Consider the following 288,358-nt stretch of genomic DNA (forward strand, 5'->3'; position numbering starts at 1 on the left):
CGGCTGATGCTGCGCGATAACACAAGTGATCACGGCTTCATTTGTTTTAATAGGTTTAATTGCTTGTGTGATTGCCATGTGCTCTGTCGGCTGTGAGACTTTGTGGTAGTTTTTTTTTCTTTTCTTTTCCTTTTCCCTGAGGTGACGGAACTTGTTCGTCGTCATTGGAAAGCTGTGAACGCGCGTAAAGACTTTTGAGATAAATGTCATATGAAAAAGTCGTATGTTGATTTTATCCTTTGCGCTTGTACCTGTGTGGACAAAGTAGCCTATTTGAATTACCTCTGAGTCGCAAAGTGGTTGTTTTATTAATTTGCTGAGAAGGAGAAAAAAAAAGGTGAATTAAAACCTGTCACTATTGCGCAAAGTTTATTTGTCATGGTAATTTCGAGAGCGGATGTTTTGGTTCATAAACTGGAGAAATGTTGCTGCAAGTTCAAAAAAGTGAATCAATAGAGGAAAAACATGACTTTCATATTAAGGCCTCTATTATACGAGTAATAACAATTAGATTTTTATTTAAATTTCAGTTTAAAAGGAGTGAAATCCCCAAATTAGGAGAAGCCGTTTTTTTTTTCGATTGGATTATATCATTGTTCAACTTTAATATCGTCACTCATATAAAATTACGTTCGTTTAATCCCTTATAAACGGTATATATTTTTATAGGTTGTTGTTTCACATTTTAGAGCAGAAATGTTAAGAAAGCCTCAACCCCGAGACCGTGATTCTACTTAAAAAAGACCCACCAATGAGTTTATTTTATTGGCCACAATCAGCACCATTTATAGTTTATTGATTTACTGAGACAATTAATTCTTTACAGAGAAAAAAACAAGAGAAATGCTACTTTTTTCCGAATGTATTTAGAGGATTTTTCCCCAAATCTAATTGCTTATACCTCACTATTAAATTTATCTTTTGCAGGCTTCGCCTACATGTGTGTTTTATTGGCAATTTATTCCGTTGTAATTATTTACAGGCACAGTAGGCCTCCTCCAACTCTTTTAAATGAAATGAAATTAGTCCAAAACTGTAATTGTAAAAATGCCTCCAGAGCTGCAACTGTGTGTGTTTATAAAATGAAGGAGTGCAGATTTTTTTGGCTTTGCAATGATAAAACAATTTCCCTTTTGAGAAGCAAAATCTGAATAATTTCATCCTAAATCAAACTTATTTCCTACATCGGATATCATTTGGCCTCTTACACTTTAGTAATGATGGAACCTTTTGTTCGTCACCTAAACAGAGCACCAAGTGTTTATCCCTTCATGTCCTGAGCTCAGTCGTCAACACTCTCCTCTCCCTCTCCCTCTCCCTCTCCTCAGGACCACTAACAGGGAGGTGAATGGACCTTCACCGCCCCTTCAAGATGGACAGCCCCTCCTACCTGCCAGCCCCTCTGGCCTCCCCTGCCCTCATGGTCCTCGCCACCACTGCCGAGGCGGGCCGAGACGCCTCCGTGCCCTGCCAGGCGCCCAGGCCCTTCGGTGTCCCTGCCTCTGTGGAGAAGGACCTCCACCTCCCCTTCCCCTCAGCCTCCTACACATTCACCTCCATGTATCAGCGCCAGGCCCCCATGTCAGGCACCTTTCCCTCCCGAGACTTCCCGGCCTCGCTGCTTCACCTGCATCACCAGTTCACCCCACCGAACCTGGACTGCTCCACCCTCGGTATGCTCAACCACAGTGGGGTGGGCGCCTTCCGACCTTTCGCCTCCCCGCCAGAGGAGAGGGAGTCAGGGGTTTACCATTCGGCTTTTACCCCCGCCAAGAGGCTGAAAAGCTGCTTCCCGGAGGTGGAGGGGAAGGAGTTTGACTTCGGCTCCTCGGGAGGCTCCCTTAAAGCCGTGGAGGACTCGGGGAGGAAGCTGTTCTCCATGTCTGGCCTGCTGTCTGATGGGGAGGCTTCATCGAGCCCGGAGGAGCGTAAAGAGCACAGTGAGTGCTCACAGAAACCACACTTTTCTGCACATGCATGTTTTGGTATTCTATGTTCCCTGCTCACATCTTAAAGCTCACACAAAGTCACTCATCTCACATCTTTAAAGCATGCTGTGAAATATGCAGAGTTTAATTGAGCACATCAAGACCTCGCTCACACTGACATGACAAGGCAGATGAGATTTACATATCCTCCACAGCTGCGACGACTAAAGGTGACAAATTGAAAGAAGCCTATGAGTAGAGACGTATCTGAAAATATTTTCCCCCTTTTGCACTCTAGTTTTTCTCTTCTAGTTGGGCAAAGTGTTTACAGCGACCGGCTGTGACTGACTTTGACACAAAGAAATTGAACAGTGTCACTTATTCAGCTTAGTGATCATTAGCCACATATGACCATTAGGCCTATTGGAAGTGAGACTTTTCTTGGCGGCTGAGGAACACAAATACATGGGAGCGTATGGAGGGTTGACATAGGAGGAGTAAGAGTTGGAACGAATGACACCCTGTCAGAGATAACGAGGTGGCAGAGATAGAGAGGAAAGGATGGAGGAGGATAGAGAAAAAGAGAGAGAGAGAGAGAGAGACGTGGCGATGCGTCTCAGCCTGAGCTTCCCAACGACAACCCTCAGCTCAATATGGCCGCCCACACCAGCCGTCTGATTTGTTGACAAATGAGTGGGAGAGGTGTCAGTCAGCTTGCCGTGGAGGGAGAGACGCTCCTCATTACTCCCGGGGATAATTGCCCAACGACGCGGGGGCACAACACTCGCCTCAGAGGGAGAGGAGAGGGGAGGGAGAGAGAGAGAGAGAGAGAGAGAGAGAGAGAGCCAGAGTCAGGGAGGCAATGCTAGGCATGATGGGAAATCAAACCCCCTCAGTGGCGGCCGCCAAGGGGAGCGCCTGACAGATGAAAGGGACCAGACAAAGACAGAGAGAGAGGGAGAGGAGAGAGAGAGCACCCAAAGGCTCGGCAGATCAGAGGGGGACACCATCGAAAATAATGACAATGAGAAGGGGAGGGGGGAGGGGGTGGGGGGGGAGCAGAGATGGAGAGAGGCGAAGGCAGGAGGGGGGAGACGCTGATACACGCTCTCATGCATATCACCTAAAGAAAACTTTCATCCCACACATAAAGGGCGGGAGCAGGGACGAGTTGTCTTAAGAAAAGTTTGGATTGTGTTGCCGTTGTGTGCCTTTGCGTGCGTATGTGTGTGTCTTTGTTGAAACTTCCCGATTTTGTCGCTGGTTGGTGGCTGAGTGACAGGGCCAGGGAGGCGGAGTGGCAGGAAGGAATCTCAATATGGAATTTTAATAAGGACGGGAAAGGAAGAGATGCCAGCCAGCATGCTGGTGTGAGAGGTGTGTCTGTCTGACAATGTTTGCTCTGTGCACTCGTGCGTGCGTGCTCCCCTCACCTCCTGATTTTGGGAATCTCATTTGGGAAATGTTGACAAGGACAAAAGACGAGATGGAACAGAACATGGGGAACATCTCCCTCTCTCTCTCTCTCTCATACACATACACCCTTACCCAAAAGAAAAATGGGGGGGAAAAAATGGATTCGAACACATTGGAAGCTGCTTTTCCAGCTTTATCCAATTAGATTGGAGCTCAGGCAAACTAAGAGCTTTAATGCAATTGAGCTCCAGCACTTTTCTAAGTCTGACATACACTTGTTCCTCTTGACTGGGTAACAGACAGTCACTTCAGGACCAAAAGTCTTAAGCTTGAAATCTTCTTGGGGTATGAGAGCGTCTGCTGCTCGTCTACTGCTCACACAGTGCAGTGGCGATGCCAATGCAAATTCTCAGTGAACCACAAACTAGACCATAAAATCCTGCTTTCATACTTTTTAAGTTGTCTTCATTAGTGACTGTCTGTGTGGTTTCCACTGAATGCCATGGTCTGCCCCCTCACAAGACATCCATGTCAGGTATTAGGAAATTCTTGACACTGCTCTGGACACTGCAGTGTAGCTGCCCCCTGCATTTAGAGTGAATATATGGTGCTTGTGCAAGCTGTCCATTGAATGTTTAAAGTTTTAGTGAAAACGCTTTGAGACAATGTTCAATTTCTTCAGTTTTGTAATTGATAGCTTGTCTTGGAGACTTACCACACAGGGATGTGTAGGAATGTAAGCTTGCCCACAGTAGCACACACTGTCAGATTAAGTGTAGAGTGCATTATTGTGGGACACATTGTACACCAGGAACAGTTTTACCTTATTCTTCACCGATGATTAAAGCAGATATCAGCTTCACGGCCGTTTCGGCTAATGCTGCGTTCAAGGCAGGCTTTTGAAACCGTAAGTTACAGCTTCAAGTCACAACTACGACTTGGTAGCGTTCCAGGTAACCCGTAGCTCGTGTTTTTACCATCCTGTTGTCTGTGAAAGTTCCCTATAACGGCCACTCGTAACTTCCGACCCGTGAACTCGTACCAGATCGAACTGGTATGACTTCACAGGAAGGAAAAACACAAAGTACGAGTTTCTTTGAACGCACCATGAGTTAGCAGCCCCCGCCCTTGTCAGGCATCAATTGGTCCTCGTGCTACGTCACCACATTCACGCGCATCCCTTGGCTGCACACACAGCCCTTCATGCCGTTCTCTCTCCTCATTGGATAACACTTGTATCCCACAAGGAAAATTTTCTCCTCGGGTTACAGCAGAGCAGAGTGACGGAGAGACTCGTGTTTAGGCTGAAATACTTCATGTAAGTGATTGCTGACGGAAAATAGGACTATTTAGGACTTATATTAACAAAAACATTCCACTGATATCTGCTTTAAGTGCTGCAGATCCTCTCTTAACTTCTTGTCAGCCTCCACAACGAGCAGGTAGGGCATCTCTTCCCAGCCGCCCCGCGTGGACGTCACCTTCTGTCCATTTAGCGTCTTTCTTTTTGTCGATTTTCCCCCCAGACTTTGCTTCTGTTTTATCAGGGAAGGTCTGAGACGCACGGTGTGCTCTGACAGCTGTTCAAACAGCCACACTCGCTTTCAAAGGGCAGATGTCTTCACTGGAGCGAGTCATGCTTATTTTCCTCGGGGAGATGCTTTCCGCCGCAGGCCTGAGCTGGAACTAAAATGGCCCTTTACCAGAAACACAAGTTGGGAAACCGGAGGAGCGGAGTGGCAAAACACACCATGGCCAGACGCCGACGGAGTGGTGTGTGTGTGTGTGTGTGTGTGTGTGTGTGTGTGAGTGAGAGCTGTGATAACTGGAGGCAGATGTTTGAGAGCCCCTGTGTTGTGATACTCGTAACACATCGAACTCCTGGATGTGGCTGTCACAAAATTGAATTTTGTCTACTGCACGGTGGATGAGTAGAAACATAGAGACTCACAAACAAAAAACATCAGTGATTTCACTTTTTCTTTCTTCTTCCTGATTTAAATAAGACACCTGTCCTCTTCCCTTAACGGACATTTCAAAGCACTTCTCATATGCAGATGGCAGACCGCCTCTAAAGCCACTTATCTCTTGCTTCGTCATGAATGGGTGGTTACAACAATGGCATTTGTTGTGATGCAAAGCATGTCAAAACTTAATGGGGAAGGAAATGATTTTATGTATTTGATGCAAAACAAAACTTTTCATTAACCTCAATTTGAGCCATTATGAACACATTCACACATGTACAGCTCCCCTTTATGGACTTGTCTTTTTTATATTTAAATTCAGGCTACTTTGTCAGATTTTAAAGCATTACTTTTCTTTTCTTGTACAATTACTGAGTATTGCCTCTTTGCACTAGTCTCTCTACTTTGATAAAGTGAACGTTGAATCTCAAGGTGTTAAACTTGGACAAAAATCTGTGCATCAGGCCTTTGAATCAGCCACAGAGCATCGAGGACTCCTCTCCCCGGGATAAGAAGGCGCTGAGACACTCACCAAAATCTTCACCTGAGTGAAGAGAAATCCTGCAGGAAGTTAATAGAGGGCAAACATTTAAGCGTAACACACACTTAGGGTTCTCTGCCAGATGCGCTCAGTGTGTAAGTGTCCTCCACGGTCGGTTATTCATGGGTTGTTAGCGGACTAGTGCGGCGCCCGGACAGAATCAATATTACATAGATTCATCTTAGATTTGGCACATGGATTATCTCTGTGGTGAAGTTTGATGGGTTTCAGCTTGTTCCAGACACAGGCTACATGCTTTGTGTGTGTGTGTGTGTGTGTGTGTGTGTGTGTGTGTGTGTGTGTGTGTGTGTGTGTGTGTGTGTGTGTGTGTGTGTGTGTGTGTGTGTGTGTGTGTGTGTGTGTGTGTGTTTGAAGATGGGGGTATTCCTGTTAGTGTGTGTTTAGATTAATGTGACTTTGATTTTTAGTATATTACTGCTGTCAGGTGAAAACCTCATACCTCCAACCAACTATTTTTCCGAAATGGAAGAAAGCGTCTTATCTTTATCCAACTATTTGAATGTTTTCTAATTGTTTCATGAGGTAGTATTGCTGATTGACTCCATAGAGAAGCTTGTGATGGTTCATTTGTTAAATCATGAAAATCATCCAAATTATTCTGATTGTACTGCTATTATAGCTTTCACCCATCACAGTCACAATGCATATTTGTTTATATTTTACGTACTTGTGCATATTAGTGTATTGTGTCCACATCTTTCTCTCTCACGCGCATTCTGGCTGTGTGTGTGCGCTGTGTTTTCTGTGAGGCAGTCGTTGACGGGCTGCTCGTATTGAGTGGTGCTTCCTGTTGAAAGACACAGTGTTTACATCCCACTGGCAGACCACAGGAGATCAATAGCAACCACTCGATGCTCATGCATACACATATAGTATCTGCTGCCCACTATTATTCCCAGGGTGTACACTCCTTATCAGGTGGACTTGCATGTGTACTCCATGCATCAGCAGTCACACTCACCATATGCTTATGCCTAGTCCTTTGTGATGCCTTTTTGTTTTGTTTTGTTTTGTTTGTTCTGTTGTTGCAGACTTTGCTAAGAAAATGGAAGTTAAGAGAGTTAGTTGTTCTAAAACTGATTGAAAAGAAAGACAAAAAAAGTAAAAAATCAACATGTATATAAATCTGTTTCCTACAAATCCTGGACTCCAGTTTGAACTCATCCTGCAGCCACAGTGTTAATTGTTCAGTGGCTTTTCAAAGCTGTATCATCCCAAATAAAGTGACATCGGCGACCCGCGCTCTGACTGACCACACTGGCTGTCTGGCTTTCAAACCCTCAGAGAGGAAGCATTACAATATTAATGGTGGATGTGTTTGATGTGAGAGCACGTCGCGGTTGACTGTTCCCCCTCCTGTTGTGATGGTAGTTTGTTCTCCTAATGTTCTCCCAAGTAAAAGAGGCTTTCATCCTGGCAGGAGGGGAAACTTCTTCTCGGCTTTTTTGCCTCCTTCCCTTCATCTTATAAGGAGTGGAGAAAGGGAATGTGGAGGTTATTCCCCATGTATTTTGATTTATGTCATGTCTGTGTGGTCTTATATGTGTTTGTGAATGAAATCAGGAGTGCAGTGTGTGTATCTGCGTGTGTTGCAGCTCCCGAGCAGGCATCGTCAGAACTTTTCAGGCTGTGGACCACACGGCTTGTCGGAGACAGACAGGATTTCTATAAGTCTGGCACTAGGCTTTTACAGTAGCAGGGGGAAATCTGTGTGCGTGTATGTGTGTGTGCGTGGGGGTCTTTTTTGCAGTGACCATCAACACCTGTTGGACGGTCAACAGAATGTTCTGCCGAAACATGAGTCATGACACATCTTGTATCTGCTCTGAGTCCCACTGTGATCGGCCCACGCGAACAGCGCTGCCTCGGTGTAGAGAGAGGGAGGCTCAAGTTGACAGAAAGACGCTGAGAAAGAAAGAAACACACATAAGAGGAGAACGAGGGAGAGAGAGTGAGGGAGGGAGAGGGTCATAATGAGTTGCAGGGCCCAGGGGTCGTTAAAACAACAGCCTTGTTTTAACAGAGGCCATCTTTCCTTCTTCCCCTCTCTCTCTTTTTTCCCTCGCTCTACTTCTCTGTCTGTGCACCTGATCGACCTGCATCTCGGCTGCCTCTGATCTCACATCAAAGACCCTGTTAGTGTGTGTGTGTGTGTGTGTGTGTGTGTGTGTGTGTGTGTGTGTGTGTGTGTGTGTGTGTGTGTGTGTGTGTGTGTGTGTGTGTGTGTGTGTGTGTGTGTGTGTGTGTGTGTGTGTGTGTGTGTGTGTGTGTGTGTGGCAAAGGCTTGGGGTAAAGGCAGAGGGGGTATTTCTGTAGATTGAATCGCATATGCGTAAGAAGTGGCACACTCACACATACACACACGCTGACACACATGCGCAGGCACGCACACACAAACTCACATCCTCCGTCCTGTCCCCGGAGCCTAACAAATCAGTCAGGCAGATAGAGAGCGCACAAAGGCCAAATGCTGGGGTTAAACACATGCTGCTGAGGCGCTGAGGAGACAGACAGCAAGACCACACCAACCCTGCACGCCTGGATGGCAGCCAAAATCTTATGTATACATATATATATTATTTTCATATTTGTAATATAAATTCATATAGTCTGTGTGCGCGTTTGCGTTTGTGTTTGCCTAGTGTCACACACAGACCTCATTACAGCATGTCACTTGCGCTTGTTACAAGTCTCCCATCTGTGGAGAAGCTTGACAAAAGCCAATACGTCAAAGACGTGCCAGGCGTGATAGCTTCCACTCACGAATACATGACGGCCCGACATCACTCCGCAGCTTTATAAGCAGGATTTTCAGCCGTCGTAGATAATGTGCAAATTTTTGGAAAAAGTTTGAATTACAAGTAAGACATCTTTAAGGAGCTGTCACAGTGTCCGTATAAGTGAACAGTTTACTCTATAGTGTGCAGTACATTTTTTGAGTAAGTGGTGAACATGCCATGGACGGTTCTTTTTTCATTTGACTGTGGGAATATTTTCAGGTCCATAAATGTCACTCTCAGACACTCGGAAGGGTGGAGGCTAAATATAGTGCACTACAAAGCAGGCAGGGACACGGCCTTAGAGAGAAAGTTAATATTTGTTGGGTTATATAACCATGTCCATGTGACAGTTCAAACACAGATTACTTACACATGCATCCTAAAGACCCTCTCTAATTGATTAAGTCACATTCAGCGCTGCTTAGCTGTTCGCCAAACTCCCATCAGCGCCCCGCGCACCCCTGCCTTAAAGGTCAAAGTTTGCCGGGATTGACCTCTCACCCCGCTGTGCAAGGGTGTAAACACTCCCCCAATTCTCCTCAGAGAATAGCATTGGGTCTGGGCCATAAATCACAGGCCTGATAATTGGTAGGAAAACAGCAGTCCAGCAGTATATAACCTTTTACGTGTCGTCTCAACTCTTTATTATGGTGCTAATGAGTGGCCGTGGATCAGGGTTAGAGCCGCAAGCAAAGTGGGGTGGAGGGGTTGGGATGGGGGGTTCACTTCAGTAAAATACAGGCTACTGGCTACACACACACTCACAGTGGTATAGGCACACACATACATACATACATAAACGCAGGAAGTCACTGTGCACACACACCAGAGGGCAGGCAGACTCTTAACTACACAGGAAGACACTTGCACTGAAGGATATGCGCGTATGCAAACATTCCCTTACACACATGCATATGCAAACACACACACACACAGTGGCTGGCAGGCTCAGCAGTGTCCATTACTGACTACCATTAGTATGGAGATTGTGCTAATTGTCCCCATAGACCACACAGGCAGAGCTCGGCAGGCAGAGCTGTGAGTCTGTGAGGCTGAGTAAGAGCAGGGACTCTGCTTTACACATCCTATTGTCTCGGTCGTGACCCTATTAGTGCAATTACAAATCAATCAATGAATGATCATGGCATACATGCTGTGAATTTGTTTCAATGTAAATCATACCATTATGGCACATCAAGCAACTATGCTACTGTAGCCGAGTTTCATGCAAGAAAAACTGATAACTCGTATAAGACTGTAGAATACGCTCCATAATAACCCAGCACAGAGCACGGTGAGTAGTTGTCAAGTGGGAGCAAGTTTCGAGCACAGTTTTACCTGTTTGAGGATTACACCATCGGCTTTGTTATGGGAACAGGTGCAATCACCGTGGCACTTTTCTTCAGTCTTTAACAGAAAAAAAGTCTTAATATTATAAAAACAGTTTTTCTATTGTGAAAGATCAAAGAGTCACTGTGTGCAGGTTCAGTGCTGTTGTGGAGGATTCAAGTGATAAGATAAGGACTGATTCTAACGCATTTTTATCACACTAATCAACAATACACATTAATTATATGCATATTTATATAAATTTGAGTTTTCAAAGAAACTTTAATGAGTCTAAAAAAAAAAACAATGACTCTCTGTCTCTCTCTCTATTCTGTAACCCTCACTACAGTATAATGTCTCTGCACAGTTATGGCTCTTACATGTAATTAGTTTTAGCCTGAATTCCCGTTTGCACTACAGGTGCATGTACTGTATGTGAGTGAGCATCTGGACTCATGTGCTCTGGGTGGGCTGGTTCAGGGTCCTGCAGACTGGAGAGGGTCCGTTCTCATTAGCAGCGGCTCAAAGCCCCTGATCAGTCAAGTAGAGGAGATTGAACTGTGAGCGGCTCCTGTGTGACCCTGCTGAGTGAGAACACAGGGGAGAAGATCTATACCCGCTGGCGCTGCCACAGGCCTCTTTGTTCTCCTGTGTCTCCTGTGTTTGCTGACAGGGGGGGATCGGAGGGGCGTATCGATGTGGGCTCACACTGCGCTGCGCTCACCGGGGCTACACAGCAGTGTGTGTAAATGATATATACACAAGCATAAGCACACACACACACGTTTCTCCACTCTCTTTCTCACAGACAAACCATTACAATGTGTGCATATTCACACTCTTAATTTCACTTCACACTCACACACACACACCACACTCATTCACAATAAAACCATCAGTAAAGGCAAATTTACAGTCTGCTGTAGAAGGTCATCAGTCCACTTTGAGTGTTGCATTAAAGCTCAATATGTCTTTTTCTCAACAAGGCACCAGAGAAGGAGACTGCCTGGTGCTGGGAAACCAGACACAGCATACAGGGATTTATTTTGCCCTCAAAAGAAAACAACAACAACGACTATAAAGGCATTATTTACTGCTGACATTTCTTTAGAGTTTAATGCTTAAACCACAATAGAGTTCAAACAGTTAGGGAACACACTTGCAAATCAGATTTGTAAAGCAGAATTACGGCAAAAGAATTTCACCGTGTCAAACTGAATCCAATACACAGCTGTGCAACACATGTCTATGTTGTGATGTTCACAATTTTTAAATAATATTGAGACTCCTTTGTGCTGTGTATCTGAGGTTTTAGTGATCTAATAAAACTTTAAAAATCTGCTGAATATCATAGGAACAATTTATATTTCCACAAGCAGTTTTCTACATATTAAGAAGTGGGTATAAAGAAATAATCCTCAAGATCCCTTTATGTGTGGGTTACTGAAGATAAGCTGCTCAATCATCTCTACCTTTTACACCATTTGAAGATAAAACCATCGTCATCTGCTGTAATTGTTTGCTCATCCAGGCAGACACAATAACATCCTTTAGGAAGTGTGACTAACCCAAACACAGGTGTATCACACAGCGCCAGGTGCTTGTGTTTCTCTCATACCAGCAGCAGTCAACACGGTGTTTCTGACAGTATCAGATCTTATCTCGAGGCGGAGTGGGAGAAGTGATGCGGCTTATCTCTAATAATGCCCGCTGATGAGGCTGAAAGGAGGGGCGGTGTCCGAAAATTTCAGCAAGTTCCGACTGGTGGTTTGCTCATGCTGTGATCAAGGCCTAATGCGGGGCTTTTTTTTTTTTTTTTTTTTTTTTGGGTCACAAACATGGCATAAATCCTGGGAGCGCGAATTTGTTTGAAGTGTAAAACCGGCTCTCCATCCCTGTGGACGTCTGCTCCCTAATGGCTGAGGTTTCCGCCACTCACCTGCGCTGCACTACAAAGTGTATGTGGGACAGGTGTGTAAAGGGAAAGCAGGTGGCACAGCGTGTGTGAGTGAGTGTTATATCAGCTGCCTGAAATTACCACCTGAAAGGGGAATTCTACTTTAAAATATCTTACCTATTCAAAAACAGCAGCTGATGTAAAGTAGCATTTTTCTGTGTGGTGGTTGAGTTATTCTGTCAGAATCAAAACAGCAAGAGCCTCTTTCTTAATTCATTTTGCAAATAGATTTCACATATTTTCAGGTGATACTGTACTAGTCTGTTGGGCACTGGACAGCATCATGCATCAGTATTGTCTGACTTTGTTGCTGATGGATGTGATTGTGATTGATTTGAATTAAATTTATGAACCCCTCTCATCCTCCTGTTGCACCAGATACCTGAAAATCTTTCTTTCTTTCTTTCTTTCTTTCTTTCTTTCTTTCTTTCTTTCTTTCTTTCTTTCTTTCTTTCTTTCTTTCTTTCTTTCTTTCTTTCTTGTAAATTCATGTAAACATGTGATTGTGTGTTGTGTGTTCTCTATTTTTTCTTTTTGTCAAAAGAATCCAGAACATAGTGACCCCACAGTGGTGTGCACATAAAAAAAACATCAGAAGTGGAGTGTTACCTTTTCTGCTACATGGTACAACTATGCCAATAATTATACCTTGAAACCCTAACCACCATCTGGGAACCTCATCAAGATTTTCAGAACATGCCTTATACACCTGATAGCAGCAGTAAGAACGGAGTAAATCCACGGTTTTTCCTTGACGAAAAACAATTGTCCGCTTTAGTGGATGTGTATGTTCACTTCATTCACTCTTGCCAGAAAATGTTGCGTCATGTTGCATTAGACAGAACAAAGGTAGGCTACATGTCTGTACAACACAGAATGTGTCAGAGCGATCCTGAGTATTTTGTGAAGGAAATTCAGCCAAATGGTCGAGAGTGTGGAGGAGAACTTTCTTTTATGGGCTCTACAGTTGTTGTTGAGTCCTGGCATAATTAAGCTCTTCAGTGAGTCCCACACACAGTGACACAGTGTTTGTCCAGGACTATTTAGAAAAGTTGATGCAAGCAACAGAGCGATTCTCTCATTTTCTCCTTGTTAACCACTAATTGAGAGAAGGAGTGAGGAGGGGGTGGGTGGTGGGAGAGTGGGGGTGGGGGCACCAGGTGAAAATGAGAGAAGTGATGAGGAAACAATGGAATAATAAGAGAGAGAGATGGAGAGAGTATTAATGTGCATTAATTAGTGGTCCACGTAATAGTGATCTATATTTTTAGAGCCAATCTAATTAGCCCATAATGGGGAATTGTTATCTATCTATCTATCTATCTATCTATCTATCTATCTATCTATCTATCTATCTATCTATCTATCTATCTATCTATCTATCTATCTATCTATCTATCTATCTATCTATCTATCTATCTATCTATCTATCTATCTATCTATCATTTTCTTGACTCTTTCTCTCTCTTTCACACAAACAAACACACATGCACACACACATACACACACACTGTGGCTGAGATGATCATGACAGGGATGATATATTTGAATTACGTAACGGGCTAATGCATGTTTGCTTCAAAATATACATACTCAGTATAAAAGAGAATAAAGTACTGTATACTGCAGCAATCACACCAGCACATAAAATATAAATACCTCACAGCAGGTTCACACATATTCCTGAGTTACTAACTGAAGTTTTTTTGTGCCAATTTATTTCATTGCTGCTAAAAATGCCAATAAGCACGGTGTTGCTGTTTTCTGAACAGTATAAACTTGTGCAGAAAAACAAGACAACAACAGAAGCTCCCTTGTGTCTTAAGGATGTTTATAAGTCTGCAAGTCGTAGAGTAAACCCTAGCAAAACTGTCACATACCTAGAATTGCAGAAAAAGCAGGGTGGTTGTGCGCACATCCAATGCCTATTTTAGGCCAGGTGCCGGACAGTCAGGATAATTGCAAAGAAAAAAGGGAATATCCGCACACTGATTGTAAGCTCCCATTTATTGGATAGCCTACTTGCTTAACGTAAGCAAGTAGGCTATCCAATAAATGGGAGCTTAAGTCAGTGTGCGGATATTCCCTTTTTTCTTTACATACCTAGAATTGAACACAAAAAAGTAAAAATCCCTGCCAAAAATAAATGATAAAGTTTTCATATTCCTCCTCTCTTTCTCTGTGAAACTTACTTAAGTTGAACTTAAAGTGAATATGAGAATTGCTGCCCTGACGTTTGTTGAGACAGGTTGAAGTCGTGACAGTGATACACTTTTGAGTTGGATCTATGTATATTTCATCCGTCTGGCTTGTGAGTGCAGAGTGAGTGACAGGCCACCGGTGAACAGCACTATATCGGTGTCCGCTGTCAGCGGCTCCTTGATCTAATGCGACTGCTCTGACTTTGACAGACAGCAGTCAGCAAACGAGTGTCAGAGGCTTGATTTGGCATTTTACTGCTCCAAGTAGAAGCTCGATGACGTCTCATGCCTTGGATTGAGGAGCATAAATGCTGTGTTTCATTGCTGCCTTTCCTGTTTGTTTGTTTTTTTCTTTCGTTTTTTTTTTTGGTGGAGCAGTTTTTTAGTCTTTTATTAGAGACTCTGACAGCAGATGGGCCACATGACAAGAAGTTAAGGAGAACACATGCAACAAACCAAGGACATTGCAGTTAAAAGCTGGTTTAGTAGATCCTGTCATGGGGCCCAAGATTGGCTTGAGAACAAACCTGTGCAAAATCTCCCCAAAACCAATTTCTTTAAAATAGACTCAGTCCCGAAATAAACCAAGGGCAGTCAGACCAGTCAGTCTGCAAAGAGCAGAGTTTGACATAACTAAAGGATCCAGACTGAGAGAAAATCATATCTGTTTTGTCGTCGCTGTCAACTATCAGGATGCACAGTGAGATAAGAGCTGGGTCAGGACAGGACTCTCCCCATCCCAATTATAGGAGCTGTTTTTCCATGCGGTGGCTTGTAAGTAGCCTCATATAGGCACAAATACCCAAGGACAGTCCTAACTTTCCTCCTGACTTCCATTCCTTCTCTCTAATCTGTAAGTCACTATCAAAGATCATTGAACCATGCATCTCAATGAGGATCAGATTGATTGGTAGGAGCGGAGCGGAGGCAGGGTTCGATCTTTGCCCTCAGGTCCTGAGAAGGGAAATATGGTCACAGGGACACCGTCGCACAGCTACCCAGTCCACTCTCCATCAACGCGGTGATTGGACACATACATGCTGAGCCACGCCCGCACCTGATGGAACAATCGTAGAGGCTAATGGAGAAGATGAGAGAGAGAAAGAGCGAGTGGAAGAGAAATTGTGTGAGGGGGGGGTTGTGCACTGATTGACTTGTGGTCAGAGAGGTTATGTCCATTGATCTGTAGGGCAGAAGAAAAGGGCTTTGGCCTGAGGTGCTTCAGAATGAGTCTATTTGGAGTTTAGGATTCCTGTCCATTCCCACCAGGAGCTTTTTCATCATCTGACTCCCCAGGACTCACAGCTGCCATCTCCTGTTGTCAACGTAATGCACAGAGCACTGCAGAGGCCAAAGGCCAATCAATGTTCTACAAGAGGTTGATACAGATCTTATTAGTCAATGAATGATCATTAGCGGTCTAACGAGGCATTGATTTGTGCAAGGGCCAAAGGTTGCGGTGGTTGTGGTGAGTGTCTTTAATACATTAAACACAATTGATTGCAGAGTAGGGAAGGATATTTTTGAAGGATGCTGGAATTAGATTGGACAGTGAGAGATTTGAGGTCAAGCCAGGAGAGGAAGTATACCTTCATCTGCCGCTGAATGTGGTTAGGATTGAACATGGAACCTAGCAGCACATTTGTCTTTTATATATTACCGGTGTAGCAATTCTGCAATTAATAAAAAGCAGATATCTAAAAGTACCAAGTCAAAGGCAACTGGACTTGCTGTTTCAAAGGCTGGAGCAGCCGCCTTTGAAAGCCGAGGAAATGACTCTGCTCATAGCAGATGTGTTACTACAGGGCCTATTATGTTGCTCATTAAATACCCAACCTCTCAATAGGCCATTATTTCCCCAATAAAAAACAAACGGCGGCCTGCATACTTTCCCCTCTCCCCCCTCTGCTTCAGAGGTTAGCTCTACCTCACAGACGGCGAAAAACCCTGACTAATATCCTGCATGTGATGCTTTTAAATAGGAAGCAGGCCGCGGGACAGGGTGGGGTACAGGTGTGGCAGGAGCCAATGGCTTTTATAGCCCTCCATCTCCTCTGAAAGTGTGCCAAGGACCTGCCTACACAACCAACCACTGCAGTGTTAGCCGCCAAGCGTTAACTTTACTCCCCCACCCCCCACCCCCCCACCATCTCTACATGCCTACTGGTTATATAGAGTCTGTGCTTGTTATGGCTTTATAGAGGGATTTCTGATGTGCTTAGAGAATTGTTTGATGATTGGGATAATGATGCCAGTTGGAGTGAGTCGTCTCAGCACTTTATCGCCAACCAACACGAAAAAAGAAAAAGAAAAGCAGGCCCATGCAGCCGATGCAAACCAAGCTCCACATCTTCCCCCGGATGCCTGCTTGTGCTTCCCCTGCCATTCAAAGCCGTCCAAACCTCCTCATGTCAATCAGAATTATACCACGTCCACAGGTTTGTCACTGGGGGGACGTTCGTCACCATGTCTCCCCTGCAGAACAGCCTTTTCATGCCCCAGCATAATGTCAGCGGGTGACATCCAGGCCTGATGTGATGTGGCATTCACTAAAGGTCACGTTAGGCATCTCCGCTCCGTCTGCATCAGCAGAACTGGCAGCCGTCATATGGGCGCTGGCATCGGCCATTACCCAGGCCCTCGAGGGGACTCGATGCTTTGACGATTTGTCAGCAGGATTCTGATCTCTCTGTTTCCGTGGCGAGTACTGAACCTGGGACAGTCACAGTCTACGTCTTGATGCCGAACAACAGAAACTGGATTTGACCATCAATCAAACAAGAGGAGAATGATGATGGCAATATTTATTTTTTGTTTCAAAAGATGAACTTTACAATGTCATGATGCTCTTGATAGTGGGGATGCTGCAGACAACATATCTCAGTGTTGTGATGGGTTACTCGCTCCAGGGGTGTGTTCTCTTCAGATCCATGGGGAGATTAGATAGTGATTACATTCAGGCATGTTTGGCAGATGCTTATCTGTCCAATTCTTTCCTGACAACAGCTGCACAAAGATGGTTTTATTGTCCATGCCAGTCCAAATATAACTCATTTCCCAGTTGTATATATGTATAGCAGTAAACCAATTGTTAAAACAGTCCTGTCATTTTTTAAGTGGCTGCAAAAAAGGGGTAAAAGTGAAACTGTGTTATTCTGATCCACACATTTTGTTTCATAGGAACACGACTTAAATATAGCCATATATAAACATCCTCCCAAGTGGGAAGAGCACAAATGGCAGCTGGCAAAAGACTAGACAGTCAGGAAAGGAGGTCCTGAAATGGCAAGACACAAAGAGGGAAAAAAAAGAAACAATCAGACAACAGAGACCCAGTGAATCCATTAGGAGATGGGCCAGTCAGACCCAGTACAGCCCGGCCAGAGAGAGAGAGAGAGAGAAAGAGAGAGGGGGCCAATCCATCCGAGCCAGTTGTTGTAGTGAGTGAACAGTTAACAAGCCCCACAGGCAGGTTTTACAGCCCCCTGTTGTGTGTCTGAGACCCCCCAGGGTGAAAAGGGGCTGAGGCTGACTGATACTGACAGGGTTTATGTGGGCGGGGGCGGAGGGCAGCAGGGGGATGGAGACGTGTAAAAAGGTGGTCATGAACCGACAACTGTCACTTACGAGAACGCACAAGCTCGGAGACAGGCCTGGGCAAAAAGCACGTACCCCTCCCCACACACACACACACTCAGGCACACATACGACACGCTCGCCCATACATCCAAACATGCACACAACCACATCCATTAAATCTGGTGTTTGTGCGGGGCAGAGGTGAACAGTGGCGGTGAGGCTGTAGTAGAGCTGGGGGGGGGGCAGGTGGGGGGCTTATCCAAAAAGTGGACCAATAAAACACCTGAAAATCAAATCCCATTGCTCTTATCGCGGCGCCATTCAGAGACGCTATCTGTGCAGGTAATGTAGTTATAAATTCAATTTCAGCCCAGAGATTTCATTGTTTACTGATGCCTGCATGTTCCGGGCGGCAGAGCGCAGAAAGCTCAGGAACGCTCGATGCGTGTCGAGAAAAGTCATTTAGGCTTCCGCAAGGGGATGCAAAAAAGGCGAGAGACAGGGGAGGGGGGGTGGTCGGTGAAACCAGTAGAGCTGTCACTCTCCCAAGGACACCTGACTCCACTTTCTATTTTCCACCCCATGTTTTATTTAGAGGCCATTTTGTCCTATTTGGTTTCTCATTATGGGGCTCATAGCTCGACTGATGTCAGGGGACAGCACTTACCAACAGACAAGCTTGTCATGTCTCTGGTCATTTGGAGTGGAGCTGGGCAAAGTGTTAGTCCGGTGTTTGGATAATAGGGTCCTAAAGGAAGTTGAGTCCACTGTGCTTCGCAGCGTGGAGTCAGAAACTGTCACAAATACTAACCTGTTTCTAATGTTGTGTATTAAAAAGTGTTAAATTGTGATTGCCAGCCCTGTCATCTGTTTTTCCTTGACTGCGTGGTGATGGGAAATTAGGTGCATCTTGCCTACTAGCACTCTCCTTGTGATTGATGGCTTTCAGGAGTAAATCACCTCATCTACTAGGTAAAATCTTGATATAGTAGAGCTCCCCGGTCTCCCAGCTGGCTGCTTATGGCAGTAATCCATCAGTGGGGCCCAATGGGCCGAGTGGCCCTCCTGGGTAATGTTCCTATTGACAGCCTATGATGTCAACACACTGACAGCAGGGGGCCATAGCAGCGTGTCTGTATGTTTGTGTGTGTGTGTGTGTGTGTGTGTGTAACCTTATTTTACGCTAACTCCCACTGTCTGTCAATAATATATGTCTATTGAACACACACACACACACAGAAACACATAAATACACACCTGCAAAGCAGCGACAGCATCTAAACAAATACCAGAGGTGGAAAGTCATTTCTAAAAAATGTTTTCACTATTTCCATTTGATGCTACTTTAAATTTCCAATACATTTCAGAGGTAAATGCTTTTAACTCCTGATCTGACAGCTTTACTGTTCTTACTTGTTACTTCACTCATTAACATTTTATTTGTAAGCTGTTGAGTGGGATAATAGCATGAACTGGATTGTTAAATCTGGAGCCACCCACCTACATAAGATTATTTAAAACAACTCCATTGACCCAAAGTGAAACTCACACATCAGTAACAATGCTCCTGATATTTAGGCTACACTTTGCTTTGCTTATGGATGCAAGATTTCGCTGCTAAGTAATAGTTGGAGAATTTAATGATGAATTTATTTTTTTTAATATATCTATATTATTTGTTTTTTTCCTGGTAAATTATACATTTGCCAAGGTATAATATTTATTGTAAAAGACAGCCAGTACATTTTTGTGGTAAGTATGATTCACACACAAATCAAATCAAATCAAATCAAATCAAATCAAAAAATCAAACTTTATTTATGAAGCACTCTTTATACATTGAAAACGTAGCACAAAGTGCTTTATATGTTTAAAAACGGCCCCCCCAGACCCCCACCCCAGCACATACACACACGCACAGACACATGCACACACACAATGACAAGATCTTAGAAATTTGTGGCTGAATACAGAGAATTTTTTTAAAAGAAAAAGCAAAATCAAGTTTTTGTTTTTGCCTATTTCCAGCTCACTGACTCCTTGTGTTTTCTGTGTGACAGTTAACTTGTCATCTGACCAGAACGGAAATCATGAAAATCTGAATGTTAATCATGATATAGGTCCGTATACAGTATATAGCTTCATTCAACCTTCTCATTCCTCCTCTCCCTGTCCAGTTAAGGTGAAGGGTCTCTACGACTCGCAGGCCCCGATGTGTCCAGTCTGCCAGAACATTCTTCGACCAGGAGAGCTGCAGGAACACATGGAGCAGGAGTTGACCAAGCTCGCCCAGATACAAATCAGGTATCTCACTCACTCTGTCAACAGATTTCACAGCCATCACTCTTTTTCCACTCTCTTCATTTTACATTGTGCCATTATGATCTTTATTCATCTGTTTTCCTCCTCCAACTTCTCACTTCTCCCATTTATCAGCCTGTCATTTTCTTCCTGTTTGTGTCCCAGACTTTCTATTCTCTTCAGCTTCCAGAGGATAATTAATGTCGACAGTCTTCTCTGTCACCTGCGTGCAGTGTTTACAAGCTGCCTCATTGTTCCCTACATATTTCATATTACAGCCTGCGGCCTCATGGCAACGTCTCATACAGCGGGGGGATAATGTCCCACTAATGGCTGCTTTGAGGCCTACACACACGCACACTCACAGTCTGAAATATACACAGAGAGACCAGCGGTACACACACACACACACACACACACACACACACACACACACACACACACACACACACACACACACACACACACACACACATGTACACACACGCACTCACATTACCTGCTGCTTAGACCAGAAGAATGATTCCTCCAATAAAGACATTACACTCCAAATCTGCTTAACGACCGCTCCGTGGACAGTAATGGTTTCAAATTGAACTTGGCCCACGGGGACACAGTGTGTGTGTGTGTGTGTGTGTCTCTGTGTGTGTAACAGTAACATTAAGTGAGAAAGACTGAAATGAGGTTATACACAGTCTCAGATACAAATACAGACAAGATAAAAGCAGAGGTTATTTACAGGATGACATTTAAAAGATAATATTGTGTTTGTATGCTGTATGAGGCAATAGTGTATAGTTGATTCATGTATGTATGTATGTGTGTGTCTGTCTGTCTATTTCCAATTCTGCTTAAATACAAGTTTCTGTTTCTATCCACCTCTTTTCTCTACAGTGCCACTTCAGTGCATCACGACCACCTCATAAGAACTCCAAAGGTAAACACAACTGTGAAATCCTCATATGTTTGAGTGAAAAAAAAACAATGTCCACTCACTGCCATCTCACCTCTCCCCCTCTCTTCTCTCTTGTTTTCCTGTACAGTCTCTCTCCCTTTCCCTGCACATAAAGCGTGAGGGAGGTTCTCCCACCTCACCCCCGCGACCAGCTGAGGACGCCCACTCTGACAGATACCAGGTACAAATCAGCATCAGATTTATCAGGAGGAGATTTCAAGATAGACTTCAAATGTGTGCACATAGTTTTCAACGTGTCTATACGTCCACTGGAGTTTAGACTTGAATATGAGAAATAAAGAATGTTAAAAAAAAACCTATTCTCTATTTCTCTACACACTCAGTTTAGATATTAATAATTCCGCAAAAATTACACAAAAAAATCTTTCTTCTCAAGAGTAAAGAATTTTTTTTTCATGTGCTATACAAGCACTTAATGCAAATGACTGCATCTGATTTTAAGTATATGCTCTAAAGGTATTCTGTTTTTATTTCAATGTACTGCTGCTTTTATTTCTTTGTCCACTTGCAAGTTTTGTCTGTGTGGCATTGGGGTAGGACTCATATGATTCATCTCTTTGTTTGTTGTGTAGTTTTATGTGGGGGAAGCTGAAGACAGATTTGCACTAAGCTGGACAATAAAGTTGAACTAAACTGAACAACAGACCTTTTGTCCAGACAGATATGCTGAAGATGTAGAATATACAGAATTGACAGAGTAATTACAATATTAAGAAAGGAAAAGACAATATTGTGTGATAAAACAGCAAACAGAAAGTCAAATGTAAAATAAGAACAAAAGACAGCAAAGACATTTTTAGTTTAGCGGGCCCTTATTCTCAAACACCTATGGTCCATAGTGAAGATTTCTATGTATGTCTATATCATCACTTGAAACTCTCTCAACATCTGCCGAGCTGTTTCGTCATTTGTTTCAGTAAAAATCTTATTGAAAAAATTGTTGTTTAAAGTAATGTGATGAAAATGCTATGTTGCTCCTTTGTTTGTTGCAGACGTTCCTCCGTGTGCGGGCCAACAGACACACAAGACTAAATGGTACGTCGATGCATGCAGAGTGGACTTGTTGTGTTTCATTGCTGCTGACTCGGTTTGAGTTCAGTACAGCAGAGTCAGAGCAGCAGTTTTAAATGACTTTAAATTGTAAAAAGTTAAGGAGGCACGGTAAAAAACATCAACAAAAACCATTCTAGTTTCTTTTGTTCACACTGATGCACCCAGTTGTGTGTTCGTCCAACCCCTCCTCCTCCTCCCCCCACACCCCTCCTCCTCCTCCTTCTCCCTCACCAGTCGTTCAGATATCACCCTTTTTCCCACACCATCTCCACTGGCCTAGCGCCCACACGAGCAGAGGAGCTATTAACCTCTCAACTTTGACCTCTTGATATGTTAACAGTCGATGACCTCTGCTGGTGCAGGTGCTACGTCAAATCTGCCCCATTACGCCCCCACAGCGCAGGAGCCCACCTAGACTGCACACAAGCTGGTAAGACACACCGAGAAGCACTTTATTCATCCCCACACTCATTTTTCTAGCAGCTATATGCTAGACTTAAACTTTAGCTTCAATACTTTTACTTTTTTTCCTAAAATACAAACACGAGGCAATGCCATTGTCTCATTTGAGTCGTTTTTTTAGGCAAAACTTCAAAACATTTGTTCATCCCCGTTTCACAAAGTGAAGATTTACTCATTTTAAAAGTGAAAATGATTCATAAATAGTAATATTAGTAATAGTAATGATTTATTCTCCACTGTCACTCTTCCATCTTATGCGCAATGTTTTTTTAATATTACTATTTCAGTGTGTCATTCTTATATAGTGTCAGACATCATTATACATCAATACTGAATTCATCCTTACAGTTATATAAGTGTTGTCTGCATCATTGATCAGTTATGAACCATTAATAACTTTTGGATAATACAAAAATGACTATTTTTAATCTTCTCCCATTACAGCGAGTTAGACTTGTTCATCTGACGTCTTTAAAAGTGCTATGACAGGATCTTGGCACTGGTGTTGTAGAAACATGGATCTGCAGAACATCCTTAAAACTGCAGCTGACACCACAGACGTCTTACTACTGTTATTATTGCTGCAGAGATGCTCCGGCTCTTAGCTGACTCTTGAAACTGCCAGTGCTGTCGAGGTCTGTTAGCCTTTATTGGGCCTTATAACAGGACAGCATAATGAGCTTCTAAATACACGTCAGGAAGGAAAAAGAAGAAGAAGGGAGAAGGAGGGGGGGGGGTGCTCCTATGTTGATTAATCAACCTCTCTCTCTTTCTCTCCTCTCTCTGTTTGATGAGGTCTTTCTCATCTATGACCGTCTCTTTAACCCTCATTATGTTCGCTGGGATGGCAGCACTCGGGTCACGGCCACCAGCTCTCTGGGTGTCCCCCCAGCCCCCCCCCATGCCACTCGGGGGGCCACTGTCACCCAGCAGGAATTAGAGGGCCCTAAAACTTAATGTCCCCTTATGCAATCTGCAGTCAGTCAGGTCAGAGTGGGAGAAGAGGTGCAGTTGGTGTTCTGCCATGTTAACTTTTATATCGGAGAGGAGAATGGGGGGAGGGGCAGGGTGGGACGACAGGACAGGGAGGGGAGGAAATGTTGAAAAAGCCTGCAGCTCTTGTGTATATGATGATGTCTTCATGTGTATCTCCTGGCTCTTTGGTGTAAGTCTACTTCAGGCTCTTTGTGTTAGTCCACACATCAGCTGAAAAGAACTCACATAGACTTGTACACATTTCATTTCATTTATTAGTTTATTTCATAGGGACAGTGCACCACTAATCAACAGAGTTAAAAGAAAAACTGTAAGTGGGCCAGAGTTAGCCAACAAGACTAGTTTTTGTCCGTTGTCCCTGGCCAGATGTTAAAGGCAACCTAAAAGCCTTATCAGCCACATCAGTGGTTGTTTCTCAGACTGACCCCATCAAGCTTCATCAGCACCCGCCCTTTCCTAATGTTTCTGATTTAAAAATGGATGTTATTTAAAACCACACAACATCAGGCTGGTCTCTGTTACAGCTATTATTTTCCTCCAGCAAACAGTGATCTTGGGGATTTCAGTGTTTGGCTGATTAAAGTTAGAACTGAAACAATGTGAAAGCTACAAGATTTTCATATTTTCTTGATAAAAAGTTTGAAAGAATATTTGTAGCCTTCAGAACGGTTTGCGAAATTTAGGCTTCTGTTATGCATACTTACAGACTGTACACAAATTACCAGTGGTGAACTTTTCATGTTTCAAACAGGAGCTCCATGATCAGAAATGTTTCTTTAATGTATCAGTGTTTTTTTTATATAGAATCAGTAAATCGGTGCATCAATAGTGTACTTTCATTTTAAATGTTTATATCCTCAATCAAACCATTATACAGAGACAAAATTATAGTGAACTCTATATGGCAAACTGCATCTTGAACCTTCCTGAATGGTGATGCAATTTAAAGCTGATGTAACTATTAATGTTTATTATTATTATCATTATTATTCATTATTCATTTTATTTTATTTGCAAATAGGCTATAATAAAATATAATTTTAGGAAGAAAAAAAATATTTTTCAGGAAACCAAAACCTTCAGCCAAAAGAAAAACCCCCAACTATCCCCTCCCTCCCCCGGTCATTCTCCAAATAACTTTCATAAATGCTCTCACTTTTGTCTCCATGAGAGATTAATTTAAAAAATAATTAAATTGAATTAAATTAAAACAAGGCCTCTCAACCTGATTTTAAAAAGATTGTGGCCTCTCAATAACTGTATCACTGTCTTTTCTTCTGTTTGTTCTTAGTCAGGATTGGAAAACTGAAGAGGAGGAAACCAGAGGATGGGCAGGTGTGTGTGTGTTTCTGTTCTTTTCCCTTTTTTTATGAGCAGACAAAAGATGAAACATATTTGTTTCCTTGACATTTCTATTGTAACCAGAGATGAATACATAAAAGTGGTGGGGCAGGTTGAGAGAATATCGCTGGTCTGGATCCTCGGACACTGTTGACTGCCTTTGTTCACGTAGCATCAGGATCACTGTCAGCTCGGTGTGTGTATCCATGTGAAAACACTGCAGGCGTTGGTTCACAGCTATGAAAACACAGAAGCAGATATGCAGCTCAAGGCTATAGGAGGCATACGGACATATTCATCCAGTCAGTGAACTTGTGTTCTTCATGTGCATCTGTGTGTGTGTGTGTGTGTTTTTAGGAGGGTTCAGCAGACGTGGTGCCATTGGAGGACGAGTGGAATGAGAGGAGAAGGATACAGATGACGTCGATAGTCGGAGGGTTTAAAGGTGAGCATAAATCTTAGCGCGTGCATGTGTGTGCCGTGCGTGCCATCAAGGTACCCATGTGTGTGATCTCGTTCAGTGGAGCGTGGATAATGTGAGTGAGTGGCAGTTGAAAAACCACTGAACTTTTCAGTCCAGATTACAGCGGAGCAGGATGCCTCGAAGGTTAGCTTAAAAGTAACAGTTTCCTGCACCGGAGAAGAAGAAAGCTCTGACCTGCAAACTTGTTACACTCTGACTGACAGAAACAAGCGCAGGGGCAGAGAGATGGGCAACAACATAACATTTCACAGCTCTAAAAATCTGACGTGAATGTGACCTTACAAATAAGAACATATTTCTTCAGTGAGAAAAAAAGAAAAGTTACCATTTAAAATTGTCTTAACAGGTGCAATGCTGGTGAGCACAACTTCGAAGGATTGTCGAGACAGCGATGCAGACCTGGACGTGGACGGCGACGACACTCTGGAGTACGGGAGAGCACAGTATCCTTTACAGAGAATGCAACAACGCCGTAACAACACAGCATCTCACTGTGGACTCACGTTTATAGTGAATTAAGAAATCTGCTATAAAGTGAATTTAAAAAATAAAATGTATAAACATTTCTCAGTTAGTCATTGTAAGAGATATAGTCTTGAAATGTCAAACATAAAAAGTTGATGAAAGTTGATTCAGAAGATGACATTTGGAGAATCTTTTTTTTTTTTGGAAAACAATATTTTTCAGTATTTCAACAATCAGATGCAATATGTCTTATCAGTCGTTGGCTCCCACCATCTTGTTCTTCCTGAGTTTTATTCTCAGATACACAGAGACAGATGTGATCCCCTGCTCGGGAGGAAGCTCGAAGGAGACGACAGCAAAGTAGGTGTCCCACCTGAAATAATGATCTGCTATTTCCCTTACAGACCTTTTAATTTTCTCAGATTTGTGGCTCTTGAATTTAATTCTTAAAGTTTTGTTTTCTCTTCCAGCAGCAGCAGCAGCAGTACATTGCCAGATTCCAGAGTAAACCTAGACTTTTCCAAATGGTTAAATGATGGTGAGTTAATTAAACTCTGAATGTATAAAGATATTAAATGAGGGAAAAAAAGAGAAGGGACCAACTCTTGAGAATTCATAAGAACGTCCTTCCTTTTAACTGAATTTGATCACAATTTATTGCATTACATATTGTTGTTTGCTCACTCAGGGAGTCCATCCACCAGCAGTGGAGAGAAAGTGGATGGCAGCATAACAGCTCTGCCCAAAACCTGCAAAAACACTGAGATAGAGACGTGAGTAAAGTTTCACTCACTTCATGTTTGTGTCACACTTCTCACTGCTGCGACACCATCGCTGCTCATCATTTTTAAAAGTCACTGCAATAGCGAATGACAGTTTTATGAGAAGTTACAGCAGCTAAAAGAATGAGGAGGTTGGTTTTATCACTGGAAATGTCTTAGTTGAACTATTGATGATGAAGGAAGAGAATAAAGAAGAATAAAGAATAAAGAGTTTTAAACTGCTGTGGTTTAGGCCCCAGAACTGACACTTAGTTAAAAAACAAACAAATCAAAAACCTGTACCGATCAGTCAGTCCTGTCACTGTTTTTACCAGCCCCCCCCCCGTTGCTTCTGGGTCACAGGGAGGAGTCTGGTGTGTTTCGTAGTGAATCGCGTGTGCTGGGACATACACCAACTGAGGAAGAGTAGCCATCCCTTTCTGTGAAGTGTATTTTGGCGGGCTGGTTCCTTCTCTCTCTCTCTGAGTGTGTGTCGTAAACGTTCAGACTATACCTGCCCCTGCTCCCACCAGCGTGATACACAATACTATATCAATGTGATGATATCATCAATCAAGGTCATAGCAGGCGACACGCGTGTACACACATTTCATCACACTTAATGCACTGTAGCCCGTCTGCCTCCGTACAGTATGTTTGCACATAAAGTCTATCCGGTAATTGTGAGCGCGTTTGTGTGTGTGTGTGTGTGTGTCTCTCTCTGCGAGGGCCCTGACACCTCGCCCTCCTCCCCCTCTGCCTCACCTCACCAGCCCCCCTCCCTACACTTATGATAAATGAGACAGCGAATGCAGGCAATGTGATTGCTGCTAAATTTCATGCTCAGTGTCCATGTTGGCCAGCGAATAATTTAATCTGTCTTCGATTTATAAATGACTCTCCAGTGTCTGCCTAACTCACGCGCCCTCCCCTCTCTCCCCTCCTGTTACCGTCCATCCATCCATGTGTGTGTGTGTGTGTGTGTGTGTGTATGTACGCACAGGCTCTCAGAGGACTCCACACTGACAACTCTGGATGCACTTAAAGCTCGGATACGGGATTTGGAGAAACAGTTGTCCAAAGGAGACAGATTTAAATGCCTCATCTGCATGGTGAGTATGAAGGCAAATTAAAGCAATAGAGCGGACACACGAAATGGAGATAACAGCGCCATAATGCAGGAATTCGATAATGCAGAAACTGATGATATTCCTGCAGGGACCTGTGTTTTGAGCCGAGCAATAGGTCAATATTATTGGTCATGTTAATATTATGTAAAATTATAGGAACATTTGTCTGACATCGCACTTTAATAAAGCAGATGCAGACTCTCAATATGATTAGTTGGCATAAAATTTTAATTGCAATCTGTCAGATCTGTTTATGTTAATATAGATTGATTTATATATATCAAACAAATCTTAATCTTGAAACATGATTCTGATACTGCCCTGGCTGTAAATATACTCATTATAATTATAAAGACACCGGAACAATTAGTCAATTAAGCAGTTAACTGTAAACACACAGAAAGCTCATCTTCATTCACCACTTCATCATTTAAATTATTTATTGAGCAAAACATTTTTACAATTCCCTGTTTTCCTTTGTTCAGTATGATTATTTTGGATTAAAGAAGACATTTCCCAAGCACTTATGATCAATACTTTCACTTGCCTGTATAATTTTATAGTGTAAATGATTGACTAGATTGAAACAAAAAAGTTCATCTAAAATGAATTAGTTGCAGCCTTAATATATGTACCACTTTATCAACAAAAAAGTGTTAGTAGAAAGTTGCTGTTTTACATTTTTTAAACCCAGTGTGAAGGTGGAACGTACGCATCTGAACCGACTAATGAGCCATACTTTTATTTTGAAGGAGGCAAGTCAAAGAGGTTTTTGAGAAGAACAATCATAACAGTGCAACAGAGCTCAGCTGGATCTCTCCCATCGTCAAAGGGTCTTCAGTAAAAGTTGATTTAAAAGGAGCGTCTGATCCTCTGTACTGTAGTTTCACATGGACATCTAGGGGCTGCTTTTCGTACTACAGGAGAGAAATCCTCACATGTAATCTCTCTCTCTCTCTAGGACACTTACACCACTCCGCTCACATCCATCCAGTGCTGGCATGTGCACTGTGAGGAGTGTTGGCTCCGGACACTGGTAAAACTGTTTCTTTGTTCCTATAAACATGAAAATAAAGCAAAAAAAAAAAAATGCCCAGAACATGTTTGATGACAGCGTGTTTGTTCATTCTTTCCTCCAGGGAGCAAAGAAGTTGTGTCCTCAGTGCAACACCATCACCTCACCTGGAGACCTGAGGCGGGTTTACCTGTGACAGGGGAGGGGCTTGTTCTCTTTTAGCCAATCAGGGATGGACTTGTGGGCAGCTGGCCTGTCATAGACTCCCACCCTCCTCCTCCTCCTCCTCCTCCTCCTCCTCCTCCTCCTCCTCCTCCTCCTCCTCTTCCTCCTCACACCTTCCTGGTCCTTTCCCTACATCAGTGTGCTCCTAACTTCTAAGTTGAAGAACAGCAAACAGTGACCTTTAACCTTTAATTTCACAGCCCTGCACCATATTCATGTTCCTACTGCAACTGGCAACCAGATCTGAAGAAACATTGGACACCAACAGAGAGCTCAGGCACTGAAAAACACAGAGGGGAAAATGCTTTGGGACAATATTTATCAATTTTGTAATCCTTTTGTCTGTTTTATGAAAAAAAAAAAGGTGAATCACATGCAAAGCACATGTACATACTTCTGTGTACGTTTGGATTGGTGTGTGTATATGATGTTGACTAGCAGAACAACCTGTATTTACTGTACAGAGTCTTTGATTAGATCATTTATTATTTGTTTAACTCCTGCAGGTTCTTTAACAGTAATCTCATAACAGGCAGGCTCATTTTGTCTTTGTCATTGATGTGTTTCTTTGTACAGGTTCATTAAATCTAATTTTATCAATGTTACTACAATAAAACGTGCGTCTTAAAACATTCCTGTTTCACAGACTTTTAAAGCTGTTGGAGAGTCACCTGTTGAATGTGGAAAGCAAAAGCATCTCGTGCCAGTTAGTCCTGTGAGAGTCTTGTTATTATGACTGTATGCGGTGTATTCGTCCTTTAAGAAGTGGGTCGATGCAGGATTAGCCAGGCAGAGCCCATTGCAGCTCATGTGCAGTGGACAGACACTAAACCCTGCTATTCTGAGCTTTCACTCGACCACTCAGTCACTTGTGTTAAGGGTCAATCACACCTCACACAGCACAAACACCACAAAAATGTAGCACAAGGGCAAAATTGTTAACGTCAGTGCCATCATGATATAATTCAGTTTCCATTAGCAGTCTGTTACCAACAGTTTTAATGTGCCTTTGAGCAAGACTTTTAACCCTTCAACAAATGGGCAGTTTACAACTGAGACTGAAACCAGGCATTCCTGAAACTATCCTGGGTGAATAATAATAAATAATAAACACTAATAAATACTAGAACAAGTATTAGTTACTGGTTATTTACCTCCTCAACCAAAGCCAAAGCAAAGCCAATATGGAGCTTCGGCAACAAGTCCCTGGAGTCTTAGTGGAAGCAACAATGCCATGTATATTTGTACAAGTCTTACACTGTTGTTCAGTTTACTTGATTGTGAACAGTGATACAATCATTTGATTATGAAATCCTCCTCCTTTGATTTACATATGGTGTGACCTGTGTGAACGGTGTGTAGGGGAGGAAATATTCATCAATATTTAACAATATCTCCCCAATGCGTGTCTTGTCTTTCCGGTGTTAAGATGAGGTTTTCAAAATAAAGTAAAGTAAATACTCGTTTAATCTGACTCCATTTAAAAATAACTTTACTCTTTAAAAGTTAATCAATCATTTAACATATAAACATTTTAAGAATCAATTCTATTGTTAAGAAATCTGGAATCAATCTTAGTTCAGTGATGGTATAGATTATTAAAACCACTCAGTGACCTTCTTAACATAGAAGAATAGCCCTGATGCCTGGGTTGAAGTATTCAGAGGTATAATAACATGATACTCAATCTTATCTGTCCAACTCAGAGGTTAAGGGTGTGAATAGCGCCCAGTGAAACTTACCATTTAACTAAGATCTTTTAGACTAACTTAGTTCAGGGATGGCAGATATAGACTTAAACTATTCAGTGACCTTCTTAACATAGAAGAACAGCCCAGACACCTAGGTTGAGATATTCAGAGGTCATAAAATATAACTCAATGGTTAAAGGACATGATACTCAATCTTTTCTATTCAACTCAGAGGTTAAGGGTATGAATGTTACCAAATGAAACTTACCATATAACTAAAGACCAAATAAATATCCAATAACAGATTCTTAATTATTTAGAACAAAGTCTCAATAAGGCAATATTAGAAATGAAGGGTTAACATTCCAGTTTATTGTGATGTACAAAATGAACAAACTATAGCAAATAGTAACAATACTTAAGAAACAGATAATGCAACACACTCGATGTGTGGGAGCTCTGGTAAGCAGATCAACTCAAAGTGAGGTTCTTGCTCTTTCCCTTAAATATCCAACCAGAACAGAAACACCTCTAATTCACATAACAATTGGGACTTTGCATGGAGATACCATTCGCATCTGGAGACCTTTGATCATCAGGGGGTCTTTTCATATGACAATTAATCACCTACACCTTTGTACTTCTCGCACTGAGACACTTGAGTGATTAGAGACAGTCATCAAATGGTGAAACTCTAACAAAGATAATTGATTAAATCACTAATAACCAAAAGGTGTAAATACACAAAGAGGTTACATCCAGGCTGAGGTAAAACTTCCATGGTTTCAGAGACAACATTTCAGGGTGGGGGTCTGACTGTCTTACAGTTGTAGATAAAACAAGCCAGCGTGCACACATGTGATTGGTCGCTGAGCTGATGGGGTTGGTGGTAATTCAGACTGACAGTGAGCTGCTTCAGTGAATCAGTGTGACACGCACTCGCACACACACAAATACACTAATACACACACATTGTATACAGTCCATTAAGGAGCCTTGCTGAGGAATCATCTGTTACTGAGCACCTCCACGACACAGAAGAAACAGACTCTGTGAGAAAAGGTAAGATGCAATCTTTACTTGTTAAAGCCTGATTATGCAATACTATTATTTTAATCTTTCACTACATTTATTTGTGCAAAAACATACAATATAGCTTTTAACAACAGTGATATTAACACTGGCATTATTACTCAGTGCTTTCTTTTGGTTGAGGCAGAGTTCTGGTGTAAAAGTCAATTAAAACTACAGTAAAAGTACATTAAACTTGTATCGCACCTTTCAGTTAATGGGAGTTATATTGCCCATTCATAATATAAATGTTCCAGGCAAAATACATGAGTCATATGACACTTTTCCATGATTATTTTGAAGGAAATATGACTTGTGAAAATTAAAAGTTAACCTACATTAGTCTGATCAGCAAAATAGTATTAAAATACCGAAAGTAAAATGATTAATTATGCTAAATGACCCGTTTCACTCAATAATATGTAAATCAGATTATTATGTTGATGTATCTTTATTAACATTGATGCTTGGAAATGTAAACAACATTTAACACTGTATTCTAACTCAAATTTGGGGGAGCTTCCTTTTTATAGCTTTATACTTTTGTGTGTTGCAATCTATAACAGTGCAGAAAAGTAAATAGACCACTATTTCATCCTGAAATATAGTGAGGTATGGGAGTGTTAATACTGAGATTAAGAACAAGTAGCCTACCCCAGAAACTGTATTGAAGTGTGGTACTTTGGTAAGGACACTCATACTCCTCTGTTTGTGCACAGATCCTGTGTTACTGAGTAGTTGTTTTAATGTGGACTGTAAATGAATTGATTCAACATCGTCCTCTCCTAGCGCAGCAGGTAACTGGGCCACCTGTCCAGACTCTTTGTGCTGCCTGGCCCAGATCCAATTAATCCTACTGACTGACCTGCCATGACTTCATTAAGAGGCATTCTTAACATTAACCTCAGGGCCTCTGGCTGTCTAACAAGTCAGCAATTAGGACATGGATGTGTTTTAATATTTTAATTAAGGAAATAGGACCTTGCAAATTTCTAAGTGTTAATTTATTAGGAGTGGAGATTAAGGCCATAATAATATGGGGGCAAAGGTCTGTTTTTAACCCTCTGCAGTGTGGGCTGGTTGGGATGTTTTCCCCATGACAGTGTAGTGGTTTAGAGAGGAAGCCTGGATCAAAGGATTAGTCTTACAGCACCTTAGATCAGGTAACAGGAGACTTGGTGAGCTGTACCAGTACTGCAGTGAGAAAATATGGGAAGAAAGAAAAGTGGTTTAGTAATGAGAAATACTTGTTAGAAACCATATTTCACGCAAGAATGATGGTTATGAATACCCGCCTTGCCCTCTATTTTAATCCAGGAAATGCTGCCATACCTTTAATGTTGGTTATCTTCCAGCACAAAAGATTTGTTTTTAAGCAGCTCCTGGCACAAACCTGAACTCACGCTGTCCCTGTCTTTTCCCGTCTGTCTGTCTGTCTCAGAACAATGCCAAGGCCAGTGGTGCTGAGTGGCCCCTCCGGAGCAGGGAAGAGCACTCTGATGAAGAGGCTGATGAAGGAACACGAAGGCGTCTTCGGATTCTGCGTTTCACGTACGTTTGTGTACCAGCCGGTGATTGGCTCCCTCTCCTGACATCCCATCTGAGGAGGAAGTAGGACAGGAGTCTCAAAGTCTAATGCTGCGTTGGCCTGTAGACTGATACCCATGACTTACTGCCTTATTTCTGGATGGGTTTTAATGTTCAAATCCTCTCTTCGCAGACACAACAAGAAACCCTCGACCAGGAGAGGAAGATGGCAAAGGTACAGTAGCTCTGGCTCAAGAAGTGGTTGACATCTTCTGCACCTTCCTGCTGTAGTAGGAACCCCTCAGATTCACCAAGCAGCAGCCCTAGGCTTGGATTTGAATCCTTAGTGCTGTGATAAAAGTCAATTCTATAAACTAGGGTATCTGAAGATACACCTCTTTCCTTTTGTTTCTATACCACCGGCCCTCCCCACCTGCAACGCCCACAACACTTCTTACTCCCAAGTGAACTGCACAAATGGTTTTGTCCCCGCTGTATAGCTCCCTTGATATAAAGGGATAAATCTCTCTTTGTGCCTGTTTTGCTTTCTCCATAGGGCTGAACAAGCTCCCCATGCTTCTGGGGGCTACTTTACTGCCTGTAGCAGCGGTCTTTTCCTCTGAAGACTTAGAAACCTCATTTTCGTGTCACGAATCAGAAACCACAGATGAAGGTGACCTCGGTGTGATTACTAATCACAGTCCTTTGTATTTCACGGCAAGAGGGAAGGGGGTTACTTTCATCATCCTGGCACGCTCTCATTGGATTCGTAGGAACTAGTCATGTGACAAAACAAACAAGAAGTCGAAACCAAAAAAAAAAAAAAAATGAAATGATCTCAGGAATCAGGATCAGACAGTCAACACTTTGGAGTAAAAAGCTTTTGAAAATAGCCCCCTGTGATGCCTCAGTAGTAATTCCCCATCTCCAGTCCAGCGAGGTTAAACCGTCCCCGTTCCCACTGATGATCTGCAACCAACCATTAGCATCACAGGACAGTGATTCAGCAAGTTTATTTTTACATGTGTGTGTAAATATGACCCTTTCAAACGTTGCTGTTGAATGTGTTAAAATGTTATGCAAATACTCAGGCATACTTTTTTTCATATACTGACAATGAGACACTAAATATAGTTTTGATCTAAAACATGAGCAACACAACAGTGGACTTTTCTCATTTAGGGCCAAAATGAAGTTTTGATCATATTTTCCTGAGTGCTATTTGAATCTGATTCTGTCTTGCTTTCAGGCGATAGCACAGTCACCTTCTACGCTGTCCAGCTTTTACCTTCAGTCGCCCTCAGAGTGGTTGTGCTAATGATTGTGTGCTATCACAGTGGCTGTTTGTGGTAGTAGTAGTGATGTGTGGGTTTCTAAAACTCTACTGCTTCAGATCTCCAGAGGTTTTGATGTAATCAACCTTATGGCTTCTGAAACTGGTATGGGTAATTTAATGTGTAAACTGCTTCTACTAACAGCTTTAGAAAAATATTTGACAATGACAATAAATATATCCAATCTTTGCATGCTTTAAGTTTAGATGTCGCATACGTTTGAAATTTAACTTAGAGGACAATTTAATGGACCTAAACACATATTCAAACATTGGTGGTGCCTGTGACCGCTGCGATGTTCACTATTCACTCTGATAAAACTGGGATCAACCTTCACTAAACTACAATTTCTTCCCACTGTGCAAATTTTTTTATGTCAGCGCTAGAGTTACAATTTAAAATGTTGCATCTTACAGACTACCACTACACAACAAGAGAGGCCATGCAGGAGGGAATCGACAATGGCGAATTCATTGAGAATGCAGAGTTTTCCGGCAACCTGTATGGAACAAGGTAAATAACCTGTTTGCATCTCAGCATGTCATCATATGTAATAAGTGATTATGAATGATGAATTAGATGTATGTTCCTTGTATAACTCTGTACACATTATACTCTATCCTACTCCAAATTGTTTCCTGTTTCAGAATCTTTTCCATCCTACAATGAGACACTGACAGATAATATAGTTATTGAGTTAATACCCATCCTGATAATTGAATATCACTGTCAACACATTGTCATACTTGATTCAAAAGAAATTAATTCTGCTGCTTTGTGAAAGAGATGACACTCGGATTGAGCCAGAGGGATCAAGAGGCTATATAATAGCCTGGTGACAGATGGAGCTTTAACAGCCATTAGGTCAAAAGAGCAGCGCTGCAGCCCAGCACCTTGTGTGTCACGTATAATCTCTTGCTCTTATTCTGAAGATAACACACTCACTGCAGTCTGAGCAGCCTGGATCAATGCAGCGATCCTCTTACCTCAGTTACTGCATGTGAGGAGCACAAAACTACACGGTTACACATTTAATACATGTTTGACCATTGTCAAACCCACCTCTGCTCATTTTTGTGGTCCGAGTTGTTTAAAGAGGTTTATCGTGTTTGGTGGAATTTCCTACTGTAACGCTGCGCTGTTTCTGCAGTAAAGCTGCTGTAGAAGATGTTCTGGCCCAGAACCTAATCTGCATCCTTGATGTGGACATCCAGGGGGTAAAGAGGATTAAAGAGACTGACCTGAACCCCATCTACATCTCCATCCAGCCTCCTTCCATGGAGATCCTGGTAAATGTCCAATTTTTCACTGTGTATAAATGTAACATCTTACAATATTTCCTTTTCTATTTATTGAAAGCTTGTGCAAAGCGAAAATTACTTGTGTTACACTTTTAACTGTCAGCAATCATGTGTGTTTTCATGTAATATAGCTGCTGTTTTCTTATTTCATGGAGCAACTCACTTGCTTAAGATAATGAAAAAAGTTGTAATGTTTTTTTTTTTCAGGAAAAACGCCTGAGGGACAGGCAGACAGAATCAGAGGAGAGTTTACAGAAACGCCTGGAGGCAGCACGCAATGATATGGAGCTCAGTAAGTTTCTAAGCTTTTCTGTTCGAACATGATGCTGAAATTAAGACAATCATTGCATCTAATTCATGTTTTGTTCTCTAGGTAAGGAGCCAGGAGTGTTTGATATTGTTATCATCAATGATGACTTAGAGAAGGCCTACGAGGAGCTGAAAGATATCCTCAGTGAGGTGAGAAAAAGAACAAACTGTACTGGCTCTGTTATACCAGTCGGGCACTTTCATATTCACCAATCAAATTCATCAGTTTATCAGCAAAAATGTTAAAAGCAATCCTCATTTCTCTTTCTACAGGAAATCCAAAAAGTTCAGGAGGCCAAATCATAAGAAGGAAACAGTAAACACAGCTGGATTTAACACCCATCTGAAGAAAATGTTTTTCTTTTACTCCTTATGTAATATCCTACCAGATGGACAGGAGGGACTCAGGGTGGAGAGGTACCGAGAACAGGGGGGTTGTGTTAGATTTAGCGCAATTAATGGTCAATATCTAGGTAAGAAAAACCATCCTTATCCAAGCTACACGAAAAAGAAAAACAGTAGAAACAACTGCCAAAACAAGTGAAATGTGGCGCACACATCAGCATCAGCAGGGTCCCTGCTGCACACACCACCAACACCAACAGCTAGACATTGTTTGGAAAACAACAGCACCATAACTTGTTCTGTTGAATTCTAATAGTGGCAATAAATGTACTCATAATTAAAATCTAAATTGTGGTGATTCATACTGATGACTAATTCTATGTAATTACAAATGTACTCACATGCTGAATATTATTCAAAGATTACATGAGGATTATGTCACTGTGTATATTGTGTGTGTATGTGTGGCACGATGAGCACATTCAAAACATGTGCATGTATGTTTGTGTGTGTGAATAAAGAATTTGAGGACAATCACTGACCACTTTTGTGCCATTTAATTCATTTTTCATTCACTAACTCATTCAGGTGAGTTTTTGACTCAGTGTATTATTAAGATGAAACTTAGAAGCATCCAGTAAAATCTAATCCATTTCCCCATTTATACATTGCAATCTTATGGTATAACATGTAAAGAATTAAATAAAACACTGTATAGAACTCAGAAATACATTTGCCTTGTGCTTGGAACAGAATAGCAGAGAAAATATTTTTTATCCTGTCAGACCAAACATGTGCAGCTGTCTGATACTGAGGAGAAAAACATGTCACAAAGCAAACAGTGTGCGCTCGTGCATAGACTTAACCTTATCCCTGATCTGTTTCCATGGAAACCAAAGCAAACAAAAAATTCACCGCACTCACATGTACAAACTAACAGACAAGTACAACTTGGAAACTCATTAAGACGCATGACATTCTTATAATCAGCGGATAGTAAAATGATTTTGAATCTGACCACACAGCTCAAATTAAATGTGTAAGGCTGCATATTGTTTAGGAGAAGCTGCTGGTGAAAGAAAATCAGAAAATCCTACCTATCCTTTTTTTTTTGTCTTACTGGAAGAAAGGACCCTGCAGCTTAGTGTGGACCAGGTCTCGTTTTTCTTCCGCCTGCTTGAGGTAAGCTTTCAGCTTGTCTGTGGAGAAACACACCTTCGAGTGCCTGGCTTTGTTTGGTGTACGATAAGCACGCAGCCATGGATTCTGGAGACACTCGGCTGCAGTGGGTCTCCCCCTACAAGATTAAATGTCATCATGTTATCTTATCTAAATATATGCATTTGTGTTCTTCATCCACTGACGCAACTTTTCACATTAGTAATATTTGTTTATTTAGCATCAGAAGAATGAGAATTTAAAAGCATGAATATTATACAGATTTTGCTAAATTGTGCAGACGACATTTGAACACAAATACTTACCAGGATTTGTTGTTCAGGCAGCTCTTCATTAGGTTTAAGGCTCCCTCTGACAGACCAGGGTAACAGCAGCCAAACTGGATCTTCCCCTTTTTGATGTTTCTGTCTTGCTCCCAGCTGTGCTCTGCATGGAATGGGCTGTCGGCACTCAACCTAGTAAAAATAAATAAAAAAACAATACATACAGTATGTATTACTAAATAAGTTCATCATTTTGTCTCACTGAACTATAGAAGATTTTGCCTGCAGCCCTGTCCACATTTCATAATGCAAGGAGGATTTAAACTTCTCATAACTTAAGCAAATAAGGCCATAGCCTACCTGACTGAAAAATATTATTTACAGAATAAACATTTAGAAAATTTGATCTGTAAAACTGGCATTTTGTCAACTTATTATATTTACTATAGCAAAGAATTTATTGTTATTGTTTGTGTTTTGCAAGAATGGGAGCCACCTGCATTGGGTAAAACCCAACAAACATAATCACATCATATTCCATAAAATGTAAAACTTGGTGTATGAAGCTGGTCCACCTGCTTATTTCTACTCACATGATGAATGACAGAACTCCAATAGCCCAAACATCAGTCTCAGGCCCGACACCGTGACCCTCCAGGATCTCCGGAGCTTTAGGAAGGACAATATAAACTGAGAAAATAGACAGACACAAGACATTGTTCATAGGGAGTTGTGCTGTTACTGGCTATACCACATTCACACATGATACATTTTCTATATTAAGAAAATTGATTCAAATCAGGAAAAAAATGAATTAAAAAAAGATACTAAAATGGACTTGTGTTTGTTAGATTATGGGAGCTAGGATCAGCTCAGGTAGATGAAGTTAGGTCTTAGTTATTTCCATCCATCAATTCGTCCTCCCTTAAAGAACATGTACCTTTTCTGCGGCAGTCTGTTGAAGGCCATGACAGTCAGAGATTTAGTACATTAGAAGAGTCAAGTACAATGCAAGCTTTAATACCTCACACAATTTAATTTCCTTTTGGAAATTAAACCAGGAATTAAAGAGTACCTTTGCTCTCCGACAGGCCCTGGATGTGCTCGATGTTGAGGGGCTGTCCGGGAGTGTAGGACTGAGCTGAGCCAAAGTCCACAATCTTCAGGTGGTTACCATCGTCCACAAGCATGTTGTCAGACTTCAGGTCCAGGTGGATGACTCGGCGGCTGTGAAGGTAATCCACGGCACTCAGAATCTGAACCAGCAACTCTGCAACATGAGTCTCTGAGTACAGATCTCTGAAAGGACACGGACACAGACAGGAGGACTGATTGTTATGTTCAGTTACAGTGTGTGATGGATGCACACAGATGGCTACAGATGCATGAATATAATCTTTTAGACAGTGGTCTGAAAAAAGACAGAATCCAAGAGGCATTGCTGATGACAAATGTCTAACACGTTAGTTTTTGTCCTATTTGGGGTCTCTTATTCTGGAATCATGTATTATTCCTCCAATAGGCCCATTATAAAATCATATTTAGACAGATTTTCTTGGCAATATGGCTCATTCTTGATGATATAGCTTGCTCTTGTGTAAAATGTGAGACAGGCCAACCCACCAGTTGGTTAACCAACATATTTTACTGTTTGTGAGCCTTGTTTTACCTGGCAGCAAGACTGTAGAGCAGCTCCTTGCCGGGACAAAGCTCCTCCACCAGCACCAGGTAGTGGGAGGTGAGGTAGGCAGTGTGCAGCTGCACCAGGTGAGGATGATGAAGCCTCTTCAACAGCTGGTACTCCCTCAGCACCTGCTGTCTCTTCTCTGTTTGGTAAGGAGTGATCTTGGCTGCAAATACCTGGCTGGTTTCAGCATCTCTACACAGGGTAATTACACTGAAACGACCCCTGAAGGGGAAGAGGGCAAAAGATGGAGAGGTTCAGAGAAAGGATAAGAGGCAGAGTGGTGATACAATGGGAGATACAAGACAAGACTGCTCTAAACCTAATGCAGCCCTGTGTGATCTCAAAGCAGAACCATCGTGAATACCAGTGGTACCAGTGGCCTTAACAAGAATTAAAGTCTACTGGACCACAGATACATCAATGTAGATATCAGCTTTAAATAAAATCAAGACATTTTTACATCTAAGCTACAAAATGGAAGGAAAATAAAAAGAAGGACATGCTGTTAATAATGAGTGAAACTGTAATACAAATATATACTGTAGAATTTACGCTACACATAAGTCATGATGAAGAAATGGGACATTAAAACGATCCCTTGCATATAATGTAAAACCCACCTGTTGATCTCAGAGAGGAAGCTGTAGTTCCTCTGTGCTGTTTGTTGTTCTGATCCAGTGACCTTTGACCCCAATGTCTCAGTAAGGGTTAAAGAAACATGAGTCTCTGTAAGTAAATAGAGATGAAAAATGTTATTACCCTCCATGTTCTGGCTGATGAATATATGCAGTCTCATTGTTGTGCATATTGTCTTGTAACTGCAGTTGTAAGAGGCCGATGAAATGCGACAGTAAATATGTAAAAAAAAACACATAGTATTTCTTACCTTCGGGGTGAGAAGCCATGACGACAGGTGCTGAAGCATCACTGAAAGGTCCTGCTCCTGTCTTGGTGATGCAGCCCACCCTGAACACATAAGAAGCTCCTCTTGGTAAGTCCTTCACCACATAGCAGCTGTCGGTCACCTCCTCTGACAGGACAGTCCAGTCTCCACCTGCAGGAACACACCACACATAATATTTACCTCATATATTAATGCCCTCACTCTAGATTAAAACAACACTGATATTAATGATGTTGAGCTCAAGTTTTGACTTGCAAGAACTTGAGGATTAACTTTAAAACAATTACTCAAAGTGGAAACAGTCACAGTATGGGCTTTAACTGGCTATCAGCTCCATGAAACTCCAATGATCTAAAATAGTCACTGAAAAACAAAATGCATGGATTTAAGAAAATGCAAATCTGCAAATTGATGTAATAATGAAACATTTTTACCAAACATACCATATATAACAAACTTGAACTATTTTTCAATCATAAACAACTACAGTATTTGGATTCCTTTTAACACAAACACAGTCCAGTCTCCGTAAACTCACCATCTGTACAATACTGCACACAGTAGGTGACAGGGTCACTGGACTGGACCGGTTTCCACACCAGCAGGACTCGACCTCCGTCTAACTGCAGCACTTCAGGCTTGTTTGGACGGACTGTTGGATGTAAATACAATGGACCTTCAGACATATAGCAAAGCGATGACAGCATAGTTGTTTCAGACAGGAAAAATAATCCACAGAAGATTAGTCACTACCTTTTGTCTTTTTGAATGCAGGTATTTTGAAAGAAGGCAGGATTTTGGAGCTCCTCTTTTTTTGACTCTCAAGACCAGTGCTACGATGCCTTTCAGGTGGGATGGGAGCTGATCCTTTTACTATTGGCCCTGTTGTAGTGCACAAGCAAAACAGAAAATGTACAGTATAATGTTTATGTACAAATGTATAGCTCTGTTGATGTACAGTATAGATGTACAATGTAAGACGTTTGAAACTAAAGAAGTTTCAGGTAAATAAAAAATAATGACATAATTATTCCATTATCGCATTGTCTACCTGTCATGTTTGTAGTTTGTTCATATGGATGCTGCTTAACTCAATCTGCAGTTTAGTTATGAAATAAAATGTGCATCATTTGCAGGATCTTACCTCCTTTGCTCACATCCTCCTTAGATCTGGAAAACAGTTTGGTCAGGCTGGACGCCGAAGCTCTCATTTTCTTTCTCAGAGACATGGTGGGTGTATCAGGCTTCATGATCTCCCCTAATGTGGGTCCTAACTCTGCGTCATCCAGCTGAGAGTATGAATGGCCAGTCCAAGACTGTCTGCGGAAGATGTTCAGCAGTCCCAGCTTTGGTGACTTTCCTGTGGGAGGTCGAGCTTCCAGGGCTGGGGCAGAAGCGTGTCTCTGGAGGCCCGAGCCTTCCTTCTTGTCCCTGGCCCTGGGCGGCCTCTCTGGAGCCTGGAGGGAACACAGGCTGGGACTTGGACTCGGTGTCTGCAGCGGCCCCCGCTGACTTCTGCTGTTAATCGATAAATTGGGGTTTGAGTGGGTGCGGTTTCGCGGGGGCGCCTGTGGAAAGGAGCCTCTGGGTTTGACTTCTTGGAATGAGCAGGGAGACGATGAAATCAAAGGCTCCCCTTGATCATCGTATCCCTCGCTCTCTCCTGATCGGTATCTTCCTCTGAGATGACCATGACTCAGCTCCTCGCAGGAGCCCAGTCGGCTTGAGGACTCTGAACCACCATGCTCCAAAATAGACGACTCAGCCAGGGACCCCTGGGAGCCAGCGAAGGTATCTCTCTCTGTCTGCTCCTGAACCAGCCTGGTGGCTGTTCTGTCTCCAGCAAGGAAGTCTCTGGGAACAGTTGTTCCACCCAGCGTGCCAGTCCCATGTACGGGAGCAACGGAGCCACGTCTTCTTGTAGGTCGGCGTGGGCTCGGGACGGCCAGCAACTTTCTCCCTGCCACTTCATCATCAGTGAAATCTTCCTTCAGGCTTTGGGAGCCTTCTTCATCACCTGGCATTGTGCGCTTGGGTGAGCTGGGAGACCGGCGCGAATACTCGTCCAGGGACCTGCTCCTCCTGTGAGGGGGGAGGTTGCCGTGGGCGAGGCCAACTCCACTGTCAAAGGAGCAGGATTTTTGCATCGTGGCCTGGACAGATCCCCGTCTCTGTCCACGGTTAGTTTCCGTCTCGTCCTCCACATATTCAATAAGAGGTTCGTTGAGGCGTCCTGAAAGGCTTCTCCTCAGTGGTTTTCGGCCTCTCTCTTGTTTTTTGGCCTGGAATTTGTCCCGTAATGACATGTGTCTGGCTGACATGGGCGAAAGCTGATGAGAGGTGCTGTAGAAAGTGCTTCGGATGACGCTGCCCCGAGGAATACGACCTCCGTCGCTTCCTGAACCCTCATCCCAGTCAGACAGGTGGAGAGACTGACTGCTGTCCTTGCTGAACCTACGCTCCCTCTGAGGTGTCTGTTGGCAGGACATGTCCGACGATGCAACCGACTGCCTGCTGGTACTCCGCTCTAACACACTCCTCCTTCCCACCATCTCCCCATCCTCATCCTCCCCTAATGTCAATTCGTCCTCCTCCTCTTCATCTAGGTGATGTTTGGCAAAAGGCTCAGGGATCTGTGATCTCTCCGTTAAAGGATCATAATCCTCCTCCGTTTCCACTTCCTCCTCCTCAGTTGGGCTGTAGTGCCGGAAAAAGTCCAAAGAGTCAGCTTCATCGTACTCAGATGAGGAGCCGCTGCTCAGAGAGCTGCTGCTGTGCTCCTGAAGCTCACGAGTCACCGTCACAGCGGTCTCTCTGAGAGGAGCATCCAGCAGCTCAGGGACAGGCCTCAACGTGAGAACTGATCCAATGCAGGTCAAAGACCGCTGAAGATACAGGGGAAAGGTCATGCTTAAGATACACTGAGAAAATGTCCTATCCTATCCTATTTCATACCATTCTACTGAGCTTCAAGCTCATCAACATTACAAGAAACCAGTTAGTTTAAAAACATGATACAAGAGAGATGACTCACCTGCCATTTCATTTTTGAGATAAAGACTTTCAAACTTCTTGTGTTGATTTCATCAGTATCTTCTCCTGCATGTTCGTCCTAAACACAGTTACAAAGACTTAAGTCTTTCAAACTTTCATTTCCATTTGTCATATGTTTTTTTTTTCCACACAATAAAACTTGATTAAAAAACACCTATTGTGTTCAGTTTCCTCTCACCTGGAACCACTCATGGCTTAGGCACTCAAAAGCAGACGGTCGCTTCCTAGGAAAAGGGAAATTGAAGAGTGCTCAGACGTGCGCTAAGGTGCACCTGAAACCACACCTAACAGTGTTGTCAGGGTCTGATGGCAATGTGTGCTATGTGGGAACTAACAACTGAAGTTTGATATCAACACTGAATCAGATGTCTTTCCAGTGAAAGGAGTGCTAGCAGGGTCACAAAGAATCAGGCGCTTTTCAATTGATTGTGTTTTTAGACAGTTTTTGGGTTAAGTCACACAAGATCTGACTTGAGTCTTCACTCTTCAGAGCTCAGCATGAGTTAAATGCACCTTGAACTGGAGTGCTGATCATTATTATAATTGATCTGTTTTGCATTTTTGTGATATGTTTGATTTGATGTATCAGAATAAGCATTGACATCAGTGATGCCTCTTGATGCTGATTCGTCACAAGAAATTGGATTTCTTTGTCATTTGCACAACATTTAGTAGTGAATATGTTTGATCAATATTACATTTTTATATGTGGCTGGATTAATAAGTGGCAAACTCAGCAATAATGAAAAAGCTCTCCTACTCTGGATCTGGCTGAAGGACCAGGTGGAGGAAGTTCTGGGCCTCAGGACTCCTGTACATGACATCAGGGGCGTCCCAGTTCAGGGTCCCCTCCCCCACTCTCAGAAGAGTTGCCCGGTCCGTCTCACCCACAAAAGGGCATCGACACACCAGACTGTCAAGATAAAGATAAAACCTTGAGTAAATGGCTACAAGAAAAACATGGTTCATCTGCCCAGTTTGTGAATAAACTGTGTATGATTTTGAGAATATTACCAAAAATGCTGTGATACATACCATAGATAGGTTAGAACACCCACAGCCCTGGCAGAGAGAGGAAGATATATTAATGTAATATTGCCTCTCATTTACAATAATTTACAGCTTTACAACTAACTGCATTGCTTAATGAATTTTTTTTTTTAGCATTTATTTAAATCTGCACGTAAAAGCAGAGCGGCAGTGCTACAGTACAACAACATCAGCACATAATAAAAATACATTTAAAAAAAACCCAGATGACTCACCAAATATCAGTGGCCACAGTGACTGGCTCTTGGTGAACAATCTCAGGTGCAACAAACTCTGGTGTACCAAACAAACTGTACTGGTGCCTGGATGCGTCTATTTCCTGGCAGAAGCCAAAGTCACAGATCTTGATCTCATCTCTGGGCGGATACACCATTAGGATATTATCAGGCTGAAGGAAGTGTAAACAAAAATGGAGAATTAAGAATCAGCATCAAAAATTATACCATAATCAATAATGAGAGAATAATGAGGTCTGGAAAATCTCACTTTAATGTCCAGATGTAAAATGTTCATGCTGTGAATGTGACCAACACCTTCAAGGATTTGTTGGATGTATGACTGAATCTAAAAAAAGAAGTAGATAATTAGTCAAGAGCCATAGATAATATTTGCAAAAAAAATCTCCAGTTTGTACCTCTCTCTCTGAGACTGATCCTCTGAGTAATAAATGATCCAGAAGTCCATGAGAACAGCAGCTAGAAATGGTGTTAAAGAACTCTTACTTTAACGCAAATCTAACTTAACTAGCTGAAAAACACTGCAAGGAATGAGCGATCATACGGTAATGTTTAAGAGGGAGGATACATTTCTGTGATCAGCACAAGAGTGCGTCTGGTGCAAAAGAAGTCCAGCAGACAGGCCACCCTGGGATGAGCCAGACGGGAGAGCAAGTCTCTCTCCTGGAAGGCTCTCGTCCGAGTGCTGCTCCGCAGAGGCAGGAACTTGGCAGCAAAGACTTCACTCGTCCTTCTGTGGACTACACGTTTCACTACCCCATACGTTCCCCTAAAACAGGGAAAGACGATCGCAGCTGTGTCAAACCTGAGCAGAGATCATGGACAGCTTGAACTATTTCAGTATAACATAGATTATCACCTTCCAATTTCCTCATGAACATCGTAGACAGAGAATAACTTCCTTCTCTTCCCCAGCTCCACTTCTCTCTCCTGACACTCCAGTGGTCCTATCAGAGAATAAAGATCAACCACACTTACAACAATATAAATCTATATAAAATCAATAATAATGTAATCTAATCTATTCATACCAAAAGGAAAAACGGTCATGTCTAACAGTGCATACTGTGGTCTCACCTTCCTCCACTGTAAGCTGAGCCTGGCATGAGGCATGACCAGAGTCGTTGTAGGCGAAGCAGGTGTATATGCCGCTGTCCTCACCCTCGCAGCACACGATGGTCACTGAGCAGCGGGCACCATGCTGCACTATTTCTACATTATCATTGGCTGCAAGCTCCTCTTCATCCTCCAATCGCAAAGAAGAGTGACATATTTTCAATTAGGCTGTCTCTTGTGTGAACTTTGGTCTCACATTTTGCACTGCAACCTCATAAATCAACATAACATAATGACCTCATGCAACAATGGCAGAAACAACAACATCTGGTATGAAATGAATATGATTCTTCCCATTCTATGAATTGCATCGCTGCAAACCCTTGCAATCAAACCCATTTGTAAATGACTGATCTACACTGCCCTTACCTTGTACCACTGTATCTTCGGAGTAGGCCTTCCTGTGATGATGGCTGTGAATGTAGCTGGTTGTCCAGGCTCTACACTCAGGTCCTCAGAGGATACCTGGATGGAAGGTGGAGCTGAACAGGAAATTAGATCATTGAGTGGGCAGACTAAATTTGATCGCAGTCATATTCTTATACACTCTTATGACAAGAATACCATCTGCAATTTCCTGCATTGGTTCTGAGATATAAATCTCCTCCTCCTCTTCCTCCAGGTAATACACTGGCTGCTGGACCGTGGGATCCATGGATGTGGCAGCTGGAGCAGGAACAGCTTCCTCAGTGCCATGTTCTGCTCTGGAGACAAAGAAAGGATATAAACAGATACACATGTAAGGTAACAGATATGGCGATCATTCATAACATCAATAATTAACAAAACTACTTCCATTTTACTCATTTTTTTTCATCTATTACTCATTTCAGGGAGGTAAAAAAAAAGGTCAATATATATAAGTGATACTTAACTTACTGTTCATCATACCCAGGGGGTAAAATCATCTTGGCAATAGAGGTGGGGCTGAAATCAGTCTGTAACCATTTCTTCACAAAGGCAGTGGACCAGCCCTCCGAGTCGGCATCTATCAACACCAAATAAGCCAATCAGCAGGATTGTAGTGATCACAGACATAAAAATAAATATATGTTCGGATCTGACTGTATTTTAAAAAATGATCACTTTGCCTTGGCAGTAATACAAGTATATTGAAACACTGGACAAAGAAAAGTGAAAAAAAGTACATTACCTTATGTACCACCAGCAGTAATACTGCATTTCTTACCTCAGAACTTGGGGGTTTTAACCCCACTAACCCACCACATCAACCACTCCTGTATGGGCGCAAAGGGAGAACCCTCCCAGCACATGACCATCTTGTGTTCGTAGGGAGTGAAGAGTTAGCTGGGCATGCGTTGGCAAGAGGAGAGAGGGGAATGTCGAGTGGTTATTTGTTATCATGACAATGATGACTTACATGGAACGGTCCATGTGAGGGAACTCCTTTACTACTAGTAGAGGAAAGATGGAGAAACATGTAGGTTATTGACAATGGAAGGGACAACACTGTGAACCAATGTCCAAAAGCCAGAGAAAATACGCGAGTGAAACTTTATAGTTCATATAAAGTATATCACATGTCAAACTTACAGCAGGTTTTCATTCACATTATCTAATGAATCAGTTGAATTTAGCTATTCTATCATTTACTCTAATGTACTAGTTTTATTTCTGACCCTGTGTGATAGTAGCAGTAACTGTAAATTAATAGATACTCACACAACTTGAAAATCAGTTCATCATATAAGCCAGTTATATTTGTACTTGCTATATTTAAATAACTGCCGTTCGTTATGGCACCTTTGTGGCTGAGCTGACTTTTGGATGACAACATGAGTCTAATGGAGAAAAATGATCGAGTCTGTTTCAATCCATGCCCTGTGTGGAGAGTGGAAACATGATGAAAAACACAAAATCATTCCATACAATAAATGTATCATTGTGTTTTCACGAATGAGAGGAATGCTGGGAAAATGTCTATGTTGAATGATACCAACTAGATCGCACTGGGTTATGGCGATTAAAAGCTTGTTTTGACATAAAAGTAGTTATGGTTAAGGATTAGTTTTTTCAGAGGCACAGGTGTAAGTGTGTTAGAGTCAACACTATTTTAATAGAACAAATGGAGGCTAGAATCGACCATGTGTAGGTATTATGTCAGAGATGGTTATGGGTTAAGTGGGGTTAGTGCAGCTGCGGTCACTGTAGTTGTGTGAGAGGGAAATGATCTGCTGACTCATTCTGTGATCGTGTCCTTTCACCTACTGCATGCATGATGCACTCAACTCAAATGGAGAAATGGAGAAATTAGAGATGTTGATGTACTTTTATCTCAGACATTACACCACATAATGCAGTTACTAGTTGTAAATTCACATTTGCAGTGCCATGCAGATAGACACTACTTTGTGTTTTTAATTTTAGGCATTCACCTACAGTCTGCACTCTGTGCAATAAACCCAGCAGATCTAGTTTCAAGTGGTATGGTAGTTGGAGATACTTATGATGTCAGAGTGTGTGAAATGGGAAATAAAGGAAAATGTGAGTCAAATCTCAAAATGGTGTAAACTTGACTGAATGGATGAATGGTAGTGGTTGAAAGTGGAAATTGATGCAGATTTTTTTGTAGTTTGTTGGAAAGTGAAGAAATGTCACATGACGTGATGCACAAAGGGTGACGGGGTCTGAAGTGAAACTGGACAATGGCATGTGCTTCATCCCTTCTCAAACACAGCTGAACTTTTTAAAGTGTGGATCAGCTGCATGAAAACCCCGCCACTGCTTTCAATTATGTGTGGAGGATATTTACCTTCAGCACCTGTGCCAGTCCTACCTTTGGGAGGCAAGTCCTGTGGCTGGTTGATCTCGATGTCAGCCGGTGGTATGTAAGCAGGGCACAGACCTGCCTTACACTTGACACAGCCAAACTCATTCCAAAGCTAGGGAAAAAATGATTTGACATACCATATCTTAAAATAAGTTCAGAAACATTTTTACACACTAGAAGTTTTATGGGTTATTTTATAGTATATGAGTTTTATACCTCACACTCATACTGTCCAATATCAGCCTCTGTTGCACAGTTGACTGTCAGACACAGGATTCCACTTCGAGCATCATTCGAGATCGAGTATTTTTGCTTGTCAGTTAACTCTCTGCCATCTTTCAACCACCTGTTCAACCCAAAGATTAATGTGTTTGATATATTTACATCACATCTGCTGTCGTGAGAATCGTCTTTTTTAATGTCATACCTGATTCGTGGTAAAGGAGTAGTGAGCGTGGAACAAGAGAACTGGATGTCCTCTCCTTCTATCAGACAAGCACTCTCCAGTCGACTCACAAATCTGGGTGGAGCTAAAGAAAAGAACAAACACAATATATTTTCACCTGTGTCCCTTCAAAGCAGCAATAGCAGAAGCAGAGGTATTATGGTGCAGGTAAATAAGCTTGCAGTAGTGAAGGTATTCACAGTTATTCACGGTAATATTAACAGTAGTAAATACAGCAGTAGCAATTATAGTTGTAATGATAATAATAATAGTAATAAGCTAGAATATTACATTGGCAAAAGTAGTATCAGAAGTTGCATAATAGCAGTAGAATTATTATAGCAGCAGTAATTAACTGCAGTACTCAGATGAATTTGTGACAGTATTATAACAGTAGAAGCAGTAATAGTATCGCTGTAAGAGCAGTAGTTTGGTATTAGGTATTGACAGTATTTGTGCTTGTAGTAGTAGATATACCAATATGATTAAATAAATAGTGTGGTCCCTTATCTGTCCTATGTCCTATGTCCAGTCCATGTATTACATCATTCACCTACAAACACACACATCGATCTGCAGTAACAGACTACTCAAGTGGCCCGGGTGCGTCCACAGACTCACCCTGCACCACAACTTTAGCCAGAGTACCAGCAGTGCCCATGGAGCTACTAGCATAGCACGTATACTGTCCAGAGTCCTCCGCAGTCAGACTGTCCAGAATGAGACTGCAGGTCCCAGACCTGTCCTCTGTGATGATGTGACGGGGGTCGTCCTCCAGAGGGAGGCCATCTGAGAGACAGGCATCAGATACGATAACTTAACTGTGAAACCATGACTTATTGCTTTGTTGCTACAATGTATATGCTGAGCTTAACATACTATGGCACATTAAAAGTATTAGAAAACTAATCAAAACTGTAGGTTGTTCAAATGTTTTCCGACCTTTGAGCCAGCTGACCACTGGTTTGGGTGATCCTGTGACTTTGCATGTCAGTTTAATTGTCTGCCCTATCTTTGTTGTGCTGTCAGACAACTGTGACTCAAACACTGGTGGGCCTGTTGACAAACAAACACACACACACACACACACACACACACACACACACACACACACACACACACACACACACATACAGAAATTACACACAAAGCATTTGCTGCCATGTTATGCCATAACAGAACATACCCAAATAGATAGGAAAATATTTATTTATTATGATTATGATATGATGACAGAGTCAAACTTATCCTCCTTGTTCACTTTTACTCACCGTTAGTGGGCAGACTGGAGCGCTGTTGGAGTTCCTTCAGGTCCTTGAGCCAGGGGAGTTTAGCCAGAGTGGAACGGCCCTGTAGCGTGTACCTCCGCACTGAGCCCCTGTGCTCATGCCACAACCCCCAAGACTTCTCATCTCCACCCACAGTCTCCTTTATTTCCACATCATTCAGCTGAGCAGATCATAAAAGCAAGGATGAGAAAGACATGGAAGAAGATAGTGAGGTCAAAATTTGGAAAAAGAAATCAGAGTAATTGTAATGTCATGTGACCAGGTGTGATCTCAAACAGAGTCTATTTTGTTTGTAGCTTTAGTAGGAAAGATGATGATACCTTCATTTTGTTCTTGAATGTGTAAGTATCACTGTTCATGCGGGTGTCTCTTTTCAGTTTACACAGTACAATACAGTCCTTGAAGAGAAAGACTTGTCTCTGGTGCCCTCTAGAGGTTGTCTTAATTTCTGGAGTTTCCTCCCACACTGTGAAGACTCCCTGGAGGGAGGAAGACAAGTTAAGACCATACGATGACCATATGTGATACATGTAAGGAAATTAGCCTAACTTGGAATTATCATGAAAACATGTCAGTCATCTCTGATTACCTGTCGCACAGGCTCGCCAAGGGCAGTTAGAGGAGCCGGGTAGTTCTCAATGAGGGAGACTTGGTGCAGGTTGTCAGACCTCCAGGGTAGACAGGACACAGTGGAGAAGGCATCTTCTAACAGACAGCAGCTCTGACCACTTTTGGCTTTGTTCTTGATAAACTCCTGCCAATAGATTTTTTTCATTTGCATCCCAAGCAATCAGCTGACACATTTTCAAGAAGAAACTGCAACTTGTGCAACGGCAGAATAAGCGTAGATGCTCAAATATGATTAACTGATTTAAATATCAAACACACAAATATTCCCATTTCTGTTCAATTTCCCGTTTGATTGTGAGTGGCATAACAAAGAAACAAACAAAAACATAAATAATTGTTTAATCTTTCTAATTTGTACTCAGATTTGTTAATGAAACTGTATGCTGACCTTAAGCAAAGCCTGGTAAGTCTGAATCCTCTCCACTGGTCGTTGGAGGAAGGTGAGGACATCCATGGCTGGTGTGTCAGGCTTACCAGTTTCTGCTAACTCCTGAAATGTTGTGAGCAACATTATTTAAAAAATAAAGAACATTAAATAAGCACAACAATGCAGCTACAGTTCAAATCTAAAACAATTTTGTCAGTACTTTGAAATACTGCTGGGTGGCCTTGTCAGTGAGACAGGCTTCTGCTTGCGCTTGTCCCACCATGTAGTGAAGATACTTCTCAAAGTCCTGGGTTTGCTTGACCAGATGCATGGCCACATCATCGTCTGTGACACAACCTCTCAGACCAGGAAGGATGCACCTGGAGTAAGAGAGGTGAGAGGCGGCATCGGTAAAAAAACAAAAAAAAACAAGACACAATGCTTAAGGCCACTGGGAAACATCAAAATCAATAGAAAACAAAGGGTGAATTGAGGTACAACATGTTTCTTGTGTGTGTGTATTACCTCTCATGCAGACAGACAATCTCCTTGATATTCCTGAAAATGATCTCTCTCTGGTTGAGGACGTTAATGGGGACATGGCGACTAGACTCCAGATAATTTAGCTGGTGAGAGGTGAACATCTTCATCTCCTTCACAAACTCCTCCTCTCCGTCTATCAGGCCTTGGATCAGTTGGCTAAAGAAAGAGGACATAGCTTAGCTGTATTTGTTTATGCGCTCTACCGCCAAACATATTCTCAATTTCAGATTTCACAAGATTGATTGCCCCTAAACAAGTGTCAGGTGGCAATCCTCCCAGCAGTTTTTAATGTCAACATACAACTGCAGAAAAACAGACCTTAGAGCCCTCCTGTACTCCTCTCCTGTAGAACCTATTCCATCAAGATCCTCTTGAGGTGCTCTCATTTGTGGGAAGGTTTCCTGTTAAAAACAACATTTATGTATGTATTATTAATTGATAAGTCTTATCCTTTTTCATCACTTAATGATTTTAATGTCCGTTTTGACAGCATAGAATTTCAAACTCAAATGGTTAATGTAACATGTTTACCCAGCACTAGAGCTGACTTCCAGATCTACACATCCTACCTTTCTCTTCTTTTCCAAGTAAGCTGGACACACCCATCCCTGCCGAGCAGGGTTGGTTTTTGTGGGTTTGGTCCGCACCAGCCATTTGTCAGGATGAACAGAGTCCAAGACCTCTACAAACTGGCCTTCCTTTAGGATGAAACTCTCCTTATTTCCACTGTTAGGACTGCAGTCAGCTCGAGCCACATACATTTCAAATGTCTGAGGGGGAGAAAAAACAAATGTATCGCATCATTTATGGCTTAAGCAATTAAATGTGAAACATTACCAAGTCAGATTGTGATTTAATGAAATTACGATTCTTATACTAATAGATATAGGGCAGACAGAATAAGTCCATAAATACAGAGTGCACATCCATGACAAATTAAAATACACAAAAAGTGCTGTACCTCTCGTCTGTCTTCTTCCCCTTCTGACTCTGATCCAGATACCGTGCTAGTCAAGGGTGTGTGGGCGCGATGGTGCTTTGGAGATGGTGTCCTCATTCTGCCTTCATTAGCCCCTATAGATTATAGAGGAAGACAGCACTGGTATACCTGACAAACTGAAGACATGGTAATGGAAAGGTGAAAACCAAAAATGAATAAAATCAACAATGCTTACCTTTGACCTTTAATAGTTTCTTAGGAGGTTGTGGAGCAGCTGTCTCTTCTTTATTGTCCTTCACAGTTACTGGCTTTGGTACTACCCTGTGACAAAATAAAAATGTTTTTTTGTTTGTTTTTTATGAGTACCAAACACACAATGAACACTGAATTTCAGATCAGAAATTGATTGAAGATTGCAAATCTTTTCTGACCTTGGAACAGCAGGGACAGTTTCAACAGACTCTATTATATCGGGAGCTGTGTCATAATCAGAGGGACTTGACACTGTTGAAAGCAGAAAAAACATATCAACTAGTGTAGTGTAGTAAAACTTAACAAAAACATATTTTTTGTAGTTAAACTGAGGATATGAGTCACTCACTGGAGCTGGCAGCAATGAGTGATGATCTTCTATCTTGTACACACTGTACACCTGTAGCCTCTTCTGTCAGGTTGTAGGCGTCCCACAGAGAGACGCTCACGCTTTCCACATAGTTTGCAGCATCTGTGGCCGAAGTGGGTATTTGTGCTTGAGTCTGAGGCAGATCCTGGGTCTGTGTTTCAGCCTGGACCTCAGGCCTTGCCGGGGCAAGCTGCAGAGGAGTTATGGCCGCAAGCGGTGGGTGCACAAGCCGCTGAGCAGTCGGAGCAGCTACTGTTACATTTCCATTGTAGGAGGTCACACCAAACTTATTCACCACTTCACAGGTATAGACTCCACTATCATTGGCCGTAACGTTTTTGATCACCAGCGTGCACGCACCATTCTCTGCAGTCTTCATGCGGCAGCGTTCATCAATAGTGATTTGTTGGCCGTTTTTCAGCCAGCGCACCGTACTGGGTTTCCCTTCAACAACACACACTAGAGTGATCGTACCATGAAGATCTGCACTCTGGTTCTTGAACACCTCTTTGAAGACAGGTCGCATGTCTCTGCGGGTTTTGTAGCCTTTAAAAGCAGCCTGGATCTTGACTGCAGCCTCTTGCATTTGTGGTTCATCCTCAATGTTGATGTCAATCTCTGGTGTAGGACCAGAGGGCTGAGCTGACCCCTCCAGAGAAGGGCCAGTGGGGTGGACCGTCTCTGGTAATTCCATCAAAGCCTCTGAGAAAGTTTCATCTTCAGAAATATAGAGAAGAGGAACATCCTCTGCTGTCTTCGTTGTCTGGTTTTCTTCCTTGCTTATCATTGGCTTGACTGCCAATTGAATTACTTGGTCAACTTCAGGTTCTTTTCTCATGGGTTTTACTGGTTGTTTGATTGGCTGTTTGGTGTTAGCATCTTTCTCTGTGGCTTTCACAGGCTTCCTTATTATCTCAGCTGTCTCACTGTCTGTTGTTAGTGACTGTTTCCTCTCGCATACGGGTTTCTCTTTTTTCTCTTTTTCAAAAGACCCAATTGACTGTTTTGCTGGCTGATCACCCATTGTTTTCACCACACCTCCTGTAAACTCTTGTCCTTCTTGATCTGTCTCTGTGTCCCTTGATAATTGCTTTTCCAAACTCCCCCTCGCTTTGCCTTTCATCCTTGCAGGTGGTTTTGGAGGGACAAATTCGACCTCTTTTTCAGAAAGCTTCTCTGGTTGTTCTATTGATGGCACTTGCTTCAATGAATTTTTCTCTTTCTCTGTTTCTATGGACACTTGTTTCACATAGCCTCTCTGTTTATGGTCATCCTCTGTGCCATTTACTGTTGTATTTAATTCTTTGGGACTTTCATCCTCAGTTTGTCTTAGAATATAACTGATTGGTTGTTTTTCCTCCATTGTCTTCCCTTTAGATCTAACAGGGGGTTTTAAAGGCTCTTCTTCTGTCACATCTACTACACCTTCCTTTACTGTAGACTTCACATGCTCCTTCGTTCTTTCTTTTCCATGTGACTTTTCTGGTGCTTCAACAGGCCATTTTTCATCCTTGCTGCTCTTCCGCAGAAGTGTCCCTGGAGGTTTTACCTTCTTCTCAACTTCACTTGTTTTCTCTGCGGGTTCTCCCTCCTGTTTTAAACTCCGTTGTTCTGCCACAGAATCACCCAGAATCCTCTCTGACTGACTAACTTTAAGGTCGGCTTTGACAAATTCCTCCAAATTCCTTCCTGGTTGTCGTTTCTCTAGGAAGACTTCACTTTCTGTTTCCAACGATCTACCTGGCTCTTTGCCTGTGCTCTCAGTCCTGTTATCTGCCTCCAGTAATTTCACTGAGCTATCAGCTGTCTTGTATCCCACACTGTCTTTGTCTTTATTCCTCTCCACTTGTGATATATTCTGTAGGATATCAGAGTCTTTCTCCATAGGCTTTACAGACTGGATTGCCTTTTGGTCGTCTTTATTCTCCTTCTGCATTGAGTGTTTCAGATGCAACAGTGGCTCCATATCTTTTTCTGAATTTGTAATAGATGGTTTTCTATGGAACCTCTTTTTGGGCTCTGGAGGAACCGGCTTGGCCTCTGGGAGGATGGGCTTCTCATTCTCTGGACTAGGAGTTGTTTTGGAAACAGTGCCATTTACCTGAGATGATATTGTTGGAGTCTCTGTGTTTGGTAGAGCATGTTGAAGTGCTGGCAAGAGAATGAGAAAAAATGTTGACAACTTATTTGTGTGTGATGGAAGTTAAACAAAAACACAATAATAAACTAATTCTGTTCCTGTAAGTCCAGTATCAAGATCATCCCACCTTTCACTGCCACAGTTGCCGTGGTCTCTGCACTTCCTGCTTGGCATGTGTAGCTGCCACTGTCTTCAGAACTTAGCTCCTTGATGTGGAGCTGGTGGAGGCAGGCATCTTGTTTCATCTCATACTTCTTGTTTGCTCTCAATGGCAGCTTGTTCTTCTTCCATTGCACTGACACTCCAGGCTTAGACAACTCACATGAGATGGAGGCTGTAGCACCCTCCTCAATCTCCACATTTTGTAGCTCTTTCTTAAAGAATGGTGGGAGCTCTATGTAGGTGAAAAGAGAACAAAACATAATTTGAGACACTAATTTAGCTTAGATACTGTATTTGTCTGATTGGTACTGTTTGCCAAAGTGTAAAATACAGTGATACAACCATTATACAAATATTTGAAAAAGTATATCCCTCTATCAGTTAGAATTTAAGAGATAATACAATACATTTCCTCATGTTTACACCCACAACACCCACACACCTCTCACGGTTACAGTTGCAGTGGTCTCTGCACTTCCTGCTTGACATGTGTAGCTGCCACTGTCCTCAAGTTTGAGCTCCTCAATGTGGAGCTGGAGAAGGCAGCCATCCTGTTTCATCCCATACTTGCTGCTGGCTCTCAAAGGCAGCTTGTTCTTCTTCCATTGCACCGACAGCCCAGGTTTAGAAACTTCACAGGACAGGGAGATTGAACCTCCCTCCTTTGTCTCGATATTTTGTAGGTCCTTCTTGAAGAATGGGGGGAGTTCTGTAAAACAGTGTAATAAAGAGAGAAACTGTCTTTACCAAAAGAATGAGCAGACGTGTCCACCTGCATGCCCTTTCATTGTGGATGTGTAGGAATTGCTTTGTAGTGCTCAACTGACAATAACATTACTTTTCCGTGCCCTGAGTGTGTGTTGATATAGTAAACACTGCCTTGCCCATTGCCACATTCATCCACCCTTCACTATTAGAGTTTCCCCCACATATACACCCACAACACCCACACACAGACACACCTTTCACTGTAACAGTTGCCGTGGTCTCTGCACTTCCTGCTTGACATATGTAACTGCCACTGTCCTCAGGTTTGAGCTCCTTGATGTTGAGCTGGAGGAAGCAGCCATCTTGTTTCATTTCAAACTTCCTGTTTGCTCTCAGTAGCAGCTTGTTCTTCCTCCAGTGCACCAACACTCCAGGCTTAGACAGCTCACAGGTCAAGGTGGCTGCGCCTCCCTCCTCAGCTTCAACATTTTGCAATTTCTTATGGAACAACGGAGCAGACTCTAGGTAGGTAGTAGAGAGCAGATAAAAAATATTATTCACATAACATTTACATACTGTAACATTATTTAAAACATTCTAGAGAGTTCACACAGTAACACTACTGTAGCTGGAAACTCAGCAAAACAATAGCCTCCTACCATGAATAGACTGAGAAACAAGATATTAAAAACTTGAAATGAATACCCCACAACACCAACAAAGCTCACACCTTTCACTGTCACAGTTGCAGTTGTCTCTGCACTTCCAGTTCGACATGTGTAGCTTCCACTGTCCTCACAAGTGAGCTCCTTAATGTGGAGTTGCAGGAGGCAGCCATCTTGCTTGATTTCATACTTCTTGCTGGCTCTCAGTGGCAACCTGTTCTTCATCCACTGAACTGGAACCCCGGGTTTAGACACTTCACAGAACAGTGAGGCTGAAGCTCCTTCTTCACCCTCTACACTTTGTAATTCTTTGCTGAACAATAGAGGGAGCTCTGCAAAAGTACGTATGGATTGGAATAGGCAAAATATCTAATCATATACATTAAGTGGAATTGGACAGTAGAAAGCCAAAGATGACTAACTTACACATGAACACACAGTTTTCTTAGGGGGTGAAAAGCATGCATGTTTACAATTCACCTACCTTTTACTGTGACATCTGCAGTCGTCTCTGCACTTCCTGCTTGACATGTGTAGCTGCCGCTGTCCTCAGGTTTGAGCTCCTTGATGTGTAACTGGAGGACGCAGCCATCTTGTTTCATCTCACATTTCCTGTTTGCTCTAAGTGGCAGCCTGTTCTTCTTCCATTGCATCGACACTCCAGGTTTAGACAGCTCACAGGACAAGGAGACTGCACCTCCCTCCTCAACCTCCACACGTGTTAATTCTTTCTTAAAGAATGGAGCAAGCTCTGGGAAAAATAGCCAAGAAAAAAACATTATAATATATCTATAATGTAAAGTGAACAATGCTCGAAACCTCACCTGAACATAATTTGTGACTACATTAATGGGAAAATGTTGTGCAATAAATTATATGTAGCTACCCTAAAATGTTCTGGTACAAAATATTCAAATCCAAATTCACCCACCTTTCACTTTCACACTTGAAGTGGTCTCTGCACTTCCTGCTTGACATGTGTAGCTGCCACTGTCCTCAGGTTTGAGCTCCTTGATGTGGAGCTGGAGGAAGCAGCCGTCCTGCCTCATCTCATACTTCTTGCTGGCTCTCAGCTGTAGCCTGTTCTTCTTCCATTGCACTGACAGCCCAGGTTTAGACACTTCACAGGACAGGGAGACCGAACCTCCTTCCTCAGCCTCCATATTGTGCAATTCTTGTTTGAAAAATGGCAGGAGCTCTGGGAAATATCAAGTGTTTAGGGAGTAACTTACTTGGGTGTTTAAGCATAGCAGAAACAACATTTGAGACATTCCAGGTGCAGGATAAATAAGTGCAGAAAATATTACTGATAAACACATTCCATGATTTACAGTTTGCTGATACTGTAAAATTTTTCAAAATTCAAACCTGTCACAGCCACAGTTGCAGTGGTCTCTGCACTTCCTGCTTGACATGTGTAGCTGCCACTGTCCTCAGGTTTGAGTTCCTTAATGTGCAGATGGACGAGGCAGCCATCCTGTTCCATCCCATACTTGCTGCTGGCTCTCAAAGGCAGCTTGTTCTTCTTCCATTGCACCGACAGCCCAGGTTTGGACAGTTCACAGGACAGGGAGACGGCACCCCCCTCCTCTGCCTTTACATTCTGCAGTTCCTCTTTGAAAAATGGTGGAAGTTCTGGGAAAGTTAAGAGTTTGAGGAGCCAAAGAAGAAGGAGGGATCATGTTAGTATTGAATAGCCCACTTGTATGATATATTGCTACTGTTTGCTCCATCTAATATCAACTCATGCATCAAACATACAATTATCTTCAGTAAGTTTAGATTATAATAAGAAACTTCTCTATGATCTAGAAGTTATTGACACCATCTCATTTTCCATGTAGATGTCCAAATTCACTCACCTTTCACAGCCACAGTTGCTGTGGTCTCCGCACTTCCTGCTTGACATGTGTAGCTGCCACTGTCCTCAGGTTTGAGCTCCTTGATGTGGAGCTGGAGAAGGCAGCCATCCTGTTTCATCCCATACTTGCTGCTGGCTCTCAAAGGCAGCTTGTTCTTCTTCCATTGCACTGACAGCCCAGGTTTGGACACTTCACAGGACAGGGAGACTGTACCCCCCTCCTCTGCCTTTACATTCTGCAGTTCCTCTTTGAAAAATGGTGGGAGCTCTGGGAAAGTTAAGAGTTTGCGGATGCAAAGAAGTAGTAGAGAGCATGTTAGTATTTAATACCCGCTTATATGGTAGATGACTATTGTTTGTACCATATCAACTCACACATCAAACATTCAAATTATCTTTATTAAGTTTAGATTATAATAAGAAACTTTTCAATGATCTAGATGTTACCGACACCATCCCATTTTCAAATTCTCTCACCTTTCACTGTCACAGTTGCAGTCGTCTCTACACTTCCAGCCTGACATGTGTAGTGGCCACTGTCCTCAGGTTGTAGCTCTGTGATGTGGAGCTGGAGGATGCAGCCATCCTGCTTCATCTCATACTTCCTGCTATCTCTCAGTAGCACTCTGTTCCTCTTCCATTGCACTGACGCTCCAGGTTTAGACAGCTCACAGGACAGGGAGAGTGCACCTCCCTCCTCAGCCTCCATGCGTCTTAACTCTTTCTTGAAGAATGGAGGGAGCTCTGAGGAAAAAGCGTTTGGCAGAAGAAAAATTATACATTTTTGGATTTAAGTTGTCATAAAAAAAGTAACTTGTTAACTTTCTATTTAGGTATAACAGTATGTGCAGTATTTCAGGCAAGTAAAACAATCATGGGGAAGCAACAAAGAGTTATCGTACTTGACAAGAAAATGTACTACTAAAATTGCATTTATACATTTGGAAGAGTACAGAAAGTCCATACACTGCTATGCACATGTCCAACTTCACGCACCTTTCACTGTCACAGTTGAAGTGGTCTCTGCACTTCCTGCTTGACACATGTAGCTGCCACTGTCCTCAAGTTCAAGCTCTTTGATGCGAAGCTGGAGGAAGCAGCCATCCTGCTTCATCTCATACTTCCTGCTGGCTCTTAGCGGCAGTCTGTTCTTCTTCCATTGAATCGGTACTCCCAGTTTAGACAGCTCACAGTAGAGAGAGACCGAACCTCCCTCCTCCACTTCCACACTCTGCAAGTCTTCCTGGAAGAATGGAGGGAGCTCTGGAAAAATAGGAGAAAAAGAGCAAAGTTGGAGACATTTGGTGTTATTATGAATATTTCGGAATATGATTTGACAAATTCAAAGAAAGTAGGCACAGCAATAAGCATACAGTACCAAGGGACATAGCTAGCAAGTTAAATTTAAAGCAGAAGTAAGCGATATTTTTTGTGTTAATATAAGTCTTAAATAGTTATATCTTCCGACAGCAATCACTTACATAGAGTGTTTGGACCGAAACACGGGTCTCTCAGTCACTCTGCTCTGCTCTGAGCCGAGGAGAAAACTTTTCTCGTATCCTACAAGTTTTATCCAATGAGGAGAGAGAACGGCATGAAGGGCTGTGTGTGCAGCCAAGGGATGCGCCTGAATGTGGTGACGTAGGGACGAGGACCAATAGATCCATGACGAGGGCGGGGGCTGCTAACTCCATCGGCTGACAAGACGTTATGGTGCGTTCAAGGCAACTCGTAACTCGTGTTTTTCCGACCTGTGAAGTCGTACCAGTTTGATCTGGTGCGAGTTCACAGGTCGGAAGTTAAGAGTGGCCGTTATAGTGCACTTTCACAGGTAAAACAGGTCGGAAAACACGAGTGGGTTGCCTGGAACGCTACAAAGTCGTAAGTCGTGACTTGAAGCTGTAATTTACGGTTTCAAAAGCCTGCCTGGAACACAGCATTAGCCAAAACGACCGGATCGCTTACTGCTGCTTTAACATCAATCAACCTCCAAAGAGCAACAATAAATTTTTACCTGTTACGGTAAGTTTGGCACTGCTTTGGAGATCTCCTGTATCACAGCAGTATGTGCCAGTATCCAGGGGCTCCACGTCATAGATGAGCAGTAGGTTGACTTTCCCTTCCTTACGCAACTCATATTTATCACCATTGCACAGAGGAATATGGTTGCGTCTCCAGGTAACCGATGAGGTAAAGTCGGAGATTGTGCAGGACAAAGTGGCTGTTTCTCCCTCCAAGATCACAACGTCTTTAGGCTTCTCCTCAAATAAAACTGGAATTTGAAGTCACATGCCACTTTATGATGACAATAATATAAAAATGATAGGAGATATACTGTGTTTGTAATAAATAGAGCATCAAGGTTGTACTTGAGAAGAGTTGGGTTTCTTCATTCATTATGTGACAACTGAGACAACATGGTGGAAACTGTTATATATTTCTACCCTTCTGTTTTTGCTCACCTTTGGGCTTTGGGACCACTAACAGAGATGCAGAGGTCCTCTCATCCCCAATCACAAATGCCACGATCCCTGTCTCGTCAGGTGTTGTCATGGTGAGGACCAGTCGGTGCTGGCGACCACGGCATGTCATCTGGTTCATCTCGTTCCTTTGGAGAGGGCTGGAACCGAGCCACCAGACACCTTCACTCACGTCCGAGTGGCTCAGCTCACACACAAACTCTGCATCCTCTCCTGCTGTCACCGTTATCTCTTGCAGTTCTTTAACAATCCGCACGCGCTCTGTGGAAGAGGAAAGAGCTAGATACAGCTCGTTTTTTAGAGATGGAATATGATATATTTACATGAACCTAGCTGAGAATGGCCTGTCGGTTATTTTCATGCCACATTTCTCTTAAAGTAAATGAATTATCCACATCTATCAATGAATGAGGGATGGAATTCCACTGCAGTTTCCACGTACCCCTTACAGTCAGCTTGGCAGTGGTCTTCTTGCCTCTGGTGATGCAGTTGTACTCTCCAGCATCCTCAAGAAGCAACTTCTTGATCTCCAGAGAATGAATGGGGCCTGTCTTCTTTAAAATGTACCGTCCTCCCTCCTCTATCACATCGTTGTCCTTCTTCCAAGTGACAGGGACATTAGCGCTGGAAACTTCACAAGACAGCAGCACAGATTTCCCCTCCATTACAGCTTGGTTCTCCAATTCCTTCTCAAAGAACACCGACGCTGCCGCTGAGAAACAACAGACAGGAGATGTCATGTTACAAAAAGTGGAATTTTACCTACAGTACAGAAATAATCTGCTTGTAAAGGAAACAAGGTGTGATCTAACTAATCAGTGGACTTGATCAGGGGTAAAATATGAACGTTACTGATGAACACAGATATACACAGGAAATAAACAGATTCCCATGAAGAAACTCGCAGTAATAAAACAGGTGCTGACATTGGTTTGGTTTGGTTTGAGCGATCATAAAATTGGAGCATGTCAAATACCTCTCACGTTCACTTCAGCTGTTGTCCTCTGCTCTCCGAAGACACAGCTGTACTCTCCAACATCCTCTGGCTGGATGTTTTTGATGTGCATCTCTGCTACGTTCCCACGCAGCATCATCTGATACCTCCCTCCATGATAGATCTGGTCGTCCGACTTCCACCACTGCACAGGCACCCCGGCTCTGGACAGTTCACAGCGAAGGATTACAACACCTCCTTCTCGGGCCTCCTGGTTCTTCAGACCCATTTTAAAGGTGAGGGGAATAGCTGTGGGTTTTGGAATGAAAAAACAAAGTTCATGTTGTGTTTTGAGAGCAGATTTTTTTTTTTTAAAAGGTACATTTTCCACAGTCAAAACAGCCAGTTAATAATAATAGCTAATGTTGCTGTTGCAAACATGTACTTACAGTCTAATCTCTTCTTACCTGTAATGGTGACATTAGCTGTGGTCTTGGCATCACCATAGACACAGCTGTAGACTCCACTGTCCTCCAGCTGTGTGTTTTTGATGGTCAGCTCCATGACGCTGTTTCTGTTTTTAATCTGATACTTGAAATTATTCTTCAGGAGCTCTTCTCCTTTCCTCCACTCCACAGCAAGGCCAGGCTTAGATAACTCACAGCTCAATGTCACACTGTTCTCCTCCTCCACCTGCAGGTTCCTTAACTTTGTCTTGAATGTGATCGGAGGAGCTGCATGGGGACAGGGCATTATCAGTTAAGTTACAGCAGTTCAATTATAATCAATTATTTATTTATCAGGTTTCAACCATATATTACCCTTGACGGTGAGCTCTGCAGTTGACTGGCAGTCTTTGGTCTTACAGGTGTATTTCCCAGCGTCACCTTCCTCCACATTGTTGACGATGAGTTTTGTGAGACATCCCTCCTGTTTCATCTCATATTTGTATCCAGGTTTTAGGATGACTCTGCCTCTCCTCCAGTCCACTGGAGCTCCGGGTTTAGAGATCTCACAGCAGAAAACTCCACTATCACCTTCTTTTACTTCCAAATTCTCAACCTCTTGCTTAAATGTTACAGGGAGCGCTGAGACGAAACAATAAGCACAGCAACACTAAGCAGAAATACCAAGCATATCTTGTGTGGTTGTATAAGACACCAGATGAACTGTGTCTTTCCCTGTTACCTTTCATTTGTGTCAAGTGTGGTGAAGCATACCTCTTACTTTGATGTCCGCTGAAGTCACAGCAGCACCAGCAAAACAACAGTACTCCCCAGCATCTGTGAGAATAAGGCCTCTAATCAGCATCTCAGCTGCCCTTCCCTCTTGCTTCATCTGATATTTTTCTCCCTCCTTCAGAAGTTGAGCATCTCTCCTCCACTCCACTGGGACTCCTGGCTTAGAGAGCTCACAGCGCAGCGTCACACAGCCCTCCTCCGCCGCCTCCTGGTTCTTAAGTTTCTGCTTGAAAGTCACTGGGATCGCTGAGGAGAGATAAATCAGACAGATATTTAAAGTGCAGTACAAAACCTTTTTTTGTTACATAATGATACTGCACAACGTCTCTAACCAGTGATGATGATGGTGGCAGTAGTCTGTATGTCTTCACACACACAGCTGTATGTGCCACTGTCCTCAGGCTGGCTTTTCCTGATGAGGAGCTCCTGTGTGCAGCCGCTCTGCTTCATCTGGTATTTCTCTCTGCTGGTCAGCACATTGTCTCCTTTCTTCCACTGCACTGCAGTGTCAGGTTTGGAGAGCTCACAGGTGAGGGTCACCCCATTGCCCTCCTGGACTTGAATATTTTTCAGTTCTTGAAGGAATTTGATGGGCCGTTCTGGAGAAGACAGTCAGACAAAAATAAAAAATTAGATCTACCATGTAAAATTAAACTTTAGCTTTAACGTTTAACTTTTTTCGATAGACTGTGAGGCTATGAACCCCTTGAGTATTTGTAAAAACCATAAAAGCAATGACGTGCACCCTGCTGTGTTTGATGTAGTGCTCACCGTTCACCATGATCCTGGCGGTCGTCCTCTCTTCTCCACATATACAGGTATAATCTCCAGTGTCGTCCAGACCGAGGTCTGCAACCTTCATCTCCACTTGGAGCTCCTTCTTCCTCATCTGATACTTGTCTCCGGGCCTCAGCAGCTCACCTCTTCGCCTCCACTCCACCGCAGGGGCAGGTTTGGTGAGCTCACACCGCAGAACTACACTGTTACCCTCCGTCACCTCCTGGTTAACTAGTGGCAGCTTGAAACTTGGGGGTAAAGCTGTCAACAACCGAGAATGAGAAGATGTTTAAGCACACAGGTGAAAATCTCTTGAAAGGATTAACACAATAGGATTCAGATCAGTGGATACTTAATGATTAACCTATGAACTACACAAATAAGAGTTGTTGTTTTTTACATGTTACAGCTCATTCAATACCATTTCGAGAATAATAGGAATGGACAGACACCAAATACAAAAAAAATATTCTGCTTTTAGGGAAAACATGTGAACAACAGTAAACATAACAATGGACAGAATCAATATTTCGGTGACATGTTGCAGCAGTGATGTAAGCAACATGGCAGGTCAAGTCATGCTAAAGTCAATCTATTACTTTAAGGTTGAACAGTGGACACTGATAACAGATTATAACATAATCCATTATAGACTATTATCATTTTTATAATAATGGACTAAATCATAATCAATGATCAGCGATTAGTTATTATTCTTTATATGGAAAAACTAATGCTACATGTAAGAGTTTAGTTACAGATCTACTTGGATGGATCAAATGACAAACATCCCATGTGATATGACAGAGTACTGCTTAGCCATAGTCAGGCTGGATGACTAGATGAGCAAAAATAGACTCTCCATTGAGGTTTAATGGAGGTCACACAACGCTACTACCCCTTGGGTCTATTTTGTTTTTGTTGTACTATATCGAAGCTGACCTCTTTGACGTCTGCGCGCAGGTGATTCTGTTGAATACATTGGGAAAATGTACAAAAGGAAAAATAAATGCTTTTCAAAATCAACAGCAATCAAAACTCTGAGGGAGAATTTCTAAATAGAAACTTGTCTCACCTTGGACGGTGAGCTCGGCAGATGATTGGCTGTCTTTGGTCTTGCAGGTGTATTTTCCAGCATCGCTCTCCTCTATGTTGTTTATGACCAGTTTAGTGAGACGTCCCTCCTGCTTCATCTCATATTTCTCTCCAGGTTTCAGGATGGCTCTGCCTTTCCTCCACTCCACCGGAGCTCCAGGTTTGGAGAGCTCACAGCTGAAAACTCCACTCTCCCCTTCCATCACCACCAGGTGCTGGATCTCTCGTTTGAATGTCACAGGGAGCGCTGTTGCAGGCACAAGAGAAATTCATTTATTCACCTTGCTGTCTCTGCTAACTCCAAGAATGATGTCCATATACTGTAACTCAAATGATGGGTCCTCTTCAAGAGTCTTTGGGCTTTCCTTCTGACTCCTTGGATTTTGTTTTAGCAATATGAAAAGCAGATACTCATACTCATTCAGCTGCTCCTTGTGGTAAAAATAAGCAATTGTGATTTTTGACTTTACATTAAAGCAGGTTTATGTATATTTGTGATATAAAGTAATTAAGAAATACCCAAAAATTTGAACAAAAAATTTGGAACACTATTTAAAAATGACAATTAAAAAGCTATTCTGTAATTACATAGTTTATTTTATACTGTTACTATCTAATATACATTTTTGGGAAGAAAATTCCCTTTTGTGGCAATAACTAATGTGTGTTTGTTTTCCCTCGTGTTTCATGCTGTAAACTTACGTTTCACTTTGATTTCAGCTGTGGTTTTCTCATCTCCTGTGATGCAGCTGTACTTTCCTGCATCATCTGGTTGGACACTGAGGATGGTCAACATAGCCGTCTTTCCTTCTACTTTCATCTGATACTTCCCTTGAGATAGCTCCTCAGAGAGCTCCTGGCCTTCTCTCTGCCACTGCAATGGGACCCCTTTCTTTGACAACTCACAGCGTAACGTCACACTCTTCCCCTCTTCGGCCTCCTGGCTCTTCAGGCTCACTTTAAATGTGGCAGGAACCGCTGTTCAATGAAATACAGATGCTGTTTATACATGGGAAGCAGAACACCAGCAATAATACTGATGAAGCACAAGTAAACAGTTATATATACAGTATTACCATTACCACACACTTACCAATAACTTTAACAGTGGCTTTTGTCTTCTGTTCTCTGCACACACAGGTGTATACACCACTGTCTTCTGGCAGAGCATCTCTGATGGTCAACTCCAGAGCAAAGTCCCTCTGCTTAATCTGGTACTTGTCTCCATCCTCCAGCAGATCTCCGGCGAGCCTCCACTCCACAGGGACTCCAGGTTTTGAGAGCTCACAACACAAAGTGACATTATTTCCTTCCTCGACTTGGAGGTTCTTCAACTTTTGCTTGAAGGTGATGGGAAGAGCTAAAAGCCGACATTAGAATAATGAAGGAAAAGAACAGAATCATCTCAGCCCTCGAAATCAGGTAACTATGCTATTCTGCTTTGAGTGGTCTTTCAAAACAGACCTTAAGTAGAGTAGTAGACCATGATAAAACATTGTCAATAATAGACTTACCATTTACAGTCAGGGTTGCAGTGGTCTCTATGTTTCCACAGATACATGTGTAGATATTGCTGTCCTCAGGTGTCACATTGGAGATCCTCAATTCAATCAGCATGACTCTCTGCCGCATATGATATTTCTCTCCATTCCTGATGAGTTCATTGCCCCTCTTCCTCCACTCCACAGTGTGACCAGATTTAGACAGCTCACAGCGTAAAGTCGCCGTGTTGCCTTCCTCAATCTGCACGTTCCTCAGCTTCTGCTTGAAGGTGACTGGGAGAGCTGGGAAGCCATAGATGGCAAGGCAGAATTATAAAATGTATTTGTTAAGGTTAAAATTGACTTAAAACTTATTAACTTGTCAGTTTTTTGAAAAATCACATCCTACCAGTGATTTTGACAGTGGCAGATGTCATCTGATCAGCGCACACACAGCTGTAGACTCCACTATCCTGAGGCACAGGCTTCCATATCATGAGCTCTAATGTGGTTTCCCATTTCCTTATCTGATACTTGACCCCATTCTTCAGCAGCTCATCATCTTTCCTCCACTCCACTGGTATTCCAGGTTTGGACAGCTCACAGCGCAATATGACATTGTTGCCCTCCTCTGCTTGCATGTTCTTCAGTTGTTGTACAAAGGAAATAGGAATAGCTGGAAAAAGGAAGAGGTGACACATATTAAATATTATATCTGGGAGCTATTTTAGCACTTCTGGGTACCAAGCTGTGAAAGCAGAACGTTAAGATACTGACATACAGTAAGAGGTAAGTCTAGCTCCTCTGTAGTGATACTGCATGCTTCATGACTGGAATCAGCCATTTAAATATATTATTTTATTAAAATTAACATGAAATTGATTTTCAAATAATTGTCAACCAACATTTTTAGTAGGATTAATTAAATGTGATGACAGATGAATCATAATGGTCTTACCTTGTACTTTGATAGTTGCTGTTGTGCGGTGATCTCGGCACTGACAGGTGTATTCTCCTGAGTCCTCTGGCTTCACGCCTTTGATGGTCAGAGAATTGATTGTCTTCCTCTGCTTCATCACGTACTTGTCTCCTGCTCTGATGCTCTCGAAACCTTTCCTCCAGTGGTACTGGACCCCCGGCAAAGAGTATTCACAGGTCAGAGTCACAGTCTCTCCCTCTTTGGCCTCCATAGTTTTCAGAGGCTGAGTGAACTCCGCTGGTATGGCTAAAAAAAAAAAAAAAAAAAAGAGGACACCATTTCTCTTGAGTTTTTCAGATACTTTTGTCATTCACAGCCATTGTAGTCTTATAACAATACACTTTTACATTTTTAATTCAAACCTTTGACAGTTACAACCGCTCTAGTTGTAACAGATCCAGCGCTGCACTCGTACACCCCAGCATCACCGTTGCAGACCTCTCGGATTGTCATTCGAGCCTCGCAGCCAGAGCGACTCGCAAAATATCTGGATGAGTTCCACATCAGGCAGCCATCTTTGTACCAGAGGATGTGACATGGCTTCGAGGTCACACAGGACAAAACCAAACCACCTCCTTCAATAGCCTCACAGTCCTCCAGTGCTTTAATGATGGTAGGGCGCCTTTCTGCAAACGCAAAGAGATGAAACCAAATCAAAGCAAAATAAAACATGACAGAAAACTTACACTAAACCTGTGATCAAAGACTCACCTCTAACCAGCAGTGAGGCATATGATCTTTTGTCCCCTGCAGAAAATGAAATAGTGCCGGTGTCTTTGCGGGCAAGCTGCTTAAACGTGAGGGTGTGGTAGCCTCCATGAATCATCTGGATCTCATTGAGCTCATTAGTGTACAGCAGAGTCTCATCCAGGTACCACCTCACCCCGATGTAGTCACTGGGACAGATTCGACATCTGAATGTTACCGTGTCGCCCTCGAGACACTCAACATCCTCTAGCTCATCCAGGATCAACACCTTCTGGCCTACATGAAACATGGAAGAAACGGAAAAGTCGAAAAACACTTCACACTGATCAGGCACTTGAAGACTCAATTAAAGCTGAGTAAAGGGATAGTACTTTATGCAGTATGCCAAGATTTCTACCACTGAACTGGCAATTGATATAAAGATCTGTCTCATATCATCCATCACTTGGCCCCAGCTGACATTACATAAACACATCTTATCCACAGTGATGCAGTGTCCAGTGCGGTCTCACCCTGCACAGTCAGCTGTGCTCGGCTCTGCATGGTACCGACATCACACGTGTAACTATCTGTGTCTGACTTCTCCAGACAGGTGATGGTGAGGGACAGCACCACGCCCTTCTGCCTGATGACGTACTTCCTCCCAGACCTCAGCTCCATCATTCCCCTCAACCATTTCACACGTTTGGCTGGCCGCCTGGTTTCACACTCCAGGGTCACTTTACCCTTTTCCTCTGCTCGCGTGTCCCTCAGCTCCCTTGCAAATGTGTGCTGGAGTTCTGGTGAAGTTGAGAAAATTGAGTCAACCTTCACAGTTAGTGCAGTAGTCAACGACCTACATTGCAAAATGGGACACTGGAGAGCAGCACTGGTTTACACAACAGTGCGGTAAGGACCATTATGTTGCATTGTTAACGGATAGCAGGTATTTTGAGTATTCTCACCTACCTCTGATCTCCAACTTGGCACGTGAGGCAACTCCTTCAGCCTCACAACTGTACTCCCCAGAGTCTTTGATGGTGGTGTTCTTGATCACCAGCCGTGCTAAGTTCTTCTCCACACTCATCTCATACCTAGGGCCTGGTCTGATTACACGGCCATTCTTCAGCCAACGGATGGTGACGTCTGGTTTGGTGATTTCACAGCTCAGCTCAGCGTCTTCACCTGGCACCGCCTTGACATTCAGCAGGTCCCTAAAGATGTGAACTGGTTTTTCTAAAGGAGGGGAAATGCAGTCGCACACAATCAGGCGTTGTTTTGTATGAATACATCTCAAACACGTACAACTGCTGATCATTTTTACCTTGAACGAAAAGTATGGTCGTACAGCTGAGGTCCTTAATGGTGAAGACCACATCTCCAGCGTCGGTTAGTACGGCATCTTTGATAGTCATTTTGTACTTGCGGCCATTGGTGATCAACTGCATCCGGCTGTTAGTGACCACAACCTGGCCATTGATTGTCCAGGCGGGTTCACCATCAAGATCGTGGGAGAGGAGACACTCAAAAGTGCAGCTTTCACCCTCCAGGACAGAGGTTGTTTTTATACGCTGAAGAATCGTAATGTGTAAATCTGTAGAAAGATATTACAAAAAAGGATATCTTAGCAGTGACATTTGTATTGCGTATAGCTCTTCCCAAATGACTTACAGCATTTTTCCTCTTACTTACCATGTACAGTAACTTTAGCCTTGGTCTGGCTGGTACCCAGGTCACAGGTGTATTGTCCAGCATCATCCTTACTAAGTGAATGGACAATCAGCGCCATGGACTTCCCAAACTGTAGTATTTCATGTTTATCATCAGCTGTCAGGACTGAACCGTCCTTTCTCCAAACAGGGGTCACCATCTCTTTGGAAATTTCACACTGCAGGCAGACCTCCCCTTGCTCTTCGCCCACAGCATCCTCCAGAGACCTCAGAAATACTGCTGGACGCTCTGAAATACAAAGAGCAGCATAATTCATGACAATTGTGTTCAGATGTTTCTCAGAAATAAAGACAAAAATCATTCCCTTTAAATATTTCTGACCTTTGACCTTTAAGGTTGTGGTCTCAGAGAGAAGGCCTGCTTTAAATGTAACCCTGCTCTCCTGTGGCCGCAGCTTCTTGATTGTGAGGCTGTGCATTGTACCCATGTGCTGGATCCTGTTGATGGCATTGGAATAGAGGCGAACGTTGTTGAAAAGCCACTCCACGTTGGCGACCACATAGTTGAGCTCACATGAGAAAGTGGCGACGCCATCCTCCTCGATTTCCACTGGCTCAAGGTGTTTGACCAACTTAAGTGTTCGTGCTACAAAGACAAAAGTTATTATATAGAGAAATTCATTGAGCTAACATATAAAAGCAGTGTGATAAAAATCTGAGAACACTGAACAGGACCATATTGTACTTTATAACCCAGTTTCCCCAAACCGTAACCTACCTTCTACTTGCACATGTGCTGTGCTCTGTGAACCTCCAGCCATGCAGCGGTACTGCCCTGAATCTATCCCTGTCAAACCATGGATGGTCAGCTCTGCTCGGTTCCCCTCTCTCTTCATGCTATACTTGTTTGAAGTCTTCAGAGCGGTCCGACCTTTAAACCACCGCACCAGCCTGGGAGAAGGGGCAAACTGACAGCTCAGAGTCACCGAGCTGCTCTCCTTCGTCTCCACATCATCCATGTGGCGAACAACCTGAAGAGGTCGCTCTACAGGGGAGAAAAAAAAATGTGGAGAGTGCTTAAAGAGACATTCCCAAAAATGTCCACATTCATTTACTTCATCCTGTTCAGGATTACACAGAGGATGCAGAACATCTTAGCAATCATTTGACATTAAGCAGGAAAAAGGTTTCCAGTCCCTTTTAGGTCAAACACAGGTACTTACAGTGCAGAATGTGTTTTCAGAGATGCTATTTTCAGATGACTATTCAGTCTGACTACAAAATGACTTATTTTTGTGTGTTCAAACATGATATTTTACTGATCTATTTCTTCAGTTCTGTCCAGGCTACTTAATGCAATTTAATTTTTCTCTCCAGTTTCCAGGGTGATCTCTCCTGTGGCAGAGCTAGTAATTCCTAGCTCATAATAAATAAAAACATGCATATATATTCATATTTTTTTTACAGATAATTGCTAAACCACTGCAAAGATATGTGATGGGTGTGGTTTTGGTAGGCTAGACAAATAATACTCTACATGTATTTCCTTTCATTTAAACAATCTTTTTTTTTCAGGGAAAGAGTAAAAGCAGTATGACACTCACCTTTCACAGTAAGTTGAGCAGTGGAGCGACTCTTTCCAGCCACAAAGAGGACGGGGCCAGACATAGAGCTTTCTGTGGAGGTGAGACAGAGACTGTGGAGGGTCCCCTCCCTGTCGATGTTCACCGCTGCACATGGCTCCAGCACGTCACCGTTCAGGGTCCACTTTGGAGGCCTCCCTGATTTTAGGCTGGTCTCCACCTGGAACAGCGCTGGCTCTGGCTCCATCACCTCCACTGAGCTCATCCCCCGCACTATGCTGATAGCCTGCTCTGCATGTTCAGCCACAGCGCACATTACCACTACTGACGCATCTCCAGAATTTTAGCATTAATCAACACAGCGCATAAACCATTTTGCATGGTAAAGTATTGTAAAAGTGTAGCTTCATGAATGCTATAAAATTTGTGAGTACTATGATTACTGTATCTCACCTTCTACCAAAAGCTGACATGAAGTTTCATCATCTCCTGCGTCACAGGTGTAAGTATCTTCATCTGAGGAGCAGACGTTATCGATGGTCAGCTGCCTGTAGATGTCTTGGCTGATTAGTTGGTACTTCGTACTGGGCAGGATCTCCTGCCTGTTCTTGTACCATGTGACTTGAGCATTAGGTCGTGACACCTGGCACTCCAGTAGACCTCGGTGGCGATACATGGCTATCTTGACCCTCAGAGGACGCACTATTTGGACAGGGAGCTCTGAAGGAGGGAAGAGGTAACGACAAGCATTATTTTCTCCATAAATTCTTGATTTATTGTGATATTGATATTGTGATATCAGGTGGTTCACCTTGTACTCTGAGAGTTGCATAGGATGAGACACGCTCTGCGGTGAATCTGATTTCTCCAGTATGCTCTGGCCTGACTGACCTGAAGAGCAAGATGTGAGTTTGACCTGTAATCAGAGCAAAGTGAAATGTTTTATTATCTTTTTAGGTTGTGTTTACCCATGTTTTTTTTTCTTCCCAGGAACCCTCTTTTACAACCACTGTATCACTCAAATACACAGCAAGTTGACCAGAGTATAAAGCAAGCATTGTGGAGGATTTATATCAATTAGGCATTACAGTAGTTTCTGCAAAGCTCATGTGGTTTGTCACTTGCCCTGCTGTCTGATCTTGATGTTCTCCCCAGGTCGGATCCTGCAGTCGTCTCTGTACCACCGACCCTCCACATCCACCTGGTTGACCTCACACAGGAAGTTCACAGATTGCCGCTCCATTGTGTCTACATCCTCTAGCTCCTTCACTATGTGGATGTCCCTAGCTGGCAGAAGATATTAAGATGCTCTTAACTTTGATATAATCACGTTTTTTGTTTATTTACTCTAATAATGCTGGGGAAAAAATGGTTTAAGTATTGAGAGTCAGGTCTACAGCAGCACTGGTTGATATGAAAGTTTTCAGGAGCAGCAGTGTTTTGAGGTAAATGTGTATATCATCACACAAATATTATCACAGTAACAGTAATCAATGTTTATCAGAGATGTCTTACATGTTCATCATCATAGTTTTATATATTAGCATGGTAACCTTTCTCAATTAGCCCTTGGCTCAAAGTATAGCTGTTGTGTCATTAATTATGCAGGTCCATAGACTAAAGTATTGGACAAATTGAAATATCGATCTGATGGTGATGTCAGCTGACAAGACAGATGGATCAAAGCTATTATAATTCATTTGAATACATTGTTTGGTAACCATGGATGTCTGTGCAAACATTTGTGACAATTAATCCACCAGTTGTGGAGATAAGGAGGGCAACCAATACAATGACACAGTCAAGAGCCCTGCCACCAGCACAGTTTACACACACAATAACACATACAATAACAGCCTTGTTTATGTGTTCGTTTATAATTGTATACATTAATCAGTCTTTTTGGAATAGTAAATATGTATTATAGATGTATTATAGATGTCTTGCGCTGTTACTTGAGTTGGTAAGATTAGATTTAAGATTAGTTAAGGTTATCCTAGCCCATGAAAATTTCGGCCTTTGTCAGATCTTGACATAGGTAGGTATGGTCTTACACATGTGGACACAAATCGAGTGTCGTGACTATGGAAGTAATTTCTTCTGTCTGGTTATCTTACCTTTAACACTGAGTTGGCCTGAGGTCTGAATGCCATTAGCCTGAAAACAGAACAGGCCAGCATCTCCTAGAGCCACCCTGTTCAGTGTCAGGGAGTGTTTCTTCCCATTCATGCTGATAAGACACTTGGGCTTTGACTTGAGTTGCATCCCATTCCTAGTCCACGCACCCTCGATGTAGGCCAGGTTGAGTATCACCTCAAAGGTGCAGCTCTCGCACTCAGACACCTCCACATCCTCCAAACCCTTCACTACCTGCAGCCGGTTCTCTGGAAAACAAACACACACATGCACATTCAGATCTCGTTCTCATTCAGACTGATAGAACAATGCTGAAAAGTACAGGTGTGAATAAGAAGAACACTTACTTGCAGCAGCTATTATTCCTCCAGGTTTGTTGTCCCCCATGTCTGCTGTTCTCCTCTCGAGTGTGAATTGGAAATCTTTGCTTTTTACCACACAAATCACAGAAGGGCTAAAACTATAATAAAATTTGAAAAAATACATATCAGGTAATGTCTCTAGCTAAGAAGATAACTTCTAATCCTCTTATGAATATTTTGCCCTGCCATGAAGCTTCCGCCAACTCATTCACATTGACACTGGCATTCAGTATTTTTGGGGTTTTTTTTAGGTAAACTGCAGACAGAATCTAGTAAATGACTTGTTGCAGTGTATACCCTGCACTTTCTATAACCAAATGTTGCAAATGACAAAGAAATTCCTCTCTCCCTACTAATGAAAACATAAACCACTGCGTCCAAAAGGGGAACACAGGCCTATCAAAATGGATACACATGACAACGCTCTCGTATGGCTGATCCCTGTGATGGCGTGCCAATCCTCCTCAGTAAGGAAGAGCAAAGTAATCTCTGTCACCTCACTTGGCTGAGCTCAGCACCACCAATATAGACTCAGCTGTGATGCCGTCTCTAACGTTCTATATGCACTGAACTCAGAGAAAAGAGAACCTTTACAGATAAATATGAGATCAGTGAAAGCTGCCAATTACTAAACTGATTGATATGATATTTGAGATGCTTAAACTGTCATTACCTACCAGCTAAAATTATATTTTCGTGATGCATCACACGGTGACACTAAATATGCCAACAATTATCTCAATATATCTAAATTACCACTAGAGGCCTGTATTTGCCCATAATAATTTGCATAACGTTTCATAAGACATTTCCTAATGCAATTGTGTAATACAAGTCTCAAATTAGTTTAAAAAAAAAAAGTTCTATTAACATCATCAATACTAACCTCTACCCTGGTTCTGTGAAAGTATGCAAACTACTCAAAGAAGAAATGAAAAGATAAACAACCAAAATAGAACTAGAACGTACCAGATCACTTGATGTACCCACTCTAGAAAGAAAACATCCTTCCATATTCTCCTGTTGCACCAATGCCCTTCACCTAAAAACAGCTGGATGAAACATCCGCCATAGCGACAGATCTGTCCCGGTCTTGTTTTGTTTATCACAAAGCCCTTAAGATTTGCAACAAATGCTCAGCCAAAGGAGAACTTGCCCAGATTTGCAAACTGCGTCCCAGTAACCAAAGCAGACAGCCTATAGCGCTTTCTAGTCTCCCTTTTTTTTTTTTTTTTTTCTTCGCTGTGATGGAGCACAGTGCTGAACAGCTGACATATCTCTCCCCACATACTAACCTCCAAAATAGCCTTCTGTCAGTATGAGGGCAAAGATAGCTTTGGCTTGAATGGTGTGAGGCAACTCAATGTCCATCATCAATCGAACTACAAAAACAATCAAATGTATACAATAGGCTTAGTGTGTTTGATGGTTTTCTTATATGCACAAATGAGAGAGACACAAGCACAAATTATTTGAAGGCATTTGAGTCAGCGGAGGTTCAAGTTACCTTCACATAGCATGACAGTGTAGGTCAGTGAACTGTATTATTTGTACTGTCTACAGATGAATGTGCCATTTTATACACAGTCAAACTCATTACCCACCAGGTTACTTGCACTTTGATCTCAGGCCTCTTCATTCTACACAATTTACGGCCGATGAAGTTTAATCACATGCTCTTTACAATACTGACCCATATCTGTCAGAGTCCTAGACTTCAGGTCAGATAGATCAAAGTCTGTCTACTCTTCAGGGAGTTTCCACCAATGCCACGGTTGAAAGGTCACAAAAGCTTAAGCGATATTAAGCTCATATTTCAGCAGGTCATCACTAGTGAGTGAAAACATTAAAGCCCTTACAAATGGACCTGGCCATTTGTAAAATAGAGAAATCCCTCTATAACAGGAGTTTGAATGCTATCGGACTAAAAAGCACAAAACCCAGCAGCCATGCAGTGCAAATGTCCATTTCACCTAAGAGCTGGTTAATGCCAATCAATCTTCCTCTAGCTCCTCCTTCTACATCATATGTTGGACTATGGTCGTCGTCAGTTTGTGGGGTTCCCTCATCCAGCCATCCAGACAGAACAAAGCCAGCACTGCCCATTATTGTGTTCATGTCAGTTTGACAGACAGCTCCATGTGCCACTGAGCACCCCTAAGTCCAGTGAAACTCTATCAACAGAATAATCTCTGTGCCGTCCAGCTGGGGCACACAAAACAACTTGTCGTCACCAAGTGGGGAATGGTGGCCTACAGAAGCAAACCAGTCTCACTTTTCAAGTGTCCAGTAGCCCATGCATTACAAAGCTTTTAACGGTTTCCTTTGACACATGAGTATGATACAATAAACAACCACCAGTTTTGGTATTTCATTTTTAGTTATGCAGCATTCACAACTGAACGTTTTATATTTTAGTGGGTTAAAATGTTGGATAGGCCTACTTTATGGCTTTTTGATACTGATGTCAAAATGATATGTTATATTCTTTAAAGAAGGGAAAAGAATAGTCCCTTAACCATGTCCTTCAATACTGAAGACAGCAAGCAGATCATTTCATCTTCAAACGTGGGCCTTCACATGTGCAGCATCTTATTGATGGTGCACATAGGCTAAAAATAGAGTAATGTTAAAAGAACCAAGGCAATGCGAGGATGTGTTGAGTGAATTTAGAACTTGACAAAACAGCTGAACACTCCACCTAAGCCTCTGAAGCCATGAATGGAAACACTCCCCCTCCTGTGTGTCACATTTCCTCTGGTCCAGAGTCTCCTCACCTGACAGGAGCCATAATGAAGAAATACAGGAATGCCCAAAACATATTGTATATCACGGTGCAAACAAGGGCCTACAGTTGTCATCTAATAATGTGTCCAGACTAGGTGACGCACAAAAATATTTCACCCTGGTGTTGCATATAAGACTGTGATCATAGCGTCATTTCCATGAGCAACATCCCAAGTGAAGTATTCATAACTGTATCTGAAGTTGTAAGTGCCATAGCCAGGCAGCTATAGCCACACTAAAAATGTTGGGTGCCCTTGACTGAAGCAAACAATTAACAGATAATCTCTGCATGTCTAATGTCTAAAAATATTTCTACAGTCTGTTAACTACAGCCATAGGAGTATGTCCTACAGTGCTGTGTCACTGAATTTATTTTAGATCACATTCAAGAAGATAGTTTGGTTGGTGACATACAAGTGGCTTTGATGGGCAGTAAGTATGACAAAGATTAAAGCATCACATAAAATGTTGTATGCAGTGCTGGGATTCAGTTAGGGACTACACAAATTGAAAGGCTATCTATGTACTTATTAGAGGAACTCCTTAATCTGATCACAAGACAGGCGTTCGCACCTTTCTGTATAAACTGTACAAATTCCCACTTGTAGAATGTGAGCTGTGGTGATCTGTCTCCTTTAGCTAAGTTTTAGTAACAATAAAACAATTTCATTACGTTTGCATCATATTATCTACCATTGCAACTACAACAGGCATTTCTTAAATAAGTGTTTTCAAATAAGTAAAACTTGTTTTCCTGGTCTAGGAAAATTTGCTTTTTATTCAAAATTCTATTCATTTTGTAGCAAGACAGTGAGACAATGCTGTCCTCATCAGGATTAATTCACATACAAGCTTCAATAAATACAACATTAAGCTGCGACTAAAAGAGTGTGACAAACTTATTTTTTCCCTTTCTTTGCATCTTTGCCTTTCGCTGGAGCCTCTTCTTCTTCCTTTCCTGTGGCAGCCTTAATCCTCTTTTTTCCCAATGGGGTCTTCGCATACCAGCTCTGGTGGCACAAAAGGAAGAATAAAGAGACATGTTAAGATTAAAACAGATGAAATAATCACAGTGGTTAAAATGTGACAATGAATATATTAAATATGACATAGCCACTGTACTTTAAGGGCCTCTTCCTCTTCCTGAAACACTGGGTCAAACTTGGCTAATGGGGCAACGAACTCAGCAGCAGTCAGAGGTCTTTTTGCCTGCTGAAGGATGCGACGCTTGGTGATAACACTCTGGATGACCTGGATCATGTGACCTGGGGTGTAGCCATCAGAAATCTTGGCAAGAGAGCTCAGGTCCAGGGCCTTGGTTATCTCACCTCCCTGTTTTTGAATCAGTTGCTTCCACAAGACTGAAGACAAATACAGTCAGGAAAGCAATTATTCATAGCATTTAGTAGAGAGTACCACCATCATAGGTTTCAAAACAAAAATGTCTCTTATATTGTGTCTTTACTTACTGTATCTTGAGCCATAGTCGGGTCTTGGGATAAGGATGATTTTGCTGTACATTTTGCAGAGTGACTTAATATCAGCACTCAGAGGGTCTTTAGTTGTTCCTATAATCAGAACACGATCTTCCCCTTTGATCAATTTCAGGCACTTGGGCAAATCCTTCTTCAACCGCTTAGGGTCTAACTATTAACACACATAACAGTTAAGATCACCATGTGACTGAATAACTCAAACATTAGTACAGCATAATGATGCAACCAAGTCTTCAGGATGCTCAGGAATACCTCTTTTTCTTCTTTGGGAACTTTCTTATAGAACATTTTCTCTGCGTCTCCAATCCATATAACTGAAGGCTGCAGCAGTCTCGCAACCTGTGTGAAGATAATATGAGAAACAGAATTTTTATTTTCTGGAAGACTCAACATGTGTGACACAGCAAAATGTTATGCTAAGATTACCATATAATAAAGTTACCTAACATTGCTATTACATTACAGCAAGCAGCCTTACATACCACCAACATCTCTAAGTGTATTAGGCATTACGCAAATACAATGTGTAAAGTTTATGCTGACGTTTTTTAGATAGAGAGTATGATCTAAAAGAAAGATATCATTCCTGATAGCAGTTATTCAACAAACTTGAGAATTAGTGCTACTATTACACACTTCATTGTGTCTCACCTTAAAGACAATGTGCAGCATCATGGCAAGGCCACTCTTGCCTGGATACTTTCCTATTGTGTTCAGAGGTGACAGATCGAACAGGTTGGCACCTGTCTCTTGGCAGATTGCATGGACCAACATCTTCTTACCTACGCCTCCCGGCCCAGTTAGTAGGATGGCCTTTATCAGCGGGGCCTTCTCATGTACTACCTGAGAGCCTATAAACAACACATATCTCATATCCTCTCTGCAAACAAATTTGAGCTTTATTCATTTATTTATTTTAAAAAGTGACTTCAACTTTGACTGTAACTTTCATACCTAATGGTAGAATCGCATACAAAGTCAAGACTTGTCGCACATCTGACAGTGCCGGCATGGGCTCGATGTCATTTTGCCTCAGTGTTGTCCCAAGGTAGCTATAGTCACCTAGGAACAGGGGTATTTACAGCAGCAGTTTATTGTGATCACGGTGTTCTAGCTATCACAAACCAGAAGAGGGCAGCACACGACTACATACAACATATCAGGACTATACAAAGTTCTGCACTGTAACAACACATCAACTACAATCACATTAAAAACTCACATCAATTATGATCGCATGACAGACGAAAGACAAAAAAGCTGTGAAAGTTGACGGACACAAATAATATACAAAATCTTACCCAGGTAATCCTGCAGCCCAACATTAGTTGCCTTTTTCAACAATCCTTGCTCCACCAGCTCCTGACAGAGAGACTCAAGAGTCCTGCAGATGTGAATAAATGATGTAATTGTTTCTCCATTTGTCCGTTGTAATTCTGTGGTGAGAATCATTTACTTTTAATTAAATTCATTCAAGAACAGGTTTTATGAGACCTCACCGATCAGCTGTCAGATCTTTCTCCTTTTTCTTCTTCTTCCCACTTTTAGATCCTTTCTTTTTCTGTGGCATGAACAAATACTATCAGGAAACAGCTCATGGAAATCAATGTACATTCTGACCACTGCCAATTTAGTACCTTTGCATTTCCTTTGGTTTTGCCACCCTTGTCTTTATCCACAGCTAACTTCCAATCAGCCAGCTCTTGTCTCATCTGCTCATCTACCTGATACAAGCATAAAAAAAATGCTACTACTTTAAACACCAGTGTCTGGGGTACTGAATTGGCCAAACCCTTAACAGTGTAACGCCAACTTGTAAACACCACCCTGCAGTTTAATTAGCACATAAAAATTAGAGTGCTTGCTTTGTGTTTTTTATATTTTGTAGTCAGCATCACCTTCAGTCGAATTTCTGCTTCAATGACTTTCCGCTTTTCTTCTTTGATCAGCTCCACCTCATGCCTCTGGCTGAAATTATTTGACTCATCGCGGGTTTTCCAAACATCTGAGGATGAAAAACAGTTATTTCAACTCGTATCAGGAATTAGTTATGAAGTTGAAGTTACTATAGACTGAATGGTGGCAACTGGCCAGCTATTTAAACAACAAACTCTCAAAGTGGTGTTAACAACATGACATCTTCACTTTTCTTTAAGCATACCTATGTAGGTTTTGTTTTCCACTTCCAAGTCTGGCAGAAATGCTGATGGTAGCATCTTCAAACCTGCCTCCTCTTCCTGTAGGGCCAAAGTCAAGCCCAAAAGTTACATTGGTTCACTCTGTGCAAAAGGAGTGAAACAAGCTACAAGAATTTGATTGAAATCTACTTTAAAAAGCTTACTTCTTCATCTTTCCCCTTGTCCTTCTTTCCCTTTTCCTCCTTTCCTCCTTTTGGTTTGTTGTCAGATTCCAACTCTTCCTTTTCAGCAATTTCGTCCATTAACTAAAAAAGATAAATGTATAACAAACTGCTTAATTCTTCTGCAAAAAACTGAAAAAGTATTCAATGAACCATACATTTGACTAAGGGTGTATTTCACCTGCTGAGGGGTTTTTTCTTCAAAAATAAGAGCTGAGCCACCATCCTCTTCTTCAGGGTAGTCTGGAAATGATCCTGTAGCATCACTGTTTACAACACATGCACAGGAAAATGTGTGAACTACGTAACACATGTCAATGTGTAAATATTGCATTATCATAGCAAAAACAACATGACCTTCTCTGCGTCACCTTACCGGCATTCAATGAACCACTGTCGGATTTGGTCTTTCATTGTCTTGCTCATGTCATGACCCTCCACATCTTGAAGTTGTTTTGTGATGGCTTCTATTGACTTTTGGTAGTCTTCCTCATGCTCCTCCTGTTTAATTCGTGTGGAAGATTGAGATGCCTGGGCAGTGATTTCTGCAGGGCGTGGCTCCAGGTATTTCGGATCCATGACCTGAGATGGGAGTGAAGAAACATTGTGTAAACCAAAAATCTTTGACTGGCTCAAGAAAAGAAAAATTAAGGAACAGGAAAGTTTCTTTAAGCAAAAAAAGTTAAAGTTAAACAATACTAGTTTGACTGTCTTAACTTAAACTCAAGTAAAACAATGGATGAAGGATACAGATTTGGTATGTAGCTTTACATACCATACTTCAGAGGTACTGATGGCACAGTTAAAGACAATAAAAAAAACTGATGATACGCACCATTCCCAGAAAAATCATTTCTTCCAACCGAGCAATCTTTACCCTCTTCCTCTCAATGTAGCCTCTCCACACCTACAAATCATATTCAACCAGTCTTTCAGCATGAAAACTGACACATGGTGTGGAGGTGGAGAAAATGGTATACAGTATACTTCAGTGTTGATAAAAGATTACCTTTTGAATGCAGACTGCAGCTGACTCGGTGTTAACTGCTCCAGAGTCCTTGCTCCTATACATCCTGTTCATATTTCTGCTCTCTTCATTCAACTTTGCTCTCAGACGTCCTTGGCGTGCCCTCTCCACCACTTGGATTATCTTAATTGCCTCCTCTTGACTCATGTCCTTGACCATTAGAGGCTGTAGGGACAATAGAAATCAGTGGATAAAATGACACTCATAATTTAATAAAATACAACAAAGAATTAATCAAAACTATAATTTTGGTTTTCCTAATGCAATTTGTTTTTGCATGTACCAAAACATATCAGATGGACACACATACCGGTAACTGTTTCAACTCACCTCTGGGCTTTCAGTAACCTCCACCATTTTGAGGATTTCTGTGAGCATTGTCCTTTGTTTTTGAAGTTCCATGTTGCGGTCAGTGATGTAATAGCGAGGGATAGGAATCTCAAGGTCTGCCTAAAGTGACAACATTGAAAATTGCTGTTGAGATACAGTATGAAGGGTATCACTGATAATAATTCAGTATAACTATATTCACATCTCAGAAATCAAACTGGTCCTCTTAAAAATGAAACTCACAGGTCTGAGCTTTAAGTCGTGAAGGACATCATCCATGTAGTGGTACTCTGAAAATTCTTTTTCCACCATTTCATTCTTCAGCTCTAATACTCTGCCTATCACACCATCGAGAGTCGCACGAATAAGTCGTCTCTTCTGGGGTTGGACCACCTGGTCATAGACCTTCTGCAGTTTTCTGAGGATTTGAATGTAGCGCACATAAAGCACAGCCAGGCGCTGGAAGAACACCACCCTGTCCTTTTCTGGCTTCGGGGGTTCAGCAGGCAGCTCCTCAGTTAGCAGACGGCTCAACTCTAACTGGGCTTCTGCCCACAGCTCGTTGTATGCCCTGGAGAAGTAGAAGCAGTCTTTATTTGTTTCTTTTGTGTTGTGTCTTTGAATGCAATTTTTCTGTCATTAAACAGTCATCAGGTGTCCATATATATATACTGAAAGAAACTTTTGGTTTTTGCAAATACTCCATCCATCCATTGTGGTCATTATAATAGGTAATAGAGGACCTCAGTTGTTCTTCTTCTGAGCAAATGTGTTTTCAAAAATTCCAAATCAGGCCTCAGTATTTTTTGTTTGTGAAATCAAATGGATATTTTTCTAGGGTATAGTCCCTCCTAGTGTTATAAAATCTCCTTGTTTCCAAAGAGCTAAGCTGCAATGGAGAGGTAGTATCAAAAAAGCGCATTTTACATTTCAAAAACTATGACCGTACTACCTATTCACTTTATCTGATAACTGAAACAGCTAAAGCCTCATAAAAAACTGAAATTAAATAAATTAACAGGGCTGAAGATGTGCTCCAACCTCTCACTTACATTACTGGTCAGTGTGCACAGTAGGAGTGTTACAGCAAAATGAACCTATGAACCTATGCATTTTTGTGTGTTTTTGTATTTATTATTTATAAATATTTATAGATAATAACAATATAAAAACTGTCAGGAACAAGAGTAACAGAGCAGTGAATTCAAAGGGCAACAAAGCCAACACGTAACAACTTGAAAAAGAGGAGCCACAGTCAATGAGGTCTGATTAAGTGGCAATATCACCCACGTCATTCTTGTAGCCATAGTTAGTTCCCACTGCCACCCTGCTGCAATAAACCAGGTATGGAAAACTTTACAATACATTACGTTATTTACTTATGTAGCTTTGCTCATTACAGTGATGCTTTCAAAGGTAAGTATTATTTCTAAAGTATTATCTTTAACTTTTACGTCCACAGTGTAAAAATACAATTTTACAACTTTAACACTGCCGGAGTTATTTGCATGAAACCAGCTAACTAACTAGCTGGTGGCATGATGAGCTAACGTTACACGAGGGCATTCGCTGACTGTTCATAACCAGCGGGTGTGTTTACTTGGAGTTACCTTTGCGACATGTCTCTGCGTCCGGAGAAAGGAACAGCTTTCAGCCCTCTGTTATTAAACAAACAAACAAGTGACAGAGAGGAAATGTTGTTTAAAAAGCCACAGCGCGTCTAACGTGAGGTTAGCTTTAGCGAGTTGGGGAGGGGGGGAAACCATAGGAACAAACTCAGCCGTCTCCATAGTAACAGTGACTCCGGAAGTTGCCTGACATCCATGCTTGTTACTAAATAGATTTTTTTTAAAGTGGAAATCACTCACAATGCTGTTTTTACAATTGTACTTTAATGAAATACTATCTATTATCAATACTGATACTAATACTAGTATACTTTAATTATTCCATGTTGTAAACTGTGTTCCTAACATGTATTGAATGTCTGCCCGTCCTCTTATAAATACAGTCTATGGTCCTGGGTGAGGGATCCGTGCTCTATTGCTCACCCTGAGGTTTCTCCAATATTTCCCTGTTAAAAGGGTTTTCTTGTGAGTTTTTCCTCAGTCGATGAGAGGGTCCAAGGGCGGAGGATGTTGTTAAATGATGCTGTGTAAAAAGACAAACTATTTGTAAAAAAAAAAAAAAAAAAAAAAAAAAAAGGGGGGGGGGGGGCTATACAAATGAAAATGCCCTGCCTTGCCTAATACTAATAAGGTTAAGTTGCGTTAAGTCAAACTTTATTCACCCCCAAGGGGAAATTGATTGTCACAGCAGCATTATATTAAAGAGAAACAATAACAGATAAATATAGGCTATATCATGAACTAGGCTATAGCTATAAAATGCACAAAATATATAAGAAAAACCTAAATACTAACGTTAATACTATAAATACTAATATTACCCTACTGGTTCCTGTCTTTTTTAAAGCAAAAACATATACATGGGAGTGTATGTTTGTGTGCACTTTTGTTTATTCGTCTACTACGTCTCTGACCCACATCACCGAGCAACAAGTGACACCACCAGGTGACGCTCTTCCTGTTAGCAAAGAAGCGGCTCTTGTGATGTGCAATAATGTAATGGGATGCATGTAAAGTGCAATTGCTATGTATTACTGCAAAAACTTGCCTACATGACTCCATCTCTGCACATAGCCTATACACAGGGAGCTGTATTTCCCACTGTTAAATGACAAGTGAAAATATGATTGCAGACTTCATGCGTTTAGTAATTATACAGTATAGGCTACTTTTTTGTCTTTAAAGGAGTGACTTAGACTATTGAGCAACAGTCTACTAACTTTTCGTACTCCCTTTTCAAATGCATCTTTAAATGTACGCTACCATGAAGTGTCGTATTTCTTAAAAGCTCTATCACAATTATAGGGTTTCTGTTCAAGGGTGGAAAACATCCGGATGGCTGCTCCTGGAGGCGCATTCTCTGCAGCGCTTAGGCGGTCACAAGACTTGGACATCGGTGAACAAAAATATCGACACGCTGACAGGTCAGCTAGAAGCTTACAGGCCCACAGTTTCTTCTCTTCTCCGCGTCCAACATCCAACAAGTTGCTCCATTTGGAAAACTACTTTCTTGCGCACAGCCGCGCCAAGGTCTTTGTCCTATTATTTTGTTTTTTGTTTTTTCAATGGAAATTTTAGTGGCGCTCTTTCTTAAACACGAAACCATTACTCTGTCTGGAAAGGGGGTAGTTGATATCTGAAGTTTAATAGCCCATTTAATACTTCAACTGGTGATGTTAGTGTGCGTAAAGGAGGGGCGCATGCCAAAGTGAGCGAATGCCACTGGAAGAAATTTGCACCAAAGATGTCAACATTGCTTTACCACCCACTCGAAATCGATTGTATTACCTTCAAGAAGGTGGCTGCTGGTATAAATAGGGACGCATTATTTCAAGAAAGACGGTGGTGAGCACAATCTGCTGGCTGTTCTCCCTCGCTCCTGTCGGGAACTACAGACAACGCCTGGAAGAATTTGCTCAAGACAACTGTGTCCACTCCGGGACATAAGCATCTTTAACGCCCAAACTAGTAAGTCTGAAGTTAGATTAACTGTATTTGTATTGCCCAGGTTTTAAACTAGGACACACTGCTGCGAAGACTATTTATTGGTGATGAAGTCCACTTTTAGAAGCCCTGTATGTTGCCTCTGACATGTTTTTTTCTTTTTCTTTAATTTTTGGAGAGTCAAGGATCTTAAATGGCAATGTTAAAAATCTGTATCAAGCACAGTTTATATCGTTATCTTTTGTTTGTTTAAGTAAAATAAATAGGATGCTTGTTTTAGCTACTTTATTGAAACACTGTCTGCAACTCCTGTGTGACAAAACTTATTTGCTTATGTTTTCAGACAGTGAAGTCATGCAGGTGGAGAGGAAATGGCACATATTGTTGACTATCTTTTTTCTGCTCATCACCTCGGGCCAGTGCATGGACAGCAAGGAGGTCAAGCAGAAAGAGAGAAGGACCCTTTTGGATCTAATCTTACAGGTTATCAGAGACAGCCAGCAACGAGAGAAACCTGTCTCCAGGCGCTGTAGCAGTGGACTCTTCACTTCAGCCCAAGACATGAAGTTCTCCTCCCGTGAAAAGCCTTTCTATGTTCCAAGACTGGATAACAGTAGACTCATAGGTAAGCTGATAAGATTTATTTTTAGGTCCTGATGATGAAAGCATAATCCCCATTTTACTGTGGGAGACAGCTGTCAATGGTCTGGTCTGTGCTGTACATCTTATTTAGGAGCCTTATTATTTAGTGTGGCTGAATGCAACTCGGTGTATTCCTGATAATGAAAAAAATATGAAACAGAAAATTAGGTTTGCCTGTTCATATATGGTATTTGGCAAGACTTCACTGAAAAGAATGTCCACCCAGTTATAAGTGGATATAGCCTACTATATTATTGCAGGTATGCCTCATCTGTGTAGGACAAAGAGGTAATGTCATAGTTGGCGTATGTATTTCTAAGAGACACCGTTTCACCGTGTGCCTTGAACATGTCGCTCCCTCACTCAAGCTGTGATTGACTGATGAAGAGAGACGTGGATAGGTGCTATGAATTCATGTAGGAGGAGCATCGACACACCAAACTTGTGAATGATTCATTCAGTATGATTCACTGTGGAATCTTCAAGATGAATGAGGCCCCACCCCCACCCACCACCCACCCCACTACACACACACACATACATACAATACATGATGGCAACCCAGAAAACATCTCCAACCACAACTAAGACGGAGCAAAGCTGTGCTGTGTCATATCCATGTAACGTGCAGTCCAACATCACAGTCCTTGTTTCTCAAACTCTGCTTTTGACCACAATTGTAGAATGAGACTAATATCAGTCCCACTAAAATTAAATCTTTCATGAATCATTTATCTGAACTAAATGGTACTGAAGTCTCTGACAAGTGATGATGTGCTTTTTGTTGCTTTGCTGTTATTGGCCTAAATAAAACATTATGTCCAGATTTAAGCCATTTGAGTAAATCTTTGATACATATCTCTTCAATTAGCTGAGATCCAAGACAGAAGTTTTGCACAAGTCAAACTGTATTAAAGAAAAGGTACCCAGAAAACCCTTTTATGTATAGTTGCTGTTTTTATTATAGCAACAGATAAAGTTAGGGTGCAGTCCAGGATAGAAACGTGCAGTAGGAGTTTATTATGCTCCAAGTCAAGATAATGTGTTGGGTACTGCAATTTCTGATCCTCTCTACCATCACTATCAATTAGATCATGTTTTCAAGTTGTTACACAGGCGTCGTGCAGCTCAAAGTCTTGTCCGCAGCTTATGCAATTGGAAAAGTACCTTTCTCAGACCACTGACTGGATGGAATTTATCTTTTTGAGGATATTAAAAGCAGCATATTAGCAACTGGTGCGTGTGACACTACCAAAGATCCGTGGTCACGCAAGGATAGATGCTTTAGATGCAATGAGGAGGAAGTTGAAGAAACATCTGTGAACCCAGTGATGCCTTCGTTGATGCGTTCTTATAGTTGTCCTTGTCCCTGTGTTTTTCCTCAGAAGCCATAGCTATGTCATCAAAATGACAGCTATGACAAGACAGCAACAAAATGGGCTGTATCTGTTACATTTTCTCATTTTATTCATATTCCATAAAGAATGAGCTTCAGAACGGCTGCGTTAGACTTTTGTATTTTATTGTTGTTGACACACATTTCAGTCTGGCAACGATGTACAATACACAGAGCTAGTGTAGTGAAACAACATTATCTGACTTTGTGTAATCCTGACTGCAACTTGTCACGCTTCACACTTCACTTTTTGGTTTGATGGCACCATTGACTCTTACATTTCATGAGAAGAGGTTAAAAATGTTATTCCAACTTTATGGGCAATAGTGTATAGGGTGGTTTGTTTTGGCCTTGCTGTGTATCTGGACTTTGAAAGTATTTAAAATAAATTCCTGTGATTGCTTTCAAATTGGCAAAATTGTTATCAATCATATTATTGCTTCATCTCATTGCACTTAAATACAGTCACAGCATTACATGTTCCTGGGGCTGGGGGCTAATGTAATGTTAGCTGAGTAACTACTTGCATGGACTTATTCTGAAGAGCATTACACCCCCATACAATAATCTCTTTAGCCTGTTAGCATGGGCAGTGTGTTACCAGACAGCTGTATGTTTTGGCTGTGTGGACACTGAGTACATAGGGGTTACCTGACGCCCATCCTGACCCAGGTCTTCATGGAATAATGGGAAGGTGTAGATACAATACTACATATGCTGAAGCTATGATGAAAAACATTCAAATGATTACCGCAGAAAGTGCAGTGAAGTACTAACTTCTTCTCATCACCTGGTGCCAGTGTATGAGATGAGTGCATGTCAGTAATTATGATGTCCATAATGATAACCAAGAGTCTTAATTTCATGAAATAATCATCCAGCTTCTTTTTAATCTGAACTATTTATTTTTTACCATAACAATGATTGCAGTTCAGGCTGATTTCTACATTGATGGTCATATTCATCACGATTACTTGGTAGCTTTTGGAGAGTGGTCAACTGTTGCAAAATATTGACTGACAAGCTAACAGTGATTCTCTCTTCCAGAAATTGTTCCTCGAGATGTAAACATGAAAGACAAATTTATTCAGCATTTCACAGGTAAGAAAATTGTCATCAAAGACAGTATCACACGTGCAAAGTTCCAGCCTTGATTTTATTTTGTTCTGTCCTTTCCAGATATTGCAAAATTGTTTTATCTGGCAAACATATTTTAGAGCATATTTGGCACTTTTCCCATGTAACTTTTGGCTGGAAGTTTTCAGTTTTGCCCCTTTGAGAAAACAATTTTCATTCCCGTAAGACATCATACAGTATGCTTTAAAGGCATAGAAAGCTTTGTAAATACTGGCATTGCTGTGGGTCAGAAGAGGGTTGCTTAGCTGTAGGGCTGTAGTACAGAGAAACAGCACATGGTTTGAGGCCAACAGATTTAAGTTGAAGGCAGTGCAAGGTTAAGCTGATTATTTGTCTCAGGACCTATGAGTAGACTTCATTATTGGTGTGAAAATCTAGAAGCTTAAATGTTGGCGCAGAAATACTAAGGTGATTATAATTGAAGACTCACTTCTTGTGTTCACTAAGGCCAGTTGAACCCTGACTCCCTAATCATGGCTGCTGTTGTGCACTGTTCACTTTCACTTTGTGATTTGTGTTAAAAGTTGATTACTTACAGTACATCTGTGTTTGTAGTGTGGCTATACTAGCAGATTGGATGATGAGGAAATTACCAATCCCTTGAAATCTATTCCATTTTGACTGATGAGACCTTTTCTATTAAGCAGGACCAGTGAAGTTCTCGTCGGAGTGCAGAACACACTTTCATAGACTTTATCACAACACAAGGGATTGCTCAAGACCAGCATGTATGTATGCCTTTTTTTTCTCATGTTGCTTTTTTATAATGTGCTCAATGTCTGATCTGTCAACATTCATTATCATAAGACTTAGACTTTAAATGCTCTCAAATCAAATTTAACTCTAAATTAGGCAATATTAGAATCAGTTTGTGGGTTGGTTGTTTGCCATTGTCAATCACATTTAGTTAAACCACAGCTAACCTCTATGAGTGCTTTTATTGATTTGGAATGGTAAATCATTGTGAAGTAAGGAAATGTGTAGGTTTTGATTAATGTGGCACGATCTGAGGTGCGTAGACAGGATTTTGATAATTGCCTTTCCTAAGTAGATAAAAGCAACAGTGGTTTCCAACTTCTTTGGCATATCACCATTTATTTCCGACCCTTTGGCCTTGTAAGAGGTTGCATATTTCTGTGATTTGCAAGCACTTAAACCAAAGAGGGATGTTCCCCTCATGGATTGTTTTAGAATCATGAAGATGTAAAACTAGCCAGTATTTCATAATAAAAAAAGCAAATATTAGAAAAATATGTGTAGCAGAATATGTTTATTTCCTTTTTTCAGTGTTGTTTATCAGCACTCCTTCACATTTATCGTGCAACCCACGTTGAAGGTCCCAAACCCCAGGTTGAGAACTGCTTATACAGAAACACCCAGTGCTGTAACCTCAGGTTGCAAACTGAAGGATCAATCCTTCCTTCTGGGATGTTTACATTTGGGAATTAAGAAAATGACGTCAAGCAGACATTGGAGAGTGATTGCAGACAATGTTAACTTGTTACAGATGGATATCTGTTTAGCTAGTCTTGCCTTTACTGTGGACAGAGAGAATAAGAGACAGAGGCCCCTCTTTTATATGCTGCATCCTGTATCTCTGATACAGTTAAGTAAGCACCACAGCACCAAGACAGACTTAAAGTATTTTTATTATTGTCTGGTTGTGATATTCAGTAGACAGTTTGGTTTAAGCCAGCAGTGGACCAGTACAAATGACAACTCAGTCACAATCATGATTCACATGCCTGTTTGATAGAATGACGTAAAGAATTATTGGATGCAGTATACAGTATATGGCTCATTTCTCATGCTAATTTAGCTGCAAATCATATTAGACAAATGACTGCATATTTCACATGAAGAGCATGATATTGGAACATTAACACTCAGTTTGCATTATGCAACACCTCTCTTCTTATATCTTTACATTTTTTCTTATCTGACTTTGACAGTGTCACTGAACAGGCACTGTCATGTGCTCATTACTATGTGATGGTTTGTTATTTTTGGTTCCAAGAGCAAGTACAGGCACAGATAGCTGGTATTAGGCGGATTTAAGGAAAGGAATGGTGTGGGACAATGGAGAAGTTGGCAAGTGAAGGCAAGAAACTGGTCGGAGTGTGAATTACTGTATCTGGCTGCCGGAGTTGTGCAGTTTGAGTGTGCAGCTGAGGCAGCATGGAAGGCAAAGGCTGGCTGTTGGCTGATTGTAGGCAGAAGGGAAGACCAAATCTCTTTTTAGAATCAACAATGCCAAAAGAGGTTGACCTGCATTGACAACTATGCTACTTGGAAAAAGGGTTAGGCCATGAATGGAGACACTGGTGAGTGAGTGGCAATCAAGGTCTTGATTGGGCTGCTCCATGTGTCCATTAGTTTAGTATAGTAGTTTAGTTCCTTTAGTGTGGTAACTGTAAGAAACACTGGTGTTGATGAGGAGAACTGAGGTCTGGCATAATGACACAGTCTTTGGCAGAAGACAACCTAGGGACAGGGATGAAATGCATTCTTTTAGAAAAAGGAACAACCATAATCAAGATGCATGTGTTACTTTTGGAAGGTGGCCAGGCAGTGGCAAATCCACAGATGTGGGACTAGGGGCAGCTGGAAATGCGGAGGTTGTAAAAAAAACAAAAAAACAGTGAGAGGTTGTTGGAAAGCCTTCCTACAGGCAGGCACAGTAGGCTTGGGTCTCTTGAGACATGGCTGCCCACCATAAGCATTATTTAATGAAGGTCAAAGTGTGATGGTAACCAGGGTGACTGAGAAGTTTGTAGGAACGTCTCTACTATAACACTTGACACCAGCAGTGAGCTGACACACACTATCTGGGTTTGGTATGAACACTGCACCTCCCAGGTGAGGAACCCAAGTTACAGTGGCCACCACACAGGGAGCTGAGAGAATGGTTTTAGGGTCATGTGCTTGGTTTCTAAGCCAGGGATGGAATGGTGAGAAAGGGCATCTGGTTACATGAACCTGGACTGGGTCAAAGTGAAATTAAACCTCAATCAGATGGACAAAGTAGAAGATGGTAACTGGAGAAAGGACTGGTGATGGCCCCCAAAAGCCTGGCAGACAGCCTTCCTAGGAACCAAGAAAGCTTACTGAGGTCACACAAAATCCACACTTTTAAGAAGTTTGTTTTCCAGGGGACAACAGAGCCCTAACATGACATGCTGAAAGTGTCCATCAATGTTCCATTAGACGGTGAGGGTGTTGTCCAGAAATTTGAAGATGAAGTGGTTAAGCATGTGTTGGAGTCATCATTGATTATAGCTTGGGACACAGCTAGGCCACTGATAAGGCTGAAGGGCATGACGAAATATTGAAAATGGCCAAGTGGTTCTTGAAAGCCGTTTTCTATTTGTCTCCTTCTCGAATGAGAATGAGGTGGTAGACATTTGGTAGACTCAGGTTTGAGAAGACTGTGGCACTAGTGAGATTCTCAGAACCAATCAAAATGTTTTGGACTGCCATGTCCTCTCAGCCAAAGAAATCTATACAGGGCAGGGAGTGTGAGGTTTTTTCTCCACAGAAAACAAACCCGTTCCCAAAGAGAAGAAGAGAAGCAGATTAGACCAGCTAGAGAGTCGTGAATATATTTTTCCATGGCTTCTCTGTCAGGCCAGGAGAGAGGCGCCAGGGAGCAGATCTAAGACACAGTCATTTGGGTCCATGTTGACGCAGGCCTAAGGCTGTATGCTGAATACTCCATACGTCATGATGTTCAGAGGTAACCATTGAGGATTGGTCCCCACTGAGGGGGAAGTGACAGAAGACAATGAGAATGCAAGAAACACTCTAACAACCTTTCAAATTCATCGGTCTATGTGGGGATTGTTTGTTTTAAGCAAAAGCATGGGTGAAACTAACTGAGCATGGAGAAAGAAGATGACAAATAACTGAATAGACTCATGATGATTTTCTGCCAGATTGAGATTTAGAGGGACTGGACCATAAGGGACGCTTGCCAAAGGCTTACCATCTAGGGCGTTAACTTGTCTCGTCTTTAGGGACTGAAAGGGGCTCAAGAAAGGATTGAGCTTGGGCAACACAACAGAAATCAGTTAAGTTGTCATCTACCTCTAAATGCACCAGAATTTGAAGGGGAGATCAAGTTGTGGTGGCACAGCATAGAGGTTATAAACTGCATGCAGGCCAAAGCTGTGTAAATGATCATCAAGACCGTTCCAGTCAGTGATGAGCCTTTTGGCAGAAGGGGACAGCAGTGATGATACAGTATGAGCAGCTTGGCCATAAAATATGCCACCACCTTTGATACAGCACTGGCACTTTATAGAGCAGAGGCTAGCTTTACCCATATGCATTAGTTCATCTTAGATTAGTTGGGGAGAACAAGTGAGTGGAGGAGTAATGGGGGGACTTTAGTCAGGACTGGCCCAAGGGATCAATCTGGAATGAAAACAGGAGATGAAGGCTTGTGGGCAGCAATACTTCTCAATGGCATTCAGAAAGGTGATAATACAACAAGCTGGAAGTGGGTATTGTCACTTGGTGCATTTGGCCACTGTCTTGTAATGCATGCATTGGTAGGTAAAGAATAATGTCCACTACTTATATATAGCTGTATTATGTGGTCCAGACTACACCACCAGGTGTGCTTAAAAAATAAATCTGTCAGTGGCCCAATTGTTCTGTGATGTTTTTTATTTTATTTTAAGGGCTATGAAGCCAATGCTGTATTATATGAATTTAATTAAAGGAGAAAGCAGCAAGCGAAGGCAGGAGACTGGCTGGAGGGTGAGGCCGGGAATGGCTGAGTCCGGCTGGATGTTTGCAGCTTGAGATTGAGCAGCTGAGATGGCGTGGGAGGCAGAGGCTGGCTGCAGGCTGGCACGGGAATGCTAAACACAGGAAAACACTTGTTAGAATTTAGCAACAAGTATTAGAAGATCACTCGATAGTGAATGGCCAAGAGCATATCTACCATGTTGTAGACTAAGCAACTTGCCAATGAGTAGAAAGGAAAACCGGGTTTCTTAAACTGTGAGGTGATGAGATGATTCGCAGCAGGTGTAGAGTCAAGCCAGGAGCCAAGCAAATGAAGCCACGCCCATGGCCATACACATACACATACACATACACATACACATACACATACACATACACATACACATACACATACACACACACACACACACACACCCAGACACACACACAGGCAAATGAGAGGGGAGGACAAACGGGGAAAACAGGGAAACACACATGGGAAGAAGCTGGACTAGTAGCAGAGTCATGCCGCAGTATTTAGTGCTTAGTGTTTTACACAAAGAACAACATGTAGCCTACATTAGTTTTGTTTTTAAAAATCACCTAACCTGTATTGATATCTAACTTAAAAAATATATATTTTTCTACTACATTTACTGCCAGTCTTTAGGAATCAAACTTCTTTGAGATGCAAATTTTGGGACTTATACTACAAGGGTGTCATGATGTTAACATGTTAATGGCCTTTTTCCCACTTTTTTCAGATTACAAAAGATGTGCAAGATTGCTAACACGATTAGCAATGAGTCCACTCTGCATGCAATCATAGATATTGTATGTAAGTAAACAACTTTTAATCTCTTTTTGGGAGGGGCTTCAGTGTGCAGTACACAAATCTAAATTCTTGTCAGCCTCACCTAATGTGTCAATGTCAATGTGTCAATAAATTTGTATGCATACATTTATTATATTTTTTTCTCAGCATGAGGTGGAAGAATTTCTTTGTTGCTCTTGGTCAGATTTATTTCTAAATTGTGTTTGATGTGCAACTGGAGAAAACTGATGCTTGTATAATCAGAAACATATCTGTAGTACATCTGTCTGAAATTTGTATGCTTTAAGAATATAGTATTACTTAGTGTTGGACACGCTGAAACACTTGGTGCTGGTTGGCTGAAGTTGACTCACATATCAGTTTCATCACATGTTAGAGATGTAGAGAGTGACAGAGAGAAGAGAAACAAACTGATTTCACACATCCATATCTCTGGAAATCATGATGATAGAAATGCACAGTACAACATACAATTCATTTTATAGAGCAAATGTATGACACAGCCAGATGGTATGGTCAGTAATTGTAGACCTAGTGTCTCTTTCACACTCTGCTGCAAGAACGTCACAAGTACTACGTATTACGTCTACTTTATGTCGTTCCATTGTCCCTTTGTTATTAGTGTGATCACCCTCCTTTTATCATTCATCGAAGAAAATGGCCTGCAAGAAATAACGTGTCTGATAATGATGAACTGTTATCTTGCAGCATTTACACATGGTAACTATTTAGGGTTGCAGCTAACCATTATTCTTATTATGGGTTAATCTGTTGAGTATTTTTTAAGATCAGTCAGGTTTTAGAAAGTAATAAAATATTTTGCTTCACAGTCTCCCAGAGCCCATGATTTCTTCAGCAGTCTTTTGTAGTCTGACCAACAGTTCAAAATTTAGAGTTAAGTTCTAAATAATATGAAACAGACAAAGACATTGAAGAAGTTTGTTTTCCTTTTAATAACATTTCTGTGATTAATTGGTGATGACTGTAGTTCATTGGTTTGACTAATTAATTAGATTACACTGGTATTGGGCAATAGTTTCTTTAGTTTCTCATACAGTAACTATATACAGTAATTACAAATTTGTGAAAACTCCTTTGTGGTTGTGGTACCAATGGAGTCAGAAGGTGATTATTTCTGAACTGGAAATTCGTTTTTCAGTACAATTACAATTATGTCTTATATGTTACGTTCTTTATATTATTATCTTTTATTGAAAAGTGGCCCTTTACATTTGTCCGCTATCTCTTTTGCCCACTGTCATGAAATTATTGCCTCCTCCTGACCATCACCCCCAAAGCCTTTTATAAACATTATATTTGTAGGTGGGTTTAAAGGAGCTATTTGTTTTGCTACACGGTCAATGTTAACAGTTAACAGTTATTATTTACAGTGAGAATATTCACAGGCATTATTAACAGTTGTTTACTTACCAGCGGAGAATCTAGTCAAGCTTCATTTCCCTTTACTCACCAACAGCTGTCTCTTGCTGTGGAAAGCAACTGTCATTCTTGGCTTTTGTTTTGCTTCTATTTCTTTCTTTCTTCTGTGTGGAAGAAGTAGTGCTGCTCAGAGCGCATATCATAATTTCTTGTTTTGTAAATGCCACGATGGCTGAAGCTCTTGGCTAGTGATCATACAACCTCTTCCCAGCAAGAAACCACATTTGGTGGCAGAGAAACCTTACATATAGCTTCTTTAAAACTTGCATTTCATAAGAGGAAATGCATAATCTGGGAGCAAAGTAAGAAAAGTAGAACAAAATGGAAAGGAGCAGATCATGGTGTATTGTTTCTGTTTTCTTAACAGACCAATTGTTATTGCCAGAAACACTTTTATGTGCTCCTTACGCTAACAGCAAAGCTAAGTATAGCCTAGCTGTTAGACAAAGGAAAAACTTCGTCAGTGGAGTCATTTTGGGCACAGTCACAGTCATTGTCATCCCTTTGTTAAGGTGATCTTCAATGACAGCAGGTCTGATGTGTTCACTGCCGTCTAGTCCTTAATCCAACAAGAGTAAAAGCATATATCTCAGTCAAAGCAATTAGGTCTAGCTGGTAAGTGATTGCTGCGAAAGAGCTCAGTGGCTATTTTGTGGCATAGGACTTATGGTGATTAGCAAAATTGAGGAGGCTGACACATTCTCAGGTATTCAGTTTCTCAAGTGAATCAGATAATAAGATCCTGTCTGCACCGTTCTGAGAATTATGATAAATGTATGTCACAAACGAGGGAATTTTGAAGGCATATTAAGTGATTCATTATATAATCACCCTGAGCATTTCTGAATGAGCTTAGACACGACATCGTGGAATGCCAGTAATGGCAGGAAAGTAATGACCGTCTTTAGAAGCTGACAACATGACTTTCAAAGAAAGTATGAGATGTCAAGATGTGACTTTGCCAATATTGGACAGAGGGCTTTTTAAAAAATACAGACACTGCTCTTGTTTAACCCTAATCATCTATCATTTTTCTTTTTTTAATTTCTTTTCAGGTTTCAAAATAATGAAAGAGGGATCAATGTGTTGCCAAGGAAGTGCCTTCAAATCCACAGCAGTCATATGAACATTGTTGTGTTTAAAGTGTTTCTATTTTTGTTGTTCTTGTTGTCATTACTGAAAATGCTGATGGACCTTGCTGGTTGTATTTGAATGGATTTGCTTTTTATTTTAATGTACCTGTATGTACCATGTATTTGTAAGGAAACATTAATTTAATATGAAATACACCTATTTATTGAAAGGGTATGTATATAATAATTACACAATCATTAAAATCTGATTATTTTGGTTATAAAATGTATATTTTAAAGAGAGGGAGTTTTTCTCATTTTTTTCCTCCCCATATATTATGTCCTCTTCACTATTACGCTGATATTATATGAAAGATTTTTCACGCTGTCTTCATTACATTTTTTTGGCACTTGAGTGATTGTTGACAATGAGAACATTATGGAATGACAACAGTGGTGATAATGCACTGCAGTATTGAACAATAAAGAATATTGAAGCACAGCATATTTTGATATTATTGGAAACATGGGGAAACGGGGGAAATATAAAGAGGAATCAGAGTTGGATATGGAGCCCTTTAGACACAGGCGGTAAAATGGGTGTGACTGCCAATGCATACTGTGTAGTAGACTACTTATTGAAAAGATGCCAAGTGTGTGTGGTCTTTTCATACTTAGAAGCCCAGTCACAGTATTGGGTGAGAAAAATGCACACAGCCTTCTGCTCAGAGTCATTAAAATTTATATTTAAAAAAAACTATAGAAAACTGGGTTTCATTATGACTTTGCTGCAGAGGGAATACATTTTTCTTCTCTCTCTGGCTTGAGCATATGTGTTTAAGTTTTCAGCGCCCTACTGATGTAGTCTCCTCTGTCCCTGCTCCTCTGAGCAGGTGTTACCATTACTGATTTCCTTCCTCTAACTGCAGCTCATTGCAAAATTTCTGGCAGAGCTTTGTGTTTGTCTCTGGCAATCACACACTCAGTCATAGCTGTCAGATATCTTAGACTCTTGGACTTGTTAGACTGTTGAGCAATTTAAGCTGAGCAGAGCTGAATATAGGCTACATTGGATAAGACCTGTAAACACTCAGTGAACTCCTGAAGTAATCACATGTGCAAAGCATTTTAAATGTTTGTAGTTTTCTATGTAAATTGTGTAAAATACTTTAATGCAAGTGGATAATCCCAGTTTTATTTCCCTCTTGAAAGCAACTTTCTGCCTCTGAGAAGGCTTAGTAAATTGTTTTGGCAAGAGTGTCTTGAGCAGCTGACAAATGTAGTTGAGGAAGCACAAACTTTAAAACAAATTTCTTCCCGATCATTAAAGTCCAACGGATGAAATGTGCCTGGCATTACAGATCTTGAGCCTCAGCCCACGTGTTACAAGTTTGAGTAAACTGGCTGAAATCTAATACACAGCGAGCATTATGTCCAGCTTGTCTTGTATTTGTGCCAGACAAGAAAAGTGTTTATTTTCTCTCAAAAGATCTAGCATGTTCACCGTCAGGCTTTGTAAATGGAAAATAGCTAACACTATGTATAAGAATTTGAAGACATCCAAACAAGCAGAGCAGTCATTTCCTCAGTGACTGCCTAACTGCAGAGCTGTCCATTTAATTAAAATAATTGATAATTGTCGATAGTTGAAAGGATTTTAAATTAATTACCCTTACAGTAACAAAGTCCTGACAAAATAAACAGGGTCTGATATTCTTCCACTTGACATGTAATGTTGTCTTATACTGAAATATGAGCCTGGGGAATACTTACACTGATTGTCTGCTGTTTTTATTTGTGTAGTGAAATAAATATTGAGACATGCACGCATAGGGATGCTGATAGACTAGGTTCTGAAGAAAACATACGCTAAGCCAAAGATTACAACAGCTCAGTTCTCACGCCAGCATGTCTCTACAGACTCAGCAGGAACATTTTGTTACATTGGATCATGCATTATTCAAGAAACTTTGGCTTGTTGTGGGATCATTAAAAAATCATCCGCAGAGGCCGCCAGTTCATAAGGTTGTGAACTGAAATTGCATCGAACAAAGATGTTTTGTTGATGTACAGATCTCATCAATGCGATTGTGATCTCGATCCGTGCATTGTTCTCAACCTGATATGAGATCGCCTCATTCTGAAGGGCCATAAAATGTGTGATTTCCTCACTTCCACAAATCAAAGCTTCATCTGGAACACAAGGGTCCAGCTTAGACATTTATGCTCCATCAAATTCCTGGATGTTGTCAAACCTGCAAAACTAAACAATGACCAAAAAACTGACTGGAAGACACAGCTGAAGAGCCTCCTTTCTGGCATACTATATAATGATTACCTGCAACAATTAATGGAAAGGGATGATGTTTTTTTCTGCTGGAGCTATAAAAGGATTAGGCAGCTAAAAATACAGCTTGCACCTCATGGGGATGGACCGGGGATCCCTTTCCCTTCGGGTGGGCAGGGCAGGGACACTAGATCCTAATCTGAGGAGGATATCACTTATCTGGAGACAAACAGCACAGATTAGGAGAGGAGACAGAAGATGCACTGGGGACAGCGTGTGGGAGGGCTCTAACTCAATTACACACAATACCAAATCCCTCCTCTGATACCTCTGAGAAATGCTGAGGCAATAAATAGTAAATAGAGACCAAAGCTGGGCCATTTCCTTCCTGTCAGACTGCACCCTGCTGCACTAAAGCTCAGTAGCAGTTAGAACAGCACCTTAGAAACAGAGTAAGTGACGGAATGATAAAATCACTTTTTCATACTTTATTCTGTAAAATGAGGCCTGTGATTACAACTGACCGTCACACCAGTCTCACAGCAGACTGCGGACATAAACGAATCCCAGTACTGAGGTGATGGCAGCTCACCAAATCAATGGCCTATCCTGATTCTTGTCTTTAATTGGCTTTAAAATCATATACACATTTATTATTTGGTTAGCATCATGGCATTTATTATACTATTTCATATGATAACTATTTATGGTGGATTATGACTAGCATATAACCTAAAACCTAAACATGGTTCCTTATGACGTATATCAGACTCCCCCGAAGAATTTTGTGGCAAAAGTAAACACTTTAATCCGATTTCTTGAACCCCAAGGCCCCTTTCAGGCAATCTACCTTATTTATACTGTTTGCAGTAGTCTTGATGGCTGTAAAATTGTTATAGAGGGATCATTGATCCCCCTCTCATGATTAATTCATGTTTCTTCCAATGTCTTTTTTAGAGTGCATAAATCCCTACATGAGTCAACAGTAATATACATTGAGATAATACAGCCTCCATTAGGAATCTGACAGTTGAAAGATGAATGAAATGTCATCATCAAGATGAGTTCTCCTCTCCACCATTGCCAGCGTACCAAAATGAAAATCAAATGGATATGAGTGGCTTTGACAGGTCTTATAAAGAAAGCTGCTTCTATTGTTTCATTTTGAGTGGTTGCCAGGATGGTTTGGTTACATGTTGACCCATACGCCACATTTCCAAATCATTATATAGACTCTGGTATATGTTACGCAAGGCATTTTGATGGGAGGTGAGAGTTGCTGCAGCTCCGTTTGTGCGCCAGCTACAGTTTCTTTGATCCCGTGTGCTGGAGGTGTTGGCACAGGTCTGCCTGCCACCCCCTCAGCATGCTCCACACTGTGTGAGCTCTGATGCCTGCCATGGCTAATAATGAAAACACTGATTGACTGCAAGGCATCTCTGAAATTAATCGCTTTTTTCACCCTGACATGTCACATAGTTAAGTTAATTTACAATCAATTTTGGATTTGTTTTGTGTCTAAGAATTACACAAATGTTAATTTATCAAATGAGGTAAAAAAATAAATGCCTCCAATATTCATTGCAGCATAAAGAAAGTTATTTTCATCAAAGCAATGTGTTCATCTTTAGCAACAGGATTCTTCTTCTTTCTTTTTTTGTAATATATATATATTGATCTCATTCGGTAATTTATGCTATAAATTAACATAAACAGTTACCAATTTTTATTTTATTTTAATATTTATTTAACAGGGACAATACATACAACATTGCCATAGAAAATGGAAAATGCGATGCATATAAGACGTCTATAGCTTCAGCTAATTTGCAGTCTTTAACTGGTACCTCATTTACATTACAACAGCTTTTAAAAACAGGTTTTCTAAAGATATATAAAAAGCTGCAAGCAGCAATATGACAGCATCTTCATGGTGCAAGTAATCTGTAAAATATAATTTTCCTACAATTTGCATTTATTTATTTATTTATGATTTATTTTAAGGTTCAGATAATTACATTTTAGTTCAGTTTACTGTACTGTTGTAGTGTACATACAGTACAACAGCACCACAGACTCAGACTGTGGGTCCAAATTTTCATAACAGCAAATCCAGATCTGAATTTTTAAAAAAAAACACTGAACATAGTTCAGTAACATAATCATAACACAGCATGGGGTTCCTAATAAACTAGCAATAAACCTCTCAGTCTTTTCTCAACAATTGTGTAATCATAGTTAAGTTACATAATACATTTTTGTACATTTATTTTAATCAATAATCAACCAATGAATTCTATTTATGATTGATTCAGTACTTGTCATCATGTTCTCTATTTAGTAGGTAATAGCAGCTAAAGAAAAGTGCCACAGTGACAGAGATGCAACACTGACACAAAAGAATCATCACTTCGTTGACAAACAGTTGAGGTATGATGTTATTTTATTATCTGAGAGGGGCATCAGAAGTGAATACTCATCATGGCAATTATCAACAATATGAAGTTGCATTCACAGACACACATCTGGAGCCTTCATCAGGTTTGTCTCTTTGACACACACACGCACACACCAGTCAGTATTTATTTAATCATATTTTTATACAACACATCTGAGTTTTAACTGCAGCAATACAAACAAATACAATACAGCCTAGATTAATTTATTTCAGGTGTGCACACTTTGGCTAATAAAAGGCAGTATGCTGATTGACCATTTCAAACCAAACAGTATAACAATATAATTGACGTAAAGAAATGTTAAGACGTGGTGTGGAAATATTTAAGACAATACATTTATCTTACACTTTTCTATTTAAAATATCACACAATGATTTATAATAAGCAATTAACATGGGGATGTGTGATCTGAATGAACTGGTAGAGAGTAAAAGGCCACTATGGTCAATACTATATCTTGAACCAAGGCAACAGTTTCCATCCAAACCCTGTCATGTTCACAAATTATTGCTCAAACAAAGTTATTGCATTCTATCAAATATCTTTTTGTAGGCAACAGCATGATTTCTTATGGCAAACAGACAGCATTATGCCATATCCTAATTAACATTTCCAGTTGTATATACTATATTGTTATACATCTACTTACATTGAATCATGTAAGTAAAAGGCAGTCAAGTAGAACACTGTGCCTCACTTGAAAGAGAAAACAATTGTTATGTCGAAATGTAAAGATAAATACAAATACATTAAATGAGAGAAAAACTCTACAAAAATATGTATTTTTGCATCACTTGAATGTAGAAATATATGGTTGTAATATTGATGCAAAATGTTTATTGACAGTGCACAATCAATATGGACACACAAGGAACATTAAATAATGTGATCAGTCAGAGAATAGGATCTGTGTCATTCCAGTTGACTACAGCATCTGTCCACCTAAAACAAAAACAAAAACGCATGTTTAATCCATTGTACTGTACGATTGATATTTTTAAAGCTTATCTTTGGACTATGCAGGGAATTTGAACATCCCTTGATAAAAAGATAAAATAAAAAAAAGTAATAAATGTCAGAAAGCTTTATGATTCATCTCAAGATCTGCAGATATCACTGGGCATGTGGGAGTATGTCCATGTGTTACCTTGTTCGGATACAGTGCTCCAGAGGAGGAATGAGATCAGTGTCAACATCCTGGCCGCTCATGTTCAATTTGCCAAAAGCTATAAATGAAAAGCAACATTTTCAGTTGAGGTATACTTACAATTAGTGCAACAGCAAAGTGCTACTAAAGGCTACAGCAGGGATTGGCTTGCACTACATCATAATTACTAAGGTTCATACATATCTTAAACACTATATTTCAAGAACAATGAGGATAACTTTTATGGCCATATATTCTCTGAAACACCTGTGTGTACATACATACTGTACTGTACATACATCAAATTTAACCACAGGACATAAAATAAATGACAAGTTGTGTAATTTGATAGAAAATAAACATTTATTTAAATAAGATGTTACAGAATGTGTCAAAAGCTGTAATACTTTAACATAAATGATCAAGAGGCAACAATGTTTGAAAACAAATGAGTAGATAAGTGTCCTGTAACAGTAAAGAAGGCAGCAGTGTCAGACAGAAACAGTATTAAATTACCAGATTTTGTATAAAATATATATTTTTTTAAAAACAACAACTATGCATCCTAGAAGCCCCTCCCTGTTGGAATCCCACAAGATCTTTTTTCAAATCTACAAGCCTCTCATTAATACACTTGTCAATCTTCACTGAGATGCTGTCTTCTGAACGTCAGAACAGTTTGCTTCTGCTTTCACTGCATAGCAATTCACAGGTTTTCAAGGGCGCAAATATGACTTTTCCTCTTAACCCTTTGCTATTGCAAATCATCTCGCTTATCTATGATGGTCTTACTCTTGAGGTCTGCAGCTTCGTGTTCTTCCCTCCTTATGTTCCTTTCTCCAGCGAAGTAACCACTGCCTGGTTCCTATACAGCTAAAAGACCGACCATGACCTCCACAGGCCTGTATTCACAAATCATATAGAGTACCTCTAAGTCACACAGAAAGTGTCTGACTGCATTTTATTTCTCTTCAATCAAATGTTAGGCTGGAAGCCAGAGTATGTTGTACCTGTAACCGTTGTACTTTAGCTGTGGTTCTGGCTGTGGGTTTAGATGGGGTGTGAAAAGATATGCACACTGTCCCCCGCCAAGTGACCAGATGCCTCAGGACACTCTCCCTTAAGATCCACAAATTGTGTCAATACGGGTCCAGATGTGGTCAACAGTGAGCCACCAGGCAAGGAAAATCCCCTCATCATCCTGATCTGTCTTTGTGACAAGACAAGCAGAATCTTCACATCACACTATGCTGTGTTTGTGACCCAGTTTTCCCCATTCAGCAGGGTATCATCGACACTGTCTGTTTTTTCCCCCCAATTCCCTGAATTTAGCCCCAAGAGCAGCCAAATCACAAAACTCTCTAAAACTCTCTGAGGATATCATCACACATTGCCTCATGTGTTTAACTTCAACAAGTATGTGCAGCATTCTTTTCATCTGACATACACACGGGTTCTTAAATTCAGCCATGCATCTTGGATCAAGACACTGGATGTTTCTCACTTATGTGGGATACACTGTAGATGCACTGGAGCCTTTTTCAGGAACTTCTCAAGGGTGATCAAAAGCATCTTGCAATCCATTTCCATCACTAGTCACTGCTGCCTCTCTGGAATGTTTTAGGAAGACCTGAGTTGGTTCAGGATAGCTCTTGTTGCAAATTCAGTATCAATCTAACAACTGTCCTTGACCAGACAGCTGTTCTGAAAAAAAGGGACATGGTGGAGCATGGTGGTGATGTTGCCTTTTGCAGGTGCTTTGCCTTCAGCAACTGTATCATGAGCCCTGCAAAATACATACATGAAGTTAAACACACCAAAAAGTTTGTATGTTGATCCTATTATGTTAATCATAACATGTAAATAAATGCATTAGGTCTTATGTAAGATACATGTTGTCTTTATCCTTCACATGCATAGTGGGTCATGTATTCCTTTTAGAAGAGAAAATTCATTTTTTTCCCTCTAAATGATGACAAAAATACTAAAAATGTATAAAATAAAACATTACCAATTACATAAGAAATTTACTCTTACCTTTTATCAGTTTGTGTGTGTCCCCAGAGAAGGTCAGCATGAGTTGCTCTGCCTAATACATGGTGATGAAGGGGTTGATTTCTCTTGCAGTGCTGTTGAATATTCCTACTTTCACTCTGAAGAGAGGATCAATACGGCAGATTTTCACCTCCTCAAATGACTTCACTTTTGGATTGAGTAGTTCACCTCCCCTTCCATCTCGAAGTAGTGCTTGACATGCGGCCAGGGCAGCACTCCTTTTCTTTGATGCCTTGATATTTTCAATCCACCGGTATCTTAAAAACTAAATCATGTGTGTGCTACATCCAGTTGCTGTCACAGTCCTTGTGGGCAATCGTGAAACAGCCAGACTCTTTCCATCCACGGATTTACATCCATCTCTGAATGAGTATATGCAACCTGCACACACTGATGTTGATCAGTGGCTTCCCCACATCATTCTGGAGTTTCTTCTGAGAGATTTGGAAGAGATTTGTGACTCTGATTCAGGAAATAAAGTCCTTCATTTTCTCAGCAATATCTTGAGTTGATAACCTGATGTACCAGATGCTTTGTTACACAGAACCATCTGGGAAAGCTTTGTTGAAAACTGTTGGACAACGGCAGATGCTTTAAAAAAAATGTACTTGGCAGGTGATTGGATGAATCATATGTCTATCATTCAACGAAGTAGAAAAAGGCCAAAAAGGAAATGCAATGACAAGCCGCAGTATATGAACCTTTGAAAGCTAGGTAGCACGTCAATAGATGATTCTTGCCATTTCTGTAAGAAAAATATGTCCATAGAAGGAAGAAAAAAAACAACTGCTTCTCCCTAGCTGTCCAGAGTTCCTCCCTTATAGGACACTGATTGGTCCAAACCTTGCTTGAGAGGAATCCAGCTGCCTAACAAGATTAATGAGCTGATGAATGGCCCACAGACTCTGAGCTGATGTATTCAATCTTCACCTCAGGCTCATCCCATATCCTGACATGCATGTAATTGTTTAGCCTGTAAATAGTGATTCAAACTTTCATCTGATAACATGACAGACAGATTCATGGTGTCAGACAAATGTTTGGCACCCCTCAAAAAACATTTGCAAAACAAAATCAGGAAAAGTTCCCCCAATGGTCACTCACATTGGCACAGTTTCTATTGACAACAATAAATCCTTTCAACCCTCCTATAACGGCACTAAACACTGAACCAACACTGCCCCTAAAATCGTCTGAGTGGGGCCTTTCTTGTTACTGTAAGACAGCTGGATACCATTGGATAGCTGATCAGTCAGCTAGCTATCAGCAACCATCTTGCATATAGAGTAAGGTCACATGCAACTGTCGGCAACTTCCATACAATCACAATAAGGTGAGCGCATACAGTACAAAATGAGCATGAAGAGATTGACACTCTGCCGGCTTGCCATTATGACATCAACCCTTCAGAAGGTGGGTCCACCCCATGCTTTTTTCACAGCATTAGATAGCCAAAGCCACTGGCCCCATTGAGAAAGAGCACTTTTTGCAGGTTCCAAAATCCAGGTGCACCATCCTTTTCTTTTGTTGAGGCCAGCTTAAAAAAATAGCAGTGCTTTTTTTGTTTGTTTTTTACATGTAAAATTATAGGTCACAGGCAAAGACGACTTGCTCTGGCTCTGACGGAGACTGTTCCCAATACAAAGTGCTGGACAGAGAAATGGATTACTTGGGTATAGACCTTTAAAAAAGGATTTTTTTTTTAAATCACAGGGAGTGCCAAAAGTTTGGCCTGGATGATGATGATGATCTCAAACATGAGGCACTCAGGGCACATAAGTAGTGCTGACAGTGCTTGTAGCCTACAGAAAGAAAAAGATGCCTCTTATGGCAAAATAAATGCATGCAGAAACCAGCAAAGATACACCATAACCAAGCCATGTTAGGAAAGTGGTGCTGCCTAAATTCAAGTGGAGTATCATTAAGATGTTAAATGCACATTTTACAGTAGTGTCTACAGGTGTTTAAAATAGAATCATGCAAAAAAAAACAACAACACGGATTTATGCAAAAAATAGACCAGCACGGCAGATAAATAAGTTCATACATTCAGGCACTCATACCTCTTTCCATCTGTGTGTTTGTGTGTGTATTCAACTTTGCCACTGACAGGGAATGTTTGAATAGTAGAAGAGGATCATCTACCTGTGGTGGAAGAGGATCATCTGCCTCAACATGATAACAAGGACACCCTGCCCCCCAGCGCTAGCACCAGCAGCACCACCACCAAGGGCTCAGAGGGAATTGGAACATGTACAATATCTGATGACCCTGCAGAGTGGCTTAGAAAGATATCAGATGCAGAGCATTGTTTTCTTGTCAGAAAAGGGCTCATGCAGATCACTGACATGAGCTTTCCTAAAAATATGGATGAGAATCCATGAAGATCAAGAGATCACTAGTACAGAACTATGAAAAATGGGGAAAAGCTCTTGGGTCATGGCTGCTCTGCTCTATAAAAGCAGATGCCGTGAAAATGCACTGAGCAAAAAGTTGAGCAGCTGGAAGAATTTAGGGTGTCATCTTAAAGAGCATGAGTTCTCAAAACCACATGCAGACAACATGAGATTCTGGCATGACTTTCAAAAAAAGACTAGAAAGCAGGAGAGCAATTAATCGAGTCCAACAAGACTTGATGCTGCATTAGGTGGAGCACTGGAAGGGTGTTGTCAGAAGAATCATCACCGTCATGAGGCGTCTAGCTGAAAGGAACCAAACTCTAAGGGGCTGTACGATTAATCTGTTTGCCTCCCTTTGTCTGTTTTTGAAAACAGACTTTATAAATGAAAAACTCAATCCAGTCATGATAGAACATGTGCAAAGAATCCAGAAGTGAGACACCAAAGTACAGCAGTAAGACCTTAATTGAAGAGTACTGGTTGTTGTATTGTTCTTGATGCACAACATTACAACAAGGCTTTTTAAGGCTTCTGGAAAAGCCTGAAAAGTACAACCTTAAATATTAAAGACTGTTGTGGCCAATCCCACAGCAAAGGGAGCAACATGACCGAATAATACTATGTTGTCTATGTCTATCTTTGGCAGAGACAACCTTTTGACTTTCTATGACAACATGTGAAGGACCTCACGACCAGTGGAGTCAAAATGAGTGACACGGTGGGAGATGAATGAAGTAAAAAGGAATTTACTGTGGAAAAGAATGACTCTGAGGCAATGTCTTCATACCAGATCAATTAGGCAAGCAAAGTATTACAAAGCCCCACTGTCTATGTCTAAATACCAAGAACAGAACTTGGAGGAGTCAAAAACTACCTTACAGGCTTCAGAGACAATGGGCTTAATTTCTGCCAGACAGAAACGAAGAAATTGAAATTAAGCGTCCTAAGCATCTACAGCAGACTACCTCTGTGCTAAGAAATTCTGGTGCACCATGTTCTCAAAGATGGACTACATTTATAACCTTGGTGGGGTTGGGGGGGTTCCCCATACAGGAACTGACAGAGGCAATTAAGTATGGAGGGGTTGGGAAGCAGTCTTGAAAGATAAAGATTTATTCACAAATTGTGGTTGATACTGTTTGAGGGGGTCAGGGCTGATATAATGTGTCTGTCTCTCCAAAGAAAGCTAAACTTCATATAGAGGAAGAAACTCACTCATCGCATGGAGAATTTCAGTGTTGCTCTGCAGCTCCTCTTTTCCAGTCACTTTTCATTTATCAAGAGAAGCTTTTCAAATGTGAAGCTTACAAAGACTTGCCTGAGGTCCACCATGAGTCAGGAGAAAGTGGGTTGTTAGGGCTAGCTCACATCTGTACAGGACAGGAGGTCAGAACGTTTTTGGTGGCAGTGTTTGCTGCAACCAAAACATGAAGGCCATGCCTCTAAAAGGCTGACATGTTTGTGTGCATGATCCTATCCATTATAATTTAAGTCCTACCTCCAGAGGTACTTGGGAACTACAGGTGGCTAATTCTCATTATTCAAGTGAGGTCACAAGCCAGACTTTTCAGGCCATACTACCAGCTGCCAGATTTGCACGTGGTGAACTCAAGTCCTCATCTTTATTATTTATTATCTAATATTGTGCATATTTTTGGGTTTGCTCTTTGTCTAAAAAGCTATGTTATGTGATATTAGTCACCAGTAGTGCTGTTCATAATTTACCACCTCTAGATATGACACTAGACCACAAGGATCTCAAACCTAAAGAAATGCTGGGGGTAAACCAAGTAATAGCAACATTTGCCATGTAAATTCATAATATCGGTAACAGCAAGTTAACCAATGCCCTTATGCAGGCCTAGAGACTGATACTTTCAAATTACACAATTATTGCAGGTGTTTCAGACCATAGAAACCCTGAATTACAGAAATTATACCCAAATCAGAATGCTCATTTTTTAAGTGGTCGACCGCTGGGGATTAAATGAAACAACATAATAAACACAGTACACTAAGAATGTGGGACAAGTGACAAGTTACATACAGACAGTGAGGCGGATCTCCTCCTGTTGATTGGCCAGTCCATCATAATAGTAGAGGTCAAACTCCAGACCTTTGTCTGGATTGGTCAACAGCTCCCTCTGCAGGCAAAACAGCACACTGAAGTGGCTTTCACTGCAGACCACCCAGATTGGGTAATGGGGAGTCTTCAAGTAAACTCCGACCTTAGAATAAAATAGAGCACAAGTCACAATACTCATATTGTTTCATGAAGCCATTTCTCCCATTAAAGTTTGTACAAGATTCTGGTAGACACCACAAACTATTTGGTTTGTCTGAGTTATTGCAGGATTTTAAACTTGGGTGTTTCTTCCAATTCCAATTTGATAGCATCTTGAGGATGCAATAATTAGAGACATACGGGTAAAATCTGTAATTAATCAGTGCTTTTTCACAGCATATTTTTACTTAAATATTTTTTCGCACATCCAATAATCAATACATGTTCAAATGTCCATAATGTAACTGAAGACCTTCTGATTATAATCTACTTCCATGCATATTTGTTCCTATGTTTCAGCTTGAGATGCAGAGTCATCATCAGTGATCCTTTTCCTATGAATGTGAACCACTTTGATGTGGGTAAACGAGTTGTTAACTATCACATAAATCCTGAATAGTCTTAAGAACATTCTTCTCTGTGATTATGTGCACATCTGTGCTGGATGTGTTCACAATTGAAGCAAAGAATGCCCCATGAAGACTTGGTTTAATGTTAATCTGACTAGTATCTGGTGTGTTAGTAACACAGGGACCAGAGAGAAAGCCAGCAATTTTGCTCACCTTACATATGTTGTAATGTTCAAACAAGGACAGCAGGCCAATGTCACAGTCACCCTTGATCCCCTTCAAGAGAGTGATGTTGCCATTGCCTGAGTCTAACTCCATGTCATTGTCAAAGACATTAGACACTGCTCTGCCACAGAGCAAAAGGTTGACCAGCTCCTAGTGAAACATAAAAACATGATGTTAGTACTAGAATATACTTGTAACAAATATTAAAGCATAGTTTACAGCATAGCAACAATACAGGAATATTTTTATGTGTTTCACTTAGATTCTTCTGTTGTTGTGTCATCAACAAACTCTACACACATCTGTTACTTGTTTTCACAGCACATCTGTAAATGTAGGTTTAATTTTTCAGTGACACTTGTTTGCAGTTGTTATAGAGATAACATAGGTTTGAGACAACCATGAAAGCTTTGATAGCAGCAGACCTGGGAGAAATATCAGTTAAGTCATGCCATTTACACTCAAAATCACTGACTATTCCAAACCTGTGTCACCCAGAACAATTTCAGTAACTTTATTATTAAACAAGTCGCAAACAATCACAATACCCAGTCCTCCTAACCCATTTGATTTGCATCAGACCTGAGTGCAGTAGCCATGGGCTCCAATAAGTGTTGTGGTGGGCACATCCATATCCTCTCTTAGTCTTCAGAGAAAAAGAGGAAGCACATGTAAAAGTGGTTCTTTTACAATCGTCACACTTTTTCTACTCCACAATTTGTTAAGTAACAGTATTTAAAAGCCTCCACATACTTTTCAATAGATCGAGACAGAATGGCAGATATTGTGAGCAGAATGCATCCCAACCCACCGGTCTCGAACTGCGGAAAACAAGACAGATTGGAACAGATAGCTGGCGATCTTTTGTACATCTGACAGGCAAAATGAAACTGAGGAAGATGACTGTGAGTCTCTGACCTGCTCAATATGCTGCTCCAGAAGTAACTGCAGGTCCTTGATGTTATCCACAGTGAAGCATGTTAGCTACAACACAATCAAGTTCATAAAAGTTACACTGCATTGAAAATGATAGCTCTTCTCTTGAATAAGGCATTACCAATGCAGTCAAAAGTAACATGTTATTGTGTAAATGAATCATTTACACAGTTACAGCAAGCCATTACATATAACAATAACAGAGATAAATAGAGACATGCTATTTTTTGCAAATGTTCAAATCAGGTACTACAATAATATTGTAGACATGGTGATATTTCAGAATCTACAGTTGCTGCTGTATACACCTGAAATACAAGTCTTAATTCTATTTTGTATACCCAACTCTCACTACTTTACATACTTTTCAGTGCGTCTGTATGCAGTGACATGTCTTTACCTTTTCAAGCACTCCTTCTGATTTGTAGCGTCCTGTTGGAGTGAAATGATTTCTTCCTGAACTTCTGTTTGGGAAAAAAAAAGAGCAAAGAAAAACACAAAGTTCCAGGTTGAGTAAAGCATTTTCCAGGTATTTCTGAAATGAATGGGTCTGACAGGTGAAGATAAAGCTAAGGGTGGTGGCTGAACTCTTGGCTCCTAAATACCGAAATGCAATCTGAGCTTAGTTTAACTAAGCAATTATGTTTGACCTGTAATGAGATTCTGTGAATTGGTAAAGATCCTGTGTAGCGGATTAAAGAGTATGTTCTTACATTGCAATTGTGCCTTGTTTTTCCTCGCCAGCCCTCCACAGGATTTCAGCCACAGCTAAAATAAGACACTCTCTCCTGGTATTGCTGGAAGGTCTTAACCTCCTGAGAACAAAGTGGCATTTGAGTGCAAAGAAGGCTGTCTGGGGTGATAACACAGTTAATACCACAGTGCAGGGGTCAATACATAGCAGTGGCTACAAAGCACTCCTTGATGTGAATTAATGGCTGTGAAAAGCATTGCGGTAACTACAGTAGGTCAAAGCTCTGAATTGAAGGATAACATACTGAAGGCCTGCATTACTGTTTTCCATGTTTTCAAACAGTAGTTTCTTAAGAACAAAGGCTTGGACTGATGCCAGAACTCCACAAGGACCACCCTAGAAAATAAAGAAATGTACAAATACAAAAATATAAGGCATGACAATGCAATTCAGTTAGATGTATGAAAATCGGCATGTCTGAATTCTTGAACAGGACAGTGGAGACAACCTTTTTCTGCACAATTCCATATCTCAGGTCATGCGTTTCTGAGAATGTGAACCCCTGATTCCTCCACTCAATGCTGAACCAATTTAGGCTGGAACCAAGAAGAACCACTTTTAGTTCCTGGAGAAAAACACAGAAAATTAAAGGCAACTGCAGAAACTGTCCTCTGCATTTCTTGAAGAAACAAAAAAGCTGCAGTAAATCACCAACCGTGGCGGTGTGTTGGTCCATCGGGCGGCCTGGATAGCTGCGCTCTGCAATGTTTCTCCGAAAAGATACTTTGGAGAGATCCTTCAGATCCTCATCATCATCAATATCATCTGGAAACACATTCACAGACCGTTAACTTTGACGAATCCAAGGCTGTAAGTTGATTGCCAAGAGAGGCAAAATTTAGACTCCCTCTGCATTACTACATATAAAGCACTTACCTAAAACCATCTCAGACTCATCCAAGTCAGCTACATTCTGTCTCGTCTTTGCTCTAAGAAAAAGGAAAAAATATTAACCTGAACGACACCCTGAAATCAGATGGAAAAAATGTGTAACAGTAAGGAACTATGAGGTCCATGATAATGTGAATTGCGACATCTTAAAGCTCTTTACTTTTGCATCTTCAGTGAGTATTGTTGTACTTTCTCAAAGCTGTTTTCACTCTTCAATCTTTCTGGTGCACTTTTCAACTCCTGTCTCCCTCCTACGCAGTCGATCTCAGTTAGGCTACTTTCTATGCTTTTTGTATTTAAGCCAGTTGTTGCAAGTCCATCTCCGGACTGCCTGTGTTCTTCTTCTTCTTTTCTGAGAAGAAGTGACGGAATCACTTCTACCCTGCGACTCTGCCTTTTTTTGTTTGATTCCTATAAGGACCAAAAAAAATAAAATAAAAACCAGTCCATGACAAGAGTATGAGATCAATATGTTTTTAGAACTGTATCAGAAGTTCAGTACCTGAGGTGTACGAGCTATTGGTCCAGCCATCATTCCACGTCTAATTCGATTAGTTCTGCTCCTTTGAGTGCTCTCTGTGATGGGAGTCTTTTTTTCTGGCTCTCTTCTCAAGGAGCTCTCATTGTCCTGGACAGGAGTCAGCAGTGGATAGCCTTTGTGGTCTTCCGACTGAGAGGCCCAGCAAACTGTTTGTTTACTGCTGAGACTGTCTGTTTCAGGCAACAATAAGGTATATGTAGGCTGAGAAGTAGAGATTTCCTCTATTTCAGACCTGTGAGAAACAAAGATCCTGCATAAGTTCAAAGCATTTTCCAAAGAGTCAAAACAGCATAGAATAAAGTATTCAAAACAATGGTTGTGAAATACCTCAGTTTCATGTGTTTGCTGATAACAAAGCCTGCCGTGCTCCCCCTTGTCTCAGTGACATTCAGTGTTGCTGGTAGTATTGTTGGTGTTACTGCAGGAGAAGTGAGTGGACTGGTGGCTGGAGCAGACTGCACACTTTCACGTTCACTGCTGGTGATCTTGTCAGTCTTATGGCTCACAATATGATGCTTAACAATGATCTCCAGTAATGTTTTTAGGGGTGAGCTATGAACCTAGAATGAAAGAGATTTAGGCTGCATTAGTTTTCAAGTTATCCACTATTACGGCCTCTGAAAACTTAGAAAACAGGGCTCAGTAGGGACCGTGACATGTAAAGGACATCAGAGACAAAGTACTGGATTCCAAATCAAATTTTTATTGTAATCCATAACATCTGTTAAACTCCAGCTGTTAGGACTGACCTTATTCTGTCTATAAAGATCCTCTATGTTGAGAGTCTGCCTCAGGTGAGACCTGTTGTTGATGCTGGCCTCTGTGCGTGGGTTCTCCTCGTCCATACAGGCAATGGTCCTCTTAAACCCCTGCATATCGATATCAACAGAGGCAATGTTACACCGTACTCTAATAATTTGAAGTGGAGTTTTAGCCAGTGAGTAGCCACGGAGGTTCTTTGATGTTGTTGTTTTATTTGTTTGTTTTTTCTATGGCCATTTTTTACGCTCATGGTTTAACTAACGTTATGATACACAAACGTGACCCACGTCTTGGCGTTATACTATAACTAGGTTTATTAATTATAACGTTACACTGGTTCATAGTTGAAACCGGTCCATCTGGTTGCACCGAAAAAGGCGAAACGTATTTTTTTTTTTTACCAACGCCAGACCCTCTTGAACTCTTTAGCATAGTTGAACGAGGGCTAACGCTAGCCACGTTAGCGGTTAGCCGGTCAGCCTGTTCAGAGTCAGACAACCTGAACCTACCTTTCGACTCAGGTATTCCCGCACAAGGGACGAAGAAACTTCCTCAATTGAAACAACCATGATGTGAACACAGACTCATTGATTTAACCAGATACAATCAACAAGAGGATGTTCTGACTGTGGCGCTGACGAACCGAGAAGCGAGCCGCCGTGGGCTGCACAGATCTGCACCGAGTCTGATGGGACCGTGTGGACGTTGTGGAGGCGGTCCCCGTGTGTAGAGATCAGTGTAACTGCGCGGGTCGCTCGGCTCGGTTGTTCGCCAATGTGCGTTTCCATGGCGACGCGTGTCGCTCTCGCTCTCAGTGGATGGTGGTTGTTTACGATGAAAACGCATCTATCTAAAGACACGGTTAATGCTGCTGCCTGCCTGACCAACTGGAAAGAGGATAAAATACAACCATTCAACACAACAGTAAATTATCTTTTCTGAATCTCTTTGTTATTTCACTTGTGAATTTCGTCCCTTTTTGCACATTTGCAGGAAAATTTGTGGTTGGACTTGTAACAACTAGGCCTAGGCCTAAACTTGTGAACAGCATGACAGTAAACCATATGGACTTTTGGATGAAAATTTGGCTAAATTCAAATGTCTGGACTCTGGACCTTAATGCAGAAGTGAACTGTCCAAATCCACACTTCATCACTTTTTTTATTTAACCTTTATTTAACCAGGCGAAATCAATTAAGAACATGTTCTTATTTACAATGATGGCCTGACAAGAGGCATAAGCTTCTTGATGATCACATCGACAAAGGGTCTCAGAGAGACTTTCATAGAGTACACTTGGCATTCAGACTTCACTTGGCTTGGCAATAACAGGGATGTAATACTGTAAAAACAAAACCAAATAAAATGTGGACAGGAATCAGCCAGTGCTGCAGAGTGCATACTGGACCTCCACCCAGCAGCCGCCTCTGAGGCTCAAAGTTCAAGTCTGGAGCAACCAGTTGCTAGTCCCTTGCAGAAATAATATTTAATTTGTTTTGCCTCGTAGCAAACCTGATTAAATAACTCAATCAGGAAAATGTATCACATGAAAACAAAATGAACAGCAAAGCTAGAATAACCAGATTTAACATGAGATTCCTCTCGCTAAATGTCGCCAAAAAATAATTAAGACAGCCATAGCCTAAATGGAAATGAAGGTACAAATAACTTGAAGAAAATGAAATCACCAAAATCAACTGGTATGCAGGTCTCTGCTTTGCCTGGATTTTGATCCAGTTTTGGTGATGAGAAATCACAACCATGGCTTTGCCACAGATACAATTTCTGCTGATAATTGAATGGTTTCAAGCAAGTAACATGCAGTTATTCCAGTCCTCCTAAAGTAACAATTAAAGACATCACAAAAATGCTGTCAATTTTATTATTTTTATTAAAACATTTTCATTTATAATATGTGACAAATATTCAGGCTAGCCTATGTTTTCTTCATTATCAAACCATAAAACGGTTACCTACTGTCCAGCACAACTGCATTATGACAACTGTATCAAGAGTATTACATTCAACTCAAAAAGAAAAAAAGGGGGGTTGGTGCATGAAAAATCAATATATTAAAATTGTTTATATGCTGCAATTAAAAAAAAAAAAAAAAACACTTTATCTGGACCTGAAGAGTTTCATTGAAAATCAGGATTTACATAAGTTCAAATTGTTTTGTTCCTCCAATATGCTGCTACCTTTACAACGTCATACCATTGTAAACAAAGAGATGACTTAATTGTGTTAACCCTCGATATAATACCAGGCAAGTATCACAATACCAGTGACTAATATAGGGAAGGGTACAGAAATCTACATGCTGATTAATACTGATGAAGTAGATACACAGTAGTAGAATACCCAAGCAAGCATGTAAGACATATTTCCATATGTCGTTCTTTAAAATTAGGGCATTGTATTTCAGTACCTCAAGCATCAGGTTTCTCATCTATGGACCATAAAATGTGATATTTACAATACAGTACTATGATACTTTAAAATGGCTGGTAGCACAAATATCATTGAAGGGCCTCCCAGTGAAGATAGTTTAGAAATTTTTGCAACCCTTGGCATGGGAACAAGAATCATGTCTGTCTTTGGCACAGTTATCATCCTACTCTAAAAGGGAGTGCAGCTTTACAATTGAGCAATACGTAAACAACATCTTGCTTTTTTTCCTTCTTTTGTGTGTGTGTGTGTGTGTGTGTTTGTGTGTGTGTCCCTCCCTAAGGAATGCCAAGCATACTGCGATTTTCTTCCCCCTGCTGTTTGACCGGACCATACCATGAGGGACAAAATTTTACAAAAGGAGTGAGAGACAACAGGGAAAGTTTCCTGAACGTGGATGGGCTTCAATCAGTAGTCATAAGCTGCAAGAAAGAAAAACAGAAGAGCAGTTAACCACAACTGCCACTCAGTCCGAGTTTATGAGGAAGAGGAGCATGCGATCCAATTCAGAGAGAGAGGTTGAAATCCATTTGGGGGGGGGTATCATGCAGACATGCAATCACACCAAGGTGGTCTTACTTTCTATTGTGAGGATGCAGGTACTGGCTGCTGTGCCTCTGCTGTTCACGGCCTTGCACATGTACTCCCCCTCGTCCTCTGGGAAGGTCTCTGGCAGGTAGAGGCAGTATGTCTCTCCTCTGTCTATGTACTGATAGTCCTCACAGTCCTGGAGCATCTCTCCCTCAAACCACCAGGTCACCTCCGGCTTCGGCTCCCCGGTGATCTTAACGGTGAACCGAACTGGCTCAGAGTCCACCACTGATTGATTCTTCAGGGGCTTCTTGAACCACGGTGCCCCTGACCTGGCATGATCTTCCTCATCTTCATAGGCCGCAGAGCCATTAATGATGCTACCCTCGTCCTCCCCATCGTCCTCCTTTTTCTGTAAACAAATGACAGGTTGAAGAAGGATATGTTCTAGGGTTTGCTAGGGTCAAAGCAACCTTATAGCAAACTCTTGCTGAGCTGTCAAACATTAAGAAGACATGTATGGTCATAAAAGGGAAGATTTACTTTTTGGAGGGCAGCATCAATCTCTTGTTGCTCAAACTGCATCCTCTGAAGCTTCTGCTCCTCTATCCTCCTCTTCTCCTCCTCCTCTCTGGCTTTGGCCATTTGCTCGAATCTGGCTTTCATGTCGACCTTCTGTTTGAATGGAGACTCCTCAGCCCTCACTGGGGTGGATTCTCTTTCCTCATCCTCCTGAAAAACAATTTCAATATGGGAATTTGAGAAAGAGGTGAGAGTGACTTGCACATTGAAAAGTTACAGTGGTGAGAATCAAACAAGTTGAGTTGAGGCCTACTACTGTAGATTAGTCAAGTCATTGTTCAGATCAAGCAAGTCACAAGTTAAGATGCATGAAATTCTGATGACTACCCCAGTTTTTCCATCTTTAAATCAGCTAAAAGACATGGTCGTGAAAGTAAAAATTTTCTTTCAGTGTTGATAAAAACGGCTGCAGCTGCTTATTTCCTGGATATATTTGAAATTGTATGGCAATGTAAAGGATCTGTGACAACAAATTGTAGTCTATTTGAATGTAATGTCTCTCCTTGCTAACTGCAGGCATCACACAGGACGTCACCCAACCATGTTTTAAAGATCAGGAAAAAAATATATAGAAAAATGCTAATATTCTATGTTTTTTAATATAAACCAAACTTATTAATTTTGTACATAGCATCTTGTCTTGTACATAGCATCTTGACATCCCAGCATGTGTGGGGGCATTCTTACCTCCTGGAACCTCTCAGCTTCTCTCTCTTTAATTTCATCATCGATGGCCTTCCTCCGTGCTCTCTCCATATCAACCTTTTTCTGAATTTCCTCCTCAGTCAACTGCTTGATTTTCTCAAACTTCGACTTGAGGTTTTTGGCCTGGATGGATCCGGTTCTCTTGAGCTTAGTCAGCTCCTCATACTCTTTGCTTACAACATCGGAGCTTTCATTTACTTCATCCTGTGAAATTAAAGCCAATTTAAATGGCATGAGATTAAGTTTACTTAGGGGAAATGTGCTGAGTACAGAATAAAGTGTAGATTTATTTGGCATAATGGCCCATTGGCCAAACAATGTAATACTAAACCTAAGCTCCAAAAAACATACAGTATTAAAGGATATCCGCAACAAAAATGTCAACTGTTCCAAACTGACCTCGCCCATCTCTTGTCTGAGTTGTTCAAATTCCTGCTTCTCCTGCTCCCTTTTCTTTTTGCGTTCCTCCGCCTTACGTCTTCTCTCAGCTTCCTCCTTCTCTTTCAGCAACTCTTCAAAGTTGATCTCCAGTTTTCTGGGGTTCAGTGCTTCCTGAGAGTCACTCTTCACCAGCCCCTCATTGTCCTCATCTACTACCTATACACACAAGTACACACAAGGGCAGAAGTTTCTCTTTGAGAGAAAAGCTTACTGATCCAGGAATATGTCCATAATAAACCCTTAATAGTACACTGGTTTTGGGTTATAACAGAGACAAACAGCTGAGCTCCAACTACTTACTGTACCTACTAGCATTCAAAAATATATTAGCCGCAGGAAAAATGAAGCAGGCGCAAATTTTATTGTTGTATATGTCATATATAGACAACATGCATCTTAAAAGCCTTATCAGAAGCTGGACACCTTTATATCAGTGCATTATGAGTGGCATGCTACTGCATGAAGTGTCCTTTCATCTTATGTTTCTGTGAAAAATGTACATTTTCAATTGAAAATATCTTACTGTTTCATCTCCATATGCAGACTTTTCCTGATCCAGGCCAGGGCTCTTAAAGAAATAATTTAGACAAGGGAACAGCAATGCAGGTGTACCATTTGAGCCCAATGAGAATTATATAACGTATGAACAAAATTATTAATCCACATCAAATAAGAATTCACTTAGACCGTAGATAACACATAATTGTTAGTATGACCAACAATGCTTTGGTCATAACTTCTATTTGTTCATAATGGTTTGGATTTGCCCTAACCATGATAAAGGGAAATATGTACAGGTGTCTTATTTTTTTCCTTGTTTTTTTCTTTCAAAGCTTGTCAGTTCAGCAGCATTAAATCAGGTCAAAGGCTGAAAAACAACAACAAAGCTCTGACTTGTTAGTGGTCGGCCAAACACAAGCGCGCTGTAGCTTTTTGGTCACTAAATGGTGTGAACTTACCATGCTCTTTCGGGCCTCAGCAAAGAGCCTCTTCTCCTCCTCCAATCTCCTCTTGGCCTCCTCTTCTGCTTTCTTCTGCTCCTCTTCTCTTCTCTGGCGCTCCAGCTCCTCAAAACTAGCACATATTTTCCCAGGCTTACTGCCCTCCAGGTTCAACAAGGCCATCAGCGCCTCATCATCCTCATCTACAAGCTGAATAAAACACAACAAGTTAGCAGAGGGAAGTGGTCAGTTTTATGTATTTTCCCCTGCACTTGGGACTGTACTACAGTAGAGCTACAGCTAGTTAGCTGAAGACTGTGAACAAGGAAACAGCTACCCTGGGTTACAATGGTCACAAAACCCATTAAAGCCTCTAAAGCTCATCATGCATATCTCATTTGTGTAATCCGTACAACAACAAAGTAAAACGATTCCCTGTTTAGTGGGAGAGACATGCTGAAATATTTCCCTGAGCAGCTATTAGGCTCCAGGCAGTCACTACCTCCAGTCTAGATGATAACTGACAGTAAAACATTGTTTTTCACATTGGTTTGGATACATGCATTTCTGTCAATTCATGATCTTTGGAGATAGGCCTACTGGTTGAAGGCTTTTGTTGCCTTTCCCCGTTTCCTGTGTTTGTGCTAAGCTAGGCCAACTGCTTGCTTATATAGCCGCAGATAACTGTGAGCTTGGCTTTCTTACATGTAACTTCAGTTGTTGTTGAGAACTTAATGTTTATTTACTGTATGTAAAGCATACTCACCATGCTCTTCCTAGCTTCAGCGAAGGCTCTTCTCTCCTCCTCCATCCGTCTCTTGGCCTCCTCTTCTGCTTTCTTGCGCACCTCTTCAACTCGTTGCCTCTCCAGCTCTTCAAAGCTCAACCTCAGTCTTCCAGGTCGGATCTCCTCCTTGTCCTCCTGAGACGGCTGGGCATCTTCCTCATCTTCTCCCTGATAATACACAAACATACCACAAGCACTCAGTCAGCACCACTTCAAACATTCAAAAATCCACTACACAAGTAAACTGTGAGGTAAAATGTGAGAAATTATAAGATGTAAATGGAATCTGATCTCAAAACAGAAATGATATCTGGCGGGTTTTTGTTTACCATTCCCTGTCTGGCCTCCTCAAATGCTTTCTTCTCATCTAACAGACGACGTTTGGCTTCCTCCTCAGCCTGCTTCTTCCTCTGCTCCTGTCTTTCTTTTTCCAGCTCCTCAAACGTCATCTTCAGCTTTCCAGGAGTCACCTGCACCTTCTCAGAGGTTGTCTCCTCTTCATCCTGAGGGCAAGGTATCAGGATGAAGGCATTTTTTACACTATTATCCTCAGTCCACATTTTCTTACACCGAATGATCACAAAAAATGTACCTACCGGCTCAATAACTGATCGGCACTTAGCGTCCCTGAAGGAGCGTCTGTTTTCATCGTATCGTTTCTTTTTCTCTTCGTCTGCCCTCTTCTTCAGTTCCTCTTCTCGGTTCTTCTCTATGTCTTCAAAGTTCATCTTAATTTTGCCTGGCGGTCGTGATGGTTTAGCTGGAACCACCCGTACCAGGATTGTGTCATCTCCTTCCTAAAAAAAGTGTTTGTTTGAAGTAAGCTTATCCAGGGCATATAAAAAGGAATTCATTAAAAATAAATTAAAGATGAAATAGACACCACATTGGCAAGTCAGGTGCAAGGGGTTGAACTTTTATAGATGCAGTGACACACTTACTATTTAGTGGTACAGGAGAAACTGGGAATAAGACTGTGTGGGTGGGTTGGGGGCAACTCCACTGGCCTAATGTCACCATTTGCAGTAGGTCAGCGGATGGCAAGATAGCAGAGTCTAATTCAGTCACAGTAAGGAGGTCTAGAGCTAATTTAGTCACTGGGAGGTGTGGGAAACAGTTGCCAGTCATATGCTGTCTACACCTGGCAACTCTGTCCCAGTTGTTTCTAAATCATCAACTCAGACAGGATTGTTTAAATTGTGAGACAAATATTATTCAGTTTTGTTGAAAAATCCTCAGAAAGTCAAATTCCCAAGTTTGTCTGCCCTTCTAGGAAACTTCCCAGTAATTTTATCACAGTTAATAAAAAACCATTGCACCAGCAGATAACCGTTACAATTAAATTTCCCAACATTAGGGGTCTACAGCCTTGTCCAAGCTTTGCACAAATACAGTTAAGGTGGTGAAATGACGAATCATGGTTTAAAAATACTGTATCTAAAAAGGGAGACATTAGCCTCAATGACGTCCAAGGCAACTCTCCGAAACCTTTTCATTTCCTATGAAAAATCCGTGGCATGACCCCATTGTCCTCGCTGGTACAGTCTTATGGCATAAAGACAGCGCTATAAAGACATATCTCAAGTCAAAAGCAGAATAAAAGTAATGTTGTTGTTACAGATTTCTTTAGAGCTGCTGAACATTTAAGCACTGTTAATGTTATTGGATGTTTGACTGCTTTTACTGTACAGGAGCAGAATTAGGGCAAAGAAGTAGCTGCTAATTGCCTTTAATTGCCAATCTGGCACAAGAATGCTTATGTAACCATCCCCACAAACGACGCTATCTGTCTGAAGCTGCAGTGTAATAAGCCTCAAAACAACAGTGATTCACATTCTCTCATCTGTAACAAGTCTTACTCCATTAGATGAAATAAAGCTGATCCATTTGCCATGAGTTCACATGCTGGTCATGTCAACAAGGCTCCTGGTGGTTTCAGACCTACATCCAGCCTCTGCCAACTGATCTCCGTTGCCACTTAAAATAACTCATCTGAGTGGCAGCTGAGGATTACCTGAATCATTACAGATACAAGTGCGCCATTCTCATCCACAAAGGCAGCGCTCAAACCACCCAGACATGCTGCCCCACTACTCAGGACAAGGGATTCACCACAGGTTCACTCACCTCAGCTGCTTTTTGAGCCAATTCTTTCTTGATTTTGGCTTTCTCCAGCTTGTCCTGGGCTTCTCTTTTCTTCCTCTCCCCGTCCATTCTCTTCCTTTCCTCCTCTTGTCTTTGCTTCTCCATTTCAGCAAACTTCCCCTTCACACTACCTGTGGATTTCACACAGCATGACACCAGTGTTCAGCCGCACCTTCCACCCAGATGAATATCCACCTCTTCTGCCCTTCATATGCATTGCGTTGTCTTACCTGTGATTTTGGGGACGTAGGATTTTTCAACCTTTGCTGGCTTCACCTCTTCCTCCTCATCACTGGAAGCAAGTAGTTCTTTTATCTGTGGTGGATCAGATGGAGAGTGTGGTGAGGTTACGGTTTAGCTGGGATCATCTCCTTTGCCACTCAGGAGCCATGCTGGTCCCAGCAAGAACGACGGCCTAATCCCTGATAATAGCTGGGTCATGTGACCTGCAGATGGGCCTGTGATTGGCCTGTGATGCTGTTGCACAGAGAGAAGATGAGCGTAGGTGTGCAAGCCTGGCCAGCTATGGCACGACTGTCCACAGGAAGGTTGTTCTGTCTGAGTATCACTGATAATCCACTCACATAACACCGTATCACTGCATTTGTTTCACCACAGTCAATCTCAAAGACGAGATGTCTTAACTGTTGATTTCTTAATCTCTGACACTGTTCACAATATTAATAAATAAAAGCAACAAACTCTAACTTTTGACTTTTTGTATTTTTCTTCTACAAGTTACTTTTGAGATTCTGATTGGATCAGCCAGAATATAATCAACAAATTGGTTTTTACTGGTTTTACAATTGGATGTAGGCCTACTGATACAGGATAACTTAAGACTTGACTGACCCCTGGGGTAAATTCACAAGCTACACAACTTTATACAGAATCACCCTTACTAACTTTAATATCAAAGTGATGAACACATGAAGGAATTCATGAATATAATCTAATAATTTTAAGTTGTATAGCTTCGAACATAGGACGTAAATCTACACTGTTGTGTTGCTGCTTTTATTTCAGTGTTCTTCTTTCCACCAAAAATGCCTCAGGCAATTATTCCACACAATTTGTTTTGAATGCTTACAGCACTATTGCAGACGTATTAGTGGTTTAAAGTGGTTTGTTTTTATGTGAATTTTATGTGTTTTCCTTGTGAACCACTTTTTTAATTTATTGGAGCAACATTTTTTATATGAAACGTGTTATTCAAATAATATTCATCATTGCTATTACTACTATGTTATTTCCCTGCTATTTTGCCTGATGTCAAATTTGGGACCTAGATTTAAATTTACAATGAATGGCACTGAACTGTGTTTGGCTGTACATCATGCATTTTCAATTGTGAATCTTCTGGAGTGCGACGGGGGTTATATTGTTTAGTATTCCTGTTTCACATTAATGGAGTTACCTTTATTCAAAACAAACATACTGTCTTTTTGAGTCCAGCACAAACCAAAGTTGAATGTTATATGCAGTAAAAAAAAATAATTAATAGGTTAATCGCATGAAACACTGTGGTTGATGGTGCAGTGCAGTGTGTAGAAGACAGTGAATTCTCACTCAAACTGGCAGCCTTGTCCAGCAGTCATGCCTCATCATGCCATGCAGGTCACAGTCTGAGGTTAGTGGGGTTATCTGTCTTTGACCTGCTGCTTCCTGCGACCCCACTCTCTCTCCTTGATGTACTGCTCTTTCCTCTTCTGCTGCTCGTCCGTGTTTCTCTGCCTGCTGCGCTCTTCCCTTGCCTTCTGCATAGCCTCAAACTTGTTTGACACATCCCCCTTGTTCGTCTTGGGCACGTAGCTCCTGGCCACTGGCTTTCTGGATCGAAGGAGTTTCTGTGGATTAAAACAGAAAATGATAAGATAAAGTTATCCAGTGTAGCAGGGGGAGTGGTTTCTATCAGGGCTAATATTCATATGGAGAAGAGTCACATCATCTGAGATGATGTGAAACATATCTTTGTTATCTAAAGTTTCTGTCTTACCTCTTTCTTAAGAGCCAAATCAGACACATTCTGGTCTTCATTTGTGTCAGCTTGTGTATCATCCCCCGTCTGCTCTGTGTTCTCTGATACTCCATTAACTGCTGCTGATTTTTCATTTTCCTCATTGGCTGTGTCATTTTCTTTGTGCTCCACACCATTCATATGTGGCTTGTCAGTCTTGCCACTGTCTTCTTCATCATCCGTGTGGCAAGGCTTCTTGTCTTCTGTGTGTGATGTCTCCTCACTTTTCTCCTCGGTGTCGTCATCTTCATTATCTGCCACATCAGGCTCCTCGTGTGTCATATCATCATCCTTATTTTCTGTGTCACTCACGCTGTGCTCATTTTCATTTGTGACATCATCCATGTCATGGGCAACTGCAGCCGCAACCTGCGCCACCTCTGTCATGTTTGCACCACAATGACAAGTTGACAAACAGGCTCTGTTATAATGTCACCTGTAAAGCAAAGGAAGAAAAGGGGAAATATAGCTGTATTGTTGCATAATACATAATGGATTTGGTGAAGAACGTCTGCTTTTAACACAACAAAAGTTAACCATTTTTAACCACCAAGACATGATGCATTGTTCATTTTTATTTTATAATCAAATGTATGGATTTTTTTTTACAACAAACAGTATATCCATTAGAAAGGGCCACTAAGTAATGTATTGATGAAAAACATAATACTTCATATTGATGCATTTATAAAAATAAAAATAAAAAGAAGAAGATAAGTAGCTCTGTATTGACTCTTGTATGAATTTGACAATGCTGGGATGCCTGTTGTTGAGTGTTCTCTAAGATCGCAGTGAAGAAGCTCTTGTTTTTTGACAAATATATATATACTGTATATATATATATATATTATTAATTTATTTATCCTTTTTTTAACCAGGTAAAACTCATTGAGATTTAAAAACCTATTTTACAAGAGTGACCTGGCTAAGAAAGCAGCACACAAACAACTCCACATAGAATTATATAAACAGCATAAAAATTTACAAATTACAAATTACATAAAGCAAACACAAGAGCCGATAGATTTCCTTTCTCGATCCTTCAAAACTGATCTGAATTCTCCCAGGCCAATAAACAACTCAGTCAGTCAAAATCCTTCTGAAAGTCGTTCTAGCTATATACGTCAATGGAGAGTTAGAGGAAAGTCAGGGAGAGAAGGGTGGGCTGGCATATAATGAGGGGCCAGGATCAAACCCATGGCTGCAGTTAGAACAAAAGCTTTGCGGTATGTGTTTTACCACCTAAGCCATCATGGTTACACTTTTAAGATTGTTCCCTAATTCATTTTGGCAAAGTTGAATACCAAATCCCCCCCCATTAAACTGTTGAATATCAAGTTAAATGTTTACAGCCATTTGAAAGTGTGAATGGTCTTAACTTGTGTTTCAGGACTATCACTGTTGTCTTAATCTGGTGCAGGGATTCATATGTGCAACAGGCCTCTCTTGACAACAAAGTTAAGGGCAAAGAGGGCTGCTCCACTTCTCAGTAGGTTGAGAAAGAGCGCAATGGAGGCTCGTTGACCTCTATTTATAGCCCACTTGTAGCTGCAGGACATGTGATCATGGCTATTTCTGATGAGTGATAGGCAGTTGGACAGAGCTCAAGTTGGCACCCACATGTCGCCCCACAGACCCTTGACAAAATGGCCCAGACTAAGAGCTAGACAACTGGATGAATGAGAGACTGGTTGGATTGTTAGTCATCCAACACTAAAACTGTTGCTGTTTATCAGTACCCTCAAATACCTTTGCTATTCAGGTCTGAAGATCATTGTGTGGCATCATGCTGCTAATCAGGAACTGGACCATTTATGTGTTGCATGGTAGACAAATACAGTAGTGGAAATATGTGAACCACAGTCTTTTATCGTATGCCAGAAATCCATTCCCCATGTCATGGTTATTAGGCCTCTTCTGCCCAGGCTACAGTCAGTGGAGTCCACTCTGGGGTTTGACCATTGTAGGCCTTAGAGGTGTGGTCAATGTAAAATGAGATTTTGAAGTCACTGAAACAGTTTTACAGCACAATAAAAACATTCTCATGGCTGTAATTATTTAATTTTATTATTAGCTTTTATATGAAGACTACTCGAGTATTCATTCTTCTTTCAACAAGCACAGCACACACAAGATTCAACAGTCATAACAATAAAGTTAAAAGTAGGCCAGTGAATTTGACATCAAACAAGGCCTGATTCCACGTGATAAGGGTAGTCTTGCTAAGGGCTTTTTGCTTTTTGATTATGATTAGTTTTGATTCCCTTCATCTCCCAATCCTGGTAGGTAAATGACAGGAACCTTAACAAAATAAGTTTTGTATCAGATCCTCAGTCTATTTTGAAACTGCAGTAAGATACAGTGTTTTTTTCAGTGGTGCATTGATAAACCCAGTTTGAAACAGTTTGGGGGATTTATTCCCATAATAAATCCTCAATTCACTTGAAGGATGTTAACTTTCTAAAAAAAAGTTAGTTGGCTGGTGCTGACCTATTTCTGTACTCAGCTGGCACGAGATATCATGAGTCTGAAAAAATAGTTTGACACATATACAGGTGGATTAATATGGTAATGGCTATGACAACCTCTACCAACCTGAATTATATAGATTTTATGGTTTCATATAGGCCTTACTGTAACTAACCACAAGTCAACTCAACACAACACAATTAAAATAAAATAGGCCACTTGATTTAGGCATGAGGACGCCAGATGCACTTAATGCGGCGAGCAATGATCTGTACAACCATCGATTTCACCCAAGCAGCTTTGACCTTGCTAAATAATGACGAACAGGCTATTTGTGGTTTTCCAGACTCTTTCTGACTACAAAGTCTATAAAATAAGAGCTTACCTCTTTAGCGTTACGTCTTCCTCCAACGATTCAAAAAATAAAAAAAAATAAAAGAACAAAGCAATCCTCAGGGAAGATATAAAACAGAAGAAGTAAAACTCAGGGCAAAGCGGAACAATCCGAGATCCAACCACCCGGTGCACCAACTCGAATGTGTGCTGCTGCTGGTGTGTCGGTGTTTCCATAAAAGTACCGTTACTTTCTACCGGATACTGCATTCCGCGCGCGGCTGCCACAGATTCAGCTGTTGCCTCGCGCAGGCACACACACACACACACACACACACACACACACACACACACACACACACACACACACACACACACACACACACACACACACACACACACACACACACACACACACACACATGCACCCACACAGGCCCATCCTCATCACTTGCTGCCACAGCTGCATAAATAATGTTAATAATTTGCTTATATTTTCTTACTAATGGAACCAATTATTGTGATGTTGATGGTTATTTTGTTGTGATTTATTGTGATTATTTTGTTTTTAAATATCAGGCCATTGAGTTGTCTAATTAAGTTACAGTATGATGACCTGAGTGATATATTTTTCTTTTCCCAGTTCAATTTAATGTTTTCTATATAGCCTAGTGATAGTCTTTCTGCAATACTTAATATTATGGCCGGGCTGTGACTGCTGTTCTATTCAATGTAGCTGACTATAGAATATCAATAAGATTTAGTTAGTTTTGTTTACAGTATTACTGTAATATCTTCCAATTTAGGGATTGCAGTTATGTCGTACAACAGATCCCTTTAGGAATGCCTAATGTTAGTATGCTGCGTAATATTCATTGTCTTTGTGTGTTTTCTCCTGCCTTGAATTTGTAGCTCTTTGCAATTTCCTGTATTGATAAGACTGTATATATATTTACTTACATCTTATAATAACTATTATAATGTAGTTGTCTGTAGCTATGGACTAACCAAGACATATTACACAACAGTGTACATTTTCATTCATTATTGTCATGAATTATCCCTTATCAAAAACATTAGTTAACGCTGAGATCTGATTACATGTGCATTAGAGTGTGTTTTAAACTAAAGTGCTTGTTGATGTTAAACATAGAGGTTTAAAATAGTGCTTTTTTCTCCCAACAGGGACGTATACTAATGAAAAAAGTAGATGAATTGTCTGGTACATGAGACTAGACACTGTTATGGTCGCACTCAAGCCTATATGCGGAGTCATTATCTACATGTTGGCCTGTTACAACCTGGATTCCTGTCTTATCAGGTAAGAGGGACACCAGCTTGCCCATTGCTGTGATAATGTGATAACCTAGATATTGGTCTCATTCTGCTGACGGTTGGAAGTCATATCATTATGCATAGAGCACCTCATGACAATGTTCACAATAAAGCCATGTGTAGTCAAAAACCATAAATTCCTACATGTCAGATATCTTGAAGTGACTTATAAACTTATGAACATGTAACGGGAGGATAACATATTCATCATGGTCCTGACACACTATCCAATGGCAGAGTCTTCTATGAACTCTCACTGTGGATGGATGTAAATAGAAACCCTGCTGCAGACACACTTTGTCTGCTCCAATGGCTCCATCCACAGCTGCTGACTCACTGGTCAAACAGGCCTCGGGCAGAAAATGCAGCAAGTAAAGTCCCCATTCAAGTATTCTAGGAATGTTATAGACTTCTTGAGTGGTGGCATATAAAAGCTTTTGTCATACATGCAGTTTTCTATATTTATCAATACCTAAATTATCATAAAATAAGGATTATTTATTTATTCTGACTATTTTAAGGTTATTTTTAAATGCTTTTAAATTGAAGGTTATTTTAATACACTTACAGTAGCAATGCTATGGATGGATTGTTGCCAAAACTAGATTTCATGGTATTTTTTCACCAGTGCAATGACAATAAAGTATTGGATATATTTTGAAACACTAATAAGCTACAATGTGGAAATTACGTGACATTAAAATTAAAGGTAAATGCCAGGGTATAGTCTGTTACATAATTCAGCAACCACTCACTGTGAGGTTTTGGGAAACCCCCAAACAAGCGGGCCAAAGCTCCTGCTAATACTGTACTCAGAAGGGAAACATGAGAGCCAGAGAAATAAATGTTGTGATTATTTTGATAAAATGGATTGGAAGGTCTCTATATGCAAAGAGTAAAGCTTTCAGGTGCAGACTGGGAAAAACAGAACCTACAGGTGCTTATGCACAGGAAGGTAATGTACCTCAAAAGCAGGTGTTGAGCTTCTACTTGTTGCTCATTCTGGGTCTCATTTATATTTTGTCTCATTTTAAAAGTTGTATTTGAACATAACAAGGAGTAAAGCTGTACAAAAAAAGATTGTTTTAGAGTTGCTCCTTTCACCTCCTGATTTATTCACTTCCTGCTGAGGAGTGGGTTGAATGAGCGTCTGTTCTGTGAACTCTCAGGGCAAAGGGCCGCCGTCCTCCTCTGTTCTGCAGGACATCAGGGACAACAAGGGGACCGCTTTAAATAGCACCACAGCTGTGGCAACTAATCAACTCTGCAGGGACAGCTAACCTGAGTCAGACTGGGCCTTAGCCTCAGCTGCTGCAGCTCGGTCCCGACACCCCTATGAATATTTTTTGCAGTGGTACGGCCCCTCAGCCCCCCGATTACACCCCAATAGACTAGCTCAGCAGGTCAACACTGTATCTTGTGCTGGTGGATGGACATATTGGTGCCACCCTTTACTGAACCATTTTGAGTTCTTATCAGCAGCTGTTAGATCAACAAAACCTGCTTATTCTCATACAATTCACACAGTCAGTGTGCTACAATAGTACAACTGTATTGGAAAGGCTAAGTTCTTGTCAACACCCACAACCCCTCTTCATCAATGTTAATATGCAGTATATTATGCTTGCACTCACGTCAGTCATGGGTGCTTCGGGGTACAGGAGTTCAAGAAAGAAGTGCCATTATGCTGCACTATAGTCTGTTCCTGGGCAAAAGTCTCTTCAGATATACAACTGAACTGATCTGTAAGATGATTTGAAGCTCTTTTGTGTTCTTGCAGTGGAGTATGCGGATCACATAGATGAACTGTGATGACCTCTGATGATATGGTGCCTCTGTCTTTTGTCTGCTATTTTGCAGAAGACAAACAATTCGTCACAATACGTGTTTGGTTTTGGCTTTTGAATTTATCAATATAAAGATACTGCGGAAGTGATCTCTGTCAGGTTTGCAATTCAGTCATTTCTGTCTACTACATGGTTAGGAAGTAATGTCATAATTTCTCAGCTGTGACCACTGAGTGCTCAGCTGTCCATTAGGAGAAAAAGCAACTCTACCACAGAACAGGTGCTGACTGTGGGCAGAGCAGGCCACACTCTTTATCACGCTGCTTTGGAAACACAGCAAATGATGGTCACAAAATCAAATTCAGCATTATGTGCAAATTTTTTTTTAAAAACACCTGATGTAATTTAAAATCTGGCAGCTGTACGCTGTAGGATTGTCAACCACAGGTATGATGAGGCCTGAAACAGCCCAGAGTTACGGTAATTCCCTAATTTGAGTCATATCAGGTAACAGGCATTGCTATGTCGGACGTAACTACTCTAATGATTGGTTTGTTGACTCTCTTTCCATGAAGAGACTGCTAATAGTGATGCGTTCCACAACTAACCACAATCTCTTAAGATATAAGACTCTTTATTGATCCTATGTGGGAAATTATCTTGTAACAGTACCAAAGAGTAGGCTACAGGATGTGTAAAGAAATAAGGAATAAAATATAAAGGATTTACTATGTACAAATATATAAATATATAAAAGAAAGATATGTACTGTTATGTACAAAAATATTTAAGTAGAAAACTATATATACATGTTGTTTGGACAAAGATATTGCACAGTTTGGGTGGTCATGAAGAACAAGTAAAAGTATGGCTTGTATAAGTGGACAAGGTAAAAATACACAAGAATAAATTATGCAGAAAAGAAAAAAAACTTTATAAGTACAACTGGGTGAGGTAACGGAGTGTAATGGAGAAAGTGGCTTGTGCAAAAGTTGGCAGATCAATGGGTGCAGCAGTCTGTTGCTGAAGGAGCTGCAAAGGTTTTCGATTTTTGAGAGGGGTTGTCCATGATTGATCCATCCTCCTCTCACCCACCACTTCAGTGGGGTCCAGAGAGCAGTCCAGGAAAGAGCCAGCCTCTTTCTGTCCCTCTCTGAACTTCCAGAGCTCCAGCAGACCGTCCACTGCATACAGAAAAGCAGAGGCCACCACAGAATCGTAAAAAGTTCTGAGCAGTGTCTTGCACACACTGAAGGACCTCAGTCTTCTCAGTAGGTGAAGACAAGTCATCACAGTGTTGAGGTGAACACCCAGGTATTTGTATTGCTCCACGATCTCAATGTCCGAGCTCTGGATGTTCACCGGTGAAGTGTGGGGTGGCTTCCTGCTGAAGTTGACCTCCACCTCCTTTGTCTTGCTGGGGCTGATGTGAAGGTGGTTCAGTTCACACCAGTCGACAAAGTTAGTGACACGCCCAACATGCTGTATCATCTGAGAACTTCTGGAGGTGGCAGCTGTCTGTGTTGTGTCTAAAGTCCGATGTATACTGGGTGAAGAGAAAGGGAGAGAGCACTGTACCCTGCAGCGCCCCCGTGCTGCAGACCAGCACATCGACACACAGTCACGGAGCCTCACATACTGTTGGTCTGTCTGTTGGTGAGGTAGTCGATGGTCCATGCAGCCAGGCAACAATCCACTCCAGCTCCTTCCAGTTTCCATCTGAGACATACTGTAGGCTATATCGTTGTGCACCAGCTGGGACCGAGCTCTGATCTTGTATCTTGTTTTGCGTTGTTTCCTTACTCTACCAGAATCACAATTCTCACCTGTTCAATAAACATTATGCTGTTTCCTTTATATAGGATCAAAGTGCCTTCCACTGAAGTGTGGGTGCTTGTGCAGAAACCATGGATCTTTCACTGCCCCCTAGTGAAAACCACTAGAACATTACAAGAAAGGTTCAATATCTTCACTTATTTGCATGAAACAAGCCCATAGGCAAATTATTTACCTTTTGGAAAAGTATTCTGCATTTGCTATTAACAGTCAATTTTATACCACTGGGTGTTCTTATTGAATTACATGGATACTGACAAAATCTTAAAAATCTGACATCTCACATTAATATGACAGATGAAGACCTCATAATAATGAGACATTCTCTAATAATGGCATAAGTCATAATGCATCTAAGTCACTGATAGGGTACATTCAGTAATTGCCTGTATGATCTTGCTCCAAGGCTCTATGCAGATAAAAGTGGACATTAACCTACTTACATAACACAGATTCTTATTCTGTCAGAAGTTACAAAGCCTGTTTTTCCTGCTACATTGTTTAAAACATATTTACATTGTGACATCAGTTCATGTCAGTAAGTCAGAACCAATTATCAAGTCATGCAAATTACTTTACATCAGGTGACTGATCTTCTCTGTTGCTATAGGCCTACAGACTGGCATATGATAGGCTACTGTTGGGAAAAATGCATAGCAAGAGCTGGTTATGCCTCTCTTTGGGATCATGAATCAGAGCTCATTCTCTTATTTCATGCCCTGGCTCAGTAACGCTGAGTGTGAATATTGAAGTTAGAAAAATATGTGAAATAAAATAGCTGATCACTATTGCCAATGGCAAGTTTTGAAGGGTGTGAACTGGAAATAGCCCAATTTGTCATTGTATTTGGTTGTTTTTAAATTATTTCTGACATGCTCTTTCATACCTAAACATCTTATGGTAATGATATAACAAGCTTAGCCTCTGTAGCGCTACAGTGTCTTAATTAAAAAATATCTGAAAAGATTGTGTGTATAAATCTTTTTTATTCTTATTCTGTCTCTTTTTTTATTGCTTTTTATTGTGATATGGATTCCCTTGGCTCTGAAATAAAGAATGAATTGAACTGAAATATAAAAAAGTTTGAAAAACTAGGGGACACCCTATACAAATATGCTCAACACATTTAAGAAAGCATTGAGTGAGGGATGAATATCAATTGGCTGTGTGCAAGTGTATAGCCTAATATTTTATTGTCTAAGAAAGGTCTATTGTGTTTCAATTGGTTCCCTAATAACACTTGTCATATTGAGAAAACACATTTTCTAATTCGTAGAGTCACACAGTATTTTAAGAATTTTCATGGGGATATTTGTGGCCATTGAGTAAAAAAAAAAAAACTCAAGTAAAAACTGAATGGATTTCAGTCTCACGTTTTTGTCATAGAGGCACGGCAGACACGCACAGCAGCGTCAATCGGGCCGATTTGAACAACTTCCTGGTCCGGGAAAATCTGACATTATCGCGATAGACAACCTGTGTGTATGTGTGTGTGTGCGTGTGTGTGTGCGCAGTAGTAACGTTAGTTCCGCGGCGGGGGCCTGGAGCTGGAATGCGAAACTACAAGTTGTAGCTACAGCCACAACAAAATAATTGACAAACGTCGGCGTGCCGTTTCAGAAACATCTCTCAACTCTCCATGACGGCACTCAGCCGGGCTCTGAGCCATGAGGGGGACGCTTAACATGCGGTGAGTTTTTTAAAATTATTATCATCAAAAAGGTTCGCGCTAACATTATAGCTCGCCGACTTTAGCAGGGCTAGCCAGTAGCTAATCCATCAACACCCAGGCTGGTGACAGCTGCTGACCAGCCAACAGCACCGAGCTACGGCTAGCGTTAGCGACGTACTGAGTTAATCTTGTTTAAACTTGTTTAACTGCGGGATTGTGTTGCTGAATTAGTCACAGGTGACATTGGACCATCTCCCAGCGGTGGTTTATGTTGTTTGCTGTAGTGGCCTCTCAGGACACCGGCGTGTTTTGTTTGATTGTTTGTTTGAGTGATGCACGGAGGCTAACAGATGCTGCTGGTAACTAGCCTGCTAGCTAGCGATGGTATGTCGTCGTTGCTCGGTGCAACAGTCTGAGGCTAAACAAACAACAACAGACTGACAGGCACCTTGCTACTGTAGCAGCCGTCTGCTAATGTCAATGAATACCAGTGACGCTGGCGTATTTTCTCTCTGTGTGTGCAATGCATCTATTGTCGGCTTTTTCGCCTCTCACGTTAAAAAAAATGTGTGCTCCTTCTGAAAACTCAGGTTGACTTCAGTCTCACGAAGACTACTTCATTGAAATCTTCGTCAGAATTAGTGCTGACACATAAGGGTGTGTGTGTATGTGAGAGAGAGAGACATTTTGCAGGGCCAGCAGTGCCAGTAGGATTATTCCTCCTCCCTGGCGTTTGAGTTATTTTTGTTAAAAAAAAGATTTGTCTGTCGTCTGTGTGCCACCTTCAGGGGATGAGACGAGATCGGGTATTTCCGCAACTGCAGCTTTGGGCTCGCTGAGTCTCTGTGTTGGCTCAGGATGGCGCAGGGAGGCGCTCAGCTCGACTACCACATCCTGCAGGACCTCAAGCAGCGTTTTCCAGAGATCCCAGAGGGAGTAGTGTCACAATACCTTCTGCAGGTATCCTCACACATAAACACGTGTATTCCAGCAAATGCTCAAAAAGGTCTCAAGAGATTGTCATAAAATTGTCACAGTGTGGTAATGACTTGTGTAGAAGGTTGTTTTATTGTATGATATCCTGCTATTATGCACTGCTCTATTAGTATTATCCTTTATAATGTACATTGGACAGTAAAAGAAGCAAGATGAGCGCTTGCACACCCCCACGGATCCAAACCGCATGCCTGAGACCTCTCTCTTTCTGTCTCAGAACAACAACAACCTGGATCTCTGCTGCCACCTGCTGGCCCAGGAGAGTCACCGATACCTGTATGGAGAGTTTCATCACAGTCCAGAGGAGGGACGACTGAGCCGAAACCACATGCTACACATTAGCCTGGGCTACCAAGGCTCAGAAGCGAGCAAGGCAAATGGAGGTGCAACAGGCCGCTCTCTAGTGCACAGCACGAGTGACAGTCACATTGACCCCCAGCGGCCCAGCTACCCTGAGCCCCTGTCTGCCCCTGCCACTATGGCCCCCTCCCCGGGTTACAATCCATTCTTCATGAACGAACAGAGCCGCTCGGCCAGCACTCCCACACCTCCACCCTCGATGCAGGGCATGTCTCCAACATACGCCCCTGTCCCACGTTATACTATGAACCCTATAACAGTCACGCTTTCACAAAGTATACCCAGTGTCCCACAGGCTCTGCAGATTCCCCCCGGGCACTACGTTAACAGCCCCAACACCACCCTGTATATTCGACCCTCGCCCTCCCAAAGCCCACAGCCAGCGCCTTGGTCGTCCTCAGGAGCGGCTGTTTATCAGCATCAGCAGTCCCCCTATAGTACTCCCACGTATGGCTCGCCTTACAGCTCCCCACAGCATCAGGTCCAGCCCCAGCAACAACCCCAACAGCAGTCCCAGCCACAACCCCAGCACCAGCAATATGTCTTCCTCCCTATCAGCTCCCCGACAGTCCCCAGCATGCCCTACCATCACCAGCAACAGCCCCAGCAGCAGCCGGCCGTCTACAGGCCCTACCACACAAAAGGTTCCCTCAAGAACCAGATAGAAATTACCCTGGAGGGTCCACGACCACGCAGCAACTCCCCCGTGCACACCCCTCACCCCCAGGGAACGCTCTACATGCCGTCCAGCCCCTCGCCCAGCTCCCCTTCGAGAGGCATCTCTATGAGCGGACCTCCAGGCGCCGCGGCCTTTCACCCCGGCATGTACCTGCAGCACCAGGGCGCCACGAGGCCTCGGCCCGCCTCCTCGCCTCAACCGGGCCAGTCGGCCTACACTTTCAAAATCAAAGTGTCCCCCGGAGGTCAGGCCCAGAAGCCGCCCAGCTCGCCCCCCGTGGCTGAAGCAGAGTCTCTTCTCAACTTAGTGGACCAAGGGGAACACAGCGCTGCCCCTCCACCCATTTTGCCGATCTCGGCTCTACCAGTGAATATTGCAAGTCAGTTTCACCAAATGCCCCGACGTTCAAGCTCAGGGTCTGATGACTACGCCTACACACAAGGTAAGGCTTTCCTGTTTTGTTTTTTCTATAACCCTTCATTTGACGTTTGATGTTTGATGTGTGTTTGGGGCTGTGGAGACTCAAGCTAGAGTTGGCCAGCATTTAGTCAGAAGAAAGCTGATTGATTTCATTTGAGAGGAGATTTGACTTTGACTTGGTGTTCATGAAACCTTTATTGAACAGAGTTGTTTTATCTCAGAAAGTGATCATATTGTATCTTGGTATTTTAAGTGCAGCATCCTTTTTTCATTCCAGTTGGGTGTTGTTGTTGCTTGTTATATCTATCTCTTTGTCACAAGTATGTACAGTTTTCACTGTAACTGTTTCTCAGTTGTAAACCACATGTTTTAATGCTGGACTTGGATACAGTGTTGCTGCTGTAATTGGAACTTAACAACTTAAACTTGCAAGTTTTTATTTGAAACATACAGATAATGGTGAATAAGAGGTCATCATTTTGTGACATTTACCTGCTATTTTGGTGTTATTTGCTATATTTGGGACTCTTCCCTCAGCCATATAAATTATGTAGTCTGCGTGACTGCTCTGTCTGTCCTCTGTAACTATTTGTTGTCGTCTGCTGCATATTATTTAAGTGGTTACTGCAAGAATTTCTGAGACAGACACAATGGAAGTTTATTCTTTCAAGATCTGTCTGTGTTCTTGCCTGTTGGTATTTTCCATCAGCTGTTTATTAGTTGGCGCAGCTTGTCCGCCTTAATGTCAGTGGTTTGTAAATTGATTTTTGTTGGTGTGTTTCCCTCCAGCCCTCCTGCTTCACCAGCGGGCCAGGATGGAGCGTCTAATGAAGGAGTTGATGCTGGAGAAGCAGAAACTAGAGCAGCTCAAGGCTGATGTCAACAACATGGAATATGACGCCCTTCAAAGGCGCTTTCGACGAGTCAATTCAACCAGTCTTATACCCAGAGTAAGTACTGAGCACGTACATGGACTCACCAGTACAGTGTTGGAAGTTACACATTTGCAAATGTTATGTCACCACAGATCTTTTCATACATTTCAGATGACCACACACTGTGGATTGATGAATGCTTTTATCGGTTCGGGAGAATATTTTAGTCTCTGTCTTTATCTTTATAGTCATGGAGGCTCGAGAGGGCCTAGCAGGTACATTGCAGTTGACATTGTGAGTTTGCATCAGCCTTTGGACCTCTCAGCCATTTCAAAAAGTAGAAAAGGATTAAAGTCAACATTATGAATAATCAAATTTTAAAGTTCAGGTGCAGGGGAAATGCAGTAACAAATGTAATAACAAAGCAAGTTTCATTATTGAAGGGTTAGGGGTTAGCGATTTCTTACTAGTAGGACATATGAAAAGGGCAGAGGGGAATGTTTGGTGGTCTGTTTTTGTGTAATCTAACTGGGTTGTGTGTTTGCACTGACTGCAGCCTGAAGAGATGACCCGATTGCGGAGTCTGAACAGACAGCTTCAGATTGATATCGACTGTACCCTGAAGGAGACGGATCTACTGCAGTCTAGAGGTATACATACACACACACCCATGAACACACAGAAATGCACATTCCTACACAAACCTTTGAAGTGTTCCTCTGATTTATTTGAAAGCATTGATCTTGAAAGAGCCAAGCCCAGAAGCAGATAGAGTTGGATCCAAAGTGATGGATGAGGCTCCATCTCGCTGCATACAGATGCAGAATTCTAACTTGACCGGTCTGTGACAGGACGCAGGCTGATCCACGGTTGACCCTCACTGTGTCGGTGCACAGCGTTAAGCCAGCACATGAACCGTGTTGATTACGTAATTGGTAACAGTACAGCCTCAAATTGCCTCTGACCACACTGTGGAAATAATTTGCAATGCTTTATCTCTTCACCTGGAGTGCTGATGTTGGAAGCTGAAACGCTGTAACTGGCAGTAGGCTCCAGAGTGTGACCAATTTGCTTGCAATTAGCCCAGTGCCACTCAACATGTGGCCTGTGGTCTTTTTGAAAAACAAATCTTCTCCCAAGTCACGGTTCTCATGCACATGGCAGCAGGGCTTCCTCCAGGATTTATTTGGATTTCGCTGTGTTTATCTGACCTTCTACCTTAACAAGCCTTGGAGGGCGTGCTATAGAGAAGCATCCCCACAGTTTGATGCTGCCATGTCAGGATTCATAGCTGGGATAGCATATTTCTGACCAAATAGCACTGGATTTTTCAGACTGGTACCAATCTTGATATTTTGGATTTAAAAAAAATCTCATGAAAATGTATAGGACAGTATTATTAGAATTCATTTATTTGTCTATTTTACAAATACATGAGCAAGAATTGCATTTTATATTTAGTTAATGAAGGGTTATGCTCACTGTCTGAATCAGCTTGCCTCAGTGTGTGTTTGTTTATATCCAGTATTTTTCTTCTGGTCAGGTAATAATCCCTTTCATATAACTAGTTCAAGTCTGGTGTTTCGAAATGCGATGGTCAGACTGGGAACGTGCTGTGATCAACTTTAAAAATTTGAGACAAACTAGCTGTGTAACTAACTAACTTTGGTGAAAGTTAGGAGTGAGAAATGTTTCCAGTGCTCCAATGGCTTTAACTGCACAGATGTGCAAATAGGGTTGTTCACCATCATTTAAATCAGACAGAATGAGTATAAAGTCTTCTGCTGTCTACATTAGCCAGCTTCATGTCTAACAACTATTGCAAGCTGTGAACAATAAAATGACTTTGTCTTACTGACCAATTTGCATATAAAAATGAAAATTAGTTTGCCAACAGCCTGTAGTCTAAATTCAGAACAGGATTACATCTGCTATGTCATAAAAATAACTAAATACAGTTTCTAGAGCAGTGACAGAAAAGTCTCTACAAACTCAGTGTCTCACTGGAAACAAATGTGAAACGTCAGTAAGTAAATAATATATCTGAGATCAGAATACTTTGTGAAGTTTGGAGAGAATGATGAAGGCAGGCTCCAGTCAGTATTAGTCCTTTCTCCAATCGACCGCCCTCCTCCCTCTGCTGCTTGTGGAAGCAGATGCTGCTTTGTCTCAGCCTAAAGCTCACTGAACAAGAAGTTGCCACATTTTCAGATTAGTGGGAGACTAAGATGATCGGTTAGACGACATACAGGCCTTCGTTTCAGCCTCTTCCTAACAATTGGCTCTTAACTTAACTGGTTTAACAGGTTTGGTTATTCACCCATTGGCTGTTTACTTTTTGTTGCACAGTATTGTAAAGTACAGTAGCCTAATGGTGCTTGTCTTGAGTAATTTTCGAGTTTTCCGTCAGTTGAGGTGCACATGAGAGCGTGCTGGGCCCATGTGTCAGGGGACTGTACTCCAACCTAGTGGACCCATCCCAAGACACAGAGAGTTGTCCTTTGTCACAACATGATGCAATGGTGGTTGGCAATTAAAATATTTCCAGAGGCACACCTTTATATACGGTATCTGACAGCTTTTTCACAGAGACAACTTTGCTTGCAAAAATTTTCATCATGCATCAGAGTGAAAGCTTGTATCTGGCCTATGTTTCTCTTTAGTGCTAAAACTATATTAATTATCTAAGTTTGATAACTGTTTCATAAATTATATTTGTAAAAAAATCACACAAGAAAGGGTTAACTGTCTTATTTTATACTTAGGTTAACCTGTAAAACAGTGTCTCTCATGTCAAGCATAGAACATACAAGGTGTGCCACCTCCTGGGAAAATCCTGTAAATGTATGAACTGTGCTTCAGCTATTGACTCTGGTATCAGTGATCGCCCTAGTGGCTGTTCAGATCATATTAAGCACTGGGGAGAAAAAGCACAAGAAGTGCTGAGTTTGTTAAGGGGTGTTACACAAGGTGCCAGTGAGATAATTAAATACAATGCAGGACAGCCAGTTTGAGTAATGGAACTTTACATTTTTGGATGCCAGAGCATTTGACAGCAGTTAACAACACTATCAGACAGGGTTTTACAAGTCTGGAAAGTTACTCCTGCAACAGTTGTTTTATTTATCCCCCTGTCATGCCGATCTTGAGGTAAACGCTAGAATTAGGTTTTTCCAGTTAAATGTGTTTAACAGGAATGTGTGTACACACTTTTATAACTTTGATGGGCCAATATACTGCAGTGTGTAGCCAGAGGATGTTAAATTATGCTGCTGTAAATATTGAACATGCTCAGCTTTTTTGACTCAAGACAGTGTGATCTGTTTTTTGTCTCGGTCATGTGCGTGACAGTGAATGAGGAGGCTGCTGTTGTGTTTTTTCTGAACACAACAGTGAGCCAGGAGGTCCGGGGAGAGTAGCTGGATCTCTGGCTGGGATGGGCACTTCTAAACAAACTTGCAGTATCTGATTTCTGCTTTCCTCCACAGGGAAGTTTGACCCAAAAGCAATCAACAACTTCTATGACAACATCGAGCCTGGTCCGGTTGTGCCGCCTAAGCCTGGAAGGAAAGGTGATTGTCCGAAGCCATTTTCAAGGCATAAAAAGTAGTGAGATGTTATCATGAGGATGTGCAAAGAGGGGAAAATACATGTTCTACATGGTGGGAGTCAATGTTAATACTGTTGCCAAGATTCAGATTTCAGTTCCAGCACATTGAAGATTTGGGGACATTTTTGTTTGAAAACCAAGAATAAAAGCTTAACTGACTTTGGTCTGTGTTGGCCTCCACAAATCTGTTGGCATGGAAACTAGATGAGAAACCTTGCTGTTAAGTGAATGCACATGTCTATCCAGATTCATACTTGAATAGCTGATGCTTGAATGCATGCCTCACACATGTTTGTTGAGTGACAGCCATGGTTAATTCCAGCCCTGAGTTGATGACACTTAAATTGTTGTTGTGTTATGCTCTTTAGTGCACAAATAAACTTTTCATGTACTGCTTTTTTGTGTTTTTGTCAGAAGGGGAGCAGAGCTCCAAGCCAGTGCCGGGGCCTCAAAGGGATGAGGACTTTGAAGGCGCCCAGTGGAACTGTGAAAGCTGCACCTTCCTCAACCACCCTGCACTCAACCGCTGTGAACAGTGCGAGATGCCGCGCTACACCTGAGCTTAGCGCTGTGCTGTATTGCCCACCCACCCCCCCTTGCCCCATCCCCTGCCAATCCTTGGATACTATATGCCACACCCCTCCAGAATCTGCAGAATCTGTCTAGAGGTCTTCCCTTGTCAATCAATATATAAGCCCCTCTTACCTGCTGAGGAAGAGCCACTATCCCTCTCTGCCCACCTGTCCTGCTCCCATCCACTACTCCTGTGCACTTTGACCCTTGTTTCTGTTGGCGGATGATGAATCTTTTTCTGGACAGTTGGAAACTTTTTTCATGTCAAATGTATAAAAGAGGGAGTGACATGCTGCGACTCTGGCAGTGGTTGGGACGGGGCTTCAGAAAGGTCAAAGCAACTGAGGTTTGAGGAGGAGGAAGAGGAGGAGCTGCGGTATACCTAGCGAACATTCCACGCAGAACGAGAGACTGCCCTGTTTACACAACTGTGCCCGTTCCTGAAATGAAAACGGAGGAACTTCCACTTTAACCTAGGACCCGTAACTCCCTCTCTGACAGTGGAACAGTGAAAGCAATGGTATATGAGTTCTGACTAATGCAAAATGTAGACTGTACACTGTATCTGGCTCTGTATTAGAGCTCATTTCACTGAAAGAAGAACACTAAAGAGACTTGCATACAAGTATATTCCTGGTACTTTTATGCATATATGCCACCCTGTATTATGTGTTCAAAAAAAGATGTTGATTTCCTGTGCAAATGCCTCAACTTGCTGTACTTAATAAAGGAGCTGATTCTATGTGACTTGACCAGGCACAGCTAGCATGTGCGCATGATTTGTCACAACTCCCATATGCTCCTGTTTCCCAGATGAACCAAACACACATGTTTTTGCACAGTAAATGTTTATTATATTAGTAATCAAACCAGTGGAAATACAGCAGCAGATTGTAGTGGCATGCAAAAACACTCACTTTCACTAATGTTGGAAGAGGGAATTGTAGTTTTTGACCACCGTGAATGAAGTTTGTGAGGATGTGCGTTACCAGAGCAGATCGGTGTGGGTCTTCTGCACCCGTGGGTCTTGACTCCCATGGCTGCACTGTCCTCCTTCAGATTTGAAACTTTCCAGTTACAGCTTAACTGATACTGAAGTCCTCTTTAATACTACTCACCCACAGCACATTGCACTTTGGCAGTTCCTTTAAGCGCTGTGTCAGTCACCTTAACTTAGATGCAAAACTAAATATACTGACTTTTGCATTAACTACACTGATTTTTCTTCTACAGACTTTCCCCGTCTGCAAATCTTTGTATTTTTTATGGTGCCTAGGCTACTGAGAGCATTCCCATTCCTGCAGAGCGGGAAGATAAGGAGGCATCACATGGGGAGGTGTGTGAGCACGTCGTGTGATGCGGTCATGCAGACATGCACACACACACTCGGCGGACATGGTCATTTGCCATCTTCCTTCCCACTGGCCTGCTTGGAATGAACATCACTTTACTGTGCTTACTGCACATACTTACATATAATACAACAATTTTATCAAAAAGCCGGTATAACGGGTTATGCTGCAGGCTTACATTATTGGCCAAAGCTTTTACCACTATTTACACGTGACAGACTCTGCTGTTCATTTTCCAGTAAATGCTTCTCTCACCAGTCTGACATGATTTGGAAGGTGCTTGTGGGGAGTTTTTTTTTTACTGTCTTATGGTAGCTGACCCTTTAAATAGACCCAAACAAGGCAGGAGAAAATAAAGCCAGTCCATTGGAGCTTCATGACATGTTTTGACTCATCTATTATACTCTACTGGAGGAAGAAGACTAGGCCATGTTTCTCATGTTGCATTTCCTTAGGTGTGCCCTGTCTTCCTCACTGTGTCATTCTCGGGATATGACTTCAAGAAGACGTTTTCCTGCCTGGAGTTGTTAATTCCCTGATTGGCCCGAGTTTACCTCATTCCTCTGCCTCCTCTGCTCTGATTGGTTAATTAGTCCACCAATTCGTCCTGGTATGGGGTCAGTGAATCCATCTGTTCCCTCCAGATTTCCAGGCCAAATCTAAGACCTACTGGAGTTCCACTTAAAGGGGACGCAGCTTTATCTGAATGGTGACATTCTCTCCCAAAGTAAACGGTCTGGTTTTAGATTTCTTTTTCACAGTCAGGGTTTTCTGCCAAAGCCCCCTAAGAGAGCATGTGGCCTCAGTCCAATAAAGTGAGGATAGTCTTTGAGACAATAAGTTCACAGTATCAAATGGAGGAGCTTGTTTCTAGCTCTGAAACTAAGAGTAAGCGTTTGTTTTTGCTATTTTTCTAGTCTGTGGTTGTGCACTGTGTAACAAACAGAGAGTTCCTATAACTGAGAAGGAGACTGGTGAAACAAGAGAGTCCTGGTTTCTCCTCTTGCTTCACATATTTTAGTAGTAATCTTCGTAGTTCTTCGGGTTGAGGCAATAAAGGATGGCGCCTCCGAAAGAGAAGATGGTGGATCCCCAGGCCAGGCCGTAGCCCCAGTTAAACTCGTGGTACACCCTCAGGCTGACCGTCTCTATGAACTTAATGGGGAACAGGACCAAGCTGCAAACCTGTAGCACCACTGTAAAGGGGAAAAAGGGAAAAGAGAGAAGGTACTCATGTAAAAAAGAAAAAAGAAATAAATGAACAGTTTATAATAGTCTTTACTTTATGTTTTTGGATCATGCTTTAACTATTCTTTGTGTTTTTTCTTCAAAAAGGATGCTTTACGTACCTGCAGAGAACAGCATTACGGCAACGGGCTTGTAGCAGCGACTTCTGGAGCTGAAGCACAGGGACACGAGTGCCACGAGGAAGGAGAGCAGGGTGAGCACTGCCCCCCCCAACAGCAAGGCCAGCGTGGCTATCTGCCAGTCTGAGACAAACACACACACACACACACAAGGACAGAGAGGAGGAGGGGGGGGGGCATGAAATCACTCTGAGATAGAGCGTGACATAGGTAGCTAAAACGAGGTTACTCTGGAGAGCTGTGTCTGCGCCGTTGACAGCACGAGAAAAGTGGAGAGATATATGAGGAGGGATAAAAGGGGAAAAAAAAAGAGAGAGGCAGCAGAGTGGGTCACAGACCATATTGGTGAGCCACAGTAACACCCTGCCATGCTCAATCTCACACAAGAGAAAAATAAATTACCGCAGAGTAAACACAAACTATTTGTGGTTCGGGGGCTGAGACAGCTCCCCGGCGTGCATATTCTGAGAAGCTATGGCCGTGGCTCTGAATGTTTTTGATGTGAGCTGCTGGGGATCCACCGGCAGGCCAGTGGCAGGAAAAGAAGAAAAAGGAGAAGAATGTGAATCATGCAGCAGCAGATAGATAACCTAACCACCCTCGCAAACGGAGCGCAGCACTTTTGCTGGGCCTGATGACGAGGAACAAACAAAACGCGGGTACGCTTGGCCACGCTCTTGATTTCACCAGCTCGGTAATGGATCCCAATGCAGCAGAAAGACAAAGTGATTCTGTGAGGTGACTCAGATAATGAGTATCCCTCCCTCTTGGCTGATGCCAGCTCAGCAGCATTCTCAGCATTTCATTCAGATTTACTCCAAAAACACTCCACTGGAACAAAAAACAAAACAAAAAAAAATACTGTCAGTCTTGCTTCCTAATACTATGCCCTTTGTTGGAGTGGAAAACAAAAATAAAAACTAAAAGATATTTTCATTTGCTTTGTGCAATCTATACAAACACTGACAATCGACAGACGTAATTAGAGTACGTAAAATAAGGGCTGTTGAGAGACACACTTTATGATATTGTTTGAAGATTAAGGCCCTGTTTTGTGGCTGCTGTGTCCTCAAGGAAGCAGGAGGTCTACATGTAAACAGGCAGGGGATATTATGATGAAGCATTTGATTACACAGGAGGAAATCATTTAAAGTGCAGTGGGAGGGAAAAAAATAAACAACATCAAAGCATAAAGGGGATTGGGCACTACATAAGTGATCCAATATTACAGTGGGTGGAGAAGTTAACATTGACAGTCTTCAGTTTGAATATGTTTTGTGTATTTTTGTTTTTTTAGCGAGTATACATGGTATTGTTTATTATGGAGCCAGGGAAATAAAAAAAAAAGATTAAGAATTGCCAAGAATATTTCCTCTCCATTGAGGCAGAAAATCATTAAAACATTCACCAGCGGGGAGAAAGTGACGGAGCATAAGCTGCTTAAAATACAGTTCCCACTCGTGTTGGAGGGAAACTTTATTCCAGGGGCCAAGCAGCTCAAATAAAAACAAACATCAACTACTTTTGACCAAATATGGATCAGGATTTAGAGTTTAAAAATGGGCCCTGTCACCACAGGATGTTGGAACAAGCCCACAAAAAGCAGAGCACCCATTCCCTCCAGCCTCCCAGCTTGCACAACATGAGAGCCCCCTTCAAGACTGACCCCTCGACGTTCCCTGCCACTGCCTCACTGTCTGCCTCTCAGGAAGAGGGCCACGGCGACGCGACCTGCAGCTGTCAAAGCAAATAGTCGGTGAGATATTCCTCTCTAGGTCAGTTTGGTGCCTTCAGCCCTGACAGTCTGTGCAACCAAAAAAGCCTTATCAGTGCACCCATGAAACAGGAGGATGCAGAAAGTCATCTCATCTCCGATTTGGAACACACCCTGTGTACTCGGTGCAAGAAACACAGCCAGAGTCGGAGTGCTCAAAGGCTTCGAAGAGCAGGAAGCGCCAAACTATTAATCTGAGCCCCCGCGTGATGACAGATGGAAAAGGAGATACAGTACACAAGATCCAATCTGAGCATTAATTATAGTCCCCCGTGTGCATGTCAGGGGCTGCTGAAGTGTTAATCGAAAAAATCCTTCAGGGCCCCATTTCAGTTTCTTTGTCTGAGACAATGGTGGGAAGATTTGTGTCACAGAAGAGCCTCCAGTATCTCTCTGGCTGTCACACACACTCACAGTCACTGGCTCAGGGCAGCAGGATGGAGAAGTGTAGGTAGTGGGGAAGAACTTGAACCAGAGGCTCCTGGTTCAACAGCCCACAGACACTGAACCCAAACCAGCCCTACGTGGCCCACACTGTACCGTGAGCTCCCTCACTGGGAATGGGAAATCACCCAATTATGGGATCTGTAACATATTAAGTTATTAATATACTTTGCCATCACTGAGTGTGATAGAGCTGGACTTCCTCACACACTGGTTCCACATTTGTCCCCTCATCTCACACCGACCCGGCATCGACACACATTGCTCTTGCACGACCGTTCCACATTCCTAGTTCTGTATCGCCGCTGTGTCTTTTATACTTTACCCCTGACCCCCTTGCACAAGTATGTGTGTGTGTGAGAGAGAGAGAACAGAAAGAGATACTTGTCTGTATTTGTTTAACACTCCACAAACCTGTAACAAGACAATATCTTATGTTTACTTTCTAATTCACACTGAATGTTATTTTGTTTTCCCAGACACACAGACACACACAGCCTTGCTGTACAAGCCCAAAACATCTGAGCAGCCAGCTGGTGTTTCAGACTAACAGGATTTATTTAATGCCCAGAGCATGACACTGAGGAAATATTGGGGGGCTGACGTGAGGAGGGGAGTAGAAACTGATTACTGGGATTCAAATCAATAAGCCTAGCCAAGCACAGGCCCGGGGAAATGGGCAGTTTGCTGTGTGCATTTACTGTGGTATGCTACTGCTGAGAGTTGAGAGCTGACACGGAGACTGCATGTCTTTATAAAGCAGCAAAGTGCACTTTGTCTGCGCTGACAGAGGAGGACGGGGGCCAGCATGACCCACAGTTACTCATCTCTCAGTCAGAAAGAAAACATTTTGTCAGACCAACACAAACACCAATCACCACAAAGAACACAGGAGAAGGTCAGAGGTGGCTAAATATATAAATATATACACACACAATGGGAGCACACAGATACCCACACAAACAATAGCCTAAGCTCAGGGACAAAGTGCAGGTTAAGTCCTCTTTAGTTGCAGAATAGTTCAGACAACTTTTAGGTTAAAAGCACAAAATAATAATAATACAGTCATGCAACCCTACTTAAAAAAAAGCCTGATAAAAGTCCAGAACTTTTAGTTTTTCCGAGTTATTTGGCGATTTACAAGGTTATTTATTGTGGTGTTTGTATTGGACATTGATTGTATCTTGACATGTGTTTGTTATTTATTTTGTGCACCTTACAATCCAACACCACATCCCAATACCACAAACTGAGGCCTGCCAGAGGTGGATCAGTTGCAATAAAACCAATTAGCATTAAATTGTTTTAGATCAAATTTATGGTTGTCAGGTTAAGGCATTTCCTGAAATCATGATTGATTGTTGTTCATTCTGTTTATAGCGATACCAGTTCTTTCTTTCTTTTACCCCTCTCCCTGAATGACCAGCTGTGATGGAAATATGAAAACAAGCCTAATGGGGACTCCATAACAGAAGTTTCCTTAATAGAGAAAATCAGCATTTCTGGAGTGCTTCACTTGTTTCCCTGGTTACTAATCTCCAGGCATCTGGATCTCTGGGGAGTTCTCTGCTCTGAGTTGCCCTCGCTCCTTGGCCGGTGAAGAAACCCACACAAAGGCTCATTTTGTGCGCAACAAAAGGCCAAATGAAACCCCAGCTGGACCGCTCCTGGCGAGGCGAAATTCCCACATCTTTCAGTGTCGCACTGGGCGAATGTGTAAAGGAAAAACTTAACTAGCCAGATAAAAAAAAGAAAAAAAAATCAAAGGTAAGTCCTTTAATATCAATCAGACTCACTTCGAAAACAGTAATGTGCACCCCATTGTTCTCTGCCTTATTTCATGTAGGAACCTTCTGCAGTTTAAATTAACCAGGCAATAGCTAATTATAAAGTAATTAACATTTAGCACTCTCGAGGGTGGTGTTTTATAATTCTCACCCACAGAATAGATTGGTTCAGAAAGCGCCCCGTCTGCTGGGACCCTTTGTTATCCCTGCGCGCGGTGCATCATGACTTTCATTTGAATATGAATGTGGGTGTCTGTCTGCACCCCATAATTCTGCCATTTCGGAGGGTGCAAACATCCCTGAAACTACAACACCCACCCGGTGTAAAAGTTCCAAACAACATGGTGGCGCATCATCATCATCACCATCATCACCATCACCACCCCATCAGTGGTGTGTGTGTCTGGGCTACAGGCGTGTGTGTCTCCCTCACCCGTGGTCAGCGTGCTGTTGCAGGACCACTCCACGGAGCTGGTGGGCTTCCAACAGGACACCCACAGAGACAAGTAGTACTGGTCGTCTGCCGTGACCCACGCCGGGCTCACCATGGCGCCGACATCCAGGCAGAGCGCGAGAAAGACGCACACCAGTCCCACCAACTTTAGGGGCGTCAACGCCGACACCCGGACCTCCTCTGCGCCGCTGACGGATGAAGCCATCGCCGATCTAAAGTAGCTCACTCATTTAAAAAAAAATAAACTCAAAGGAGAAGGGGAAAAAACACAAAAAGAAGAGAAACACGTGTGTCTTCAACGTGGGATACGTGCCGTTCCTAAAGTTTACAAAACGAGTGGGCAGAAGTTATGCTAGTCCCCCCTGCCCGTCCCCGTGCTATAGCAGGATGGGGACTCGCTGCTCGCTGCGCGTCCTGAGTCTGGAGGACGCTGCTGCTGCTGCCGCCGTGGTCCCAGCGCTCTGCTGACTGGGAGCGAGCTGCACATCACTGAAATAACATGAGGCTGCTGCACCTGCTGGGTCCTAGTGCCTACGACTGCTGCCAACTACACAGCATCTCTCTCCCTCTCTCTAGTTCTCCTCATGTTCACAGATGACAGGGCAAGAACAATGTGGGACTTGAAGTGAGCTGCGTAGCTTTCCATGGATGGGTGGTGTTTTAATCATTCTCACCGATCAACAGCCTGATGGGGCGAGATACTTGTCACACTGTAGAAAACAGTTCCAAGATAGACTAGGCTACTGCAAGTAAAACTCTTGCATTCACATTTTTTAAAAATAAAAGTGGCCACAGATCAATAACATTTACTCAGTGTCAAAATAGTAGAAGTATTAAATATGCAGCAGAATTGCTTATTTTGTGGTATGATCAATATTATGTTATACATAGCCTACATTTGTTAATACTGTGTAGTTACATTTATTTGCTAAATTGTAATACACATATTTTAAACTATGTTTAACTATGTGGGCTATTTATCTGAAAAAGTTATCAATAGCAGCTATAGAAAAATGAGAATATAAAAAATATAATAAAAAAAACATTGTCATGTAACTGACTTCACTCAAAAGGTGTATTAAAACAAAAAAATGTACAATGGATAAAATCTGCATAAACGTTTCATTATGGTTTGTCGGAACCTTCTTTTTTATTTCAAGGCTTCATGCACAGTGTGAGTGTGTCAGACAGAGTGTGACCATCTTTAAAATGTAATGGAAAATTGTGGTGAAGATGCGTTGTTAGAGGTTTTGCTGCTGTACTCTTGGGGAGAAATGTCAAATTTATGCAGAAAACTGCAGCCACTTAACTTACATCCAGTGTGGGGAAAATAAGTTTTAGTGGTTTTGATTGCTTTTCTTATGACACACTTAACTGTACTCCTCTTTCTCTGCTGTCTCTTCAGGTTACACTTTGTTTAACACCCCATTTCTGCTTTTCACGCACACACACACACACACACACACACACACACACACACACTGAGCTGAGGGAAGCTTACACTGCTCATTTTTTTCCTAATTGAACTTGGCTAATTCTTTTTCCTTAGGGAAGAATCTCAGAATGAATCCATATTGATTACACACACACACACACACACACACACACACACACACACACACACACACACACACACACACACACACACACACACACACACACACACACACACACACACACACACACACACACACACACACATGCATACACGCACAATGTAGGCTACCTACACACTTTTTGAAGAAAATGTACTTCAGAGTAACAGTTAAATAAAATTACAATATGTGTGTTAGGCTCTCGTCAGTTCATTTGAAACATTTGGTGGGATCATTGAATTACTGTAAAGAAACAGCAGGCTTCTGATGAATAAACCAGTTTCTTCAATCACAACCAAACATGTGTATTACTTCTTTAAGGTTTATATAACTCCCCATCTCTCACTAGGTCCTTTCTCTCTCTGTATGTGTGTGTATCTGTGTCTGTGTGTGTGTGTCTTTGAGCTACAGGAGTGTAGGTCAACTGTTTCTTGAGGCAAAGACTTTCAACATCATTACTGATGATTACAGATAGTAATCAGTAGAGACTCGATGGGCACAAACAGAAGAAACACACACACACATACAGAGAGAGAGTCTGGACTAACCACAAAGCAACAAACCTCATCAGTGTTAATGTTACACTGCTGCTGAGGAACGCACATGCTCACATGTGTGAGGTACAAGATGTGACTGCTGAGACTGAGAGTTCAAATTGATTGACACAGAACATTAAGCAAAAGTTAAATCGTGTGGAAACAAATTGATGACTCTTGTCTCTTCCTCTACCATCAATAACCTGCTGGCAGTGCACCACAGCTGATTAGAGTGAAAAAAAAAAGCTAAATTAAAGCAGGTAGGGAGTCTTTATTGCCACAGGGAGAGACTTGTTTTCACAATCAGATGATACTGAACATGGAAACATTCTGTACTGCCAATAAATATATGTCATGTTCATCAATTAAATAATAGATAACTCCAAACTCTACATCTTAAAGTTGCACAAATGAGAACAGACACCTGTCCTGCATCAGTGCATTTTAACAAGGTTGAGTTTCATCTTAAAGATCAGATAATGCTACACATTTTATTGGAGGATTAAAGGTAGGGTCTGTAGGTTTGTTCGTTGCAGTTTGTAAACACAACATTCAAACTGGGCCCCTCCTCCTGAGCTCAACTGGGCACTCCCCCTGCTCCTGTTCAACTGCGGTTTACATTCATCCCTTCTCCACTTCGGCCTTCAAAGTTCTCCTTTGATTATTTGCTACTACCGCCAAGATAGTGACTGGATGCTGTCAAGCCGGGAGAAATGGCAGATACACACTTACCAGGGAAGAAAAGAAAATATCGTCCGAGTGAAGCGCTAGAGCGTCAAACCCATACCCGGCCCGGTAGCCTATGCTGAAGGCCGCTGCGGGCCCAGGTGGAGCCTCCTACTCGTCATGGCATTGCCCTTGAGTTTCCTGTTGCTGGCGATCGCGGCTGGGTAGTGCTTCATCCGGACTGTATTTGCCTTTCTTTGCTGGTAAGTGTGTATCTGCCATTCCTCCCAGCTTGACGGCATCCAGTCACTATTTTAGTGGTAGTTTTTCTGTCAATGGTTGGGGAAAACACACCAAGTCCCGGCCAGAACCGTCCCATCTACACCAAAACATTAAAATACAGGCAGGGGGTGGGGGGGTGGGGGTTGCAGTCACCGCCACGCGTAAGTAAAACGCCCAATGACTTGAATCAGGACTTTGCCCTAGTGGGATCCAGATATGGAGATGTGTGGAAACTACCGATCTGCATGGTTCGAAATGTGTTGTCCACCGGTCTTAGCCAATAAGTTCTAGATGATGAAGGATTGCAAAGTTTTATTTTATTAGGTTGAAGCAATTTCAAGTCATTGACACCCTCACCAAGATTTCTGATGATCAAATGGACACACTCACATCTTTCTATAGAAGAATACTTAGGCTATACATTACAGTAAGTAGGATGCTGTGGTCACTGATGTAGTTTTTATTTTTTTTTAATTTTTTTTACAACTTGGCAAATGCAAATCTTGCAAAAGCCTTTATAGCTTTGTCAGCTGTATTTCTTCCATTTGACTGAGTGACAGCTTTGAAAGTGTGTGTGTGGATCATATGTGTAGCACTGTTATGTGTCAGCATTTCACAAACTGTAAGTGCAGGTGCACTCTGACCATTTCGAGGGAGAGTGAGAGAGTATTAAAGGAGTGTTTTGGTTGTATCAGGAGCAGTGCTGCTACCTGCAGCATGTAGGTAGAAAGTCATTGAGGTCTTCTTTGTGTTGCATATGTTCCAGTGTGTTTACCAAAGGCGTCATCCTGAAAGTTCTGTAGGTTATGTATTCTACCCCGGCATCCTGTGAAATTTAAAGTCACATTTCTTCATGATATTATGGGTGAAATAAATCTCTATGAAACCAGCACTGTTGATTGTTTTCCTTTTTATAACTTCAGAATTAGGACATTTATCCAGACTTTGTGTAGGCTAATGTTTCTTGAAATCAGTTCAGCAACAGGTGTTTTTTTCAGTTTTTCATATAGACCAGACACACTCTTGCAATTTGTGTGTTTGCTTCAGGTCTGAATTTTCTTTCACTTGTTTTGTCTCATTCTCTAACCCTTTTTGTCACGCAGCTATCTGAGTCAGAGTGTCACCCATTGGCCTGTTTTCCTTATAAAGAAGTGTATGCAAGTAGGCACTGATGTTTAAATATGTGCTATTTCTAGCAGTGACATTTTTTTGAAGGCAACAGTAGCCAACAACAGCAGCTTTTCTTTCTGAGACAGTAGGGCCTACAACAATGTGAGGAAGTCTGGTAGGTAATAGGTTACCTTATAAAAAAAACCTAGTCAGAGTCCTTTGTTGCAGGACATTGACGTGAGAAATTAACAAATTCCATCATTAGATGTAGGCTATTGTTGTTGGGGTTTTTTTATGATTATGGTTGTTGTTTTTGTTGTGTTATTAGCATAGTATAGGTCTAGTTATTAGATATCTATTTAAAAAAAAACAGTGCAATTGTTTGGAGGTTAAATTCTGTTATATTCCAATAATAATCTAGTTCAAATTTCAATATGATTACTAAGGCTATTTAAACTCCATTATGTTGGACTAACTACTACTGTGTTGCCATCGGTTGCCATCAGTGATGGGTGAGTGTGATCTCTGCTGCTGTGTGGACTGTCCCTTTAACTGGGGGGCCTGGCCACGCCGTGGTCCGCTGTACGCAAACAGAGCCGACGCGCCTGCGCCGCACTCAGGAGCAGCGGAGCAGACGAGGGACCGTTTCTGCGCATATTGGGGGACAAAACGAGGTAAGCCGGAGTGATGAACTTTAATTTCCTCACTGACACACCTTCTCTCTATGAAGTCGACCCTGCCGTACATAGCGGAGGACTTTCTATCGACTCCATTTGTCGTTTGAATCGTGCGTCGCTGGTTAAAATCGCATCCGCGGCTGAAGGCGGACTGATCCTACAAATCATCCCCAGCTTGTCAATACGCTGGGCGCTGTAACCCCACCAACCCCCGGCCCGCTGGACGACTCACGGCCGTACGGTGCGAGAACAGGCCGGTCGGCAACAGCCGCAGTGGAGCTTAGCCAACAATGTTGAACAATGGTGTTGAAGAAACAATGAAGCCTCCGTTTGTTGTTATGTCGCGCTGATAATGTGAGTAACGGGGCGGCGGCGCTTTGTTAGTGATGTTTCCGCTGCCCGGGATCTATTTTGGGCAGCAACGAGCAGGATTCCCGTAAGACATCCATGTGTAACACTGGCCTACAGCCGCCATTGGTCATCGACACCTCTGTCAAGGATGTCTCACTTTCACAACACAGCAACGCCCTTTAACAGCAGTCCGTTAAAACAATAATATTATCATTTTAATTAGGCTACTAGGCTATATATTTTTTAACCTTAAGCATAATAAATATCAGACATACCATACAACTATTACTCCTACTACTTTACAACCCACTTATAAAACAAATGTCCTCAATTGAGTAATGTTATAAATGATTTGACTCCTTATAACAGATGGTCCAGATATTTCTTGATAATGTGACATTGCATATGAGTCACATGTATTTATTAGGTCATTTCTGTAGTTCAGTGGAGCCAAACCAGCAGTAGGCTAATGTCCAGTCTTGCTCTCTAAATGACTGTTTGTCTGAGGAAAGAAACAGAGGAAGAGGTGCAGTTTTTGAAATGCAGCCAAAGTTCGTTATGGTCTGGTTTGTATCAGCAGCTTCAAAGCTTTTTATTAGTGTGTGTGTGTTTGTTTTCCTACAGATAAATCATCCCAAACAGACCCGCAGGAATCATGGGGAGTGGTAAGTTTACTGAGATTATATTCCTGCCCACAAGCAGAGAAATTCACTTGAACTTTATCACTTTGTTTATAAACTCTTCTCCAATTTCTTGCTTTTTTTTTCTTTTCTATTGTGCGTATCTCCCACATTGTTTGTCAAACACAATTTTGTCATTGGAATGCAACTCTTCAGGTTTTTTCTGTTTTCTTTAGCACACAATTCTTTCCTCGAGGTATTTCTTGTTTTTCTGCATTTTGCAGCTTACTTATTTATTTCTTTTTCTTTCAAGTCTTGTGCTGATCACATCCTTGAACTCATGAGTCACACAGAGGCCATCACTTGCAAATCTTTAATTCCTAGGGCATGTTGTGGCATCTCGTGCAACAGTTTCTGTCGGAGAGTTTATGTTTTTCTCCTGGATGTGTGAAACAGAGCGGCGCTGTGTCTCACTAAGTTAATTCCTCCAGTTTCTCTTATGTGGCCCATGGATTGATGCCGAAATCAAAGGAACTTTTGTTTTTATGCAGAAATGTGGGCACTGGGCAGCGCTCGGCTTTGCTCTGCTCTGCTGCCTTTGTTTCAGTCCCCACCTCTCTTCTCTCCCTCTCTCCCTTTTTTCCCTCCTTGCATTTTTTGGCAGCTCTATCCTCCTCTCTTTTTCAGTACTGTCCATCATTGCCTAATTCCCCTCCTTTGTCTCCTCCCTGCTGTTTGCCGTGCTGAATCACCTCTACCCTCTAATGTCTCCTCCTGTTATCTTGATTCATGCAATTTTTTTCTATCTCTCACAAATCTCTCAATCTTCCGTCCTTCCCCGCCCTTTGCCCTTGTCTGTTGTCTCCTCTTCCACTTTACCTATATCACCCTCCTCTCAGTGTTCCTGCCGGCGGACGCAGCCCACTCTGTGCTGCGGCGGCTGCGCAGGGCCAACTTCTGGCTGGAGGAGGTGAAGCAGGGTGACATCCAGAGGGAGTGCCGGGAAGAGATCTGCACCTATGAGGAGGCCCGTGAGGCTTTTGAGAACGATGAGAAGACGGTGAGGGGACAAGTGACACGTGACAGCAGGCCTACAGTTCTTCCTCTACTGAAAACCGACTACACACACACAGGAACGACAAAGTAGAACAAATTGAAACACCTGCAACACATTAACAACATAAAGTGGTCTTTGTTTGTCAGCATTAGGTGGTCAGGTGGATTGAGTTAGTCATCCATTGTGCTGTCTATGTTGGGATGTTGATTCCAGCAGTCATGTGTTCAGGCATTTCCTGGTCAGCTTGTGACTGGGGCAGACGCAACTTTTATCACAGTTCATCTGTGGCCATTAAGCAACAAGGAAAACACACAGGATACTACAACAACTCTCCTGATTAGCTCTTATTCGGAACAGCAGCAGGAAACAGGAGTCCCTGCCAGGGGTAAAAAATCCACAAATCAATATTACTACTGCTGCGTAACTGATACCAGCCACCCCGCGAAACAAAATCAAAGCTATTCCTCTCCGTGCTGTTTTGTAGGGTTCATGTGTCCAGTTATAAATCCTGCGCCAAGACTGGTAGCTCGTGGAATGTGAGTGTTTTTTCAGGAAGTGATGATTATCAGCAGGAAGAACAGCCGAGTGCTTGCTGGAGAGGGAGGCGTATTTGTAAAACTATTGTGAGCGGCCCGAGAGCAAAGTCACGCAGATGGACGTGCAGTGGTCTCTTTTTGTTTGGGCGTATTTGTCTGCTGCTTTTGTGTTGCAGTGATCCATGTAAAAAGTTTTTGTACAATGAATACTGTGTGTGCCATGACTTTGGAAACAATTATTTGCCACCATGATTACATCCTGCACAAATGTAGCTGTGTATTGTCTTGAAGAAATCATTTTAGCAATCTTTTTGACTCTGTCTGTGTCTTTGTGTCTTTGCTGTGACCGGCTGCAGAGACGGTTCTGGGAGGAATATGTGCGTGAGAGCAGTCCGTCCGGAGGCCTGGAGACGGTGGTGGGCGGGGTCCACTCTCTCTACTTGATAGTGCCGTTGCTGCTGGTTGTGTTCATCATCGCTGCCGTCGCCATCACCGTTTGGCGCTGCCACTCCCGTAAGCGCTCGCAGCGCAGCCCCAGCCTGGGACACTCACATCATGACCACGTCCTGTCCGTGGTCTCTATGGACCATTGGGGGAGGGAGTACCACCATGGTGACCAATCAGAACTCAGTGTCCACAGCAGCCCAGCTTATCCAGGCTCAGAGATCACTTCAGGGAGAGGAAGTGCTGGAGACCCGCCGCCATCTTACGAGGAGGCTGTGGGCCATGCAGACGTCCAGATAGAGACGGAGCCGCCTCCACAGTACGAGGATATTGTCACCACCACCAGCACTGCTAGTGTCAACGGCCACGGGAAGTAACCCCATGTTTCACTACCACCCCCAACAAAAGCCCTAACCCACACTAAGACTCCTACCATCTAGCAACGCCACTGTTGTGGTATCACCAGCCTTCCTCACTCAACACAACCAGAAACACTAATAACTGTCTGGTCAATGGACTAATGCAATCTTTGCCAGCGCCAGTGCTGTTGAAATTTGCACTAACTTTTCATCAGTGAGGTGAAGTAATGGCAGGAAGGAGTAAGTAATACTGGAATACCAAAACCAACCAACACCTCTGCTGAATTTCCTAAAGTTGCATCTATGCTGTTACACTGTAACAAATTATTTAACTCTGCAGGCATAAGAAATGTTGCATGTGGTGTGAAGAAGCAACGATTAGGATTGCCATAATGAAGGATAACTATTCTAAGTGTATATAGGGTTTGGACCAATGCTTTATTGAAGGTTAGTGCCATTTTTTAGACTTGAGTGCTTAATAACAGATATTTTGCGCTTATTTTCACTATGTTCAACTTTGACTTCCTTGTTGTCAAACCTAAGTACTCACTGTCTCCATCAACCGTTTTCTACAATTCATCAATATTGTTTCGCACCAGCCTCAAGCACGTTTAAATCTCTCAACGATTCTAGTGACACTCAGACTAAAGTTGCAATAAATAATGTTTGATCACTAGGGGGTGGAAAGAATCAAAATCAAATTCAAAATCAGGTATAACATTTGTCATGTTATTTGAAGAGCTATTATTCATCTCATCTTCGTCATGGCATCATGAGCTTTGTGCAACTGTTCACTCCTAGATGACTAATCTGATTTAAGTACTAACTTGTTAGCTCGGGTTTGGTTGACCAACTCATCACAAAAGTATCTGGGTGAGCAGTTCATTTGCTTCAGCTCTTGGCTGTTACGTGCTTTGCTTGTACGCTGTCCTCGGTTTTATATAGGGGGTTAAAGGGAGCATTGAGATACTAGTAGAAGCCCTATTGCATTATAGTCACTAATTTGATTCACTGTTATCAAAACTAAAACTTAATGCAAGTTTACACAATCAAGTTGCCAAACTAATGCATTGGCCCGACTTTATTATACACTTGGTGAATGTTTCTGAGTTCAAGGCCATTAGTTGTTTAAGGGTGTGCTGATATACATTGTGTCGATGTGTGTCATTATGTGCTTACATTTTGGTAATGCATGCAGCTTGGTCTTTACAATTGAGGTTGGATCTGGCTCCGAACCGCTGGTTGATGCATCAGTGCTTGCTAGTCCATGCTCATGTTCAGGGCCACTGAAAAGTTCTCAGAGTCTGCTTTAACTGTGAAAATCTTTCCCCACTCTTTCCCCTAAAGCAAATGTAACCGAGTTGAATATGTGGCCACAAAGTCTTCTACTGTGCTAGTTTCACTAAAAGTACACTTAGGATTCTTCAAATAGGTTTGCAGCTACAGTGAAGTTGTGGAGTGACTTGCACAGGAATGTGGGACAGAAAGCATTAGAGACAGAGGCTTATGGGAAAAGAGTTATTGGAGGGGAGAGGGTCCATATTTAATGTCACTATGGACAGAGTCCATGTTTAGCATGTGTAATGTTCCTGTATATAAATATGTATAGCCTGTGTGTGAAAGTAAGTTACAGTGAGATTGTTTTTACTGCATAGGAATGCAGTGAATGCATTGATACTAATGTGATGATTATACACTAGTTTGTGAATAAATGAAGGCACTTTGTGTGTAAGCTCAAAATGAGCTGTTAAAGGAAGAATAGGACAGTGTGGTTTGATATTGAGCGTGACACTCAGCAATAACTATGTCACTATAAACCGGTAAAAAGTGCTCATAATCTATATGCAATGTTGCTGCATACACTCTAAAAACCAAATATGTCTAATTTTCACTTACACATTTCCTGTCTACACCTCACAGCCCGTGAGCACTGACTATTACTGTTAATGTACTTTTTTGTGCGTCGACCTTTGAACCTCAGCACTTGCGATGACCTTGAACTGAGTTGTGCTGGTAGGGGGTAGCCATTTTGGTTAGGTCAGCTGTACTGTTACTGACAGAGCCCTGTTTTTACAATGCCTTATCAAACAAAATGTTATATAACATGAAATGCAAGGGGACTTGTTATAAATCCTTGATATGTGCAAAAGCTTGAATTAATTTGTAATAAAACATTTTAAAATATGCTGACAATGAGTAAGTATGTGTTTTTGTAAGTGTACAGTGAGCATTTAAACCAGATTTCTACAGTTCTCCTGCCTGTTGAATTCCCCAAAGGATCATCATTTTACTAACAAGACGATTAAACAACACTGGGCTTTGTTCAGTCTCTCACAACTGAATCAAAGTAGTGAGAGACAAAGGGACAAAGGAACATGTGTAAAATGAGTCACAAGAAATTGAGAATGAAACCATTACAATGGGATTTCAATAGTCATATCAGTAATAGTCAAATGTACTTTAAGGTGCTGGAACAAAAAGACATTATGTAACTAAGGGTGGAAGAATTTCATTTGGAATATTATGTAAAATGTTAATAAAATACACAAACCATTGCTTTTGGGTATAATTTTTTTAAAGGACATCACTTGAGGGGTTGTGTGGTGAAGAATGTTTTCTGGATAACAAGACCACCTGTCTTGTTATCCATGTTTATCCTCTGTGTGGAACATGATCCAAGTGTTGTTTACTGCTGTTCAAACAAACCAGGAAGTGACTCATTAACCACAAATGAAAGACCTAAAACACAATGTATATGGGGCTCAACAGGGAGCCGTTCATTTCATATCATTCAGCCTTGCTTGCCAAAAATAGCCCATTGTGTTGAGCAGATGCACTTAGACATCTAAACCAGTTTTATTAACATTTGATGTGAGTAGTGGAACACCTACAAAACACAGTGGCTCAGTTTGTCCTTGTTTTCCCTTTTAGTGGCTCGTTAAAGAAGAGCAGAGCTCAGACAGCTTCAACTAGAGCAAGCCACATTTAGCTCAGGCGTAGAAAAAACACACAGCTAGCGCTCGACACAAACATGTACTCGGTATCATCAATGTGAGATGACCTAAAAACAGGTCAAAGGCCCTGTGAAGTTATATTATTTAGTTTTACTTGATTTCTCCAGGCAGTAAATACTGGCTCAGTCGGTGAAATTAACAACACAGTGTCTCATTTTAAATGACTCACATCCCTCAAGTATTATCAATATTGATTTAAAATAACATAGCAAACAGTAGAGAGAAAAGTACCAGCGCGGATTAAGAAACTCTTTAGGCAAATACAGATACAAGTTCACATTATTGTTTTAAGTGCTGCTGATGGTGTTGAACAGGTCACACTTTTATAAAGTACAAAAAAGACGGTTTCCTGGATGTTTTTGTCCATAACTAAGCCTGCGAACGCAGTGTGCGGTCACACCCACTCCTTGGGGTTTCGTAGCGCCTCCAGCATCTCAGCCTCAGCGGTACCTTTGGCAGGCTCATGCATGTACTCCCACCTGAGGATGAGAAGTGAGTTTGTTACCAAGACACACAGAAAGCTCATTAGCAGAGGCGACCGCTGACTCGGTGGGAGCGATGTCTTACCTGGCAGTGAGGGGGAGGGACATGAGGATGCTTTCGATTCTGGAGCCAGGTGTGGCCAAGCCAAACTTCACTCCCCTGTCATACACCAGGTTGAACTCCACGTATCTACAACACAAATAAAAACTGCTGTAGACATGTGGCTTCATTTGATTTATGACACCTTAAGTTCAGATGTGTCCAGCCTTAATCAACAGATAACTCATCCACAGCATACATTTTGAATTTGTAATGGGAATTTAGTTTCCTTACAGGCAGCTAGTGGCTTCTGTTCAAGCTTATTCTGCTTTACTATTTGGTAAATAATGTTAGAAAATGACTGAAGTGCTTAAAGTTGATGCATTTGTGTGCTAGCAAATAGCTTAAATGACACTGCACTCTTTTTTCTTTTATATAAAGTATTTTTTTGGGGGGGGGGTGCCTTTAATTGATAGGATAGTTGAGAGAGACCGGAAATGGGGAGGCGGAGAGAGGGGGAATGACATGCAGTACGTACATGGCCGCCCGATGCGAGATTTGAGCCGGGGCCGACTGCAGCGAGGACTGTAGCCTCTGCATATGGGGCGCCTGCTCAACCCACTGCGCCACACGACGCCATGACTCTGTACTCTTGGCTGTAGAATCTGTTTGTACAGTTTACTTAACTTCACTGATTAGACTGAGCCATAGCTGATTCTCACCAGTCGGTCTAGTCTAGCCTCTTCCTTCTCCTCCTCCCATTTATTTCACCCATCCAACCCCCTGACGCTCTGGCTCATTATTACCATCCTTTTTTCTTTTCATAAACTAACTCATTTGCTCATTTCTCTGTGTTGTGAGTTAGGTGACTCCCTGCTGAGGCAGTAAGCTCTGCTGGGATCCGTTCCAGCTTCTGACCACACAGGCTGTGCATGGAGTCCACTGCAAAGCTTTTTGCTTTTTTTTAAACATTCATCTACATTTGTTTATTTTACCTTTTACAAAATAAACAAACATAAATATTGACAGCTATTAATCATTAGATCACCGATCTTAAATAGGTCCTTTGTGTAACCTCTTTAAGATGCAATTTTATGATGGACTCAAGGTTAAGTTTGTAATGTATAGCTGACTTGAGAAATACTAACTACTTAGCAGATGCTGCTGTCGGTGTAGAGGTAAGGCAGTGAGTTATTGGTATGGTTTGTGACAACAAAGGGGAAAAAATAATCTTGAGTTGGCTACATAATTGAGTATGAAACAGAAATTCATTTACAAAATCTCCTTTTAACAGTCTCCTATGTATGCATTACTAATTAACAGCATGGCTTCATTTGTGTGTTTCACTCACCTGCCTCGTCGTACCTGCTGCCAGTCCTTTTCTTCAGGAGTAACGGGGTCATTGAGATGTTTGTATACGATGGGCAGGTAGCAGGGCACCACAGTGCGAGCACAGCTCTTAACAAAGTTGAACACTTCTTCCTGATTAGGGGTGTCTAGGTCATCGAAGAAGATCCCTCCTATGCCTCGAGTCTCACCTCTGTGGCGGATATAGAAGTATCTGTCACACCTAGAGAGCAGAAGAACTGGTTTGAAAAATCGTTTACTTTTCTTGTCAGACTAAAACCATCAATATTTATTTAAAACTTGTTTTACATAGTCGCTTCTCCTTTATTAAGCCTTAAAGTAGCTGCACTACCACTTTGAGGTGGTGTTGTGTATTTAGAGGTGAATTTTAGAGGTATTAACTTGATACTTGTTTATGCTTTGGTCACTACTTAAAGGAACAGTATGACTTATTTGGTAATATGCTTGAATGACAAATCTCACGTTTGTCCATCGAATATAAAACTAAAGCCAAGAGATAGTTTAACTGAACTGAAAGCAGGATGGTAAAGGTTACATAACATCCTCCCACCAGTAACTCAACTAGAAAGAAAGAAATTGGTATATTTCCCGAAATCATCAAATTAAGATGATGAAATGTAGTTATTAGTCCACATCAGATAAACCACACCCATTCCTCTCAAATACTGACCAGCGTCACGGCCCAACGGTTTTTCTGCATCTGCAGATTTTAGACCAAGACGTTCTCTTATCATTATCTTACAGTGAGGATACACCCATTGTAATCCACATACAGACAAATGCAGAAATCAGGCGTACGTGTGGATATACACGCAAACCCACATACACTGGATCAGTCATAACATTACAACAGATTTTTATGTTGTGACTGATCTGTGTATTTTTTTTTACATGGTCAAGCCATGAAGATGTGGAAAATAATTGAAACTACAAATCAAATTACATAGAATTCAGAATAAACTATAGGGGTCACCGATATAAAGCAATAGGCCACAACATTAAAACCTGTTTTCATATTATAGCTGGACTAATGTTAAGTCAGACTGTACCATTTCTTAAAGTCAGGGTAGTATTGCGAATGGTGTTTGTCACAGGCCTCCTTCAAAGTGTTGTGGAAGTGAAAAGCATCTTCTTTATTGACATAAACTGGAGTCAGGTCTGTTCCTCCACCAAACCACCACTGTTTATTGCCTGAAACACACACAGAGGGAAAAGGAAGAAGCAAACAAAGGTTATCATTCATTCACGTATTCAATAGTGTCACTGACACCAGGACACAACTGCTGACATCAAGGCCCGACATGGACACACTCACCATCTTCCTCCTCTATCTCAAAGTATCTGTAGTTGAAGTGCACTGTGGGGATGTGGGGGTTCTTGGGGTGAATAACGGAGCTCACACCCATGGCACAAAACGGCAGCTTCCCTGAGAGAAAACAGAGCACAAGTGACACAGTTCAGGCATAGCCGACAACAAGATACATACAAAGGGGTCTTAAGTGCATATTAGGAGCACCCCTAACTCTTGTTGGGTGCAACAATCAGTGAACATCTGAGCGTGCATGAGAAGAAGTGGTGAACACAGGTTAACAAACATCTTCCGGTCGAGAGCTCACCATCTTTCCCCTTGAGCACTTTCCCTCTGCTCGTCATCTGCTTGGCAGCTTCCTCTGTCAGGTTCCCAAACACCACGGACACATTCACTCCTGCCTTCTCAAACACCTTACCATCCTGCATTACACAGCTGATTCCTCCACCACCTGACACACACACACACACACACACAGAAATGAAATGAAATTAGTTTACAGACCAGCCTTTTTTGTCATTTTATAACATGTAACTGTGCACAAAGAACATGTCTTAAACGCCGGTGCATGGACAAACTCATAAACACAGTACACTTTATGATGAACTGAATGCTGATTATCTGTAATGCTCTGCACTGATCTCTGCAGGTTGTTATCATCATCATCATCATCATCTTCACCTTCTTTCCTCTGCCACCGGTCCACCTTAAACACGCCGCCGTCCACCTCCTCCAGAGCTCTGCAGAACTCGGCCTGTGTCTGCATGATCAGCATCTCCATCCTGGTGCACATCTCCTCCTTCCTCCCCTGCAGCACGCTGATGTCGCTCACCGGAGGAGACATGAAACCCCGGCATCTCTCCACAATGTCCCCCTCGACTTGCTCCGTCTTCTCGGCGGCTTGTTGGGAGACCCTCGTTGCCATCTCTGCACGCTGGAAGTGGTTAGCATTGGCTAGAAACCCCGCTACGGCCGCCGCTGCTGTGACTGCTGCTGCTGCGGCTCCACTCAGCGCCAGGGCTCCCCTCCTGGTTCGTCCGGCTGCAGCGGATCTGCCTGCGGTCCCATGGGACATAAACCTCACCCCGGTAGCCCTGGAAAACCATCGCGTTCCCGGAAGCGAAGTCAATGACCAGCTGCGTGTGGAAAACGGCAAGTGCGTCTCACTTGCAGTTGCACCAGCAAGTCTTTTAAAATGCGCAACTAAACAATGTCTCGTCGTTTTGTTCGCCGCGCAGAAGACGATGGTGGCCATTCTCTCGTCAGCGTGTGTCCCTGGCTGTCGTGACCGGCGGTTACGTGCTTCTCAACTTCTCACAACATTATCTGAAGTTGTGTGGTGATGCCTACGTGCTCCCCAGTCGTGCTGCGTTGACTGAAGGGGGGCGTGTACTTCCTCGGTTGTGGGCGAGGCGAAGCAACGCGGGAAATGTCGTCCGCTGCCGTACGCGACGCCGAGCGCTCCCAGCGGTGAAAGCGTTCAGCGGACTACAAGACCCAGAGTGCAACGCGCCTGAAATCTAAAAACGTTGCGTTCGGTGATCTGGATGAATGAAATGTTGCTTTGTGTATCGTCCAACTCCCTCCTCATCTAGTTTTTCTGTTTGTTTTTTTGACGCAGCCGCAGCCCAAACCAGAAGTACGGTATTTGTTGTTGATTTTATGATTTATGTTTGTTATGTAGGCTATGTTACTGAGGTGAGATTTCCTTTACTTCCTTATTTATAAAACTCTCCGGATTTTTTAATCTCACCTACACCTGCACATCCTGTTCACTGCATTTTTTTTTGCCTGCTTGAAATAGTGCAAATTAACAATAAAAAAAAAACAATAAAATGTTTCATCATCATATGTTTTACCGGGTCTATTTCATATTATGAAACCCTTTCTGATATAAACATGAGCCCCTATATGAATTAACTGGCTGGTACCTCTGTCCTGTAATAATGTGCTGTCTACATGCAATAACACCAACCAAACTAAAAATAAGGTACCTATTTCCAAGGTGGAATCGTCATCTATTGTATTTTAATTCAGTATCACACTTTCTTAACTGCTTGTCAACTTGTGTATTGTTCAATTTGCAGCTTTATAGCTAATAGGCCTATTATTCTTTCTCTTCAAAAGTGGTGGTACTGAAAGGGCCACCCTTAAAGTCTGTCATTCAGCTAATATTGTGCTGCAGTGCTGTTTATTTCCAGAGAAATTCGCAATTACAGTCCAACTCACATTTAATCTGCTCCATGTTTTGGATCAGACAAACCTTAGTTTAATGTTTTATATCTCACAGATTGAATAATAGAAATCAGTTAATGCGATCCCTGTAATCAATAATACATTTAATCTCACACGACACCTTAACTGCATGACTATTATGCAAAATTAATAAACAGAGACATTTTTCTTTTTACAGTTTGATTATAACATTTCTAAACGGAATTTATCCCACGCACATGTTTGTTATGTTCCCCTGTTTACAGTGAGCACAGGGAGGTTTTTATTGACAGTAAAGTGAGCCTTGTTTTTGCGTGTTCCCGGACCGCGCATGCGCAAGTAGTAAAGCGTGTTGTAGGTCTCTATGACGACGCGTCCATTAAACCTTTTAGGGCTGCAGAGGGAGTAGAAGCAGATTATGTGCTCAGGACAGGTGATGTTTCGCAGACTACCAGACACTATATAAGCCAGTTAGATGAAGAAATAGTCGCCAAAAAGCCCGGCTGGATGTCTTCTTTCATCGCTTTTAACTAAACAGGAGCACTGCACAGGGAACAGCTGGTGGTGAGTTTAATAACCTTTGCGCCACAGTCTTTACTCCTCTTGTCTATTCTAGTTAGACAAAACTTTGAGTAGAATATGAAACCCATAGGCACAGACTCTCCTCGACAGATCATCTTCTTATTCCATTTTCGGCCGGTTTATTTTTATAAACAGCAGAGGTATAAAAATAAACAGGATTACACAGTCTTCTAGTGTTACATTTTACCTTGTGGCCATTGAAAGTAGGCTAGTTGCTACATTAGAAATAAAGACAGAAAGGCTACACTGAAACATAACCTACATAATGGGAAAGGGAATTCAGTGACAAAAACAAGAATAGTTTATTGGCTTACCTGCAGGACTGATTTCAGTCCACTAGGTGGCGACCAAGTAGGAGATCAATAGACTAGGCCTACATGGAAATACTGGGATGTAGTGAGGATCAGACTGCTATTACTGTAATGGTGTGGGCTTACGTGGTTTGAGTTTAAGTTTATGAGCCACATGACTGGATGAAATGGGTGTAACATTGATGCAAACATTCAAGTGGTCATCCTCTTCTGTGACACAAAAAGTAAACTCTAATAAAAAATAATAGTATGTATAATAACATATGATAACTATAGCCTAATTTGGTTTTATGTTATATCATTATGATAATCCAACTAAAGAGAACGTGATGGGATATGTGGCCTGTATACTGCTCTGTAGGCTGTTTTTCTGTGTCTGTTGAGATTCTCAGTTACACAGGTCATAGGACATCCAATACTGCCACTCATCCTATACATGAGTTAGGTGGACAGTCCTGGATATGTTAACCTCTGATGCTATTTACACCTAGAGGTCACCCTGGAGTGGTAAACAACTATTACTAACCCTCAAAGTGCTGATAAATAGGATGAAATGTACTTCAAAAATATTCATTGTAACAATTGTCTTACTAAGTAGTAATATCATGTACTACCTCACAATACAGTTAATTTCATTGTTTTTACATAGGTAAGGTGGATATTTTTTGGCCATATTCACAGCTCTGTTTAGTGTCTCCATTGATAGGATTTAAATTTATGTCAGTGGTATAGGCTACATATATTAGGCTATATTACTGTATATGACATCTATATGTATGTATGTGCTAAAATGTTAAGGTTGCAGTTAGATATACCATACATTTAGAGACTAAACACAGTGGGATGAATATTTAAGTTCTTGATTTGAACCACAGTAGCTGAATGGTTCAAGATCCATACAAGAAGTGAAAGTTCCTCTAAGTACACAAGATTTTTGTGGAACAAGCTTTTTATTCATTGTATAGTTTTTATTTTCATTCTTAAGAATCTGTCATTCTTTGAGGGGCCTGAATATCCAAAACTTGTTTCTTGTTCTCTGACCAGTAGATCTGGTTCATGCTGTTGTCACTTTTTAGATCCAACAGCTTTTGTGGCATAGGCTACGTTTCATCTCTGATCTTTTCCCTTTGGTAGATTATGAGTGAGGTGGTTTGCATAAAGTCCCAGGAGGAGTATGAGGACGACTTTGAGAAAGATCTGGACTGGTTGATCAGTGAGGAGAGCCGGAGTGAGGACCAGGTAGGTCAGACCTCCCTGTGCAAACTATGATATACAAGACCACATACATAGACTGATTCTACATCTACTTTCTACTCTTCTTTTTTCTCTTTGCATCTTTGTTTAATGTGATCTACTTACTGCAGACTGGCTGCTGAATGGGTGCCTCACTCTGCTCTGTGAAAGTGTGACAGTGAATAGTGTTGAATTACCCAACCTGGCACATCTCACTATTTGCATGTGAAACCTTCTCTGTTGACATACAGTGACATACTTTCACTGTGCCACTGCTGGATGCAATATTGATGAACACACTTACACATGGCTGTTATCACACCAGCACACCTATTACCTGCTAGGTATTGATGTTGCTCATTCATTGATATCCAAACAATGAGTGCAGCGTCCCTCTGCCTTTTCCACCCCCGCAGGGTCCTGACTTTGATGACATCGAGGCAGACATTGACAAAGAACTGGAGGAGGATGAGAAAGAGCAAAGAATGAAACGAAAGGAGAGAGCCAACAAAGAGGAGAAGAAAGGCAATAAAACACAGGAGTTAGATGAAGATGATGAGAGGTGGCCTTCACCAATGGAGCCCTTGGAGTACGACTCTGACAGAGACAGCCCGAATAAGTCATCAGCTATAGTCCCGCCTCCTCCAGGGATGGATGACCAGACAGATGAGGAGAAGAAGTACATCCTGGATAAGATCCAGCAGGCAAACCGGGAGCTGCAAGACCAGGCAGCTCCGGATACAACGAGACGCAGGCGACTGCATTTTAAAGAGACGCTGGTGGATCTGGTGGTGCCTCCACTACAGTTTGAGAAAGATGGCAAAAGCACTGAAATGGAAAGTGGAAAGGAGAACAAGGATAGAGTAAAGGATACAGAGGCAGAGACCGAAGTGTCAGGGAAGCTCTCGGAGCTAAAACTTTCCCCTCGGCAGGAAAAAGCAGGATCTGGAGGATCTGGCAGAGCAGGGGCGTTTACTGAAGACACGGGGGTAAAGGAGGGAAAGGTCCTTGTAGAAAAAGATGGTAAGTTTGACCTGGTCAGCTTGAAAGACGTCCAGAGTCAAGGCCTTCTCCCTCCTATCGGAAACAGCTACAGCGACTTCTCCAACTTGTCCCCACGTCTCCAGGAGCAGACTATGAACTCCTGTAAGAGCCACAGCTCTTCCTCCTCCTCTCCTCGTTCTCGCGCCGGCTCTTTACCCTTCCGGCAGGACAATGATCACTTCCAGGCCCCCAGACCTCCAGCGCAGTCTCGCCACAGGCCAAGCTCAGCCAGCCACAGCCAGAGAGGGAGCCAGAGGAGAGGCAGCAAGAGACGGGTGCAGTCAGCTACAGGGACTTTCTTCCAGACCACTTACACACTTTCCCCCCAGCAGAAAGAGCTGCTGAACAGGATCCAGGAGAGAAAGGAGAGGCTGGCCAGAGAGGTAGGACAGAAATGATACAACTGACATGATGATGAGTTAAAGATAGCACATTTCTCATTTAAAAAAAAACAAAAAAACAATATAACTGTATATTTATATACCTAAATCAGCCTCAAAATTGTGCTTGTCAGGCAGAGCAGAGGAAACATGAGGAAGAGGAACAGAAAAAGCAGGAGAACGAGCTGGCGTTCAAGGCCTGGCTGATGAGGAAGAGAGACCAGGTTCAGGAGGAAAAAAGGATTCAACGAGCTCAGGAGATGGAAAAGATGAACTCTAAGGTATGGCCACTAGGGGGCACACCAGCACACTAAAACGTAAACATACATTTAACACACTTTTCCATAGGAAGTGCTTCCAAGATCGTGCCAACATCATCGACAGTCTGCGGGCTACAACAGAAACCGACCTCTGTGGCAGAGTTGTTTTCAGCCTGTGGAGGCAATTGCTTCAGAATATTAAACTGAAAACAGATATTCATAATTTATTAAGGTAACAAGATGCACTGGATTCTAAATTGAGAGGGTGTTTAAAATTTAACTGTATAGCCATTATAACAAAACAGATATTGAATAAGATTTCTTTATTTAAATACTGAAAATATCATTGGGAGAAAAGAGATAAATAGTAGGTACTACTAGGAATAGGAACTGACAATGGTTTATTTGTTATATAAGAGGAAGAAGAACCGGGTGTCTGTGCTGAGCAACTGTAAACAGATCCACAAATAAACTGAAACTCAAAACTTTTCCCCACAAAAATCAAGGAAAAGCTATTTCCATTTTATTAGCCCACTGCATTCACCTCTACTTCTCCCCACAGAGAGACTCCTCCCACAGCGACTCGGAGGAGGCCTTCAGGCTGTGGCTTCAGAGGAAGCATGAGCAGCAACAGAAAGAGCAACAGCTGGTGGAGCTGAGGAAGCTGGAGGAAGACAGTAGTTACCTGTTACGCAGCCGTGAGGAGTGCGAACGTGCCTTCAAGCTGTGAGTCACTTTTAGTTACATTCAAGGCCTAAGTAATAAAGTAAAGCCATCAGGCATTTTTTGGTATTATTTCATTCTTTTGACATTTTCAAATATTAATGAAGGTCTCATTCATTGACCTTGTAGAAAAAAATCCCAAAAGGTGTAGTGGGAGTTGCTGGTGTTTTGAAATAGCAGAGAACTGAGAGAAAACGTCTTTCACAATAATAGAGAAACAGTCAACAACCGTATCAGCCGCTCACGCGATCACAGGGTCAGAGGGTCACAGGGCCAGAGGCTCTGCTTGCAAACTACTTGTAACAGTTATTATTGGAAAGTCACAAAGATCAGTTAAAAGTCAAGGGTCCTGAACATGCTCCTGATCCTGATTAGATCCTCTTCTCATAATGAATATTTGCCATTCTATCTGCATAAATATTGAAGCTAAATTAACACGTGATACAGTGGGTGCTATGCTAATGGTAACTTTGATGTGAAAACCATTTTTTCTCAGGTGGATGAGGCGAAAGCGGGCGGAGAAACGAGCGGCGCAGCAGGCGGCTCAAGAACGCTCCCGCCGGTTGGTGCTGGAGGAGCGGCAGGCGAGGCGCATGAGAGACCTGCTGTGCACCGTCAATGAAACAAAGCCATTCAGATTCACTGAGCAGCTGGCCTACCGCTTCTGAACCAAACAGACCCAACAGGACCAACTGAGTTCAAACAGAATCACTTGAAACTGGCTTACAGTCTGTCTCATATTTGGTCATTAAACTACAGACTAGACAACACAAGACTTTATGTGACTTGTAATAACAAAAGGGTGTCTTCAGTTGTTGCTTGGGTTTAACATTCCTATTTCTGCGCTGTGTTAAAGCACCTTTCTTACCACAGTGACCTCCACTCAGTGTGAACATACCTGGGTCCATATGAATTATAGGTGTGATAAATGAATTGTTATTCTTGTCTTTTTTGTTTTTTCCTTGTACTCACAGACAGGTGCACTTTACTTTGAATGGAGCTCTTCACAAACTGCAGTACGGTGCAGCTTTAATACAAGGGCAGAACCATTTCTTCCTGTATATGCCTTTGATCAGAGAATATTTGGTTACATAGATATAGCACAGATATTTAACATTTTGTAAGAGGTTATTTGAACTGATGTGATGATAAAGGAATTAAATGCATATACATTTAAGGAGAAACTGCTGTTTTTCAGGTTTCAGTTTCAGTAAAGCATTTTTAGTTCAATGAATGTTATGCTGAACAATAAAACATGAAAAAAACACAGTTGAATATGGACTTAGAATATTTTTTAATTTATAGGCATGTACACATACATGTTTTATTTGCTACAGCATTTCAAAATAAAATATCAGTGAAACAAAGTGGCCAACCTGATAAAACGACAGGATTAAATTTCCGGTTAGCATTTTAAATCTATGCAGAAAAACAAAGCTACTCTTTGTTTCTTGCCATTGGATTTACAGTGCACGACTCGGCCTATCATCTGTATCATCAACACAAATATCAAGCAATAAAAGACCTTACAAATAGGTATTCCTTGAAACAGGAATGATTGACACCTTTTATGAATAAAAGTTCCTCATATTAAATGCAGACAGTTACAACTGCAGCTATTATTACAAACCCATAAATAAAAGTAAAACATGAACACACAGGCATACACACAAACGCACGCACCCGCACACACACACACACGCGCACCATGTCCTCATGTCAGTGAACACGTAAACCAGTATTCTGCTCTGTGTGCCCAGAAAGGAGATGAGTGATTTATCACAACCAAAAGGAAAGATGAACAAAGTAGTGACAGAAGACAGTTTCAGTTCAGACTTGACACATAGAGGACAGAGTGCATGAACATTAAATATTCAGCATATTAGAACATCTCTTTGTTTTTTAAATGAGTGCTATTCGAGACTTAGAGCTACCCAAATCAGAAAAACAGTGCACTGCCTACTTTTGAAAACAATTATTACTGGCACGGAAAAGAAAACATTTATAATAGCGTACGTAACAGAATCATTTGTAAAGATGAAATCTAATGTTATCTTGAACTAATGACCAGTGAAGTTAAGATATTTTCAATAACTTTACATAGTGTTATAAATAACTCCCACTGAATACTTTGACCAGAATAAGAACAAGTGTAACCCAAAGCAGAACAATGTCTGCTGTTCTTCTCTTTGGCTTCTTCACAGTTCAGTGAGACTACAGGTAGAAAGAGAGAAACACCAGGTGCAAAACAAGACAAAGTGAATCTGACCTTTTCTTAACCCGAGGCTGTCACCGGAAGGAAAGACAAAAAACCAAAGGTAAACTCAAGTACTGGTGTGTAAAGAAACACGAAACAAAACGAACAAACAACATACAAAAAATGTCAATATTATTGATCTTGCACTTCAAACAGTACAAAAATAGAAATGTTCTGATCCAAAGGTCATTCAATAAATAATTAAAATATATAGAAGGATTTGATTTGGGGGTGGTGGGGTGGGACGAAGCTGTTTTTCTGCTTCTACAGTTCATCTTTAGGGTTGATGTTGAGGCCCTGACCCCACACAGACTGTGTGTCCAATGCCTGGATCACCTCATCGGCCTGCAGTCTCTCCTTGGGAAAAAAAAAAGAAGACGGGACAAATTAAATGAGATTATAGAATAGCCAAAGATAAAGAGGAAAAAGAAAAGAAAAAGAAAAGAATTTTGGCACTCCTTAAATCCAAAGTAGTCAACGTGATATGGAAGAACAATTTCAGATTTTCCATTAGTATTCACAACTAACAACATAATTTGGTTATGTCACAGTTTATCTGTGGTTTCTTATGTAGGAAGGAAATACATCTCCTGTGTGCCATGTGTATGATTTGGACAAGCTTTGATTGATTTAAAGCTGCCTTGTGTGGAAGACTGAATGGATCAAAACTGCGGCCCAGACGGCTTTACGGCTTTACTTTACGTTATGATATGATACGATACGATGTGATACGATACCCCCTTTAAAGTGATGAGAGGAAAACCTTTACATAGCTCACAAAAACTACAAGCTGAACCTACTGCTCTCATAGCAATAAAATGTTTGTTTAATGTTTAAAATTAATTCGCAATTCACAACTTGTATTTGAGCCAAAACTGGATTCAACAACAACTTAAAGGAAAAATGGTTATTGTTCAGAGACAAAGACACTGTTACTAAAGTACTTTGACGACAGCATGTATGTACCAGTTCTCTGAAGAGCGGGTCCAGGGTGAACCACAGGGCCACAGCACACCTCTGCCCGCTGGTGACGGCCTTCACGCCGTGTGGATTCTCCCCTCCCGAGGAGAAACCCACCATCCTGCCGCAACTGGGCTTCACTGATGCCTGGACAGGATGAAAGCAACAAGCATTATTTTTGGTATTTGTGCACTGGTTTGTCCTACTAAAAGGTCACATCCCAGATGATCAAAAAAAATAGAGAGTACTGCATGTCCAACCCCTGAACTACAGCAATCACAGCCACTTTCATACAACTCATTTGGAAGCAAATGGAAAGCAGCTTACTGTGACTGTTTTTGCATCCATTTCTGTGAATATGAACTCCCCTCCTTCGAAATCTCCATTTAAATACAACAGTGCACTGAAAACAAAAGAAAAGTGAAGGTCAGCACAGACTCAGCATTAAGTGGAGGGATCTGATAGTGACCAATATACATGTTTATCAGTAAAACACAGAAAAACCACCAGTTATCATGTGTTATCAAAACAGTAGACGTGTCCTGTACCTGTAGTCTCTATATGTGTATGCTGGTGGTTCCTTCCAGCACTCGTTGGCCTCGGGGTCCAGCAGACAGTTGTCAGCATGGATGGGATGGCTCAGGTCATTCCTGTGGTCTTGCTGGCCTGAGAACAAATAACCCAAAAAGGCACAAAAATTATTCATACATATCTATACAGCCAATAATACTTGAAATGACCAACAGGAAACATTCTGTTACATTTCCATGTCTGCTTCCTGGATATATATTACAATTGTGACTACTTACTTACTGCAGATAAGCCTGTTCAACCTTGTGAATATAGACCTTATATCAAATGGAAATAATGTGTGTGTTTGTGTTTGTGAATGACCTGTGATGGCCGTCCGGCAGACCAGGTGTGTATAGGAGAAGTGCAGGGTGGAGTTGAGCAGGAAGTAGGACTCGATGATACGTCTCGATCGCTCACTGATATCGTAGAAGAGGCGAGCGCTCCTCATTGGCACTCTGCCCTCGTAGCCATACTGCAGGAAGGAGCAAAGAAAAACTCAAACATGCAGTCAAACAATCTCCGTCATTCTGTCTGACTTCTTAATGAATTGCAGGCCCATTTTGTTAAAGATACTATATAATAGGTTTGTTTTTAACATTTAAAATGTGTCTAATTTTATACCTGGAGGGTTTTGAGCACAGTGGCTCCCTCAAATTTTTCATTGGGAGTGTGCGGAGACATCCTCCCTCTGTAGCCGTCTCCTGCCATGGTGACAGTCTGGAAAACAAAGAACACAGCCCGAGTTGAGCTTCGAGTACAAACTCATCGAAACTAAATCTGTCTTATTAATTATGTGTAATGGCCTCACATGTGCCAGGTGTCTGAGCTCAGCGCACTCGTCCTCTGATATAACATGATCCAACAACACCCTCTGGGTCCCGTTCAAGGCCGCCGAGTTCTGCACCAGCTGTACGTTTTCATACACCAAGGGGCCACCTACACAGATCACAGAGCAGCATGTAAAGACTGCAGTGTGTCATCTCAACCAGGGTGTTCAAAGAAGATTTAAATGAATGCTGATGACTGAACCACAAAAGTTTAACTCATTCTCCGTCAGCTCTGGCAGCAGCGAGGATTTACCTTCGTTGAGACGCTGTGGAGCAGCAACAGTGACGTTCCTCTTTTCCGAGATGGGGACGTACTCCATCCATCCGTCTGTACCAGAGGGAATCCTGACAGAGCAGACGACAGGAAATAGGCTTATGTTGTGTGGCGCTGCAATCACGATTTTAATCTTTACTATTTTAAATATATACAGTCAGTACTTTTTTGGCCATTTGGAGATAGTGAGACAAAGCTGTATCCTTTTGAGTGATATTGTGAACTTATTAACAGTTAACATCCAGCAGATACAGAGCAACCACCCACCTGACCTCATTTCATCTATAGTTGTTATAACAGTATTGATTATAGCCTTTACCATGATGAAAAGCAATGCCTGAGGAAGCTTGTGTCACAGTTTTACAGCTGAAGTGATCTTTATTTACCTGTTTGAGTCGTCTCTTCCACCTGTGCTGCTCCAGTAATTCTACAAAGACAGACAACGATTTTATACTTCAAAAGTGAGAAAAACAACAGTAAATAGTTATATCAATAATAACACACCAGATCAGAGGTGCTGATTTGACACTATCAGTGATTGTTTGTGCCCAGTAATTTTATAAAGGGAATGACATGATTGAATATGATCAGCAGGGGTCGCTGTTGAATGAGGGGGGGGGACGGTGGTGCAGGGCAGATGTGCCAGACACCTGTTACTCTGGTTGGAGTGAGCCGGCAGCATGGGGCACATGAGGCAGCAGAAGATCTGTTCCACATCTGAGACATGTGGACTGGTTTACCAATAACCACCCATTTAATTACACATCTCTTTTCATTTCAGGGTAAAACAGAAGATTAAAGGGCCCAGCTGAGCTGCTCCGTCAATGAGACACAGTCTGCTTTGAGTTTAAAGTTACACACGAGCACTGACCAGTAACACACTGAGATTAAGTTGTATTCTCACCCCTTCGGTAAATTCCACACCCATGGTTTTGCTGCCAATCAGCAGCAGCTCCAGTTCCTGTTTGTGCCTCCTCAGGTACCATGCAGCTTTCTGTGAACAAACACACAAACACACACACCAAAGGTTCATGGTAAACAATTTCATTAGTTGTTGAGGTGAATGAAAACACAAGCTTCGCTGCTTGAGGGATGTTAGCAGGAGGAAAAAATATCATGTCAGTTCAGATACACATCTTTATTTATTTTACAATATCTGCACATTTTTCGCATCATTTTCATACTCACAATTACAGTAGAGACAAAAGAAATGGTATAACATTCATCCTAAATGTGTCACAGCTTGTGGCCAAACTCTAAAAGTGCAGTGATCCCCTGTCTTGAACCTTCACTGCCCAAACACAAAGAACAGTAATGAGTTTCTCTTTGTCTTGTTGCCTCAGTGCCAGGTTTAATGGCATGTGATGGCCCCTCTCTTTGATATTTGTCCCGTCTGAGGGACAGTTTTACGACTGTTTCCTGCTGTTAGTCAGACCTGAATTAACGCAGCAGCAACAATGGCTGCTACTTTTAACTTTGCCTTAAGAGGGACCATGAGAGACATGACAGGAAGTGTGTCTACTTTCAGATAGAGGATGTTTGATGCCAACACTAACACTGAGGTATCAGTTTAAAAATTCAATAACCATACATCTCACAATAATCATTCATCATTTTATGTATTACACACGCCATATCTGGATTACTTATATATTTGATACTGTATACCAGTGGTGCGGACAGCTGTAACATTTTTCATGTATATTTTCTGGCTGCATCCACTTACTGATGTTGAGTCTAGATTCAAGAGGAGAGCAGGAGATAAAGCAGATGTGAAGCAGTGATGAACAGCTATCAAAACAGAATTGATGCGGAGGCTGTCCTGCGAGGTTTCGATGTAACAAGCAAACATTGAATCAACTTCATTAGTTAAAATACTATTTCATTTTATTGTCTCCTGTGGTTTTTTGAGTGTTTACTTTAGCAACTTGGCTTGGTCTTGCTGTTGCCTTGTTATTGCTATCATAGTGGTTGGGTTATTGTCCTCTTGATTATGATAATGATGATGAAGGTGCTAAAAAGGGAAAACTGTTGCTTAATGCTGACTTTTACTGTATGTTTCTTTGGGACATTCATATTCTATATAGTATAGTATAGTATAGTGTAGCCTGTTATTTAGCCTCAGTTTTTAAACCCTGTTGGCTGGTTTTTGAAGTGCATGTGGTAGGCTGAAGAGTTTTATGGCGGTGTCCTGTCTTATGTTAAGCATTCAAATGAATAATCAATCTCTCTCTCGCTTGCTCACTCTTTCCATCTACACACATAGGCAACCTAAGGGTAGCAGTCAGAAAGTGTGTGTCCCAATGTACACAGTGATTTGAATATGACTACTCCTTAGTTGTGTGTGGATGATATGATGATAATAGGTATTAGTGGATATACATGCATTACTACAGACATGTTCTGTTTTTGTTCTTGTCTCTGTTACAGAGAACACAGTTGGACTATTAGGGCTTGAGGTCATGATGAATGTTGAGCAGCAAACAGCATTTTTCTTGTCGTGGTTTAAAAAAAAGAAAAGGTCTTCTCTTGCATCACTCTTAATACAAACAGACCCCAAACTGTTCCCGAGACTCATGTGGGCACTCTGACACGACTCTTCCTCCTCCTCCAGAGTTCCTGAAAGGCAGGATTCTGTGGCGGGGAGGCTGCTCAGGGGCCTGGCACTGAGATCTAGGGTTGTTTGAATGAGCTCCTCCAGGCTGGCGGGAGAACGGACCCGGAGAGCAGAGGGGATCTGCGGGCCAACCACTGTACCGTAAACTGACCGGAGAGGTTTTGAGGGCTAGAAAAATGTGAGTCACGCGCAAAAAAACATAAGCATGTGCTCCAACGTGTCAGCGCTCAGCCTCTCTTAAGCTCCAACACACATGTGCAGAGTCACATTCGTACGTGCACTCGGTCCTGCTGGGAGCCTCACTCTCTCTAATGAGTACCAGGCTTTCTAGGAAACAGAGGTTGGGAGGTTGGGACTTAAACAAGGCACTGCTGATCAGAGTTTAGAAGGGAGAAATACTCAGCACTGAAGTAGCTGATGATTTGGCAAATATCATTTTCTTAGCTTTATTCAGCTTTAAATGATACAGAGCGTTAAAGGGCAAGGAAATGAAGTTGAGCGTGCCCCCGAAAAAAGTGTTGTAAACACATTGGTGCAACAGAATTTGCCTAATACTTCCAGCTGGATGGAGAACATATACAAGTGAAAAGCAAACTTTAAGAGGCAGCTGCTGCCAAGCGGCTAGTCACGAGTTCATCCAAGAAATACAGCAAACGGCCCCGCTGCCTCCTGTCTCCACATTTTCCCTCCTCAGTCTCCTCTCCTCTCCTCTCTGCACGTCTTCTTTCCTTCCCCTTCCTTTCCCCTGCAGTCTCTCCCCACATTCCTTGTTATATTACTGTAGTTAGTTTTCCTCTTCCTCCATTTAAGTTTCCAATTAGTCATCCGTGGCTTGTTCAAAATTCGGCTACAGGATTCCAACAAATCTGCTCAAATTATTCCAATATGGTGCAAATTAGTTTTTGATTTATTTTTCTTGAAATTCTCATTATACCAAGCATGTTTGTGATCATCAGAACAAATTCACATTACCATCCCAGAAACTTCACTTTAATCTTAATAGACAAGTCATTGAAGCAGCTGCAGCCACAGATATTTAGAACATTAAATACCAGGGAGTCTGATACTTTTTAATTCTTCATCTTTCTGTGTCTTTGATTTCACTCTTTTCATTTTTGATTTTTGATTTCATTCTTGTCATTACTCTTTGACCCCCACTTTCTTCCAATTAAGCAAGAGCCCATCCCCTCATTAGCACAATTTTGACACCGACTTACCTTGAAAATACTTGTTTAAAGTTTTAGAGATACCGGCATGAAGTAAGACCGACAACCAGTTACTGGTGAAAATCAACTGTGGAACGTGTCATTTACTTTTCTTCTTCACACTTCAGATCTTCTACCTCACACCACACACACCCAGAGTCGGTACTGACCTCTCGTGGTTCAACTTCGTATCCCAGCATCTCTCTATAGTAATCCACGTTGTCCGTCATGAACTCTTCTCCCTCGTGGAATAAAAGGTAGGTCTGAGCACACTGCAGCGCCTGCTCCAGCATATCCTCTGCAGAGAAACGGGGAGAAGGGTTGGACTGTTTTCTCTTTAAAGTTTATATGAGGACAGATTAAAGTAGCTGTAAACACACACACACACACACACACACACACACACACACACACACACACACACACACACACACACACACACACACACACACACACACACACACACACACACACACACACACACACACACACACACACACACACACACACACACACACACACACACACACACACACACACACACAGAAATATACACACTCTTTCCAGGAGCAGTTGGCCTTGCCTTGGGTTTCTGCTCATTTCTGCAGAGATGCTGAGCTATTGACTGGATGGACCGAATGACCGGTATAACTGAAATATGGGAAATCTATCACGGCTGACATTCCAAAGCCATTACTACAATGGAGCAAAAGCTGCACTCTGACATAGTGGAAACAACACATACACACACACAAATGATCCAGGGGTTGCAACATGTTGGGAATGAGGTGAGACAAACATACATCAGGATAATGCTCCGTTGTGTGCCTGCAGATCACACATACGCAACCCTGTACACACTGTTAGCCCTTCACTGCTGCTGCTAAGTGCACACACAAACACATTCTTTATTAGCTTGTAAAGGCGCAGGGTTAACCAAAGACTTCCTGTCTTGGCTTGGTCCGAGGCAGCATATCTGCTCCTGTCAGCTGTGTTTTACCAGGTCAATAAGAGTCTGGAGATTTTAGCTCAGTCAAACAGAAAAAAACGTCACTGAGGATTTATTTTGGAAACTTCAGCAGCTAAAGCACAATGAGAGGCTGCTGGCTGATGGCAAACCTCCAGCAGAGTGGTGCGGAGCCACTGAGGAGTGTAAAACACAGCGGGATCGCAGAGCTGCTGGGTGTAAGAACACTCAGGTTACTGATTATTGGCAAATCGTAGCCGCCTTAGATTTCGCAGTTTGGCCGCTGCAGCAAGTTCAAATAAACTTTATGCACAAAAAAATTCAAGAGGTGAAGGCAGGGGAAGAAAGTTAAGTATTGTATTTAATGGTCCATCTTTTTTTTTTTTTTTTTTTTTACAAGTATTTGTGCAGTAGTAGTCAAACTGCTAAGTCAGAATCACCATCAAAATACAAATCTTCAGTGAGCACTCTGCAAGCCTCTTTGTAACTTTTACACTTTTTCAACATTTTTCAGATACTTCTATAGCCTACTCAAAATACAAAGGAATGTACACCTATAATCTCTAAAATCTAATTCCTGTCTGATTTAGCAACACCTGTGTTTCAAAACAAGCGTTGCATTTATTTACAGTGAACTCAAACACACCATGGGCTAAGATAATTCATTTATGTGATAAAGGAGACTATAAAAAGACCAAAATATGCCACAGTCATTAAAAGTGATTATACTGAATTTATGCTCTGATTTCATGGTCAAGTACGTATGTCTTCAGAATTTTGTGTACAAACCCTTGTGCGTGCATTTGCAATTAAAATCTCACGTGGAAAAGTACATTATAGAGCAGAAATAGAAAACAAATGTAGTGAATGGCTAGTATTGATGAAAGAAGATGCTATAAAATATTTCATCACCATTTTATCAAATGAAAACAAGCCTTTCAGACTTCACCGACTCAAACACACCCACCAGTGGGAATCACAGCCTACTCTCGGTGTGTTTGCACAGACTCAATGATCCACTTTTCTCTACATGCTTATTGGTCATTAAGTATAATCTGGTGATCTCACAACGACACAGCACAACTGTCCTTCCCAACTACACTGTGGTGTTGAGCCAGATCTCTTTCCCAAGAGCTTTTCATTAAGACATCAACAAAAGAAAACCTGAGTCTATTCATTCATTCATGTACACACACAGCCCTGCCAGCCTGGGATGCTGGGATGTACACACCCATATCACACACACGCACAAGTTAATATCACTAATACTGGATATTAAACTAACTACCTGGGTGTGACTTATTATTGAATGACTCGACCTGTCTGAACCTCTTCTCAGCATGAGAAGAGGTGTGAGCTATGGGTGTGTGTATCTTCTCTGTTTATACCAAACTACATAGTGTACTGTAGCAGAAATATTTCCATAATTAAGTATGAAGAGAAACAAATTACATTTTGTGGGGTGTTCCTATAAAACGATGTTAAAGACCTTCAACTCACCCTGGAAGTAGGCAAACTGAAGGTAGTCGTAGTGCAGAGGCAGGTAGTTCTCCATGGGTGAGAGACGGCCTGGTCGGGTGGCGAGATCTCTGACGCATTCGTGCTCACAGTGCAGCACCTGAGTGAAGTGATCTGCAACACAATAGTTGGAAATCAACTTTTCAGCAAAGCTTCAAGAGGGTGTGGTTTGTTTGTTATGTTGACAATTTGGATTCTGATTTAAGGTGAGTGTCATCCTCCCGTCACCCATCTGCCTGAAATAAGATGATTTCTGTTTCACTCTGTTAACAACTTTAAAAATAGGTTGTATTTGTGAAAATGCTGCACCAAGAGCTGGCTGTCTTTTTAATTTTGTGGATCAATGTATAGCATTATAAATTATATATATATATACAGTATATATTAGCAATTTGACACATTCATTCCAAAAATATAGACATACCCACAGCAGACTATTTTACTACTGTATATTAAAAACAAAGATTATCTACACAAGGCATTTGAAATAGTGGTCTTTTTTTAACTAAAAGAAACTGTTGTTTTGTCCCTGCTAAAAGGCATTGTGTTAAATAATTCTGAGTGTTATTTTGTATTCAATAACACAGGGCTTTTATATTCAGGCCCAGACTGTTCGGAACAGCAAATTATTGCCAGTCCTTTTACACAATGTGGTCTGGGGCTAATTTATGAAATTATGCCATATGGTCACTGTTATGGTCTCACACCCACAGCCATTAATTCTCAAGAGATTTATTAAGTGTCTGAAGAATCAGAAAAGAAGATCGATGGAGTGTGAGAAAGAAAAAAAAACTACTCCAATGACATATAACTTTCTGGTTTCACCAAAGAGCTGATAAAATGTTATTTGTGCAAAGTCAAAATGAGTCTACTGTTGAAAATAAAAAAGGCCTATGTATTAAACAGATGCTAGTCTTTAAGTTCATCAGTGGTGGAAAACGTGTCCTGTTGTCCAGTGATTCCTTGTTGCTGTGAAATAGATCAAATAACCGCTTCACAACAGCACAGAGCTTTCATGTCTTTGTTGGTCCTCAGGTGGTGATAGATCCCCATGTTTGTTGATTCATAAGGGAGGACAGATTTCACACAGCGCTACACATCATTTCCTTATGTCTAATCCCCGAGAGGACAGTGAATGATAGCATGCTTGCGTGTTTGTGTGTTGTGAGCATGTATGTTCAGTGAGGTCACTTGGTGAGCAGCTGCAACACAACTTCTCCTCACTCTCAGACAACAGAGCTGTGGCCTGTTTCAATGTTGTCAAGAGTCTCAGCGGAGCAAAGGGATCTGAACTGAGTTAGCATATAATCATAGTGTAATGTAAAGCTGGTTCTGGGTCGGTGGAGCCTGTATGTAAAAATTCACAAAACAGACTATATTACACTCAGCAATATATACATACATCTTAACACAATAAACATAATAATCACAGTCTCTGCTACAGCGTTACTGGAAAATAACCCACTGATTGTAAGGAAAACAAAATCCAGCCAAAACTAGTTAGCCATCCTTTCTGTGTTTTTGCAAATCGGGCCATACATATTTGAGACAAAGCACACTTGTCAGCAATTAAGCTGCGGCTACTGCGGAGAACTCGCCTCAGCTTCCAGAGAAAAGGCCTGACTTGTGTTAACAAAAGCATCCCTGACCAAAAACTGGTGTAAGTATAATCGTGTAATTATCATCTGGTGCATGTTTTGCTGTGGATACACACACGCACAGACACCCCTCCACATAGCAAATGCCTGACTATGTTAAAGCCAACACAGACTCCTACAGCACTGACTCCACTCTGGCTCCATGTTGTAAACGAAATAAAATGGTAACACATGACAAGAAATGTGAGAGATTAGATTAGTGCGAGTGATTTATGAATCTCCTAATGCCTGCGTGAGTAACACTTGGTGATAAAATATTGCAGTAGCTCCGTGCTTGATGAAGGCCAGTTGCTGCTCTGGAGCTGGAGCTGTCTTACAGTGACCTCTGTCGTTGAGCTGCTCCGTTGTTTTCGAGGACACACAGCAGCAGCAGAGGGACAGAGAGAAACCGGGCCATGGAGACTGGCAGAGGTGCAGTGGGAGTTTATTCTACTGCTCCTACTGCTGTCCTGTGCATAAACTGGTGTAATCCAATACAACAAGTTTGCTAAAAATTCTACCTCTTCAAGCTCATAATGTTCAGTTTTTGGTGACAGTGTCATACATATATGTAAATTACTGAGCGAATGGTTTAAGTTTGACACTAACTGTACACAAGGCAATAATGAGGGGTGAACTGGTTGGATGACTTTAACTGTACATGTGTGCCTAATAAAAATGGACACTCTATATCAACCTGCATGACTAGAAACGGCATTCGAGCTGAAAGTATGTCGCTTTCTGGTGCAAGAGAGAAGCTCAGTGTTGCATTGGTCAAAAAAACAAACTCAAAAGATAAACAGTAAGTAAACAGAGACAGTGTGGAAACAAAAATATGTAGTAGTAGTTTGGAGTGCAGTAAACATTGGCTGTAGCTTAGCTTCTGGTTCAACAAGGCTCTGAAGCAGAATGTGAATGCAGCAATCTGGAAAATGTTCATAACTATTTTTAACTGGGCTGACTTGATGTAACCATGTAATTTGTAGTCAATGAGCTAAAGCAGACAAAAATATCAGTTAAAGAAAAGATGCAGAGAAAAAACACTGCATTTGCTATACATTTGTACACTGTTAGATTTAAATCAAGGTTCATATTCAACTCGCTCCAATGACTGGCTTACTTTTAAAGTCCATCGGGTACAAACTGAACTTGGTAAATCTGCATTTTGCTATGATGCCCCTGCCTCCTGGAACGATCTTCAACTCACACTTAAAATTAATGCCCCTCCATCCTATCAACATTATAAAAATATCATTTCAAACCTCTTTACCACAGTCTGTAACTGTTTTTAAATTTTGTAATGAATCAGATGTATTTAACTTTTGTAACTGTGTTTTATCCTATGCTGTGCATTGTGTTTTGCTTTGAATATTGCTGTGATCTCGACGACATTGCAAATGAGGGTAAAACCTCAATGTCCTTTCGAGAATAAATAAAGGTTTGAATTGAATATTGTAGAAGGGAAACAAGGTTAAGATAGGTCAGAGAGAGAGAAGAAGAAGAGGCAAGCTTGTAGTGAATCGGGGGATTTCGGTGCACTCAGGCGGTTCTCCTGGCCCTGGTTCAGGATGTTTTCCTGGATTGACGAAGACAGTAATGGAGCATGTCTCCCAAGTCCCAGAGCTAACTGCATACAGCTCAGCTAACGGTTTTGAACAGCAGAGAATATCACTCAACACATCAGCATCACTTGGGGCCTGCTTTGTTTCACTTTCACCTCTTTTCTATCTTTTTATTGTTTTTAAAGTTTCTGAGCTGCATCTGCATGTGATGAACTCTAGAGAGTTTGCTCTCACATTAAGAATAAACACAATCCTTCCAAAAAATCAATGGGCAGTCCGATCAGTTGGCTTCTGAATCCTATTGGCACCAGACTGTAATACGATGTGAGAACATCCAGTACAGACAGCAGGATCAGCTGAATTTGATGAGTGAAACTGTAAAAAAAAAAAAAAAAAAAAAAACTATGTTGTTTAGCTCAGTGGGCAGAGCAGGCGCCTCATATGTAGTGGCCCCACTTCGATTCCACCGCCTGCCCTTTGCTGCATGTCATTCCCCCTCCCTTTGTCTCCCTATTTCCTGTCTCTCTCCAGTTGTCCCAAAATATTTAAAAAACAAAAAAAATATGAACCTTTAAATTTGGATTCTATTCAGGGTCTAAATTCAAGAGAGCTGCTTACTTCTTTTGTTGCATGCTCCTTTTCAGCTAATTTAACAATCCAAGATGTCACTGGTGGTGTAAATCAACAATAAAGTGAAAACTCATGGAATATGGTCTTTCAAAATCTGTGTGGGGGACCTGATGTCTCTGTTATGACTTGTGCTCCTCAACGGTTCTGAGTTATTTTTTAACCACAAATTACACTGTATTTGTACTGCTTAGATTTGCACATTTTGAATCTGCCCTGAGGCTTTTCACTGTTTGACACTTATTCATTTTTATCACCAAGAAATTCAAGCCAATACGCTAACAAATTAATCTCTGTATTGCAACACGTGGAGTGCCAGGAAAGGCTTGGAGACTGATGAAAACAAAGTTGAAGCTCGAGTGTGATTAACGGTCAATATTTCTTTTATGAAACTTTTTTTCAATTTTTCAAAAGGTGGACATTTAAAATATTGTTGAACCTCTACCACTAACAAATCCAGTGGTTTATCTTACTAACACAAGATCATGAATAAATTTGTTGTGCATTTTTCCGTCGCAAGCACTCTGGGCAGCAGAATGGTTGTGGATATATAAGAGCATGCAATGATAATTCTCATTCCTGTCTTATTTTCTGTACATCACCCAGTCCGAACATGACTTTTTATCCCTTGTCCATCTCCTCTCATCCTACCATAGCCAACTTCCACCCAGTGCCAAGCCACTGCCAGGCAGATTTGATCACCAAGTGAGCATGAAGAGCTGTTTGGCCTTGCCTAAACCTCCCCAGGCTCTCTCAGCACAACAAATCCCAGCTCCAGCTGAAAGGCCATGCAGTACAGCCAGGCGTGATGATGGAGCAGTCACGATAAGTTGATAAAATGCTTCCTATATCAACTAGACTCACTTGGGTCATCTTAGATTGTGAGGAATGCAGAAATCAGGCATGTTCTGAGTTACTGAGAAAAATGCAAGTCAACAAACCATTTCCTGTTGAAGTAAACCTCTTTAGTTCTTGGCTCCTACCTGATATGAGTTCATGGAGACTGTAGCGGTAGCGGAGGTGATCGTGGCCCTCAAACCTCTGTGGTCCTTGGCACAGGGCCCGACACTCCACATCTGCCTTATAGTACTCCACCAGAGCGTCTTCGAACAGAGTGATGGCACCCTCATAGTCACCTTTGTCATACAACCTAACTGCTGCGGTGAACAATTGCTGCATGTGGACACAGGAGAGAAGGAAGATGATGAGAAAAACGGCTTTGGTGATCACCATGGACATTTATACATCATTGCTAGTTGATTTCTAATAGAGTTAAAATACTGTAAGTAAACCTTTAACCAGCTCATAAAAGCTTTTACAAGCCCACTGGTGCACATCGAGTTTCCTGCAGCAGCAACGGTCATTTGTTTAGAATAAACACCGAGGAATCAGCTGCCAGAAAGGAGTACTGCTCTCAATTCTTTTTTGGATACATTGAAAATAATGTATTTTATATACATGAATACATTGTCACCAGAGATTTGCTCTGGACTGGGACTGCAAAACTAAATACAGAAACACTGAGTAATAAGAGAAGGTGCAGAGACAGAAATACGTTTAATAAACAACAATGCTGAAGGGTTTTAATTAATATGTTAGAGGGAGATTTGCAATGAGTGAGTCTTGAAGGTACAAGATTAAACTAGGTATATTTTTCACTTTAAGATATAGAGACAAAGACAGAAGAGAGAAAGAGCCGACAGACACTGGAACAGAGGACAAAGGATCCAAAAATATTTGGCATTCGGGACTTCACCACAACCACAACTAAAAAGCCTAAAGAGTTTCCAGTCATTAAACTGCAAGGGCCATTAACACAAAAGGACCCCCTCATATATAAGAACATCTGCACTTTTCTCTTTTGGAAAACTAGAATCACTGGCCAGACAGTTTGGCAAAGGCTGATAAAAGATGTGTGCAACATGTCATTACGTGTAGCACAAACAAGGTGCTGTAAGGCCTGAAAAACAGACTGGTGAAAAATAAGTAATAAAAGATACACAGTGAAACTTCCTGGGTTACCTGGTGAGGCCGGGCTTCTCGGTCTACGAAGTGGTCCTGCTCGACCCCCTGCAGGTCTTTGTACTGCTCCAGGTTCTGACCCATCTCCACATGTTCTGGATTAGCCTGGAAATAGGTGTGAGCTGCTGCCGCTGCCTTCTCAGGCTGCTTCAGCTAGAGAGAAGGAGACAGAAAGGGAAAGAGGGAAGGAAAAGAAAGGTTTTATTAGAATGAATACCAGGACCAACATTGGCGCTGTGATAGTGATTACTGTACAGCTGATCCATTGACACATAGAGACTTTAAAAGCACAAAGATGAAGCTGATGAAGTTAGTTAAAACGAGGGTGATGTAACTGCAAGATCAAGGGGTTTGCTTGGCATTGCTTATCTCCTCAATGCAACCCCAACAAAAAAAGTCAATCTTTCACAAGAGATTTTCATAGTTTTTACAGAAACACATCATTATAAAATACTTGGCCTTGTTTGAAAGAAGGTCTATCAATCTAGTGACAGCAGTTTGTAATTGTACCAATTAATTTTGATAGAGCAACAGAAACAATGAGGAAACTTCATCTCGGTCAACGTGTCATTTTAATGACCAATGATGTAACTGTGATCAGTTTGTCACAGACGTTCTTAGATATGAAACTGCTCTAAAACAGACAGCCATTTCTCTGAGGTTTTTCCTACAAGAAGAACAACAAGCTAAAATGTATGCCATTCTGACCTTTCTTAAAAATAATTCTTATGAGACTGAAACATTGTGTTATTGCTGAATTTGGTTCATCAGACCAGAGAAAAACAGAGTAGATCTACAGGAAGAGACTGTTCCCAGGCACATCCTGTCATTAGGGACAGTTCTCATTAAAGTTAAAATGATAGATGAGTTCTGTGTATTAGAATGAAATACACAGCTCAGGAATCCTGTCTGCTTCCTGATAAATGTGTCAGACATAAACACACCAGGAAAGAGACAGTTTTCCATTGAAACTTGCAGTACAGATACAAGATGTGTGCTGGCTAATGATGTTTGGGAGTGCCGCTGATACACTGCCTGTGTGAATGACTTCAAGGTCTGAGGGATGAAAGTTGGCAGCTGTCGTATCTCTGTCTTGGCAGCTGGATGACTGATAAACTAACACAAACAGTAAGAGTACACTCCTATAACAATTCACCACACAATATGTTCAAAGAATTTTCATACACAAAACATCAAGCAAGCATGGTACCTTAAGTAAATAATACGCAAAGTTAAAAACATGGGCACATATGGTAGTGATAAACTTGGAACAATAGTTTACTTGGCTATGGCAGATTTGTCTATCTAAAAAAAGAAAAGAAAAAACAATTATGATATAAAGTGGTCTGGATCATTCCCTTGTCTGAACTGTATTGTTATTTTGAAACATCTTTATCTTAATCTATTTCTAATTTATTAAAACATATTCATAAACTGAACTCCTATTGAACAGACATAAGACTGTGTTCACTGTCCGTGTCTGTCATTTCATTCTGTGGTTTCTACCTTTCCTCTACAGCTGTTCCATTAAGCAAAGGTGGCTTCCAGTACAAAACAATGATATGTTGAAAGGAGAGAGGTCACCCCCCTGTCCTCACATCCACCACCACCACACCTCACTACTATACATCACAGCAAATCAGTTAAGACGCCCTCCTAACATCAAACGCATATGAACTTCCACTCTCTGCTGTTAAACAAACACACAACCACTGTGTCGGTTCCAGATCTGTGGTGAGAGCTGGTGTCTTGTAAATTCAAGATGCTCTTAAATGCCTTAAAAAAAACAACAACGTCATTTTTGAAGTAAGTCAACCATGTGTGCATGCCTGCTTCTACTCAGATAAGATCCTAATCGTGCTCAAGCCTCAACATGGACAGGTTACACAATAGCCCGCACTGAATCCAGCTCACTGTGCACCTCCACAAACTCATAAAACTGAGCCTGTTGCCAGCTGATGATTTGAACCTGCTGCCTCGTGACCTTTGCGGGACGTCAGTTCCCAATTTACACTTTCTGTCTTCATTTTCTATAGTGTAGTGACTAAGAAAACAAAGAAGTAATAAAAAAGGTGATAAAAAGTGCAGTTACAGGGTGTTTGATGGTGACTAAACTCGGCACAATGCGGGAGAGAATGATGACGACTTCAGCAGGAACCAGTGGAGGATGACGGGATGATTACAATGGAATAAAAAACAGATACAAAGAGGTGAAAGCAGGGAAACTCATGTGAAGGATTGAATATCTCAGTGTTAACTCTGTCACAGTATCACAGGGGTATCAGACTCCATTTGTTTAAATCCCTCACGTTCCCAACAGGTGCAAACTTAGAGCGGATCCCAGTGTCTCTCAGCCTCTCCTCCTGACAGTTGAGAAGGTCAGTCTAGACTCGCCTGGCTGCCAAAAGCACAACAAGCTGAGAGACCTTCTCAGCACACTCACCCCTCTGTTTTTGCCACTCAGCGCTGGTTCATTTGTGCCAGTACAGACACTTGATACAACAAAAACCTTTATTCTTTTCTTTGTATTGTTTTCATGGGGATGAGTTGGAAAGATAAAACTTGGGAATTTCCACACGCTCCTGAAATTTAGGAAATTTCTAACTCAAGAGTCGATAATATTTTGCACACACCAGAACAACAAAGCGCCATGTGTTTTCTTACAGGGGAGGAAAACAATTTTCACAGAGTCTGCAGAGAGCACGTCATAAAACACATAAATGAACCGCTGCGACAGAAGAAGCAAATATTCTCTTCCCCCACACAGACCAGCCCTCTTCTTTTTGAAGAATGACTCCCATGGCAGACAAAATTGGGTCTCTTTCATGTGGAGGCAGAGGAGGCAGGAAAGAAAAGCCCCGCCGGACATGCTTGGTTACCCCTGAAAGGCCAAAGAGTGAGGTGCATTCCTGGTCAGATCACCTGGCTGGAGCGACTGGGAGATACCCTCCATGGCCAAGTGGGGGTGGGGGGGTGGAGGGGACATATTAGGTATTCATATCAATTCCTCTGTGCTCTTTGACATGTTTATCAAATACTGTACATGGAACTCATGAAAGCTTGTGGGGGCTGGAGATAAAGATAAAAGGAATGACAATACACTTCATACAAACAGGCCAGTCAGATGTACAAATGTGGGAAAATTCACAGTTTGAGTGTAAATGGCAACACATCTTCTTATATACAATTAATTTAGCCTTTGGAAAAGTGCAACCCCTGATCCATCATGTTGCTCAATGGATTTTCTATTCACATAAATTAACCACACAGCCTTTTTTTCATATTTTCAATGCATTTGATCAGTATTCATCTCTCAGTGACGGTGCTTTGTATTTGACAATCATATACAGACACAAATAGCAGAAAACTGCACTTGCATGCATAAACACAGGTACATGCAACAAGTTAAAACAATTTTCTGGCAGCTGCACCAAAGATCTTGTGAAATATGTGGGAATAAATTGCTCACTAATGTAGGAATAGGCTGCACATTGACAACTAGACTGGAACACTGGAGCCCGCAGTGAAACCTGGACTGAATTAAAATTGATGAAATCAGTGAAAGTGTATCTGAGGGTGGATCTTTTTCTCTAACTGATGGCGCAACCTCGAGAACACAACGCTGCTCTATCTGTCGCTGCCTCGGCCGCTGAATTCCCCACAACTTCTCCTCCCAAGATAACTCGAGGAGAACATCCTACTAAGATGCTATTGTAGACTTGGCTTTGCTCGATCTGATAAACACCAGTTGAATTTTTTTTCATCCAGACTCCTTCAGACTAAACAGCAAAGATCGCACAGGCTAAGGAGGAAGGAGGTGAGGGGGGAAGTTTGCACTCTGTAGTCTGCACTCACCTGCCTCCGCCTCCACCCACCCCTCCTCTGGCCCTGGCTGCCCTCAGCCCCTCAGGGACGACCTGGCTCAGTCCAGAGGGTCAGCTGGAGGAAGGGGGGAATTACTCCACTACATCAAACCAGCACAAACACAGCTGTGGTCAGCTACTGCCAAATCTATTGTCCTGAGACTAGACGGACCACAACCCGGGGAAGCCTTGAACATGGGAGACTCCCTGTACTTTTCCTCCTTCGTTTCATCGTGGGCCGGCACTAATTTATATAAGAGACATACTGTAGCAAGAGGAAGCTTTAAGAAGGATCATTTGTTAAGAAAAAGCAGAGTCAGAATGAAAACAGATCTGCTTCACCACTTAATTTCACATGGTAGCAGTATCAGATTTACAGTTAGTCAGGTAGTCAGTCGTACGGTACATTATGGAAACAGATAATTCAGCATGGACGGTTACTGGGAGTCAGAGTGATGTATCAAAGTGACAGAAACTCAGACAGGTCCAAGCTTGGAGATTGTGAATGAAAAAAAAACACAGGCTCATATATCAAAATGAGAAGAGTTAAAGGTTAAAACACCCCCTAAGGATGACACGGTGGAGATCAATCATAGGGCTTAAAGTGAGATTGCCATTATATTGAATAGTGTAATGGAAAAACAGAGCACAAACTAGAAACAGACACGTGTGGGTAAATCAAAATTTGTCTCTCCTGTGTCTGCTGCAGAGGAAAAAAAGGGGTCCTATGAACGTGAGTCATTTTCCAAGAAAAGCCCCAAACACCACAGTCTGTACATCATCAACCACTGGGATAGAAGTCTCCATCATGGTTTATAAAACTGAGCCGTATAGAAGCAGTACATTGTGATATCATACAACCTCTGTCAAATCAACTTTCACATTTCAGTTTTTACCTCTTTTTCTTTTCTCAGTGCACTTGGAAAATAAATTGTTGTGCCAGAAACATTTTCTTTGGTTCTTCTTATTGTCACATTGACATGGCATGCTTTTTTTCTGGGATTGTGCACGTGTACTAAGAAAAGATTGGACTGAGAATTGGTAGTTATACAATTAATGTGACACTTTTACAGTAGTTACACAAATTAAACTACACTGTTAATGTAAGGCTTTCCAAGAGATTTTAAGTCCCTTTTCCACCAAATTCAGACACAGGAAAAATAACTCATGAGCATGATTTACATAAATATTCAAAGTCCACTCTGCCAGTTAATTTGGACATTAATCACCGTGGGATTTAAAACCACAGCACTGTTAATCTCTACCTTTAAAATCTCTGAATGTAAGAGGTGTACATCTTGTACCACATGAGAAAACGTCTCCTACCATATGAATATCAGAGGAGCACCTGCAGGGGTGAATAACTACCACTCAGTCTGAGCCCTCGGTTTGCCCTCCTCACTAAAGAGCAACCTGTGTTGGAGCTGCCGGACCGCCCTGCCACTCTGAGAGAGGTGCCCTTGATGTGGGTACAGTTTAGTGCCAAGGAAAATGTACACTTGCATGCCTTTCTCCTCTGGGCCCCCTGCCTGATTCACAGGTATGTTAATAAGCCTGGGCTGGCGCCACAGATGCAGAGATGATGTTGTGAAAGAAAGCACGTATCCTGATGCCACAAACAGGCGTGGAAGGAGTTGCACAGATGGCTTGTCAGAGGCAGAATGTATCACCCAAAAAATAACTGAGGAGTTGGCAACAAGCAGGCAAATCTGGCAACCGCAGAGCTGAACACTCGGGAGGCAACTGTTTGAAAGAGTTTCTACAGTTTTCAAGAGGTGAGGAAACTCTAACAGAGCAGACATAGGTTACTGTTCAGCTTAAGACCAAATGCAACTCCACAAATCAATCACACAGAACCATCTCCTCTGTCAGCAAGTTGCCGAAATCCTGTCTCGTGATTATATAAAATGCCAACAAGCCTTAAAACTGTTATGTATTACACAGAGTGGACTTCCTAGATCATATTTCACCTTTTCACTGGTGCTTGTAACAATACCTATTTTCCGTCTGAACTCCAGTAAAGTGCTAATCACCTGAAAAAACGTATCTTGCAGTTGAACGCCCATTTTCCTGCTAACTCATGACTGTCCCTTCCTGAGAAACACAGTACAGTACGGCCTCACAGCTCTTTACATTGAACACATTCCAGCAGGAACATCTGCGAGCGTGATAACAGTGTCCTTATGCAGCCAGTAATGATTTTGAGGCCGGCGAAGGAGAGAAGTTGTGTCTGCTTCCGAAGGTCAATCTGATACGATCGTTTAGGAATGCACTGTCACATTGATACAAACCATCTCATTACGGCCTGATGATGTTGAGAAGGTGCTCATGTCACCAGACATAAACAACCAGACCAAGTCATTGGCAACAAAAAAAATATGCTTTCAACTTAAGCTGAGCTTGTAAAAAACTTTTGGAAGATGGGAATGGAAAGAAAATAAAGCTTGTCCTTGATTCACATTAAAGTGGGAACTCTCATCTGTATTAAAGAGAAGACAGAAAAGGTTCAACTGCCAAAAACTCCTAAAACTATGTACCAATAAACGTAAGAGAAAACATTTTTTTGCTGCACAGCTGGGACCAAAATATTCCAGCCATCTGTCTGAGGAGCACCGACTGTGTATTTACCTACTCAGGGAGTGTTTTAATGGGGAGAATATTCACTCCTCTATGAACACACTAGTCATGAGGCTGACCAGACCCATAGAAAGTTTACTGTCACTAAATCAATATTTGTCTCCTTAGGTGGAGAGTTTGGAACATATTCTTCCCCATGTATTTATCCCCCAAACAAGCAATTAAAGCACAAGTTATCTTTTTCATTCGGCAGCACATTTTGAGCTTAGTGGTGGTTTTAAAGACCAAACAAAGACAAACATTTCAGAAGTTCAGACACAACATGAAGTGAAAGACGAGATCAGAACTATTGCATAAGTAATGAGTGAATTCCTGGAGTCTTGGGTGGTCACTGTGCCCTCGACCATTGGGAATCAGTTCGTCCTTGAGTCCAAGTGGATGTATGTGCCAAATTTGAAAAAAAAAAAAAAAACCTTAAGGCATTCCTGAGATATCATGCTCATCAGATGGATGGACGGCAACCTGAAAACATTACAACTCTGAGCACAGCTATCGCTGGCACAGCACAGAAGAACTGCACATTCATATTTATTATTGGAGCTGGAAAAAAAAAAAACTGTCAACACTTCATTGGTATCAAATGAAACATGTCCACAGCACGGAGTATCACCAACCAAGTATATTATGGTCTGATTCATACTGTTACCATATACTTTTACAGTTCCATATTTAAATCATAATTGTACATGTGCACCTGTTTACATAAAATTTTATATTGGTCACATATGGCGGCTTATGTTTGAAGAAAATAATGATTTTATGTCTTGTAAGCTTTGTTTTGTTCTTAGAACCAGAACTCATGTATTGTATTGATTAGACAACAACAATAAATCAATTATTTGATTAAGAGACCAAAAGTGAAGACATAATGGACTATTCTAAAGATGCTCAAATATGAGGACTGGTTGCTTTTCATGGTGTTATGACAGTGTAAATTAAATATTTGGGAGTTTTGTATTGTGGGTTGGACAACAGAAGAGATATGACTTAACCCTGTGATGGGAATTTTTGTTTTCTGATGACCAATTCATTCATAAATCGAGAATTTTTGTTTTCTGATGACCAATTAATTCATAAATTCTTTCTGGTTTGTGAGAGGTCCATTTAATTAATGTGAGAAAACATGTGGCATGTCAACAGGCTGGCACCAGGATGTGAACATCTGGTTGGAAAGAGGCTTGAGACCATTTCACAATACTAGTTGCAAATCATAAACAAATGGGGGTAGATTGGGATTTTACATGCTAAGGAAGTCTGCATACACCTACTAACTCTAGTAAAACACAGCTCTTAGTTGCTGGTGATAGCTGTAGCAGCTATGCTGTGTCAAGATGTTGGCATCATTGCCTGGCATAAGGAACTTGCTATAGGAAAGTTTGTGAAAATGGCTGATTACCTTCCCATGAAGCAAGCCCTCCCACTTCCTTCCACTCTGGATCGTTTCAAAGCCGAACAGTGAGCACTTTGATTGACGATTCAAGGAACTTCAGAAATTCCTGGAAGTCTGGAAAACAACTTATGTCTGTTTCACAGTGTTTACACTGGAAGATCCCTCAGTGTGAGACAATATGTAGAAGAATCAAACCAGACTATTCAATGATAAGATGGAGATGAACCATTTGATTGGACACACCTATTCACACATGTCCACACACACAAACAATATTCGTGCTCGTGATGTATGTGTGGCACTAATTGGACAGAAAAACATTACGGCCTCTACAAATGAACCTTTCCATCATGCCCCTGTAAGTCTTTCATTTCATTAACTCGGCAGCTTTGATGGACAGAAAGCTGCTTCAGCACATGCTTACTGTACACACAGGCCACATAATGTCTTTACTGTACACTGAAGGCATGAATAAGTCGCTTTATAATCTCAGCTAAATGAAGCAGACAGGGTTTGTTTTTGCTCTGCTGCTAAATCAAATAACACATTCACACAAGATCTGGATAGTGAGTCCATGTTAGTCAGGAAGCCTGCCAGCCGGTCAAGGTGTAAATTACATACAACATGGCTAACATGTGAAGCACATGCTGTGAAAAAAGGAGGGTGAGGGGAGCGTTTCCTCTCAGTGATGTCATGGGTAAAAGTTGTACCTTGGTGTCCTCCCTCCCTCTCTTCCTCACTCTCCCCATCGCACCACCCGTCCTTCCCTCATCTGTCCGGTCCTGCTGACAGCTCTGCACAGTGGCCTCTTTCTGCTCATCCTCACCCCACCCTGGGCCAGAGCATGTTCCTCCTATAAGGTCACGTCAAAGGAATGCCTGAAAAAGCCTCAACGCTCTGTCTCTGCTAAAAAGCCTCTTTCACTACCCCCGCGAAGACACAGGAGGCATGACGAGGCAGGAAAGACGGCCACCGCCCCTTCCTTCATCGGGCTCATGTCCTTCAAACTTTCCTAAAAATCCCTCACAGAGACTGTACATCGAAAACAAAACAGTCAAAGAATAATAATGCCACTGTGCACAGGAGAAAACCCTATGACTTCGGCCTTGTGTTGCATGCCCGGGTTGTGTGTTTTTAAAACTGCTGGCTTTGATTAGGTGGAAAAACGAGAGAATGTACTTGACCACGGTGGCATGAACTCAGTGGGAACCCAAAATGTGGAACAGACGCTGGTGATCCAGAATCTATTAGCTATCAAAACACAGTTCTTGTCATTTATGAGCTAATCTGGATCAGGCAACTTGAACCGACTTGATTGTTTGTACATCTGTAGCTGTGTCTGCCCTGTGGCTGACATCATTTGGCTGTAGAGGGAAATGACTGCTTCTATTATCTCCTCCATCTCCAGCGACAGTCCTGTTAAGCTTTGTGGGACTTAACACTGAGAGACAACACAACCTTCTCCTCTAAACTATCCTGAGGCCACCCGACACCCCTCAGCTACTGTATCCTTAGTCGACCATCACGCTCTCTTTCCCATGTCTGATCTCGCTTCCTGGGCGGTTTCAGGACACACAAGGCCACCTTTGTGTGGAAACCTCAAAAACACAAGGTGTGTACATTTTAAGTAGTGCAGACGGGGTGGAAAATCACCTTTAATGTCTTCCTCCTCCCTCTCCTCCTCCTCCTCCTGCTCTGTCACGTTCACTCCTGCCTAAAATACAGTAACACACATGCACCCTTTCTCCTTCAAGTTTCTAAAAACAGACCTGGTTAGCTGACGTTTTATTTTTACTCCACTATCCTCTGATCTCACTCCCCGCCATGTTTCCATTCACATAAAGGTACCTTCTTCTGGACTGGAAAAAACACATTCACACTGACTGGTCCCACAGAACTGAAATGTGGCTCACAGTTGTGTTTTGTCTCTCTCACTTTGCCTTTGGTCAAGGATGTGGTGTGTGTATCCAAAGAGTATACAGACTGGAACTAGAGCCCTAGCATGGGATACCACACATACTAACAGTCAGGCTCTGCTCAGAAACCTCTACTGTGCTGCAGGTTTGAGGAACAGGAATTGGGGACATCGTATTACCTGCCTTCTTGCCAAGAGTTAGACTAAACGAATTAATACAGGAATGTTTTATTTATTTTAACCTACACCCACACAAAGCAGAATACTGACATTGTTATGCATTTATTTGATATATTCACACATGAATTTTCTGTTTTTCTGTCAGTGTCTTGAGTGAGTTTTGTCTGTTGTTTTTATTGTTTTTTCCAGCCAAATAAAAATTTTTTTCCATCTCATGTAAGACTAATGGACAATAAAGTTTTTTTTTTCTGAGTTGAGCGATAGCTACTCTCACGTTCCCACTAGTCGAATTAGCCTGTTAGCTTAGCATAGAAAAAAGATTAGGATGTCGGGAAACAGCTAGTCTTGCTCCGTCTGAAGGTCTAGCAGCACTTCAAAAACTCATTAAGTAACAATACAAAAGATGTGAACATTAAAGGGATAATCCAGCGTAATTTTAACCCATGCTGCGTGTCAAGAATGCCCATGAGACCGAGTAGAACACCCCCACGAGATATCAAGTTTGCCAAAAGCAACTTCTCTAGTCGTAGCGACTTCAGTACAGACAGCCAGATAGCAAAATATGGTACTGTTGTTTTTGTAGCCATGAGCCAACCGCCATCAAAAAAGCCACTCATGGCCACAAATAATGCACAGAACAGCATCACACTTGGTCAACAGAAGGCTACAAATAGGGTCCCAGCACATGATACGAAGCATCAAACATGAGTGGCTTTTTGGCTCTTGGCTATAATTTTGCCAGCTGGCTGTCTGTACTGAAGTCGCTACAACTAGAGAAGTTTGCAGTAGGCAAACTTGATCTCTAGTTGGTCCAACAGTTTCTATTTGTTTCTGTCAGATTTTGGCCTTGAATTGAGAATAGTGCTTCAGGTGATAGAGAGAGAAAATTAATTATTCTTCAAGCAGTTTATACGTCTTGTTATTGTCACATCCATTTATTCAATCAAAATGTATCCATGTTTGTTTCAAATATGTCATGGTTTGAACAGTTTCCTTCTACATATTTTTTAACTTGTTAGTTAAGGTGAAACTGCTCCCTGGCGGAGATGTAGGCCCATGTTACGCCCTCAAACTCACGCATGTCTGAGTGACGCAGTCCAGAGAAGCATCACTTCAGCTTGACCCTCTGCAAGAAAGTGCATGAGCTAATTCCCCAAAATGTCAAACTTAAAACTCCTCTAAAACGGTCAAGAAAGAAAGAGAAGCAGCTCAGAATCCACTACTATCTCAAAGGAGAGAACATGACACTAACCACTTCAACAAATTTTGTAGACCTTTCACTCCGTTTCCCCATAAAGCTCCAAAGATGAGGGGATTTCCCATCAGCACATTTGAAGGAAACATTTACAGGCACGCCACTCAGAGTCAGGGGTCAAAGGTCATCCTTTTGCATGAGCGTGGGCGCACTCAAGCTTTTCCACTGTGCCTGTAAAGGCAGCAGGCTGGAAAAATAAAACAAGGTGCGCATGATGTGGTGTTTAAGTGTTAAATCTAAAGCAGACAGCTGTTTAGTTCGCACACAACAAGGTCTTCAAGAGAAGCAGAGCAGGGAGGAGAAACTGTATGTAGCTGTGTGCATGTGTAGGTGTGTGTGAAGCAGTGAGTATGTGCGGCCCAGTAGACAATGCAAGCATTCATCCAGCCGCTTGGTTCTCACCCTCTGAGGCACCCTACATACCCCAGAGAAATATAAAATATATTTGCTCATGTTGAAATCAATCTGGTGTTGTAGCAATGAGCAGACAAAGGGCACGACACAATGCCCCGAACAGTCAACCTCAGTTGGTGAGAGATTGAAATCCATCCGAGGCCCAAGTCTGAGACTGGATCCATAGGTCCTTGATTAATATGTCAAAGCTTAACAGCAGGGATGTACATTTGAAAATCATTGGGATTTGTCAAATGTTTTCATCTGATTTGACACAAATTTACACAAGCTTTTCCTTCAAAGCGAAGTGCGCACTCAAGAGCAACTTCCCATGTCACTGAAGAATGTTAATCAGTCGACTGTCAACACAGAAACATCATTTTAAGAGTCTTAACGGGCTGAGTGTCAGCAGATTAGAGCATGACAGGTTCAAGTGCCCTGAAGGAGCATTTCCTGGTTCAAGCTTCGAACCTGGTTCAGCCTCGCACTCTGATGAGGTAATGGATCCACCACCCTGCATCTATGAGGCTAAATCAAACAGCAACATTTGTGGTCCTGTACTGTATTTAATCACAAATGCAGCCCATCAATCAAACCAGCACCCTCTGACCCTTGGAAAAAGAAAACCTCTCCGGGCATACTTCAGACAATTGCATGTAAAAGGAGAAGAAATGGCCGGGAACATAAGCAACAACAGTGACACCAGCATGATTTAAGGATTACCAGAGGGAGAGAGGAATGTATCTTATTCTCCTTAAAGCTGCTGGTTGTATGTGAGCTGAAACTGAGCCATCCAGATTCAAAGCCGATCATAAAAAAAATCCCCCAATGCATTAAACAGGTGAAAAGGTGTAGATGTAGAGTAAGTATCTGTCACTTTGGAGTTACACAGTTGTGGCTTTCCAGCAGAGACCACTGCTACATAGAGGATGCAATCAGATCCAGAATATACTCCCTCCAGGGATGAACAGTCAGATTTTATGAGCTTAGTCCTCCTCAGCTGCAAAAATGTCCAGAGGCTGAAAACAGAAAAAGGGAGGATGGAAATGCAGACCCAGGCCGGTCATGTAAACACTCAGCAGGAGGCAGAAGACAGATTCAGAAAATATAAGCAGCATGACTTTTGGCTGTACTAGCGAGGGGATAAACTTAATGTTTCCTTTGATTTAGCGTTTCTTCCTTTTCTGTCTTCTTTAACCAGCCCCGTCCCAGCAAAAGGAAAGACACTGTTGCTCATGTTTTATCTTATCTTTATGATCGTAGACCGCTCCATACCCGCATCTCCAGGTTGTTTTCAGTCTCCCCCTGTTGTGAAGGGTGCCATCCATCATCAGTTGAGATTATTTATCTAGTGACTTTAACTTCAGAGAAAATCTCACACCTCGTCAAGCCTGGTCTCTACTGGCTTCTCCTGAATATGGGAGAACAGCAGGAGACTTCTTGTATTGCACTGCACATCAAAGAAAAGGCTAAATTACAAAACTATAACAACACAATTGAAAGCAGTTATCAAACTTATAGAGAAATAAAATAGTGTTTGTTACGGGAATGAATAAATCCCGGAGCAATAAATTCTGAAAGGCCATCTAAGAATGAAATCCTTCATATAACAGAGGAACTTAGAGTTGGTGTAAATTGTACTGTCAGGCTGAAACCATTATTGTGGATAGAAGAAATTCTTGACATAGCTGGAACCCAAACTCACAACTGAGAGATGTTTCATGTTTGAACTCTGAGGAAATGCGCATGAATATGTGCACAGACACTCACACCCTGACGCACACTGTCACATTCACCCTAGGAGTTCTTGGCACAGGCTGCACACATGCGACAAAAATAACAACTTAAATTTATTGCATGTGTTTTCACTGTCATAAATACGCTCTGTACATTTTGAGACGATACTGATGGAAAATAAATCTCCAGTGGAAGTGTTGGAAGAAAAGCTGACAACACCTCAGTTTAGACATTTTCTCAGTCCGTCACCACATCCCTCTTGGGGGCTGTATCTCAAAACCTGACCAAGCTGCCGTGTCAGGGGGTCAACATACCACCACATTTCTTCTGGCTATTTACATACACACACACTTACTGTGTGTGTGGACATATGTGCGAGAAAACTCAAACTTGTGACTGTGTTTGCATGTGTGAGAGGCCATGCCAGCTGGCGTGCGAGTGAGCGGCCATAACTCTTCTATATGAGTCAATCATTTACTGCAGAGACATCAATTAGTGAGTGACACTGCTGCCATGTGCTAGGTAGAAATTCAAATGGGGAAAAAGGGAAAAAGGTGAGAAATTAATTGGACAGTTTTCAAAACAACAACAGATTTTCACAAAAACTATAATAAAAACGAAAGAGAACTTCAAAGTCCAATTCTGTAATTTCAGGGAGGAATCCCATAGACACAACACGTTTGTTAAAATGAACCTGAAAGAGGCAGATATCCAGCTGGAGTCATCGTTGACCCCAAGGAAACTGTTGGTTATGGAAAATCTAACTAGAGCTGGTGGAGATTCAATTGTAATTTGATTTTTATATTCATTGCACATTCATGCAAGCTGCCCTCTCCATCTGGGGATATACCTCACATGTAACACTCGTTTCTGATTGCCCCATAAAGAATAGGGACAATAAGACCACACAATAGTTAGGCCTATAACTAATGATTGTTTTCATAATTGATCAATCTTGGTTTATTGTTTGATTTGAAAGACATCAGAAAATCACAATATAATAAAATACAAAATGACATCATCGTCATCATCTCACAGCTGATCTGGAAACAGGCTAAATGACACTTAAGGCACTTTTTCCTTTGCTAATTGGCTAACTGACATATGATGAAGTACTAGTAGCCCAGCGTTTCCTGATGCAAAGATAAATGAGTTCCACAGAGGGATTGATCATTGTAACTTGAATGTCTAAAGCCCAGTTAAGTACAGGGGGATCCTCAAAGGCGTTTTCTTTTTTTTCCTTCGGCATTTTACTAAAAAACAGTGTCACCTTGTTTTCAGCTTCCTTGGTGGAGATTGGGAACCAAACACTGAGGTAAATCTCTTTGCAGGCCTCTAAAGAGATTTGCACTCCCTTCATAACAACGACATGCTCCTGTTGCTGCTGTCACATTACACAGATCTAGCATTCTTGACACACAGCATGGTGACTGGAATTCAGGCCAAACTGCCCGAATAACACACACACACACACATGCACACACACAAAATCACATGATATTGATTCTTACACATATCCTACTAGATTGAGAGTTTTGGGACTCGTGTGTGTGTGTGTGTGTGTGTGTCTCTACTCTAAACAGTGTACGATGTGTGAGTCAAATCCATAAGCAGATGTTTTCCACCACAGTAAAGTCCAAATGATCAGTTTGTGCTGTGTTTGCTTCCTGAGAAATGTTATTTGCTCTCATTTTAACAGATGGGATAAACAAGGGTGTAAAAGAAATAAGTAAGCGAGTGTGTAAGCAAGCAAGTTTGCGCCTGTCCACCTCTTAGCTACACTCACAAGCACATGCAGGGACTCCCCCACTCTGCCCTCTCCCTTTGATGTGACTTGTCTGTGAGTGGCTGGACAGCGCTGAGGTCAGGGGTCACGTCGGTGCCAGGATGATGGCCGGCGGGCCGGTGAGACGTCTCAGGAACCAGCATTTCTCACATTCCCAAGCAGTGACGGAGGAGCCGTGGAGCTCAGACAAGACACACACACACACACACACACACACACACATACACACACACACACACACACACACACTTGTGGGGGCCACCTCAGTGCTGCATGACATGAAAAGGAACTCTGATGTGTCAATTCAGGGATTATTGCTTCAGAGCAACAGAAGCAACAGGAGCAACAGGAAAAGTCTTTGTATGTAGTCAACCTCGAGGGTCAGTGAGCAAAGACGTGTTCTAAGAATTGGTCAGTGCTGTCACACAATGTCAGTTCCAGGCATAATAAAATGATGTTCATTGATTTGGAGTTTAAGTTTTAAATCTGCTGACTCTTTCCTGTGTTTTGGTTTTTCATTTTAATCTTAGCCTCATTTTGGTTGGGTGACCATAGTTGAGTTTAGATGCTGCTATTATGTCTGGAGTAGTGTAACTGGCACAAGCGTGTGATGGACAGTCATTGTTTTTCTTTTATTTGAATGAGCAAGTACAGAGTACAGACAGGGAGTTTGAGACTGACGATCAAAGACTAACCAAGGCGTTCATATGTTTTAATTTTAAAAAGGACCAGTCAGCATGGCAGCAAAATTTCACCACGGACAAACTTCTCACTCGCAGACTCTTAACAGTGAAAAACCTAAAGGTCTCAAAGCCTCAGACTCCTGCAGAGCAGACTGGATCTGCACTGTGGAAAACTAATCTTTCTCTCATTTGCCTCTACTGTTAAAGCCCTGGTGGGTTTTTACCCCACTATATGGAAACCTGGATGTGGAGGAGATGTTATCGAAAGCCTCACCAGGCTCAAAGTGCGGTGTAAGGCACGAGTTGCGATGGCTCTGCATGGCCTCACAAACAAGACTGTGTTGTAAGGGAAAGTGAGGGCTGGGTAGGCCTGCTTGACTGCACCCTGTAATCAAGGCTGTGGTTTTGTACAACATGAATGAAACAGCGCTAAAGTTGGATCCTGCTTGTAATGTCAGTGCACGTGCAGTGTTCCTATGGGAACCTTACTTAAGTGAACCGATGTCGACTCAGGGAACACCTCCGTCAAAATCTTACCTAGAAATAAAAACATACAATACTAAAGCCATGCTAATCTCCTACAATCATAAATTCAGACCTGGCAATAATATGCTCCATGTGGCTTTTCCATCAGGATTTACACACGGTCCCCACTAGGATTTCCATCCTTCATTATGAAAAGCTGCTTCCACTTTACTTCTGTCTTTCATTGTTCTTTGTTAAAAGGGCAGCCCTTACATGCCTCTACTGTTGGGGGCATGGGACCCACTAGCGATGGAAAGGCTAATGGAAACCAATTGACCCCAGCTTGAATCCAAGTCCGTCCATTTGGTTTTTATTCCATGCCCAATTTAAAAAAAGAATAAAAGTCTGTGTCTCTATGATTAGGCCTATTTAGAGAAACTGAGCTCTCATAAGCCGGAGAAACTAAGTCCAAGTCTGAATTATCCACGGTGGGAGAGGGAGGGACGGGGACGGGGGGGAGCGAGAGCTGGCCCAGATGTGGGCAGTTTGTTTACAATCTTATACTATTTGTTTATCTGTTGATAACATCATTTACATTCCATTTCCTGTTGTAGCACATCCAGTGTGGCCACACACTGAGGATCCCACAGTCTCCTCATCTGTCTCCCTGTGTCAGATCATCAGTAACAAGAGAAAATGCTTGACATATGCTCCACACTGTAGACTCAACATGTTGCAATTTTATCAGTGAGACACAGGAAGAATGTCAATTTGAAGATGAGGCAAGCATGAAAAAAATAAGGACAATTCCTTCTAGACCAAAATAACCAGGGCTGATACTTTGAAAATAGAGACAATTTTAGTTGCTTTTCTTAGAGGTTATAAATCACAAAGGCAGCGCAAAACACTACTAAAACTGTCAGGTCACTGTTTTAAAAACAACAACAACTTGCCAGCCCAAACTAACTTCAGCACCCGAGACTATGATCAGAAGACAGCCCCGTGAGAGATGGAGATAATCACCTCCATCTCTGTGGAAACGATCTCTGTGGTGATAGAGCCTAGATCAGACTCAAATGGGTTACATGGCTGACTGACACCATATGTGATCAAGTTGTATGTAAAGTTTTCTAATTTTGACATTTCACCACATAAGTTACTTAATATGTACTAAATAAAGCAAAGATTATTTATGCCTCACATCAAGTGTTTTAGGGTAAGGTGCACAATATATATGCAAAAAATAATATTGCAATTATTTTGGCAGGTATTGCTAATGTAATTTCTTTTTTCAGAAAAAAATTGAAAAATATTGTGATTTGTTTTGTACCAAAAGGTGTCTCTGTAGCACCACAATGTTCTGGTGCTAACGATGCATAACACATTTTTCCTTTATTGAAGAAAAAAACACTTTTTTTGCCTCTCCTGCAATATGCATATTGAACTTGGCCATATTGAAATTAGCATACTGTGTCTGTGGCTGACTGATGGACAGGCTGCCTGGCCGACTGCCTGCTGACTGAACGACAGCACACATTTAATCCCGAGAGTAACAAACCACCAGCAGCACCAGCCTCCATTTGTTAAAAGTGTTTCTGCATGTGTTGTTTTCCCCGAGCGCTGCCTGTGACAGTGAATGACTGACAGCGGCTAATGCCTCAGCATCGACCATCCTGAAACACTTAGAGACGGAGATATCCATCGGCACCCCTCAGTCTGCCTGGCAGAGCGGCTCACCTGGCAATGGTTTCTCCCGCGGTCATGCTGGGTCACAGGCGATAAAATCAACAATCTCTCATTCTACTGTACCATCGAACACCGGCCCCTTCCTCCAAAACAGCACATGAAATAGAAACATGTGCTAAGGTTACCTATGGAGGTTAAGCTGGAGTCACTGAGAGATCAGTTTGGATTGGAGAAAGGTGGAAGGGATGAGTGTAGGCAGGAGGAGGATGCATGTGTTGAGTTATTGCTTGTTGATTCGTCCCAAGTGCACACCCCCTCCTGTGTGTATCCGCAAGTCCACCCACGTGTTTTGCAATCTCGGCGAGCAGGGTGAGGGGTGAGGGGTGAGGTGAGAGGAGGGGGTGAATAATGATGTTGAGTATTGACCCTTGGGAGGAGGGGGCAGATGCTCTCTTAATTTACGCACATCCTCCCCTTGTGTTGCTGAGCAATGTATAAAAGCAGACAGAGACACAAAGACTCAGAGTCCTGGTTTTCTTCTGCCAAGCACCACAACACAAGCTAAGAGGATCTCTTTTTCCAAGAATCCTCAACATTCAGACTCTGGCAGCTCAGACGCACTCTGCTCTACTTATAAACCTATTTTCAGTACTGTGACTCTGGCAGGAAACAATGCCAGCTGCCATTTAAAGTAGTTACCAGAGACTCGGCTTCTGGACTTGAGTGACTATTAAACCCTGGTGAGTATATTTTGAGACATTTGTCACCTGTAGCTACAGAGGTGAGGGGCTGAGAGCTCTCAGTTTCAGGCCTAGACTCTCTGCTGTTACGCTGAGGAAGTGGTTTGGCAGCGAAGGAGGCACAGGAGGTCTGGAATTAGACATCTGTTCATTATACGAAGCCTGCTTCGCTTCTGCAGAGAAACCCAGCTCGAGGCTGGCAGACTGCGGTCAAGAGAGCCCCGCTCGCATCTAACTGTGAATTCACACAAACACCTCCATCCCAAAAATGGAATTAAGAAATAATCTGAAAACACAGCTGATCTGTTTGGGCAGGAAAGAAAGCACTCAACAGATAAATATCTCAAAAGCTCTATGAGGTGTGGCAATGAGAGAGGGATTATGCAAGACAAACCAGCAGTGGTCTCATTATTTAGCAACCACACCTCATGAACGCAGCACATGGACCAATGAAATCCAGGCTGAAATTAGTGCTTCGTTGCAGAAAAATCCACCTGTTAATTAGACATCCAGAGGCAGAATTACAATAGACAAACTAAAGCCTGCACAACTGCTTAATTAATCCACAGGATATACAGCAGCATATGGTGAAAATAAGTGTGGTAAGCATTAAACTACTTCAAATTACACTTGGCCTATTTGGTCAGCCACTGAAACGTTCAAAGCAATAACATCCAAATACATAAAAAACCCACATAAAAGATTTTTCCTTCCTCTCTATTGAAGTTCAACTACGGATGAAGTAATGGATTTTAGTCTCCACTGGTCCATTTGGTTTTAAATTCTCTGTCGCCAAGCCAGACTTGATCCAAAAAAAATTCTATTCAGTCTGATTAGGCGCATTACAGTACAGGTGTCAAGTCTGAAAACTGAGGTTGCTCCTTTGTTTCCCACAGCTGCTTAGTATTTGGTGTCACTCTCTGTTCAGGACTGCTGTCTTTCTATTTGAGGTTTATTCAGTTCAACTGCATTTTCAGCTCCTCAGGTTTATAGATTTGGTCAAACTTGTTGAACTTTTTGAAAATTAGTTTTCCATGGGACAATTTCAGATTGGTCCAACGTTTTGTCTCACTTTAACAACCAAAGAAATAAGAAAAACAAAAACTACAAGAGTATTATATTTTATGACCGGTAAAATATTTTAGTATCCTTTTAACTTGCATGAACTCTTCAGACAGACTTGAAAATGAGGCCTTATGGCTATGAAAGTGGGGTCAAACATCTGCTTTAGATATTAAAAAAAAAGGTGCACTTGCGAGGGAGTAAAAGCACAGCACAACATGTGAGCATCCAGGACAATTAATGTTGTTCAGTCCTTTCAGATGGCAGCTGGGGCAGACTGACAGACAGTAGGGTTATATGCAGCTGAGTTAACAACCAATGTGAAGAGAACAGACTACATGTTGAAAGAAGAAGAAATCATCCATGTTTGCATGACTTCAGAAAATTCTCAAGCTGATTGGATAAGTATGTGTCTTTTGAAGCTTGATATGGATTAATTTGTGAAATCCAGACTCACATTCTTCACACACACACATGCTGACCTCAACATCCTGGTCCAGACCTGAGGACCTGCTGCCCCTCTAACACTTCCTTTAGCGCAGACATAGAAATGAGATCACTGTGCTGAGTCTAAATCGAAGAGGAAATGAAGAGGGGAAAATGTCTGATATCAAACTTGGGCAGGACTCAAACTGTGAGTCAGGAGATCCGGGAAAACACATTTACCCATAACACAAGAGGTTGTTTTTTTGGGGGGGGACAAAAGTAACAATTTTATCTCCTGCTGCATCTTTTTTCACTTCACTAAATCTAAACTCAAGTTTTGGGCGTAACTCTGCAGAAATAGCACTAATAAGGGAGGAGAAGAAAATGACAAACTGACATGTTCACCAAAGTAGGGGCCGTAGAGGCCAGAGTTCACCCCACCCAGCTGTTTAACAAGAGGCCCCTGGGCACAGCTGGCCTATATTTCTATCAGTCTCTCTCCCTCTTCACAGCACGTAGTAATGTTAATTACTCTTTAGAGAGACCCGGTGTGACACAGAGCTGGCTTGACCAAAACTTTTGTCATGATGTCTTATTAATTAGTCCAAGAGGTAGAAGCTGAGGGTGAACAGAGCTTTACATTGAGCTGAGGTCAGAGTGGTTCACTGGGGCATGCTTAAGGTGAAACACATGAGGAATCCCAGGGGACGGGTTTTTAACAGCATGACATCATTCAGGAAAGGTCTCAGTTTAGATTGTCAGGCCTGTGTAATAACCATCTGATTTAGTGTCTGAGCAGAGCATGAACAAACATGTCCACAGTTCACAAACACCAGCAGACAGTTTGATTTACTTTGGTTAATTAAAAGGTAATGGAGGCGTCTTTACCAGTCGTTCCTGGTAAGACGGGGGTGGGGGATCAAAGAGGTGACTGTAGTGTATTTACACTTTTACATACCAAAATCAGAGCTCATCCAAAGGTTAAGAAGCATGAGCTTGCTAGTATCTAAGAAGCCAGAGAGGAAATGAGCGATTCTCTCCAAGTACAGCTGAGCCTGACAGGAATTCATTTAACAAGAATTAGCTCTGGAGGTTGGCTGGAAAAAGTGAAGTTTGAACAATTAGATTTTTTCTGTGTGTGTGTGTCTAGACAGTGTACGATGTGTGAGTATGTTGTGTTAAAAAAATCAAAGGAATGTTTGAATGTTACCCTAATCTCTCCAACACTTTTCATGATATTTCTTCTCTAAATGTTGAGCTGATTCTGTTTCTGTTTCTGAGTTTGTTTTTCAGTTCAGTGCCAAATCATTGAGTGTTGTCACTTAAACTGAGTTGAAGTCTTCTTACGTTGTTGATAACAATACAAAGCATCAGGTCTGAAGAGGTGAAGTTTGACCATCTTTTCTAACAATGGGCTCAGTTCTCCTTCCCTAAAAATACATTTTAGACTAAGAGCTGGTGAGTTAATTTCCTCTTGTCCAGAGCCGAGTCATCCCACACACACAGCTGCTAGAGCTATAGGACAGGGTGATTGATTTACACTTCCTATTCTTTTCGTTTTGCCAAACTGGCAACTGAATAACCCTAATAGTCTGGCCTGTAACCTAATGAAACACTACACCGATGCTGCACAATGGAACCAAAGGTATTTCATGTGGGGTTGCAGATTAGAAAAACTGTCCGCATCAATCAAATGTAGTAATCTACTGGGGAAGAAAAGGTCCAGTCACTGGAATGAGCTCTTTCCACTGAGTCACAGCTCAGATAACAGGATGTCCCCAGGGGAGGAGAGGAAATCCCCAGCAATCTGGAGGGGAAAAACAGCACCAGACCTCCCAAAACAAAGCTTTCTGGAGAGCCTGAGCCCAGCACAGTCACAACTCAGAGTTGAACCAGGTGGCATTTCGGCTCCACAAACGTCTCTTAAAAGATTTATTTCCAGAAGATGATGATGATAAGATGATGAAAAGAGCTGAAGATATGCATCATTTTCATTTGTGATGCGTGTATGTGTGTGGGGAGTGGGCGGACCCAAAAATGAGCCTGACCTCATTTCCTCCAGCTGGCTCACACCGAGACCCTGAGAGTGAGACCAGACGTGTCTATGCCTGCCTCGTCTCCCTGCCTCCTTTCATCTACGATGAAGATGTGACATCCGAACACGCAGCCTCCAGTCGCAACTGCAGTTTCCATTAGAACTCCATTAGCTGCTGACCACAGTCCACGGACACGATACTCAAATGACAGCTCCTTTGTTTGGGTTTTATTGCGGCAGGAAAATGAAGTAATCACATAAAACCTCGTAAAAACTTGAAGTTCGCGTCATTGGAAAAGATGGACACACCTGATGGTTGTGGCTGCCTAAGGAGCCATGGAGGCTATACTGTTCTAATAACCTGCTTACAAAATAGGGGTCATTTTCAAAACACAATCCCTAAATTACAAAGCAGGGAGTGACAAGTATGCACCCAAACTTTCACTAAGCTATCCACGAAGTTATGCCCCCATGTTTGCATGCCACAAGTGTTGCAATAAGCCACCTGTAAAGCAGCTAATAACACCTACTGTAGACCGAGGATGAAGGATTGTTTTGAGTGTAAATTTATACACTAAGCCATGACAGCTGTAAGTGGGCGAGTGTGTGTGTGTGTGTGTGTGTGTGCGTGTGCGTGTGTGTGTGTGTGTGTGCGTGCGTGTGTGTGTGTGTTTGGGGTGGGGGCTGACAAAAGAAAAGCAGACCAAAGACATTCCCAAACAAGGTGAAACATCTACTTGAGCTTTTTAATCTCAAGCACTGAGGGAAAGTGACTGAACACGCTCCCCTATGTAGATTATATGTTACTGACATGGAGCACCGGTGTAATTCTGGGAGCCAGCAGAGCCTTTATCTAGAGGATGATGTAGTGTTACGAAACCGATATGACCCCACTGTGTGTGTTTGTGTGTGCGTATACCTCCGAGCATGGATGAGCAGCTGAAGCAGAGGTGAGGCCGAGGGTGAGGGTGAGCTGCCTTGATTGAAAACACACAGGGCAGAGGTTTTCCTTTCGGAGCACCAGCAGAGAAGACAATGACAGATCTGCAGCATGAGGCCCTTCTCCATTCCAGAGCTAGTACCTCATCTTCAGGCGCTGGACACTGTGACACAGTATCCAGTGTCAACAATCATCTCTGTCAGAGCCATAACGTGGCGGGACAGATATACTTTGCATTCTACTGGCGAACATTAGCTTATTACAGATACCGTGGATGAGCTTAGTGTGTACAGTATGTAGTGCCAACAAGTGACAGATGTGTTAAGGTAATTTAGAAACAGTGTTGCTATGCAATACAAGGCACGGTGGCGCAGTGGTTAGCACTGTGGCCTGACAGCTGTTCTAAGTTCAAACCCCAGGGACTTTCTGTGTGGAGTTTGCCTGCTCTCCCTGTGCCTGCATGAGTTCTCTCTTGGTACCTGATAGAGTGATGAACTGTCCATGGTCTACCTCGCTCTGGCCCAGTGACAGCTGGGATTGGCCCTAGGCCCCCCCACGGTCCTGCATAGATAGGCATTTTTTAGCCAATGTATGAATGGACTGATGGATGGATATCTATGTGCAGTGGGGATTATAAGTTTTTGATCCAAGTTTGCTCCCCCACAAAGAAATTGACGGTCTATAGTTTTTATGGTAAGTTTACTTTAAAGGGATAGTTCAACATTTTGGCAATTGCCATAATCCCTATAGTATTAGGAGCAGGTTCGTTACCTTTAATTGTCAGTGCAAGCGCTTTTTAGAACGGCGGAGCAGAGCCGCAAGTTGCTCAGAGCTACGCTACGGAGGCTCATGGGATTTCTTGGTTTCCCTCATCAAACTCATCAAATACACAATCCAACAACTCCAAAATGCTCTGGTGGACAAGTCGTAACCTGCACATTCACCACGCTATGAGATAATAACAGAACAATATGAGACAGAGTTGTTTTCGAGGTAAATTCATGCAAAACCCGATGCCCGTTCCCGTCGGGGGCAGTTTTTCAGCAAGCGGTCTCTGTCTGGTAACATTCCGTTATTATCTCATAGCGTGGTGAATGTGCAGGTAAGAACTTGTCCACCAGAGTCTTTTGGAGTTGTTGGATTGTGTATTTGATGAGTTTGAAGAGGGAAACCAAGAAATCCCATTAGCCTCCATAGCGTAGCTCTCAGCAGCTCACGGCTCAGCTCCGCCGTTCTAAAAATAGCTTGCACCGACAATTAAAGGTAACGAACCTACTCCGAAAAACTATAGGGATTATGGCAATGGGCCAATTTGCCAAAATGTTGATCTATCCCTTTAACAGAAAGAATATCAACAAAACATCCAGAAATATATCATCGTATAATGGTTACAAATTATTTACATTTGATCAAGTGAAACAAAGGCAAAAATCAGCAGGGGATCAAATACTTAAAATGTATTATTATATCCTGATATATTATAATCTATATGATTTTGAAAGTATAGCATAGTTCACATTACATCACAGTTTTGATATCCACAACCTACTGGGAAATCATGTTCTTGGTTCTTTACACTTTTGTCTGGAGAGTGAGGGGGTTACACATTTTGATGTAGTTTGATGCCTCATTAGTTTTGTGTTCATACCTAAACTAAAAAGAAAGAACTGCTCCAGCGTTTGAATAATCTTAACATGTTTGGTGTGAATGTGGCTCTTATAGGAATATGTGGAGCATTGATCATGGACACCATCCATGTTGGAAAAACTATGATTGCATTATATTCATCATTCATTCCACATTGAAATTCTATTGTAGCACCACTAATTCACATGAGCTCATCCTGCCCTGGCAATGATACGATGTCTGAGGCCAAGTCAGCGCCTGTGCATCCCATTACTGAGCCTCTCTGCTATGCCTCTCACACCACACATGCAGCCCAAGCTGGAGCCTCCTACGGGGCTGACGGTGCACTAAAACCTCACTGCCTCGGCCATAAACCGCAGTCGCTCTGTACAGTAGAGGCATGGAAAACATGAAACGCGGAGGCTTCACTGTATGTATGACATGCTTACACGTTCCCGAAAACCACACTGCGACCAGCGAGTGAGAAGCCAAAGAGATCTGTGTTATTGTTGGCTGTGAGAGGGCGGCTGAGAGCGCAGGCCCACACAGGAGTTAAAGAGTGAGGACAGAGAGGACGAGGAGCCCGCTTCATACTGAGAGCATCCTGAGTGAAAAGGGTTATTTAAATGCACTGGTGAGCTATTTAAAGAGATCCTTAATAAAAAAAAGGAGTTGTGTGTTTCTGTTTTTAATGACAGCAGGCCAAACTTGTGCCAGAAGAGACCTGATGTACAGTATATTAAAATCTGTCAAGATAAGGCGACATATACTGCCACTCGTAAAACCAACAAAACCTTACTCGAGTCAAACTACACTAAGGAATTCTAATAACTCATCGGAAGATTTTCCCACTCAAACTATGTATAACAAAAGATGATTGTTTACTGTCCAACATCTACATGATGTCATGAAGTCATTTCTGCAGAGCTCTACAATGGTCCTACTGTACAGAAAGTCACACTCCCCTCTGTCATCCCAATCTCAGTCCATATTACAGACCCTCCTGGGGAATTAACTGCTCATTTCCTTCAGAATGACACAGTCTCTGAAATTCAGTTTTCCTCCCAAACCATGTAAAAATTCCTCTATGATGAAGAGATGCTGTAAGTCACCACACCACAGAGCAGAAACCCTCTCATTGGTTATGTTTGTATCCCCGTTGTTGCTTAGAAACCAGCCCACAAGGTGAGCTACTGCACTGGATTTCATTAATTAGTAGCCCCCTTTTCTGGAAGGTAGCAACAAAACAACAGCATTTTGCTCAGCTGACCCTCAGCATCTTAATGAGATGTGGTTCACATTGTGTAATCCAGAGTTAAAATGAGGAATTCAGTTAATTACAAGACACAACTCTTGATTTATTTCAGCTGTGCTAAAGGACCCAAAACTTCACACTCTTGCAAGCATATGCCATAAGCATGGTAGATATTCTCAGGGTTTAGCACCTATAATTAACTAAAACCACTTTAACTACCATGGGCAGCCTTATTTAGACCATTAAATGCAAACATGTTGAGCCTTACTTTACAAGAGTTTGGGGTTTGCCAGTAAAAGAACATGAAAGGAGGTATCCGAATCCTGTGGATGTCTAATAACGTCAGCAGTTTAGGGCGCCACAGGGAGAAAAAAAAAGTCCAGTCCTCAGAGGAGGTCATCTAAAGCTTAATGTATTTCACCTCAGTATCTGCAATGAGGGGAGGAAACTGCTTTGGGTTTTTTTTATGTTTCCTTTGGTTTGAAAACTCTTTGGACTCATCTACACACCGAGAACAGCAGGATGCATGAGGCAGGAAGAAAGAGAAGGGTGTTTTACAGATGTTCTGACAGGGGCCGATACGGCTATGACACTCAGCAGCATTATCCACCCTTCTATCTGCTGCCTCACTTGGCATCACTGTTACACAATAGTGCCAACTTTCAACTGGAAGACACAGAGGTGGATCTTGCCGGCAGCATGTTGCCGTGGAGCCTGTGACTGTAAATGTACTTAAAAGTTCATTGTCACTTTGGTATTTGGTGGATTCATTTTTATTACAAGATAACATGTTTGAACTGTTAAATAGAGTGGGTTTTTATTATTGAGTCATTGCATTTTAGTATCAACTTGGCCTGTGTTTCTATAATAAACTTGGTATCAACTGTTTACTTGCAGCTATGATTGCAACTTAGCAACCATAAACACAGTCACCACTCCCACCTCTACGTATAAACATTGCCTCACAAAAATATAATAAACCATAGAGTCCATTGGTAGCTTATATTCAATCCTAAACCTTAAATGAAAGTCAATGAAGTGAAGTATATCAATGCAAGAGGCAGCATGAACAGCTACTACAAAAGATATTCCATCTTGAACATGATCAAGGACTTCTGATACAAAAGCAAACCGTGGCTCTCTTCCCAGCGAAGACCTGGTAAGAGCTCAAACTGGTCAGTGTGGGACGGCCTTGGACTCACATTCTGCAAATGCCTCTGAGATGGGCCCAAAGCACCCTAAGTATTTTACCTGCTAAATTAAGAGTTAAGAAGCCTGTGGAAGCCTACTTTACTGCTCATATTTCCACACCAGACAACAAAACCGGAGGATAATCCTGTTTCTATTAAATTCCTAAAATCTGAGCTGTCATGGCAGAAACAAAACATTCATTTTCCAACCTAAGGAAAAGAGCCCCTTCTTCTGGGTTTATGATCACAGCAGGGTGGTCAGAGCCGAACCCTAACCCTATCACAAATTCGAGTGACTGACTGAGTGACTATAGTTGTTTATCTGATTTATCCAAATATTCAAGTATCAGGATCCTTACTTGTTTATCAGAGGGTGTGAAGTTTAGAACAGCTTGGACCAAACACTTTGAAAAGACTTTTCATCTACATCTTAACCAGCCATCACTAGGTTTGAACTAGTCAAGTTTTGTTTTTTTAAGCAATCTACAGTATATTGAAATCAAAACAGTTTCTTCTCCTGAACAGCAGCCAAAATAGCCCCCCCACCCCCACCCCTCGATTTCCATCACCCTCGGTCATTGTAAGGAGGAGGAGGACTTTACATACGTAAAACACACACGTTACATAGGACATAGGACTCCTCACATGATGACACCAAATAACTGAGACTGGGAACTCAGGCTATAGGCAACATACACCTAATACAAAACTTTGGTTTATATTTTGCATAATCTACACACATATATTTCCCATCCCTTTCTTTCTGAGGGTCTCTCCAGTGAACAGAGTGAATATCCATAACAATAACAACAAAAATCAGGATGTTAGCAACCAACCAGAGGCAGTCCAACAAAACAGCTTCAAGGATAAAACAATAAATGACTGTAAACATGCCACCACATTATACAAAGCAGACATGTTCATGACGTCACTGGATACACTCAAATCAGCCTGTGAACTTTCTAGCAAGTCTCTTTTTATTTTGAACTGAGCGCGTCTCTGGCCTTGGTTGTGTCCTAGTGTTTATGATCACAGCAGAAGGAAGCGTTTATTTTCGTATATGCCCCTGTCTCCACAACTTAAACGATTACTTCTGCCTGTAGACATTCAAGAAGACTGATGTCTTCCATTTTATTGGGTGCATGCGGTAAGAGGGTAATACATCGTATTGAAGTGGCAGATCTGAGTTTGTTTTCCCTCACAATAACAACTGGAGCCAAAAAAGTTTACATTCTCTATGCAGGGCTCTCCCCCTGGGAGACATAACACTCCTGTGAATGCTTCACATAGCTGATCTTCCAAATCTGCCCTTTAATGACTCACTACTATACTGGCAAACAGAGCTGAACATAAACACAAGCCTCGAGCAAAGGCAAACTGTAGTAAACTGTAAAATAAACTCAACTCTAGACATTAGTATCAGCTGAGTAGCATCTGACCAGGAGTGGGTCTTGATAAGGAATGATTTTACATTATCCAGCATGTCTTAGGGTGTAGACAGAGAATAAACCCATAGTTTCATAGACTTGTGTAAAAAACTGGAGTTGTTAGGAATGTTTTTGTTCTGTCAAAGTTGTTCTAAACTTCTTCTGATAAACTACTAATGATTATGATATTCTGATCAATAACTAGGATCACTCTCCCAGCCAGTCAGTTACTCATGCTAATCCACGATTTTAGGCTCTAGTCCCACTGTTGGGGTTGAGTCATGAAAGAAGGCACTTGTGTCTTTTCTTTGGAAAATGAAAATGAATGTTTTACTTCTGCCATGTTGGCTCGGGGTTTTATCAGGAATTTAATAGAGTTGGATGCAAAAAACATTCTGATCATAAGACACCCAACTCTGCCAAATGAAATTAATCGACATCTACACTGAAATGTTGCAGATAAAGCAAACAACCAGCACAGCAGAGTGATGATGTCCAAGCCCTGGAGTAGGGTGTAGCTCTTGTAAAAGATTATGTACAAAACAAATAATTTTTACTACTCAGAAGCCATACAACAATGATCCTGCAATTTCAGTATGGTGTGTGTGTAATCCTGATGCCACAGGTTTGTTTTGTCTCTGCGTAGTCATCACAGCATTCTCTAGGCATCACACTGTCACAAACACTTAAAAATACGCATGGCATTCTGGGAACTGAGCTGTGTATAACTTTTACAACTCTGGGCAGAGCAGTGAACACAAAATAGCCCTGTGCTGCTACAGTCAAGAGGAAAATAATACTTTACCTTCATTTGAATGCTGAATGCATTTGGTAGCATGGTGCTTCCCTTGATGCAGTTCTGTTTCCATCATCTGTCTGACATATCAACAGATCACATGACTACAGGCTAATAGGAATTTGATCCGCCAGGTGCCAAAAATAACAAATGACTATGTAACTACTGAATGTATAACTAAATCAATGTTTGCTGACAAGTTTCACGATATAAATCATGTTCTCAACATGTTTTCACTGCTCCAAAAGTGGCCAGAAAATCAGTTACTATCAGGTACTGCAGGTCTGAGCTTGCTATCATAGTTGGAATTACTTATGATGTTGATGTAACCACACTTTCAGCAGATGATAGAGTTGATTCATTTGCTTTTAACTGAAAACCAAGGGGCTGCTGTCAAACACTTTCCATCGGGAGTAACTCCTTGTGTCTCTTTTCACCCTGCGTATTAATCAGTGCAGCTAATCTGTAAAACAGGGCAGGAGCCAGCTGGAGATGATGCAAAACTGACCTCACTTTAACTTTTAGCAGATGATAAGTCCCTGCTGCTCTGGGGGAAAATCCTGAATTTACTGAAAAGGTACTTGGGGGATATTTGGCGCCAGATAGACATGAGGGAAGATCAACACCTACACAGTTCTGTGTTTTATCCTGTTATATCACCACTCGCTGGAAGCTATCAGATGCATATGAGCCAAGCAAATGTTGGGAGTCCAAAATTACTTTCGGCTTTTTGACAGATTTATTTTAGAAACAAATTAAATATTTTTTTCTAAATAATTACCTCAATTCGATTTAAGCGCGTGGATAACTGTGTAAACAATCAAGAGGCAGGTTGAGGCTATAAAGCGACTGTCAAATAAAGGACGCTGTGTTTGGTTAAGTCATTAATAAATCTGACAGAGGGCATTCTTGCAAAATTGAGAGCAGCAGTGTATTGATGTCTGACCTCACCGTCTCATCACCTGAGGCTCTGAGAAGGACCTCCTACTGGCTGGAGATGACGTAAGTGCTGCTACCACAGAAATAAGTACTTCTGTACACATTCCTCCTCAAACTTCACTTTCTCCCTTTATTGTCACACCACTTAGAGTAAAGCACAGGCCTGTCTTTGGTTTCTTGTGCCCAACACTGTTTAGCACCATTATTAGCTGCAATTCACAGAGATCTGAACCAGATGTGGACACGCTGCGAGGGGTCAGTGTCGGCCAGGGGTCAGGTCAGCGTGGGATCAGGCAAACCACTCTCTCCCGTTCCCTAAATAGGTGTAATACTACCTGTTTCCCTGCAGGGAAAAAAAGCTCTTGGGGAGAGGAGATGCTGAGATCTAACGACCAAGATAAGCAGGTCACAAGCGGGGATAATAGTTGGAAATCCTGGCGTTATGCACTGCTGATTTGAATTATTCTTTGGCAGTCAGAGGGAGGAAGAGGGGGGTGTGTAAATTGGAAATAGTCCTCTGCTCTGTGCCAGCTGTCTAACTTAACTAGGTGCGTGGGGTGGATTCAGGGAACTGTGATGTTGTCTTTTCATGGTGTGAAATAAAGACATCTGTACCAGAGCATTTCTAAAAGAGGACACGCAGGATGTGGCTGAAGAGCGACTCCGGCCTGACTTTGTTGACCCTTTGATGTCCGACATATTCAAATAACTCACCCACCTAGTCTCTGTCTTTTCAACACTGCAGCAGACAGACATACACAGCGCCACAAGAGCACACATTCACCACAGAGTCACCATGGCACCATCGGCCCGCAGGCTGACGACAGCAGGAGCGAGGCTGGATAAACAATCTACACTTCTAATTGAATTTTACAGGAAGCAGCTGTGGGGTCAAACAGGCAAAGAAAATGCCCTTGAAATATTCCGACAAACACTGGAGGGTTTCACAGAGCATCCACAATCCAGATCTTGTTCTTCTTTCAAAAAAGATTTGGTTTACTTCACTATCATTTACTTAGTTATTCGTGTATTTCCCAGACAAAGCATATTATTCATTAACATAAATATGATGGAAAAGTATCAGTCTCGGTGCTAATTGATGGTCTTAATTATAAGAAACGTGGAGAGACAAAACAAGACCCATCAAGGGTTACAACATTACACTTTACCCAGTTTAGCATGATTATGAAAATAGTAGACAATGCCCATCACAGTTTGCTGGAAGCCCTGCTGAGTTATAAATAGTTTTGTTCAGTCTGACAGCTACAACATATTTGTCTAAAAATCTACAGTAAATCACAGTTGCGAAATAGACTCAGATAATATTTGTTTTTGTTTTTTTTGCTTGAAAATGATTTATGATTATGATGATGATGCCTAGATTATCAAAATTATTACTACTTGCAGTCTGTACCTCATAACTGCACGACCTTATGTGAACCTGCCAGGAAACAGGCTTCACAACCAGCTTTAAACGGCAAGATCCTGTTTTGTCTATAACCAAGACATAAATCCTCTGTGCTGGTGACGAAATGTTGAATTCCACTCTTGTTGAAAAACATTAGAAAATCGTGAGCTTAGAATTATAGGGTTCTATCTCCGTTTTGGGTAGTTCCAAGATATTGAGCATCAAAGTTCCAACTCAGCTTGTGTTTTGGTTGATAGAACCTTTTTTATTTTATGAATAACTAATTAAAAAATGTTGAAAATTTAAAAATAGCACCACACAGGCATTAACAGACCACTAATGGATGATATTATGCAAAAAACTCAATTTTGAAAAAAATGGAGATAGAACCTTATAATTCTAAGCTCACGAAATATGATAAACAAGAACAGAGGAAGAGTAATATCAACATTTATCCTCCACCCTGGTTCTTCCAGGTCTGCTTCCCCTCAGCTGGATTGTGGTCCAATTCAGACTCGGAGCAAACACAGTTTGGTAGAGGAGGTGGAGACCGTCACTGTTTTGGCCCTTCTCTCAAGCACGACTACAATACCAGAACAATATCATTTACCCGCTGCAGTGAGGGTGCAGTGGAAATACACACACATTGTGGCAGGCCATGGCTAAAATGTGGTTCACTCACTAAACCAGTGGAATAATAAAAAAAAAGAGACCTTGTTGTGTCTCTGTTCCAATCATGTGAGGCATGCTGCCTGCTTCTGGGACCATGCACCAGATACCACAGATGTTTAGAGGACTTCAGTGAAACTGCACCGAGTATACCAGAGGAGCTCTCAGTTCAATACACAATTTGGAATCAGAGATTAAAAGATACAAACACTGCGTCACTGGGAACTGTGTAAAAAAAACTGACCGAGAGCAAGTGAAGTGAAAAGAAAACTGTTTCATTTTCCAGTGTTTTCCACAGCAGATCTGACTTCCTGTACCCTCTACCCTCTTTGTGGGTTCCCCCCCCAGAGCCCACAGCTCTCCACTTCTTAGAAATGAGCTGCTGAGGACAGAAGCAACTTGAGACCTTTGCACAATTTATAGCTCACGGTTGTGCGGAACAAGCTGTGAGGTGGATACAGGACACCTCAAAAACCTGAGGAACATTTTGCTCTTTGTGTGGACTAAAAGGTTGGCTTAAATCTGTGCCAGCAGCCCAGTCGCAGCCAAATACTGTAGTCTATAGGTTTAGTCTAAGGACACTAAGCTACTTAGTATGAATCCTACACTACATCAGATACATCAGTGTACTCTTTCCAACTCTTCTATTTTAACAGCTGGGTTTTCGGTGAATAGCGCAACCATGAGTGTATGAATAACACAGAGATTAATGTATGCTCAACCTCAGCAGCATCATCCCAGAGTCCATATGAGGCTGCTTCTCTCTGATGCAACCACAGAAAGGTTTACAGGAAACTGTTTGTCAATACATGTTCTGTCCAAAGCAGCATGTCCAAAGTTGACCTAAGTGTTTTTCTTGGAGAGTCTCAGTCTACACATTCGTCAGACACAGGAAAAGTGCATGCAGACACATTAATTAATCTGTGCAAGGTGTGGGTCTCACATTGAGCTGAAATAACTGTTCCTTGTGTTTTAAAAAAGACAAAGAGAAACTTTAGAAAAAAGATAACATGAAGGACAGAGGTGGTTTCTCTGTTTGCACCCCCGCAGCAGCCAACGCATAGTTCAAGTCACTAGTGAAGCTGAACAGATGCCTGGCAAACTCTTGTTTTTCCATCTCAGTCCTCATCTCTCCACACAGGCACCCTGGAGTCTTTGGCCAGACCGATAACCCCCAAACACACACGCATACACGCACACGCGATTAATGTGATACTACGAAACGAAAACAAAAGAATCCACAGACACGTATGTACAGTATATAATGCTGTTCTCCAGCTGGTTGGATCTCAAGAGTGACTCTTGGTCCAAAGCTTTCTTCTTTGTGACTGGGGATACTGTGATCTTCCATATTAATTGAAAAAACACTGAAGTCAGAACGCAGTCACTGTGATAAATGTCTCAATTAATCAACAGTGAAGATTTGGGAGTTGAATCAAAATCGTTGTGATTGCTGTCAGCTCCTGCTTCTGGACTGTCTGCTGTTCTGTTTGGATTCAGCTACACTTTCACAGATGCCAGCGCTTGACAAAGTCACCTCAGAGCCAACCTGCTGCCGTCTCATCCCTGCTCACAAACCACTGCACTGTTCTCAGGACTGATCCCTTCAGCAGCCGCCTGCTTCCTCCTCCTCCTCATCATCATCATCATCATCTCTTCCTCCTCCTCTTCTCCTGTAGCTGTTTAATTGTTAATCAGGGCGAGAACAATATTGGTGTGTTTCGCCACAGCATGCCCCCACATTCCTGTGGTGCGTTATCCGCTCAAATCCAGTCACGCAGAAGACCTTTGGCACAGCCAAGTGCCACAATGTCTGGCCGTCTGGGCAAAGCACAGTGGTGCAGGCTGGGTGAGAGCAGCTGAATGGCACTACAGGTGTGTGGAAAGGAAAAAGGGATGGAGATTTTTTTCTTGATATTTATTAAATCCAGAGGTGCAATACTTCTCTGTATCAATTTTCCATCATCAATATGAGTTATATTTCAAGGTAGCCATGGAGGTAACTGAATCTCTTCTAGGAAATCGTTTTTCCAGTTTCTATTTCAGGCCTGAGTGGCTAAATAAACAGATGTTTCTATAATAGTCATCTGAGTGACGGGGCTTTATGTTTCCAATCTGTTCCCAATAATTAGTGTCAGTCAACTCCTCATCATCAGAAACACTGGTATCAAAGCCAGATACTTAATGGCCCCAAAGGCTCTCACTGTATGTTACTTCTGTTGTACAAAAATCAAAAAAGTCAATTAAACCGTTTATTAAAGGACCAGCAATTTGGGAAATATGCTTATTCGCTTTCTTGGAGTTATATGAGAGGATTGCTATCAATATCACGTCTGGACATTAAATATAAAGCTACAGCAGCAGCTTAATGTATCCAACATCCATGCAAAAACCTAAAACAACAACAACAAACAGTATGTTGTGTTTTGGTGTCTGGAGACTTTGCCATACCACCAGCCGAGACTAAGACTTTAGAGCAGTGGTTCTTAAGGTGGAGCCAGGGCTCCCTGGGGGGGCACCAGGGGGACACTAGGGAGTCCTGAACACATTGGAAGGCAGATGTCATAAACTAATGTTGACCAAGTGGTCTGCACCTCTGCACCTGCCACTGAGCTGCTCTGCTTTTGAAATAGTGCTACAAAAATGGACACACTTTTCACAAGGACAACTGTTGCAAATGTGATTGTTATTGCACCGAGGTTTTTACATCTGCTGTAGTTGTTCCAGGGTTTGCACAAGGGGTCGCTAGCCAGAAGCTAATCCTAGGCTACTGTTCTTGAATGATTTTTCTTCTTGAATGTCCCTAATGCTGAGCTACTTCACCCCGTCTCAAACTCTAAATGGGCCTTTTCAGTATAACCAGTCTGACTGACAAGCGGGGTGGGGAGCTGATTTCTACTGTCATCTACTTCTGCACCACTTCCAGAGTCTCAGCCACTTTGCAAATAGGATAGCCGCAGAACGACCCTGCAGATACATCGAACGCATAAAATCTGACTTGGCAGCAAACAACCTGCCTGGGAGCAAATGGCAGCGTTTCTGCTCGCTCTAATCAATCCAATAAAGACAGAACTCGCTCTCCCTGCGTCTGGACCCTTCGATCCCCTGATTATCAGCTGCAGATGACAATAACATCATCTGCACTGCTACAAACTCTGTTCATTTTTCACTCCAGTGTTCATTACGTCCAACATTCCTCACTGAGGTTCATGCTGATGTGGGAGCAAGAATTAAAAAAAAAAAAAAAAAAAAGCCTGTGATGTTTGGCTAATTGTGTCAATAAGCTGAAAGGGGGAAGATTAAACAAATCACAGGGAGAATGCACCAAAGCATTGTGATCATTACCGCACACCAAACTACAGATCTCAGTGAACCATGTGGCCATCCAAGATGAGCGCGGCTGTACGTGACCCACAAGCCGCCCGCTGTGCTCGAATCATCATAATCACAAAGGAGAGGGAATCATGAATGAGCCCGGCTTTAAAGGAGAAAAAATCCAGAGACGGCTCATAACACCAGCGGGCTTCAGAGAGCGTCCTGACCTGCCGTCACCTTTCAGCATCGTGCTGGGAAGTTCTCAAAACAAAGAGATGATGGGATTGTTATTGGATCACACCTCTCGCTTCCCAAGGCAAATCAGCTCGTGAGAAAGCTGCTCCTCTCTCCTGTCACGTCAGTGCAATTAGGAGAAAAGACTTGAGTGTGTCAAATCATAGTCGGCTCGCATTCGCTGTATGACCCGCTGCCAAATCCCCCACATGACATGGTCATGGAGCCTCAACACTGACACCACATGTAAGTGGATGACTCCAGAACTGGGGTTAACCTGTCCACAAAAGATGAGCATGTCAACAGGGTCATTACTGAGCATCGTCGTATCTCTTAATTATCGGTAACTGCTGTTCCCTATAGCTCTCACAACTATCAAATATCAAATGATATTTTCACTGTCAGGCATATGAGATGTAATCTATCATGAGATGAGCATGCATGTACTCACTCACTCACATACAGCAGTATGTTATCTAGTCTGCATGGGGTACAGCAGATTGACAGCTGTTAATTAAGGATTAATAATGGATAATTACCTGCAGAATCATCCCACACCCAAGAAAGGAATTTTATTTTGACATAGTGGATGAAGTTTGAATCAGGGTGGAGGCACACTGCCTGCTTTGTAAACACTTTGAAGTGTACATGTTTATAATCAAGCTATGTTTAATTTGACATTGAGAAACTTTAGGTTTGCCTAATGCTGTTCCAGACCTTCAATGAAACTATACTGATGGTTATATTCAGTAAAATATTCAAGCCCAAGACTCCATAATGAATACGCACACAAAATTCACTCTGGCATATTTGGCATCTTTGGAAATGTAGGGACTGGTCCTCCTCAGCTAGGAATTATTATAAAGCTTTGTGGGATTGAAGAATGTTTGGCAGCAGAGTGTCAGCGCCACTGGAGAGGTTAACCTCATGCCTCTGTATTGTGTTGCCTTTCTTATACCAAAAACCAGATTTGTACAAGGATGTGACAAATTAAACAGATGTAATGTTTCCATGCACCCAAAGGATCCTCTTACAATAGAAAAATCTTTCAGTAATAGAAGATGGAAAGGGGAAAAAAGGTAAAATTCTGGAGCCTTTTCAGCTCAAATGATTTTTTTTTTTAATATAAATTCAGGAAAAAGAAGGTTAGTGTTTGCCACTAAAATTGTATTTTGTTTTTATTAACACATTTGTACCTAGAGATTCATATCTTATATTCATTCACTTTTACATAATCAAAAATAAACACTGATCAATTCACAGACTGTTGAGCTCAGGGTAATGAACCCTACTTCCACTTCTTGGAACAGCAGTACTGTGCGAACCATCTGATTAAGAATACAGCAGCTGGAGAAGATACAATCTCTTCTTTCCCCTGTTGGCAGTTCACAGCCTTTGATTTGCTCTGCAGTTGTGCAACTGTAGTGAGAGCAATGTGGACAGTGGGAGAGACCGGTGGAAGCCATTGGGGTCCGGCCCCACTGGCAGCTACAAAAGTCTCCATTTAATACCTGCAGAAAAAAAAGGTGGTGTGTCTCTCCTTTTTTTAGAAAAGCAAACAGACCACAACAGGAAAATAAAATATTTGCCAGGTTAAATGATGGCCGACCTGGGGACATACGCAGCAGCGGCAGCAGCCTCGGTGAGGAGAACAGTTGGTGACTGTGGAGCCTCTTCTAACAGACCCAATGGCAGCTTTATGCCAGAAGCTGTCAGGAGGAGGCTGTGTGACGCTGGTATGTTAAATACTGCAGGAATGTTATTTATTTTCACAAACACCACCAAGCACTCCCATATCAACACACATGTTAGGCTTCCAGCAAAACACACACACACACACACACACACACACGATCCAGATACTAATACACATGTGAACACACTGACTGGTTTGATGTGCCCTCATCATCCGCCCGGCCAATGGGAACGTTCCAGCTCCGACTCTCCTTACCTGAGGTAAGGTCAACATTAAAGCTCTGATCCTTTTTTTTTTTAAGTATATTTTTTTGGCCTTTATTTGACAGTATAGTTGAGAGAGACAGGAAATGGTGAGGCAGAGAGAGGGGGGATGTAGTAAAGGGCCACCTGATGTGGCATTCGAACCGGGACCGACTGCATTCAGGGTGCCTGCTCAATCCACTGCACCACACGACGCCCCAGAGCTCTCATCCTTGTGTTGCCAGTGTGCTCGGTTCATAAAGAAATGAACATGCCAGGAAACTAGGGGAGGCCAAAAACACATTGTGCCACTTTTCTTTTTTTTTTTTACCTCCAGATGTTAGAGAAACGCTAACTATTTGCATAAAAGATGAGTAATATTTTTACAGCTGGGCGAGGTTCTTTGTGTGAGGCCGTGTCTAGACACCAGCGTGCATTTTTATGAGAGGATAACATTAGGCCTTTAGTCTTTTTCTGTCGATTCAGAAAAAAAAAAGGAGGAACCATTTGCCCGCAGACAGTAACAGCCCCGATTAACTTCCCACCACTTCTGAGTGGTGGAAGCTGTGTGTCATCACCCCGGCATTTTGGAGCTGGTCTGCAGTCAGCCGGCAGTGGAATTCGACTGGGTCTCAGGTTCATGTGAGGAGATGGTGCCAGCTTACCAGCCAGAGCTCCACCTGGGTTAAAATGTCACTTCCTTTATTCACACGAGGGTGAAAAGATGAATAAAACTCAAGCACACGAGCGAATTCTTGGTAAATACCAACACAGAGTCAACTGCTGTATGGTAGCTACACTTCAAGCCGCCGAAACTGCAAGTGTCCGCCCCCCTGAGGTGTCCTGAGGTTGACCCTGACTGTGCTGTTGAGAGACAAATGCAGATGCAGTTTCCCCCCGCAGGAACCACTGTATCATTGTTGCACTCACATCTTATTGTTGAATGTGTTATTTGAAAAGCTCAAGTTCCCATTCTTTTCATCTGCTGGAAGTCTGAAATGATATAGTATGCACACAAAGAGGCTGGGAGACACTCTTCCTTACACACAAAACACACAAACAAACCGCTGTTGAATAGATCAATGCACAAGGGGGAGGTTCCAACTCTTTCTAAATAAGGAGTTTGAAATAAAAACATCCCTCCAATGAGTGATGTTCATCACCATATGCAAACCTCATGGAAAATATCCTTAGAATACCAGACACATCAAAGTTTCTTGCTCCTCTGGGACTTGCACAGCACAGAGTCACACAGAGTCTGACTAAGCAATTACACTTTGTTCCCAGCTCTCCTGTTTTATCTGTCTCTTGGATTGTTCCCACGCCTACCCCTCCACAGCGACCCAGCTAGAAGACAGATCTCATGGGAAACTGTTTTTGGATGAATGTAGAGTGAATAAAATATATTATCATGTGTAGAGACTGGCAAAAGTCACAGAATCTAGATATGCGGTCTCCTCTGGAGCGAGCAGGATCTGCCTTTTGCCACTGTGGATGTGGGATGTGGGACAGGAGGAAGAAAAAAAGCTGAAGCCGCTTGAACATACTATATATTCACAGAGGAGCCATAAAACAAAACGGTAGTCAAACAAGTGCACGGACATCTGTAGAGTGAATCTGCACCTCTAATATCAGCACAATTCTGCCTCCGATATGTGAATCACACTGTTGCATATTTCTGAACTGAAAATGTCACCAACACATTATCAACTTGAGACCTAAGATACACAACTTTGAGGGGTTAAAAGGTCAACATGTGTCACCCTAAATTTGAAAACAACATTGCTGTTGAAAACATTTGGATTTTTTGCTACCTCATTAATTCATTAAGGAAAAACTGATCGGTCCCCGCAATTAGAGTGTGGTTGAATGTCAGCCAACATGACTGATGCAGCATTTTCTTAAGTTTCATATTTGCATAGTACAGAAGCTGAGGTCTTCTACTAAAGTGGAAACACCAGTGAGTCCACAGAGTTAAGTGCAGTTTTCCTCCAGGCCTGTCCAGCCTGCCCATTACCCTGCATCTATCTGCATCACGTTGCTGGGCAGCAGCCACGCAGCTGATGGAGAATGTAGATTAACGTGGAGCAGAGCAGCAGCAGCAGCAGCAGCAACAACAACACTCACACCACGTCCAAGCTTCCCCACCCCCCAACCTTACCTTCTGATAAGCCAGCTGCAGATAGTTGTAGGGGATCCTCCTGTGGAAGTCCTGCACTACATCCTGGCTGACTTTGTGCACAGACTGGGAGCCCAGTTTCTCCTCGATGCACTTGTCCATACACGCCGCTCTCCGCAGGACCACGTCAAAGAAGCGCAGGTCCGTGAAGGTCCCATCAAACGGATGCTGGTCCTGGCACCTCAGCCGGCACCGGACCTTGGTGCGGCGGACCTCGGTGTAGCTGCTGAGCGCTCCCTCCATGTAGCTCACCACGCCGCCGTAGTCGCTGCTGTAAAACGCCTGCACCGCGTCCTCATACAGGAGGTCGAAGGGCTGCAGGGAAGCGGCCGAGGGAGACAACAACAGGACGGTGAGCAGCAGCGCTCTGAGGACAGCAGCCGCTGGGAAGTTTGCATCCATCCTCTAGCTGCTTCGGTTCGGACCGGGGAGCCGGAGACAGGCGGGAGGGGAGCAGAGAGCGGCTGTCAGTCACACACTCGCGTCACAGTCCATTTAAAAAATAAAAAATAAAAAGTTCCTCACAGAGACACTCAGGACGGCACCGGAGCAGGGCGGAAATAATGTTGCTTTAGTCGGGGACACACATTTTTGTTAAGACCCCTCTTCGGCTCCGGTGACTCCTCCCCTCCAAGGAATGAATGGCCACAACACAATCAATGCAGGGAACCCCGTAGCTGCTACACACACACACACGCACGCACGCACACACACACTCCTTTATCTCACTGTATATGCTCAACACACGCATTTAAATTAAAACATTTCCAGTTTTGTTTCTTGTTTGAAATAATTTCACTTACACAGTGTTTGGATGTTGAAATGTCCCGGACGGAGGAAACTTTGAAAACTTTGTGGGTTCTTTGGTTCCACTTTGATAAAGTGACCACAGAAATATCTGAAATAAGTAAAGTGTCTGTAATGAGCGACCATTAAACACAATAGTAGCCCAGTAGTAAATACATTAAAGTAAAATGTGTTTATTCATTTATTTTAATGGATTTCTTTTTCTAATCAATCAATCTGTCTGTGTCTAAAAAGAAGCCCTTAATAATAAATATAATCCCATACTTTAGTCATTTATGTTAGCCTACTTATAACTCATGATGCCTTTAAAGGGATTAGCAACATACACAGGCAGCCTTGTCTTCTAGAAGTTTTTCGTGGGAGGTTTAAAGTAGGCTAGTGTGTCCACCTACGTACAGGGGAGAGTCTCCCTCTTGAGGACATTTCAACCACAAGCACTTTGATCACTGAACTAAAAACAAAACAAAAATAATGGCACACTTGGTTCAACTGGACCATTTATACATGTGAATGCACCTGACTATAAGCTTTACTCAACTTTTAAATTTAATTTATTGTTTAAACTTGATATTCTTTTTTATTTTATTTTTTTGAATTAAGTGGACTAATATTTTTAGATAATGTTCTCTATAGACTATTGGTAAGTTTGATAGTTTAAAGCTTAATTTAGCCTACTATTTAAGTGTGAGTCTTAAAAACTACCTACAACATTAACCAGTTCAGCAACTGTATCTACAGAGACCACAGGTATGATCAAGCAGGTGAAAGCCCTTCTAACATTACTGGAAACACTTAACATCTGTTCAACAGTGAGTGCAGACACATGGTATCATAACAATGTAATCTCGGTCTGAGTGAGGTCGAAATAGATCAATGTAATCTAAAAACAAACTGAGAAAATACACTTTACTCGTATCCTAGATAAGTGATACCCTGTTTGTTTTTTCCCTTCTCTCTCTGTGTTGTAATTAATTAACTTCAAAAAGAGTAGGATACAATGGACATTAAGCAAAAGCAACATCATGCCAGACAAACTTTTTGCTTTTTGTACAAAGGCAAGAAAACGGAAACTGAGAAAGCAAACTTTATACTACAGTATACAACACAACAAACACAAGAGACTAGCAGCTAAAAAATGACCAAAGACTCCAATCAACAACTCACTTTGAGATTCACAGCACTATCTGTTATTGTGGGGTCATTTGACTGGACTGAATTACAGCATCACCTGTTGGTGTAATGGTTTTACTACAAGACAGACACACATTTCATTTCACCAAAAGTTTTCATCATTACACAGATGATGAAACTATATAGCCAGTCAACAAAGCCCAACCTTTCTGATCCAAAAAAAATGTGACAAAACATTAAAAGTTAATTCAAATGTTTGTTTGTTTGTTTGTTTTTAAATGTAAAGTAGGCCTACTGCCAGTATGACAAACAACAACAACAATCACAATAGAGGTCCATGAGCACGCCAAGATAAAAACCTGCTGTTCCACTGGTTTGTCTGCATATTACCACTGTCTCTTTCATCAAGCAGCCGACCATTATCTTATTTACTTTCACTTTTTGTCTTAGTACAGGAAATGCTGAGGGCTCAACTCAGCCTCCTGCTACTTGTTGTGTTTCAACAAGTATGTTGCAAGTGAGGAAATCTCAGATTTTGGCTCTGTCAGGTTTTTGTCAATCAAGGTGTCATACTCTTTAACTCAGTTTAATGAGATTGCAGCAGACTGCGGTTGTCACTTGATACAAACTTGTGAGATGGGATTTGTAGTCCGGACTCTAAGATCTGTAGGCACAGTGTTTATAGAGGTTATAGGTCTATTAAAATGTCATTTGTATACTGGTGGGACAAAATGTTATCTCCTTATTCATCAGTTCATTTTTACAGTAAGCACCAAAACACTGAGTTTTACTACACTTTGTATTTTTCAGCAGTATCCCCCTGCTGTGCAGGTGGTATTCAATATAATGTCTTGTTTCCTATTAACACTGTCTCTCTGCTCCAGGATATCAAAAACACATCAGGGTTTATGCAGAAATGCTCCCTCCTTTTTCCAATGAATGATGTACTCTCCATGGTACTAATTGCCCATGCCACTACTGCCAACAGTACTTAAAATGACAGTAGATAGACAGGAAGGAAACTGTTTCAGTTCCAGGAAAGCTCTCATTAACAGAGCACCGCAGGCCTTTTCATGCAACATCATGGAAAATTTAAATGTCTTATAATTTAAAGTGAAAACAATTAAAATTAATTGTGGGACTGATATAAAATGTGATAATGCATTGAAGTTTTGCTGAAACTCAACTGCTGGAGTTCTTTTTAAAACCATAGTAAATCTTCATTATGAGAAACAGATGTTCATGGAAAGCAAGGGAGTTACTGACAGCATCATTTGAATCAGAATTAAAGAGTAAGGAATGATCTTCATGGAAATATGGTTTGAGCTGGATAAAACTTTTGTTTAAAATTATGAAATGAAATTCTTGTCTGTTTTTCTCATTTTTTATTTGTAACCATTAGTTTGAAATTATAAATTGAAAGTTATATACAAAAACAATTAAGATTTATTTGCAATTTACACAAGTTGAGCAAAATTACATTTTTTTCTGAAAATGTACAATGTACTTTTAAATTGGCATAAGATATAATGCATAAACAACAACAATAATAATAATAACCTATGGCATTAAAACACTTCAAATTTAAAACTTAAATCATATAATATACACAAACAAATATTAAGACCAGTGTGAAACTAAAGAGGTAAAAGGATAGTATGTACACGATAGAAATACAGAAATCTGGCTACAGAGCGTAAAAGCTTTACAGCCACACTGTAAACCTTTCAGACAGGTGTTCTTCGTTGGTAGTGGTGAAGATAAACTGATTCTACATATACAAACAATTTATTGCGTTTAAACTGGACATGGAAATACAAAAGAAAAAAAACACACCAATCATTTTTTGTTATTTCACATTCTTACACCTGACAGCAGGGGAAAAAGTCGTGTCATACAGACTGATCCTGTGAGTAGGCCTAGTTCTGATCCAAACTGCTGGCTGGTTGGATGTAGGTAGTATATTTACAACAATCTCACAGTGGTAAGTTTCCCCCTCCTAGAAGTCGGCCCAATGGATGGACTGTTTCAGCCCCTCTCTCGGCCCATCGACTAGACGTAGTTGGACTTGGCTTTGGTGGTGGACAGGAGGTGATTGGAGCTTATGGATTCGGACGATTCGGACCGCGAGCATCTCCGACAGCTCAGGAAGGCACCGCCAGCCACACTGAGGAGGCCACCGGCCCAGCTGACAAACACTGCCCTACCAAACTCAGACCTGCCAGGATAACAGATATACACACATTTAGATACATTAACAAGATCTGTGTGTGTGTGTGTGTGTGTGTGTGTGTGTGTGTGTGTGTGTGTGCGTGCGCGTGCGTGCGTGTACACTGTACCTTTGCAGATGGTGATGGGAGTCATAGAAGGACTGGACGATCATCTTGACATACCAGGAGGTGATGACGATGGCACAAAAACCTGGAACAAAAAATTGCTCATCACAGTTGTTCTCATTTAAATTCTGTTAAAAATCTATTGGCTATTCCCACCATAAATGCCTCAATGTTTTTTCTTAAAGCTCAGGATGATGGTCTCAATTTTTATCCAACCAACACTTTAAGGGTAAAGATATTATCACATAAGACATAAGTAATTAATGTTGATCTTTTTTTTTTTTTTTTTACTTTTTACAGTTGATCAATCAATCTCTTAACTGACTTATCATGCCAGTTCTGAAAGTCTTGTGTTTGTGAAAGCCTGCCAGATCCTGCTACAGCCTTGAACCTATACCTGAAATCATGAATATGATTCCTCCGATCATGGCTGCTGTGGATTTGCTCTCGGGTCTGCCTTCCATGAAACGTGTGCACTTCATTCCCACTGTGGAGACTAGCACTGCCACGGTGGAGAGGAAGATGCTGACCAGCATCACTGCCCTGGTGGCCTGGACTTCAGCTAGTGGAAGAGAAGTGATACATGTCGGTACAGTGACCTGATGCAGTGTTGTGTTCACATCACATTGACATCTAGACAGTAAATAGTTTGCCCTTGTCAACACAAAATAATAACAAAGCAAATAGATGAACTGCAAACTCAAAAACACTATAACAATCCACATTCTTTATATGAGTATCAAGCTGATGCCATGAAGCAGATGAGGAGAGTTGATGTGGCATAGATGCACTTCAGACTGATGAAAGTAACTTATTCAGAGGAAGACATCAGAGCGGATGAGGTGGAGATGGAGACGCGCTCAAACCTACCTGGCAGCTCCAGGAGAGATTCGTGTATTTCGCAGGTCACTCTCTCGCTGCCGCTACAAACCATCCACAAGCCGTCATAGACGTAGTGCGTGTGGCCCTGCATCTGCTGCTTCCATTCAACCATAAAAGTAGCGGCAACAATGGCACCAAGACCTGCCAGAGAGAGGACGAATCCGATCATCTGCAATCCCGAGCCCGACATCGTATCCAAACAACAGCAGACTGGACGTCGGAGAAAATTGAGTTCCTATAACTTTGCGGGCAAGTAATAGCGATCCTGAAGTGTGAGTGAAGAGATCTCCGTTAACCGTTATACGTGCTGCTGCCTCTATTTAAAGCGCTGGGGGCGTGACGCACCAGAGGTCCCACTCCACCTTACTGTTGGCTAATGATGGGGAAATGTCTTCGAGGAAGTCTCATCGGACTAATTGATGAATGATAATAAAAACGGCCACAGACCCATTTGAAGAAAAATCAACTTGGATGCAAGATAAATTAGGTTGAGTGCAAGACTTGCAAAATAATGTAATGTTAATCCTCAAAATTAATACATTTCAGTTAAAGAAACAATCTTTTAAAAATGAACCTTATGATTTAAAGAAAGCAACAAGTATAGTGACAATTCTGTAAGCTGCTAGTGTTTGATTAAATTTACAGAATTGTTTAAAAACCAATTAAAATCAAGCCGGTACATTTCTCCATGTGGGTTAGTGATAATCTGGCTTTAAAAGTTAATTTCTTAATAAATGCTCCCTTTATAAAAATGCCTCAGTGGTTTGCATGACTCTGTCTTGTAAACGGTTTCTGCATGACTCCATCTCATAGCCAGCCTCAGCTCCATTTGTGACCCACAAGCCATTAAGACACATGCACATGTGGAACTGATGGGCACATTGCTATAAAAGAGTCCTAGATGTCTGACATTACAGTGCAGTTGGATAACTAAATCTGGATATTTTTCTAAATAGTCACTCAGTAAAAGCAACACATAAAGAAACGACAACCACAAAAACAAGAGGCAAAGGGACAAAAGCATAAGAGGAGGTCTTTCACCCAACAGAGTGATGTTTAACATGCTCATTGTGATGCCATTCCCCAGCAATTTACAACAGCAAGCTTGTGTTTATGTGAACAAACAGTGCTCATTTTACCCAGACAATTACCAAATTATTTGACCTTATTTGGTGAAGGGGATGCCAGTTTATAAACACATTTAACTGATAGATTGGATCAGTGTCCACCCTTTTCCTGAACTAAGCCACAACCAAAATATTTTGTTGCGATTAAAGTAACAGCTCCTTTCTGAGTTTACCACAAGAAAGTTGTTTGGTGTCCCTTCATTTACACCATTCACATGTATTTTGTTCATTTATTTAACAATTATTGTCTGGTCTGCAGGTTAACTTCAAGGAATTCCCGTTGTGTGTTTGCAGCCTGCAGGCAGATGGTTCACAACAACACATCTAAACAGACATGTGCAATAAAAGGTCATTAAATCACATGGCCTTGGTCTTATTAGAAATACATTTCCTCTTACATCGTGGTCAGTGCTGGAGGAATGTGTTGGTGAAAATGAAAAATGTGTCATCTCTCAATGACAATGACAATTTGTCCTCCCACAGAAACTATACTGTGATTGTAAATCAGCAGTGAGTACTGTCTCCTCCCCTACACACGTAATAACTGATTCACATCCTGGGGAGGATATAGTGGGAAAACTGTGACAAAGATGGTAAAACAGTTGTGATGCATCTGTAAAATGTGCTGATCAACATGTGTAACAAATGTGGATCAGTGTAGAAACAAACACAGCTCTTTGAGGGTGAAGACTTGGTCTTAAGGTTTTGGGTTAGAACTTTTTTCTTTAGTAGTAGACAGTCTTGTGTGATTTTCTACTTTGCAAAAAACAGTCATGGCCAATTTCTCTATCCATGATCCAAAAATCACATTTTTTGAATAATTTCTCAAATGTGATATCCAATCGCTACCTGGAGAAGGTGTATTCAGATTTTATACAAACGTTCACTTGGATTCAAGGAACTTGGAAGAGTTTGGTGTCTATGATAATTGCTCCTCTACACGGAAGTTGTATAAAGTTCCCAGGACTCATACTGAGCATGGTAAGGAAGCCTTCTCCTACGCTGCCCCTTGGTCCTGGAACACCACTCAGAACACACTTCAATTGCCCAATTTCATCTCTATGGGTGAATTCAAAACCCTTATAAATCATAAAGTAACAGAAAAATGCACCTGCTATGAATGATGATATGTTTGTATTATATGTAAGTGTTTATATTGTTAGGTAACCTGCTTCCATGCTGTATCAGTGCATTCTCTTAGCCAGGTCTCCCTCGCAAAAGAGATTTAATCTCAAGGGACTTTCCTGGTAAAATAAAGGTTGAAAAAAAACACACACAATTTAACACAAATATCTAGAAGAAAAATGAAGAAACACATATGCAAATGGTTAAAGGCCAATATACCTCAGTTGGAGCATGCAATAGAACTGCTGGGCAGGAAATCTAATTTTCATTAATTATTATTCATTATTTTATGATTTAATTGCTGTTTATTATTTAATGTTAGGCTATTTATTTATTTTACAATAATGACTTCTGCCTGCCTTTCTTTTGCAGGGTTAGAGGATCTTGAACCTACCTCAGCTCACACACTAGATAAGGGGTACTGTCAGAGGGCTTAAAAATATAAATAAACAACCATTTACACTCACTTAATCTGGAGTTCACCAAAATTGCTACACAAACAGACCAGATTAGTCCTGCCAAAACATCTGACTCACTGGATCTGAACTCAGGGCCTTTATCATGTTAACCAACAGTGCACAGGAGAAGTGATGCACTACATGTTTTTTCTTAGTTAGTCCAGATAATTAGAGATGCTCTCACTCATCATAATGGAAACTGCTTTGTTTTATTTTGAGCAATCATGTGATGGGCATTAAATGTTTCACCATTTGCAACCGGAAATAAAGTCTTCACACTTCCCTTTTAGCTGCCAGAAAAAGCAGACTCCTGCGATCCTTAGAATAGATATCATGTGCTCTCAAAAGGGGAAGAGGCCACAAAGTGTAGGTGTTGGATGTCCAAATCAGTCTGTAACATTTAGGACACATGGATTGTGTGATTCAAAACAGGGGAGGAGCCACTGTGTGTGACAGGTCAGATTATGGGCGAGATAGCGGATGTGACAGTGATTCTGATGGTTGATCAGCAGATACACCCACTCCCTTTAGACAGTTAAAGTCTGAGATGAATACATCTGGGAAAAACTCAAACTTTAACACCCAAACACACTCACCAAGGATGACAGGATACTAATAATAGATTTCATAATCCATTTCTAATAACACATCTGACTGTAAGAGTGCAGTAGTATTGCATGTGGTGTGATGAGCTACACATCTTATAATGATGAAATCTTTTTCGCTTAGAACAAGGATAAAAGTGGACTGGGTAATTTCATGGAAATGTAAATAGTGATAATGTAATTCATAATAATTAATTTAAATTCTTATTATTCCCGTTGTGCTATTTCTATTTTGTAGTTTTTTTGCTAGCAGATCCAGAGCTAGAAGTGCTGAGGCAAGGCAAGGCAACTTTATTTGTATAGCCCATATTTACAAACAGTTTGCCTCAAAGGGCTTTTTACATAGAGTAGCATCATTACAACATCCTCTGCCCTTAGAACCTCACATCGACTGAGGAACAACTCCCAAGAAAACCGTTTTAACCAGGAAAATATTGGAGAAAACTCAGTTCATTAGATGTTGTATATAGAGACAAGGAGGAATTAGAGGTCAACTATTTCAGTTTAATATTAAATCGTTTAGGCTAGTGCATTGCTTTTTTATGCAGTGGGGCTATATTGAAGCAAGAGATGTACATGCTCCACAGAATATGTTAGGTTTGATTATTTTTCTGCACTGAGCTGTGAAATGTTTTGACGTCTCCTGTGTGTCTGCCAACTGAATGGTCTTTTTATTTTATTGCATGGCCGACCAAACCAGTTTTCCCTCTTAGGTTATATCTACTCTATCATCCATACAGGAAGTAAAATATCAACACAGATACACTCTTGTTCTCAGACTCTGCTTGTGGAGTTGAGTTGCCATTTAGGGAATTGGAGCATGACTGTTCATTTATGGGTGTTGTGTTTTTGTGAAACATTCAAATTGTTTACAGAAAACTGCTTTGATATATTCAGCAAAAGTGGATGATGGCACAGGCACAGTGAACACAAAGATACAAAAAGGGTGGCTTGCTAACTTATAAATAGAGGCCAGTGGGTCCACAGCGCAGTCATCGCTAGTTTAACTGAAATAGGTTTCATTTTAGAATAACAGCCCTGACTAATTTACAGTAAATATATGTCCTTATCATAATTCAATGACGTGTCATGCCACCAGAGACTAAAATTGAGGCCCTGTCACTCCCTGGCCTGTCAGGAACTCAGTAGGCCACATGGCTTCCTGCAAGTGCTGCCTGACGCTCTCCATCATCACACAAAAGAAGGAAGCACCCATAGTGGAGGAGCTACAGTCTAATCTCCGTTCTGGGAATAGGGGCGAGCCACTGGAGTTAATTACACCCAAATATTTATTTAGCCACAGTGCTAAGTAGACAGGAGGGAGTTGAAAGTAGGTTAAAGTCATGTGCCTTTATATAATATTTGTGACAAAAGGTTAGACTGTTTTACGCAGCAGGAAAAAAAGGTATGAAATTTGTCAAAAGGCGCTGCAGCGAACATCTACTAATGCTGCAACATTAGTTTAGTCAACAGGCCTAGGCTATTAAAAAAACTGCGAAGGCATCTGATACTGTTAAACATGTGAGCAAGATGACATCTAGTGGCCACACTGAGACAAGCAGTCACCAGCAGCAGAAGTCAATGAAGACACACTGAGACACTTATTAAACGTCCTATAGTATAGCTGACTGCACACGGCCACAACCACAACACTGCTTCACAAAATACACTTCACAGTTTAGCGTCCCATTCATTTGCGGGTTTTAAAAGTATATAGAATGCATAGTTTATAGGTAACAATCCAGCCATGATCACAGGCAAATTATGTAATTTATATACAGATAGTATGGCATGCTGTATCTTTGCGAATCTACACAAAGTCAGTTAATGAAAGTATAGAATCGGAGGTCTATAACATAACATAACATAACATAACATAACATAACATAACATAACATAACATAACATAACATAACATAACATAACATAACATAACATACCGACGGTCAGTAATCATATACAGCTGATTTTATATTTATTTTTTACTCTTACTGTCATTTTAATCTTCTTTTGTCTTGTTTAGTATTTGATATTCTGCATTTGTAACTGTTTACTGTATATTTAGTTTCTGTTTAATCAATATTACTGTGACTTTTTTTTAACCGCTTTTGGGCCCAGTCCAGGCTGTTTTTCCTCAGGAAGCTTTGGTCATTTGTCAGTTGGTCACTCTTGAATGAGTGTTATCAAAGTCTTCTAGCCAGTGTGCTTTTTTATGCTGTTGGGGCTGGAGGAGCCATCATTGGTTTGCCTCCTGACTCACTAGAGGTGGTCATGGAGAAGAGAGTAAGAAGGAAACTTTTTTTATGAACATTGTTGTTGACTGCTGAGTGTTGTGGTGACATTCAATTTAACCTCTAATGGATTAATAAACTACTTTTTACTTGCTTAACCGTTTACTTCTTTTTGCGCAAAGTTGTTACTTTGTTAATCAAAATTTTATATTGTAAATCTTTATACAGTATTCTACCATTGAGACTCTCTTGTTTGAAAAAAGAGAAAAAAAAGAATGATCAAATAAATACAATTTAAAAAACCCACTGGGGATCGTCTGCTGGTAAGCCTTTCCCACACTCAGATGGTTTGACTTGTCAAACAAAGGCGTAAACAGACGCATTAATTACAGATACATTCCTTTAGGTGTGCAATGTGCATACTGTACCAACTCATTATCAAAGGTTCAGCAACTTCTTATGTTACAAAGCCATTCTTGTGTATGTGCTAACCCTAACCCTGCATGATCGCATGTGTGTGTGCATGTTCATGACTTTCTGTAAGTAGTTTATATAGCTAGTTAATCATAGTCATTAACTGAAGTTGGCCACAAATCTCTTATCTTTAGGATGTGTCATAAACATTTCATTCATTTTTACATTGTCCATTTTTGATTTTTGGTGATTAAGCTCACTCTACAGCGACTGTACTGACTGAGCAATCTGTCGGTCTTCTTAAAACAGATTGATAAGGAAAGGGCCAATCATCATGATGGATTCTGACAGAGAAAGGTGTTTGGGGTGAAAAAGCAATGAACAAAAACAATATGTAAAATCAGACATGTGAATGTTTTCTGGAGTTCTACTTACTACGTGTAATGCTGCAATATGGCCGGACTGCTCAGGATGCTCTAGACTACATTCACACCACATGTGCAGGTGCTCCTGGGATCTCTGTACCACTGCTAAACTCAGACAAGATGATGCAACAACACTCTTATACACCAACTGCTTACTGAAAGGTTATTCAGAAGGCAGGGCAATGGGAAAAGTATGAGTGTTACTTAACATCATGAACAACATGAACAATACCTGCATGCTCAAACTAAAGCTATATAACTTCAATCAATACGTTTTCTTTTTTAAATTTACACCTGTATTTTTCCTGTCAAAATGTTGTTAAAGATGCAACTGTAGGTGGGTGAAACCAAGAAAACTGCCCCTAGGATGTCTGATCTGCTGATTGTACATTGGTTGTGTTGTGTATAATCACAAAATATAATGCATCATACCTATATTAGCATTTGAGAGTCATAATGTTCCATATACACTATCTTGATTTTTGAGGGTGTATGACACACTTTCTGTTGCCACTTATTTAACTACAACTTCCAGGGTTAGGGTTATGGGGTTGTAGAGGAAATTCAGTGTAGTAAATTCAGTAGCACTCAGTCCTTTTGTGCAAGCTCAAACAAAAGCACCTGAGGACGGCCTTGGCACACATACAAAAGGTGACTCCCTGCACTCATGGGCCGAGGTGCTGCTCCAAACCAGTCTGATGTCATTCCTGCATCAGGCACAGCACAGAGCTCCTCGGGCCAAACGGCCTGTTTAATTTTTACACCCCACGATGAGAATGTTTGCCTTTGTCCACATGCCAAGATTCAGTGGCTGTCACCTTTTGCAGCTCCTCTTTAACCTTTAAAGTGCGACAGTCACACACTAAAGGGCTGAGAAAGTCCGGTTCTTCATCTTTATAAGTTCATATAGGAGGTTTTGACGCAGGGGGAATAAAAAGAAGAATAAGTAAGGTGTCGTCTGTACACATGACCTCACATATGAATAAAATGTGAATGCCATGTCTCTTATGATCTGATAATGAATTTCCACCCAATATGAAATAATCTGAATTCACTTTTCTGCAAAAGCAAGCTGGATACAATTTGAGTTTGGTTAAAATGAAGAGTAAGCTCTGATTTTTCAGAGGACGGTGTCTGACTGAAGGTGTGGTAAAAGTGGCAGCTCCTGTCAGTGCAGGATTAGTTCCTGGCATACAAAGTGAGCATTAGTGTAGGTGCTGCAGATTACACAGCAAAACTGGAAATGTGGTCTTAATGCTTACATACATCAAGCCAATGGTAGTTTATAGCACTTTCCTCTCTCATTCTTTAATCAGTTACATACTGTATAGTAATTTGTAACGGCTGTAATGATTCCCTCTATTAAAGTGAAGACAGAGCCTGCTTTTTCTCTGTTGAAGGTTGGATCAGTTTAGTTTCTGACAAAATAGTTCACTGACTACCTCTACCGGTTTTTCCTGAAGATGCGCCCCAGGCTTTATCGAGCTGAGGGAGAGAGAAAGAGAGAGAAAGAGGGAGTGAGATTAAAAAAAAAAAAAAAACGTGAAATGTGTCTGATTAAAGATGACTGTTGCACTTTCTTTCTCAAAGTCTGAGTTTTATTTTCCCTCAGTAGGATTTACATTTAGATCAAGTTTGAACCTGGATAGAGAGAAACATATGGAGAGGGTAGTTGGCACTCTTTCTCTCTCTCCCACACTCTCTCTCTCTCTCAAACAAGTGGGTGTGTCTTCATGTCTCGACACGGTGAGCTACAGTTCATAGACAGCTGCGCTCGTCTCTTTACCTGCCAGGTGAGACACAGAGCACACTCTGCGAATAGGTCACAGCAGCTAGTTCATCATTTTCAGGCCTCTTGAATGACTGGATGACATGGGGCTGGACAGGTGAGTACACACAATTATTTGGAAATATACTGTTGTAGATGTTGTGTTATAGCAGCGGTGTAACACTGTAAACAAACAGAAAGGTTCACAAATTATAATGCATGTCACCAGTTCTTCTTTTCAATGCAAACACCTGTTGTGGCTGATCTGTGACTCTGCTGGTAGTGCGATAGTTTTGGAGTTGAAAATGAATCTATGGACATATCAAACCAGTCTGAGCCTGAGCATGAATAAATATTTGCTTGGGTTCCTTCCTGCATTATCTGTATTTTGAGATGCAGCAGGAAGGCACATAGGAAGAGCAGGATCACAGATGCACCAATGACACCTTTTCAACATGTGACGTACAAAACAATAACTCCTTGTTTCTCTTCACAGGGTAATTTCACAGCAGTTCTGTTGCCCGCACAGCTGGAAACTTTGCCTGGGAATTTCTGTGCTCACAAATTTCAGTCATTGTTTCTGGTCGTGTGTGTAATGTGCAACCAAGAGCCAAACAGTGGAGTTACAGATGGATTTTCTTTGGTGTTTTTTGGGGGGGAGGGGGTTCACTGTAAGATTTAAGGATTACGTGCAAAATTGAAGTCTGGTTTTGAAATATGTCTGATGTTCATAAAAACTGACAGATAAATGGATGACAGCCTGAAACACTGCCGAGCTCTGCTGTCCAGAGAGCAGACCCAAGATCTGCTTCATTATTGTAGAAACTGGCTAAAGAGAAAAAGCAACACTGGGATTTAGCTGCTACAAGCAAACTGTTTAAATGTCCTTTAATTACATCAAGTTTTTAAGCACGCTCTTATCTAGTCAGCATTTTAGAAGATGGTATCAAATTTCCTGACATGCTAAAGACACTGGGAGTGGAACAAATATAGTGTCTGATTGTGAAACTCTTTTCATCTCCCAGCAACAGCAGCCACTTTTCTGGTTTTGGAGATGTAGCTTTCAGTAATTTGGTTGTGACATAGCCCTTTGAGGGCATGGCAGTGGTGTTACCACATGCAGATGAAGCATCAGTATGACAGGTATGTTGGTGAACCAGCTCCGCTCAGCCAATGATGGGTGTAACTCTGTACTTTCCATTAGAGTGGTATGATTTATTAAAAAATGCTGATGATTAAAGGCCACCTCACACCGACAGCTCAAAGCTGTTTGTATGAGGAAACTGTAAAAACTGAGCAGATGACAGATTTTAGGCGAGAAGCCTAAGAAAAAAGGATTGATCCGAGATTTTAGTTTTTTGTTTATTAAAAAATCCCTTCCAGGAACAATTCTGCAAATGAGATTGTGCAGAGTGACGTCATGCTTGTGTATCTGCTCCTTCATAAATAAACATGAGAAACAAATGCTTGTTCAGCAGTTATACTGTATATTGGATATAGTTTTCTTTTTTTAATGGCCTTTTATCATGAATGAGCGCAGCCAATATTCAAGTGTGTAAATAGCTGGAGGTCTGCACACAGTCGAAACAGGTTTCTTCAGACTGTGCTGTTGTGCTACAGTGTGCTAACACTGACCAGGATTACCTGTGTCAATAGGTGTTTTTAAGAGCAAGACATTACATAACGATCTGGAGGTAGAGCATGGAACTTTAGAGGAGGCATAACTCGTCTTTTCCTGGCTGTCGTGGGGAGGATTAAACCCTGTACTGCAGGGTAGACAACATGTTTGGGCCACGCTGGAAAGAGGGTAATAATTTTTTTCTACGAGGCCTATAATCTGCAATATCTGCAATAACTGTGACTTAATGAAGGAGTCACATTCATAAACAGTGTAAATGCTGATACAGTTTATTACATTTTGAAATGCTATAAGTAAAAGCAACTGGTTAATTCATTTTACTAAAAAAAAAAAAAAAATCTGTTACAGCAAGTGCCAACACATAAGTGTTGATTCATGATTGGTAGATTGCATACAAGCCCCGGATTAAAGACAAAATTTAAAAACATAACACTCAATGTTTGATGTAGACAGCACTCAAATCCATAAGTCTGATGCACAACATCCACAATTACACAATCAAAGACGCATCCTGATTAAATTCACTTTGTAATTTTTTTTTTTAATTCCCAACAAGTCCACAAGGTGGTACTCTCATCACAGAATAAATTAGGAGTCTCACCCCAGTGGGTGTGGCAGTTCTGCTACAACCACAACAACCTGTAGCTTTTCCCCCTTTTCAAGTCCCTGAAAATAATTACAAACATATGGCACAAATCCCGCTCTGTTAACAGCCATTAGCACATTATAAATTCATTACACCTAGTGTATTGTTGCTTGTCCTCAGCAATACAAACATCTCACACTTAGTCAAAGAAAGACATTTTCTCTGAACAGGGAGGGAATCAGTTTAGAGGCTGACTTATTACTCCAGCAACATTTATTACAACGTGAACACATGGAAGTAGCACTGAGGCCAGCCAAGTCCACCTTAATGTTCAAAGACTCAATCAGTTTGTTGCCATAATATAAACATTTCGGTAAACTCAAAAGCTTAAGTGTGCTCTTCATTTTCCACATCATTCTTATTCAATATGAACAGAAAACAATGGATTCTGCAGCAGTAAAAACAGTAAAATAGGTCCCTTTGAGCAGTCGTACATGTTTGTGTGTGTTAGTTTTTCCAGCTAATCCTGTGACTTAATTTCCCTCCATCCAGATGCACTTGTATTGTGGGGATGTTTGCCTTTTCTGCAGGCAGGAAGTGATGCCTGCCTTTGAGTTTGAGACAAAGAAAAGAGGACTGGAACTGACAGTGGGGAAGTTTAGAAGGGAATAGAAAGTAAGGGAACAATCTGAGGAAAGACCAACAAAATACTGTGGGAAAAATAAAACATGAGGCTCCCTTTACCAGGACTGAAGCGAAGATCTTGTATTTTCCAGAAGACATAATTTGGTAACACAAGCTTTAAAAATAATAATAAAAAAGAAAAAGACAAAAAAGGACGTATATTTACATTTAAATAAAACAAGCTGATATTCAATTGCACAATGTCTGTGCGGTAAGCACAAGCATGAATTCAGGTTTGACACAACAAGCAATGTACATGCATTTCATTTCTGGTTCTTTCATGAGCCAGTTTTGGTTTGTAAATGTTAAGCTGATATGAAATAGAAAAGTGATAGTTTGAACATCAGTATATGAGCTAGCACATATTTTGTTCACTCACAAAAGAGAAGACTATTGGCTTTTTGTGGCTTTAGCCCTTTCTAAAAAAAAAGAATAGGGAGAGCCACAGAATTTAATATAGATAGAGCTGAAATGCATGTACACAGTTGTACACTTTCAGTAAGCATGCACATATAAACAGTGAATCATACACAGAATTATCATCCATCCACTTTCAGCTGAAGGGTGACACGGTTAAAAAACAAAAAACAAAAGTGCCCCTCACAAGCAGAAGAAGACACAGCCTACAGCGAATTACATGTCCATGGATCATCACAAAGCTCCACCTGCTCTGCACTGGAACAAGGTGGAAAATGTAAGCCAAAACTACCAGCATCTTGATAAAAGGCTTTTTTTTGTTTTGTTTGAAAACAGCAACAGAAACGTTCCCCTTCAGAGTCATACGCTGTGTGGCACATGGATAGAGCCTGTGAAACCTTGTTGAACAGGATGACAAGACACAGGAACCGAACCGCAGCACGGGTGATACAAAGCAGCTGCCATGTTGGTATCTAAGACACTGTAGCATCCATGTTGGACCAGACAGGCACGTCCCATGAAGAGTCATGAGGAAAGGTTGAGATTGCATGGTTGTAATCCAGCGCAGGCCTTGAGCCCTTGAGATGGCATGGTCCAAAGATGGGACGAACATCAGCAAGTGAAGAGCACAGCAAATGAGGAGCCGGTTCCTCGACAGCTAAGAATCATGGGGGTGTAAGTCACAAGGCTGCTCTTTTGGCTTGTCTTGATGTCAAGTCTGTTAAAAGAAATATTCATCATAATTTACAAATTAAAAAAAAGAAAAGGAAAAGGTGAGTATGGTTCCAGCACTCACAGACCCACTTTCTCAACTCTGGGCCAACTTTGGAGGATACTATCAAAAATAAAATAAAAATACCATTGCAAACTCATTCGATTGTCCCAAGGCTTTTGGTCAACAGAGTGTGAATGGCTGAGAGCAAAGATGAATAAAAAAAAGAGGACGAAGGAGGACTGACAGTATGTCTGGACATGGCAAAGAGCCTGAGTCACCGCTTGTAATAGGCACCTGGAAAAGACGGAAGACACAGAGAGATCCATCAGCTCCACGATGTATGAAGTGTGTTTGTGTTGTGAAGTGTTTTTTGTACAGAACTTTTCAGAGACTATCTTCTCTTCTTTAGGATCTGGGATTCATTTCTGCCGTCTGGTTTCTGCTGCTACTTTGTTAAACTAGTGCTATTTACGCTTCAGTGAGATACAGCAGTTCCCCGGACATCCTGGTCGCCTCGGGGTTGAGACGCAGACCACAAACCACAATCTTCCCCATCATCTCTTTCTCCTTTGATTTCCTGTTATGTCTCCACTGCTGACTCATTAATGAGCTACACAAAGTGTAGTTATTCACTTCCTGTGTGCCAATTGTCATTTCTAAAGAAAAACACAACATCAGGTGCTAAATATAGACGCCGAGTTCATTTAAGCAGTGGTGGGCACTTTTACAGTAGCCCTGCAACAATTAACAGATTAGTCCATTAGAGGATGAATCACAGGATGGACTAAACTAAACTTACTAATGAATTAAATGTTTAAGATTTTTTTTCTCCTGGCAAGATGACTAAACATTTGCAGTTAATCATCCTCTCAAGTATGAGAATTTCTTCTTAGTTCTTGTTGCACCTCTTTGTTAGAGACTTCTCTCAGCAACACTTCCTATCACTCGCACCAACAAGAGCAAAGATTCACATCAAGCTATAAAAAGTCCAACTAAAAAAACACAATATTGTATAGAACTGTTTTCAAAGTGTGAACCTCCCTGGTGAGGCAGAACTTGGTGCAGCGTGAAAAAAAATGAACTGCTTGTTGCTACTGTATGCATGTGGCAAAAGGGATCAATGTGTATAGTAGCTACAGTGAGAGAGGAGAGAGTGTCTGGGGTAAGCAGAAAACATAGGAATTACAATATATGTTTATTTGTTTATCCACTGCATCTTCACATCAGCCACTAAAGATTCAGGCACCATGTTGAGACAGTGATATGAAAAGCAGCAGTGAAAATGTTGTCTGTTTTCCAACTTATTATGTGTTCAATAGTTATCCAATGAAAGCATTTGCATAAAAAAGACTTAATGTAGAATATGCAAGGTGTACAAAAAAGTGTGTTCAAAGGGAGTTGAACAGGGTGAGGATAGAGATGATAAAATGTTTAAAAAATTAAGATGTACAATATAGAACAAGGTAAAACGAGGTACAGAAATGTAACAAGCAGTCATGTTAACATTATGCAATTTGTGGTCAACAACCAATATTTAAAAATCACCAGTGTTCTCCTTTAACACAGTTCATGTCCTTATTTAATAAGAACCTATGTTAGGATGGGAGATCATACTGTACCTTTGTAAGCAGCCTCAGGTCTTGTGGGAGCACGAGGGGGGGCAGGGTGGTCCGAGTAGCCGTAGGCAGGATTCACATTCTCATAGTCGTGGGGACGAGGCTGAGGAGGCCTGAGACAAACCAAGATAGAAAACAAAATGTGAGGATTGCGTTTCTCTTTCCTAGCTGGCTGGAAACATTTGGTCTTGAGAAGCAATGAGTCTTGTACCTGGCAGGCTTGTTCTGGTTCCTCTGCCTCTGGTGTTCGTACTCATCACGTGTTCTGGGCCGGACGACTTCCTCTGAATTTGGCTGGAAAACCAATTAAAATGATGGCGCCTGAAATTATGGTTCTTGCACCACAGTGGAAACTCTACTTTCTATTAAAAAACAAAAAGCCTACAAAGATATGTCATCCCAGGCTTCAAAGATGAGTACTGTATATTAATAGAAATTTACCCTGAAGTCTCCCTCTTGCCTCCTTCTCTCCATTGCCATTTTTTCCATGGCCAACCTCTCCCTCTCCCTCTCCTTGTCTTTCTCCCGTTCTTTATTCTTCCTGTACTCCTTTTTCTCTTGCTCCATCAGCAGTCGGGCGATTTCCTGCCAGAGCGAGACGTGTCCACATCAACTGGTTAATATACACAGACACAGGAAAACTTCCATATCCTACAAGATAGGATTTGTGGGCAACACGCTTATTGTGTTTCACCTATTCTGTTGTATTCCTATTATGGGATTCAAACAGTAATCAGAGGATACCCCATTTACAGTCGTGTTTTTTTCCTTTTCCATAATGCCTAGTTTAGACACGGTTTTACCCACACAAGATTACATGACAAAGCTGATTCAACTGGCTGAGCTCAGGAAATGGACTGATATTCAAAGAGGAGAGACAGCAGAAGAAAAGTTTCCAGTCTTAATGCCCACTCACCTCATCCTGTGCCACTTGAGCTGCACGTACATGCCCTTTGCTTGCCTGAAACCAGAAAACAATCAAAAAGTCATATTTTCCCTACAGTGGAGCACATTGTTCTGACACTTATATAACATAGGAAATGACTGAGCTTGGGGCCAAAAAACCTAATCTTATAGAAAACTGAATAGTCTCTAAAATACCAACTCCGCAGGCGTGAAGAATTGACATACTGAATTACACTGGGCCTATTATATGCCTACTCTTCTGATATTGGGTTCACAAGCAACTGTTATCCAGTAGCTGAGTGTTTGTATTTAGTTCCTGCTCTTTGTAGCTGTTACTAATGATTGAAAGATTCTTACAGTGTTTATGACCAGGTCTTAATGTCTGTTCTTTTAACCATGCATTACAAAAATCTGATCCCCTCAACTCATTATCATGTTTCATCAGTTAACGCTTTTATTCTCTTTTCATCTTGCACATAAAACTGTTCACTGGTCCCCCTGTGTGCACAGACAATTCCTTTTTTTAGCTTCCTTCCTCACCTTGAGCTCCTCCTCCTGCAGTTTCCTGGCCACCTCCATGTCCTTTAGCTCCTGCTCTCGGATATCCAGCTTTGTCAACCCCTTGGTGGCCTCGCTCAGCCCATACTCAGTTTCTGCAATAACTGAGCCACTCCCTCGGTGCACAATACGACCTGTGGATGCCAACACATTGTTTAACAACGATCTGCAACAGTGAATTAACAATTCTTTTCATTATAGAATAGTTGATTCCTTCTTTCTTAGATCGAAATTATTATCACAATTAGCCAATGTACAATTTAACACAAAATTTAATTATCAAAAATATTTTCTATCAACAATCAGGTAACTCATTACAGGACTGCAATAGATACAGCTGTAGTTAGATTGAAGCCATGAGGCACCCAAAAAGGGCTGCGGTGCATCACCACTGGGGTTTATCACTATGTTTCGTTTTTTGCCCTTCACATCTTTAGGATAAAACCAGCTCAGCCGTGCAGCCCTTTGTGAATGCCAACATTTTAGCCAAACAAAAAATCCATGGAGCTACTCTACTAGAAAATCACAGCACACATTTCAGTCTTCATCGGTGCTTCGCTCGACACAGGAGACAACGCAAGACTGAGCGACACCCACAGCACAACAGCAACAATACCAATCACTTCAAACCATTGAAATCGGAATCACATCAGTCATCAAAATTACAATGAAATCCTTGCGGTCATCAAAAGAGGAGAGATAATTAGAGTCTTCATTAGTGATTGCCATGTTACAGAAGATCAACCCACCACCTGAGATTGCCACGGCGAAAAAAAAGCAACTCCAGCACACCACACACACACCGCCGCGGAGCCCAGAGGGGGGCTCAGGGTGGTACCTGTATCTCCGTTGGCTTGAGTATGAATGTGTTCCCTGCCAAGACCCTCGCCCTGCTGAGGGTCCCAGAATTCCCCTCTCCCTTCGCCGCTCCTGGGCTCATCAAACACGTCATCGTGGGCAGAGTGGACACGCTGCCGGCCCCTGGCTCTCCTCTCCCTCTCACCATCGCCCTCTTCCTCCTCCCAGGAAGCCTTGCCCTCCCTCGACCAGTCCTCATCGAGTCCTCTCTCCCGGCTCCTGGTTCTCGCTTGTGATCTGTCCTTGTCCTTCTGTCTCTGCCTGTCTCTCTCCCTGTGCCTGTCCCCGGTTTGTCCTCTATCTCTGGATCTTTCCCTGTCTCTTCCCGCTGCTCTTGCCCCCCTGACGTCCGGACCCCTGTCTCTCCTCTGGTCTTTCCCCATATGCCTCTCCCATTCCAGGTCCCTGCCCCTGTCTCGGTCACGTTGCCTGTCTCTTTCTTTGTCCCGGGCCTTGTCTCTCTCTATGGGAAAATGTGGTGGAGGTGGCCTGGTTGGTCTCTCCTTCCTCCTCACCACTCTCTCTGTGTCCACCCCTCCGTGGCCTGTGGCCCTGCCCGTCTCTGTGGGTTCATACTCTGGGTACCTGTCCCCGTGCTTGCCTCTGGAGGGCAGCAGGTGCTCTGGGTATGGATCGGCATGCCTGCTTCGCCCTCCCTCCGCCGCCAGGTAGTGCTCAGGGTATCTGGAGCGGCTGTTGGGTGCTGCTGGGTCCTGTCTTGGATACCTGCTCCTTTTTGGCTCTGTTGAGCTATACTCTGGGGAGTGATCACGTTGTGAGCTCACTGGAGCGTGTGGATCATATCGGCTCGGGGAGGTTGATTTATGACGAGTTTGTCTGTCCAGATCAAGAGGTCGTCTTGCAGCTGAGCAGAGTAGAGATGAAGGAGCGAGGGTGTGAGGAGGCCAGAGTGGAGAGAATGACGATGGTTGGTGAGAGCATGAGGTGAAAAATAACAGACAAGAATGATAGAAGCTGAGATGGTTAGTAAGCACTGAACAAAACACAGCACCGGTGAGGAGAGTGATGCTCACAGTCTTTACAATTATATAGTTTGTACAATAATTGTAAAGAATATGGTTCTTGGCTGCACTCAAAATGTCCAGAAATGTGGAAAAAAAAAATGTTGGTGAATGCAATGTAAATGAAATAAAACTTTTATGAATGCAGAGCAGTCCTACAGAACAGAAAACCTTTCAACACAGACTTTTGATGTGGCATAACGAACATTCGCTTATGTGCGATTAACACCTTGGAATATGTTGTGCGTTGCCTGAGAGACACAGCTGGAAATCAATGTGGCAGACTTGACAACCAAGCAAATACCATAGTGTAAACAGTGCATGACTAACCTAAACCGAAAAGCTGAACTTGAACTATCCTAGTGGGAGTTGGCCTGTGACTGACAACATTTTAAATGAAAACAAATGAGTGGGAAAGCGTGCAGTAGAGGCAAGTCCTCTCTGCCCTGAGAGTCAGCCCGATGGAATTCCAGCTATTTAACCTGCTGCTCAGCGTCTCAGCGACTTTTGTTGACTTTCAAACTTAAAAAACAAAGAGAAGTATAAACAATAGCCTACTTCATATGTGCCTCAATGACGTAGCTGGTTAAAGTGTTTGCTCTCTTCTGAGTTTTTAAATTCTCCATCTGCTTTCCCCATCTTTTTCTCGAGTTCTGTATCTGTCAAGTGGAGACAGGTTTTGGCCCCCACATGGGTTCATGTGCAACTGTAATCCACTGGATTAAGACAAACACAGCCAGCAGCTTCTCATTTCCTGCGAGGAGAATTACAATTACATGGCCCAATGAGAAACTATATGATATTAGACTAGTGCGAATGTCTGTATACCAAAAAATATACTGAAACGGAGATTTCAAATGTAACACTGCTGTGAAGAATTCACATGCAAGTGCAAGATGGTGAAAATGCTCAAAGATTGAGTCTCAAAACTAAAAACCTTTGACAACCTTGTGGCCTGTATGAAATGCTCCTGATTACAAACTGTTATGTTATTCCAGTGCCGTATTAAGTGGAGGTAAACACACACTTGCACTCTCAGCTTGTACTTCAGAGGTGTGCGGTTATGTAACTTACAAGGCTTTATATCAAACACAGTGAGCCTGGCAGTGGCACAAATATTCTAGTATAAAAGGAGAGCGGGGCAGAGTGGCACAGTCAGCAAGAACGTGTCTTCGTCCTGACCACCTGCCATGTAAAGAACAGCGGCAGATAGCGCTCCATACAGACACAACAGGACAGGTCGACCGGCAGCTGAAGACAATTGCCCAGTGCTGTTTATGTCAACAAAGAGGAACAGTGTGTACACTTCAAACTGCACCAGGGCAATCTACTCTCGTGGCCTCTGTTCACAGTCAGCACCTCCCTCTATCCTGGTTTGCATCACTTGTGTTACTTATATGCATATCCACAAAGCCTGAGGAGTGGGGCACATGTAAATATTCTGTCACGTGACGTCTACTGATAATGATAAATACAAATACAGATACAGATACAGATAAATACAGATATCATGAATAGAGAAGGCAGAGACGGACTGATATGCGTTACGAAATATCATATATAATATAATATAAAATTGCTTTCTGCTCAACGTTAAGGGGGGCATGTGTGGTGGTAGTGAATCCTTAAAGTCATCCACATACAACATGACAGTGAGATCAGACAGGAAAACTAATAGGTCACACCTGTGGCTTAAGATCTACTACTCGGATCAGTCAGATGTGGCTGTACTATTAAAAATGGACACAACATTTCAGCAGAAAAGTTTTTCACGCTGATGAACCGAGAGCCTGCACTGACCCTGCATTACTTAGATGTAGGGGTCAACCTTTCACAGGTTATTTAACAGACAGCAAGTGTTCTTTTTAAACAGGAAAATAAAAAAGGAACTGGGAAGATTAAAATGACTGAGTCACTGTCTCTTTTTCAGCAGGAAATGAACACCCTTCCAGTGTGATGTTGGCATGAAAATACTTGAAATGATTTAGTTATAAAAGCATGAAAGTATAAAAGCATACCCACACAAAATAAATGTTATAAGAAGGTATTTAAAACCATCTAAATAAATGTTTTTGTTAATGCATTCGATGCCCACTGACTGGAGATTCATTTTACATCCGAGGTTAAATCTAGAATCAAAGCACATTTAAGCTGCATTTTAAAAACTGGAGCACCCATTTGCAGTGGTGTTTGCTCTTCAATGGGAGCGGGATGACAAATTATTTTCTCTGTAGGAACATGTAAGCCTCCCTTCAAGCCTAATTATGTGCTTATGAATGCATTCCAAAATCTTTGCCTCAAGTCAGCAACAATCTCCAGAGCAGTGTAGCATCAAAAGCACATCTTCACAAATCCAGAGCTGGAAAAAAAAAAAAAAAAAAAAAACACATTCCAGTACACAAAAAGAGAATCACGTCATATCCCATGTCCTTTACCGCCAACAAAGCTCAGATAGGAAACAAATACATATGACATATACACAGACAGGGAAACAGCCACGCATTAATATGAGCCTGTATTCTCTCCTACCTCCATGATCCTCAAAGTACTCCTCCTCAAAGTTTGCTTCCAGCTGCTTCTGTCTCCTCCTCTCCTCCTTCATCTCCTTCTCCTGCAGCTTACGGGCGATGGCCTACAAACAAACAAACAAACAAACAAGGCAGGAGTAAACATGTCGTCCCACATTAATGAATACGACAAAGTCCCTGTTTGGCCCGGTCTGTAACAAATATGTCACTTTGTTTTGAGAAGGAGTTTTGTTTTTTCCTTACTCCAGTTTCAAAACATATCCGTCCCTGATGCTTTAGATAAATCACATAAGTTACGCAAGTGTTGTTTGCATTTTTCATAGTACCACTGAGCAATGAGACCACATCAACAATATCATGACAAAACATTTACAAAAATATCCCAAACTCTGCTCTTTTATATAGGTTGTATACTAAAATATCGCAAACTCTGCTCTTTATATACAGTAGGTTGTATACTAAACATTGTGATTCTGACTTAAGAAAAAAAAACACACGCTCTGTCACAAGGCGGATATGATTCAAACAACTCATACTGGAAGACCCACCCATGACAGTGCATCAGTACCAGATATCAAGTCATTGACGGGTGGATGTGGTAAGCGACACTGTGTTCGAGTGGGCAGAGAGGTCTGACCTCGTGTCTGTGTGTCGTGTGTCTCATGTGTGCTTACCGCATCCTTTTCTTCTTGCTGTCGCTGTTGCTCTGCCTGTCGGACCAGTTGTTCCTGTATCTCATGAGCGATCTCAACGTCTTGGCGCTCACTGACGTTCCCATGTAGCGTAATGTGCATGTGGGGAAGGAGCAGGACAAAAATACAAAAAGAAATATTAATAACAGGTAATAAAACTTGTAAATGGTAAGGATGAGGATAAAGACCAGGGTGTTGTTCCTCTGAAAATCACTCGTGAATCACGGAATAAAAACACATTTTCTGACACAACAAACAAGATTTATTCCCATATTCAAAATAGTTCAATACCACATATTTGCAAGTGCTTTCAGCTGACTCATCTGTTACCATTTTGCTGGAGATTAATTTGCCTCAACTCACACGACCGGTACTGATGGCAAACAGAGGCTTTCAAAAGAAATGTAAATACAAACACCTACCTCAACACTGCCAAAAAAATACCTAATTTAATCATGGACTTATCACACAGTGCCATCTATGATTAAATGGTTCCATTACGTAACAAGGCAAACACACAAAGAGCCCAGCTTTGAACCTGTCCAGCATGCTGGGAGAGATAGAGTGTCTGCTCCGGGCGAGAACTGGAGCATTCTCGCCCGTTGTGACGTTGAGCTCGCCAACTCACTTTGGTCCGCTCACATTTTTAAATGACAACAACACCATCTGCCTAGAGGGCTGGTATGCAAAGATCATCAGATTTCTCTGTTCATGGGTGTACATATAATTATGTGTAATGTTTTACGTAAAAAAAAAAAAAAAGGGACTGTACTGTAGTAGTTTGAATACCTCGTCAGGGTTCGACAATAACGGTTGCCCGATTGCCCGGGGCAAGTAAAAATTACCGGTGGGCAGGTAGAACCTGCGCGGACTTGCCCGGTCGGGCAAGCACCGACTCAGATTTTATTATTTTTTATTTTCGGACTTTTTATGCATTTATTTTGAAAGGACAGCTGGAGAGAGACGGGGGTAGAGGGAGAGAGTGAGAGGGGGGGTTGACGCGGAGCAAAGGCACTGTCAGGTGGGATCGAGCTGGGTCGCTGCAGCGGGTGCTCTACCAGGTGAGATAGGCTGTACGTCGCTCGCGGCTCGCCGTATTTAATCGGCGATTTCACCGAGCATTTCACTGACGGTGAGCGGCCTGACGCTGCTTCATTAACGCCGCCGCTGTTTCAGACTCGGGGCAGACGCACGCAGCAACAGTCACCTGTTACCGTTTAGTTACCATACCGACGAGCTAACGGGTCCTTTTTAGGCTATAATCCTGTTGTCAATAAACACACGTGGAGACGGCGCTTCAACCAGGGGTGTGAAACATGCGGCCCGCGGGCCAAATCCGGCCCAACAGTGGGTCCAATCCGGCCCTCAGCAAGTGTGAAAATTTTAAATTGCACATATTTTTATCAAGAAATTTCAGGTGGTTCATAATATGTTTTGTAAAAGGATAGTTCATTAACTGTAAACATCTTAATAATGTACTAAAACAGAGGAAAAATAAAATTTTTAAAATATATGTATAGGCTATCATGCATTACTGGTTAGGCCTACTTGAGATCAAATTGTGCTGTTTGTTACCCCTGAACTAAATTGAGTTTAACACACATGATTGGCTGTTTGCCTGTCACTGTTGTTTCAATGTCCCACATCCTTGAGTTTTACAGGGGCAACTCAATAAACTAGAGTAACATGGAAAAGTCTAGGCTATTTCCAGTAGTTCAAGTCAAATGGCCCCAACCAAGTACTGAGAGCATATAGATGGACATGAACATTTTCATATTAAAAAATATTTTTTAAATTGGTCTTTTCTAATATATATATATATTTTTTTAGATACTGCAGTAATACTGAAGCTTAATTGTCCACTGCAGCATGTGAATGCAATGAAAAGTATAAAATCTGATTGGAGGAGCCAGCTATCTGTTAAAATGTTGTCCAGGTTAATGTTTTTAGCCATTAAAAGGCCCTTCAGTTCAAGATTTCAACTGTGATCGGGCATTAAACAGGTGGCTCACCTGTTCAGATAGGGCATGGAGGGTGTAACTGCTACTGGTCAAATAATGTGAAATAGCAGTTAATTTTACATGTCTGCAATGGTTGCCATTTAAATGCAATTATAGATAATAATAAATACTGCTTTCTGAAGAAAGAAGTGTTGTGTAGTGTTGTGTATAGTCAACAGGAAGGATTTTAGTAAGATATAAGTCATGAGCGAAAGTATGCACCACACAACCAGAAAAAAAAACCTAGGCAGGGCAAGTAAGAATTTAAATGGGGCAAGTAGATTTGAAAAGTACTTGCCCGACAGGGCAAGTACGAAAAAACCTTAACGTCGGACCCTGCTCGTGCTTCACCTGTATTTGACCCCAGCAACTGACAGCTTAGGAGAAGCACCTGAGTAGGCACCTTCGTCAGCGCACCCTAAGAAGCAAAGGGGTGCTGCATTCCCCTGTGTGCCTGCGTTTAGTCAAATGTGAGAGTGGGTGTATGTGAGGTGTCACTGGCAAGAACAGTGTGGATGGCAATGTGAGCTCCCAGCATGACAAGCAGTATTGGCCCACCTACATCCTTGGTGGAGCATCTGGCCTCTCCCTGTGGGTGCAATCCCACTGCTGTAAACTCTCATTTCTATGTGTGCTTGAAACAGCGACCTCATTGAGCTGTGAGTCAGCACTTTGATTTTAGTAAGAAAAAAAATTGCAGAGCAGATCAAATTGAGATACCGGTAGTTTAAATCAAAGTGCCTTACTGCATGCTCTATTGCAGCTCCTGGTCTGGACTGAAGCAGAGGCCACAGAACACTGTCTTGCTATCTTTAGTAAAGTCACTGAAGCTTGATTTGTGTCCCTGCATCAGCCCATTGTGGATCAGTACACGTGGATGCTGCATAGTTTTGGATGTGCAGCTGGAGCTGACCCAAACCCCTGAAGAATTATATTTATACATCAGGTCTATGGATCGTACTGCAGTGACCACAATAGTTGTGAATGATCCGTTTAGGGCTGCTATTGTTTTGTCCTACATGTTACAGATGGTAGGGACAATTGTTGATAATAAAAACAATATGTATCAAACTGGCTAGATAATCTCTTCCTTTATATTAATGTTAGTTAGATACATTTGTCATTTAGCGAAGCTTTTACCAGTGTGGGTTTTTTCGCAGAGTGAATGCGTGTATTATTTCTGACCTAGTGATCTGTCATCACTCTCGTCAGGACAAACTGAATGAAAGAGAATAAACAGGCTTACTTGTGGTAATGGATGCATGGCATGACCTACTATTAAAAAAAAAAAAAAGGCTAATCCTTCAATGAATGTTAAATGTACTTTGAGACATACATGGTGAGGCTGCTGGATCGCCGCACTAGACGAGCTTAAATCTATTTTTAAGTAAAAGGGTTTGGAAATAATTACACTACATTACACTAATCTGAAACAGATGATATCAACAGAACTATTTGCAAATTATGTGACGACTTCATGAAGATGTGAGGGGGAAACAGCATTTAAGACACAATTAAACCCACACACACTTCAGATCATAAGTCTTTGCACTGGACCTTGTGTCATTTACTGTGTAATTTTATGTGTCTGACACATTTAAGTGCAATGCACTAATTTAGATTTTTACCAGGTGAACGATCAGCCGCGTCCCATACAGGTCAGTCTACGTTTGTGTGTAGTGTTATTGTTTATTTTTCCATATGCAATTTTTAGTCGATATACAGGTGCATCTCAATAAATTAGAATATCATGGAAAAGTTCATTTCAATAGTTCAATTCAAAAAGTGAAACTAATACATGATCCATTACACACACAATTTCTTTATTTCGTTTAATTGTAATGATTATGGCTTACATTTAATGAAAACCCAAAATTCAGTATCTGAAAAGAATAATAAGCTATAATATTATAGTAGACCAAATAAAAAAAATGATTCATAATACAGAATTGTTGGACTTCTGGAAAGTATGTCCATTTATATGAACACAATACTTGGTTGAGGCTCCTTTTGCTTCAATTACTGCATCAATTCGGGGTGCTATGGAGGCAAACAGCCTGTCTCACTGAAGCCCAGGTCGCTTTGATAGCAGCCTTCAGCTCGTCTGCATGGAATATTTCAGTGTGTGTAATGGATCTATGTATTAGTTTCACTTTTTGAATTGAACTATTGAAATAAATTAACTTTTCCATGATATTCTAACTTACTGAGATGCACCTGTAGATACAGACTATAAATGGTGTGTGTGAGATAGAGAGAGAGAGAGAGACACCCACAGGTCAACATGCTGTTTGTGGCTCTGGATCTTGGCTCTCTTATCCTCCTCCTCCTGCAGCTTCTTGGCCACCTGCAGGTCCTTCTGCACCAGACGGCTCTTATGGACGTTGGACGCCAAGTGGCTCTCAACTGTAGACACAAAACACATAAGCACTGCTCTTAAAACAGTGTACACACAAACCAGAGTAGGTCAGCTGGCTGGGCCGCGCTACCGCTGAGGAATTAGATGGAACAGTAGAGCGCTGGGGAGTTTATTTACAGATCCACACGTTCTCGATAATCTCCTCTCTGAGCTGCGGTAGCATTGTTTAGACAGTCTGCAGAGGACAACATCAATGTTGAGGGGACAGACACCTCCGTTTGGTAACAAACACAGGCTCTCTGAGAAACTAATGTTCCCTTCTGGGCTATCATCCCAAGGTTGTGTGATGGCACGTTGTGGGCCCTAACTGATGATTAATCCTGCTTGCTGACGCACTCCATGCGCTTTGTAAGCATGAAGAGCATCACTCACTTGTTCAGCTCTGTTACCCACTTATCGATCTGTTGCCAGCTTTCATGTGAAAAGGACCACATCACGTTTGGCAATTTGTCCGTGAGAGACTCTATAAAGTTTCTGCTTTCTGACTGGTGACGTTGAAGTCAAAAGACTGACATTGATTTTTTTTTTTGTATGTCGCTGATCAAATATGTGAAGTTATGACACCTCACAAAAAAATATTTGATGGCAAAACTGATGTCAGAGAACCAAATAATACTATCATTTATCCACAGTGACGTTTTTCTACTTGAACATTGATTCCTATTATTAAAGAAAAAAAATGACCCGGAATTGTGACACAGACAGTCAACTCTTGAATCTTGAAGGTCCCAGGTCATTCAGAGAGAAGGAGTTTGGGGCGAGAAAGCTGCACTATGTGAACCTCAGATATGTCAGTGGGGAGCCGTTCACTGAAACAGAGAAAACAGAACCGAGGCACAAAAGACGCCAAGTGCTGACATAGCCATAAAGAAATGTTTTCCAAGCTACATTTGAATGCCTCAGCGTTTTGCATGCTCAACATTTTGAATGGGAATAAAAGGCAGCTGTAACTGCACATTAACATGGAGGTGAATGTGCTAAAAAGGCACGTTTGGGATGGCCATCTGTCGATGTGAACCAGGAAATAAAAGGGACACTGCATATTTAGAGAACGGCATTCACCTCGATGACCTCCAGGGTCGAAGGTGGAACAAACATTTCACCCGCTCAAACCAGATCAGTTAGTGAGACAACAAAGGGAGCAAAGGCAAAAGAGCATTAGGCTATGGATCACTAAGGCTTTTAAAGGGTTAATGACAACACAAGGACAGGTCAGCCAAAACCAAATTACACAGATAAAACAGACCCTAATCTGTACTTAACATATGGCTGGGTGACATCTGGCCTTCTATCTGGCAGAGCTGGTTAAATTCACCAATAATCAACTGTATCCATCCCTTCAAAACAAAAACTCACCAAGAAAAAGAAATCTAAACACAAGAGCAGTAGCCTCCTGTTGGTTCCTGTCACGTCTTTAGGTATAAGTGCAGGTGATATGAAGGGTGTGGTGGCAATTGGCCTTCTAAAGATATTCATTTGAGTCTGATGAAAAGACAGGCTTATTATGTCTGGCCCTGTATTTGTGAGTCAGCCTTGGCAGAAAACGTCCTTTGAGCCTAAGTCAGCAGGAGAGGGCTTAAACTACAGTGAAGGACCAGCAGCTCTACTAAGACACTGAAGCAAAATAAAGCTTTTGATAAGAGAAAAGTTCCAACATTTACAGTAATATTCATCATCATGAGTTTTCAACAATTTGTCTGAATGCACTCAGTGAAAGACGTGCAGCAGGGGAACAAAGCTTCTCCAGTGAGTCTCCAAAGTGCCTCTTAAAATCATGTGAAAAAGATGCCGGCTAATTACACACATATGAGCTCACATGAAAGCACCAGCTAATCTAACGAGGCATGCAAGGACAAACACATAGCTAACAAGAGTTAGAGAGAGTGTGTGCATTTGTACATTGTATACACACACACACACAATCCTTTACAAACACACACACATCATTCAACACAATGAGAGACAATAGCATCTCACAGTGTTTCATATAAAAGCCCTTGCTAAGCTGGTTGCACTGTCTACCTCCAGATGCAGAGTCTCTGTGTGCTACAGCTGCAGCACACACAATTAATGTGATCCAGACAGATCACACACACACACGCCGGGCCGTTGTATTCTCTGCCACAGCCCTGCTGTGATAGAGTATTGTTGTGGCATCCTGCACCATTCACATGGTGAACTGTGTGGCTAAAGCAGGGTTTATGTAGGCTTAATCAGGCTGCAGCCACTGACACTGCAGTTTAGCCTGTTCGACTTGACAAATGCCCCAAAACGGAGAAGATGAGTATTGTGGAGTGCAGTTGTTTTTTTTATGTTAAAATCTTAAAGCATCTTCAGCTTCTAATGCTTTACAAGAACTGCAAGTGAACAGATTTATGCAAAAAAAATATATAAATATCACAATAATAAAGTACTTAAGTATTTAAACAGACTCCAGAAAGGGAGAAGGGACGTTTTTGCATGAACTTCCTGGATTTTTTTCATGTTATGAAAGAACAGGACCCTTCAAAAGCAGCTGAGCTTCACAGATCAGCTCTGCCATCAAAGGCAGTGAAAGCAGAAAAGCAGGAAAGCAGATGTTTGAAATAAGTAGGAGTTACATGTCCCTGCTGCCGTCAAACAAAAACATGGGGACTAAGGGGAACAAATATTTCAAAATGAGAATTTATCGTCTCTTACTTTCTTGCTCTTGTAGGTTATAGGCCAGGCAGTGGTCCTCCAGCACGGCAAAGTCTCGGCACACTGGGAAAAAAACAAAGCAGATACAATGAAAAAACTGTACTAGCCTGTGCAAAAAAAAGCAAAGATCAAAATTAGCTACAACATCTGGAGGTTTTTGTTTTTGTACATTCAATCACTGAGATTTGTAGCTCTAACAAGTCAAACTAGAAGCAGTTGAGATGTTTAGATATGACATTCGGGTTTCATGCAGGTGTTTTAACATCCAGCCCATCTGTGCCCACACACACACGCACTATAAAAGACACAATATTCAAAAACTGACCACCAATCAAGGACAGGAAGTTTAACAGCTTAAATAGAGTACACAAGATGATGATCGAGTGTGATATCAATGCAATTTAGGTGAGAATGAATTGTATATGTATTACTTATAAAGAGCCACAATGTAAAATAATATGACAATTTAGAGCAAAATTAATGAAAAAACACAGAAAAACATAATCATTATTTTTTATTTATGACTAGAGATTTCAACTTGTACGTCTATATTGTGACAGATTAGAAACTGGGTCACTGTTTTATCAGTTTGGCTATCTATCTTGGGTTCTTTTTTGGCAGCACAGACAAGAAGTGAAACTGTGAATGAGGAACTATTGCTCACATTCAAGCAACAAAAAGCACAATAAAGGAGACGGAAAAAACACAGATGTAGGAACTGGTGAGCATCTTTTATTTAAATATAAGAGGATCTTTCTTTGAGTTAGAAGTGCTGCAAGTCAGTTTGAACTGGCTGACAAAATGTGATGAGTAGACGAGTGAAACGCCAAACAACATTTTGTTTTCTGGAAGGCGCAGATTGAGAGACAGAAATATGCGTTTTAATCGTGTGATGTTTCCTGAGTGCTGTACTTCCAAAATCATCTTAAAGCTCGACTCTTCAAAACAGGCAACAATGACGCTACAACGTAAACCAACAGATGGCACAAAGATCTTGAAAGAGCCTGATAATCATCTGAACATGTTTCTCAATGATTCACACTGACAACAGATCTTGTAGACAGAAACAACAAAGATTTCAGTTAGATCCATCTCCATCGTGTGCCCAACTAACACCTCCTTTTGAATGTTGCACAGATATCTTCAGGACACATTTCAAGTAAGCAGCAGTTTCCACTCTTGGTTTCAATATTACGGATGGCAAAATTCTGTGAGCACTTATTCTGGAAACTATTGTAAAGTTCATTGTAGGAGGGGAACTTTTCCCTTATTAAAAAAAAAAAACCCAACCCCATCTCGCCACACTTCCATCTAAGTGGTCTGAAATGAGATATGGTCGGCTTCTTTCTTTTTGTCCCCTAGAACATATGGGATCTTCCAGTCTTCAGAAGCTCAAAGCATCCTGTGTAGGAAACAGTAGAAGCTACTGTATGGGGACATGTCAGGCCTTTCTCACAACCTCAGCTAATTATGGATGAGGAACTTATAGCATCCGATGTAGAGTATTTGCTTACTTACAGTGCAACCTCTGCTTCTACAGTTCAGTCAACTTCCTCCTGTTTAGCACACAACTTTTCTTCAGCTGCAAAGATTTCCAAACAACATCATCAAACATAGAAAATTAAATTTAAACCATGATATCATCCTGCAAGAAGCCATGCACCACTCTGCAGTTAGAGGTGGCTCTATTCAGAGAGGACCAGAATAAAGAAAAAATACTTGCTTGAGCATTTGTTTTACAATGAGAATTACTAATATTATGCATCCTGTACATTTGGTCTTATTGTGATGTTTAATCAAGTCTCATCGATCCATTCTTTGACACAACTTATATTAAAAGCTCTCATCCTCACAGCTGTCATTACAGAGCCAAGCCAAACTCAATAACCTCACACTGCCAGACTCACCACCCATCATCTGCTCACAAACATGACTTCATCCACATAAAAAATTAATATCTACTATGACTGAGTTGGCGTGCAGTAGATACAGCGCTGAGGAAAAAAAATCAGCTACTTTCTCGTAGTATTGACAACACAACACATACAGGGACCCAAACAAACCACAAATGGGTGGTCCAGTTTGTCTGGTTGTAGTAAAGTAAGGGGAGTACGTGTGTGTGCATGTGTGTGTGTGTCAGACTGAGTGTTTGCAATGAACTGATGATGGAAAGAGGAGGGCAAGACCTCCATCTATCCCCCTACCCTCTCGGCTGCCTCAGATCAGCATAGGATTAAATTAACACAGACCATTTTTCAACCATATGCCTAATCTTCTTAGCAAAGAAACTCTAGATTTATAGTGGCTGGTATGGCTATATGCACTGGTTGTTTTGTTTTACCTCGTCCAGCACTTTGAGCCAGTGTGACTGTTGCTTTAATAGCTTGTAAAAGCAACATAAAATGCAGTATTTGTGTAAAACTGTGTTTTAATCAACCACACCAAGCAACAAGCAAATACACAGCCGTTGTATCTACAAGTTGTGGTTTAAAATCTCACCAACATTCAATCATTTCGAGCTGGAATCAGCAAAGAAGCTTAACCTCACACCACAGTGCACAAAGATGTCAGGAGTCGAGTCTCTGTGTTTCACGTGCAAAAGGGAAATATCCAAAATAGAAGCTCAGTTCTTCTGTAACAGCAGAGTAAAACGTAATACAGCTCACAATATCTACTATTTTAAATACACATCTGAAACTTGTCCAGCAGCTTTCTCAGTCTTTCCCTCTGCAGACTAGCCAAGCAGTGGGAATGCACGTTCCTTCTCTCTCTCTGACCAGAATAACAAGCATCCTGCTGAGCAGCTGCTTCACACCAACAGGACGGCTCCTTTTCACCAGCATGGCAGACCAGTCTGTTTTGATGTGAAAGTCCAACTCTCCTCCTACCTTAACACCAGTAACAACAATCACAAAGTTGTGGGTGTGCAGAAAAGTTATATGGGATGAGGTTGGAGATGTAGTCCAATCTCTACGGGTAATGTTTCAGAGCAGTAAGCACTTTTTCTTTCACAACCTAAAGCATTGTGTAATCAGATATGTCAAATATGAAACGAGACACGTCCAGTCCACTGCATTGCAAAACAAAGGCATCTTGTACTTACTAGCTCTGGCTGAACCACATACTTAACTATACCTTCAGGTAACACCTTCAATGTGATCAATATTGAGGTTGACAAGTCACCTGACTCCTGTGACGCTGTATTTACCCACATCGGTGTGATGCCAAACTGTACATCCATTAATATACATACAACATCAGCATTTGACCATAATCCAAACACTGTGACACACGAAAACAGCCATATTGTGCCTTCTACGATAGTATAACATTTCCCCACCTCTTACCACTGGCAGAGCAGGGATTTAGACAGGTGTAGGCTACAATATCTGGCACGACACCTGTACCCAGGCTAAGGTGTCTGACTGAGCAGCTTTCAGTAGCAACGTTAGTGCACTAGCATCTCCTAGCAAGCTGTGCTAATAACCATCATAACCGCGGGGTATGAAACCAAACACACACATACATACACACACCTGTGTTCACTCACTCAACGTCGGGCTACATTCATCTGCTAAACAGCTAGCATGCTTCACAATTAGCGACCAGACATGACATGGACATTACCCTCTTTCACTCCAGGTAGTTTTTCCTGGTCGATGCTAATGTTACATTCAGCCATGTTGTCACCGATAATAAGTCAAAAAGAAAAAGAGGGGTGAAGGGGAAAAAAAAGCCGTTGACGTTGAATTACGCTTCCACGCTTCCTCCGGAGGTTAACGGCAGGCTGATTGATGGATCGCCTGTACCCAGAAACCCGATTGATGGTTCAGGTGCTGGACGGTCCTTTTGATTAGTTTCGGTTGCCACCCTCTCCCTCGATACGTCGCCGCTGTAATTGCCTGGTTGCTACTCTACTGAAGCTAGCGTCAGACCGTCTACAAGCGTCCGTCCCCTCCTTCCCTCCCCCGGCCCTCCCTACAACCAGCCCGCTAACACACACACGCACACACATACACACAGTACACACGGCCTTCCGGCCAGGCGCGGCAAAATAAAAGCTTTTCCTAACCACCGCATGGATGATTTGATTTTATCAGGCAGAAAAACAATACAAAAATAATAACTTATTATTATAACTATTATTGCTACCGGATTTCTTAATTTCCCTCTTGATCTATCTATCTATCTCTATCTATCTATCTATCTATCTATCTATCTATCTATCTATCTATCTATCTATCTATCTATCTATCTATCTATCTATCTCAAGAATTCATAGCCTGACCAATAGCCTAACTGAAACAAAAACACTCAGTCAAAACATAGGATTTATTAAACACTGCTTCAAGGACTGTGTGGGTGGTTTCATTTGAGATGATTCACAGGGGATAAGCAAATATTGCTAAATCCAACTTAATGATGCCACTTCATTGTAATATATTGCAATGAAGCATCAAAGGTTTAAATTTATATTCCCAATTATGGAAATAATTAAAGCAGATATCAGCTTCACGGCCGTTTCGGCTAATGCTGCGTTCAAGGCAGGCTTTTGAAACCGTAAGTTACAGCTTCAAGTCACAACTACGACTTGGTAGCGTTCCAGGTAACCCGTAGCTCGTGTTTTTACCATCCTGTTGTCTGTGAAAGTTCCCTATAACGGCCACTCGTAACTTCCGACCCGTGAACTCGTACCAGATCGAACTGGTATGACTTCACAGGAAGGAAAAACACAAAGTACGAGTTTCTTTGAACGCACCATGAGTTAGCAGCCCCCGCCCTTGTCAGGCATCAATTGGTCCTCGTGCTACGTCACCACATTCACGCGCATCCCTTGGCTGCACACACAGCCCTTCATGCCGTTCTCTCTCCTCATTGGATAACACTTGTATCCCACAAGGAAAATTTTCTCCTCGGGTTACAGCAGAGCAGAGTGACGGAGAGACTCGTGTTTAGGCTGAAATACTTCATGTAAGTGATTGCTGACGGAAAATAGGACTATTTAGGACTTATATTAACAAAAACATTCCACTGATATCTGCTTTAACTGAAATTCAGCACTTATAGGCTACTGTAGGTCACAGGAAGACACATGTGCTTTTGACTGAGAGAATTGAGATAGGCTACTCAAAGCAAAAATATATGACTCCAATTACATTTATTAGGATGTTACAGTAATGACATTGAAAAAAAATGCATTGTTTGTATGACTCCCTTATTGCGGTCTTGAAAGAAGAAAGTAGCCTATTCTCCAGTAGGCTACAGGTAACATCGATATAAATGTAAAGTCTTATTATACAAAAAAATACAGTGGAATTTAAAGTGCAACTCCAAACAGTGAGCTACCATCAAAAACTTAATGCATATTCATAATACGCATAGTGTATAACTCCCAGTTTATACAATAGCTGTAATGACACATTACCGTTAAACGGCCTCCAACTTTCAACTTTAATTTTGAAGGCCGAATCATCACACTTCCGGTATAACTCTAGCTACATGTGGGTAACTTGACCCGGCCCTGCGCAAGGGTCAGTGACTGACTGTCTGTAGACATCTGCAGCTGCAAGAAGTCTGCACCACGAGGCGAAAGGGAACACACCTGCTCGGATCATCAAAATCTATCACCAAAATGAATAGTGATTATCAGAGCTGCAGTTTCAACACAGAGCAGCACGACCGAGGACACGTCTGTGTGTTTGAATGAAGGGGACAGATCTCTATCTCTCTTTTTTTCTATGTGTCTCTCTCTATTCCTCTCCTTCTGTCTCTGTCATTTACAACAACAAATGCTCGTGTGTCATGTGATCTGATCTGACAGCAGCTGGTATCTGTTTTATGATAATATCACTGTGCCCTCTAGTGTCCAGAATTTCAACCTGCATATCTCTGCCACACCATGCTCCAAATGACTTTCTTTTCCCCGTTTGTTTGTTTTGAACTAAGTGCAAGAAGAACAAGCTGAGTGACATGTTAGTGATGGTCCAATGACCTACCATTAGCACCCTTACTAGACAACTCCAGGCTGTATAGTGCTACATTTTTTTGCCATATAGGCTACTGTATTAGGCTATGAGGTAAAGTGAAATGAATGCCAAAACAAAAAAAGGACAGATGTCCTCATTGCTTTGGCTCACATTTGAGATACAGCTCTCATGCATTGTTTGAAAAATGGTTTGAACTATGTTGCTGTTCACAATTTTCATTTTGTTTTACAACTACAAATTATCCTCAAGATACCCGGCCTTAACAGACATTCTGCTAACTCTTTGTGGTTGTTTCACATTGTTAGTTTCTACATCAAGTTGTTCGAGTTGTGCTCTAAACTACTGAGTAGCTAAAGTGATGAATTTGAGAAAGGCCCTTGGATGTGAAACGCCAGATGCCAACAGGCTCCCAAGTCGAGGCCTAAACGGTTCATGACAGGTCTACTGTTTATGAGCCCAGCAGACCAGCCAGATTCAGCAGGTGCCAGCCATCTCATTTCCCTAACACTGCACAAGCACAATGTTTGCTCCCCTGGCAGAGGTATATGCGGTGTGATTTCCTTGATGCGCAAAATAGACCACAGTGACTTGGGAGGTGTTGGGTGGTTTGGCTTGGCCACAGTGATGGATGTTCCTTCAGTTCCAAATCAGCCCCGAAGCCAAGCTCATCTCCGGCTACGACGCACTTAGGGGTTGAATCGATTTACTTCCCCCTCCTTACCCAGACAACACACTCCTGTGTACCTATTTAAAGAAGCAATTAATGTAAAAGAAAATGACTCGCAATTGCCAAGAACATCTGATTGTGGTCTCTCATGAGCAACAGGATGATGGATAACCTCCTCTCTCTGTTTGATTTGCTCATGTCAGAGTGATGTAGGGTTACTGGCCTTACCTACAGTACAACGTCACATCACTGTATTTCACTCAGGCGTCCCATGAGCCCTGTGAGAAGGTGGTCTAGTGACGAAACCTATACGATGACCGGCTATTGATTTAGTGTGCAAGGGGCTGGCCGGCCCCTCCTCCCAGCCTCTGAAAGGATAAATATATTGAGTGGATGGACCCAAGGCAGTGGATTGCTTGTCTTGCTTGGGGAAGAACTCATTGTACAGCGTTTGTCTGGGACCATATATTAAATACCATGGACAGGGTACCAGTTGTGAACTACTGCTTAGGACTCCTGGGTTTGTTACTACTGCAAGGAGTGCTAAATGCAGAGGGAAGGAGCATATTTTACCCTGGTGAGTGTGCAAAATGGTCTTTCTTTAGGTATACACACAATGAAAATGGACTTATGGGCAGGCTACACACAATTACTGAATCATTTAAATGAGTGCTGTTGTTGTCGTCAGAAGGTAACAAGTTAAAAGATGATGCCTGGCTGTGAAATGGGATGAATATGACATCATGTCCATTTTGTGAGATATTAGAAGTGCAAAGTTTAATTGTTGTGTGCTTTGTATGTGCAGGTAACCATGTTTTGAATCCCAAAGAAGACACAGAAGCCCAGAGCAAAATACTAGCACTCTTACTACACAAAAGCTTAGTTCCAGTTCAAAAGGACGATCCTCTAGGTAAGGAATGAGGCAAAAATTTAAATGTAATTACACAAACACATTCTTGCTGTTTATTGACTGGTTTTTCTATTGACAGGTCTTGAGCTGGCCAATAAATTAGCTGAATTAGAAGAGGTAAGGATATTTAAAAATTTGCCACAAAAACAATTTTGCTTTTGCCAAGAAACCAGTGACGACATTGTGCTTGTACGTAAATTGTTACAATTTCTCTAAAAATAAGAATTCTACTTTCATTCATAGATTAATGAAAACCTGCTACACTTCAATAATATGACACAATGGTGGCTACATCTCAGTGTGTTTAATCACTGTGATCTCTGCTTGTAGCTGCGGGCACTGAGGGAGGACCTGGAGTTGGAGAAGGAGATTGCTGCCAGTTTGGCAGAAGGCAAATCCACGGCTCAGAGGAGGGGCGAACGTGAGTTCAGTGCTGGATTTATATGTATCATAACAATTACACTATGAAAAAACATTGCATGTCGGAGGTCATGCTACAAGCACTCTTTTTTTTTCGCCTGCAGCTTGCTTCTGGAAATACTGTGTCTGACATGGATGCAAGAGAAGGACCACTGTGAAATATTGCTGCAAAGCCCCACAGCCTTAAGACTCACAAAACCAGTAATATCATCGCACTGTATGAGTTGTAATTAACTAATCAATGTCATCAATAAACAACTGCATGTCATGGTCTGTGTCCCTGTGTCTTGTGTTGGCGTCTCCTTCTATGTGGTTGAGTTATTTCCTGTTTTACTTTGGAGTTCCTGTCTTGTCTTCCTGTGTTCTCCCGCCTGTTTGATTACCTCATGTGTCTCACCTGTGTCTGATTGCACCACCTGTGTCTCGTTTCCTCGTGTAGATAACCTCTGTGTTTCCCGTCTCTTGTCGGCTCATTTGTCGTCGTGTTCCATGTGATGTTCCCTGTTCCTAGTGAGTTCTTGGTTTTCTCTCTTTTATGTTGTTCTTATTTTCTTTTGTACTTTGATTGTAAACCTGTCTGGACTTATAGTGGGGCTGCTTAAGTCCATTTTTGAGCCGAATCGTTCACTTCATGGTACAAGCACCAAATTTGGTACAAATGATGTCCAGGACATACCTTCTAATAAAAGTACGTTGCCCAGCTGAAAATCCAAGAGGGCCGCCAGTTTTCAAGAAGATTTTCTGCAATGATCTTAAGTGAAAATCTGCAGAATTCTGAGGGATGTGTTTTTTGTGTGAATCATTTGTGAAAATGTGTCCAAACTTTTGACTGTCACTCACCACACACACACACACACACACACACACACACACACACACACACACACACACACACACACACACACACACACACACACACACACACACACACACACACACACACACACACACACACACACACACACACACTACAACTAACTAAACTTCTAGTTGAGTCTATACAGGGGCTTATTAGATAGCATTTGGGACACTAAAGTATACTACAACTACAGTGAGTACACCACTACAACAGTTAGTAAACTACAACTACAGTTCAGTTCAGTTCAGAAAACTTTATTATCCCCCTAGGGGGCAATTTGTTGTACGGCAGGCAGAGCAACACCAAAACACAAACAAGTCAAATACAAAACAAAAACAAAACAAGTGCATTTCAGTCACAACAGTAAGACTCCGGGCACCAGTGCCTCGGGGGGGAAGGGGAGGGGCAGGCTCACAGTGACTGATTTATAAAACCAATAGTAGTAGGCACAAAAGTATTCTTAAATCTATTCGTCCTTAGCCTAGGTACCATGTACCGGCGGCCAGACGGCAGGAGCCTATAATGGGAGGCCAGCGGGTGAACAGGGTCGGACAGGATCATCCTAGCTTTCCTAGTTGCCCTGGCTCTGTACAAAACAGAGAGCTCCTCCAAGCTTGTCCCTGCAATCCTGCCACACATCCTCACTATGCTACTGAGCCTATTTTTATCTTTAGCAGTGAGGGACCCAAACCAACAGATAAAAGAGAAGGTTAAAATAGACTCGATAAAACAAGAATAAAATATCTTCATAAAAGTGGTGTCTACCTTAAAACTTCTCAGCTTTCGATAAAAATACATACGTTGGTGGGCCTTTGTGCAAATGGCATCAGTGTTCGCCTCAAATGAGAGGTTACTGTCAATGATAGTGCCCAGGTACTTATACTGTTGAACAGTGTCAACTGCCTGACCATGAATAAAAACAGGGGGATATGGCGGAGGTTTTTTCCTAAAATCAACAATGAGTTCCTTAGTTTTTAGAACATTAATTTTTAAAAATGAACTCTCACACCATGCGCTAAAATCATTAACCACTGGGCCGTGGGTACAATCTTGGTTATTTAAAAGAGACACAATCACAGAATCATCGGCAAATTTAAGAATGTGCCTATCAGGATGTTGACTACGACAGTCATTTGTGTATAAAATAAATAAAAGTGGTGAAAGGACACAGCCTTGAGGGGAGCCAGTGGAAGATAAAAGTACATCAGATAAAAAGCCATTTACTTTCACCCTCTGAGGTCTGTCGGTTAAAAAGTCAACAATCCAAGATACTAGGCCCCGGTCCAGGTTATATGAGTTGGTCAGGTGGTCAGCTAAAATGTGTGGCTGTATGCAATTAAAAGCAGAGGAAAAGTCAATAAAAAGGAGACGTGCAAAATTTTGTGCTCCTTCAAGATGACCCAAGACCAGGCTGAGAAGAGTGTTAACGGCATCCTCCACACTCCTGCCTGCTCTATACGCAAACTGCAGAGGATCAAGCCTGCTTTGCGTTGCGCTTAAAATCTCAGCTTTTATAATGCGCTCAAAGGATTTCATGACGAGGGACGTTAGAGCAACAGGCCGGAAGTCATTTGGGGTTTTTGGTGCTCTTATCTTGGGGACCGGGACAATGATCGAGTCCTTCCAGAGACGAGGGACACTGCAGAGCTGGAGGGATTTCCTGAAGATGAGGGTAAAGATGCCAGCCAACTCCTCTGCACAGCTCTTCAAAAGCCTACCACCAATGTTGTCTGGCCCAGGACTTTTTCTTGCTTTTACACCTCTGAAAAGTTTGCATACAGTGTCCTCTCTTATTTCAATGGGATCATCTGGCTGGGCAGTGGGAACATGTCTATATGCTGATAGCTCATTACTAAAATCAGCAATATTAAAACGATTATAAAAACTATTTAGATCACTGGCAAGCACATTATCTGACAAGCCAGCGAGGGAGATGGGGTTCCTAGTTGACTGCATGCCCATCATAGATTTAACAGCCTCCCATGCAGGTCTGGAATTACTAGAAGTGAGCTGGGTTTGCACCTTATTTTTGTACCTGATTTTGGCAAGTTTAAGTTCCCGCTTAACTTCCTTTTGTAATTCCCTACTGCGGGTAATGTCCCCCTTATTAAAACTAATGTTTCTCAAATTAATTATATTCTTAACTGACTTCGACACCCAGGGTTTATTATTGGGAAAAATAGAAATCAATTTCCTGGGAATTATCAAATCCTCACAAAAATTAATGTATGAGGTGACAGTTTCAGTCAGATCGTCCAAATCTGAACAAGTGTCCACAAATAAGTCCCAGTCTGTACAAAAAGGGCAGTCCTGGAGGCGCTGAGTGGATTCCTCCGACCAGACAGGAACCAATCTCCGCTCCGGTTTTGTTGCCTTCAGGACACTTTTGTACGTCGGACATAAATAAACAACACTGTGGTCAGAAGTCCCCAGGGGAGCCCTCGGGAAGGATTTATAGGCATCTTTAATTGATCCGTAGCAAAGATCCAGACAACGCGTATTCCTAGTGGGGCAGGTAACGTATTGGCGAAAGTTAGGGAGTGACTTTCTAAGTGTACAATGATTGAAGTCTCCCATAATGAAGTTAGGGGCGTCCGGTGCAATGCTCTGAAGCCGGTGGACAGTGTCTGCAATAACCCGTGTGGCATTAGCGGCATTTGCCTTTGGGTGGATATAAACGAGGGTAATGAATAATTGTGGAAATTCCCTCGGAAGATAAAAGGGGCGGAGGGAAACAGAGAGAAGTTCAATATCTGGAGAGCATGTTGCCTCTCTGACAACTGAAGTGCTGCACCAGTGTTTATTGATGTATAAACAGAGACCCCCTCCCAGTGATTTCCCTGTCACTGTGGGGTCTCTGTCAAGACGCAGCGGTTCCCCGAAGCCATCGATAGCCAGGTCGGGGCTCAGGTCCTGCTGCTTAAGCCACGTCTCCGTCACCGCAATGAGGCAAGCACTTTTATACTCGGAGAGGAACTTTACGTTGGCTTGCAGGTCATCCACCTTGTTGCGGAGGGACTGTGCGTTGACAAGGAGGATCGAGGGCAGAGGGATCCTCCGGTGGCCCAGTCTTTTTAGCCGCTGCCGAACTCCACCACGTCTGCCCCTTCTCCTCACTCCGTGAGCCGACTGAAAAGCCGCACTCGCACCCCCCGGGGATGAGTCATGACGGACGATCTCCACAGGGAAAGACTCCCGGTCCACAGATCCTCCGCCAGCGTTCTGGAACAGCAGGAGGAACTCCCGTCCATACTGGCATGACTCAGTGGATACATAATGTCCTCTCAAAAGGCCCAAACAAAGCGTAAAAGCCAGGAGGTAATTGATCCACCATTTAATGTCCATAGTTGTGAGATCAATCAAGCCAAAGCAGCCGTCAGGGATAGGAAGGTAAGGATAAAACAAACAAAAGTTTGACACACACACACACACACGCTCACTCTGCTCTGCTGCCGCGTGTCGCCTCACCAGCGCCACAACTACAGTTAGTACACTACAAGCTGACACTGAACCCCATGCTGAGTCTCACAGCAGTGATGTCAACAGTGTGCCCTGGTTGTGCTTTGACATCACTCTTATAAAAAATTACTAACCAATAAATGTTGACCACAGAATTTTAATGAATTATCATTTATATTGCTAAATTAGTACTTTTATTTCAGTAAAGAACGCTTGTGTTGCTGTATGTGTGTGTGTGTGTGCGCGCGCGCGTGTGTGTGTGTGTGTGTGTGTGTGTGGTGAGTGACAGTCAAAAGTTTGGACACATTTTCACAAATGATTCACACAAAAAACACATCCCTCAGAATTCTGCAGATTTTCACTTAAGATCATTGCAGAAAACTGAAGAAAAAACGCGAAAACGCTACTTTTTAGTCATTTAATAGCCATTATCTTGAAAATTGGTGGCCATATTGGAATTCAATTGACACCATTGAGTTATTCCAGTCATAATACATTCATTTTGATGCTTGGATCATTAACATTCTTCTGTTAATTCAAGTTCTACCTCGAAAACCTTTTTTTGGCGTTTGACGAGGCGGCCATCTTGAAAACTGGCGGCCCTCTTGGATTTTCAGCTGGGCAACGTACTTTTATTAGAAGGTATGTCCTGGACATCATTTGTACCAAATTTGGTGCTTGTACCATGAAGTGAACGATTGCCAATTCATGATATGGTGGTGAATCTTGGCCCAGAGAAATCCAGTGGCATGCTGTTCTTCCATGCCTTCACTGGCTGCGATGTTGTGTCAGCTTTCCGTGGTAAAAGCAAGAAAAGTGCATGGCAAGCATGGGAGGTTTGCCCTGAAGTTAGTCCTGTCTTCAAAAAGCTCAGCCAATACCCACCTGTCATAGAAGATGCAGACCTCAACATCCTTGAGAAGTTTGTCATCACCATGTATGACAAGCAAAGTACTACATGCAAGGTTGATGAGGCAAGACTGGACTTGTTTGCTCGGAAGCAAAGGTCTTATGATGCCATTCCACCAACAAGCGCATCCCTCGTTCAGCATGTGAAACGGTCTGCTTTCCAAGCTGCCTGCATATGGGGCCAAGCAACAGTGTGCAAAATGCAAACTGAAAGTCCTGCCAACTGGGGCTGGCAAAAAGATGGTCAGATCTGGCAAGTTCTCTGGACAACCCTTCCACCCATTGCTCAGACTTGTGAGCAGTTGACAAAATGTGGCTGCAAGACTGAATGCCAAGGACGATGCAAATGCTATCGCTTCGGCCTGAAGTGCACACAGTTGTGTGCCTGTGCATGTGAGGGCTAAGAAAATAGAACAACCAAGTTTAAGTTGAATGTTTGAGTTGGATATTTGTATTATTATTTTTTAAGTTATGTTGATTCAAGTTCTGGATCGTAAAACATGCAGCCTATGCTTTGACACCTTTTCTGTGTTTTTATACCGTTATCTAAAAATTAAAAAAAAAAAAAAAAATAGCCTATACAAAAAAAAAAAAAAAAAAAATGGGGGAGACAAAGACAGCCTCTACGTGGCCTCCCCTACAAGTAGCTTACAGGTCCAAAAGCTTTAAGTGAAACTAATGTCTTTGTTTGTGAGTGTTTTTTTCATTTAATTCGCATTGTATCATCATAATACTCAATAATTTTGATTTTCTAAATGCAGAGTTGTATTTCTCATGTGCAAAAACACATATTTCAATGTATAAACCATCAGAATAGGACTATTCAATCAAAATATAGTTCAAACGCTGTTTCAAACCACTTCGAATGGCGGCCATCTTGAAAAATGGTGGCCACTTTGTTTGTTCAAGTGGGCAACGTACTTTTAGTAGGTCCAAAAGCACTTGTGTACCAAATTTGGCGCTTGTACCACAAAGTGAACGATTTTTCATTAATGTGCTCCACTATTAGGCCTGTTGACTTTTTAGTTGGTACTTTGTGTTTTTTCTTCCCTTGGAGTTTGGACCCCGTGTGGTGTTTCACCTGTTTTTGTTTTTTTTTTTGTTTAAAAAAAAAAAAAAAAAAATCCTTTCCTTGCTCTCCACCTTTTGTGTCTGCCATTTGGGTCCGCATTAACCACACCTTGACACTGCACTAAGGTGCTCCCCTGAGACATTTAAGGTCTGTGGGTGTAAATCTTTAATCTGTGAATGCAACTCACTGGTGGATACAGCAAATGTTGTAATCTGAACAAGAGGGTCTGGCTGCAGACATTTACCCACTGCTTGTGTTTATGTTGCTCTCTTGTGGCTGAATGGTGCATTACATTTTTTGTGCCAACATCTGTGGCTACTTTTAAAAATGTTCTGCCCTTAATTTTACAAAATTATAATAAAATCATAATGTAAATCTGTAATTTTTGGAGTGATTTTGTTTTTCTGAGGAAAAGATTGGAAAATGATTGGTCATTGAATGGGCTCCATAGAGATTTGAAAAATACATATTTTCAGCATTCATTTCCCATCATGGAGGATAGTGAAAATATGACTGAATGACATACAGTATCAATCTTCACTCTCGCACCTTTTTTATTCTTAATTCGAATATTACACATTTTTTACAGTGAAAACAAGTGTCTCAGTGAAGGAATGAGGCATTTCGTGCTGCATCAACAGTTTCTGATTTCCGCACCGTGAAGTTCATCTGATTAGATCTTTTGGAGGAGGGTGACGACAATGAATCACAGGCGTCAAAATAATGGAGCTGCTGTGTAAAGACCTGAATCATACAGATGATGATGATGATGAACAGAGCAGGCTTCTGGGAAGCCAGACTGAATATGACGCTGTGTAGCACTCAGTCTAAAACAACACAGTCAAAGCAGAGAGATGACCTTTGCACTGCATCAATGACAGTTTTGCTGTTGTGGGTTCCCAATGCACTTACATATCAAGATATCCACATACTGTATACAACATGCACAGAAGGACAAAAAAACAAAACAATTAAGCACTGTATCTGCTTCTGTGCGATATGTTCCAATTCATCAGTCACTATGGTGTCACTGATTTTTTTTCTTTAAAAAAAAATAGTTATACCTCTAAAATTCAGCTTGTTGATTCACTTGACACTTGCTTTTAGACAACCATTATAGTTACTGGAACTGGAAACCTGTGGAAATGGTACTGACTGTTGTTGAACAGCATTATCACTGCCTAGTGCTTTAGTTGACAACAAAAATCTGAAAGTAAGTAAATTAATAGCTTCATTTCATTTATTCCGAAGTAGCCTACATTTTATATCAAAATGTTGTGTCGCATTACAGTAACAAGAGAAAAACCACTCAAACTGATATTGTGAAGAAAGTATTATCTGCTTCAGTCCAGTCAGCAAACCGGAGCACAAGTGGGGTGGGGTGACACCATCCTGTCAAGATTAAGTCCACAGGAAATGAATAAGCAGCCTCCGTGTCATTCATTTTATAAAAGTTGTTTTTTTTTAGAGTAGAGTTGAGCTAACATAATATTCAATGAACTTTACAGTTCCCAACCCAAAACTCCTCAAAATTTTGCATATAAGGAAAATAATGGCAATTCAAATGAAGGATGCAAGAGCAGCGGTATAGGAAATAAGGTTAACATCAACATAGTTAAAATAAGTTCTATATATATATACAGTAACAGGGCAGGGCAATGGAACAGGAAGGAATAACATGACAGATGGTGTGTGATGACGTTTGGATGGGCATTGGATAGGGTGCTCAGCTTTTAAAGACCGCTCCAGCCTCAAGAGCAACACAGAGCATCATCATCATTGCCATATCAAACAGCCAAAGATGGATTCTTCAGTCGGAGGTTGGTAGAGAAGAGCATTTTAACTTATTCTTTTGCAACTACTCTTGGTGAAGTTTGCCAAGTATTGAATTCCAGAATTGCTTTTAAAACTGATTTGATTAAATTTGATTTGAAGAAAAATGTGGGCTCCAGCATATTATCATATACTGCGATGTTGCATGATATTAATGAAACATAGAGTGGTAGTGTGATATACTGTACTAATGAAATTCAAATTTGTATTAGATGCAACTAAATGTGTCTTTAATTTAACTGTACAGGGCCCTTGTGGTTCCTCCTCATCCTCTTCACACTGCTGCACCTCACCTGCACCTGCCCAAACAGCTGCCAGTGCAACGCTCAAGGCGGCGCCATGTGCCATGGCCTTAGCCTCACAGATATACCAAAAGATCTGCCTTCCAACACAAACCTGCTGCAGCTCATTCAAACAAGCATTAATGTCATTAATGAGCACACCCTGGAAAACCAGAAGTTCCTGTTGCGCTTCGGTCTGTCTCTCAGCCATCTACACACCATCCATCCCCGGGCCTTTGCTGTCGCTCCACAGCTCCTGTCTGTCAAGCTGTCATTGAATGATCTATCCACACTTCCTGCTCGAGTGTTCAGTCCTCTGACAACTCTGGAACAGCTGTATTTAGATGGAAACCAATTGGAGACCATTGCTCCGGAAATGTTTGATGGACTTGCCGGGTTGGACTATCTGGACCTGAGCAACAACAAACTGACCAGTCCTGCTACAGATGTTTTTGATGGACTGACCAACCTCACCCTGTTGAACCTGGGCAGGAACTCCATAAAGAAGCTTCCACCCACCATCTTCAACTCCTTAACCAAACTTCGCTCCCTCTCAATATATAACAATGAACTTGAGGTGCTAGAACATGGGATGTTTGATGAGCTTGTCAACCTTGAAGAACTTAAACTCCACCACAATCAGATAGCCAGTCTCCCTCCTCAGATGTTCTGGTCACTGGGAAACCTGATGACCCTCACCTTGTCCTCCAACCAATTTCAGACAATCCCAGAAAAAAGTTTTTATAATATGCCCAAGCTGAGCCAGCTAACCTTATACAACAACCCACTGCTATATCTACCAGATGAGCTGATGGGTCACATGCCTGAAATGAGAGACTTCTATCTGTATCATACTAATCTCACTACCGTCCCAGGAAATTTATTTGCCAACATGTCTGGGCTGCTGAGGCTTAACCTCCATTTAAATGACAAACTTAGTGAGTTGCCTTCAGACCTTTTCTGTTGTCTTCCCAAACTTGAAAAACTCTCACTGAAATTTAACAACCTCCATTATCTACATCCTCAGCTTTTCTCCCGACTACCCACTCTGGACTTGCTATATCTAAATGACAATAAGCTTAAGAGTTTACCGCAAAACATTTTTCAGGGCCTCAAAAGGATTTCAACCATTGACTTGAGGAATAACCACCTCAAGAATCTTCCAGGAGAGGTTTTCTGGCCAAATACCATTTTAAAGTCCCTTAATCTGAGTGACAACCCCTGGGATTGTAGTTGTAGTTTCAGAGGTATTGCACGATGGATAAGACAGAACCAGCATGTGGTCGCAGACAAAGAAGATTTGATATGTCATAGTCCAGTATTCCAACTGCTCCGTACGATCGTTTCCCTGCGTGATGAGGAGTTTGACTACTGCGACGCTACAACAGTCCCAAGTTTTCCTACTCAGGAGACAAGTCGACCATTCGACATTTCAACAAGACAAACATCCCTTGCAACAAGCACCTCTCAAGCACCTGCAGAACGAGTCGATGTCCCAGCAACCAGCAAACCTGCAAAATCAACCACCTTGAGTTCCACAATACCCTCAACAACCCTCCTCACTGTAAGCACCACTCTAGCCCGAGTTTGTTCACCTTCATTTCAACAGGGGTCCTTAGATAGAACCTTGGTCAGGTGACTTATTTGGTTTTACCCTTATTGTGGTTGTAGGCTTGTTTCTCATTCTTACTGCCATGTTTACTATTATTGTAGTAGTATTGCTGCTAAATGCTGAACATGAACATAATAGAGGGTGCCAAACCATGCAAGCAGACCTGGTGCATGAGAGAAGATAAACTATCTATTGCCACATGTGATAGTTCTGACATCAATATAAGATTTTGAGATACTTTAAAACTGTCACAATTTTTTCTCACACAGAATGAATTGCCTGAGACAACACAACCATTCCAGACCATTTCAACAAGCAATGAGAAACGATCGCCCACCTCACCTGGAACAATGTCAACCACCAGTCAAGAAATCATCCACAGAAACTTCATCGCAGCAAATTCTGAAACTGCAAATCCCACCCCCTTGGATTGCACAACACACTCAACAACCCTCCTCACTGTTAGCAACACTTTGCGTAAGGATGAGGTTCCTCTCCTTACTGAGACTAACCACCAGTCAGCTCATGTCGATCACGTCCTGATGGTTGGACAAGGGCCTAATTATGTTCACCATAACTTTCACAGAAGCTGGGTGTATGTGTGGTATCTTCCCTCAGATACAGCTGAGATCGGCTTCCTCATGTTCGGTCATATCCTTCTTGTGGCTCTGGGCCTGTTCCTGATTCTTGCTACTATGTATAGTATATATCGCCTCAGCAAGACCATAGATAGTATACTAGAGGCTGAGTGTGTGAATAATGAAGGTTAACAAAACAAGTTATCAGGCCTGGTGCATGAGAAACCACGATTAACTGTCCTTTCCCACAAGCTGCAGTTAAGATTGCTTTTGTTTTGTTGCTTTGTCTTATGTTGATTTATTTACTATCTTGATGTGTTACTTTCAGTTAGAACTGGAAAAAAAAATTGACCACTGTAAAAAAAAACAAAAAAAAACACTGAGGCTATTTTAAGATAAGAAGCATATACTGTATATAGGTATAATAGATAATATGATTTGTAAGCTGCTTTGTTTTGCATTTTAGTATATTACTGTGTATATCTCTTCGATTTTGGATTGCTGCTTTAAAATCCTTTATCAACTAAACAATGAATCTATTTACCTGGTGGTATTATTCATTAATAATCATTGGATTTAAGATTTATTATAAAAAACGATCTTTTGCCCTTTTGCTTGCCAAACATATAAAGAGTGAAATGTTAAAGGGATAGTTCACCCTAGAATGATATTTCGCTCATTATCTACTCACCCTCATGTTGACTAAGGGCTGGAAGAATTATCAGAGTCCACCGTCCCTTCTCTGAGTTACAGGGGGTCTTGGCGTAGCAGTGCATTTCAATGCAACGGTTGCAAAGGGACACCAGAGCTCTTCGTAAAAAAACACACACAAAAAAACATCCAAATACCTCCATGATGCTCGTATGTAATGTCCGTCTTGTGCTGAAGCCCCAAATTGCGTAATTGTCCCGAAAAAAATTAAATAAGTCTATATTTTAAGCTTGTTTGTAGCGGAAGCTTCTGGAAGCTCCTCTTCCTGGTCCGTCCAAATCTCGCGTGATTTGCGCCGGCTTCAGTGCGGTTACTGCGAATCACGCGAGATTTGGAGCTCTGGTGTCCCTTTGCAACCGTTGCATTGAAATGCACTGCTACGCCAAGACCCCCTGTAACTCAGAGAAGGGACGGTGGACTCTGAAAATTCTTCCAGCCCTTAGTCAACATTAGGGTGAGTAGATAATGAGCGAAATATCATTCTAGGGTGAACTATCCCTTTAAGTATTATAAACAAAACCAGGTCACCCTCATGTTACTATAGAGCATCAATCACATTTGAGAAAAATACATAATTAGCTTATCTGGATTCCTTCCTAGAGTAGGAAGGAAGGAAGGAGATGTGTACTTTCCAAAAATGAATCTCATGGATACCGGGAATATCAACTCATTATCAGTGTAAAAAACACGCAGTCTGAATAACAACAATTGTCTGGTGCATGTGTACACAGATATAATTCACTTTTTTGTGAAATGTTATTCAAGATCCCTTATCACATACAATATAGCTGTAGACAAGAGCAGCTTTAGAATTTGTATCCTAGTTTTCACATAAATGTTTTCACATCATAGCTTTGGTGAAGATTATTGACACAGTGGTTAAACTGTAAGCATTTTTGTTGATTATTACACATTAGATTGATAAGCTAATTTAACATTGTTCTTTGGGGGTGAAACAAAAGAGAATGTTCGACCACTGGTAAAAAAAACAAAAAAAAAAAACCTTTCAAAGCTTTTAAACCTCCACAAAATGACAGGGGATGCCATGAATTCCACCAGAAGTGATTGGACTTAGACACAAACGGCAAACAAAGGAGGATGAATTGGTGAACAGCACCCAAGTTCATTGCTATGACAACGGGTGATTAGTCCTTTCCAGTACACTGAGTTCACACAACAGTGTCACCCCACCACCACCACCAACACACATATATATGCATGCACACACAGATACACACAGTGGAAGGATGAGCGAGAGAGAGAGAGAGGAAATCAAACTGCAGGGGTCACATACACTATTCAGCCACACTGGAAAGTGTCACTTCACACGTCTGACAAAACTTCTTATTTGTCTGTGACTGTAACTTATTTAACTTACATAAATATTCATCTGTAGACCTATTGGATGAAATATACAATTATGATGTATTATCATGCAGAACACAGGGGAATGGCTTCAACACAAACTGTTATCTATACAAACCCATCAGTACAGAACCAACTGTCTTTGTATAGTATGTAACTCTTGGCAACACTGGAGCTACTTCAGTGGCAGTTTTCTCTGATGCTGAAAAGCCCATCCAATGTACAGGGATTTATACTTAAAGTGAATGAGGAGCTAAGGACAGGGTACGGTCATAATTTCTCAAAAATAAAAGTAAAGGCAGTAATTTATCTTTAATACTTTTATGCTTTTGTATGACAATGTCAATGTCTTTTCATATTCCAGATTACTGTCTATATCCCATTTTATTCGTCTCTCCATTGTCACATATTTTATCCATCAGTTTTGTGATTAATAGTATATTTCTTACTGTATCTGCAAATCTTTTTTTCTATCAAATTAAACAGTATCTCACACAAATCATGAGCTTTGTGATAACGTTTGTCAGTAACATATAACTCTGATATGTCACTTGTTCTAATATAGTGATGGTATATAGTCTGGAAACTATAATATAGACATTGTGCAATACTATGTGAATGTTACTATACAGTAAATTACATGCCAGCTTTAATTGTAAACAGACTTGATGATTTTATCAGTTGAAGAACAACCTGGTTGCTAGATGTATAAAACACTGGCATGAACAGCTGCAGTGCAGTGTTATTTTTTTCTCTTAAAATGTACAGTATATGGTTGTTTTTACAGCACAAAAACTGTGGCAACTGACTGTCTTTACGTTAACTCCACCCTCGCTATCTGCTTTCTGTGGTAAGGAGGGAGTATGTCATGTTTTAAAACAGATGGATTTACTTACGGCAACACAGGAATGTAAAAAGCTGTTGTACACTCCCTGCTCAACACAGCATTCCACATTTAAGCACCACAGCCAAATCACTGCGCATTTACAGGAACAGATTCAGGACAACACAAGTGCTTTAAAAAAAAAAAAAAAGTTTCAGAGGCAACTATGTGTGTTTTCTTTTGTCAGAGTGAGTGAGTTATTGCTTAATCACTTTCATGATGGTGTGTCATAGCCTACACAGAGGCTCACAGGAAAGATTCATCATGCAATTTCAGCCAGAATTACACAACACTCATTCTCACTCTTTTTGCAACAAAATAGAGGCTAAACAAAATGTGCTGGACATCATGATTCATCGGCTAAGTGCCAAAATCTCACACGCGTACCAGGGACGTCATACTGAATATATGCGCAGCTGATCCACAATCCACAAAAATAGAAAGGGATGCACTGAACACCCACAGAACAATTGCACAACACAAAACCAACTGCTCAAAAAGAAAAAAAACAACTGCATTGTCTTTAACCAAACTGAATTCTCACCCACCCTTTAACACTAACCTTCACTACAAATACTGTATACCACGCTTTCTGGAAACAACATGTGTACCCAATTATAACAAGTACAGATAATATCACTTCCTCTAACATGCATTGAACCACCCATAAACACATCCAGCTCCAGAGGGTGGGGCTACCCCTTTCCATGATCCCCCTCAAAAAAAAAAAAAAAAAAATGTGGGTGTGATCGTATGAGAGAGGGGGCAGAGGGGGAACAGCCGGAGAAACGGGGAGAGGAAACAGTGCCATTAAAGCTTCAGCGACAGAACCTGCACATTTCATGAGCTTAGAGAAAAAAGAAAAATAAGGGGAAAGAAAAAAAAAAACCAAAACTGACTGATGATGGGAATCAAGTGATGATGAAGAGCAGGAAAATGTGATGCTGCCAGAGTTCAGTGAGTGCTGGAAACTTTCATCAGAGGATTTGTGAAGCTGAAGGGGAAGGGGGGGACGCACATAAAAGATAGCCACACCAACTCTCTGTCTGTGTTCACTCATTCGTCAGCTACTACTGGAGGTAAGTTCTGTTATGCTTCCCTCTGCATGCTGTCCTGCTTAACAGATTTCAGCGAGAAAATTTATCTCAAAGGCTATAAGAAAGTACACTGACAATCAACATGATGATTTTGTGAAGAAATGTGTGTATTCATGTGAGGAGCAGAATGTTGCCTGCTGGGATTCCTCATACAGTATGTACTGGATTAAGTTAATGATTTAAGTCAAAATTTGCTTAATTTGAATCCTAATGTTGTTTCAGGTAAAGTAGTGAACACAACCCCTTTATATATAAAATGAATCAATGCTCAGTGGCACAACCACAGAGTTTCTGTTCTCTTCTGCTGGTTCAGTGTTTTCATAACAGACAAAGTGCTGATCCTTCAGCTCCGGCACAGGGGGAAAAAAAATCTAAGCAATTAATGGTGAACTGGAAATGCTTTAGCCATTACACTGTGCTGCAGACCATTCCAGACTGTCCCAGTCGAGAGCAGACAGTGGTTTTGGTTGGACTGGGATATTATAATATGTACCAGAGGGGAAACATGGTTTGGCCGTCAGGTTTCATCCAAACGGGAACATTATTAAAGTCATACTTGTAGAGGAGTCACTACAGGGACATAGGCTGCACAGTTCTCAGGGCTTTTGTGTGAAGGAGTAGTAGGAAGAGGTGTGATGAGACAGTGTCAAAGTACAGTGTTCAGTTAGCACATTACTCAACATATAACTGATACTCAAACTTCCCTTATCAGGAACACATCCCTCAGTTTTAAATGTGAACTCTGAATCTCAGCAGTTAATGCTGCAGTTAAAAAGGGAAGTATAATGAAACCATTGAGTATTGCCCCACTAATCGACTATGAACAAATGTTAGCTATTTCTAAGGCAAGTGGATGTTGATAGTAATAGTAAACACTAAGGAGAAGAAATAGGGTTAGAAAAAACTACTAAATAACTCAACATAACATGTGCGCAAAAGGAGGAGAAACTATTATGCAACAGAATGTATCGTATTTATGTTGGTTAGAAAGAAAGAAAGAAAGAAAGAAAGAAAGAAAGAAAGAAAGAAAGAAAGAAAGAAAGAAAGAAAGAAAGAAAGAAAGATGGGCTCATTTGAAGGACACCCTGGCCTCTTTAGAAAGTTACTTCCTCAGTGAGACTCCTCCTGCACTCTAATACACCTCAGCCACTGAGAAACAACACAGGCTTGCCAACCTGAGGCTGCAGAACTTTAAAGGGATTTGTTTGGAGAAGCAGGTCATGATGCTGGCACAGCTTTATCTTTAGAGCCTACTGAACACAGCCTCAACCATGTGCAGGCAACCTCACACGCTGGGATAAAGAGATAGACAGAGATAACATTTCGATTGTTTTCTGTTTTATTCTCGTTTGATTTAGCAATCAAACACCATGGCCATATTATGTGAGGATAGTCTAATTTATTTCTAAAAACAGACTGGAGCAAACTTTTCATGCATATGCGAGCTCCAAAACTGGTGTTGAACACTTATAATGAAGAAATGGTTTTGATGCCAGACAGTTGCTAAACATGTGTTTTACCAGCCAGCCCTTTTGGCAATGCAAAGCCACAGGCAGAAAAACACAACGACCCTAGATCATTTCATGCTAATGTCTCCTTTTTGGTTAAAAAAAAGAAAAGAAAAAAAGAATGCTGAGGCTGCAGCTTGGCTGCACTGTTACTAATTAGATTTATCCTCAGTAAAGTTATTATGGTGAGAGAATCCCCTTAGTGGCTGTGTTTTCAGCAGGAGGAGGAAAAACCAGACCACATAACTACGTAACAACTATTGAACATCAAATCTCAGAGTGTCGTGCAGCCAAGAAACACAACAAAGACACAACAAATACAAATGATAGATTAAACCTGATAGATTCGGGTTTAAGGTGGAGGGGTTCAGTTTCCCTCAGTATTTTTGGTGTCATCGTGTCCTATGTTCAGCTAGCATTTAGACAAAGGAAGAGACAGAGGTGCAGGCAAAGTAAAAGACAGATTTGAATGTAATAGACATAATTAAAGCTGTAGTGGTTGAGGTTACCTAACACAATTTGTCACAGAGGTTTTCTTTTAAAATGTAGCATCTCCAAGACCAAAAGTGATCCAAGTAATGCCACATGAGTATTCATACCAGATTTGAGGAACACTCACCAGAGATGCATAAGACAAAAAACAAGCAAACAGTCCTTAGCCATGTAAATCTGATACAAGACCCATGACCAACCTGAAATATCTGACAGAAACATCTATTTTTTTTCTCTTCTAGGGAAAACATGGACCTGCCACTGACCCTTCATGTGCTCCTACTTCTCTGCACCTTAAATGCTCTTGTTTGGGCATGTCCAGATCAGTGCAAATGTCAAGGGACCAAGACCATCTGCAGTGGGCTCTCTCAATTTCCCACAGGTGTGCCTTCATCTACCATTGCCCTCTACTTCTCCAATTGCAGTATCTATTCTCTTAAGCCAGAAGATCTGACTGACTTCTCTAATGCTCTCAGCATCTTTGTGATTAAGGACAGTGATTTGAGAGAGGTTCGCCCTGGCACACTTGATTCCACCCCTAACATTGGTGCTTTAGCATTAACTGGCACGGGACTGCAAGATCTTCCTGAGGCCTTGTTTCAAAATCTTCAGAAACTTGAGACTCTACATCTGAAGGGCAACAAACTCCTGGTTCTACGCCCAAAGTGGTTTTCCACTCTGACAGTACTGACATCTCTTGACCTGAGTTGGAATCTTTTCACCTCTGTACCCGTGGAAACTTTCCACCCTCTTACTGAGCTACAGTCCATTTTGCTTTCTGGAAACAACATCAGTCAAGTGTCTAGAGAGACATTTAAGGGTCTCTCTAACCTGAAAATGTTACGGCTTAGTAAAAACTTGCTGCAAGAGCTCCCCATGGGCACTCTTGATGACCTTGGAAACCTGGAGGAACTATCTCTAAATGACAATCTAATCACACACCTCCACCAGGACCTGTTCTCTAAGACTCCAAAGCTTCAGAAGCTGTTCCTCTCCCATAATAGGCTTACATCCCTTCCACAAGGGATCTTCTTAAACCTGCCCCTTCTTTCCCAAATGTCACTTTATGAAAACCAGCTCGAGAGTCTGAGTCCCGGGGTGTTCGGGCCGATGGCCCTGCAGGATTTGTGGCTGTATGACAACAAGCTGAACCGTGTGGAGGATGACACTTTCAAAAATCTGACTAAATTGCGTCTCTTGGTGCTCAGTCGCAACCAGATTAGCCATGTTTCCACTGGGGCGTTTCGAGGTTTGGAGCAGCTGGGAGAAGTATCACTTCACACCAATCAGCTCACAACCCTGCAAGCTGGGACTTTCCAAGGTTTGTCCAGCCTGGTCAACATTTCTTTGGAGCACAACTTCATCAGCTCCCTTCCTGTAGGTTTTCTGCAGGGTTTGAGCCACCTAGGACAGATAGATCTGCGAAACAATTCCCTCCCTAACCTGCCACAAGAAAGTCTAGATGAACTCTCTGTGGCAGATGAAATACTCCTGCAGCAGAACCCCTGGAGGTGTGACAAGGATATTGTCCCTCTAAGGGATTGGCTGATACGATATCCATCCAAGGCCAACCAAACCCTTGTTGTGTGCGATATACCTTTCAGCCTGAATGGTGAGGCAATTGCTGTGCTAACAAATGAGAACCTGGTGCCTCTCAGCACTACCAGGGAGCCTGTGTATACTTCAACTGAGAAGAGGAGGAAACCCAATACCCCTCCAGCCAGACGAAGCACTTCCTCACCTGCCATCAAGGCCACACCGACCTCAGAGCATGAGGAAGTCACCAGCAGTGGACAAGGGGAAAAGGGAACGGTTTCTAATGATGCTTTGACCCTCATCATCATCGCTGTGGTGTCCACTGTCATCATCAGCACTGTCATCATCAGTTGCTTGTGCTGGAGGAGGAACAAGAGAGGCCGGGGAAATATAGGCCGCAGAAATAAGAACTCCGTGCTGTAGACTGAAACACCCAACATCAAGAACTCAAGAACTTTTAAAGCCAAGGAAAACTGCTTGCTAGTGGTTTACTCAGAAAAACTGGAGCACAGAGTTGATTTTAGAGTCTTAACACCATAGAAGGAACCTACTCTACTCCTTCTTCTTCAGCTAGAACAAATACTGTAAGTGAGCAGATTTTCTTTTGGATTCATTAGTATTCAGTGTTACTTATCAAAATCACCAGCCAGTAATGTGTGCTGTAAACAGACAAATTACACACTAACTGTAAAAACACAGACAATTTTGTGGGAAACTGGGATATTTTGATGAAACGCAAATGCACTGAAACAGTGTACTGAAATTTAGCTTGCACCCAGTATTCTGTTCAATGGTTTTTATTTTCTTCAGGATTAATTGTTGCAGTTTGACAATGACTTTTTGTGCTAACAACAATACATTTAGACCAGTTTTTCTTTTTTCTTTTTGGCAAAGGGGCTATCTATATAAAATCAATGGTGTAATTTTTACTCCACTGTAACACAATTCAATGCAAAATGTTGCTTTATTTGAATAAATGCACTGCTTTTAGTGGGAGCAATCTTACATTGTGGTAATCATTTATTAAGCACAGCCATCAATGGTACAAAATCCAAAGAGAGCTCTCTCTGTCAATTTGACAGCATGCTATCCTTTATTATCTAACGATGTGATGGAAGATAAAACTTCATCTTAATCCTTCTGAAAAAAGAGTTGACCAAGGAACATACCAACATGTGATTTTGTTATTCAAACAGTATGGTATGACCTACCTTTTGTAGGATGCTGATTTTGAAAACACTTAGACCTCATAGAATATTTTTTAAATCACCCGTCCAGACTGAGTAGCCATGGTCAAAACATGGCAAAGCACCAAATGATGGTTTGCCAACAGAATCATGCAGTTACAATGTACATTCAGCACTGCAATAATTTCAGCCACTCATCTAACTTATGTTCCTCCTTCCTCCTTAAACCAGTTTAATATAAAAGACTGCCATCTAGTGGTAGGACACCCAAATAATATTTGAAAATGTTTGGCTTAAATCCAAAGATTTGACTGATTGCTCTTCCTGCAAATACCGAGACCAGACATAACAAATGCATCGCAAAAGTTGTAAACGTATGTTTTGTTTCATTGCAAAATGACAACAGCAATGTTCAGGAAGGAAGTTAGAGCAAAGCATGTTCAACTGGATCTAAATTGTGAACTGTAGGATAATGGTATTTAAAGTCCTTCTTTGTTATCCTGATGTGGGAACAGATGCATACCAATGTGAGCCTGTAAGCAATCAAAATGTGTGATGAACGCTCAAGCTTTCAAAAGATCTGTTGTTTGTGCTACTGTTTGGGGTGAATAAACTACAGTAACACATGAGGTTGGTACTGCAGTCTTAAATATGGAGTCAGTGGTGAGAGTTTAATAATCATCCATCAAATTTAAAATCAACATTCAAAGAAATGGCAGGACACAATGTTGCTGT

At 41.7% G+C, this 288,358-nt stretch overlaps 17 protein-coding genes across 21 annotated transcripts; 8 read left to right on the forward strand and 9 right to left on the reverse strand.

The window, feature by feature from the left end:
* Positions 1-1,348: 1,348 nt before the first annotated feature.
* Positions 1,349-28,899, forward strand: rnf220b (ring finger protein 220b; the record flags this gene model as incomplete). The annotated part of the gene is made up of 15 exons (XM_083969730.1): positions 1,349-1,940; positions 19,897-20,023; positions 20,915-20,957; positions 21,064-21,156; positions 21,989-22,031; positions 22,390-22,479; positions 24,799-24,842; positions 25,206-25,293; positions 25,679-25,775; positions 26,098-26,157; positions 26,274-26,335; positions 26,486-26,570; positions 27,562-27,670; positions 28,650-28,724; positions 28,828-28,899. The coding sequence occupies 15 exons, from the start codon at positions 1,349-1,351 to the stop codon at positions 28,897-28,899; spliced, it is 1,680 nt and encodes a 559-aa protein (XP_083825856.1).
* A 4,236-nt stretch (positions 28,900-33,135) lies between these two features.
* Positions 33,136-36,467, forward strand: guk1b (guanylate kinase 1b; the record flags this gene model as incomplete). The annotated part of the gene is made up of 8 exons (XM_083970115.1): positions 33,136-33,241; positions 33,411-33,452; positions 33,774-33,890; positions 34,968-35,064; positions 35,702-35,840; positions 36,060-36,144; positions 36,226-36,311; positions 36,435-36,467. 8 exons carry the CDS (start codon positions 33,136-33,138, stop codon positions 36,465-36,467), a joined length of 705 nt encoding a protein of 234 aa, XP_083826241.1.
* A 1,142-nt stretch (positions 36,468-37,609) lies between these two features.
* obscna (obscurin, cytoskeletal calmodulin and titin-interacting RhoGEF a) lies at positions 37,610-74,608 on the reverse strand (the record flags this gene model as incomplete). The annotated part of the gene is made up of 80 exons (XM_083970116.1): positions 37,610-37,803; positions 37,991-38,140; positions 38,542-38,638; positions 38,889-38,903; positions 39,024-39,247; positions 39,618-39,857; positions 40,256-40,361; positions 40,522-40,689; positions 41,078-41,191; positions 41,290-41,400; positions 41,684-43,424; positions 43,574-43,651; positions 43,772-43,817; positions 44,354-44,506; positions 44,629-44,655; positions 44,859-45,031; positions 45,130-45,207; positions 45,278-45,338; positions 45,448-45,648; positions 45,739-45,826; positions 45,957-46,125; positions 46,365-46,477; positions 46,560-46,699; positions 46,875-46,983; positions 48,793-48,898; positions 49,003-49,132; positions 49,214-49,316; positions 49,853-50,020; positions 50,174-50,287; positions 50,503-50,680; positions 50,841-50,999; positions 51,110-51,274; positions 51,539-51,640; positions 51,738-51,897; positions 52,043-52,216; positions 52,379-52,461; positions 52,630-52,830; positions 53,022-53,134; positions 53,236-53,321; positions 53,432-53,504; positions 53,602-55,773; positions 55,890-56,156; positions 56,367-56,633; positions 56,887-57,153; positions 57,363-57,629; positions 57,782-58,048; positions 58,229-58,495; positions 58,666-58,932; positions 59,160-59,426; positions 59,636-59,902; positions 60,155-60,421; positions 61,173-61,430; positions 61,621-61,899; positions 62,081-62,350; positions 62,615-62,881; positions 63,040-63,306; positions 63,394-63,660; positions 63,793-64,059; positions 64,146-64,412; positions 64,585-64,851; positions 65,666-65,932; positions 66,388-66,663; positions 66,779-67,045; positions 67,200-67,469; positions 67,576-67,842; positions 68,125-68,391; positions 68,508-68,771; positions 68,857-69,129; positions 69,366-69,632; positions 69,802-70,068; positions 70,157-70,426; positions 70,525-70,791; positions 70,885-71,148; positions 71,281-71,547; positions 72,107-72,376; positions 72,539-72,805; positions 72,897-73,001; positions 73,211-73,372; positions 74,203-74,469; positions 74,569-74,608. 80 exons carry the CDS (start codon positions 74,606-74,608, stop codon positions 37,623-37,625), a joined length of 18,813 nt encoding a protein of 6,270 aa, XP_083826242.1. The 3' UTR covers positions 37,610-37,622.
* A 3,661-nt stretch (positions 74,609-78,269) lies between these two features.
* On the reverse strand, positions 78,270-84,203 carry LOC310984798 (dynein regulatory complex protein 11; the record flags this gene model as incomplete). The annotated part of the gene is made up of 19 exons (XM_083970117.1): positions 78,270-78,380; positions 78,493-78,731; positions 78,840-79,017; positions 79,119-79,205; positions 79,518-79,717; positions 79,821-79,928; positions 80,168-80,250; positions 80,366-80,427; positions 80,504-80,590; positions 80,765-80,871; positions 81,028-81,103; positions 81,208-81,309; positions 81,407-81,491; positions 81,602-81,807; positions 82,061-82,132; positions 82,235-82,417; positions 82,583-82,702; positions 82,826-83,153; positions 84,193-84,203. The coding sequence occupies 19 exons, from the start codon at positions 84,201-84,203 to the stop codon at positions 78,270-78,272; spliced, it is 2,445 nt and encodes an 814-aa protein (XP_083826243.1).
* Positions 84,204-85,619: 1,416 nt separating this feature from the next.
* On the forward strand, positions 85,620-97,629 carry alkal1 (ALK and LTK ligand 1). Its single transcript, XM_083969446.1, has 6 exons — positions 85,620-86,178; positions 86,498-86,779; positions 89,240-89,293; positions 89,977-90,057; positions 94,828-94,901; positions 97,394-97,629. Exons 2-5 carry the CDS (start codon positions 86,509-86,511, stop codon positions 94,890-94,892), a joined length of 471 nt encoding a protein of 156 aa, XP_083825572.1. The 5' UTR covers positions 85,620-86,178; positions 86,498-86,508; the 3' UTR covers positions 94,893-94,901; positions 97,394-97,629.
* A 5,360-nt stretch (positions 97,630-102,989) lies between these two features.
* mindy4 (MINDY lysine 48 deubiquitinase 4) lies at positions 102,990-115,163 on the reverse strand. The gene is made up of 18 exons (XM_083969433.1): positions 115,011-115,163; positions 114,489-114,608; positions 114,067-114,299; positions 113,701-113,971; positions 113,359-113,609; positions 113,184-113,236; positions 112,963-113,072; positions 112,756-112,872; positions 112,552-112,643; positions 112,267-112,368; positions 111,954-112,017; positions 111,536-111,601; positions 111,371-111,438; positions 111,200-111,263; positions 110,606-110,767; positions 109,806-109,986; positions 103,305-103,383; positions 102,990-103,099 (listed from the first exon to the last, which is right to left on the reverse strand). Exons 1-18 carry the CDS (start codon positions 115,068-115,070, stop codon positions 103,051-103,053), a joined length of 2,142 nt encoding a protein of 713 aa, XP_083825559.1. The 5' UTR covers positions 115,071-115,163; the 3' UTR covers positions 102,990-103,050.
* Positions 115,164-117,093: 1,930 nt separating this feature from the next.
* On the reverse strand, positions 117,094-128,139 carry nexn (nexilin (F actin binding protein); the record flags this gene model as incomplete). Of its 3 annotated transcripts, XM_083969938.1 has the most annotated exons (15): positions 127,953-128,139; positions 125,078-125,534; positions 124,737-124,928; positions 123,312-123,396; positions 123,064-123,212; positions 121,533-121,733; positions 121,266-121,439; positions 120,916-121,104; positions 120,168-120,359; positions 119,732-119,776; positions 119,167-119,364; positions 118,750-118,971; positions 118,024-118,212; positions 117,529-117,892; positions 117,094-117,371 (listed from the first exon to the last, which is right to left on the reverse strand). In XM_083969938.1, the coding sequence occupies exons 2-15, from the start codon at positions 125,483-125,485 to the stop codon at positions 117,358-117,360; spliced, it is 2,622 nt and encodes an 873-aa protein (XP_083826064.1). In that variant the 5' UTR covers positions 125,486-125,534; positions 127,953-128,139. The 3 variants fall into 3 exon arrangements, with proteins under 3 accessions (XP_083826064.1, XP_083826063.1, XP_083826065.1); XM_083969937.1 differs by lacking the exon at positions 117,094-117,371 and having other exon boundaries at positions 117,509-117,892; XM_083969939.1 differs by lacking the exons at positions 117,094-117,371; positions 119,732-119,776 and having other exon boundaries at positions 117,509-117,892.
* A 6,202-nt stretch (positions 128,140-134,341) lies between these two features.
* On the forward strand, positions 134,342-142,772 carry tab3 (TGF-beta activated kinase 1 (MAP3K7) binding protein 3). Of its 2 annotated transcripts, XM_083970606.1 has the most exons (7): positions 134,342-134,548; positions 135,319-135,490; positions 135,744-137,007; positions 137,775-137,935; positions 138,417-138,510; positions 141,349-141,432; positions 141,885-142,772. In XM_083970606.1, exons 2-7 carry the CDS (start codon positions 135,389-135,391, stop codon positions 142,028-142,030), a joined length of 1,851 nt encoding a protein of 616 aa, XP_083826732.1. In that variant the 5' UTR covers positions 134,342-134,548; positions 135,319-135,388; the 3' UTR covers positions 142,031-142,772. The 2 variants fall into 2 exon arrangements, with proteins under 2 accessions (XP_083826732.1, XP_083826733.1); XM_083970607.1 differs by lacking the exons at positions 141,349-141,432; positions 141,885-142,772 and adding an exon at positions 138,109-138,154 and having other exon boundaries at positions 138,417-138,471.
* Positions 142,773-142,885: 113 nt separating this feature from the next.
* Positions 142,886-149,665, reverse strand: tmem47 (transmembrane protein 47). The gene is made up of 3 exons (XM_083970608.1): positions 149,201-149,665; positions 144,745-144,885; positions 142,886-144,591 (listed from the first exon to the last, which is right to left on the reverse strand). Exons 1-3 carry the CDS (start codon positions 149,424-149,426, stop codon positions 144,413-144,415), a joined length of 546 nt encoding a protein of 181 aa, XP_083826734.1. The 5' UTR covers positions 149,427-149,665; the 3' UTR covers positions 142,886-144,412.
* Positions 149,666-154,008: 4,343 nt separating this feature from the next.
* On the forward strand, positions 154,009-159,621 carry prrg1 (proline rich Gla (G-carboxyglutamic acid) 1). Its single transcript, XM_083970982.1, has 4 exons — positions 154,009-154,084; positions 155,063-155,103; positions 155,958-156,118; positions 157,008-159,621. Exons 2-4 carry the CDS (start codon positions 155,094-155,096, stop codon positions 157,470-157,472), a joined length of 636 nt encoding a protein of 211 aa, XP_083827108.1. The 5' UTR covers positions 154,009-154,084; positions 155,063-155,093; the 3' UTR covers positions 157,473-159,621.
* A 461-nt stretch (positions 159,622-160,082) lies between these two features.
* Positions 160,083-165,035, reverse strand: cpox (coproporphyrinogen oxidase). Its single transcript, XM_083969558.1, has 7 exons — positions 164,349-165,035; positions 163,975-164,118; positions 163,674-163,784; positions 163,408-163,549; positions 162,342-162,560; positions 161,036-161,140; positions 160,083-160,947 (listed from the first exon to the last, which is right to left on the reverse strand). Exons 1-7 carry the CDS (start codon positions 164,920-164,922, stop codon positions 160,863-160,865), a joined length of 1,380 nt encoding a protein of 459 aa, XP_083825684.1. The 5' UTR covers positions 164,923-165,035; the 3' UTR covers positions 160,083-160,862.
* A 980-nt stretch (positions 165,036-166,015) lies between these two features.
* Positions 166,016-171,529, forward strand: ccdc181 (coiled-coil domain containing 181). Its single transcript, XM_083969532.1, has 6 exons — positions 166,016-166,445; positions 167,909-168,013; positions 168,424-169,434; positions 169,566-169,712; positions 170,254-170,417; positions 170,911-171,529. Exons 2-6 carry the CDS (start codon positions 167,912-167,914, stop codon positions 171,080-171,082), a joined length of 1,596 nt encoding a protein of 531 aa, XP_083825658.1. The 5' UTR covers positions 166,016-166,445; positions 167,909-167,911; the 3' UTR covers positions 171,083-171,529.
* A 168-nt stretch (positions 171,530-171,697) lies between these two features.
* Positions 171,698-228,219, reverse strand: p3h2 (prolyl 3-hydroxylase 2). The gene is made up of 15 exons (XM_083970471.1): positions 227,612-228,219; positions 187,461-187,613; positions 186,422-186,611; positions 181,595-181,726; positions 179,298-179,425; positions 176,210-176,299; positions 175,692-175,732; positions 175,285-175,376; positions 175,013-175,140; positions 174,826-174,921; positions 174,526-174,676; positions 174,180-174,297; positions 173,959-174,034; positions 173,638-173,778; positions 171,698-173,028 (listed from the first exon to the last, which is right to left on the reverse strand). The coding sequence occupies exons 1-15, from the start codon at positions 228,029-228,031 to the stop codon at positions 172,936-172,938; spliced, it is 2,049 nt and encodes a 682-aa protein (XP_083826597.1). The 5' UTR covers positions 228,032-228,219; the 3' UTR covers positions 171,698-172,935.
* Positions 228,220-231,573: 3,354 nt separating this feature from the next.
* LOC310984483 (claudin-19-like) lies at positions 231,574-233,061 on the reverse strand. The gene is made up of 4 exons (XM_083969703.1): positions 232,774-233,061; positions 232,301-232,465; positions 231,907-231,988; positions 231,574-231,785 (listed from the first exon to the last, which is right to left on the reverse strand). Exons 1-4 carry the CDS (start codon positions 232,973-232,975, stop codon positions 231,620-231,622), a joined length of 615 nt encoding a protein of 204 aa, XP_083825829.1. The 5' UTR covers positions 232,976-233,061; the 3' UTR covers positions 231,574-231,619.
* Positions 233,062-242,927: 9,866 nt separating this feature from the next.
* On the reverse strand, positions 242,928-264,184 carry ccdc50a (coiled-coil domain containing 50a). 2 transcript variants are annotated; one of them, XM_083969792.1, is made up of 12 exons: positions 263,885-264,184; positions 260,258-260,320; positions 257,436-257,565; positions 253,142-253,232; positions 252,469-252,571; positions 248,898-249,782; positions 248,042-248,193; positions 247,512-247,556; positions 247,037-247,180; positions 246,807-246,889; positions 246,599-246,708; positions 242,928-244,982 (listed from the first exon to the last, which is right to left on the reverse strand). In XM_083969792.1, exons 1-12 carry the CDS (start codon positions 263,937-263,939, stop codon positions 244,945-244,947), a joined length of 1,899 nt encoding a protein of 632 aa, XP_083825918.1. In that variant the 5' UTR covers positions 263,940-264,184; the 3' UTR covers positions 242,928-244,944. The 2 variants fall into 2 exon arrangements, with proteins under 2 accessions (XP_083825918.1, XP_083825919.1); XM_083969793.1 differs by having other exon boundaries at positions 242,928-245,273.
* A 9,088-nt stretch (positions 264,185-273,272) lies between these two features.
* On the forward strand, positions 273,273-279,036 carry LOC310984799 (uncharacterized protein; the record flags this gene model as incomplete). Its single annotated transcript, XM_083970118.1, has 3 exons — positions 273,273-273,510; positions 276,621-278,069; positions 278,885-279,036. The coding sequence occupies 3 exons, from the start codon at positions 273,273-273,275 to the stop codon at positions 279,034-279,036; spliced, it is 1,839 nt and encodes a 612-aa protein (XP_083826244.1).
* Positions 279,037-282,596: 3,560 nt separating this feature from the next.
* On the forward strand, positions 282,597-287,422 carry LOC310984668 (uncharacterized protein). Its single transcript, XM_083969951.1, has 2 exons — positions 282,597-282,882; positions 285,143-287,422. Exon 2 carries the CDS (start codon positions 285,150-285,152, stop codon positions 286,857-286,859), a length of 1,710 nt encoding a protein of 569 aa, XP_083826077.1. The 5' UTR covers positions 282,597-282,882; positions 285,143-285,149; the 3' UTR covers positions 286,860-287,422.
* The last annotated feature ends 936 nt before the right edge of the window (positions 287,423-288,358 follow it).

The sequence above is a fragment of the Trachurus trachurus genome (genome assembly GCF_905171665.1).
Source record: "Trachurus trachurus genome assembly, chromosome: 4".
NCBI lineage: Eukaryota > Metazoa > Chordata > Actinopteri > Carangiformes > Carangidae > Trachurus > Trachurus trachurus.

Coding starts and splice junctions, on each gene's coding strand:
- alkal1 (XM_083969446.1), top strand. CDS start 86,509: ATGCAGGTGGAGAGGAAATGGCACATATTGTTGACTATCTTTTTTCTG. Junction 86,780..89,239: donor GGATAACAGTAGACTCATAG/GTAAGCTGATAA, acceptor TCTCTCTTCCAG/AAATTGTTCCTCGAGATGTA. Junction 89,294..89,976: donor ATTTATTCAGCATTTCACAG/GTAAGAAAATTG, acceptor TCTATTAAGCAG/GACCAGTGAAGTTCTCGTCG.
- mindy4 (XM_083969433.1), bottom strand. CDS start 115,070: ATGGTTGTTTCAATTGAGGAAGTTTCTTCGTCCCTTGTGCGGGAATAC. Junction 113,237..113,358: donor TACTCACTGAAGATGCAAAA/GTAAAGAGCTTT, acceptor CCTTTTTCTTAG/AGCAAAGACGAGACAGAATG. Junction 103,100..103,304: donor GAGCACTGTATCCGAACAAG/GTAACACATGGA, acceptor TTTTTGTTTTAG/GTGGACAGATGCTGTAGTCA.
- tab3 (XM_083970606.1), top strand. CDS start 135,389: ATGGCGCAGGGAGGCGCTCAGCTCGACTACCACATCCTGCAGGACCTC. Junction 137,936..138,416: donor CAACCAGTCTTATACCCAGA/GTAAGTACTGAG, acceptor CACTGACTGCAG/CCTGAAGAGATGACCCGATT. Junction 138,511..141,348: donor GGATCTACTGCAGTCTAGAG/GTATACATACAC, acceptor TTTCCTCCACAG/GGAAGTTTGACCCAAAAGCA.
- tmem47 (XM_083970608.1), bottom strand. CDS start 149,426: ATGGCTTCATCCGTCAGCGGCGCAGAGGAGGTCCGGGTGTCGGCGTTG. Junction 144,886..149,200: donor CAACAGCACGCTGACCACGG/GTGAGGGAGACA, acceptor TGTTTGTCTCAG/ACTGGCAGATAGCCACGCTG. Junction 144,592..144,744: donor CGTAATGCTGTTCTCTGCAG/GTACGTAAAGCA, acceptor TCCCCTTTACAG/TGGTGCTACAGGTTTGCAGC.
- prrg1 (XM_083970982.1), top strand. Junction 156,119..157,007: donor TTGAGAACGATGAGAAGACG/GTGAGGGGACAA, acceptor GACCGGCTGCAG/AGACGGTTCTGGGAGGAATA.
- cpox (XM_083969558.1), bottom strand. CDS start 164,922: ATGGCCACCATCGTCTTCTGCGCGGCGAACAAAACGACGAGACATTGT. Junction 163,550..163,673: donor TGAGATAGAGGAGGAAGATG/GTGAGTGTGTCC, acceptor TGTGTGTTTCAG/GCAATAAACAGTGGTGGTTT. Junction 162,561..163,407: donor TACCCTGACTTTAAGAAATG/GTACAGTCTGAC, acceptor TCTGCTCTCTAG/GTGTGACAGATACTTCTATA.
- ccdc181 (XM_083969532.1), top strand. CDS start 167,912: ATGAGTGAGGTGGTTTGCATAAAGTCCCAGGAGGAGTATGAGGACGAC. Junction 168,014..168,423: donor AGAGCCGGAGTGAGGACCAG/GTAGGTCAGACC, acceptor CCACCCCCGCAG/GGTCCTGACTTTGATGACAT. Junction 170,418..170,910: donor TGCGAACGTGCCTTCAAGCT/GTGAGTCACTTT, acceptor ATTTTTTCTCAG/GTGGATGAGGCGAAAGCGGG.
- p3h2 (XM_083970471.1), bottom strand. CDS start 228,031: ATGGATGCAAACTTCCCAGCGGCTGCTGTCCTCAGAGCGCTGCTGCTC. Junction 174,922..175,012: donor AGCTCAGACACCTGGCACAT/GTGAGGCCATTA, acceptor TTTGTTTTCCAG/ACTGTCACCATGGCAGGAGA. Junction 174,298..174,525: donor CTGCCGGACGGCCATCACAG/GTCATTCACAAA, acceptor ATTTGTTCTCAG/GCCAGCAAGACCACAGGAAT.
- LOC310984483 (XM_083969703.1), bottom strand. CDS start 232,975: ATGTCGGGCTCGGGATTGCAGATGATCGGATTCGTCCTCTCTCTGGCA. Junction 232,466..232,773: donor ATCTCTCCTGGAGCTGCCAG/GTAGGTTTGAGC, acceptor CTCTTCCACTAG/CTGAAGTCCAGGCCACCAGG. Junction 231,786..231,906: donor TCCCATCACCATCTGCAAAG/GTACAGTGTACA, acceptor TTATCCTGGCAG/GTCTGAGTTTGGTAGGGCAG.
- ccdc50a (XM_083969792.1), bottom strand. CDS start 263,939: ATGGCTGAATGTAACATTAGCATCGACCAGGAAAAACTACCTGGAGTG. Junction 260,321..263,884: donor ACTACCTGGAGTGAAAGAGG/GTAATGTCCATG, acceptor TTTTTTTCCCAG/TGTGCCGAGACTTTGCCGTG. Junction 246,709..246,806: donor AACCAGAACAAGCCTGCCAG/GTACAAGACTCA, acceptor GGTTTGTCTCAG/GCCTCCTCAGCCTCGTCCCC.
- LOC310984668 (XM_083969951.1), top strand. CDS start 285,150: ATGGACCTGCCACTGACCCTTCATGTGCTCCTACTTCTCTGCACCTTA.